The sequence below is a fragment of the Salvelinus namaycush genome, chromosome 17 (genome assembly GCF_016432855.1).
Source record: "Salvelinus namaycush isolate Seneca chromosome 17, SaNama_1.0, whole genome shotgun sequence".
NCBI lineage: Eukaryota > Metazoa > Chordata > Actinopteri > Salmoniformes > Salmonidae > Salvelinus > Salvelinus namaycush.
In genome coordinates, this window is record NC_052323.1 from 4,800,183 (window position 1) to 5,088,540 (window position 288,358).

General features: G+C 41.7%; 3 protein-coding genes across 3 annotated transcripts; 1 reads left to right on the top strand and 2 right to left on the bottom strand.

Annotated features, from left to right (window-relative positions):
- Positions 1-1,068: 1,068 nt before the first annotated feature.
- LOC120062246 (peptidyl-prolyl cis-trans isomerase D-like) lies at positions 1,069-12,959 on the top strand. The gene is made up of 10 exons (XM_039012071.1): positions 1,069-1,222; positions 1,675-1,815; positions 2,688-2,794; positions 2,958-3,146; positions 3,322-3,444; positions 4,553-4,659; positions 4,854-4,998; positions 11,539-11,625; positions 12,207-12,249; positions 12,524-12,959. Exons 1-10 carry the CDS (start codon positions 1,138-1,140, stop codon positions 12,610-12,612), a joined length of 1,116 nt encoding a protein of 371 aa, XP_038867999.1. The 5' UTR covers positions 1,069-1,137; the 3' UTR covers positions 12,613-12,959.
- A 36-nt stretch (positions 12,960-12,995) lies between these two features.
- On the bottom strand, positions 12,996-39,427 carry LOC120062245 (electron transfer flavoprotein-ubiquinone oxidoreductase, mitochondrial-like). The gene is made up of 13 exons (XM_039012070.1): positions 39,202-39,427; positions 36,637-36,789; positions 31,850-32,079; positions 27,263-27,344; positions 26,997-27,115; positions 26,610-26,687; positions 26,200-26,346; positions 25,879-26,019; positions 25,391-25,534; positions 23,830-23,998; positions 23,304-23,486; positions 22,856-23,077; positions 12,996-13,578 (listed from the first exon to the last, which is right to left on the bottom strand). The coding sequence occupies exons 1-13, from the start codon at positions 39,230-39,232 to the stop codon at positions 13,415-13,417; spliced, it is 1,863 nt and encodes a 620-aa protein (XP_038867998.1). The 5' UTR covers positions 39,233-39,427; the 3' UTR covers positions 12,996-13,414.
- An 18,564-nt stretch (positions 39,428-57,991) lies between these two features.
- LOC120061870 (relaxin receptor 1-like) lies at positions 57,992-186,262 on the bottom strand. The gene is made up of 18 exons (XM_039011650.1): positions 186,214-186,262; positions 179,912-180,058; positions 108,810-108,893; positions 90,111-90,216; positions 88,946-89,017; positions 77,216-77,287; positions 76,809-76,880; positions 76,531-76,602; positions 76,055-76,123; positions 75,895-75,966; positions 75,574-75,645; positions 74,160-74,231; positions 73,906-73,977; positions 69,850-69,921; positions 67,871-68,100; positions 60,391-60,801; positions 58,876-59,094; positions 57,992-58,296 (listed from the first exon to the last, which is right to left on the bottom strand). Exons 1-18 carry the CDS (start codon positions 186,260-186,262, stop codon positions 57,992-57,994), a joined length of 2,268 nt encoding a protein of 755 aa, XP_038867578.1.
- Positions 186,263-288,358: the final 102,096 nt, after the last annotated feature.

Sequence of the window (288,358 nt, forward strand, 5' to 3'; positions counted from 1 at the left end):
TTATCCTCAAAGCGAGCAAAAAAGGTGTTTCGTTTGTCTGGAAGAAAGACGTTGGTGTCCATGATGTGGCTGGTTTTCTTTTTGTAGTCCGTGTTCGGACTCCCCCCTATCTGAGATACCCGCTGCAACCCTCATCCTCCACATTCAACAACTGTTCTGCCAGTCACATTCTGTTAAAAGTCCACAAGGCACACACATCCATGGTTTGCTCCCCTTTTCAGTTTGCTGCAAATAGCGACTGGAACAAGCTGCAATAAATACTCAAACTGGACAGTTTTATCTCCATCTCTACATTCAACGACTCAAACATGGACATTGTTACTGACACTTACTTATTGTTGTCTCTTCTTTTTTGCCCTTTGTGCTGTTGTCTGTGCCTAACAATGTTTATACCATGTTAGTGGCGCAGCGGTCTAAGGCACTGCATCTTAGTGCAAGAGGGGTCACTGCAGTCCCTGGTTTGAATCCAGGCTGCATCACATCCGGCCGTGATTGAGAGTCCCATAGGGCGGCGCACAATTGGCTCAGCGTTGGCCGGGGTAGGCCACCATTGTAAATAAGAATTTGTTCTTAACTGACTTGCTGAGTTAAATAAAAGTTAAATACATTTTTAAAAGTAGTGAGTAATCCCAACCCCACTTTTACTTCGGCACCTAGAATCGTTTTCTCTTTAAGCCAATATGTAATTTATAGGCCTATAGTTTATTTCATTAATGGAGTAGAAAGTCTTGCTGGCCATAAAGACCTCAGTCCCGCAAGAAGGAACACCATACAGATCCTAGTGAGGAATCCTAACCCCACTTTTACTTCAGCACCTAGAATAGCTTTCTCTCTATAAGAGTACTGCGTTGGGGGCATTTATTTGACCTTGGAACATGTTTTAAAACCCACATTTAATGCAAATGTCACTTAAATATGAACAAATATTCATCATTATTAATGTGTAGACAACGTTTCATATCATGAATAAATACAGGTTAATGACACTTTTGTACTATTACGTGGGGGGATTTTATTTGTAATTTTTCCCGAAATTCCGTGACCCGGAAGTTCTTTTTTGAGTGTTGCTGACGAAACGCTGACAACCAGGAGTATTGTGGAAGTAACTTTAGCTAGCTGGCGTTTAGAGTTTTAGAAATGTCTAACGCAACACCCGTGACCAAGCCTTCAAACAAAGAAAACCCCCTTGTCTTCTTTGATGTAGACATTGGTGGTGAAAGAGGTTAGGATATTTTCAATAAAGCGCTTTTAGTCATTCAACTGGACACGCTAGGCTAATGGCTAGCTAGCAACACCGGGTGGTTTCCAGAAAAAGCACATTCATGCTAGCTAGCATGGTCTTAAATGAACGTTACAGCGACCAATGTATATTAAAGTACACATTTGTAATTCGTATGCTATTTTGAACCATTTAGGTCCTTGTATTGTTAGCCAGTTTTATTGTCTAAATATAACCAGTTTGTCTAATTTGTTAATATCCATTCGCCTGATACATTAACGTTACATTCGAAGCAACAAGCACGTGCTGTCATTTTTTTCGTAAATAGTCAACACCCCAGTGTCTACCAGATTAACTAGTTCAGGGCTAAAGGGCTTGTTTTGAGTTACATCTGCTTTGAAATTGCATTTTTAAAGACCAACTATCCACATAATGCCATGCTGTGTTGTCACCAGTTGGCCGAATCGTGTTCGAACTGTTTGCCGATGTTGTCCCCAAAACTGCTGAAAACTTTCGAGCACTCTGTACTGGTGAGAAGGGAACTGGCAAAACCACAGGAAAACCACTCCATTTCAAAGGATGTCCTTTCCACAGGAGTAAGTATTGTGGATTTCCACTCTTTGTTAGCCAGCAGATCACACCTGCTTGCTTACAGCTGGACTAGGGTCTAGTTAAGCAATAAGGCCTGAGGAAGTGTGGTATATGGATAATATACCAATTCTAAGGGCTGTTCTCTGCACGACGCAACTCGGAGTGCCTGGACACAGTCCTTAGACGTGGTATATTGGCCATTTATTACAAACACCAAAGGAGCCTTATTGCTATTATAAACTGGTTACCAATGCAATTAGAGCAGTAAAACTAAAAATGGTGTCATACCTGTGGTATATGGTCTGATATACCATGTCATTCAGCCAATCAGAATTCAGGGCTCAACCATCCAGTTTATAATGATCAATATGGGCTATTTATCAATGTCTTGTCAACAGGAGGAAGCAGCAACGGCATAATTGTAAAATTACCTTTGTGGACTATAAATAGAATTTTAAACATTCATTTCCAGTTGTATTGTACTTAATGTGGTCCCGTGTGGCTCAGTTGGTAGAGCATGGCACTTGCAACGCCAGGGTTGTGGGTTCAATTCCCACGGGGGGACCAGGGTTCAATTCCCACGGGGGGACCAGGATGAATATGTATGAACTTTCCAATTTGTAAGTCGCTCTGGATAAGAGCGTCTGCTAAATGACTTAAATGTAAATGTAATCAGGTAAAAACTGCTGAATGAGTCCAAAAATGTATTGTGATTTATTTTGATGAAATACTAGAAATCACCAAAACTGGTTTGCCCTGCCTACACAAAGCTATATATAGATCACACCTATATTGCAGTAGTACATCCATTTTATGGTAACAAACTGCAGTAAGATCAATAATGACCACAAACATGTACGCTGTCAATCAATTTAAGTCATCAAGCAGTTCATGATCCAGGGAGGAGATTTCTCCAACCAGAACGGCACTGGAGGGGAGAGCATCTATGGGGAGAAGTTTGAAGATGAGAACTTCCATTACAAGGTAAGGATTTTCAGAATGGCTTGGAATAACATAGGAGATTTTCTTGACCAGTATAAAGTCAGGGCTTTAGTCATAGGAAAACTCATGGCCCTCAGCATAACAAATTATTTCTGTTTTCTTGGTCATCATTGAATTAACATGTGGGTGTCTGTGTCCTCTCCAGCACGACAAAGAGGGCTTGCTGAGTATGGCCAATTCTGGACCCGCCACCAATGGCTCCCAGTTCTTCATCACCACTGTGCCCACTGCTCATCTAGATGGCAAACACGTTGTCTTTGGACAAGTCTTGAAGGGGCTGGGGCTGGTGAAAACACTGGAGGCCATAGAGACTAACGAGGACACACCTCTCAAGGTCAATCAATGAGAATAACTACCACTCTATTGCCACATTCAATAACATTAAGGCAGCAGCAAGCTGTATGTTTTGCCTTGCAGCAGGTAGATTACCTAGTATTTTTCTGTAGTGTGTGACACTTGTGAAATGTTCATTGTGTATTTACAGTTCTGCTCTGATTCTTTCCCCATAGCCATGTGTAATTGCTGAGTGTGGTGAGCATAAACATGGAGACGACTGGGGAGGAGCCCCGAACGACGGCTCAGGGGACACACATCCAGACTACCCAGAGGACGCCGACTTTGATTTAAAAGATGTTAGTAAGGCCTACCTCATTTTCTCTCTAAACGCTTCTCTGAAGATACTCATGCTGACTTTCTATTTTTTATTTTGGTTATTGTCAGTCTCAAAGGTGATCTTATGAAAAAATATATAGCTCCATTATCTTTTCTATGTACTTTATATCTGCTTTTAGTTTACACTGAAAACATTTTACAATCACGGAAATTATAACGCCTCTCCATATCTTTTGGAGTGGCGGGCCGCCTCTGCTAAATTTATATCGGGGAAACACTGATTGCACCTGTATTACTGTACCTCAATTCCACCTCACAAAGTTTGCATTTCCTTCTCATTTAACTTCTCAAAGTATTGCCATACAGGACTTTGCTGCTGTCGCTTGCCTTTCTCTGCCTTTTTCCCAACTGTTAATGACAATAATATAGTGGTGGGGAGTCCACTCTAAAATAATTCTTTCCTCGACTCCTTGCACGTCGACTCCCATTTCTGAGTGTCAAGATTAGATTCCGCTAGGAATCGACTACAAAGATTCTGTATTTTTGGAACGGAGGAGACAGATTAGTTGCCGAGAACACAAACACTAGCGTCTTTCATAGTGAGCTAGCGAGGGACGGAGAGAGGGGAGGGGCACAGTATAGGCAGGTCGGCCACCAGCCAGACATTCATTCATTAGCAAAGAGCAGGCGAGCCAGTGCGAGAGAGGGGGCAGGCTGAAAGAACCGTACACATGTCTTGGTAATCTGTATCTCGAAATGTCTTGTCTGTCACATTCACAAATTTGCCGAAAGTTAGCCTCTTCCTCTCTTGTTCTATTTAAATTACACAACTTTCTCCAGGCCTTTATAGCCTATTGTCTAGTTAGGCTATGACTAGGAAAATAATATGCTTTGTGATAACTGCACAGTGATGTTCATTTTATTATTTATTTATTTTTTGGTTAGAGGTGTTAACGTTAAGGATCCCGATTTTCTTTTTAAATGTTCACACCCCTATTATGTGGATTGATTTATTTAGTCAAAATGAAGTGGGACATGAACTATGAATTGCTGTGATTGTGAAATGCTGATGCAGCACTGATTGTGAAAATAGCATAAAAGTCTCATACTTGTTGTCTTTTTGGTTAGGTTGACAAAGTCCTATCTGTTGCTGAGGATATTAAGAATATTGGGAACAACTTTTTCAAGAACCAAGACTGGCAGTCTGCAGTCAAGAAGTACTCCAAAGCTCTCAGGTGAAATGTTGTCCAGGGTTTACTCCACTCCCACTGTGATTTACAGTGTGTGTGTGTGTGTGTACTAGGCCTGCTTGTGTTACAGCATGACATGCATTTGAATGCACAATGACCATAGGAGTTGGCCAAATGGCACAAACCGATCTGGTACCAGCCTAGCAAAGGACTAAATGGTGAAAATTGTCACTTGCCAGGTATCTGGCGGTTGCCGGTGATGAGCAGGAGATTGAGAAAGCCCAGGCGAAGCTGGAGCCCACGGCGGTGAGCTGCATTCTCAACACCGCTGCCTGTAAACTGAAGATGCAGCTCTGGCAGGAAGCCATGGACAGCTGTGACGAGGTAAGTATTTTAGGCCAATATGGGGGCATTGAACAGTCAGTCCTGTGCAGACAAAAATAGCTTATAAAGCTAACAACTAAAAACAGTACAGCCTGCAGGTAAAAAAATATCCTAATAAAATCCTATAAATCACATTGGCTATGCATGGCCTGTCTGCAACGAACTTGAAACATTGTATCAACTATGAACTTGGGTCCGTCTGAAGATCCATGCAACATTGTATAACATATTCTGGGCACTCAGAGTTTCCCGCGCCATTGACCTTAGGACAGACACGGCTGTAGGCTATTTGCGCAAGGGATAAGAAGTAATCAGGTAGGCCTATGTTATGATGTTTCCACTGGATCAGAGCATGACATTTCAGGCTAAGTGGTTATTGAAAGGGAGAGGGCTGGAAAGATTTTTCAAAAACATTGTGAAATTGTCAATGTCTGTAAAAACAGACTTTGTTTGCTTGCTGTTTGAGGTGAAGAATACATTACTTTGAGAAGCTCCACAGCTCATTAGTGGTGGTGCATTAAGCCGATCAGAAATACGATCAGATCTCCAAATGGGTACATTTATAAGCCAACATTTGCACGTATCCAGGTAGCCTATAGGGCTACTTCTATGCGTAATCAGGTGGCGTCATTACTCAACATTGACAGGAGTGCTCCAAACAAAAGACAATGACTAAATTGACACAACTCAAATGGAATGAAATAAACAAAAACGTGTTTCTCACAAGTGCAGCATTGGTTGTGTGCTCTGCAAACAACGTGTCCGCTCCTACAATGAGAACGGTTAAAGACTGGAATAATATATTGAATGCCTTAACAGACATTACCTTAACCAACCAAACATTTGTAGATTAGAAATTATAGGAATTAATGGTAAATGTACTACTGGTGATATATGTAATGGGAACTTGAGACACTAACAATCAAACGCAAACAATTCACACTGACGTTATGAAACAATGAATGTGCACAAATTGGTGGGAGAGAGTGCATTATGGAGAGAGACGTGCATTGTGCAGCCACACCCCTTCTTGGACTGTGCCATCCCCTAGGCCTCCGCAATGGATTAGTTCACTTCGATTGGCACGATTAAGACAGGTGTCTCGTGTGCCCCACATTTTTTTTGTATATATTTGCTACTGCTCGACAAAAAAAAATCTTGGTCGACCAACAGCGTATCGACCAAGCAATTGACCAGTCGAATAATTGGTGTCAGACCTATTCAATCAGGGGAGAGGTGGTAGGGTTATGGGATTATTATTATTCTTTTTAATAAAGTGGATTATAAATTATGCAAACAATTTAAAATTGAAAGAAAAATATTTTAGGCCAGCTGAAATCCTAGATATGCCAGCCCCATCACACTTCCACCACTAGACTACGGTACAACTGCAAAGATTCAAAGGCCATTCGTGGTCAGTACTATAAAAGTCTTTATGGAACTCATTGTGAATGCAACTCAGGATATGTTTTTGTCGAGTACCGTAATATTTCTAGTTAAATCTAAAGATAAACATTAATTTTCAGTATTTATGGCGCCGGGGGGATGGCTGCCGTTTTACTCGCTCCTAACCAATTGTGATCCGTTTCAGGAAACTAGGCGTATGTCGCAAGTCACAACTTCACAGGAGAGCCATTCTAACGTTATTACATTTTTTATCAAAATGCGTTTTTTGCCAGAAATGCCTTCTGCAACATGAACTTTCATGTGCTTTAATAATATACTTGTATGCCATCTGTAAATACGAATACAATTGTTAAATTACGAGCCTTGTTGGTTAAGCCACAGAAAAAGGAACAACCTTCCCACTAGCCATGATTGGCTGAGATGAGTGGGCTGGACATGCCGAGAGAGGAGTTTGGATTGGTCTGCCATATAGAAGGCTTCTGTCTATTTGAGCTGGTCAGTCTGTGTTGGTAATCCTGTCGAACGTGGCTTTTAAAAAAAAATGTGCAGTGGAGCTGTTTAAGTGTTGCTCTCCACTTTCTGGAGGATCAAGTTTTGAAATCAGTGGAATTAGAGTATGATAGCTAAAGAGATGAAGAAAACAACTCCGGATTACATCTTCAAAGTAAGGGAAAGTGGCATGGCATCCGTGACAAGGAGACGCATCCATCATGCGCTAGCTAGCTACATTTTCAGATATTATACGTGTCTAATTTTGACAAAGTGCTTTCATTTCAAGTTAGTGTACTGTTAGCTAGCTAGCTAACATTAGCTGGCTGGCTCCCTAGCTAACGTTACGTTTATGACATTACTGTTTGTATCCCAGAACTGTTTGCTTTGCTAGTTAGAGCCTAATGTTAGCTAGATAACATTGAACCTGGTTGGTTAGCTCCCAGCAGATTCATGCAGGGTAGTAACAACATGATTTGGCACTATTTCATTGTTGTTTAACTAGCTAACGTTAGCTGGTTGGCTCATTAGCTAACGTTACGTGACGTGTGTGTGATCTTACGTTGTTTACCTAGCTAGGTTCATTGTTTACCTAGCTAGCTACATGTCTGAAGCCAAAGTGTACAACACCCGTTGAATATGGCTGGTGTCAGTAAACGTTGGCAAAAAAGCGTAATGAAATTGTTGCCAGCAGAGCTGGTTAGGCTGTTTTCATGTTATCCAGAGGTAAACAAATCCTTGGCCAGAACCAAGTGTGTGCTCTGAACGCCCCGAGAGCGAAACGAGATGGGTGGGGCTAAAGCTTAAGAGGGTGTGAACGATGCTGAATGGGTGTAGACAAAGGGCTCTCCAGTAGTAGTAGTACCAAAACATTCAAAGGACATTTTCTCAAAAGTGAGATTACAAGTTTATCAACTTTCAAAGCTGAATTACTTGACCATTATTCCTCAAAAATGCAGTGTATGATATGCCATTTTGTAGCTCTGAGTCTATACTTTTATCAACCAGAGGGGGAAAAACTTTAGACCACCTTTACTCCACACACAGAGATGCGTACAAAGCTCTCCCTCCATTTGGAAAATCTGACCATAATGCTATCCTCCTGATTCCCGCTTACAAGCAAAAACTAAAGCAGGTAGTACCAGTGACTCACTCAGTATGGAAGTGGTCAGATGACGCGGACGCTACGCTACAGGACTGTTTTGCTAGCACAGACTGGAATTTGTTCCGCGATTCATCCAATTGCATTGAGTATACCACCTGAGTCACCGGCTTCATCAATAAGTGCATCAACGACGTTGTCGTCCCCACAGTGACCGTACGTACATATCCCAACCAGAAGCAATGGATTACAAGTAACATCCGCACTGAACTAAAGGCTAGAGCTGCTGCTTTCAAGGAGCGGGACACTAATCTGGACGCTTATAAGAAATCCCACTATGCCGTCAGAGGAACCATCAAACAGGCAAAGCATCAATATAGGACTAAGATTGAAACGTACTGCACTGGCTCTAACAGATGTGGTAGGGCTTGCAAACTATTACAGACCTCAAACGACCTACTGGCAAGTGTCTTCACTGACATTTTCAACCTCTCCCTGACCGTCTGTAATACCTTCAGTTGAAGTCGGAAGTTTATATACACCTTAGCCAAATACAATTCCTGACGTTTAATCCTAGTAAAAATGCCCTGTATTAGATCATTTTGGATCAGCACTTTATTTTTAGAATGTGAAATGTCAGAATAATAGAGAGAATTATTTATTTCAGCATTTATTACTTTCATCACATTCCCAGTGGGTCAGAAGTTTTAGTATTTCGTTTTTGGTAAATTAGGTAGCATTGCCTATAAATTGTTAAACTTGGGTCAAACGTTTCGGGTAGCCTTCCACAAGCTTCCCACAATAGGTTGCGTGAATGTTGGCCCATTCCTCCTGACAGAGCTGGTGTAACTGAGCCAGGTTTGTAGGCCTCTTTGTTCGCACACGCTTTTTAAGTTCTGCCCACACATTTTCTATAGGAGTGAGGTCAGGGCTTTGTGATGGCCACTCCCAATACCTTGACTTTGTTGTCCTTAAGCCATTTTGCCAGAACTTTGGAAGTATGCTTGGGGTCATTGTCCATTTGGAAGACCCATTTGCGACCAAGCTTTAACTTCCTGACTGATGTCCTGAGATGTTGCTTCAATATATCCACATAATTTTCCTCCCTTATGATGCCATCTATTTTGTGAAGTGCACCAGTCCCTCCTGCAGCAAAGCACCCCCACAACATGACGCTGCCACCCCCGTGCTTCACGGTTGGGATGGTGTTCTTCGGCTTGCAATCCCCCCCCTTTTTCCTCCAAACATAATGATGGTCATTTTGGCCAAACCAGTTCTATTTTTGTTTCATCAGACCAGAGGACATTTTTCCAAAAAGTACGATCTTTGTCCCCGTGTGCAGTTGCAAACCGTAGTCTGGCTTTTTTATGGCTGTTTTGGAGCAGTGGCTTCTTCCTTGCTGAGCAGCCTTTCAGGTTATGTCGATATAGGACTCGTTTTACTGTGGATATAGATACTTTTGTACCCATTTCCTCCAGCATCTTCACAAGGTCCTTTGCTGTTATTCTGGGATTTATTTGCACTTTTCGCACCAAAGTACGTTCATCGCTAGGAGACAGAACGCGTCTCCTTCCTGAGCAGTATGATGGCTGTGTGGTCCCATGGTGTTTATACTTGCGTACTATTGTTTGTACAGATGAACGTGGTACCTTCAGGCGTTTGGAACGGGATTGCTCCCAAGGATGAACCAGACTTGTGGAGGTCTACAATTTTTTTCTGAGGTCTTGGCTGATTTCTTTTGATTTTCCCATGTCAAGCAAAGAGGCACTGAGTTTGAAGGTAGGCCTTGAAATACATCCACAGATACACCTCCAATTGACTCAAATGATGTCAATTAGCCTATCAGAAGCTTCTAAAGCCATGACATCATTTTCTGGAATTTTCCAAGCTGTTTATAGACACAGTCAACTTAGTGTATGTAAACTTCTGACCCACTGGAATTGTGATACAGCGAAATACAAGTGAAATAATCTGTCTGTAAACAATTGTTGGAAAAATTACTTGTCATGCACGAAGTAGATGTCCTAACTGACTTGCAAAAACTAGTTTGTTAACAAGAAATTTGTGGAGTTGTTGAAAAACAAGTTTTAATGACTCCAACATAAGTATATGTAAACTTCCGACTTCAACTGTACATGTTTCAAGCAGACCACCATTGCCCCTGTTTCCAAGAAAGCGAAAGTAACCTGCCTCAATGACTACCGCCCCGCATGGCTCACATCAACACCATCATCCCGGAAACCAACAGATGACGCAATCGCACTCCACACTGCCCGTCCCCACTTGGATAAAAGGAACACCTATGTGAAAATGCTGTTCATTGATTACAGCTCAGCGTTCAACACCATAGTGCCCACAAAGCTCATCACCCTGGTATTAAACACTTCCCTCTGCAACTAAATCCTGGACTTCCTGACGGGCCGTCCCCAGGTAGTAAGGGTAGGCAACAACACATCTGCCACGCTGACTCTCAACACGGGGGACCCTCAGGGGTGCGTGCTTAGTTTCCTCCTGACTTTGTGGCCAAGCACGACTCCAACACCATTAACTTTGCTGACGACACAACGGTGGTAGGCCTGATCACCGACAATGAGACAGTCTCTATAGGGAGGAGGTCAGAGGCCTGGCAGTGTGATGCCAGGACAACAACCTCTCCCTTAACGTGAGCAAGACAAAGGAGATGATTGTGGACTACAGGAAAAGGTGGTCCGAACAGGCCCTCATTCACATCGACGGGGCTGTAGTGGAGCAGGTTGAGCGTTTCAAGTTCCTTGGTGTCCACATCCCCAACAAGCTATCATGTCCAAACACACCAAGAAAGTCGTGAAGAGGGCACGACGATGCCTTTTCCCCCTCAGGAGACTGAAAAGAGTCGGCATGGGTCCCCAGATCCTCAAAAAGTTCTACAGCTGCACCATCGAGAGCATCCTGACCGGTTGCGTCACCTTCTGGTATGGCAACTGCTACAGAGGGTAGTGCGTACATCACTGGGGCCAAGCTTCCTGCCATCCAGGACCTATATACTTGGCAGGTTCAGAGGAAGGTCCAAAAAATTGTCAGACTCCAGCCACCCTAGTCATAGACTTCTCTCTCTGCTACCGCACGGCAAGCGGTACCGAAGTGCCAAGTCTATGTCCAAAAGGCTCCTTAACAGCTTCTACTCCCAAGCCATAAGACTGCTGAACAATTAATCAAATGGCCAGTCGGACTATTTGCACTGCTGCTACTCGCTGTTTATTATCTATGCATATTCACTTTACCCCTACCTACATGTACAAATTACCCCGACTAACCTGTATCCCCGCACATTGACCTTTTACCGGTATCACCTGTATATAGCCTCAATGTTGTGTTCTTTTTTAACTTTATTTTCTGAAAACTGCATTGTTGGGCAAGGGCTTGTAAGTAAGCATTTCACGGTAAGGTCTACACCTGTTGTATTCGGCGCATGTGACAAATACAATTTGATTAGGAAGGGAAAGAAACATTGAGAAGTGCAGTCACTATTTAGTCTGATTTATGTATGTTTGCTTGTTTTTTAGGCACTGGAGTTGAACCAGAAAAACACTAAAGCTCTGTTCAGGAGGGCCCAGGCCTGGCAGGGACTGAAGGACTACAATAAAGCCATGGTAAAGAAAAAAAGTTGATATACACTCTTATCATACCAACCATATGACTTCAGAATGTGTAGCCTTTGTCTCAGCCTAACAAAAATGGGCTCTCTTTCTGGACTGGAACCCATGCGACAAGGATGTTTTTCACCACCGATTTATAATTCATATGGGTTTATTTGCACTAAAACATTGCTTCCAAAGAGTTGGGGCGAATCGATTCTTAATGCTAGAATCCTTAATTGAAACAATAACGGTCACCCGGCCTGTGTATTGGTATAAAACTGAGGAATGGGCCTGGAGAAATGTAACCACTCAAATAGACAGCGCTATGGATTTAAGGACTGACCATCCATGATATTAACATTTAAACCATGTTCTGATGCTAGACAGTGGCGTAAAACAAGCATGTATTTTGGGTTCTGATGGGGTACGACTGTTGAACTAAGCTCATGAGGCATTTATAAATTATATTCTGTAAGAATGAAATGGGTATAGCAACTGAGGATTCCAGCTTTTAATCCGGAATTGGTCGATATCTGGATCATTGGAGTTTGACTTGTCTGTCAACTCACTAAAATATTTCTCACCTTTTGCAGAGTGATCTGAAGAAAGCTCAAGAAATAGCACCAGAGGACAAAGGTTGGTACTGCTTCTTTATGGTAACAATCAATCGTGTCAGGCAGCTCAATTAAGAATTGGGCTGCCTGTGTAAATGCAGCCATGTGTTCTTTTGAATATTCTAAAGGCTAACTAGACCTTAGAATAAATGGTCAATAGTGAGAGCAGTATGATGCTCAAAGTAACTTATTTACAAAAACCCATTCATGACATATGCAACATAGATTTGCCATTTTGTCGTGATAGGTTGTTTTCCTTGCCTGACAAGTGAATTTACTTGTTCATCCTTTGACAGCGATCGGAAACGAGATGAAGAGAATCCAGTTGAAAGTGAAGGAGGAAAAGGAGAAAGAGAAGCAAATCTATGCAAAAATGTTTGCATGAAGATCGGCCAACTCTTCAAGTCCACTCGCCAATAATGAGTTATTTCTGTAAGGCAGCTAGCTACAATACAGGTCCCAATTGAAAACCACCACTGTATAATATTGGCTGTTGAAAGTTATTTTTGTGTGGCACACAAGGGTAACCGAAAATTAATTATGGAAGAAGCTTAACCCTGTCAGCATTTCACTGTATTCGTTTATTTGGAGCGTTGTCAATGATACTCATGTTTACGAAGAACTACTGTAATATTCCTGTCTGAATGTTTAAGATTGGTTAGTTAAGACTCATTCTGGAATTTGCCTACTCCACCTGTATGCGATGCAATTAAATTTTACCTGAACGTTCAATGAGAGCTGTGATTTGTGGATTAAGCTGACACCGAGGCATGGCAAATGTTTATTCACCAACATACATTTTCACCACTAATGTCATTATGTACACACAGTATCTCTCAGATCATACGCTGTTGCAAATTGTACCTGCAATAGCTAATGAATTTAAGTTAGTCTATTTTGAAGTTATGTCAATGCAGCTTTCTGCTTATAACGTGCATTATTCAGAACACCATACATGAACCAAAGCCACTTGTTTTATAACCATTTTACAATTCCCATATTGAAAGAATATGGTGACATTCAGTTTCATATCTAGGCACACAGTATAGTATTCTACAAGCTGTCTTGGCAGCAAGCCCTGAATGTGTTTTTGCAGCCACCTCAACTAAGAGGGTCTAGATTTTCTGATCTCAATGCTACAATTGTTGCTTTGTGATATGCCTGAATAAAAAGGGAGGAAAATAAAATCACAATCCGTTGTAGGCTGGTCCTCCACTGCCTTCGGGCACCACCCAGTTGATGTTCTGGCTGGGGTCCTTGATGTCACACGTCTTGCAGTGGACGCAGTTCTGAGCGTTGATCTGCAACCTCATACCTTCTCCAGTCTCAAGGGGAACGTACTCATATACACCTAGTAAAAGGGGGAAAGAAGGGCATCATTCAAATGGAAACAGGAAGCAAAGAGATGTATTCCATCCACTGTACATTTAATTGTTACAGGAAAGATAGAAAATAGGATGTTTGTGTTGCACCAGAATGCAAGGCCAAGCAGTTATGCATCGTAGGGGCCACTTTTTTTTAGATTGTGGAACTCCAGTAAATGTGACTCACTGCAGACATTACACTAGTAAAGGGATTCTAGTCTTCACCCAGTAGCTAAATTTTTCAATGGTCATTTAGTCTCCCTTGCATGCTTTTACATTTCTTCCTATTCTGATTCGGGTATTAGGCTATAGGCCTAGTGTAAAGTATGTACAGAAGAAATTGAAGTTGTAAATGCCAATTATTGTTATACCTTATTTTAATTAAAATGTTCAATGTAACTTGTACTTTAAGGTTTTAATGAGAATGTATTCGCCTCAGAGTTCTTGATTAATATTATATCATTTATGTCTGATTATCATACTGTATATGTAAGACTAAATACCATTTGTAATATGTTTTAGTGCAGGTATAATATAATATACAATCCAGATAAGTGTCTGATAAAAGAACATTACAAAAATACCACCGTTCACTAAAACTGCTATAACCCATTCACAGTTAAATGTATTTCTATTCTGATTTCAAACCTTACAAAATAAGACTCAATATGCGCTCTTCATTAGGAAGTGTGGGAAATGTGTTTTTCATAGAAACACATTTTCACAAGTGTTTTTTCTTGACTGATTACACCATGTGATGTATGTGGTGCTATTGTATGCCCTATCATTTGGAAGGGCTGTTTCTCAGCTTTCAAAACGTGTATCATCTTTTCATATGGTCCGACACCAGCAAATTTAGCTCAATGCACAGAGTTCATGGTCTTACAGTTTTGTGATTGACATTTTTGGGAAAATCTTGCCAGGGATGCAATAATGGCAATTTACCGTTACCTGGTATTCTAAAGCCTATTGTTTACATTCCCCTTTAAGAAAAACGAATTGACACAACCCTAACACGGAACCCAAACCGGCTGCGCCTTATCCTACTCCTCCTCTGGTGATGTAGAGGTTAATCCAGGCCCTGCAGTGCCTAGCTCCACTACCATTCCCCAGGCGCTCTCATTTGTTGACTTCTGTAACCGTAAAAGCCTTGCTTTCATGCATGTTAACATTAGAAGCCTCCCTCCCCAACCCGGATGTCCTAGCCGTGTCTGAATCCTGGCTTAGGGAGACCACCAAAAACCCAGAAATGTCTATCCCTAACTATAACATTTTCTGACAAGATAGAACTGCCAAAGGGGGCGAAGTGGGAATCTACTGCAGAGTTCTGTCATACTATCCAGGTCTGTGCCCAAACAATTCGAGCTTCTACTTCTAAAAATCCACTTTTCCAGAAACAAGTCTCTCACTTTTGCCACTTGCTGTAGACCACCCTCTGCCCCCAGCTGTGCCCTGGACACCATATGTGATTTGATTGCCCACCCATCTATCTTCAGAGCTCGTGCTGCTAGGTGACCTAAACTGGGACATGCTTAACAGCCCGGCCATCCTACAATCTCACACAAATTATCAATGAACCTACCAGGTACAACCCCAAATCCGTAAACACGGGCACCCTCATAGATATCATCCTAACCAACTTGCCCTCCAAATACACCTTTGCTGTCTTCAACCAAGATCTCAGCGATCACTGCTTTATTGCCTGCATCTGTAATGGGTCTGCGGTCCAACAACCACCCCTCAACACTGTCAAACGCTCCCTAAAACACTTCAGCGAGCAGGCCTTTCTAATCGACCTGGCCCGGGTATCCTGGAAGGATATTGACCTCCTCCCGTCAGTAGAGGATGCCTGGTTATTCTTTAAAAAAGTGGCGTCCTCACCATCTTAAATAAGCATGCCCCATTCAAAGTTTTTTGAACCAGGAACAGATATAGCCCTTGGTTCACTCCAGACCTGACTGCCCTTGACCAGTACAAAAACATCCTGTAGTGTACTGCATTAGCATCAAATAGCCCCCGTGATATGCAACTTCTCAGTGTAGTTAGGAACCAATAAACACAAGCCGTTAGGAAAGCTAAGGCTAGCTTTTTCAAACAGAAATTTGCATCCTGTAGCACAAACTCAAAAAAGTTCTGGTACAATGTAAAGTCCATGGAGAATAAGAGCACCTCCTCCCAGCTGCCCACTACACTGAGGCTAGGAAACACTGTCACCACTGATAAATCTACGATAATCGAGAATTTCAATAAGCATTTTTTCTACGGCTGGCCATGCTTTCCACCTGGCTACCGCTACCCTGGTCAACTGCCCTGCACCCCCCACAGCAACTCGCCCAAGCCTCCCCATTTATCTTTCATCCAAATAGCTGATGTTCTGAAAGAGCTGCAAAATCTGGACCCCTACAAATCAGCCGTGCAAAACAATCTGGACCCTCCCTTTCTAAAAGTATCTGCCGAAATTGTTGCAACCCCTATTACTAGCCTGTTCAACCTCTCTTTCGTATCATCTGAGATCCCCAAATTTTGGAAAGCTGCCACGGTCATCCCCCTCTTCAAAGGGAGAGACAGTAGACCCAAACTGCTACAGACCTATAACTATCCTACCCTGCCTTTCTAAAGGTCTTCAAAAGCCAAGTTAACAAACAGATCACCGACCATTTCGATTCCCACTGTACCTTCTCCGCTATGCAATCTGGCTTCCGAGCTGGTCATGGGTGCACCTCAGCCCCGCTCAAGGTCCTAAACAATATCATAATTGCCATCGATAAGAGACAATACTGTGCAGCCGTATTCATCGACATGGCCAAGGCTTTCGACTCTGTCAATCACCACATTCTTATCGGCAGAGTAAACAGCCTTGGTTTCTCTGCCTCGCCTGGTTCACCAACTACTTCTCTGATAGAGTTCAGTGTGTCAAATCGGAGGGCCTGTTGTCCGGACCTCTGGCAGTCTCTATGGTGGTGCCACAGGGTTCAATTCTCGGGCTGACTCTTCTCTGTATACATCAATGATGTCGCTCTTGCTGCTGGTGATTCTCTGATCCACCTCTACGCAGACGACACCATTCTGTATACTTCTGGCCCTTCTTTGTTAAATGTTTAATGCTTTTCAACCCATCCCCAAATTAATGTAATTGGTTCAGAGTTTGTTTTGATATTTTAACCTGTGTGTCGTGATTGCATTTGGTATGGGGGGATAAAATAAAATGTATGCACGATGGCGAACGCGCACAGCCGGTTTGGGTTCCGTGTAATACCTTTATCTACTACTGTAGGTCTGCTCTCGAGTGACTCATATTTGATTATCAATGAACCTGGGTTTGCAAAGAAAGGCCACTCCTTACTTTCCTGATACTACATACACATGATCAAAAGTATGTGGACACCTGCTCAAACATCTCATTACAAAATCATGGGCATTAGTATGGAGTTGGTTCCCCCTTTGCTATAACAGCCTCCACTCTTCTGGGAAGGCTTTCCACTTGATGTTGGAATATTGTCGCAGGGACTTGCTTCCAGAGCATTAGTGAGGTCGGGCACTGATGTTGGGCGATTAGGCCTGGCTCACAGTTGGCATTCCAATTCATCCCTAAGGTGTTCGATGAGGTTGAGGTCAGGGCTCTGTGCAGGCCAGTCAAGTTCTTCCACATCGATCTCGACAAACCATTTCTGTATGGACCTCGCTTTGTGCACGGGGGCATTATGCTGAAACAGGAAAAGGCCTTCCCCAAACTGTTGCCACAGTTGGAAGCACAGAATTGTCTAGAATGTCGCTGTATGCTGTAGCATTAATATTTGCCTTAACTGGAACTAAGGGGCCTAGCCCGAACCATGAAAAACTTTACAGTTGTCACTATGCATTGGGGCATAGTGACAACTATGTTTTCCTGGCATCCGCCAAACCCAGATTCATCCGTTGGACTGCCAGATGCTGAAGCGTGATACATCACTCCAGAGAACGCGTTTCCACTGCTCCAGAGTCCAATGGCGGTAAGCTGTACACCGCTCCAGCCGACGGTTGGCATTGCGCATGGTGATCTTAGGCTTGTGTGCGGCTGCTCGGCCATGGAAACCCATTTCATGAAGCTCCTGATGAACAGTTCTTGTGCTGACGTTGCTTCCAGAGGCAGTTTGGAACTCGATAGTGAGTGTTGTAACCGAGGACAGACGATTTTTACACACTTCAGCACTCGGCGGTCCAGTTCTGTGAGCTCGTGTGGCCTACCACTTCACGGCTGAGCTGTTGTTGCTCCTAGACGTTTCCATTTCACAATAACAGCACTTACAGTTGACTGGGGCAGCTCTAGCAGGGCAGACATTTTATGAACTGACTTGTTGGAAAGGTGGCATCCTATGACGGCCATTCTACTGCCAATGTTTGTTTATGGCGATTGCATGGCTGTGTGCTCGATTTTATACACCGGTCAGCAACGGGCGTGGCTGAAATAGCCGTATGCACTAAATTGAAGGGGTGTCTACATACTTTTGTACATATAGTGTAGGTTAAAACCTCTCTAGGGTATGTGGGACGCTAGCACCTGGCCAACATCCAGTGAGATTGCAGAGCGCCAAATTCAAATACAGAAATACTCATTATAAAAATTCAGAAAACAAAACATTTTACATAGGTTTAAAGATTAACTTCTTGTGAATCCAACCATGGTGTCAGATTTTTAAAATGCATTACGGCGAAAGCATACCGTACGATTATTTGAGAACATAGGCCAGCAGACAAATCATTACAAACAGTAACCAGCCAAGTAGAAGAGTTACACAAGTCAGAAACAGAGAGAAAATGAATCCCTTACCTTTGATGATCTTCATATGGTTGCACTCAGAAGACATTCATTTACTCAATAAAAGTTCCTTTTGTTCGATAAAGTCTCTCTTTATATCCAAAAACCTCCGTTTTGTTCACGCGTTTTCTTCAGTAATCCACAGGCTAAACGCAGTCACAACAGGCAGACAAAAAATCCTAATTGTATCCGTAAAGTTCCTAGAAACATGTCAAACGATGTTTATATTCAATCCTCAGGTTGTTTTTAGCCTAAATAATCGATAATATTTCAACCGGACAATAACGTTGTCAATATAAACGGTAAACATGAAAGGCACTCTCTCGGTCGCGCGCATGAAAAAGCTCTGTGACACAGCAGGGTCCACTCATTCAGACTGCTCTTACTTCCTAATTTTTCAGAATACAAGCCTGAAACAATTTCTAAAGACTGTTGACATCTAGTGGAAGGCATAGGAACTGCAATTTGAGTCCTAAGTCAATGGATACTGTAATGGCATTGAATGGAAAACTAAAAAAAACAACAAAAAAACTACTTCCTGAATGGATTTCTCAGGTTTTCGACTGCCAAATCAGTTCTGTTATACTCAGACACGGTTTTAACAGTTTTGGAAACTTTAGAGTGTTTTCTATCCAAATCTACCAGTTATATGCATATCATATCTTCTGGGCCCGAGTAGCAGGCAATTTAATTTGGGCATGCTTTTCATCCAAAATTCCAAATGCTGCCCCCTACCCTAGAGAAGTTTTAATGATAGATTTGTGAATATAGCTATGCAGCCAGATTCATGATTGGTGTGTGCAGTGCAGTCCTCCCAAACAGCCATTATGTGTCCCTAACCATTATCCATGAGATTACCACCCATTTTTAAATGTCAAGTTCAACAATGTATGTAATAGTTATATTATGGATGGAAACCCTTAAAAGAGATGCAAAATAAATCACAAGTTCAGGGACAGTATTTGGGCCAGACATCTGTGGAGAAGACTGCTTTCTAACAGTTGTCTGCATGTCGAATCAATCATACTGCATGCATTACATCTCTGCCTTAGTAGCAGTAATGGGTTATATGTCCATTTCACAAATATATATAACTCTGATAATTTATTGAGACTTCCAGAGAATAAACCTGGCTGTGCTGATCAATATCAATGTCTTGAGTCATACTGGTCGTGCAGGCAATGACAGCACTTGGAAGCGGCAATGGTGTGCTTGCGCTTTATTGATGGAGGGCCAGGTCTTTTAGTGGACAGTAATATTCAATTCCACAGAGATCCCTGGCCTAGCTCCATACCTCCTAGGTGGAGCTATTGGGCACGTTCCAGGTCGTTTTCATTGCAGTCGCGCTGCACAGATTATTATCTCTCACAATGCCTGAAGGCACCACAGTAGTATTACACAGCAATCTTAAAAACATGCTGTTTTCAAGGAATTGTTAACCTCTTTGGGCTGGGGGGCAGTATTTTCACACTCGGATGAAAAGCGTGCCCAGAGTAAACTGCCTGCTACTCAGGCCCAGAAGCTAAGATACGCATATTATTAGTAGATTTGGATAGAAAACACTCTTTGAATGATGTCTGTGGATAGAAAACTGTTTGATTGATGTCTGTGAGTATAACAGAACTCATATGGCAGGCAAAAACTTAAGAAAAATCCAACCAGGAAGTGGGAAATCTGAGGTTTGTAGTTTTTCAAGTGATTGCCTATCCAATATACAGTGTAAATTTGGTCAGATTGCACTTCTTAAGGCTTCCACTAGATGTCAACAGGTCTTAAGAACGTTGTTTCAGGCTTCTATTGTGAAAGGGGAGCGAATAAGAGCTGTTTCAACAAGGGGTCTGGCTGAAACCCTTTAGTTTAGTCACGCGCGCAGCCGTGAGCACGAGCTTCGTTCCCTTTCCTTTCTAAAGACAAAGGAATTGTCCGGTTGGAATATTATTGAAGATTTATGATAGAAACATCCTAAAGATTGATTCTATACATCGTCTGACATGTTTCTACAAACTGTAAAGGACATTTTTTGACTTTTCGTCTGGACTTTGTAACCTTGTGCATTAGTGTACTAAATTCGCAAACAAAAAGGAGGTATTTGGACATATATATATGGACTTTATCGAACAAAACAAACATTTATTGTGGAACTGGGATTCCTGGGAGTGCATTCCGATGAAGATCATCAAAGGTAAGTGAATATTTATAACGCTATTTTTGACTTCTGTTGACTCCACAACATGGCGGGTATCTGTATGGCTTGTTTTGGTGGCTGAGCGCTGTACTCAGATTATTGCATGGTGTGTTTTCGCTGTAAAGCTTTTTTGAAATCTGACACAGCGGTTGCATTAAGGAGAAGTATATCTTTAATTCTATGCATAACACTTGTATCTTTCATCAACGTTTATGATGAGTATTTCTGTATTGATGTGGCTCTCTGCAAAATCACCGGATGTTTTGGAAGCAAAACATTACTGAACATAATGCGCCAATGTAAAATGAGATTTTTGGATATAAATATGAACTTTATCGAACAAAACATACATGTATTGTGTAACATGAAGTCCTATGAGTGCCATCTGATGAAGATAATCAAAGGTTAGTGATTCATTTTATCTCTATTTCTGCTTTTTTGACTCCTCTCTTTGGCTGGAAAAATGGCTGTATGTTTTTTGTGACTAGGCGCTGACCTTACATAATCGCATGGTATGCTTTCACCGTAAAGCCTTTTTGTAATTGGACACTGTGGTGGGATTAACAATACGTTTATCTTTAAAATGGTGTATAATACTTGTATGTTTGAGGAATTTTTATTTTGAGATTTCTGTTGTTTGAATTTGGCGCCCTGCACTTTCACTGGCTGTTGTCAAATCGATCCCGTTAATGGGATTTGATCCCTAAGAAGTTTTAAATTAATGTTAACTATTTTGGTTGTAATATCATCACCTCTTTGAAGAGCATAGTCACAACTACACATTTCTGATTATTCCATGCAAAACAATTGCACACATTTAGCTTGAGTTATACAGCAGTTAACTGGATGCTTTTCATGATCAGTAAACATCAATTGATCATGTGATTTCAGATACGCGAGGGTAGCCTCTCTCTCGCTCAATATTGGACACCATTAATTGGATATTTGAGGGATTTAAAATAAAAGTGAACTATAATTGACGAGTGGTTTAGGTTAATTTCCCAAGCTTTTTGGGCTCTGCCTGTCGAGCAGCAGAAGGGCACATTTGCCGATGTACTGTTAGCTGATAATGTTTACTTTGCAAGCTACCAGTAGAAACTTTGTACAGTTGGCTAAACATATTAATCAAAGGGAAGTTTGTTTTAAAGTGTTTGTCCTATATCAGAGATAAGAAGAAAAAGAAGAGACACAACCCTTTTGTTATCCACTAAACTACTTCCATAAATACTGCCATTCATTTTCTAACTGGTACTGGGCTACCTTCTGGCGAGGCTTGTGGGCGTCCTAGAGCAAAACATGTACGTGTCCGTGAAAGACTCACCTTTCTATAGAGGGATCATATTAGTGTGTAGCCCAAACTGTTGGGACGCTACAGACAGAAGTTGGCAGATCGGCGGTACCAACTTCAGACGAGTCCCGTGACGCTTGTGGGGGTCGTAGAGTAAAACATGTAGGTATTCGTAAGAGTCTCACCTTTCCATAAGGGAGTCACTTTTCACCACCGATGTGTTCTATTGAGCCCATGCAAAAAATATATCTTTAGCTTAAAACAGAGATTTTTATGGGGATGTTTTTATGCTAATTTGATTTCCGCAAGGCCGCGTAAAATGACTCGAGGGTTAATCACGATTGCTGCTGACAGACATGATAGTCTACATTGATTGATAGACCACGTCAAATTGGCTAGCTAGCTAATAACAGATCACATCTCTTAACAAGCCAACTTTCAGGGGATTAACAAGATGGCAAGCAAATCGAACAATATTTGGATATAGCCATCTATAGTGGTGATGACAGTAGTCCGACTGACAACTTTACTAGGACGAGGACTTGCCGATGTCAAGCTCTTTTCAACAGCCTAATCTGATGAAGCAACTAAATGACACATTGTTTGCTTAGCTGGCTACATGCCAATAGATAGGCTATCCTCACATATCTGAAATGACATGATCAATTAATGTTTACTGATCATAAAAAGCACCGATGTGGAAGAATCAGAAAAGTGTAGTCTGACTATGCTCTTCGAGAGGTGACTATATTAAAGCCAAATAGTTGGCTAGGTAGCTATAACATTTAACAATCCCTTGAAAACGACGCATAATTGTCAAAGATTTTAGCGGAGCTGGGGGTCTCCTTGCCCCCCAGCAGCCAGTGCTCTGCACTGTATTGTAACGTTTTAATGATAATGACCTATTGCTTATACCTATCCAACCCTTTCAGATCTAAATTAAGTGCCTATGTTGTATGGGCTAAGGATGGATTTGTAATTGTGCATCAGTGGTACCTGCTGGACAGAAGCGCTGCTCGGGCCCATCGTAAATGGCCAGGTTGTTGGCCACAGGGATGCTGTCGTCCTTCAGGGTGAGGTGGGGGGGCTGGTCCCCCTCGTGGTTGGTACCGCTCAGAGCCACAGAAGAGAGCAGGTCGAAGCTCAGCTTGCCATCAGGCTTGGGGTACTCGATGGGCGTGCACTCCTTAGCCGGTTTCAGTTGGGCTGAGTCCAAGCCTAGGGTAAAAGAGTTGGGAGTTATCAAACCTCGGTTGCAGGCCAGATAAAACATTGGTTTGTTCCTTAAAGCAATTCTCAGCATGAGTGCATGATTTTGATGTGCATATAGCAAAACAGTTGTTGCCTTGTCCAATAAGAACTAGGCTAAAACAGAAACAGACCATCTTTCCTGATGAATACGTCATACAATATGCTGTTATGCATATGCATCAATATGCTGTACCTGCATGTTTCAGTGTCCATGGCTCCTTCCCTCTAAGTATCCAGTAGAAGACACCAGTGTAGACCATGCCCCCGTACAGTCCAAAGTAGTTGTGAAACGACGGCCTGATGTTCCTCACTGCGTACAGCTCTTTCCAGATCCAAGACTTCTTCAAATTGTCCTCATACTCCGGTATGTGAAGTCCTGGAGGACAAATGAAAAGAAGTATAATTGTATTCAGATGACAGTAAAATGTTAGAGATGATCTTGCACCCACAAATTAAAATTGCTCATTTACTTTGTGTTTTTCTTTTAATAAAATAAAATAAATTTACATACAAAAATGACACACTGGAGAAAAGCAATTAACATATTCCCCCCCCCCCTGATTAGCATTAGCGATAAATGTCTCAACAAATTACACTCTTTAATAGTGTATTCATTGCATATTTTATAGTGTAGAAATGTGCCTTTGGCTTCACAGAGTTGTGTGTGTGTGAGGGAGCATTTAAATGAAAGGAAAAGGTTTTGGTCTGGTTTAACCTACCTGCCGTTTCAGATGCTGGGTCTTCGGCTGTGACTTTGGGGAAGATGGCCTCTGCGGCCAGCATGCCGCTCTTCATGGCCGTGTGGGTGCCTTTGATCTTTGGTACATTCATGAAGCCCGGACTGCATCCGATAAGCATCCCCCCAGGGAATGTCACTTTAGGGAGGCACTGGATGGAGGAAGACAGGTAAAGATTATAATCTTGAATGTAATGGTAAAATGCTTTCATGGAATAAGAACCAGTGGAAAACCTGACCTAAGATTCACGTATTTCCCATTTTTGATACCGAGACACACATTAACGTTACGAAAATGTGGCGCAGGACAGCATTTTTATTTACCCCTCCTGATTAGGGTTTCCATCCATGGTGCTCAGAATGAGAGAAATCCCATTTAGATTATAAAAAGAACATGCAAGTCGAGGATGCAACAATGTGTGGTCCTTCTTACCGAATTCAGATGTGCATTTTGAAGATGTTAGAATAACTCTCCACGTGTACTTTTCCTCAGCCAACAAGATGAGTTACGAACAGCAAAATCACTAGCCTATGTCAATCTACTATCCCCCATAGTAGAAAAGTTTACCTATTGTATTGGTCAGCTTTTCGAGAAAGAAACAGCCTACTCCAAACTGACTCTGGAACAGTTGTGGGACGATAGATCTCAAATTCATGCAACCAGTGGGCCTAGGCTACATACAAATAAACCTTAAAAAGCAATGAGTCTGATGCAACAGATCTGAATGTTTAGCTTAAAATGTTGATAAACTGTTCATTTCTTTACATAAAACGTAGCGATGCGCACAAGGCAGTAAGGCAACGCGCGAATGTTTGTTCCATAATGCAATTCATTGGAAAACACCATTGTGAAAGTGCACCACATATGCAAGCGGTTTCATGTGACAAAGATGAAAATATCTGTTTGAAGTGTTGAAAGAGGGGAGCTCTAATATGGGTTGCTAATATGACTAGGATTTTGCCTTTGTCCAGTAGCCAATGAGAGAAAGTTGATAAAAAATAATTGCCTCCACGGATATGGTCTGATTTTGGCTAGGCTACCTTGAAGCAAGGTAAGACATGCCTCATAATATGTAGTAAAACGTTCAGGTTTCAAACAATTAAGTATATGTTTTCAAAATGCATACTGCCTCCAGCTCATTGCAAAGTGGTGTGTGACGATCTGATGAAGGCTGCCTTCCGTTGTCTATGCATTTGCTGTTTGAGATGCTGTAGCAGCTGCTCTCGCGTTGTCTGACAGATTTTACACTCAAAGGCTCTGTATCTATATGCATGTGATAAATAAGATACATACATACTGTACATACGCTCATTTAATTATGCATTTAACCTATAGGACGATAAGCATGACCAGTCAAATGTATTTCCATCAATAGGTTAAAAAGCATTATTTCGCAATAGGATTTTTTTTCTTCTCCAGGGCAATTTGCCGGCGCCAATTTTATTTATCACCGAAAAGCTGGCTATTATTGGCTAACAGAAACCTTGGCAGAGAACCACACACACACATACCTTTGAGTAGTACATAAAAAAAATACACACACCTGATAGCCTCCCTCGTTGAGCGCCCTGGCTCCGTAGGCAATTCTGTTACCTCCCTCCAGGGTCTTGGCAACGAAGGGATGGTGCTTCCAGCGCTGGAACTCTCTGAAGGGGCTGAGGTAGGGGTTGGTGTAGTCAAGACCAACCTGGAAGTGGGGAAATACACAGCATTACGATTTTGATACAATCAGTCATTGACCTCAATGTATGATCTTCATAAAAGTTTGAGTTATCACATATCTCAAGTCGTCCCTTTAGGCCCAAGCTGGCCTAATGAAGCTTCACAAGATAAGTTGACAAGCATCCCCTTAAAAAGCCAATTGGATAAAGAGAAGGGTAGAAGTATAGTGCATTGTCATACACTGACCTCAGTTTAACAAATGTTATTTCATTTAGTGTTTAAACCGTTTCCAAGTGTTAGCATGACTGGTAGTTTGGCAGTTGACATCAATGGCAAGGAGCCAAAATGGCTGCCATAACCGGGACTCACCACAAAGCCCAAGGCCACCAGTGGCTCGCCCTCGTTCAGGTGGTAGAGGAAGGAGCCGCCATACGTGTTCCTGTTCAACGGCCAGCCCACCGAATGCTCCACTCTGCCCGGCCTCCACTTCTTCTCATCAATCAGCCACAGCTGGTTAGACAGAAAAACAACATTCATGTAAGTCGTTGTGCATAAAGCATCTGCTAAATGACAAAAATGTAATGAATATGACATTCTGATTTGGTTACATTATGATATCTGTATTGTATGACTGATTAAAAACAGATTATTTGTTTATTCGTTCCAAATACAGTTGCTTTGGGATTTTACCTCTTTCAGGCCAATGGCGTAGGTCTGTGGTTCACAGTTCTCCCTGAGGTTGAACTGCCTGTAGAGCTGCTTGGCCAAGTGGCCGTGGCAGCCCTCTCCGAACAGGGTCACTTTAGCATGGAGCTCCATCCCCCTCTCAAACACATCCTGCAGAGGCAAATTGAGAGGAACATTTTATTCTGATATACCAGGGATGAGGCTATTTGTCGCTTTCATAAAACAAATTATATTCTATTCAGTGCTGATTCTTCCTCGTTTTTATAAAATTCAGTTTTTACAGTCAAACTCTATACTGTACAAAATGACCATACATAGGAGAAAAACATTTGTACTTTGTCCAAGGAAAATAACTTAAAACTTTCCGTACAGTGATGAGTCCATTTTATTGACATAAATCTGCATAAGTTTACCTTTGGCGAACCATCCTTAGCGATGCCCACGTCATTGGTGGCAATTCCTTTCACACTTCCATCTTCATGAAACAAAACCTTAAAAACAAAATCTGAAATTTAAAACACTTTTGAAAGTAGAATGATACCTCAAGCAAACACGATCAATGAAAGCCAGTCACGATACGTCAACACATCAGTGAAATCCGATCTCAGGCATGAAAAGGGAGCTGGCTCAAAATATCAGTCTATATCTGGTCAAAGGCATACAATTATGTAAATGTTTACTGAGAAAAAGCTGACGTTCCAGGAAAGATCAATGTAGCTTGTCAATGGTAATTATCACGCCAATATTAGTAAGATGGCCTGTGTTTTCTGAAATTGTCATGAATGGTGGGCGGTGCTCACCTCAGCAGCAGCGTAGCCAGGGTATATCTCCACTCCCAGCTCCTCAGCCTGCTCTCCCAACCAATGTACAAAGTGACCCAGCCGCACAATGTAGTTCCCATGGTTGTTCATGGGCAGACCTGTGGGGGAAAATTAAAAAATTTAATAGAATGAAAAACAAAGACTGCACATACCATAATAGCTTTATGTTTAGGACAGAGCTTACAGGTGACAAGCTAGAGTTGTCATTTGAAAAGATGTCCTGTAAAACATGCATGTGACTTTACCTGGCAACATTGGGACAGGGATTCTATATTTCTCGGTTAGAATACTAAATAAATCCTCGGTCACTGGTGTGTTCAAGGGTGCCTAAGAGAAGAGTACACAAATAACAGAACACTTTATTTTTTGCCTAGGTGTTGCTTGCAAGATGTTCCCTATGTAAGGGAGGAAGAAGAAATTCGAAACGGCAGCCTTTCAGTTACTGGCTCAACGCTCTTAACCGCTAGGCTACCTGCCGCCATACCTAACTGCAGACGTATCATAGTGTTGTCTAGGACTGTGATGTACTCTCAACGTTATGTCTGTGATAGTTACGTCTGCAGTTAGGTATGGCGGCAGGTAGCCTAGCGGTTAAGAGCGTTGAGCCAGTAACTGAAAGGCTGCCGTTTCGAATCCCTGAGCCGACAAATCTGTCGATGTGCCCTCGAGCAAGGCACTTAACCCTAATTGCTCCTGTAAGTCACTATGGTTAAGAGCATCTGCTAAATTACTTAAATGTAATGTCTGAGACTAAAAAAATAAAACAAAGAATATGCCAGGTCCATATCCTGTGTGTATCTGCGAATTATGCTGCATATTTCCCTCACAACCTTTCCATAGACTGGCAACCTTTAGACTGGCAACTTTTCTTAGACTGACGTGCTCAATACTTAAATAATAGAGAGCAGAGTTGTGGACCATTTCATTTGAAATCTCTCTCAGTGGAAAGAAACTCCTGCAGAGTGAACTCAGTGTGAAGATGCCCCTTTCCTCTGAATGACATTTGAACATTTTCAACAGACCTGCTGAAGCAGCCCTCAGATGGGAGTGCATTTAATTTATAAATCTATCCCTCTCTCAGTAGAACTAGATAGGGCACATCTCCACAGGAGTGTAATTCAATTCATGAATGTGTATGGCCCACTGACTCCAACTCTGCTATAACTAAACAGAATAATGTAAGGAAAATCCAAATATTAGCACATAGATCAAAGTTTTTGCAGAAATGTTCAAATTTGCCCTGGGTGCATGTCACCAGTAAAGTAAGTTTGCCTGATAGCCCTAAAGGCTTGCCAGGTAATTATTGATGTCGCTGCCCATCTCCATTACCCAGAATAAGGAATACACACATGAGCAAGCAAGCAAGCGAGTAGAGTAGGGCTGTCCCAGACAATTTAAAAAAATCTTGGTCGACCAAGAGTCGTCTGTTCTTTCGACGAATAGATTGGTCAACATTTTTCCAGTGTATTTTTCCATATATAGACACATCCTATGGGTTTTAATCTAATCAACTATATGCACTGAGCTTGTCTAATGCTTTAAGCGCACTGTTTGATGAAATAATTAATACACACAAATAACTAGAGGGAGTCTGACCGCAATTGATTTGATTGTGCGGGCTGGGCTTAGACTTGCTGCGCTGTATATACACTTATTTTTTAAAGACAGCTAGTGACCGACTAATACCCGTTGTTTTTCACTCCCCCCTGCTGCAGCGACCACCACCGAACATCAACAGTGTTTATCACGCTGTCCGTGTTGCTGAAGCGGCAACAAAATTACAGCCATTTCTGACTGAAAAGTTCTGTTACGGAAATCCCTCATTTGTTAAAAGGAAAAACATTCCCTACTACCTTAACTCTTGCTCTCTTTCCATGACACATGTATGCATCACATGCACGTGACCAATAGGGCCTGACCTATAGCACATCATAAAAATGGTTATAACAAACTCTGAACACATTAACACGTGACAGCAAAATGGATGCGGAGGACAACTCGAAACAGAGGAATGTTTGTTTACTCGTTGCTCAGGACATGGAGGGGAAGTCAGATGTGTGGAATACATTTGACTAGTTGTGGAAAATACTGGAGATCAAGAAAAATAAGTTAAGGAACAATATAATTTGACTGTTTAGAACAATGTCAACCCTAAATAAATGATAAGCGTACTAGAGAGTCTGTTGTAATGTTTTTTTTTGTTGTAAAGCCTTTATTACAGCAAAGACTAATCAGTCGCAAGCATTCGTGAAAGCAACTGCCAAAATGGAACTGTTTATTCATTGTTTACAGCTAATTATTCCCCAAAATGTTGTGGTTATTTTATTTTAAAACTAAAATGCTTGATTGCATTTCAAATCATGAATGACTCGTATGCCGTGTGATGACTTGAACAAATTAATGATTGGTTCATACAGTAGCCCAAGTAATGAAATATAGGCCTAAGTTACGGTATTAAGATAACACAGGATGCGCCCTTAGGCCTACAGTTCGATCGATGGTGGTAATACAAGACTGCTATAATAAGTCTACTAATAATAATGATATGACTTATTATAATGATCATAATAGTAATAATAACAAGGAGGGTTATTATTATTATTTTTCTGACCTTTGGAACAGTGTAAACACAAAGCTAATTACAAGTAATACCAGAGAGGCTGTTCTAACGGAAGAAAAGTGTAAAGCCTTTATTACAGCATAACAAAGATGAAAAACAGTCGATTGTGAAATTGTTTATCCTACATGTGGTTGCGTGAGGCTTGGTGCTCACGGAAATCAGTAGGCTATTAAACAAACACTCAAACAGGCAATAGAAGCAGGATGTCTTACTTCTGTAGACATACAGTGCAGTTGTAAAGTATTCAGACCCCTTCACTTTTCCCACACTGTTACATTAGTGTTATTCTAAAATGTATTAATTTCCCCCCCTCAATCTACACACAATACCCCATAATGACAAAGCGAAAACAGGTTATTAGAAATGTTTGCAAATTTATATTAAAAAAAAAACAGAAATACCTTTTTACATAACTATTCAGACCCTTTGCTATGAGACTCGAAATTGAGCTCAGGTGCATCCTGTTTCCATTGATCACCCTTGAGATGTTTCTACAACTTGATTGGTGTCCACCTGTGGTACATTCAATTGGCTGGACATGATTTGGAAAGGCACACACACGTCTATATAAGGTCCCACAGTTGACCGAGCATGTCAGAGCAAAAACCAAGCCATGAAGTCGAAGGAATTGTCTGTAGAGCTCAGAGACAGGATTGTGTCGAGGCACAGATCTGGGGAAGGATACTGAAAAATGTCTGCAGCATTGAAGGTCCCCAAGAACACAGTGGCCTCTATCATTCTTAAATGGAAGAAGTTTGGAACCACCAAGACTCTTCCTAGAGCTGGCCGCCCAGCCAAACTGAGCCATTGGGGAGAAGGGCCTTGGTAAGGGAGGCGACCAAGAACCCAATGTTCACTGACAGAGCTCCAAGAGTTCCTCTGTGGAGATGGGAGAACCTTCCAGAAGGACAACCATCTCTGCAGCACTCCACCAATCAGGCCTTTATGGTTGAGTGGCCAGGCAGAAGCAACTACTCAGTAAAAGGCACATGACAGCCCGCTTGGAGTTTGCCAAAAGGCACCTAAAGGACTTTCAGATCACGAGAAACAAGATTCTCTGGTCTGATGAAAGCAAGATTGAACTCTTTGCCCTGAATGCCAAGCGTCATGTCTGGAGGAGACCTGGCACCATCCCAATGGTAAAGCATGGGTGGGGTGGGGATGTTTTTCAGCGGCATGGACTGGGAAACTAGTCAGAATTGAGGCAAAGATGAATAGCTAAGTACAGAGAGAATCTTGATAAAAACCTGTTCCGGAATGCTCAGGACCTCAGACTGGGGTGAAGGTTCACCTTCCAACAGGACAACGACCCTAAGAACACAGCCAAGACAACGCAGGAGTGGCTTCGGGACAAGTCTCAATGTCCTTGAGTGGCCCAGCCAGAGCCCGGACTTGAACCTGATCGAACATCTCTGGAGAGACCTGAAAATAGCTGTGCAGCGAAGCTCCCCATCCAACCTGACAGAGCTTGAGAGGATCTGCAGAGAAGAATGGGAGAAACTCCCCAAATACAGGTGTGCCAAGCTTGTAGCATCATATCCAAGACAACTCAAGGCTGTAATCGCTGCCAAAATGCTTCAAAGTACTGAGTAAAGGGTGTGAATACTTATGTAAATGTGATTTGAGTTATTTTTAATACATTAGCAAACATTTCTAAAAACCTGTTTTTGCTTTGTCATTATGCAGTATTGTGTGTAGCCTGAGGAATAAAAAAATAAAAAAATCTATTTCATAAATAAGGCTGTAACAAAATGTGGAAAAAAGTCAATGGGTTTGAACACTTTCCGAATGCACTGTATCTAGCTGGCAAACATTTAGTTGTGAATTCCATACTGTAACTGCTACACAACAGTGAGTGACTCAAGGCGCCGGTCTCTCATTGTTGTGTGCTTGTAAACAAACACAACGTGACTGGGGACTACATGTAAGCTTCATAATGAAAAAAATCCAAATTAACGCAATCTTCTTTATCTCCTAATGTATTGCACAAGTTGACTGCAGGTATTTACTTAAAGTAGCTACAAATATACACATTTATAAAACAAAATGTAAAGGAAATAGTTTCAACAATGTTGAAAAACCATTGCATGGTATACCGCCCAAGCCTAACAGATACAACGTTGGGGACAGGTCTCTGAATGTCCCAACAATTGAAGCTGGAGACAGATTGTATAGGGCCTATACACACACACACGAGATGACACTAACATACCCCTCTCTCCTTCCAGTCTGGGAAGAGTTCGTTGAGGGCGCTGGGCTCCAGGCAGGCCCCGGAGAGGGTGTGTGCTCCGATCTGAGACGCTTTCTCCACCAGGCACACACGCAGCTCCTTCTCCTGCTCTTTGGCCAGCTGCTTCAGCCGGATGGCTGCAGACAGCCCCGCGGGACCCCCTCCCACTATCACCACATCAGCCTCGTCAGCAAACCGCGCCATCTCCACACCTGGACAGAAACAAAATGCCACACACAAATAGGTATGTGTCACCAAGTGGGTTTGGAACCTCGGTCGTCTGAGCAGCACAAGAATGTACTAGCCCACTGAGCTACAGCCTAGTCATTAGCTTGGGGGAGATCACACAAATCTTCAGGTCTCGGGCAAGGTTACACAAGCCTCCATAAAAACAAACTGGAATATTAGTATGTAGTACTATCTGAATGTCAAAAGTAGAAACTTGTAGTTTTGACATCAGTGTTAATTTGCAACAGCATCCCATAGATGCACATTGAAGGACAACTAGTATTTTCCACAAGCACATGGAGTAGCCAGCCAAATATAAAAAGTTGACAGCCAGGATCCCCCAGGATTGCCGAACAAGCTCTATTTTTCGTGGCCTCTGGTACATTCGAATGCCGTGATTCAATCTGAAATACAAAGCGATTATTTAACACTTTATTAAGTTTACCTCCCTCATTGGACACATTAGTTGTGGTATTGTGTTTATAATTTAAATGACCGAAAATTTATGAATTCAGTGTATTGTTATATAATTTTCTAGGCCTTGAAGATCAGGACTATTTTCTAAGTAAGAGAACATTAAACTTTTATTTAAATGTGTTGTACATTAACCTGTCTTCGAGATTAAAGTATTTTACTGCAAGATATGAATTGACACAATTATGTTTGATCTTCAAATAGTTTATCAAAACAGAATTTTGGCTATTTACTTAATTTATTTAATAAATAAATCAAAGGTTCAATTTAAAAATCTATTTTTTTATTTTACCAGGTAGGCTAGTTGAGAACAAGTTCTCATTTGCAACTGCGACCTGGCCAAGATAAAGCATAGCAATTCGACACATACAACATAGTTACACATGGAATAAACAAAACATAGTCAATAATAGGGTAGAACAAAAAGAATACAAAAAGTACAGTGGGGCAAAAAAGTATTTAGTCAGCCACCAATTGTGCAAGTTCTCCAACTTAAAAAGATGAGAGAGGCCTGTAATTTTCATCATAGGTACACTTCAACTATGACAGACAAAATTAGAAAAACAAAATCCAGAAAATCACATTGTAGGATTTTTAATGAATTGATTTGCAAATTATGGTGGAAAATAAGTATTTGGTCAATAACAAAAGTTTCTCAATACTTTGTTATATACCCTTTGTTGGCAATGGTCAAATGTTTTCTGTAAGTCTTCACAAGGTTTTCACACACTGTTGCTGGTATTTTGGCCCATTCCTCCATGCAGATCTCCTCTAGAGCAGTGGTGTTTTGGGGCTGTTGCTGGGCAACATGGACTTTCAACTCCCTCCAAAGATTTTCTATGGGGTTGAAATCTGGAGACTGGCTAGGCCACTCCAGGACCTTGAAATGCTTCTTACGAAGCCACTCCTTCGTTGCCCGGGCGGTGTGTTTGGGATCATTGTCATGCTGAAAGACCCAGCCACGTTTCATCTTCAATGCCCTTGCTGATGGAAGGAGGTTTTCACTCAAAATCTCACGATACATGGCCCCATTCATTCTTTCCTTTACACGGATCAGTCGTCCTGGTCCCTTTGCAGAAAAACAGCCCCAAAGCATGATGTTTCCACCCCCATGCTTCACAGTAGGTATGGTGTTCTTTGGATGCAACTCAGCATTCTTTGTCCTCCAAACACGACGAGTTGAGTTTTTACCAAAAAGTTATATTTTGGTTTCATCTGACCATATGACATTCTCCCAATCTTCTTCTGGATCATCCAAATGCTCTCTAGCAAACTTCAGACGGGCCTGGACATGTACTGGCTTAAGCAGGGGGACACGTCTGGCACTGCAGGATTTGAGTCCCTGGCGGCGTAGTGTGTTACTGATGGTAGGCTTTGTTACTTTGGTCCCAGCTCTCTGCAGGTCATTCACTAGGTCCTCCCGTGTGGTTCTGGGATTTTTGCTCACCGTTCTTGTGATCATTTTGACCCCACGGGGTGAGATCTTGCGTGGAGCCCCAGATCGAGGGAGATTATCAGTGGTCTTGTATGTCTTCCATTTCCTAATAATTGCTCCCACAGTTGATTTCTTCAAACCAAGCTGCTTACCTATTGCAGATTCAGTCTTCCCAGCCTGGTGCAGGGCTACAATTTTGTTTCTGGTGTCCTTTGACAGCTCTTTGGTCTTGGCCATAGTGGAGTTTGGAGTGTGACTGTGAGGTTGTGGACAGGTGTCTTTTATACTGATAACAAGTTCAAACAGGTGCCATTAATACAGGTAACGAGTGGAGGACAGAGGAGCCTCTTAAAGAAGTTACAGGTCTGTGAGAGCCAGAAATCTTGCTTGTTTGTAGGTGACCAAATACTTATTTTCCACCATAATTTGCAAATTAATTAATTACAAATCCTACAATGTGATTTTCTGGATTTTTTTTCTCATTTTGTCTGTCATAGTTGAAGTGTACCTATGATGACAATTACAGGCCACTCTCATCTTTTTAAGTGGGAGAACTTGCACAATTGGTGGCTGACTAAATACTTTTTTGCCCCACTGTATATATACAGTGAGTGAATGAGGTAAGATAAGGGAGTTAAGGCAATAAATAGGCCATGGTGGTGAAGTAATTACAATATAGCAATTAAAACACTGGAATGGTAGATGTGCAGAAGATGAATGTGCAAGTAGAGATACTGGGGTGCAAAGGAGCAAAAAATAAATAAATACAGTATGGGGATGAGGTAGGTAGATAGATGGGCTGTTTACAGATGGGCTATGTACAGGTGCAGTGATCTGTGAGCTGCTCTGACAGCTGGTGCTTAAAGCTAGTGAGGGAGAGATGAGTCTCCAGCTTCAGAGATTTTTGCAGTTCATTCCAGTCATTGGCAGCAGAGAACTGGAAGGAAAGACAACCAAAGGAGGAATTGGCTTTGGGGGTGACCAGTGAGATATACTTGCTGGAGCGCGTGCTACGAGTGGGTGCTGCTATGGTGACCAGTGAGCTGAGATAAGGTGGGGCTTTACCTAGCAGAGACTTGTAGATAACCTGTAGCCAGTGGGTTTGGCGACGAGTATGAAGCAAGGGCCAACCAACGAGAGCGTACAGGTCGCAATGGTGGGTAGTGTATGGGGCTTTGGTGACAAAACGGATGGCACTGTGATAGACTGCATCCAGTTTGTTGAGTAGAGTGATGGAGGCTATTTTATAGATGACATCACCGAAGTCGAGAATCGGTAGGATGGTCAGTTTTACGAGGGTATGTTTGGCAGCATGAGTGAAGGATGCTTTGTTGCGCTATAGGAAGCCGATTCTAGATTTGATTTGGGATTGGAGATGCTTAATGTGAGTCTGGAAGGAGACTTTACAGTCTAACCAGACACCTAGGTATTTGTAGTTGTCCACGTATTCTAAGTCAGATCCATCCAGAGTAGTGATGCTGGACGGGCGAGCAGGTGCGGGCAGTGATCGGTTGAATAGCATGCATTTAGTTTTACTTGTGTTTAAGAGCAGTTGGAGGCCACGGAAGGAGAGATGTATGGCATTGAAGCTCGTCTGGAGGTTAGTTAACACAGTGTCCAGAGGGGACAGAAGTATACAGAATGGTGTCGTCTGCGTAGAGGTGTATCAGAGAATCACCAGCAGCAAGAGCAACATCATTGATGTATACAGAGAAGAGAGTCGGCCCGAGGATTGAACCCTGTGGCACCCCCATAGAGACTGCCAGAGGTCCGGACAACAGGCCCTCCGATTTGACACACTGAACTCTATCAGAGAAGTAGTTGGTAAACCAGGCGAGGCAATCATTTGAGAAACCAAGGCTGTCGAGTCTGCCAATAAGAATGTGGTGATTGACAGAGTCAAAAGCCTTGGCCAGGTAATTATGTGATGGGCACTTTCTCAAATGGGTCTCTAAAATAAACAGAACAAATGCTCAAATAAGTTCTGGGTCCATAGGTGATAAGATATCAGTTAAATTAGTGAAATAATTAACAAGTGTTTGCAACTCTTTGAATTGCAGTATGTCATTAATAAAATAAAATGTTAAACTTGTTTTACAAGATTCTTTAAGAAGAAGTTGTAAGAGTCTACCGACTTCCAAAGGCTTCAAGCTTCCTTTTAAGAGGCATTTTCTCAGCTATCTGCAATAATAGGTATGACTGAAAAATGAAGCAGGTGTTAATCATGGGCTTTGCTACGCAGAAAGCAGCAGTTGATTACTCCATTGTCAACACTTGGATTAAATCAGTAGACCTATATAAATAATCTTTGAAAATACTATATACAGTGCATTCATTAAGTATTCAGACCCCTTCACTTTTTACACATTGTTAAGTTACAGCCTTATTCTAAAAAGATTTAATACATTTTCCTCAATCTACACACAATAACCCATAATGACAAAGTGAAAACAGGCTTTTAGAAAATGTTTGCAAATGTAGAGTGCGGCAGGTAGCCTAGTGGTTAGAGCGTTGGACTAGTAACAGAAAGGTTGAGAGAGGTTGTGAGAAAAACAAAGGTGTTTGGGTCTTGCATAATATAATGCATTCCATTTCAGACAGTGTGCCAAGGGTGAGGAGGATTACACAGTACCTTCCCATCGTGGGTCTTTGTCCCTGGGGAAGATTGTGTAGTGTGATGTTATGCGAGGCATCACTGCAGACGAGCAATTCCGTCTCCACATGTAGTGCTGTGGAGGTGCATGTTCCGCTTGCACTGTTTTCAATGCTCGTATACACCTCTGGGCTGCAAAGAACAAGGCAGATCCGGTCAGTGCCGACTGGGAGGAAGCTGATAAGGTTAGGTCCTACTGTATACCTTCAGAGTGTGTACACAAGTTACCTTATGCACAGTACAGACAGACAGTAAAAAGGACACTCAAGACATGACTTTGTTTACGGCTATCTTGATGACTCAAGTCATTATGGAAGTTTTATTGGAGTCATACAGAACTGTTACGCTGTACAATACATTGCAACTGAACGTGTCACTATTCTTCTGCGTAGCAGCCTATGAGATTTGTATGGGCGTATGTAGCAGTGGAGGTTTATCAGGAGGTAGGGGAGGACCATCCTACTCAGCAAATTTCATAAAAATAGTGAAACTTTTAAAAAAGTGATCCTTTTTAGATAAAACTATAGTAAATATATTCATGTCACCAAATAACTGATTAAACCTGTTTTGCAATTAAGTTCTACAGTAGCCTCAACAGCCTCTAGGGTAGCACCATGGTGTAGCCGGTGGGCAGCTATTACATTGACTTCAATACAAAACCCAGGAGGCTCATGGTTCACATCCCTTTTCCATAGACTTACACAGTAATTATAAACGACTTCCGGGGGACGTCCTCCAACCTATTAGAGCTCTTGCAGTATGAACTGATGTTGTCCATCCAATCAAAGGATCAGATAATTAATATAGTAGTAGCATAACCTACAGCTAGCTAACGCGGCAGTGCATATAATGCGGGGAGTAGTTGACTCAGAGAGAGAAAGACAATAGCTTAACAGTTGAACAAATTCATTTCTTCAAAAATTAATGAGAAGCAGCAGGGCTATATTTTGTTGTATTTCTTCTCTTCTTAGTTTACCTTTTACTTACTTAGGTTATGCAGCTAATTTAGCCTACTCAACAACCTGACTGAAAAAAGAGAGGAATGTTATTTATGTTAGCTTGTAGGCTAAGGCTATCCACCACTGCAACTCTTCCAAGTTAAGCTTTCGGTTTTATAAATTTATTGCCACTGGGGTCCGCTGGTGTAACTGCTAAACTACTTGCTGTACACTGTACTGCATGATTGTACACATGTTTTGTGGGTTTACTACATGTTAGATGTTAATATGGTAACATCGATGTAGGCTAAGTAGCGGTTATGGTATGAAGGTTTGGCTTGGAGAGGTTTTTGCACCTGGTCACAGACAGCGGTTGTGTTGTGCACTGAAGTCCACAAGCAAAGGGAAAAGGTGAGAGGAGAAGAGCGCGTAAATGTGAAAAGGAATTAAACAACGAGCAAAGTGATGTTGATGCATGCTTTGTGGCTGCTATGAGAGTGAACTGTGTGTGCAGGTGATCTGGGGGGAATTCATTCGGCTGATTCTGTTGCAAAACGTTTCTTAAATGGAATGAAACAGGGAGGGACCTACCTGAATTAATCAATACAAACTCTGATTTTTGACTAATGATTACACCCCTGATCAGCTTGATGCAGGCAAGAGTGTGCAAGGTCGGTATTGTAAGTTTCACTATGTCATCTTGATTAATCCAATTTGTCTCTCGAACTGTGCACCTACATTATTAACTTTCATTTGTAGGCTAGGTTGTAGCAACCTCATGATGGGTATAGGGCAAATTCTAGTGTCCCGTAGAAGCGTGAACCCATCTATGTTAGATTGAGCTGGGTGAATGGTACAGTGTATGAATGACAGTTATCCAATATGCTATAATAGAAATAAGGCCATATACTTGTTATTTTGTCCTCCCTAATTTTGAACGGTACCAACCACCACTGATGTGCAATTGTCAATAGGCATGTAACCCACGTCCATTTAGGTCATGAGATTGTCAGCAAAAGAGTACTGGTATCAGCCAGTTAATTACGTTATCACCTATAGCAGTCAACAAATACGGCTAGCTTTCCCGAGACAAACAAATGATTCGTGCCTTGGCTTGTCAGTAGATTGACGCCATGAGACGTCACAACTGTCAATATTGACACTCACGGTCAAGCTAGCTAGCTAGCTAAGATAGTCATCCAATTACTTTTGAAAGTGCATAACTAATGATATTAGTTTAGTTCAATATTAGTTAAAAACGTACAAAATACTTAATGTATTTTTGCACGTACTAAACTAACATTGGCTGACCAAAGGACAATCGTTAGTGACCTATATTATAACAGTATTTGATTTCAACTTTGCCCTATATTTAGCTTAGCTAACTAGCTTAGCAAACCGAGCAAAGGTGCTAGACTGGAGCTACCGTTTCAAGATTCCACAAAGCTAATGTCAACCTTATTTACTAAGTAAATGTTAGCCAATGCCACTCTCAAATTATAGATAACTATCATTTACAAAATAGGTGAACCAATAAGTGTCAAAAGGCAAGACAGAGAACATATGGGAAATGACAGGCGTGTGAATAGCTGGTTACCTAACTTACCTTGAACTGAATATCTGCTAGCTGGAAACATCGTATGAGTTGGTCAGCTACTGCTAGTTAACTAGCTAGCAGCAGTCCTCTTTAGGTACTGACAAAGGGCTCTTGCAGCTCAGCCACCCCAATGATCATGCAAGTCTGTTGGGACAATAAAATTCGTCTCATAACAGACCATTGAAGTTGTCCGTAACTCCGCACAGTGCGCATATGCTTCAATGTTCTGGCACGTTCACGTGAGTCAAAAGAGGCGGTACCTGGGTAAATTTTGATCTAAAAACCGGAAATTAGTTACCTCTGTTTCGTTCCCTATGGGGAAAATTAATGGGGAAATAATAACGTTTTGGGATAAACCGCAACAATTAGGTCTGAGGTTAACACAAGCTTAGGAAATCTTATACGTTTAGTTTTTATACGTTTTTTATTGTTTTCAGTCAGTTTTTTATTTATTTTCGGCGTTTATCCAAAAACCCGACAAAAACTCAATTTATTTCACCATAGGCTTTGGCCAACAAGCCATTGCTGAGTTAGTGCCTACAAAAAGATGCCATTACTATTGCTTTCTATAGAACCCCACAGTGGACACATCATAATACCCATAAAACCTTGCAGTGAAACACAGAAATGGTTCTAATCATCTTCCACCATTCATTTTTTACATAGTGAATTTTACAAGCACTTAAAATGTAGTATGTGTTTGGTGTAGTTTTACCTTGGTGTGATGTTTTGATTACCATGTAATTCTCTCTTGGACAAGGTGAGTTTTATCAATATATTTACCTCAATTTACTCTGAATTTTTTATTAGCAACAGAGAGAACCTCAGCAAGGCAAAAAATCCTGAGGAAGTTCCTGCACTTCATCTTTAGCCGACATAGTCAGCTACCATTCACCAGCACGATCAGAGAGAGACCTGTGCCCAATCCATGATGAATCCATGTGCTGTATTGAAATTACTTGAATTAAGTGTTGAACTTCTTCCATCCCCTTTCTGTGTCTTAGCTAGCCACCGACTACACTTTAGCTAGCTAGTTGGCAGAGCAGTAGATCAATAAATTAGCCTAGATAGTTGTTTGTACAGTATATCGACTTTGGTGTCTATTTAAGACCTTATAGCATTTTTCAAGGATGAGCATAAGAGCATTAAAAGGGGAGAAGACACTGTAAATCTGGCAATGTGGACAAGTGCAGCTATTGTGAGGTGCAATTTACTGGTTTGGTCAGGGCCAGCATGAGGGATAAAGTTTATCCTGTGTCAGTGAGTGTATCTATTAAGTTAAGTTTGAGCATATTAGCAATACAATGTGTTCTATACAGCTGTCAACGTTCAACAAGGAAAGAGACACTTAATAAGCTATATAATCATTAACCAGATTACCCCGGATACCAGACTTAGGTGAGTGATAACTCAGTTCTAGAATGTTGTTATTGATGAGAATGTATCAAAAAATCTATTGACATTCAGAATCGACTTTGTTTAGACATTGAGCCTGTATTGTATTTGCATGACCAGAGACAAATCTTCAAAGGCACATTATTTATTTATTTACAGTCTTGATTTATAGGGTCCTTCCCACTATATGATTTACATGTCAAGTGATAAAATCCCAAGTTATCAATTACACATTTATGGAAAAACTGCACTTGTCCTTGAAAATTACAGTTGATGAAATATTCTACAGCTGTAATGTCATCAATCAAATCAAAGTTTATTTATATAGCACATTTCTTATAACAAATGAATTTCAAGGTGTTCAAAGTCATGCATTGAAAGACGTGGCACTTAACATCCTTCCTCTTGGCAGGTGTCTATAGGTGACCAGGGGATTCTCTCTACCTTATGCGAATGCCTCCGTGGAGCACATAAGTGTAGCCATATAGCCTAAGCCAGCCGTGCCCAACCAGGTGCAGTTAGTGGAGGACCTGTACCCGGCCGAAGACTACAACCCTCTGTCCAGGGGATCCCACCGAGGTGGCTAAGGAACCGTCTCCAGGGCAAGTTCAGTGGAATGGCATTATTCCATGAACCTGAGCCAGAACAACCGCTACCCTTCATCTCATCCCTGTCTGTACCGGACATTGTTTAGAAGCAAGGGAACCTGGGGCTTGCAGGTATCCTGGCTGGCATGGCGCTGTCGGTGGAGCAGCATGAGGCTTTACGGCAGGCAACAGTTAGACAGCGCACCAACCCCATCTGGCACACCATGAGGAGAGGGAGGTTGACGGCCAGCAGTTATGGAGCAGTGGTTAGGGCCAAGCCCGTTACTCTGTTGCTGCTAAAAAGGGTCCTCCGATCAGTCATTGGATGGGTTGTTGTCTGTAAAGTGGGGCACAGATAACAAAGAGGAGTGCATTAAAAATGGCTACAGGGATGGATTTGCAGGAGTCAAGGCTTTGGGTCATGGAGTCTGGGATCCTGGGTGCCTCACCGGATGGCCTGGTGGGCACCACAGCATTGGTGGAGGTCAAGTGTCCCTATGGTGCAAGGGATCTTACCACTGAAGAGGCAGTGAAGTCGAAGGATTTCTATATCAAGGAGGTAGGGTCTTACCACCTCCGTAAAGACCATTCTTACTGGTACCAGGTCCAAGGTCAGATCCTCATCACTGGAAGGGACACCTACTTCTTCGTTGTGTGGACCACCAAAGCCTCCATCATCATCCCCATCCAGCGTGACAACCTCTGACACTCATATTCCAAAAATATTCCACACAGTTCATACAAACACACTAGGCTCCCATAATAGGTTATATTACATACAAATAAAGTAATGTGGTTAACTTTATCATGGGCACAGTGGGAATTTATACATGTGATGTTCAAATTATTTCTTACCCCTGTGTCTTACTTGCTGAAGGCCCCAGTCACCCCTGCCTGTACCTGACATTGTTGAAAAACAAGTGAACAATGAATAAAGATCATACACAAACAAAAGGTTCCTAGAATAGATAATATTATATTCAAGTTTTGCTCAAAGCAGCCAACTAAAGTAATATAGTTAACTTAAGTTCAATCACAGGCTAGTCTGAATGCATCTCCTCAGTTTCATTAAGTAGTAAAACAGTTTACATTGCCTTTTATCATGGGAATATATATCTGGGATGTTTAAATGATGTCTTACCCCCAGAGTGAGTGAGAGAGAGAGTACATCACTTCCAGCAGATCTCCTTGCTGAGGATGTCGTTGATCATGCACTGCTTCTCGTGGGGTGAACTTGATGTTCCGCATGTCACGCCTCATGTCTAAAACATGGGGGAAATGGGACATGAAGTCAACGTTTCGATGCATCTACAAATTCAATGTTTTACACAATATTGCATCACATTTGATGAGTTACTGACCTGTCCGTCCACAGGCTTGATCTGCTGTAGTCTCCACAAGTAGACGCTCACACTCGGATCACAACTGGCACAAGATCTCCATGCACCGGATTGTCTGAGGGATACACTCCTGTTGGACTGGAAAACAGAGACATTTGGTTAGTGTTAGGTATTTTTCAATGCTGTATCTCCATCTTTATCTGGACAGAAAACACATTGTTTATCATAACACAAACAAACCTTGGACAATGTGACAATTGTCACACCTCATTGTTTGTTCTTGTTTCCCAATCAACAGTCTGGATCTTCCTCTTCTGCCATGGTGGATGAGCTACCTTTCCTGGTAAATACTGGGCCATTTATCTTTCCCCACAGAAAATGGCAGCTGCATACCAATGTTCTCACTGGGTTTCCAGTCCGCCCATCTGAAAGTAGCTAGCTAAATTAATGACTAAAATGGTAACATCTATATTAAAATACCATAACCCACAGACTTGACTATAGTAATGGTAAAATAGACTGGGCTTTGGTCTATCTGCACATCTAAAATCCTATTATGTGGATAGAACATTTCTGCTGGGATGGAGGAATTATCTGGAATGCACAATTAGATGATCAGGACAGTCTAGGGTACTATTTGCCTGAAGAGGTGAAGTATTGCTAGGAGCTATACGACTATACTTGTGATTCTAATTCTCAAGAGGAAAGTTAAAACCCTCAGCCGTGAGGTCACTGAGGAGGACCAACAGTAGTAGGGGGATCGTCTGAAATGAACTGAGATGCAGGGATGGAACATAAGGATTTTGGGCAATGGCCAGCAGACCATGATTTCTACTAGCATTTAGGTCCTATATCTGTGGCATGCAATGTTTGTAAAGGCAACATTTCACTGCTGTGTCAGGCTAGTTTGGCACATTTTATACTAGACATTTCACTGCTGTGTCAGAATAGTTTGGTACATTGTCCACTAGTCCAGTCTGAAAAGTACTAGCCTCGGGCTAGCTTAATTTCCATCCCTGACTCCACAGGTCATTTGATTAGTCATGTCCAACAGATGCACTAATGGAACAAAACTGTTTGTGTTGTGTATGGGAAAACATTGAGCCCACACGTCCTTTGTGAGCTAGCTAGCCAGTTAGTTAACGTTAGCTCACCGTTCCTGTAGTCACACTTTTCCACGAGATGACATGCTAGCTAATGTTAGCCCACCAGGATATTTAGTGAAAGTTTAACTAGCTAGTTACGTTAGCTCATCGTTCATGTAGTCAGACTTTTCCCCAGACCCCAGTGGTGGTGACATGCTAACTAGTCCACCAGGGCAGGGATATTTAATGTTTTCGCTAACATGCCTGTCGGGAAAGTCAGACTACACGACAGTGAGATACGGTGCAACATTAGCTAGCTAACGTTAGCTAATGTAGCCAACTAGGCAACCAAGGTGCCTAACTAGCTAGCCCACCAGGCAATATTAGCTGGATATATCCCTGCTCTGGTGAGCTAGCATGTCACCACGTGAAAAAGTATGACTACACAAACTGTAAGCTAAAGTTAACTAGCTGGCTAGTTCACGAAGGACTTGTCAATAATAATAGGTCACAACAGTCATTATGCTAGCCTATGCTGTTTTTATTTTTACTTGTAAGGAACATGCTTTGCACACGTAACTACAGTCGGTGGTTATCTAGCAAATTTTTAGGATGCACCGACATGACATTTTTGGCCGATACCGATATCCGATATTTTCCTTGCCAAAAGAAACAGATACCGATAACCGCTATTAAATATTTTAGGGCCTTTTAAGCATTCTAGTACAGTTAAATAGTTGAAACACACACTGACCAAAAAGTTATTTTGTTGGCATTTACGTATGTCCCCATTACCAGTAAAACATAATCAAAACCTATTTCTTTCACTTACTTACTGTGCTGTTTCGTTGTTCATTTGTTCAGTCGTTTCAATCTCAACCAGGATTTCATCATACATGTCAAGCAGTAAAGTTTCAGCTCTCTGTCCATGGCCTCTTCTGTCGTGGGTCCTCTTCGGTGCGCACTGTCACTGTGCACGTTTCCATATTGTTCAGCTGTGTCTGTAACATTTCAGGTAAACCCTGTTTCTTGTCTGTATCAAAGTAGCGGCCCTTGTACCTAGCATCGAGCATGGCGGCGACACAGTAAAGAGGCTCAAAGAATGCCACCGAATCACTTGTTCACAGCCTCTAGTAGAGTACTTTTGCAAGTTTTAACCCCACGGTCTGTGTTGGAAGTTTTGTTGAGCAGGGGTTTCAAGTGCCATGACAGAGGATATCACGTCTGCTGCAGACGCAGTTGATGAGCTTATTTCTCAAGTCAGTTGTTCGAATGTAGCTAGGAGTGTGTTCATGTTTCCAAGTTTCAAACATGTTCTCAAATGCCATTGAGATGGCAGCAGCGGTATGAGAACCAGCACATTCTTGAGCATGCAATACGGCTTTCCTCAGTACGAAATCCTTGTCGACCCACTGTGCTGTCAGACTCAGCATGCTCATGGGGCTGACATCGCTGGTCCAAATGTCAGTCGTGAAGCTAATAGCAGTGACGCCCATATCAAGTAGCTAATGGATGTGAGTTTCAACAATACTGTGTAACTCCGCTAGGGCAACATCTGAAAAATAGCGTCTACTTGGTAGTGTGTACCGGGGCTCGAGGTGCTTGACCAGTCGAAAGCCAACATCATCCACGACAGAGAACGATTGATTGTCAAGGGCAATGAATTCCATTATCTTGGCGTTAATGGATTTCGCCTTTGAGTTGTCTCGCTGAAATTTTCTTCCTCTTTCAAATGACTGCTCGACTTGAACTTGTTTAGTTGTTGGAAGTGTGTGTTTTTTTCTGCTTTTGTTCTGAGTAGTCGCTGAACGTCTGGGGATGATGCATTTTCAAATGAGTAATTAGGTTTGTGGTATTGAATGATTTCACTTTCTCCCCTCCTCGGGAAATAATAGGAGCACAAACGTTGCATATATGGCCTTTTTGTTATCTTCGTTTGAAACTTCTATATAGATCCACACAGCAGACCTTGTGGGCTAGGTTAGGAATGCTGTGTTGCACGTATAGCGCTGTATTTTTTGTGTGGCGTCATTACGTTATCTACCTACGTTTATATAGATATGCACGTCAGCTTTGACATCGGTTTTGCACACAGCACACAGCTTTAAACTAGACATCGGGCCGATGCCGATGTTGGCATTTTTAGCTAATATCGGCAGATTCCGATATGCTTACCAATATATTGTGCATCCCTACTAATTTTCATGAGTATCTAGCTAACCACAGATATTTGATCGAAACCAAAATAGCTTGTTAGTGTAATAGGTTGAAAAATTGTCACTAAAAATAGACACCCCCTAATTTTTAAAAAACCAAATTGTATGTGTCTTAATAAACTTTGGGCCAGTAACCGAAAGGTTGCTGGATTGAATCCCCGAGCTGACTAGGTAAAAAATCTGTCATTCTGCCCCTGAACAAACCCACTGTTCCCCGGTAGACCGTCATTGTAAATAAGAATTTGTTCTTAACTGACTTGCCTAGTTAAATAAAGGTAAAAACAAACAAACTATTTTCTACACGCTTTAGCAGTATTTAGCCCATCAGTCCAATAGATGGCGCTGTTTCACTGTGGTAGTGGGGAAAGCAACAAGTTCTGACCAAGCGCACATCATTTCCTTAGAATAAAGTGCCAGAACTGTCAAGACAATAACTTTTGTGTCCGTTTCTTGTTATCACTACAGGTATGTAACAGCACATTTAAACTTTCTAATATCGAAAGAACATCATAACATGCTGGGTGACAAACCAGTAAAGGGGTTAGTTATCATGTTTGGTGAAAGTTGTATGTGTTATTTTTGTATCAAACTGAGTGAGTGAAGAACGTGACAGAATTAATGAGTGTATGTTAGCTTTTATGCTAGCTGTGGTGGACACTATTTTACAAGTCACATAGAGCCGTTGGGGTTTTCTGAGTAAATGGACATGATTTCCTAGAAGTAATTTCGTAAAGAATCAATTTATTTGAGGTTTCTGAGTTTGTTTTAAGTGTTATTAGTTTTCTGTAAAATGATGCTCCCTGCCTGTGTCAACGGACTTTAGTGCAGGCAGTGCGGGTGCGAGAGAGACAATTTCATGGTTACACTAACGTTACTGTTTTGAAGCTGAATATAATGCTTATCTGTTTTCTACAAGTGTAGCAATATTCAGACACGTCAGTTGTTTATCTTTATCCATAAGTGTTTCGATTGTGAATGAGGAAATCTACTGTAGGTAAATTGCATTTATGTTGAATGTTAATGTGTGCACTTGCATGTGGATGAATGTTTTGTCATCACTTATCAATCTACAGTGATGTAAAAAGTACCCAATTGCCATACTTGAGTAAAAGTAAAGATACCTTAATAGAAAATGACTCAAGTAAAAGTCACCCATTAAAAGAATACATGAGTTGAAGTATTTGGTTTTAAATATACTTAAGTATCAAAAGTAAATGTAATTGCTAAAATATACTTAAGTATCAAAAGTAAAAGTAAAAGTATAAATCATTTAAAATGTTATAAAGCAAACCAGGCGGCACCATTTTCATAGTTAATAAAAAAAAAAAAATGTATTTACAGATAGCCGGGGGAAACTCGGACATAATTTACAAACAAAGCATGTGTTTAGTGAGTCCGCCAGATCAGAGGCAGTAGGGATGACCTTAGATGATCTCTTGATAAGTGTTTTCTTTAGGAATGTAGGGAAGTAAGTTTTCAAAAATGTAAAGATACCCCAACAAACGACTTAAGTAAAAATACTTCAAAGTACTACTTAAGTACATTACACCACTGTCAATCAATTTAAATTAATTGATAACCAAATATTTGAAATTAGAGAATTTAACTTAAAAAAAGCATATTAGAGAATAAAGAAAGTGCCAAAAATCACTTCAGAGGCCACCTTCAAAGTCAGTCTGAGGCCGGTAACATTAGAAGCTAGCAAACAGGGCTTACTTACCTTATCACACAGCTCCAGCGACTTCTCTCGCTTACAGAGATCAGAAAACGGTCAAATGGAGAAATGTTGAGGTTTTTCCTACCATGCGTCTTGAAGAATGACATCAAAGCTTGTGACAGGATGTGTAGTTCTGTATGATAGCCACATTGGCAGCTAATTTCATTTTTGGTGGGTACAGGCGAATATATTGATAAAAGTTACCTTGTCCAAGAGAGATTTGCGCGGTTATCAAAACGTCATGCCAAGGAAAGCCTACACAAACAGACCATATATGAAGTAGTTCTAAAATCCCCTACGGAAAAATGAATGGTGGAAAAACGATTGGAACCATTTCCGGGTTTTACTGCTAGGTCTTATGACTATTACTCATATTGTGGTACTCAATTGACCCAGAGCCATGTACAGTATTTTATGTATTGACGCATAATGCAAGTTTCAATGTTTTTACTCATCTAGAAGCTTTTTTTTATATACCAATTGAAAAGGATAATATAACAAGAATGATATAAAATATTAAAATGCTCACGTTACATCTAGAAAGCAAACAAATCATGCATAGTTTTTTATTTCCAAGCTTGATGCTATGTAAATCTTTACAAAAATTGTTGGCCAATATCGTACTGTAATATATGGCATTTACGTAACAGGTGTTTTTATCCAAAGTGACAACAGGGAGTCCACATATTTTTGTATAGGACCCCAGAGTGGTAATTCTGACCATGCTCTTACTAATTGAGCCACACAGGACCACTACAATACATGATTACAATACAGGTGGAAGGTGTATGATCGCCACCCCCTTGAGCGTACCACCCTCCTCAAGGCCTTGGATGAGGCATGCAATGACATCAATCCAGACCTTTCAGGCTTGGATGCATCATGCCAAAAGGTTTCCCCCAGGTGTATGAACAACCTACGGCCGAATGCTCAAGACAGTTTTGTCATTTGTTTCATTTGATTACAGTACACCTATGATGTCATATTTGAACAATACATTTATTTTTTGCATCAATGATTATGAAAGATGTCTTCAATGATCACAACTTTGATTACACATGGGATTTTCACATTTTTATGGGTCAATTTTGACGTGTAGTGCAAGTGTATTGCCTAATGTGAAAACAGTTTAATGTACTGTCATTTACAGTACTGTAGCATATTACATTCAAATGTCAATTTTGAAACATGTATCTTGCATTTTTTGCTATTGGATTAACTGGTTGTTAAAACAACTAAATTGAGAAGATATCATTATGTTGTGTTTTGTAATTAACCCAAATATCTCTAACTGCCGCCCGTATGTGAGTTTTTTTCATGCGCGTGGTGTCAGAATGATCTCACTATTCCAAAATGTGATTGTTACGCAACAGGACAGTTACCTGCGCTGCCCTCAAACCAAGGCACGCTGCCTGCTAATTATCTATAGGCTGTTTCGATTTCAAATTATTTTCTAGAGGGTTTTATTTTCTAACAACAGTTTGAATTGAGGTGTGTTCTGCCTCCTTGTTATGTCACATGAAGAAGCCCATTTCACTGTTGCGGACAATTTTATATTTGAGGCTTTACTGAGCTGGACAAACTTCTCTCTTCAACAAGAGCCCAAGCACTTCCCTAGTGTTTTCCGAGATCAAGTATGAAGACATTGCGCATATCTAGTCAGAACAGTCCTTGCACAAACGTTTCCCACCGGCACATTTTCTGACTGGCGCCCGCATTGCCTTCATAGTTGTTTTCCTTACAAATTGGACTTAGGAACGCACACATGTCCAGTCAAAGTAAGGGGCTTATTTTCTGTATATCGTTTCTGCTGTAGCACACCGTATGTATGTATGGATCATAATGTATTTACGGTTTTATTCATGTTTTAAAGTTCTGGTGACAAATCATGCATTCCGATTCTTGCATAGATTGTAATGGATACACATGTGTGTAAAATACTTTTTTGAATGTTGTACTGATTACTATGAGCTAATGCTAAGCTATGTGTGGCGCCATGTTTGTTGACATCATACAATGCATTCTGGTTGTCACGTAAGCGTCTGTCAGACCAAAGATGTTATAACAAGAGAGTTCGCTCGACTGACTTATGGTGCTTTCAAATTCTGAGGTCTAGAAAGAGGCTTCCAAGTTGGATGAGCGTTCAATACTATTTTTCCCATTCGGAGATAGTTCCCCCCCAAGTTCCCAGTTGCCTTGAACCCGACATCAGATTGTAACTTTGGTATCTCAGGGTTGCCAGCTCAGACCCTCCCTTTCCAGTTAAAAAAGATTTTATTTAGCGTATAAACTTCTCTTGTGTTTGTCCCCCATTTATTGATAAATCCCCCATCATAGGTAGGCCATCATTATAAATAAGAATTTGTACTTAACTGACTTGTCTAGTTAAATAAAATAAATAGTAATATTTCCTGCATCATATCACCCCACAATACCGTCCCCCATTTCTACCCCCAATGGACTTAAACCCCCCACAAATGAAATGAACCCCCCTAAAATGGTTTCATCCATGTTTAGCTTTAACACTACAGTTAGGTTAGGCAGTAGGCTTGTATTTGGTGTGATCTGTGAGGTGATTATTTTTTTCTTTGGGATTTGTCATAAACGGTAAACGACTTGTCAAGTCATGTGCTCCGGTTCTTGTATACACTGTAACAAGTACATCAGCGATTTGTAATATGCTGAAAATTGGCTAAACTAAGTATATATTTTTCAGGCAATGAGCGCAGCCATCTTTGACTTTGTTTATTTGTGTCTTATAGAGAATGGCATTCTGGGATTAGGGAGTTTTCGGGAGGTCAAGCATAAACAAACATGGCTGCCACCATAAACTATTTAGTTGCTGTTAGCTTAGCTGACACGCATTTATTTTCTAAACAACATTACATTAGTTTCTCATGCTCACCAGAGATGTGGTACGTTGTAAACTAGTCTGGCTGTTAGGTCGCTAACTTATGTTGATGTTTGATTTTTGTCAGCGCAACCTGTTATTTAGACTGGTTTATGGAATGAGTTTGACTGTGGATGTGTTCCATGTGATGCTTGGATGATGAAGTTAGCATTTATCTTTTACAATTGAGGAATAAAGTTTAAGACCTTTATTTTCCATCAGTACAAAAATATTTAGATGCTGTTCAGACAACAATGCTGTATAGACGTGTTTGTTGCATCATACGTTCGGTTGCTACTGTTCCAATCACATATTTGAGATTGTATGCTGCAGGGACCACTCAACAATGATCAGAAATACGTGATCGTACGTGTCAAAGGGTTAATAACCTCTTAAGGATCTGACCTTTTTTCCCCCCCAATTTTCACCTAAAATGACATACCCAAATCTAACTGCCTGTAGCTCAGGACCTGAAGCAAGGATATGCATATTCTCGATACCATTTGAAAGGAAACACTTTAAAGTTTGTGGAAATGTGAAATTAATGTAGGACAACATAACAAATTAGATCTGGTATAAGATAATGAACAAAAAAACAGTTTTTTCATCTTTGAAATGCAAGAGAAAGGCCATAACATAATATTGCAGTTTAGGCGTAATTTAGAGATTTTGGCCACTAGATGGCATTAGTGTGTGTGCAAAGTTTCAGATTGATCCAGTGAAGCATTGCAATACTGAACAATATTTATTATCAAGTCTGCCCAAATGTGCACGAATTGGTCAGTTGATACATTTTCAAGTACATAACATACACAAATGATATGGTAATACATTTTTTAGTTTACACACTCCCAGAAATGTCATACATGATGGATCATTAGCTTATACACTAATTTTCACAGATCTAGATGGCCGGGTGGGTGTGGAGACAGAAACAGCAGGAGTTCAAACTGTAGAACCCAGTACCTACATTTGAATCTAAAAATAGATTTTATCAAACAAAACTATGCTACATTTTATCCCTGGGACCCTCAGGATGACAAATCAGAGCAAGATTAGTGAATGTAAGTACATGATTTACCTTCAGAGGTGAATGTACCAAACCAGTTGCCGTGATAAATGTGTTGTGCTCTCTCCTCAAACAATAGCATGATATTTTTTCACTGTAATAGCTACTGTAAATTGGACAGTACAGTTAGATTAAGAAAAATGTGAGCTTTCTGCCCATATGAGACAATGTCAATGTCAATGTCCTGGGAAATGTTATTGTTACTTACAACGTCATGCTAATCACATTAGCGCACATTAGCTCAACCATTCCGGTATAGGGACACCGATCCCGTAAAGGACATTTGTAATGATGAACTTTTGTTTCTCTTTGCTTATTTGAGTTGTTCTTGCCATAATATGCAATTGGTATTTTACCAAATAGGGCTATCTTCTGTATACCACCCCTACCTTGTCACAGCACAACTGATTGGCTCAAACACATTAAGAAGGAAAGAAATTCCACAAATTACCTTTTAACAAGGCACACCTGTTACTTGAAATGCATTCCAGGTGACTACCTCATGAAGCTGGTTGAGAGAATGCCAAGCGTGTGCAAAGCTGTCATCAAGAAAAAGGGTGGCTACTTTGAAGAATCTCAAATATATTTTGGTTTCTTTTAACAACTTTTTGGTGACTACATGATTCCATGTGTTATTTCATAGTTTTGATGTCTTCACTATTATTCTACAATGTAGAAAATAGTAAAAAAAGAAAAACCCTGGAATGAGTAGGTGTGTCCAAACTTTGACTGGTACTGTATGTGGTGAGTTTTTGAAACTCTTAGTACAAAACTTCAAACTGGTAACACGTAACGCAGCAAGTCTTACATTAAAAACCTTTTATTGTGCATTTATTTGTTTGGAGACATCTTTCACCACACGACCTTTGGCTCATATAAGTTTACTGTGAAATACCATGAGAACATTGATTTAATAAGACATGAAGGTCAGTCAATCTGGAAAATGTCAAGAACTTCGAAAGTTTCTTCAAGTGCAATTGCAAAAACCATCAAGCGCTATGATGAAACTGGCTCTCATGAGGACCGCCACAGGAAAAGAAGACCAGGAGTTACCTATGCTGCAGAGGATAAGTTCACAGTTACCAGCCTCAGAAATTGCAGCCCAAATAAATGCTTCACAGAGTTCAAGTAACAGACACATCTCAACATCAACTGTTCAGAGGAGACTGTGTGAATCAGGCCTTCATGGTCGAATTGCTGCAAATAAACCACTACTAAAGGACACCAATAAGAATTAGACTTGCTTGGGCAAAGAAACACGAGCAATGGACATTAGACCATTGTAAATATGTCCTTTGGTCTGATGAGTCCAGATTTTAGATTTTTGGTTCCAAATGCCGTGTCTTTGTGAGACGCAGAGTAGGTGAACGGATCTCTGCATGTGTGGTTCCAAACGTGAAGCATGGAGAAGGAGTTGTGATGGTGCTTTGCTGGTCATACTGTCTGTGATTTATTTAAAATTCAAGACAGACTTAACCAACATGGCTACCACAGCATTCTGCAGCGATACGCCATCCAATCTGGTTTGCGCTTAGTGGGATTATCATTTGTTTTTCAACAGAACAATGACCCAACACACCTCCAGGCTGTGTTTAGGCTATTTGACCAAGGAGAGTGATGGAGTGCTGCATCAGATGACCTGGCATCCACAATCCCCTGACCTCAACCCAATTGAGATGGTTTGGGATGAGTTGGACTGCAGAGTGAAGGAAAAGCAGCCAACTAGTGCTCCGCATATGTGGGAACTCGTTCAGAACTGTTGGAAAAGCATTCCAGGTGAAGCTGGTTGAGAGAATGCCAAGAGTGTACAAAGCTGTCATCAAGGCAAAAGGTGGCTACTTTGAAGAATATAAAATATATATTTATTTGTTTAACACTTTTATGCTTACTACATGATTCCATGTTATTGGAATTATTGTCCGTGTTATTTCTTAGTTTTTGTCTTCACTATTTTTCTACAATGTAGAAAATGTAACTTAAAAAAAAAAACACTTGAATGAGTAGGTTTCCAAACTTTTGACTGGTACTGTACTTGTGAAAATAGCACCAAAGAGTAACAAAGAAAAGTTTAAAAATCAATACATCAAAAATATTTGAAGACCACTCAACTCTGGCATCAGTTGATTTTATTACATATTACTACAAATAAAATATCGAATGATAACACACATATTGTAAAGTGTGGGAGACAGTGAAAATATTACGATAGCTCATCCTTCCTTACAAAGAATGAATGACACAGTAGCACTGTTATCAGCAACTGTAAATTGAGACCTTTGAACATCCTGTCATTTCTTGCGTGGTCATCAAAGATGGTCAGAACCTCTGCAGTCTGCATAGCCTGTACCTTAAAATGAGAAAGATGAATCCTTCACTCCTCTCATAGATGATTTCATCATTACAGTGCATTCGGAAAGTATTCAGACCCCTTGACTTTTTCCAAATTTTTTGACATTACAGCCTTATTCTAAAATGGATAAAATAGTTGGAAGGTGAACCTAGGGCTGTTGCGGTGACCGTATTACCGCCACGAGTCATGAAGGCAGTCAAATTCCACATGACCGTTTTAGTCACGGTAATTAGGCTTCTCCAAGCTCTGATGCTGCTGCTGGTCATTAGTAGCCTACCAAACTTGCTAACTGCCTAGTACTCCACATTCTATTGTCTCTCTCTAATCACTCTGACATCAATGCAAATTTATTCTAAAAAAAATCTAATCAAACACTACATGAAAGCCCATGAGCTCATGTTGCGCAACATTTCTATAGGCTATGCAATTGCAGGAGAAAACCAAGTGAAGGCCACTAATTAAAAGAGGATCCCTTCAGCTTTCTATAGACTTACTATATTTACTTCTCAACTTTCCTAATACTATATTTACAACCGGAGTATAACCTACCTGACTGGCATGAAAATAAACCACGAGGAAAAGCGTCCTCCATTCGCTATTTAAGTGCATAGATGACATGTATTCTTTCCCGCTGCCTGTTTTGATACAGGTGCATGATGATGGTCCATTCTAAATCAAAGCAAATGTTTCACATATTATTTAGTATATGTAAAGACAATATTAAATCAAGTATAGTCTGATGGGTGACAATATTAGCCTGTCACTTGTGAATGATATGTTATCACTTGTGAATGATGACCAGCAAAAGAAACAGCCTTTTTTTGCGACTTTTTCTAATCATAGTCGCACACCTCATGTAGCCTAGCCCATAGGCCTATATGTTTTGATAAGGTTTGTATCCCAACTATAGTGGTCAAATAACTTCTTAAAATTAAGCACATTAACTTCTTTGGTTATAGGGGGCAGCATTTTCACTTTTGGATGAATTTCGTGCCCATAGTGAACTGCCTCCTACTCTGTCCCACATGCTAATATATGCATATTATTATTACTATTGGATATAAAACACTCTGAAGTTTCTAAAACTGTTTGAATGATGTCTGTGAGTATAACAGAACTCATATGGAAAAATCCAAACAGGAAGTGAAAATTCAGAGAGTGGTCGTTGTTAAAGTCATCGCCTATTCAATTCCCTGTAATATATGGATCTGTTTGCACTTCATACGCCTTCCACTAGATGTCAACAGTCAGTAGAACGTGGAATGAAGCTTATGCTGTGTTGTGGGACCGGACGGGAGGGGAATGAGTCAGTGGTCTGGCAGGTTGCCAGTTCTTGGTCACGCGCTTTCCTCATTATATCGTCTTGCGTTCCATTACTTATAGAGACTGAAAATAATTCTCCGGTTGGAACCTTATTGGATATAAATGATAACAACATCCTGAAGATTGATTCTCTACTAAGTTTGACCAGTTTATTCGACCTGGAATATAACATTTTGGAAGTTTTCGTCCGACGTTTGCCTGCATCTGCGCGAACGTTTGGACACGTGTACTACACATGCTAGCAAAATTAGCTAATTGGACATAAGTTAAGTAATGGACATTATCGAACAAAACAACGATTTATTGTGGAACTAGGATTCCTGGCACTGCATTCTGATGAAGATAATCAAAGGTAAGGGAATATTTATGATGTAATTTCGTATTTCTGTTGACTCCAACATGGCGGAGAAATGTTGTTACTATCTGAGCGCCGTCTCAGATTATTGCATGGTGTGCTTTTTACGTAAATTTAAAAAAAAATCTGACACAGCGGTTGCATTAGGAACAAGTGTATCTTTAATTCTATGTAAAACATGTATCTTTCATCAAAGTTTATGATGAGTATTTCTGTTATTTGACGTGGCTCTCTGTAATTACTCCGGATATTTTGGAGGCATATGTAAACCGAGATTTGTGGATATAAATATGAACATTATCGAACAAAACATAAATGTATTGTGTAACATGATGTCATATGAGTGTCATCTGATGAAGATGTTCAAAGGTTAGTGATTAATTTTATCTCTTTCTGGTTTTTGTTACTATCTTTTGCTGGGAAAATGGCTGTTTTTCTGTGGCTATGTACTGAGCTAACATAATTGTTTTGTGTGCTTTCCCCGTAAATCCTTTTTGAAATCAGACATGTTGGCTGGATTCACAACATGTGTAGCTTTAATTTGGTGTCTTTCATGTGTGATTTCATGAAAGATTGATTTTTATAGTAATATATTTGAATTTGGCACGCTACATTTTTTCTGGATTTTGGCCAAGTGGGACGCTACCGTCCCACCTATCCTAGAGAAGTTAATCCGATTACAAGGGGTGTAGAGCCTAACTAGCTTATATAAGCAGTGGGTGAGTTTCAAGTTTAGGGAAGAACATTTTCACCATAGAAATTCACCTTTTATAATGAAAGCATTACATGCATAATTGCATTTGCAGTCACTTTTGATAACGGTGTTTTCCGCTAGTGGAACATTCACGCTTATGTGTTCATTGCTGCGCTTATAATGTGAAGAAATAGCCTAATAGTTGATCAACATTTTAAGCTAAACGTTCTAATCTGTTGCGTCAGCCACATTGCATAAAAAAGGTTTTTTGATGCTAGTGGTTGTATTAATTTGGGATCTATCACATCCCACAACTGTCCCAGACTGTTTGGAATATTTATTTCTTGCACACAATGGAATAGGTCAACTTTTGTACTATGGGGGATAGTAGATTGACATACGCTAGTGCTTTTGCTGTTCGTTAGGCCTACTCATCTTGTTGGCTGACAAAGTAAATGTGGACATCCAATATCTTCAATATGCACCTTGGAATTGGATAAGTTGTTGCGTCCCCGATGTGTGTGTCTTAACTTGTAGCCTGTGAGAAAGACCCGATCACGTGACGGAGAGCCGTGTACACTCAGGGGAGAAGGGCATAACACAACACTCCGGGCCACAAAGGATATAGATTTTTTTTAGGGTGCATACGGCCACAAAGGGGATGCCGCTGTGAAATTCGAGGCATTATCAAGTGCTTGTCAAATTGTGAATGAGAGACCATTGGCTTGTGTACAGCCTGCGTAAAAACAAAGCAGAGCTCATGCCTTTCAAGTGACTTTCATCATGTGGCCTTACAATGTATTAACAACTAAAGCCACTAAACAACTAAAGCCGAACAACTAAAGTTACAGTAATAACTCTAAATTAAACATATAGGAGTACTTATTTCTTCGTTAACCGCTCAACACAGAATAGCCGCATGTGCTCACTCCTCACATCATTTGGAGAAAATATTTATATTTTATTCAGTTGTGTTCTTCATACTATAGTTTGCTAAATTAACTAGTGTAGCCCACAGCCATAGCCACATCAGGACAACTCAAAGTATGCTATTATTTTCTTCTGAAAAAGACAAGATTGTCTTCATATCATGTTTCTTTAGACCAGTCTAAAATACATACATAAATAGTTTTTTTGTGAAGGTGTAGGCTATATTACATGGATTTATTACTAATTTTAAAATGGCTTGTAGGCTATGTGTGGAAGCCAGAGTGTGCAAAGCTGTCATCAAGGCAAAGTGTGGCTACTTTGAAGAATCTAAAATATATTTTGATTTAACACTTTTTTTGATACTACATGATTCCATATGTGTTATTTCATAGTTTTGATGTCTTCACTATTATTCCACAATGTAGAACATTTTAAAAAATAATAAAAAACCCTTGAATGAGTAGGTGTCCAAACTTTTGACTGGACTGTACATGACCAATCCCAGTCCAGAACAGAGAATGACAGTGATTGCTTTATTCTCTACAATACTGTACACAGTCTGTAGGCTCCAGTACATCAGGAGCAATCTACTATACAGAAATGAATGCTCACGGGTGTGATTTATGTTTTTAGGAATAAGTATGTTAATAATCACATCAAACTGAAGCCATTCACAAAGCCAAAGTCTAAGCGTCAGCAGAGTAGAATTGCACATAGTCCAACGTGTACAATGAGATCCTTTGTCTGTACAAATCACAGTGCAAAATGTTAATCGACTCTACAACCGTCAACATGCTGTAAACGTACCATTCACATGAACCCACATGAATTGTTGAAACCGAAGGGCATTATACACCGTTTGTTCTTTCCACGGGCAGTAGCTGAGACGTGCAGGATATTTTTGAGGGATTCGCCAGGTAGTCGCCAGGCGAAGTCAGGGTCTGGCTGTTTTCTTGGAGAGGCCACATCTCCTGCAACGTGAATGAGGGTTGGTGGGCTGTGTGGTTGCTCATCAGAGGTCTCCTCTGCCTGTAGTTGGCCCACACCTGGAGGATGGTCTCTTTGAATGGCCGTGTGGTCAGGGTGTACAGGATGGGGTTGAGGGCGCTGTTGATGGGCAGAATGAAGATCACCACCCATGAGCTGATGGTTCCTATTCGGGAAGAAGATTACATTATTGTCCATTTACTACATGAGCAACGCAAATGTGTTTTTTGTAATCCCATTCTCCCTTTAGACAATATGCATAACATACAGGCAGCGATGGAAATTAAGCTAGAACTAGCCTGTCAGGCCAGTGAAATGGTGTCTTTTCAAATATTGCATGGCAACAAATGTGTACCCTAATGTTACCCAGGCCCGGTGGGCTAGTGCTCAAAAGTTCCATTCCTGTATACAGTACATACATAGGAAGTAGGGGTGAGGTGGGTTGGTGGGCTGAAAGAGAAGATGATGGATGGAGGATGTTCTGTGATGCTGGTCCATTTGTAAACATGCAAACACCCATCCGCCTGGAAGTTTGCTATTCAATTTCCAACCAGAAAATAGTTTGATTATGGAACTAATCTGAATGATGCAAATATAATATCTGTAAAAGAGACTAATTGAAATGATTATATGTTGATGTAAGATGGCACTGCATAGTAGCTACAAATTGAGCCTGTCTGGGTTTCCAAATAAAATGTATGAAATTATAAAAATTGTCAGATTATGACAGTACTGAAACTCCTACCTGGAATTTCCACCTGCAACAGTGATAGAATCTTGAGGACAAATATGGGTATCCAGCAAAGAGAGTCGGTGATGACGATGGAAAAGAACCTCTTGGCTATGGTCACCTCCTTTTTGATGTGGTTACTATATTTTGTTGTCTGTGTCCCTGTCCTCTGGATGTTGTAGAACATACTCCCGTAGGACAGTACGATTATAAGGAACGCAACCAGGTTCAGGCCTGTTGAGGAAAATAAATTAATCAGCTCCTTGGAATTTATTCAATTGTAGATAATGGTAGGTCCATTATCATACAAAGTAAAACATGAAATTGCTTTTACAACACAATTCAAGTAATTACTGCAGTTTTACACACATGGGATAAAAGCCAGTGTGGCATATTTAATGAGACAAGCAATGCATTTGTTTTAGGGGCCTAATGTGGTACTTCCTTTGTAACAAGATAGATCATGGAAAATTGTTTTCTCCACCAACCCCTCATTGAAAGGCTGATAGTGGAACACTACCACCTACAGTGTAGTAACCCTGAAGCAAATTGCTCAAAGGTACAATGGAAGTATACACTGAGTGTACAAAACATTAGGAACACCTGCTCCTTCATGACAGACAGACCAGGTGAATCCAGGTGAAAGCTATGCTCCCTTATTTATGTCACCCGTTAAATCCACTTCAATCCATATAGAAGGGGAAGAGACAGGTTAAAGAAAGATTTTTAAGCCTTGAGACAATTGAGACATGGATTGTGTATGTGTGCCATTCAGAGGTTGAATGGGCAAGACAAAAGATTGAAGTGCCTTTGAACGGGGTATAGTAGTAGCAGAGGAGGCTGATGGGAGGAGCTATAGGAGGACCGGCTCATTGTAATGGCTGGAATGGAATTAATGGAACGGTATCAAACGTATGGAAACCACGTTTGACTCAGTTCCATTGATTTCATTCCAGCCATTAGAATGAGCCAGTCCTCTATAGCTCCTCACACCAGCTTCCTCGGGGTAGTAGGTGCCAGGCGCATGGGTTTGAGTGTGTGAAGAACTACAAAGCTGCTGGGTTTTTCACGCTCAACAGTTTCCTGTGTGTTTCAAGAATTGTCTACCACCCAAAGGACATCCAGCCAACTTGACACAACTGTGGGACGCATTGGAGTCTACATGGGCCACCATCCCTGTGAAATGCTTTTGACACCTTGTAGTCCATGCTCCGACAAATTGAGGCTGTTCTGGGGGCAAAAGGCAGTGCAACTCAATATAAGGAAGGTGTTCCTAATGTTTTGTACACTCAGTTTATACGGTAGTTCGGATTCTGACAACAGCAGCCTTCTTGTTGTCTGTTCAGTTGCCAGGCTTGGGAGTTGAACCAGGCAGAAACCCTCCGGCTACTGGCATAAAATGTAGGCTACATCTAAAAAAAAATGTAGGCTACATCTAATAAAAGCAGCAGAGAGCCATTGGAACAATTGTCATTTCAGAATGACATTGGAAATAGACTCATTTGACCTTGAATTAGATAAGACACCCACCCAGGAAGATGACGATGGAGTACACCTGCGCCCCCGTTGTCTCAGGCTGCTCTGAGTGTAACGGAAAACACACGCCGTTGGTACCATAGAAGTTCCTGAACAATCCTTTGAATACCAGGGGGAGGAAGGCGATGATGAAGCCAATAAACCAGATGCTCAGAAGGATCGAGACAGTGCGCCGGCAGCCAGGGGTTAAATACCGGAAGGGGTAGACGATACAGATGTACTTCTCCAGGGTAAGGTAGGTGAGAAGGAGGACGGAGACCTCGGTGGAGAGCATGGCGAGGGAGCCGATCACCTGACACTGGACGCTGTCCATCCAGGCCTGGGCGTGGCGGTTGTACTCACCGCGGAACTTGAGGTCGTAGGCACCAATCATGAAGAGGTAAACGCCCATCAGTCCGTCGGCACCTGGGTGGTGGAAGTGAGTTGCTAGAGTAATTACTATTACCAAATTGAACTCAGTATGTGCATTAATACTATCTGCTCAACTTTTTACAGTGAAACGTCATACATCAGTTAACGCTCATTTCTTTTCAATCTAACTCCTTGGTTACTATGGACTTACTCCATAGTCAATTAATTCTACATTCATTTGAGAGTCATAAAGTGCAGCAAAGAGAAACTGTAGACTTGGAGCAATGCAAACTTCAGTAATGTAATGGGCCAAGCTTTTAGTCTCAGTAGTAGGCCTTCAGAGCATCTACAAGTGGAATAAGTACAGCTCAACTTCAACACTTCTGAGGTGTAAATTTGAAGGACAAATTGATTTCAGAGTGAACAATCCATTCAGGGTTAATAACATTGTCATGTACAAACTTTGTAATATAACCAGTGCTTAATTTGAGCCGCATCCTGCCAGAACAGGATCTGGCACCTCTCCATTTTGGACTGTTTTGTTCCGGAACCTATTTGACCAGATCCGGTACATCTCGTGCCATGAAAAATAATTTTCACCTTTTGCAATGTAAAAATTCTAACAAAACTATCAAAGTTCATTCGAGTTGCCTCTTCATTAATTATCTTGCCCCACAAAAAAACAATGTGAAAAAGTAGATTTTCAGCCCAGGCCTAATATACTAAGGGTTGATTTGGGTTGGGCCTGCCCGGGTTTAGGGTTTGCGCAACATTGTAACCTATGTTTGAGACCAACGCGTGGCCATGGCTGTGTGAGAAGCGCACCAGTATCTCTTACATAACTAGAATGAGATTCACTTCATATGATCTATCTGCGCTGATAGACATGAACCTGCAACTCATCTCTCCAGCGTTGCACTATATAATTTATTTCCTTATAGAATCGCACAAAGGATTCTGAAGGAACTGCAGCGCCACTGATAGATTTAAATACATTTGCCAAAGTTCTGCTGTCTGTTCAGAAATAAATTCAATCATTCAGAATTGACTACTTCACCATGAGAATGCCTATAATTTAGCCACAGAGGATCAATAGCTTCTTTTTTTAAATAGCTTAGCTGTGGATTGTAGACAAATAACAATGAACAGCCTACAGTCGAGAATGCGTGGCAAATATGTCAGTGAAAAAACTAAATTGGAAAACACAGGTTGGATAGCAAATGGCTCCTGCTGTAGGCTACCAAAATATTGTTCTACTAAAAACAAGAGAGATATGCTTTTGGCACGAGCGCATCAGCCATCACCAGCGAGTGAGCTGCACATCATTGGGTTTTTTAGGACCATCATTTCCTCCTCATATTGTAGCCTACAATATTTGTCTCCACACACCTAGACTAGGCCATTGATGGATTCAAGACAATGTCGTTTTTATTGATCTCATATTCTCAGTTTGTCAGTGTCAAAGTAACCTGCCAATTTCGATCATTTGTGCGATATTAAAAAAGGTTTTGCCAAAGTCCCCAGTTATGTAAAATGATGTGGAATTGCATGAAAGGTGTTTATAAAAGGCCCAATATTTCCTGGACCCTAGGATACTAAACATATTCCTTGTGTGCAACTTCTGTAAGTGCCTCTACTCATCTACTGCTCTATGCCACTTTTTTCTCATGCGTTCCTGTCACCTCCCTCTCATGCTCACTTTTTGTTCCCTGAGTTACAAATTATGCACTGAATATAACTGATGTTATGAGCAGCAATGACACTTTTCTGGTAATATATTAACTTTATCTTAAACCTCCATATTTGCAAGTAAGCTTTAGCCAAACTTTGAAGTCTGTTTGACTCCGCTGAGATGTCCCCTTTTTCAGTAAGCCATCAATCAACTTAGAGATGATATATTTGCACAAGGAAATCAAACAGAGATGTCACTTAAATTGAATACATATGACATTTTAGTAGAACACATTAATCTGGCTGGTGTTTGACTGCAGTCATGGTGATGCCAAAACAGACAACATATTTACCGCTCACATTTCCTCTGTATGGCACTAGGCTCTCTGTCTCTCACATGACTCAGTATCTCATTCTATAACATAGCTCTAGACCGTGTCATTGTACTTCCTTTGATGTAGAAAGGTACCAAATGTGCAAATCAAAAAAGCATTTTTCATCTGACACATGCCAACATTAAAGTGTAAAGGATGGTGGGGGGTATGCCAAACACATTCTGATCTTCACAAGGATAAGTCCTAAATACATCAAGAGCTTGGGACTATAGGGTTCTATCTGCATTTTTCCCAAAGGTTAATTATTGACATCCTTGTTCTGTTCAATGTTCTCTACCTATATAGTACTATTAATACTCCAATTAATGTTGTTAAGTTCAAAAGAGTACAAGATAAAAATTGCTGACATCATTCAAACCAATGAGGGTTCGGAACTTTAAAGCCAATTCATCTTTTTGCAGATAGATCCTTATAGTCCCAAGCTCTCAATATACTGTATACCTCAAGGCTTTTTTTTGGGTGGGGGGAGGCTTGGTGGGTAGATCAGCTTTAATATTACCTCAAGCCTTGCATACTGTGTATCAAAGCTTAGTTAAATTGAACAGAAAGGTGTGTCTTACATTGCAGGGTACAGATACAGGGAAAATTTGAGAAATATCGCTATCCTGCTGACTTCCAAGGAAGTAAGCCATTAACATGTCTATCTCATTCCCTGCATCACCGTATCTGTGACATAGCTAGTTTAATAGAGCAGAAAGGTGGGCCTGGCTTGTAGCAAAGGCACACAGACATGTTATGTAGCCAGATAATGTAGCTCTCTCTCCGACTCCCACGGTAGTAAGAAATAAATATACTATGTGTCACGCCCTGACCTTAGAGAGCATTTTTATTTCTCTATTTGGTTAGGTCAGGGTGTGATTTGGGTGGGCATTCTAGTTTTTCTATTTCTTTGTTGGCCAGGTATGGTTCCCAATCAGAGGCAGCTGTCTATCGTTGTCTCTGATTGGGGATCATACATAGGCAGCCTTTTTTCCATCTTTAGTTTGTGGGATCTTGTTTGTGTGTAGTTGCGTTCTGCACTGCATGTAGCGTCACGTTCGGTTGTAGTTTATAGTTTTTTTCGTGTTCATCAAATAAAATGATGTACGCTTACCACGCTGCACTTTGGTCTGATTTTTCCATCAACGAACGTGACACTATGTATCAATGGTTTAGTGGTGGCCACTGTGAATGTCGACAGTTCAAAAGCTAAGCCTGCACATCAAAGCTAAAGACCCCAATTCATTTGTTTGCTGATAGAAGAAACCTGCAGTGAGGGTTCACTAAGAGGTGTTCACCACGTCTTAATCAACACACCCAGAACATTGTCCCTCTCACAGACATTGTCACTGGATATTGACACAAATCCTCACCTTCCCTTACAATAATGCGTTGAAGCTTCAGTGTGGTTTTTCTTTATTTGAAATCAATAAGGGCTGTCCCCGACTAAAAAAATGATTGGTTGACCGAAAGTTGTCTATTCTTTTGACCAATCGATTGGTCGAAAGTTTTAAACTTGTATTTTTTCCCTATACAGACACGACCTACAGTGCATTCGGAAAGTATTCAGACCCCTTGACCTTTTCCCCTTTTGTTACGTTACAGCCTTATTATAAAATTGATGAAATATTTTTTTTATCATCAATCGACACACAATACCCCATAATGACAAAGTTTTTAGAAATGTTTGCAAATGTATTTAAAAAAAATTGGAAATATAACATTTACATAAGCATTCAGACCCTTTACTCAGTACTTTGTTGAAGCACCTTTTGGCAGTGATTACAGCCTTGAGTCTTCTTGTGTATGACGCTACAAGCTTGGTAAACCTGTATTTGGGGAGTTTCTCCCAATTCTTCTCTTCAGATTCTCTCAAGCTGTCAGGTTGCATGGGGAGCATCGCTGCACAGCTATTTTCAGGTCTTTCCAGAGATGTTCGATCAGGTTCAAGTCTGGGCTCTGGCTGGGCCACTCAAAGACATTTGGAGACTTGTCCTGAAGCCACTCTTGCATTGTCTTGGCTGTGTGCTTAGGGTTGTTGTCATGTTGGAAGGTAAACCTTCACCCCAGTGTTGGGTCCTGAACACACTGGAGCAGGTTTTCATCAAGGATCTCTCTGTACTTTGCTCCGTTCATCTTTACCTCGATCCTGACTAGTCTCCCAGTCCCTGTTGCTGACAAACATCCCCACAGCATGATGCCGATACCACCATGCTTCACCGTAGGGATGGTGCCAGGTTTCCTCCAGATGTGAGACTTGGTATTCAGGCCAAAGAGGTTTCATCAGACTTGGTTTTTCTCTGGTTTCATCAGACCAGAGAATCTTGTTTCTCATGGTCTGAGTCCTTTCGGTGCCTTTTGGCAAACTCCAAGTGGGCTGTCATGTGCTTTTTTACTGAGAAGTGGCTTCCTTCTGGCCACTCTACCATAAAGGCCTGATTGGTGGAGTGCTGCAGATATGGATGTCCTTCTGGAAGGTTCTCCCATCTATCTCCACAGAGGAACTCTGGAGCTTTGTCAGAGAGACCATTGGGTTCTTGGTCACTTCCCTGACCAAAGCCCTTCTCCCCTGATTGCTCAGCTCTAGGAAGAGTCTTAGTGGTTCCAAACCACTTTCATTTAAGAATGTTGTAGGCCACTGTGTTCTTGGAAGCACCTTTTTTCAATGCTGCAGACATTTTTTGGTACCATTCCCCAGATCTGTGCCTCGACACAATCCTATCTCGGAGCTCTACGGACAATTCCTTCGACCTCATTGCCTGGTTTTTGCTCTGACATGCACTGTCAATTGTGGGACCTTATCAAGACAGGTGTGTGTGCCTTTCCAAATGATGTCCAATCAATTGAATTTAGCACAGGTGAACTCCAATCAAGTTGTAGAAACATCTCAAGAATGATCAATTGAAACAGGATGCACCTGAGCTCAATTTCAAGGCTCATGGCAGAGAGTCTGAATACTTATGTAAATAAGGTATTTGTTTTTTTATTTTTAATAAATTTAGCAAATATTTCTAAAAACCTGTTTTTGCTTTGTCATTATGGGGTATTGTTTGTAGATTGATGAGGGAAAAAATAAACATTATACATTTTAGAATAAGGCTGTAACGTAACAAAGTGGTAAAAGTTAAGGGGTCTGAGTACTTTCCGAATGCACTGTATGTGTTTTAAGAAAATCAACTATATATGCATTAAGCTTGGCTGATGCTTTAAGCTCACTGTTTAATGAAATAAGACACACATGACTCAAAAGGGAGCCAGAGATCGAGATAACCAGAAGAGCAAAAATATTAACCTGTCCCGACCATCATCCACCTGCTCCTACTGGCTTTCACAGATTCTGCAGTTACTCTCCTGAAGTTGCCAGTAATAGGCTACACGAGGAGTCAGCTAACTTTCTTATGTGGAATGCCAATTTATCTTACCATTTCTACTGATCTGCGTGCCAGTTATGGTTTTCATATGCACATTTTCGTGAAACTATTTCATTTCTAATAACGTCTTCCTATCTCAAAATCATTGTCATGTGGTTAATTAAAATTTGATCCAAATCTAAATGAAAATGATACAAACCTAAAAAGGTCACTTCTATTGCCATATCCAACTATGTAAAAATAGCCTCATAAAGCCAACAACTAAAAAAAAATGTAGCCTGCAGGTAGAAAATATCCTGATATGAAAAAAATCCTATAAATCACTTTGGCTACGCATGGCCTGTGTGCAACAAACTTGAAACATTATTTTATATTTTCGATTTTATACACCTGTCAGTAACAGGTGTGGCTGAAATAGCCGAATCCACTAATTTGAAGGGCTGTCCACATACTTTTGTATATACAGTACCAGTCAAAAGTTTGAACACACCTACTCATTTCATGGTTTTTCTACATTGTAGAATAATAGTGAAGACATCAAAACTATGGAATCATGTAGTAACCAAAAAAGTGTTAAACAAATCAAAATATATTTTATATTTGAGAGTCTTCAAAGTAGCCACCCTTTGCCTTGATGACAGCTTTGCACACTCTTTGCATTCTCTCAACCAGCTTCATGAGAAATGCTTTTCCAACAGTCTTGAAGGAGTTCCCACACATGCTGAGCACTTGCTGGCTGTTTTGTCTTCACTCTGTGGTCCAACTCAGCCCAAACCATCTCAATTGGGTTAAGGTCAGGTGATTGTGGATGCCAGGTCATCTGATGCAGCACTCCATCACTCTCCTTGGTCAAATAGCCCCTACACAGCCTGGAGGTATGTTTTGGGTCATTGTCCTGTTGAAAAACAAATTATATTCCCACTAAGCTTAAACCAGATTGGATGGCGTATCGCTGCAGAATGCTGTGGTCGCCATGCTGGTTAAGTGTCCCTTGAATTCTAAATAAATCACTGACAGTGTCACCAGCAGAGCACCATCATACCTCCTCCTCCATGCTTCACGGTGGGAACCACACATGCAGAGATCATCCGTTCACCTACTCTGCGTCTCACAAAGACACGGTGGTTGGAACCCAAAAATCTCAAATTTGGATTTCCACCAGTCTAATGTCCATTGCTTGTGTTTCTTGGCCCAAGAAAGTCTCTTATTTTTATTTGTGTCCTTTAGTAGTGGTTTCTTTGAAGCAAATTAACTTTTAACAAGGCACACCTGTTAATTGAAATGCATTCCAGGTGACTACCTCATGAAGCTGGTTGAGAGAACGTCAAAAGTGTGCAAAGCTGTCGTTAAGGCAATGGGTGGCTACTTTGAAGAATCTCAAATATAAAATATATTTTGATTTGTTAACACTTTTTGGTTACTACATGATTGCATATGTGTTATTTCTTAGTTTTGAGGTCTTCACTATAATTCTACAATGTAGAAAATAATCAAAAATAAAGAAAAAACTTGGAACGAGTTGGTGTGTCCAATCGTTTGACTGGTACTATATTTGTTTATTTATTTATTTGCTACTGCTTGACAAAAAAAATTTGATCGACCAACAGCCTATCGACCAAACAGTCAACCAGTCGAATAATTGGGGCAAGCCCTAAATCAATTGAATTGGGACCTGAGTTGAATTGATATGAAAGGTGTCTCTCTTACAACATAGGGAGATGATACACATGGCATGGAGCTTGTTCTCTGATCGGATGTAGGAGCGCATGCAGATGACGAAGATGTTGCCGAAGCACGTGGTGGCCGACACCACCCAGACGAAAACCCTCAGGACGATGTTGGCCAGGAGGTCCTCGAAGGATGAGATGCCGTCCGTGTTGGGCTTGCAGCTGCGCACGTGAGGGGCGTAGCCACAGTACTGGAACTTCTTAAAGTAACTAAACACAAAGAGGAGGAGGGAAATCAATTACCAGGATGAAAGCAGGAGACTCCAGATAACATCCCTAGCCTCTAGGCCAGTGGTCACCAACCTTTTCTGAGTCAAGTTCACTTTGAGTCAAAATGCAAGCCGAGATCTACTGTTAAGAAAACTTAAGCCTATGCAACATTAACCAGTTCAAAACAGTTCTCTAACAATGAGGTTTGTCCAGTAGGTTATAGGCCCAATACATTAGCACTGCATATTGGCTAAACTTGAATTGCCCTGCCAATGTTGTTCTCAGACCATTTTGAAATGATATTTCAAAATTGTAGGTAGCCTATTTGATCACACTGGTAATATATAATTTGTTGTATTACTTGTGAGGCACAGCTGTGAGCATAATTATTTGCTTTTTTTACTGGACTGTTGGCCTGCATCTGATGGTCAGTCTGAGGGGAGGGAGCAGCAGTGAGGCTCCTGCTCACCCAACTCACCGTCCCTGCACTGTGAAAAGGGGACACAGTCTTCCAGCTGACGGTGAATCTTAAGTCGCAGTGCCTTATTTCTGCCTCATACATCAATTCATGGTGTTATTCCTATGACCAGAAAAAGTGAAATATTCCTCGATATTAAAAAAGACACAAGCCTCAAATAATAATGTAAGTTTATCGAAATAGTTTGCTAAAGGCTACTCATTCATTACAGCTGCAGTGCTGGTAACACATTTTATGGCTTATAAAACTGTTGACAGTTCTGAATAACAACTTAAACATGAACTTACTCATATAAACAGCAGCTCTTTGCTGTATTCATTGAGTCTCTCTAGTCATGTTTAAAAAAAAAAAAAAGGAAATCTCACATTATCAACTGCTGTGCGTTTGAGGCTTCTTTTTACAGACTGTGGCGCAAGGACACTGTGCAGACACTGTGATCTGAACTATCTTATTGGTCAGCAAATTGTAGGTATTGTGAGTGGAAACTTGAACATTGTGAGAATTTTGTGCAACTTCCGGTGTGCGTTTACAGTTTTAGACAGTAGCCAATTATTATATTTTTTATTTTTATTTAACTAGGAAAATCAGTTAAGAAGAAATTCTTATTTACAATGATGGCCTACACCGGCCAAACCCGGACGACACTGGGCCAATTGTGCACCGCCCTATGGGACTCCAATTCACGGCCGGTTGTGATACAGCCTGGATTCAAACCAGCGTGTCTGTAATGACGCCTCAAGCACTGAGATGCAGTGCCTTAGACTGCTGCGCCACTCGGGTAGCTATTTGAGCATAATGTAGGCCTACCAACAAAACCAATGGAGCAAATCCCATAACATTTTCACATGGGAATAGCTTTTGATTTCTAGGGCCTACAGTATCCTACTGTATATGTGGTGTTCAATGCAGGCCTACATTGCTTGAGACTTTTAAAGTTTCTACATTATGAAGGGGTTGACATGAATTAATGATTTTCTGTAAAATCATAGGTCAAATAGATCACTAAATTGTATTGTATGATGCAAGAAACCACTTTATAAAATAAATGATTATTGCCATACAGAGAATTAGACAATGTAGGCTACCCCTTTCCTATTGGCTTAGTTACATATTCAAGCTTGTCTCAAAATACAACACTGCCTCTTTAATTAAGACATAGGCTAAGCTTCATTTTTTGCCAGATAAAAATGTGCAAAGGATTTTATTCAAAGTGTAATTTTGGGTTTGATCATCAAATTAATTTGATAAAACAAAATGAACAAACTACTCACATGTGGGTCAATTGTTTGAGTGGTTCAAACATCCTTCGTTGTATGTTCCCAATCTCGATTCCCTCTATGCTCCTAAAAAACACAAACAAAAGTTGTTCCCCTTAGGAGCTCACATAGAAAAACAAACTAAACAAAATATTTGAATTTCAGAGACCCTCTTTGCAACACTCTTTCCCCAAAATTGTTGGCCTTTTATACGTTTTTTTGGGGGGAAAGCTTTGATGTACGACCTAAAATGCTATTTGTTTTCTTTCCTGATATGTGTGAATTAGGGAATTCCTCATGTGTGGGCCAGTGAGTGCACTCTGTTCCAATAGGATAACACATAAAACACATTGCATGTTATGTAGCCACATAATTGTATTGTATGATAAAAGGGTGCACATTGGAATGTCACGTGCCTTTTGGTCTGGGCATGATGCAAGCTATATGAAATTGCATGGAATAGATCATGGGTTTCTCGTAAGTCTGAAAGGGCCACAGAAATGAATGTATAGAGAAGATGTACTAACTCTACACAACTTATATTGGGATGCAATTTCAACTCTATATCTGACATGGTACAGGTGTCTTTATTTAAGTCCATAACCATACTTTTGTTTAAAACTACCAAGAAACTGTGTGATCCTGATTTAGCCCACTGCAGTAAAAGTTAAGAAAATATATTGAGCATTTTATTGTAATAGTATGATGTGTGACTATGCTGAGTGAAGTGCTAACATTAGTAGAATTGCATTTTTAAGTTTAGTTTGGCAATGCTAGTCCCTGTGAATTTTGATTTGTAGGTATCCAATGTTAGCTAACTAGCTAGCTGTGATAATGTCGCTATTGTTGTAGAAAACCCTTGTTGATACTAGCCAGACAAAGGAACAATTTAATTCACTCTTCATAATCCTATATAATTGTATATTTATTTATTATTTGCTTGCTTGCACAACATATTTTCCCCTTTTTGTTGTCGCTCCTGTCAGCTCCCCCACTTGGATGTTCATGCTCTCTGACTGGCTTTAAGTATAGTTGTCGGCCACTGAGGAGCATTGCCATTTCATGGTTTAGAGCAGTCCATAGACTGCTTAAGAGGTAAGGAAAAAAAACACACTACATCACCAAAAGTATGTGGACACCTGCTCGTCAAACATCTCATTCCAAAATCATGGGCATTAATATGGAGTTGGTCCCCCTTTTGCTGCTATAACTGCCTCCACTCTTCTGGGAAAGCTTTCCACTAGATGTTGGAACATTGCTGCGGGGACTTGCTTCCATTCAGCAACGAGCATTATTGATGTCGGGCACGGATTTTGGGCGATTAGGCCTGGCTCGCAGTCAGCGTTCCAATTCATCCCAAAGGTGTTCGATGGGGTTGAAGTCAGGGCTATGTGCAGGCCAGTCAAGTTCTTCCACACCGATCTCGACCAACCAATTCTTGTGGACCTAGCTTGGTGCACGTGTCATGCCTTCCCAAAACTGTTCCCACAAAGTTCCCTTCAATGGAACAAAGGGGCCTAGCCCGAAACATAAAAAACAGCCCCAGACCATTGTTCCTCCTTCACCAAACTTTACAGTTAGCACTATGCTTTTGGTATGGTAGCATTCTCCTGGCATCCACCAAACCCAGATTCGTCCATCGGACTGCCAGATGGTGAAGCGTGATTCATCACTCCAGAGAATGCGTTTCCACTGCTCCAGAGTCCAATGGTGGTGAGCTTTACTCCACTCCAGCCGTCGCTTAGCATTGCACATGGTGATCTTAGGCTTGTGTGCGGCTGCTCGGCCATAGAAACCAATTTCATGAAGCTCCCAATGAACAGTTCTTGTGCTGACGTTGCTTCCAGATGCAGTTTGGAACTCTCGATAGTGAGTGTTGCAACCGAGGACAGACGTTTTTTTACGAGCTTACAAGCTTCAGCACTCTGTAGTCCCGTTCTGTGAGCTTGTGTTGCCTACCACTTCACGACTAAGCCGTTGTTGACGTAGACGTTTCCACTTCACAGTAACAGCACTTACAGTTGATCGGGGCAGCTCTAGCAGGGCAGAAGTCTACATACTTTTGTATATACAGTTGAAGTTGGAAGTTTACAAACACCTTAGCCCAATACATTTAAACTCAGTTTTTCACAATTCCTGACATTTAATCCTTGTAAAAATTCCCTGTCTTAGGTCAGTTAGGATCACCACTTTATTTTAAGAATGTGAAATATCAGAATAATAGTAGAGAGAATGATTTATTTCAGCTTTTATTTCTTTCATCACATTCCCAGTAGGTCAGAAGTTTACATACACTCAATTAGTATTTGGTAGTATTGCCTTTAAATTGTTGAACTTGGGTCAAACGTTTCGGGTAGCCTTTCACAAGCTTCCCACAATAAGTTGGGTGAATGTTGGCCCAATCCTCCTGACAGAGCTGGTGTAACTGAGCCAGGTTTGTAGGCCTCCTTGCTCCCACACGCTTTTTCAGTTCTGCCGACAAATGTTCTATGGGATTGAGGTCAGGGCTTTGTGAGGGTCACTCCAATACCTTGACTTTGTTGTCCTTAAGACATTTTGCCACAACTTTGGAAGTATGCTTGGGGTCATTGTCCATTTGGAAGACCCATTTGCGACCAAGCTTTAACTTTCTGACTGATGTCTTGAGATGTTGCTTCAATATATCCACATAATTTTCCTACCTCATGATGTCGTCTATTTTGTGAAGTGCACCAGAACCTCCTGCAGCAAAGCACCCTCACAACATGATGCTGCCACCCCCGTGCTTCACGGTTGGGATGGTGTTCTTTGGTTTGCAAGCCTCCCCCTTTTTCCTCCAAACATAGCGATGGTCATTATGGCCAAACAGTTCTATTTTTGTTTCATCAGACCAGAGGACATTTCTCCAAAAAGTATGATCTTTGTCCCCATGTGCAGTTGCAAACCGTATTCTGGCTTTTTTTATGGTTGTTTTGGAGCAGTGGCTTCTTCCTTGCTGAGCGGCCTTTCAGGTTATATCGATATAGGACTCGTTTTACTGTGGATATAGATACTTTTGTATCTGTTTCCTCCAGCATCTTCACAAGGTCCTTTGCTGTTGTTGATTTGCACTTTTCGCACCAAAGTACGTTCATCTCTAGGAGACAGAACGCATCTCCTTCCTGAGCGGTATGAAAGCTGCGTGGTCCCGTGGTGTTTACTTGCGTACTATTGTTTGTACAGATGAACATGGTACCTTCAGGCGTTTGGAAACTGCTCCCAAGGATGAACCAGACTTGTGGAGGTCTAAAAAAAGAAATCAGAGGCCTTGGCTGATTTCTTTTGATTTTCCCATGATGTCAAGCAAAGAGGCACTGAGTTTGAAGGTAGGCCTTGAAATACATCCACAGGTACACCTCCAATTGACTCAAATTATGTCAATTAGCCTATCAGAAGCTTCTAAAGCCATGACATAATTTTCTGGAATTTTCCAAGCTGATTAAAAGGCACAGTCAACTTAGTGAATATAAACTTCTGACCCACTGGAATTGTGATGCAGTGAATTAATCTGTCTGTAAACAATTGTTGAAAAAATTACTTGTGTCATGCACAAAGTAGATGTCCTAACCGACTTACCAAAACTATAGTTTGTTAACAAGACATTTGTGGAGTGGTTGAAAAACGAGTTGTAATGACTCCAACCTAAGTGTATGTAAACTTCTGACTTCGACTGTATATTATTCAATGTGTGTTTATGGGCTAATAGCAGTAAGGCCAAATTTAATGTTTCATCAAATACATATTTTTGTATATATATATATTTTATACCTACAGGGGTCCTAAAATTAACAATATGATCCTTGGTAAGAAAATCTTAAAACATTTTCATTTGTTAGCTTATTAGAAATCCAGTCCAGGCACTATGAATGATCTCAATTTATTATTACATACTTTAAAAGTGTTTTATAAATGTGTGAATAACTAGCTTACTAACATTAACACGTGGGAGTAATGATTCATAAATGTTAAACAAACTACCCTACTGTTGCTTTTCCCTTTCAAGCGTAACATGCATGCACAAAGTGAGCAGTAAAACAAACCATGGCTACTTACAATGATTTCAATTTATGCAAATTATCAAAGTGGTCAACTTGGAGATCCACGATAGGGTTACACGAGATGTTCCTAAAAAACATGTAAAAGTATTGACATCAGAGCTCCAGTAACAGCATCAATTATAAGACATAATATTCAACGATAACTATAGCACCATAGCCGTATAACAATGTCTTTCAACGTTAGAGCAACAAAAACATAAAATATTCAAAGAATGTTTGTGCATAGATCCGAGTGTGGCTCTAACTCACAGCTGTAGTAAATCTCCCAGATGAACAAAGAGATTGGGAGGGATTGCCACGAGTCTGTTGCTGGACAGATCTCTGTGGAGACAAAGCTATTTACTGGAAACAAACTACAAGAACCAATATACCACAGCATTGTTGAATACTCATTTATGACTGGCCAGAAGGGCATTCTAGAATGAGCATTAAAACCAGATAACGGAACAGTTGGAAAATATATCGGGACACCTTGCAATCATGACGCAATATAAACCGACACATGCAGACCATACTTGCTACAAAGTTACAGAAAGCTGGACCAACAACTACACAAACCAAAAGTGGATACATTGTAAACGCAGGTCTAACGACAAACGTAGCTAGCTAGACATGTTTTTTGGAGCATCTGATGACCTAACATGGTGAGTGATGAACATAAATTTCTCCGGTCCCTGCTGTTTCAGTCATGATGCAAGTAGCGCTACCCTGTCAAATCCTCCCGCGTTTCCAGTGGACCAGCTGTTTTCAACAACATTTTTTTTTTTTTTAATTCAGTTGTCATATTAGCAGCTAATAACAAACTATTTAGCTACCTTTCTAGCCTAGTGTTTGATATGCAAAGCGATCTCCTCGTAATGAACAGTGTTGACGAGTGTCCTGGCGAGAAGGCAATCTTTTCTAGCTATGCCAGGCAAAATTGGGCATCATCAGATCCTTGTTATGGAAAACAGCTTAAACAAACGTATATACAGCCACTTTGCTGTTATTCTGGCTGCCGGGGTCGTGGCTGTGTTAGCAATAGCTAGTTGGCTAGCTAGCAAGCAAGGGATAAGAACGTTGCCAGCGAGCATGGCAACAGAACATATAGAACGAACAACTTCGTCGCGTCCATAAATATAGAACTAATCGAACGAACGACTGGGTCGCGTCTCTAGCAGCCAAAAGATGAGAAAGTATGAATTTGCTTCTAAAATTATAAACAAAACAAAAAAGTTATTTCTACCGGTAAATGTGTGCTTTAGTATTGTGTTCTTTGGCAACTGTTGTATAAGCAGGATAGACACCTCCATTTTTCAAAGGTAATGTACAGAACGGAGGCATTTATCCATTACATATACAGTGTATGAAACTTACACAAGGTTTACATGACCACCTGTTCTGCAAATCCAGAAACAATTGTAAATGCATGTCAGAATAATTGTTTGGATTCACCAAAACTCATAAAATATAAATCCTAATGAACATCTTGGCCTGGGAACATGTTGTATATTTATAGTGCAGTCTGTACTGATTTATATGGTATTATCTGAATTCTTTAAAAAAGTCAGTGGAATAGGTGAAGATATCACTGTGTCTGGGACTCAAAATGTACTGTTTCTGGGTACAACAGAGGAAAAGCTCATGCAATTTCATGTCTTGAGGCATACAAAACACAACTTACAATTCCCCAAGTTTCTTTAGAAATGAGAACGCCTGTTCATGTATGCGACTGATTCTGTTCTTCTGTAGGACACTAGAAAGAGTTAAGGAAAGACTGTCAAAACAAGAATAATAAAACACAGACATTTTCTCACTTTATTATCTTCTCTGTTGGTTCTAAAAGCAATTGAACAAGATTGTTGTTTTGGGGTCCACTATTTAGAATCCCTTAGGGAAACAAATAGATGTTGATATTTGGAATTGTAATAGTTATAGCCTAGTGAGAAAGCCAAGGACACAACAATAAAAATGAGGAAAACTAAACTAATTAAGTCACACTTACAGCACAGTCATCATGTTGCACGACCAGAATGTTACGTTTCCGACACTTTCAATTTGATTTCCTTCCATGTCCCTGGAGACACACAAGAGCACAAAAACATATTTAAAAGTAATATCATGCTGATAACAGAGCTCTTTGATTTGTTGACTTCCAAACGTACAGCCAGTTTAGTCTTGGCATTTCCAGGCAGATGTCATCCAGCTTTGTCAGAGCGTTGTTCAACAAAACCCTGCGAACAGAAACAAAACAAGAGCGGTCTGATTTTTGTGCCATTCAAAGAAAACAACACTCACTGCCAAAATACTTTAGCATATCACATTGGCACTTTAATAATACCGGAGCACTTCAATAAAGTGCATATGAAAGCATAGACGTGGAAAGTAGTTTGGGGGTGGGGGTGGGGGTGCTGCAGTACTACAGCAGTAGTAAAGGTCAAGAGCAATACTTTTGTGAATAATTTTTTTCTTAAAAAAATAAATAATACAAATAATAATATTATTTTTATTCAGATTTTTCAGTGGGTGCTGCAGCACCCTCAGCACCACTACTTCCCACTGCTATGTATGAAATAACTTATTCGATGGAAAAAGCAAAACAAGCCAAACTCAAGAAGGTAAAGGTAGAAATGAAACTCACAGGAGTACCAAGGAACGCAAGCCTGAAAAGGTCATGGGGGATATCTGATGGATACTGTTGTTTTCAAGGATCCTACAACCAAAGGGTAGAGTTTATTTTCAGCTCTCTTATTAAATTAAGTATTTGGTTGAACGTTGGTTTTAAGGAAACTGCAGCGATACAAGCTTTGTGCGAGAGTTCTGAAGGCTGTCTAAAAATGTAGTCTTTGTACCCATTGTGTTAGCAGTATCTATATATGCAAACAGGATATACAGAATGTGTCAATAAGGATAACCTACAACCACTCCAGCTTGTGTAGATCTTGGAACACCCCGGGCATCAGGATGGATATCTTGTTATAGCTTAAATATCTGAAGCAGAAAATTCAGATTTTAAATGGTAAATAATTCAATGTGCATATTTATTTCAAACATAAGCAACTTGATAAGGAAAACTTAAATCAACAACATTCAAGGTAAAAATCTGTCATTCTGCCCCTGAGCAAGGCAGTTAACCCACTGTTCCCCGGGTGCCGAAGACGTGGATGTTGATTAAGGCAGCCCCCCTCACCTCTCTGATTCAGAGGGGTTGGGTTAAATGCGAAAGACACATTTCAGTTGAAGGCATTACCCTAACCCTTTTCATTATAAAGTCCAACATAACACTGTCAAGTGCACGCATCGATGTATGAATATTATGAACTTACAGTCTTGTTAGATTGTATAGTCCTCTGAATGCGTTAGGACTCACAGCTCGAATTCTGTTATGTTGTAGATATCTGAAAAGTAGTATGTTAAAAAATATCTTGTTTAATTTAACATTTGCTATGTCCAAAATATGTACTACTTACTAAAACTACACATTGTGTACTAATAGTACATTGTGTTCAAAATACTATTTTTAGTCTTACATTAATTTGTGTGTTCAGGAGAACAATTGCCACGATGACTAACAAGTGAAAATTTGTTACAACAAGTATAGAAGCCTCACATTTATACATTAAAGACCTAAATATAAACGGGTCGCTGTAGAACAAAATAAAAATACCAATTGGTAGATACTTTTATAGTATGTGGTTTGATAGTTTTTTTAGAAGAAGAAAATTACCCAAACAATACTGCATAGCTGACTTTATTCGAAAGATAGTTCTCCTCATCTTGCTACTACTTCCATGCTGCCAATATGTTTCAAGGCCAATGTGATCCAGACTACTGCATTTGGGTCCCCGGGGCACCTACCTCATTATCTTGTTTGAACGACTTAAATGTTATTTTGTCTAATTATGCATCATTTGTTATGCAGCTTGTCAGACCATATAATGGTTGCTGCAGCCATTCATTCACTGATTCCATCCATTGATATGATTATTCATTGTCAGTTCTTTGATAGCCTGAAGCAGGGCTGTTTTTAGGGCCAGGACGATACCAGTATTGCCATCGTCCAGGTTTGGCCGGGGTAGGCCGTCATTGTAAATAAGAATTTGTTCTTAACTGACTTGCGTAGTTAAATAAATGTGAAGGACCTTGTGAAGATGCTGGAGTAAACAGGTACAAAAGTATCTATATCCACAGTAAAACGAGTCCTATATCGACATAACCTGAAAGGTCGCTCAGCAAGGAAGAAGCCACTGCTCCAAAACCGACATAAAAAAATCCTGACTACGGTTTGCAACTGCACATGAGGACAAAGATCATACTTTTTGGAAAAATGTCCTCTGGTCTGATGAATCAAAAATAGAACTGTTTGGCTATAATGACCATCGCTATGTTTGGAGGAAAAAGGGGAAGGCTTGCAAGCCAAAGAACACCATCCCAACCGTGAAGCACGGGGGTGGCAACATCATGTTCTGGGGGTGCTTTGCTGCAGGAGGGTCTGGTGCACTTCACAAAGTAGATGGCATCATGAGGGAGGAAAATTATGTGCATATATTGAAGCAACATCTCAAGACATCAGTCAGGAAGTTAAAGCTTGGTCGCAAATGGGTCTTCCAAATGGACAATGACCCCAAGCATACTTCCAAAGTTGTGGCAAAATGGCTTAAGGACAACAAAGTCAAGGTATTGGAGTGGCCATCACAAAGCCCTGACCTCAATCCTATAGACAATTTGTGGGCAGAACTGAAAAAGCGTGTGCGAGCAAGGAGGCCTACAAACCTGACTCCGTTACACCAGCTCTGTCAGGAGGGCTCTGTCAGGAGGAATGGGCCAAAATTCACCCAACTTATTGCGGGAAGCTTGTGGAAGGCTACCCAAAACATTTGACCAAAGTTAAACAATTTAAAGGCAATGAGTGTATGTAAACTTCTGACCCACTGGGAATGTGATGAAAGAAATGAAAACTGAAAGAAATCATTCTCTCTACTTTTATTCGGACATTTCACATTCTTAAAATAAAGTGGTGTTCCTAACTGACCTAAGACAGGGATTTTTTTTGCTAGGATTAAATGTCAAGAATTGTGAAAAACTGAGTTTAAATGTATTTGGCTAAGGTGTATGTAAACTTCCGACTTCAACTGTACATTTAGGAATATTAGTGGGAATATAGCCATAATAAACAAGAGAAAAGAGAATGGAATATATTTGAAAACCCTAACATTTTAAAATGCATTGAGATGAAGCTTCCCCGTATGCTATTTAAAAAAATACACTGCTCAAAAAAATAAAGGGAACACTTAAACAACACAATGTAACTCCAAGTCAATCACACTTCTGTGAAATCAAACTGTCCACTTAGGAAGCAACACTGATTGACAATAAATTTCACATGCTGTTGTGCAAATGGAATAGACAAAAGGTGGAAATTATAGGCAATTAGCAAGACACCCCAAATAAAGGAGTAATTCTGCAGGTGGTGACCACAGACCACTTCTCAGTTCCTATGCTTCCTGGCTGATGTTTTGGTCACTTTTGAATGCTGGCGGTGCTCTCACTCTAGTGGTAGCATGAGACGGAGTCTACAACCCACACAAGTGGCTCAGGTAGTGCAGCTCATCCAGGATGGCACATCAATGCGAGCTGTGGCAAGAAGGTTTGCTGTGTCTGTCAGCGTAGTGTCCAGAGCATGGAGGCGCTACCAGGAGACAGGCCAGTACATCAGGAGACGTGGAGGAGGCCGTAGGAGGGCAACAACCCAGCAGCAGGACCGCTACCTCCGCCTTTGTGCAAGGAGGAGCACTGCCAGAGCCCTGCAAAATGACCTCCAGCAGGCCACAAATGTGCATGTGTCTGCTCAAACGGTCTCCATGAGGGTCGTATGAGGGCCCGACGTCCACAGGTGGGGGTTGTGCTTACAGCCCAACACCGTGCAGGACGTTTGGCATTTGCCAGAGAACACCAAGATTGGCAAATTCGCCACTGGCGCCCTGCGCTCTTCACAGATGAAAGCAGGTTCACACTGAGCACATGAGCACATGTGACAGACGTGACAGAGTCTGGAGACGTCGCGGAGAACGTTCTGCTGCCTGCAACATCCTCCAGCATGACCGGTTTGGCGGTGGGTCAGTCATGGTGTGGGGTGGCATTTCTTTGTGCGGCCGCACAGCCATCCATGTGCTCGCCAGAGGTAGCCTGACTGCCATTAGGTACCGAGATGAGATCCTCAGAGCCCTTGTGAGACCATATGCTGACACATATACCGTTTTTGTACATTGAAATACAGTGCAGACAATGTTAATGTTGTAAATGACTATTGTAGCTGGAAACTGCTGATTTTGAATGGAATATCTACATAGGCGTACAGAGGCCCATTATCAGCAACCATCACTCCTGTGTTCCAATGACACGCTGTGTTAGCTAACCTAAGTTTATAATTTTAAAAGGCTAATTGATCATTAGAAAACCCTTTTGCAATTATGTTAGCACAGCTGAAAACTGTTGTTCTGATTAAAGAAGCCATAAAACTGGCCTTCGTTAGACTAGTTGAGTATTTGGAGCATCAGCATTTGTGGGTTCGATTACAGGCTCAAAATGGCCAGAAACAAAGAACTTTCTTCTGAAACTCGTCAGTCTATTCTTGTTCTGAGAAGTGAATTTATTCCATGCAATAAATTACCAAGAAACTGAAGATCTCGTACAACGCTGTGTGCTACTCCCTTCACAGAACAGCGCAAACAGCTCTAACCAGAATAGAAAGAGGAGTGGGAGGCACCGGTGTACAACTGAGCAAGAGGACAAGTACATTAGAGTGTTTAGTTTGAGAAACAGACACCTCACAAGTCCTCAACTGGCAGCTTCATTAAAATCTCATCGTCAACAGTGAAGAGGCGACTCTGGGATGCTGGCCTTCTAGGCAGAGTTGCAAGGGAAAAGCCATATCTCAGACTGGACAATAAAAATAAAAAATTAAGATGGGCAAAAGACACTGGACAGAGGAACTCTGCCTAGAAGGCCAGCATCCCAGACTCGCCTCTTCACTGTTGACGTTGAGACTGGTGTTTTAGTCACCGAGGGCATGCGCAATGGTGATATCACCAAAAGAGGACATCTTATTGGTGCGTGAAATCAAATCCACACTGGTAACCTTCAGCCCTTAAAATACAAATTAATTATCTAAATCCCCAAAGGGACAAATCTTCTTTGTGATTTCAGACCAGGTGTGGCAGAAGGCATGAAGATCACTGCTCGGCATCAAATGCCCCGATTGATTAAAAATGCCGCTATTGTCACGCTCGTCATAATAATTGGACCAAGATGCAGCGTGGTATGTTTCCATCTTTTTTATTAGGAAGAGAAAACTCAAAGGGAAAAAACAATAAAGGGAAAAAACGAAACGTGAAGCTCAAAATAGTGCTCGCAGTGAACTATACCTAGACAAGATCCCACAAAGCACAATGGGCAAATGGCTACCTAAATATGATCCCCAATCAGATACAATGATAAACAGCTGCCCCTGATTGGGAACCATACCAGGCCAACATGATATATAATTCCCCTAGATAACTCACCCTTAATCACACCCCGACCTAACCAACATAGAGAATAAACAGCTCTCTATGGTCAGGGCGTGACAGCTATGTATTGTGATATTTTTGTTTACCAAAGACCCCACAATTAGGCATTAGTTAAACTTCTTCCTGCGAATAAAAACGACGTCCTACAACATTGTTGTCCAAATAATCAGACATGTTTTGCCCAGTAGGTGGCTTTTGACTCCTGGTAGCTTGAAGTGTTTGAAATAGCTTAAATCGGTCTATGTCAGCCTGCGCAGAATAGTAAGGTAGTAATTGATTATTATTATTATTACTGCTATTAATGCATGAGGCTATAAAACTGCAACAGGAAGTTGATCCCTGCAATGCAAAGATTTATTTTGCAACCCGTCCTCTAAATCTATCCATTACGCAAGGTTCTCCCTCTGAAGTACTCCATTTCAGGATGCTTTCAAAACAATACTTTTTCTTTGCCTTATCATCAAATTCAAAGATCGTTGTCATCGGTGCGATTGAAAATCGTATAGCTTACTAATGTTTCCGTAAAACATTAGCCAACACTTTAAAGATTAAACAGTGTCATCATGAAAGTTTACTATCTCTTCATTTTATTTCAGTAATTAAATGTATTTTTTCCTGTTACCTTTCAAGTGAAGGCCTATCACAATCCTCTTTTTGTAGGTGATTCTGGTAGGCTAATAAAAGCATGTTGTACGCAGCATAAACCAGCCTATTATTTCTGAAGTTCATTCATTTATTAGTGATGGATACTTCAACTGTTCGTTTAGGTTACTGTTAAAGCGCTCACATAGGCTACTTCTCTGCCAGATTGCGTGAGATAACTAGTCTTAGTCTTATCGGTAAGTGTGGTCTAAGCAATCCCTTTATGATATCATGTTAACTCCCTAAATTGATTAAACATGTAACGCAGGTCGACTAATGTTGAATACTTATCGTTACTAGTGAGATTCCAGTAACCAATCATCATATTGCTAGTGATATGTTTAAATTGACAGCTATTACAAATCAGCTGTCAGAAGCTGCATGACGAGCAGTTTATTTTGAGCCAATCAAAACTCAATATTCTCTTAGTCCCTCTCCTAATCTCACATTATACACCAGTTGGCGCCAACATGCTGGGGGAAAAAACTAGAACGGGACATGAAGAGCTACCGCCATTCCATAGAAGAAAAACTATGTTTCAAATTGTTGAGGAGTTGTATAAAACTGAACTAAAAAGAGAGAACTGGATATTAACACTCACTTATCAATACGAATGTGCTGTGAAGGGATTGAGGGAAAGATTGACGCCAGGATTCTGTGCCGGTCCCTATTTAAACGTAATAGATTTTTGAGAAATAGCATCCACACATGGGCAGGCTTTATTTCAATGATTTTTTATTTATTTTTGGCTTTTTAAACACATTCCATTCTCCTTTCTCTTGTTTATATTATGGGTATAATGCCACTAATATTCCTTTATGTAATTTAGCTTTTACATGTGTACTTTTCTGTTTTTATAATAATATTTAATTTGTAGAGCGCTTTTCCCACGCTCAATGTGTCACGGCAGCCTTCCCTCTCTTCACTAAAAGAGGGGGTGAAACAGGGATCGGACCAACATGCAGCGTAGCCAGTGCTCAACATGTTTAATTAAACAAAAAACAGTGAACACTTACAACGAACTAAAAATAACAAAGTGTGGCAAACCGAAACAGTCCTATCTGGTGCAGAACACAAACACAGACACCGGAAACAACCACCCACAGTCCCCAACACAAAACAAGCCACCTATATATGATTCTCAATCAGGGACAACGATTGACAGCTGTCTCTGATTGAGAACCATATTAGGCTGGACACAGAAACAGACAAACTAGACACACAACATAGAATTCCCACCCAGCTCACGTCCTGACCAACACTAAACAAGCAAAACACATAAGAACTATGGTCAGGACGTGACAGTACCCCCCCCCCCCCCCTGAGGTGCGGACTCCGAACGCACCCCTAAAACTCAAGGGGAGGGTCTGGGTGGGCATCTGTCTGCGGTGGCGGCTCCGGCGGTGGACGAGGACACCACTCCACCACTGTCTTTGTCCCCCTCCTTAGCGTCCTTTGAGTGGCGACCCTCGCCCCCGACCATGGTCCAGGAACCTTCACCAAGGCCCCTCCTAAATATAGACAACTCAGGACAGAGAGGTAGCTCAGGACAGAGGGGTAGCTCAGGACAGAGAGGTAGCTCAGGACAGAGAGGTAGCTCAGGACAGAGGGGCAACTCCGGACTGAAGGACAGCTCCGGACAGAGAGGCAGCTCTGGACTGAATGGTTGATCCGGACTAGATGCAGCTCATGACTGGAGGGCAGCTCATGACTGGAAGGCAGCTCATGACTGGAAGGCAGCTCATGACTGGAAGGCAGCTCATGACTGGAAGGCAGCTCATGACTGGCGGGCAGCTCATGACTGGCGGGCAGCTCATGACTGGCGGGCAGCTCATGACTGGCGGGCAGCTCATGACTGGCGGGCAGCTCATGACTGGAGGGCAGCTCATGACTGGAGGGCAGCTCATGACTGGAGGGCAGCTCATGACTGGAGGGCAGCTCATGACTGGAGGGCAGCTCATGACTGGAAGGCAGCTCCTGACTGGAGGGCAGCTCCTGACTGACTGGCGGCTCTGGCGGCTCCTGACTGACGGACGGCTCTGGCGGCTCCTGACTGACGGACGGCTCTGGCGGCTCCTGACTGACGGACGGCTCTGGCGGCTCCTGACTGACGGACGGCTCTGACGGCTCGGGACAGACGGACGGCTCTAACGGCTCGGGACAGACGGACGGCTCTAACGGCTCGGGACAGAAGGACGGCTCTAACGGCTCGGGACAGACGGACGGCTCGGGACAGACGGACGGCTCAGACGGCGCTGGGCAGACGGACGGCGCTGGGCAGACGGATGGCTCAGATGGCGCTGGGCAGACGGATGGCTCAGATGGCGCTGGGCAGACGGATGGCTCAGACGGCGCTGGGCAGACGGATGGCTCAGACGGCGCTGGGCAGACGGATGGCTCAGACGGCGCTGGGCAGGCAGGCAGCTCAGACGGCGCTGGGCAGACGGATGGCTCAGACTGCGCTGGGCAGGCAGGCAGCTCAGATGGCGCTGGGCAGACGAGCAGTGCAGACGGCGTTGAGCAGACGAGCAGTGCAGGCGGGGTTGGGCAGACGGCCGACTCTGACCTGCTGAGGCGCACAGTAGGCCTGGTGCGTGGTGCCGGAACTGGTGGCACCGGACTGGAGACACGCACCTCAAGGCTAGTGCGGGGAGCAGGAACAGGGCACACTGGTTTCTCAAAGCGCACTATAGGCCTGGTGCGTGGTGCCGGAACTGGTGGTACCGGACTGAGGGCACGCACCTCAGGGCGAGTGCGGGGAGAAGGAACAGTGCGTACAGGGCTCTGGAGACACACAGGAGGCTTGGTGCGTGGTGCCGGAACTGGTGGTACTGGGCTGGAGACACGCACTACAGGGAGAGTGCGTGGAGGAGGAACAGGGCTCTGGAGACGCACAGGAAGCCTAGTGCGTGGTGTAGGCACTGATGGTACTGGGCTGGGGCGGGAAGGTGGCGCCGGATATACCGGACCGTGCAGGCGTACTTGCTCCCTTGAGCACTGAGCCTGCCCAACCTTACCTGGTTGAATGCTCCCCGTAGCCCGACCAATGCGGGGAGGTGGAATAACCCGCACTGGGCTGTGTAGGCGAACCGGGGACACCATGCGTAAGGCTGGTGCCATGTACACCGGCCCGAGGAGACGTACTGGAGGCCAGATATGTTGAGCCGGCTTCATGGCACTTGGCTCAATGCTCAATTTAGCCCGGCCAGTGCGGGGAGGTGGAATAACCCGCACCGGGATATGCACACGTACAGGAGACACCGTGCGCTCTTCCGCATAACACGGTGTCTGCCCGTACTCCCGCTCTGCATGGGAAGTGGGCGCAGGTCTCCTACCTGACTTCGCCACACTACCCTTTAGCCCCCCCCCCCCCAAGACATTTTTGGGATTTCTTCTCGGGCTTCCTGGCCAGCCGTGTTCCCTCATAACACCGGTTCCCCTTCTCAGCTGCTTTCGCTCTCCTAGCTGCCTCCACCTGTTCCCATGGAAGGCGATCCTTACCAGCCAGGATCTCCTCCCATGTGTAGCAACCCTTTCCGTCCAATACGTCCTCCCAAGTCCATTTCTCCTGGTCCCGCTGCTGCCGTTGCTGCCCGTTGCTACGCTGCTTGGTCCGGGTTTGGTGGGTGGTTCTGTCACGGCAGCCTTCCCTCTCTTCACTAAAAGAGGGGGTGAAACAGGGATCGGACCAACATGCAGCGTAGCCAGTGCTCAACATGTTTAATTAAACAAAAAACAGTGAACACTTACAACGAACTAAAAATAACAAAGTGTGGCAAACCGAAACAGTCCTATCTGGTGCAGAACACAAACACAGAGACCGGAAACAACCACCCACAATCCCCAACACAAAACAAGCCACCTATATATGATTCTCAATCAGGGACAACGATTGACAGCTGTCTCTGATTGAGAACCATATTAGGCTGGACACAGAAACAGACAAACTAGACACACAACATAGAATTCCCACCCAGCTCATGTCCTGACCAACACTAAACAAGCAAAACACATAAGAACTATGGTCAGAACGTGACACAATGCAAATGTGAAGCTTGTTGGTGCTTGCATCTGTGCACAAATCACTGGACTCCTGCAGTTTGAGATTTATTTATTTATATTTATGAAATGAAGCTGATACTCACCTTTTATTATTTACGATTTTTTCCTGATATTTTAGCTTTATGAAAGATATTTACATTATAGGGTTTTTATTCCAAGAAAAACGAAAATACATATGTCCTGCCTACCTAAAACATCCGTTAATACATTTCAAGACCTTCAAAACAAACATATCCTAATGTTAGAAAGTAAAAAATACATTAGATACAGTGCATTCGGAAAGTATTTTGTTACGTTACAGCCTTATTATAAAATGGATTACATAGTTTTTCCCCTCATTAATCTACAAACAATAACCCATAATGACAAAGCAAAAACAGGTGTTTAGAAATGTTTGCAAATTGATAAAAAATACAAAACTGAAATATCAAATTTACATAATTATTCAGACCCTTCACTCATTAATTTGTTGAAGCACCTTTGGCAGGTACTACAGCCTCGAGTATTCTTGGGTATGGCGCTACAAGCTTGGCTCACCTGTATTTGGGGAGTTTCTCCCATTCCTCTCTGCAGATCCTCACAAGATCTGTCAGATGGGGAGCGTCGCTCCACAGCTGGAGATCTCTCCAGAGATGTTTGATCGGGTTCAAGTCCGGGCTCTGGCTGGGCTACTCAAGGACATTCAGAGACTTGTCCCGAAGCCACAACTGCGTTGTTTTTTTCATCAAGGAGCTCTCTGTACTTTACTCAGTTCATCTTTCCCTCGGTCCTGACTAGTCCTGACTAGTCCCAGTCCCTGCCTCCCCACAGCATGATGCTGCCACCACCATGCTTCACCATAGGGATGGTGCCAGGTTTCCTCCAGATGTGAGACTTGGCATTCAGGCCAAAGAGTTCAATCTTGGTTTCATCAGACCAGGGAATCTTGTTTATCATGGCCCGAGAGTCTTTAGGTACCTTTTGGTAGACTCCAAGCGGGCTGTCATATGCATTTTACTGAGGAGTTGCCACTACCATAAAGGCCTGATTGGTGGAGTGCTGCAGAGATGGTTGTCATTCTGGAAGTTTCTACCATCTCCACAGAGGAACTCTGGAGCTCTTTCAGAGTGACCATCGGGTTCTTGGTCACCTCCCTGACCAAGGCCCTTCTCCACCAATTGCTCAGTTTGGTCGGGTGGCTAGCTCTAGGAATAGTCTTGATGGTTCCAAGCTTCTTCCATTTAAGAAAAATGGAGGCCACTGTGTTCTTGGGGACCTTGAATGCTGAAGAAATGTTTTAGTACCCTTCCCCAGATCTGTGCCTTGACACAATCCTGTCTCAGAGCTCTACGGACAATTCCTTCAATCTCATGGCTTGGTTTTTGCTCTGACACTCACTGTCAACTGTGGGACCTTTTATATAGATAGGTGTGTGCCTTTCCAAATCATGTGCAATCAATTGAATTTACCACAGATGGACTCCAATCAAGTTGTAGAAACATCACAAGGATGATCAATGGAAACAGGATGCACCTGAGCTCAATTTCGAGTCTCAATAGCAAAGGGTCTGAATACTTATGTAAATAAGGTATTTCTGTTTTTGAATTTTAAAACATTTACAAACATTTCTAAAGACCTGTTTTCCGCTTTGTAATTATGGGGTAGTGTGTGTAGATTGATGAGGGGGAAAAAACAATTTAATCCATTTTTGAATAAGGATGCAACATAACAACATGTGGGAAAAGTAAAGGGGTCTGAATACTTTCCGAATGCACTGTATAAGCTATTGTGGGTGGGGTAGGCTAAATAATTACTACAGAATAGGCCTAATTAAAAAAAATTGTGATACAGGAAATAAAAAATGCTAGTCAGAGCGTGGCTGAGCAGTACCAGAGTGGGAGAGAAGGCAAACACAATTCTTTAAATCTGCTCGTATTAAACTCTGCTCCTTGCTCCACACTCGCCAACTTACATTCTCTGACATTCAAAAGCAGCCCTGCTTCATATATTATTTTTACCGCCTTTTTCCTCCCCAATTTTGATCTTGTTACATCGCTGCAACTCCCCAACGGGCTCAGGAGGTGAAGGTCGAGTCATGCGTCCTCCGAAAACATTACCTCTGGTCTGTAGTGATGCCTCTAGCACTGCGATGCAGTGCCATAGACCGCTCATCCACTCAGGAAACTCCTGTATCAAAGATCTTTCAATGAATAATCATATTGATGATGGAATCAGTGAATGAATGCCTGCAGCAACCATTACACGGTCTGACAAGCTGCCTAACAAATGAGGCCTAATTAGACAACATAACAATTATGTCCTTAGTACCACTTTTCAATGACTTAATACATTTTGTCAAAAAAATGTAGCTGTTTTAAATCTAATTCCCTGCAATTCTACACTTTTTGCCGTTGCTTATGACGTGTTCATATGTTATCGGTGTGGCCCCCTACCAAAAAAAAGAATAATCCGGTAATCTGGCCTCAAATCAACGACTGAATGATGTGCTGAACAATCTTGAAAGTTTGTTTTTCCTTACAACCATCATCTGAAGGTAACTCTTGCTGAATGAATGTTAAACACAGCCAATGTAAGCTTGTTTTGGCCATCACACGCATCAAAAGGGGACGGGAAATGCTTTGATATTGTCTGTGGCTGTCACAGAGGCCTTGAGAGGTTAGTCTATCAGAGAGTGTTTTTGAAATGCTATCAAAATATTTACTTGCCGACTACAACTTAATCAAGTGACTTCTCTCGCCTGAAGACATTTTTAAAATGCAATCAATAATTCAACGACAAACTTACAGTTTCTGAAGACTCTGGTACTTATAGAATATGTCACCGTTCAATATCCGAAGTCGGTTCCTTTGCAGGGACCTATGGGATGTGATTAGTTCATAAGGTCGACCAGATAAATAAAAAACAACAAACACAACATTGTGCCACCAAACAATACTGCGTGAATTAAAAAAGGTCAAAACCTTTTCATTTGAATTACTAGGTTCTCGGCTCATTGTCTGTTTGAGGTTGGAACTAATCACATTTCTATGTGACCACATTGTGTGTATTCGGGAAAATCTTCCAATTACATTTGAAACAGAATTGGTGATAGAACATATCATTATTCCAAACAGAAGGAGCATCTTTCTTTATAGTGTGACAGAGAATGCATAATTTTGCCATTTTAGTCATTATCTAAGCTCATTCCACCTCGATTACCACGGTGGCCATGTTACCCGAGGTTATGGAGATAAGCTTTTAATTAGTGAAGAAAGTATTTGAATTGAAAGTTAACAATGCGGAGCGTGCCGCAGCAGTCTACAGGGCCTTAATGAAAGACGAGACAATTGGAGAAAGAGGCGGCGGCAATGGTATGCCATTGACACAATTAAATGACCCCGTCTGCAAATTGGGCTTTCGAGGTTTACCCATCGAGACAATTAATAGTCAAGTGGAACTGGATGTCCGCAATGGGCACAGATGATAAATATAGGGCCCAAATGTTCCATTATCTAAACAATGTGTGGACAATATGACAGTGAGACAAAATATTGTGAGACCAAGAAAGGGCGAGCGCTATGTGATAATTTATAGTCATTGTCATTATTTTGCATAATGTATGGATTGAAATGATAATGTATATTATATATCCTACTGTTTAGAAATTACTTTTGTCATAATGATTTGTTAAAGTCTTTCTCACATTACATTAGGCTTCAGTAAAGAGGTTCATGCCTCTTTTTACTCTTCCAATTGAGAAAAAGAATGTTCCAGTACAGGAGAGAACAGCCCTAAGACTTAAACCAACCTTCAAAAGCAAACTTCCATCGAGACACTTATTAGCTAAGTGCGAGAGACACTTTGTTTAAATCGTTTTTCTCTTCCAATTCATAGTAGAAACAGGAAAAAGAATCTGCACACTTCCAGTCAGATGCAAATGTATGTATTCGAAATGCGTGTGGCAACTCACATCATGGTGACGTTAATGGACACGGCTGGGACATGGTGAAACTGGGCACCGTCACAGTCCAGCTCCAGATCTCTGCACTGACACAGCTCTGGAACAGCCACCAGCACTGGATGAGGAAGAGACAGAAGGAAGGAAGATATTAATGACTGATGCAGATCAACATAGGAGCTGGATAAAAAACATAGCAATGAAAATAAATGTCAACAAGGTCTTTGGACAACACTGTTGTTGTAGAACTAGCTTTACTTAAGATTACACGGAGACATAGGAGAGTGTCAGGGACCAACCTCCATCACTGCATATGTACAGTAGAGCCACACGTGACGGATGTGACTGCTTGCTTTGCAGTTTTGCTTTCTTCCCTGTCTCGGCACAATATCCTTGCAAAGGCTCCAGGTCCCCTTTGCTTCGCAAACACGTTACCGCCCGCTTGACAACGTCTTTGCCCATTACGACACCGAAAGTTACCATTTCGTTAGCACGAGTGGAGACATTTCAAGATGTAGAATGAGGTTACGGCACAATCTCAACACTCTTACACACGGCCACAGAGAATTTAATTGAAGCAGCAATCTATTGAATTGGGGCCTCATGCCAGAGGAAAAGACAATTATCTTTTGAAATTCAATAAGTCCAGGTTCCGACAGGAAATGTGTGAAAGGATAATAACATTCAGTAAAGTGGGTATCAGAAATAATTCCTTTATGCTGTATCTGAGGGGATTTATAATCAGGCATAAAGGAAATGATTAGACTCCATGGAAATACTAAAATATCAATGGTATTCAAAGTTCTGTAGTGTTGATTTCCGTTTTCCTTGCAAGTTAATTCATCATCGAGTACACTCATTGGGTCTGGACTAAAGGGGAAGAATGGAAATCAGCAATCTGGTTTTGAATATTGATGGGACATATTTGAATCGTGCTGATATTCAAAGAATTAAATATATGAAGAAAGAATAATCTTATGTACATCTGACATCTAATGCAATGCATGTGTAATGACTAAATTGAATCCAAGATTTGTATTTGACCTAAAGTGTGAAATCCTATACTCGTCACTCATTTCAAAAGTGTTTTGGAAAGATGGGTAATTTGCGATTTGAATATCCTTATCAGTGACCTCTGTTGTACTAAGAATACAGTTACCAATGAATTGAAAACCTCTGATTCTGCCAAGGAAAATTGAGAAAACATTGGATATAATCAAAGGATTATATGCACAAACGTGGAAGAAAACCAACCTGTTTATTCGATAAGGAATTGCTTATTGCTTGTTATTTGATACCATGTCAGTCGTGGTTTTTAATATAAAGTTGCGTTATTTAGAAACTCCAAATAAGGAAAGTTGCAACTCAATATTAGGAAGGTGTTTCCAATGTGTGGTATACTCAGTGTATATCAACAATCGACTAATGAAACAAATACCAAAAGATCGTTTTGGGGCAGAGTTTTCTTTTAATGCCTTGGGGGAGGCAGCACAAATGGACTGTTCAAAACCACTAGACGTCCATCTGGTCTGTTTAATTCAGATCCAGAACCACAAACTTAAAACATAGCTGCGAGCTGACCGAAGGACACAAGATCAGTTGGATAACAAAGCAGACACTCTGTTCCTATATAATACTCTTCCTTTATGTGCAATCAGTGTTGAGTGGATATAATTGAGCAAATTAGCGCATATGTGCTAACATGCATCTACTGCATGGGTATTCAACCGGGGGTCCGCAGATTTTTCCCCCAATGTTTTTATGAATATTGCTAAATTACATACCCACAGTCGAAGAGAGGAGAGTATCTTCTTTCTAATAATGTCAATTTTTTTGTAGTAGCTGACATACAGTGCATTCGGAAGGTATTCAGACCCCTCCACATTTTAATGTTACAGCCTTATTCTAAAATTGATTGTGTTTTTTCCCCACTCATCAATCTACACACAAATGTTTGCAAATGTAAAACAAATAACATTTACATAAGACCCTTTACTCTGTACTTTGTTGAAGCACCTTTGGCAGCGATCACATACTTGAGTCTTCTTGGGTATGACGCTACAAGCTTGGCACAACTGTTTTTGGGGAGTCTTCTCTGCAGATCCTCTCAAGCTCTGTCAGGTTGGATGTTGCTGCACAGCTATTTTCAGGTCTCTCCAGAGATGTTCGATCGGGTTCAAGTCTGGGCAAATCAAGGACATTCAGAGACTTGTCCCGAAGCCACTCCTGCATTGTCATGGCTGTGTGCTTAGGGCCAGTTGTATCCAATTGGTAGTTAGTCTTGTCTCATTGCTGCAACTCCCGTACGGACTCAGGAGAGGCGAAGGTCGAGAGCCGTGCGTCCTCCGAAACCCAACCAAGCCGCACTGCTTCTTGACACAATGCCCACTTAACCCGGAAGCCAGCCGCACCAACGTGTTTGAGGAAACACCGTACACCTGGCAACCGCGTCAGCGTGCACTGCGCCCGGCACAGGAGTCGCTAGTGTGCGATAGGACAAGGATATCCCTGCCGGCCAAACCCTCCTCTCACCGGGACGACGCTGGGCCAATTGTGCGCCACCCCATGGGTCTGTCTCCCGGTCACGGCTGGCTGCGACAGAGCCTGGACTCGAACCCAGAATCTCTAGTGGCACAGCTAGCACTGCGATGCAGGGCCTTAGACCACTGCGCCACTTGGGAGGCCTGAAGGTGAACCTTCGCCCCAGTCTGAGGTCCTGAGCGCTCTGGAGCAGGTTTTCATCAAGAATCTCTCTGTACTTTGCTCCGTTCATCTTTCCCTCAATCCGGATTAGTCTCCCAGTCCCTGCCGCTGAAAAACATCCCCACAGCATGATGCTGCTCCCACCACCGTAGGGATGGTGCCAGTTTTCCTGTAGATGTGATGCTTGGCATTCAGGCCAAAAAGTTCAATCTTGGTTTCATCACACCAGAGAATCTTGTTTCTCATGGTCTGAGAGTCCTTTACTGTAGGTGCCGTTTGGCAAACTCCAAGTGGGCTATCATGTGCCTTTTTTACTGATGAGTGGCTTCCGTCTGGCCACTCTACCATAAAGGCCTGATTGGTGGAGTGCTGCAGAGATGGTTGTCCTTCTGGAAGGTTCTCCCATTTCCACAGAGGAACTCTGGAGCTCCATCAGAGTGACCATCAGGGTCTTGGTCATCTCCCTGACCAAGACCCTTGTTCCCCGATTGCTCAGTTTGGCCGGGTGGCCAGCTCTAGGAAGAGTCTTAGTGGTTCCAAGCTTCTTCCATTTAAGAATGATGGAGTCCACTGTGTTCTTGTGGACCTTCAATGCTGCAGAATTTTCACGGACAATTCCTTCAATCTCATGGCTTGGTTTTTGCTCTGCCATACACCGTCAACTGTGGGACCTTATACGTATAAACAGGTGTGTGCCTTTCCAAATAATGTCCAATCAATTTAATTTACCACAGGTGGACTCCAATCAAGTTGTAGAAACATCTCAAGGATGAGCAATGGAAACAGGATGCACCTGAGCTCAATTTCAAGTCTCATAGCAAAGGGTCTGAATACTTACATTTCCAGTCAAAAGTTTGGACACACCTACTCATTCAAGGGGTTTTCTTTATTTTTACTATTTTCTACATTGTAGAATAATAGTGAAGTCAAACACGTTTCTTGGCCCATACAAGTCTCTTCTTCTTATTGGTGTTCTTTAGTGGTGGTTTCTTTGCTGCAATTCAACCATGAAGGCCTGATTTCACGCAGTCTCCCCTGAACAGTTGATGTTGAGATCTGTCTGTTACTTGAACTCTGTGAAGCATTTATTTGGGCTGCTAACTCTAATGAATTTATCCTCTGCAGCAGAGGTAACTTTGGGTCTTTCTTTCCTGTGGTGGTCCTCATGAGAGCCAGTTTCATCATAGCGCTTGATGGTTTTTGCGACTGCACTTGAAGAAACTTTCAAAGTTCTTGAAATTTTCCGGATTGACTGACCTTCATGTCTTAAAGTAATGATAGAATGTTGTTTCTCTTTGCTTATTTGAGCTGTTCTTGCCATAATATGGACTTGGTCTTTTACTAAATTGGGCTATCTTCTGTATACCACCCTTAACTTGTCACAACACAACTGATTGGCTCAAATGCATTAAGAGAAATAAATTCCACAAATTAACTTTTAACAAGGCACACCTGTTAATTAAAATGCATTCCAGGTGACTACCTCATGAAGCTGGTTGAGAGCATGCCAAGAGTGTGCAAAGCTGTCATTAAGGCAAAGGGTGGCTACTTTGAAGAATCTCAAATTTAAAATATATTTAGATTTGTTTAACACTTTTTTGGTTACTACATTATTTCATATGTGTTATTTCCTAGTGTTGATGTCTTCACTATTATTATACAATGTAGAAAATAGTAAAAAATAAATAAACCCTGGAATGAGTAGGTGTGTTCAAACGTTTGACTGGTACTGTATGTAAAGTAAGGTATTTCTGTTTTGTAATTTAAATAAATGAGCCAAAAAATGTAAACAGTTTTTGCTTTGTCATTATGGGGTATTGTGTGTAGATTGGGGGGGGGGGGGGAATCTATTTTAGAAAAAGGCTGTAATGTAACAAAAAAGTCAAGAGGTCTGAATACTTCCCGACTGCACTGTAGGCTTTGAAAAAGCACCCATGAATAGACAAGCACTGGCTTGGACATACATTTTTGCCAACACATGGCTAACCTTTGTTTAACCAGCTAATCAGCTGCTCTTAGTGAAAATGGAGTTACCTTTCTATCTAATAGGCTATGTTAGAGTTTACACTTCCGCTTCCAATTCTAATGTGGGGAGATCAAAATAACTATCCACCAATCTATTCATTTTTAAATGTTACTTCTCCTTGCCATTATCATTCACCTGATAAGACAAGACGTTATTTTTTTTGGTAATTTATGATGGAGGACCCTGGGTCACTAGTTTGCCTGGAAGGGGTCCCTGGGCAAGGAAATGTTGAAGACCCCTGATTCACTGGTATAGTGTGGCCATCTTAGAATGCATCAACATTATTTTCTCAAACTTTTTAGGGACTATTGTGATGAGTCCAAAGACCACATTTGTAGTGAATCTGACTTTTAGTCCATGAGAAGATTTTTAAAAAATGATTATTTTAAGCATTAGTGTTACATAGTGAAAAATGTGAATTGTTCATAATTTCCTTATTTAAGATATCAATGCCAAATTCAACATGGTTCATCATGGTGGCCCCAAAGAGTTAAGTCATAGGCCATTGATGAGTGGATTTACAAAGGTTTTAAGCGGAGACGTAAAATCTGATTTCTTGATTTATTAATAACTCAACCATCTCTTAACCAATCCTGTAGCTTTTCTCAAACGAATTTAAGATATATACAATGGGCCTACATACCGAATTGTCTTGTGAGAATACGTTTTTCCCAAAAGGTATTCCCAAATTTCCAAGACGGAGGAAAATTTACCCTGACAGATCTGATGGGTCCCTGAGGCAAATTTTGTTCAGCATTACGAAAGACACAGACATACAATGTTTCAAGTCTCTAGGTCAAATGGGGAACTGATATGAGGGTTTAAGTGAAACTGCTTATAACAGCGCCCCTTTAGGCAAATCAGTACTATTTTTGACAAAGTTACCCATGGCCTCTAATTTCTGTATTCCGAATTAGAAAAAAAGTTACCAATCTATGCTTGAGTTATTTGACCATGTCAAGAAAAAAAAATCTAAGAATAACAATAGGTTTCACAGCTTTGATGGGAACCCCCTAAGAAACAAAAGCATCTCAATGTTTGATTTGGAGATTAGAGTTGCCTCCAGAGTGGCGGAGTGGTCTGAGGCATCACTACAGATCCAGGTTCAATCCCGGGATGTGTCGCAGCCGACTGCAACCGGGAGACCCATGCGGCGGCGCACAATTGACCCAGTGTCGTCCGGGTTAGGGGAGGGTTTGGCCAGCTGCGATGTCCTTGTCCCATCACGCTCTAGTGACTCCTTGTGGCGGCCGGGCGCATGCACACTGACTTCTGTCGCCAGCTGTACGGTGTTTCCTCCGACACATTGGTGCGGCTGGCTTCCGGGTTAAGCGAGCAGTGTGGCTTGGCAGGGTCGTGTTTCGGAGGACGCATGGCTCTCGACCTTCGCCTGTCCCCGAGTCCGTACGGGAGTTGCAGCGATGTGACAAGATCGTAACTACCAATTTGGATATCACGAAAAAATAAGTTAGTATAGTTGTTCTTTCACATTACAAAACACAATAGGGGTTCAAACGACTAACTTACACATTTGGGAGGAAGGGTCAGCTTGTCTGTTGTCTGCTGAAGGGTCAGCTGTAATGCAGTGGTTCTGAAGATATTTAGCCCCACACCTTGGATCTTTGGACAACTACAATTGCTTCATAAATCTGTGACGCACTGCTTAATAAATCTAAACGTTAATGTGGAGATAGCAAATGGACTGGGATTGTGTTTTTGGGTCCAATACTTTTGAAGAGTACCAATTGTGCATATAGCATGACCCACATCCTACACAGTGCTATATGCACATCCGATGAAAGGCCTAATACTCCAAGTCGATATTCACGTAATAACAAGGAATTCTCCTCGACCACACCCACAAATTAGGGAAAACAAACATTCTTTCCTATTGAACCCCATTGTTAAAGAGCAAACTTTCCAGAAAAGCTGATGTTGTTCAATGTACAGTCGTGGCCAAAAGTTTTGAGAATGACACAAATATACATTTTTACAAAGTCTGCTGCCTCAGTTTGTATGATGGCAATTTGCATATACTCCAGAATGTTATGAAGAGTGATCAGATGAATTGCAATTAATTGCAAAGTCCCTCTTTGCCATGCAAATGAACTGAATCCCCCAAAAACAGCACTGCCACAAAAGGACCAGCTGATATCATGTCAGTGATTCTCTCATTAACACAGGTGTGAGTGTTGACGAGGACAAGGCTGGAGATCACTCTGTCATGCTGACTGAGTTTGAATAACAGACTGGAAGCTTCAAAATGAGGGTGGTGCTTGGAATCATTGTTCTTCCTCTGTCAACCATGGTTACCTGCAAGGAAACGCGTGCCGTCATTGCTTTGCACAAAAAGGGCTTCAGAGGCAAGGATATTGCTGCCAGTAAGATTGCACCTAAATCAACCATTTATCGGATCATCAAGAACTTCAAGGAGACAGGTTCAATTGTTGTGAAAAAGGCTTCAGGGCGCCCAAGAAAGTCCAGCAAGTGCCAGGACCGTCTCCTAAAGTTGATTCAGCTGCGGAACCGGGGCACCACCAGTACAGAGCTTGCTCAGGAATGGCAGCAGGCAGGTGTGAGTGCATCTGCACGCACAGTGAGGCGAATACTTTTGGAGGATGGCCTGGTGTCAAGAAGGGCAGCAAAGAAGCCACTTCTCTCCAGGAAAACATCAGGGACAGACTGATATTCTGCAAAAGGTACAGGGATTGGACTGCTGAGGACTGGGGTAAAGTCATTTTTTCTGATGAATCCCCTTTCCAATTGTTTGGGGCATTCGGGAAAAAGCTTGTCCGGAGAAGACAAGGTGAGTGCTACCATCAGTCCTGTGTCATGCCAACAGTAAAGCATCCTGAGACCATTCATGTGTGGGGTTGCTTCTCAGCCAAGGGAGTGGGCTCACTCACAATTTTGCCTAAGAACACAGCCATGAATAAAGAATGGTACCAACACATCCTCCGAGAGCAACTTCTTCCAACCATCCAGGAACAGTTTGGTGACGAACAATGCCTTTTCCAGCATGATGGAGCACCTTGCCATAAGGCAAAAGTGATAACTAAGTGGCTCGGGGAACAAAACATCGATATTTTGGGTCCATGGCCAGGAAACTCCCCAGACCTTAATCCCATTGAGAACTTTTGGTCAATCCTCAAGAGGCGGGTGGACAAACAAAAACCCACAAATTCTGACAAACTCCAAGCATTGATTATGCAAGAATGGGCTGCCATCAGTCAGGATGTGGCCCAGAAGTTAATTGACAGCATGCCAGGGCAGATTACAAAGGTCTTGAAAAAGAAGGGTCAACACTACAAATATTGACTCTTTGCATCAACTTCATGTAATTGTCAATAAAATCCTTTGACACTTATGAAATGCTTGTAATTATACTTCAGTATTTCATAGTAACATCTGACAAAAATGTCTAAAGACACTGAAGCAGCAAACTTTGTGGAAATTAATATGTGTCATTCCACGATGTTACCAGGTAAAAAATCCCGACCCACAGTTTCTCAATGCTCCCACGAAAGGAAATAGAGCATGCAAGAAGAGCCCTGTGGCTTCAGGCTATTCGCCATGAGAGAGTGTGAAATGTGTGTCCAAGTAGGCTACACGTAGCTGTGTGTGTGGAAAACATTTAAATCACAGGTAAGACATTTAACTTGTTTAGTATAGTCCGTTTGTAACTCCACTCACTACTTGTAGCTACTGTATATAGTCAGTTTGTTTGTGTTGTTGGTCTTGGCTTGCTTAATGTTCCGGTCAGTAGCTAGCACCCATTCACGTGGCTGCCAGCACTGTCATGAGAAGGGCCATGAGAGAAGCCCGACAATATTACGTTTTTCGAAGTAGTGAGAATGCTCAGGAGCAGGCAATGTTGAAAACTAATCTTTAGATGTGTACTTTTCGTAAATGTAGTTTTGTAACTGAGTACAAAAAAGCAGTCAACAAAAATATTGTTTGAAAAAGGTCAAGTATTTGCTTTTGAGCCACAGGCAGGCGGGCCGCGGCGTTTTACAGTGCCTTCAGAAAGTATTCAAACCTCGACTTTTTCCACATTTGATGTTACAGTGTGAATTTAAAATTGATTACATTTTGATTTTGTGTCACTGGACTACACACAATACCCCATAATGTGGAATTTATGTTTTTAGGAATTTTTACGATTTAAGAAAAAATGTAAAGCTGTCTTGAACTAATAAGTATTCAACCTCTTTGTTATGGCAAACCTAAATAAGTTAATGAGTAAAAATGTTTTTAACAAGTCACAAGTTACATGGACTCACTCTGTGTGCAATAATAGTGTTTAACATGATTTTCGAAAAACGACCTCATCTCTGTACCACACACATACAATTATCTGTAAGGTCCCTCAGTCGAGCAGTACATCTCAAACACAGATTCAACCGCAAAGACCAGGGAGGTTTTCCAAAGCCTTGCAAAGAAGGGCACTTATTGGTAGATGGGTAAAAAAGCAGACATTGAATATCCCTTTGAGCATAGTGAAGTTTGTAATTACACTTCGGATGGTGTATCAATACACCCAGTCACTACAAAGATACAGGCGTCCTTCCTAACTCATTTGCCGGAGAGGATGGAAAACACTCAGGGATTTCACCATGAGGCCACTGGTGACTTTAAAACAGTTTGAGTTTAATGTATGTGATAGGAGAGGATGGATCAACAACATTTTAGTTGCTCCACAATATTAACCTAAATGATTTAGTGAAAAGAAGGAAGCCTGTACAGAATAAAAATATTCCAAAACATACATCCTGTTTGCATTAAGTAAAACTGGGGAAAAAAGCTGAATACAAAGCATTATGTCTGGGGCAAATCCAACACACGCCAAGTTCTACGTAATATTTTCAAGCCTGGTGGTGGCTGCATCATGTTATGGGTATGCTTGTCATCGGCAAGGACTAGGGACTATTTTAGGATCAAAATTAAATGGACTAGAGCTAAGCACAGGCAAAAACCTGGTTCAGTCTGCAGTGGAAGACATTCACCTTTCAGTAGAACAATAACTTAAAACACAAGGCAAACTATACAGTTGCTTACCAAGACGACATTGAATGTTCCCCATTGGCCGAGTTAGTTTTGTCTTAAATTTGCTTGAAAATCTATAGCAAGACTTAAATGGTTGTCTAGCAATGATCAACAAACAACTTGACAGAGCTTGAGTAATTTGTTTTAAGAATGATGTGCAAGTATTGTATAATCCAGGTGTGCTAACCTCTTAGAGCCTTACCCAGGAAGATTCACTGCCAAAGGTGATTCTAACATGTATTGACTCAGTGGTGTGAATACTTATGTAAATTAGATATTTATCCATTTCATTTTCAATAGATTTGCAAACATTTCTAAAAACATATTTTCACTTTATCATTATAGAGTATTATGTGTAGATGGGTGAGAGAAAAAAAGTATTTAATCCATTTTAAATTCAGGCTGTCACAACAAAATGTGGAATAAGTCAAGGGGTATGAATACTTTCTGAAGGCACTGTATCTAATACTGACTGGGACTATATTAATGTGATACTCATTGTCCATTGTCCGTTAAATGTGATACTTATTGTCCATTTGATTCCATGGTTGCCATGGTGACTTTATGGCAGCCTAGCCTTCTGCCCAACAAAGGGAAAACGCAGCACTACGTAATTTTCTTTAAAGCAAAATGTGACTTCAAAGTCTTTTTCTGTCTAGACAGACAGCAATTTCTGATACTCAATGATATATTCTTATCACCTGGCTTGTTCTAGTGTCAGGAATACCACATTAATCAGATAATATACCTGGCCATTAGAACAGATGAAATATTTTTAACCAAATTAGTAGTTACTGCGTTTTGCCTTTGTAGGGCAGTATTGCTCTGCTATTTTAGTTGCAATTTAGTGTTGTTTTTCAAATGTGAATTTTTCTTGAATAACCTTTTGTTTTTGAGTAGCTAATCAAGTACTGATCATTTTAATGTAGTAATTATGAACCTCAATGTTAAAATCAGTTAAGCAATTGGACTTTCCTGCCACCAACAAAGTATATATTTTTTGTTTTATTTTTAATACCTGCATTGAAGTGTCTCACCTACTATCTCCTGAGGACTACAAAGTACAGATATGGGGGACACTCGCATATTTTTCTCAAGAGGATTAAACAAACCCTGAGTAAGTAGCAAAAAAAAATACTTTTTCAATTTATATAGTACAGAAAAGCTCACAGGCGGTACAAATTCCACTCATAAAACAAAACAGTCCACACAGAACTGTATGTCTCCCTTTCTTCCCCCTCTATACAGCGCAGATTCTGACTCTGCGGCCTGTTAAAAAAGTCCATGTACCACCTCTATCTTAGGCCCCTTTAAGACTAGGCACTGTTGAATGTGTAGTCTCTAACAAATAACTCTCTACTAGTACAGTAGTTTATCACTGACAATGACCTGGGACTAATATGTTTGACGGAAACATGGCACAGAAATGGTCATTTATACCTACTCAATGAAACTAAATATCTGGAAAAGGCTCGTGCCCATGGCAGGGGTGGTGGTCTTGCTGTTTTCCACAGACTGTTTTGACCTGAAAATGTTGCCTGCTCCTGCTGTCTTATTATTTGAGTACATGGCTTTTAGAATGAAGACTCCCAGTCCTCTCACTGTGATACTTATCTTTCGCCTCTCCAAAAAAGTCTCCTGTAACAGAGTTTTCTGAGCTGATCACCTCTGTGTCCTTCCCTCTCCAATGTTGTAATCCTAGGTGATTTCAACGTTCACATTGATTCAACAAAATTTTTATTAAGCCCGAAGTCCAGCCTTAGTGATGTCACTGCCTACGTCATTACCTTCTACTCATGAGACCAAGCCCATGCATACACAGCTATACAAACAATAGTTTCAGTGTTATCTAAAGGCTCAGCAGTAAATGTCCACTCCCCAAGTGGATTTATAATGGAATGTCTGACTAGTCTCTTTTCTCTTTCACTCCCCTGCAGGGTTCTTTCTTCACAGACACCCTGTATTGACAGCCATAATTCACACATCCCTCAGACCATTTCTTTATAAGAAGAGACTAGAAAATAATTGTGGAACAATATTAAACCTTACAATGAATATATATATATATATATTGTTAATCTGAAGTCTAGGACCCTATACATTTAAAGAGGGAGGGGTCTTATAACTCTCCCCCTTCTATTAATACAACATAAGCATAATCAATTATTATAATACATAAACATTTGGTACAGCCCCTATCATGACCCCAAGGTGAACCCAACAGTTATACAACTAAACCTCATCACTGGAGAAGTCCTGGATGTACATGAGCTAGGTGTATCTGACCAAAGGGCTGTGACGATGTCTGTGAGTACTCCTTCACTTCAGCTCCGCCCAAAGCACAATATTAAATTCAGAAACATCAAGTCCCTTGACACATCCCTCTTCCAGGTGCCTGTTACTCTGCACTGACTGCCTTGACTCCACCCCTGATGAAATGGTCTACCTATATAAATAGCACTCAAAGCAACAGCCTTGCCCATGAAAAAACATGTAAAGTATCCTTCCAACGGTCCTCCCCATGGTTCTCAGAGGAGCTGCGCAGCATGAAGACCTACGGCCTCAATTTAGAGCGTCTGTTGAGAAGTACTGGCCTAACTATCCACCTACCGGCCTATAATGACCACCAAGCATGCTATTTCCTGTGTGGCTCAGTCGGTTGAGCATTGCGCTTGCAACGACAGGATTGTGGGTTTGATTCCCACAGGGGATCAGTACGAATATGTATGCACTCACTACTGTAAGTTGCTCTGGATAAGGGTGTCTGCGAAATGAGAAAACATGTAATGTATTTCAAATCACTAAAAGAAGACCACACTGCCATTAGAGACTATGACTGAGGAAATCCCAGGACCTTGTTTTCTACCATCAGTCGCCTCCTCCACCCTACAGACTCTGGCCCTCCCAGAACAACTACCGAATAATGCAAACGATTTGCTAAGTTCTTCAAGGCTAAAATCAACTAAATCCAACAGAACATTGTATCCTCCAACCCCATGCTGGCTCATAACCCACGGCTTCACTTGCACCTCAGTGCTTACAAGCTTTATGAGGCTCTCCCATCTGGTTTTACACCCATGTTCAGTACTGAGACAGCCCTGGTGAAGGTTGTAAATGAAATGCTCAATGCTGCAGATACAGGATACTCCACCATCTTGATTATTTTGGACCTCAGTGCTTTTGACACACTAGATCACACCATTCTACTGCAGCGCATCAGAGAGCACACTGCCATTTGTGGGACTGCACTTAACTGGTTCACCTCCTACCTCTCTAACCGCAAGCAGTACATCACCCTCGGTGAGGCAAAGTCCACCTTAACCTGCAGTGTCCCACAAGGGGTCGGTGTTGGGACCTGTCCTCTTCCTGCTTTACTTGCTCCCACTTATCCAGATCTTCAGACAGCACAGTGTCCAATTCCACTGCTATGCAGACGACACACAGGTGTACTTTAAAACAAAGCCTGACACAACATCTGCTCTGTCAACATCGTCCAACTGTCTGGAAGAGGTCAAATATTGGATGCAGAACAGAACAACTTCCTCCAACTCAACAGCAGCAAGACAGAGGCTGATAGGCACCCCCCAGCAGATCACCAACTCCTGCAGCATCCGCCCTGTCATGGATGGCTGTAGGGCAGCCCCCAAAGTGACTCTTCTTATCAAGGTGTTGTTTTCTTCTCAGGAATTCAGCCTTCTCTGTATTGTCTCTCCAACCCCCAATCTGTCGCACCCCTGAGAAGCAGAGGCTATGTTGTCTTTAGAGGTCTGTAGGTCTGATATCTGATTGGAGTTTAACTTTACAGTAATACTATTGGTCAACAAATCAGACTTTGTATCCAAACAACTCAGATGTTATAAAGGGTCTTAGATTCATTGTCTCCTTCTCTTCTGTTCCTGACCTGCGCTGATGAGATACCTACACTTTCTCTCTCCCATGAGCTATGGGCCATGGCACAAGCCATGGTTTCTTTCTCTTCTGTTCCTGACCTGCGCTAATGAGATACCTACACTCTTTCTCTCTCCCTCTCCCATGAGCTATGGGCCATGGCACAAGCCATGGTTTCTTTCTCTTCCTCGCTCTGATCAAGCTTATAAAAATGCCTTGTAAGGCTTGTTAATGCTTTGTAACTTAAGCTTCATGCTTTGTATGTGAATCCATACATTTTACAAAGTAATTAAATGCACTTGTATTTAGAATTCCATTCTCAGACATTTCTTTGCCTATTACTGTAACAACTATAGTCTCTTGCATATTGCTAAATCATACCTCATTTAATAGACTTTGTTAACATTAATTGCATAGTCTTATTACGAGTCGCATGTGAGGTGTATATAATATGCATATATGATCATTATTACCGCACTACATGGACACATCATCCCCCTCTCCTCAGCCATCACTAATTTGGGTATGAAATTTGACCCCACACTCTATTTCAATGCCCACAGTAGTCACGTCTGTAAAACGTCATTCTTTCACTTGAAGAACATCTCCCGCCTAAATCTCTCACCACATCTGACGCAGAAAGGCTAATCCATGCATTCATTTTCTCCAGAATTATGGGAACACAGTACTTGGGGGGCCTGCCTGCAAATTCAATTCATAAACTACAGCTCATCCAAAACAGTGCCTCTTGGATTCTGACACAAACAAAAAAGTATGCTCACATCACCCCCATCCTTGCTGTTCTCCATTGGCTACCTGTTCCTCAAAGAATTGACTATAAAATTATCCTCCTTGTCTACAAAGCCCTAAATGGCGTCAGCCCTGCCTACCTGTCAGACCTACTCTCCCCCTATGAACCTCCACGCACCCTACGTTCAAGCCACGCAAAACTGCTCCATGGCCCCAGGACCAGGCTCCGAATAATGGGGGACCGTGCCTTTTCCTCCCACGCCCATGGAACTCATTTCCTGATAAATTCAGGGCTATTCAGGTTGCTATTAAAACTGACCTTAAGACAAATCTCTATCGGCTGGCTTACCTTTTATGGCCTTCCTCCTAGACTACCAAGACGACATTGAATGTTCCCGAGTGGCCGAGTTAGTTGTGTCTTAAATCGGCTTTAAATCTATGGAAAAACTTGAAAATAGCTGTCTACCAATGATCAACAACCAACTTGACAGAGCTCGAAGAATTAAAAAAATAATAAGGTGCAAATATTGGGGCTGCAGGTAGCCTGATGGTTAGAGCGTTGGGCCAGTAACCGAAAGGTTGCTAGATCGAATCCCCGACCTGACAAGGTAAAAAATTATCTGTCGTTCTGCCCCTGAACAAAACAGTTAACCCACTGTTACTAGGCTGTCATTATAAATAAGAATTTGTTCTTAACTGACTTGCCTAGTTAAATAAAGGTAAAATAAATAAATAATATTGTACAATCCAGATCTGCAAAGCTCTTCGACTTACCCAGAAAGACTTAAAGCTGTAATCGCTGTCAAAGTTGATTCTAACATTCGGAAAGTATTCAGATCCCTTCCCTTTACTTTTTCCACATTTTGTTACATTTTGTTAGCCTTATTCTAAAATGGATTCAGTTAATTATTTTTTCCCTAATTAATCTACACCACATAACGACAAAGTGAAACAGGTTTTTAGAAATGTTTGCAAAATGTTTAAAAACAGATATAACTTATTTACGTAAGTATTCAGACTCTTTACTATGAGACTTGAAATTGAGCTCAGGACATCCTGTTTCTTTCCATTTTTTTTTATTTAACCAGGTAGGCCAGTTGAGAACAAGTTCTCTTTTTACAACTGCGACCTGGCCAAGATAAAGCAAAGCAGTGCGACAAAAAACACAGAGTTACACATGGGATAAACAGACCTACAGTCAATAAGGCAATAGAAAAATCTATATACAGTGTGTGAAAATGTAGTAAGATTAAGGAGGTAAGGCGATAAATAGGCCATAGTGGCGAAATAATAACAATTTAGCGTTAACACGAGTCATAGATGTGCAGATGATGATGTGCACAGTTGGGCTGTGTACAGGTGGGCTGTGCACCTGTTAGTGAGTTAGTGAGGGAGATATAAGTCTCCAGCTTCAGTGACTTTTGCAATTCGTTCCAGTCATTGGCAGCAGAGAACTGGAAGGAAAGGCTTTGGGGATGACCAGTGAAATATACCTGCTGGAGCGCGTGCTACGGTTGGGTGTTGCTATGGTGACCGGTGAGCTGAGATAAGGTGGGGCTTTACCTAGCAAAGACTTATAGATAACCTGGAGCCAGTGAGTTTGGCGACGGATATGTAGCGAGGGCCAGCCAACGAGAGCATACAGGTCGCAGTGGTGGGTAGTATATGGGGCTGGCTTTAGTGACAAAATGGATGGCACTGTGATAGACTACATCCAATTTGCTGAGTAGAGTGTTGGAGGCTATTTTGTAAATGACATCGCTGAAGTCAGGATCGGTAGGATGGTCAGTTTTATGAGGGTATGTTTGGCAGCATGAGTGAAGGAGGCTTTGTTGCGAAATAGGAAGCCGATTCTAGACATCATTTTGGATTGGAGATGCTTAATGTGAGTCTGGAAGGAGAGTTTACAGTCTAACCAGACACCTAGGTATTTGTAGTTGTCCACATATTCTAAGTCAGAACTGTCCAGAGTAGTAATGCTAGTCGGGCGGGCGGGTGCGGGCAGCGATCGGTTGAAGAGCATGCATTCAGTTTTACTAGCATTTAAGAGCAGTTGGAGGCCACGGAAAGAGTGTTGTATTGCATTGAAGCTAGTTTGGAGGTTTGTATGTTTCCATTGATCATCCTTGAGATGATTCTGCAACTTGATTGGAGTCCATCTGTGGCAAGTTCAATTAATTGGACATGATTTGGAAAGGCACACACCTATATAAAGGTCCAACAGTTGATTGTGCATGTCAGAGCAATAACCAAGCTATGAGAGGATTGTGTCAGGGCACAGATCTGTGAAAGGGTACCATTTCTGCAGCATTGAAGGTCCCCAAGAACACAGTGGTCTCCATCATTCTTAAATTGAATAAGTTTGGAACCACCAACATTCTTCCTAGAGCTGGCCGCCTGGCCAAATTTGAGCAATCAGGGGAGAAGGGCCTTGGTCAGGGAGGTGACCAAGAACCCGATGGTTATTCTGACAGAACTCCAGAGTTCCTCCGTAGAGATGGGAGAACCGTCCAAAAGGACAACCATTTCTGCAGCTATCCACCAATCAGGCCTTTACGGTAGAGTGGCCAGACGGAAGTCACTCCTCAGTAAAATGCACATGAAAGCACGCTTGGAGTTTGCCAAAAGACACCTAAAGGACTCTCAGACCATGAGAAACAAGATTCTCTGGTCTGATGAAACCATGATTGAACTCTTTGACCTGAATGCGATGCGTGATGTCGGGAGGAAACGTGTCACCGTCCCTACGGTTATGCATGGTGGTGGCAGCATCATGTGGGGATGTTTTTCAGAAGCAGGGACTGGAGACTAGTCAAGATCGCGTGAAAGATGAACGGAGCAAAGTACAGCGAGATCCTTGATGAAAACCTGCTCCGTAGTGCTCTTCCGACTGGGGGCGAATATTCACCTTCTAACAGGACAACGACCCCAAGCACACAGCCAAGACAACGCAGGACTGGCTTCGGGACAAGTCTCTGAATGTCCTTGTGGCCCAGCCAGAGCCCGGACTTGAAACCGATTTAACATTTCTGGAGAGACCTAAAAATAGTTGTGCAGCAACGCTCCCCATCCAACCTCACAGAGCTTAAGTGGAACGGCAGAGAAGAATGGGGGAAATTCCCAAATACAGGTGTGCCAAGCTTGTAGCGTCATACCCAAGAAGACTCAAGGCTGTAATCGCTGCCGAAGGTGCTTCAACAAAGTTCTGAGTAAAAGGTCTGAATACTTATGTAAATGTCATAGGATTTTTTTTTGTATACATTTGCTACAATTTCATTATGTGGTATTGTGTGTAGATTGACGAGGGAAAAATATGATTTAATACATTTTAGAATAAGGCTGTTGTCACGATCCCTACAGAACTTTCCTCGCGCATACCTGTCCCCTGTTCCTACTGATTAGTATTTGTATATATGTGCCCTTTATTTTCCATTGGGCTGTCCATTATTGTTGCTATGTCTGTTGGTGCGTGTGAGTACTTGTGCTGTGTGTTTTGGCTTTTGTGCCATTGTGGATTGCGCAGATGATTACGGGTCTCGTCCCGTGTGTTAATCATTGTACGCATGTGTTATTTATTTGAGGTACTCCTCCCTCTTTTGCTTGGGTTTCAACTTTGTGTTTTTTGTGTAGTGTTTGAATGGTCTTCGTCCCCATGCCTTTACACGGCACGCCGTAATTTAGGTAAGAAATAAAAACCCTATAACGCATTCCTGCTTCTGTCTCCCGAATCTCTTCATACCAACGTGACAACTGTAACGTAACAAAATGTGGAAAAAGTTAGGGGGTCTGAATACTTTCCAAATGCACTGTATTGTCTCAGCGGTGTGAATACTTATGTAAATTAGACATTTACGTATTTAATTTTCAATAAATTAGAAAACAATTCTACAAACACTTTCTCATTATGAGGTATTGTGTGTAGATGGGTGCGAAAAGCAATCGATTTCATCAATTTTGAATTCAGGTTGTAACAAATCAAAATGTTGAATAAGTCAAGGGGTATGAATAGTTTCTGAAGGCACTGTATTTGCTTGGTAGTATTTCTCTCAAGAAGACTTGAAGAAATGTTCCCCTATACTGCTTGTGAGTTGTGAAGTTATAGAACTGCCAAAAAGGATGGATGAAATAAAAACCATTCAAAGCACTGATCCAGTAGGCAGATAGGTTGTCGTTCTGCACTAATGCACTTGCTTATTGGTTCCTTGAAAACATTTGACTCAACTTACCTGTCATAAGCATAATAGTTATTGGCGAAAGGGAAGACGGTACATTTATGACATTTCATATACAGTACTTACAACATTTTTCGGACTTGGTCCCGATGTCGATGTTGGGCATCCCAAAATACTTGTCAAAAAGATGGGGCCATCCATTGTTATCTCCTAGGAAACAAAATATAAACACATTATTTTACTGGTCAGAAATAGTACATCCTTATGTCCATCTTCCACAGAGCAAACATCAACATTGTATCATACTTTATTAATAATTTAGATACATGCCAAGGTGTCAATTACTACCTTCTACAACACAGCAGGAAAAGTCTATTTTTTTGCCTGACATCAGCTTGACATCCATTAACCAGACAGTAGGCCTCACGTTTTGACACTGCAGATTTTTACTCAAGAAGTCTAGGGTTTAGACTAGGTGCCAATCGGTTTCTGCTCTCTTGCCAACTCCTTATGGAATTATCATGTTTGGCTTCAACAGCAATGGAGTTGGCAGGAGCACTACGAGATATTGGACCAGGCTTTCTAGGGCTCATTCATTGAACCATGAAAAGATAAATAGATTGCCTATTTCGGTAGATCAATCTGGAATTAAGTTTGGGTTTGCCAATGTACACTGAACAAAAATAGAAACGCAACATGTAAAGTGTAGGTCCCATGTTTCATGAGCTGAAATAAAAAATCCTAGACATTTTCCATACGCACAAAAAGCTTATTTCTCAAAAATGTTGTGCACAAATGTACTTGCATTCCTGTTAATGAGCATTTCTCCTTTGCCAAGATAATCCATCCAACTGACAGGTGTGGCATATCAAGAAGATGATTAAACAGCATGATCATTACACAGGTGCACCTTGTGCTGGGGACAAAAAGCCCCTCTAAAATGAGCAGTTTTGTCACACAACGCCACAGATGTCTCAAGTTGAGGGAGTGTGGAATTGGCATGCAGACTGTAGGAATGTCCTCCAGAGCTGTTGCCAGAGAACTGAATGTTCATTTCTCTACCATAAGCCGCTTCCAATGTCATTTTAGACAATTTGGCAGTATGTCCAGCTGGCCTCACAAGCACAGACCACATGTATGGCGTTGTGTGGGCGAGCAGTTTGCTGATGTCAACATTGTAAACAGAGTGCGCCATGGTGGCGGTGGGGTTATGGTATGGGCAGGCATGAACTACACACAACGAGCACAATTGCATTTTATCGGTGGCAATTTGAATGCACAAAGAATCCATGACGAGAACCTAAGGCACATTGTCGTGCCATTCATCCGCCGCCATCACCTCAGGTTTCAGCATGATAATGCACGCCCCCATGTCGCAAGGATATGTACACAATTCCTGGAAGCTGAAAATGTCCCAGTTCTCCCATGGCCTGCATACTCACCAGACAAGTCACCCATTGAGCATGTTTGGGATGCTCTGGATCAACGTGTACGACAGCGTGTTCCAGTTTCCGCCCAATATCCAGCAACTTTGCACAGCCATTGAAGAGGAGTGGGACAAAATTCCACAGGCCACAATCAACAGAGTGATCAACTCTATGTGATGGAGATGTGTCGAAGCTGCATTAGGCAAATAGGGGTCACATCAAATACTGACTGGTTTTCTGATCCACGCCCCTATCTTTTCTTTTTATGGTATCCGTGACCAACAGATGCATATCTGTATTCCCAGTCATGTGAAAGCCATACACTAGGGCCTAATTTATTTATTTCCATTGACTGATTTCCTTATATGAACTGTAACTCTTTAAAATCTTTGAAATTGTTGCATTTATATCTTTGTTCAGTATAAATACTACAAGCTTTTAGGACAAACCATCTCAATAGATTTATTTTTTTACTTCCTTAGACACAGAAAAAAGTCATGATGTTAACAAGGAATAATTTGTCTTTTCTAACAGCTCCCCCATTACCAGTGCAAATGGTTATGCTGTTTTTGCTGCCCTTCAACCTACTGCAGCATCATCAATCACGACTGTCACATATTTCAAAAGTTCAGCATGGACGTGGGATAGTAATTTGAGCCAGTTTGCTACAGCAGGCAAATAATTGTTCAAGAACAGGAAATGTGAATTATTATGTGCATTATAATTCATGGACATTTTTGTAGGGGTTGATACATTTTCAGTAAATTTAAGTCTGACATTTCAAAGTGGAAATTATAAACTTCAGAAGCCTTTTTAAACCTCAAATACATTACAAGTAAAGCATTTCCAACAGGGTGATCAAAGATCCTACTTCTGTACAAGTTTGGGCCTTTAACACCATATACAGCAAACACACACACTCAGGCACATACCCAAACGTACATGCACCAAAACATACAGTATACACACACACACACGTTTGTTTTACTAGTCCCTGTGCGGACCTGATTTATTCCTATTCAAAGTCCTATTCTCCCTAACCCCTAACCCCTAACCTTAATCCCTAACTCTAATTGTAACCCTTAACCTAACCTCTAAGCCTTAAAATAGCCTTGTGCGGACCGGCTAAATGTACCCGCTTGTCCAAATGTTCCTTGTTTTATCATCCTTGTGAAGACTTCTGGTCCCCACAAGGAAAGTAAGACCAAACACACACACGCACGGACAATCATCTTCACAGTCACTTTCAACTTGTACTTGTCCCAGTCTAATCCCCACTAGAGTTCTCATTTTCAGCCCAACACAATTCTGTGAATTGATTTGCGCAGGGCGGGACTCGGGCTTGCCGTGCTGTGAATAAAAAATTAACTATGTGTATACGCACCTTTTTGCCTACTACGGCTCTCTCTCTGCTTGATTTTATTTAAAGGCATGAATGACTCATGTTGTGTAATGACATGAATGAATGAGTGTTTGATTATATTAAAGTAGGCAAAGTTACGTTAAGAAAGATAAAACAGGACACACTCACAGCTTGATGATGGATAGATTCTAAGAGGCAACTAGAGTCCAGAGCAAAATAATACAGTTGATTTAGGCTACATTATTGCATGCTAAATGTTTCTGGTCAGTGATAGATGAGCACACAAATTGAGATACCACCTCCATTTGCACAGCCAGAGATCAATTAACCAAATATACAGACCGATTCAGGGAAACAAAATCACATTGATTCAGACATGTGACAGGCTTTTTGTCAGTAGTAGGACAGGCTACTATGTGAGTGAAGAGCAACATTCAGTTGTTAAGCTACATAACATGCTAGCAAAATGTTCAGCTAATATATGAGTAAACTAGATTTTTTTTAAATTTAACTCGGCAAGTCAGTTAAGAACAAATTCTTATTTACAATGACAGCCTACCCCGGCCAAACCCGGACGACGCTGGGCCAATTGTGCGCCGCCCTATGGGACTCCCAATCAAGGCTGGATGTGATGCAGACTGCTGCGCCACTAAGGAATAAAGATGATCATGAGCACTCACTTTAACTTAGCCTAATTGTGTCCAAATATCCAAACAAAAATTCAGTGAAAACTAAAATCGGACATCGATTGTCTCAAAGTTGTGCGATGGCGCTGTCCCAATCTAATGGTGCTGAATCAAATCAAGTTTATTTCATATAGCCCTTCGTACATCAGCTAATATCTCGAAGTGCTGTACAGAAACCCAGCCTAAAACCCCAAACAGCAAGCAATGCAGGTGTAGAAGCACGGCAGCTAGGAAAAACTCCCTAGAAAGGCCAAAACCTAGGAAGAAACCTAGAGAGGAACCAGGCTATGAGGGGTGGCCAGGCCTCTTCTGGCTGTGCCGGGTGGAGATTATAACAGAACATGGCCAAGATGTTCAAAATGTTCATAAATGACCAGCATGGTCAAATAATAATCAGGAATAAATGTCAGTTGGCTTTTCATAGCCGATCATTAAGAGTTGAAAACAGCAGGTCTGGGACAGGTAGCACGTCCGGTGGACAGGTCAGGGTTCCATAACCGCAGGCAGAACAGTTGAAACTGGAACAGCAGCAAGGCCAGGTGGACTGGGGACAGCAAGGAGTCATCATGCCCGGTAGTCCTGACGCATGGTCCTAGGGCTCAGGTCCTCCGAGAGAGAGAAAGAAAGAGAGAAGGAGAGAATTAGAGAGAGCATACTTAAATTCACACAGGACACTGGATAAGACAGGAGAAGTACTTCAGATATAACCAACTGACCCTAGCCCCCCGACACATAAACTACTGCAGCATAAATACTGGAGGCTGAGACAGGAGGGGTCAGGAGACACTGTGGCCCCATCCGATGATACCCCCGGACAGGGCCAAACAGGAAGGATATAACCCCACCCACTTTGCCAAAGCACAGCCCCCACACCACTAGAGGGATATCTTCAACCACCAACTTACAATCCTGAGACAAGGCCGAGTATACCCCACAAAGATCTCCACCACAGCACAAACCAAGGGGGGGCGCCAACCCAGACAGGAAGATCACGTCAGTAACTCAACCCACTCAAGTGACACACCCCTCCTAGGGACGGCATGAAAGAGCACCAGTAAGCCAGTGACTCAGCCCCTGTAATATGGTTAGAGGCAGAGAATCCCAGTGGAGAGAGGGGAACCGGCCAGGCAGAGACAGCAAGGGCGGTTCGTTGCTCCAGAGCCTTTCCGTTCACCTTCACACTCCTGGGCCAGACTACACTCAATCATATGACCTACTGAAGAGATAAGTCTTCAGTAAAGACTTCAAGGTTGAGACCGAGTCTGCGTCTCTCACATGGGTAGGCAGACCATTCCATAAAAATGGAGATCTATAGGAGAAAGCCCTGCCTCCAGCTGTTTGCTGAAATGATCATCTAGGTGACCACACACCACTATTGGTTTAAATTGTTATAATAGTTTGATATGACTTTGGGGACTCTATTTTCACCTGGCGTTAAGGCGACGCTAGTGTCAAACGCACGTTAGTTTGCAATTTTATCACGTAAAAACTGTCGCGCTGGCAATTTCCAGCCCTAATGCTGTCACGGCTGTTGAAAGATGAGGACCAAGGTGCAGCATGGTGAGCATACATTTTACTTTATTTAAGAATGACGCCGAAAGAAAAAAACAATAAACCATACAAAACAAACCATGAAGCTAAAGGCAATAGTGCCAACAAACAAAGACAACTTCCCACAAAGAACGGTGGGGAAAAAAGCTACCTAAGTATGGTTCCCAATCAGAGACAACTATAGACAGCTGTCCCTGATTGAGAACCATACCCGGCCAAAACATAGAAATAGAAAATCATAGAAACACAAAACATAGAATGCCCACCCCAACTCACACCCTGACCAAACCAAAATAGAGACATAAAAAGGATCTCTAAGGTCAGGGCGTGACAAATGCCATGTTCGGCAATTTACTTATCTAAAATCAGCAAGCTTGCGCTCAGATGGGAGGGGTGGAAATATTTGAGGCGTGTACTTAAAAACATGATCCAAAGTGCTAATGTTAGGCAGCGCTGGTAGGGATATTTAAGACCAATCAATAGCTGGTTTTAGCGATAAAGAAGTTGTTTACGGCATGAATTTAGACAGCGGAAACGCAGCCTATCCAGCCGCGTCACACACTGCCCATATTCACATGGAACAAGATGGGATTTGGTGCCTGTATACTTAGTATTAAGAAACACAAAACATTAATGTTTTTTCCCCCATTTTCGTTTTATTTGATTTAAAACCAAGCATAGCCTCCCCTTCTCTCAATGAAGTCTTCCTTTTTGTCCTGCCCAATGTAATCAAGTAGGCTAGTCAAGACCGTTGATAAAGTGTTTTGGTCATGAGACCGAACGGAAATAAATCTTAAATCACCCAAACTATATTAAAATATAAAGTTTGAGAGGAGCAAAACAGTGAGCTGACATTCCCTTTTTATCAACGTATTGTAGGCAGGCCTACATTATTTTAGCCATGCCTTGGACATGCGTAAAACCCCTCCATGATGTAGGCTAAATGTGTCCATTCCCATCATGAAACGAGAGATGAGAACCTCGGTGAATACCGGTGAACCTCATATTCTCCTGTAACAAAACCCTCTGTAGGCTACCCTTACGCTAGGCCTACTATAATGAAGGCAATGCATTGTCTTTTTTTATGCTGGCGATTTTATGATATCATTACATTTGACATGTATTTATTGTTAAAAAAACAGATTGCTTGTTTTTCGTATAATTTTATTAACCTCTAACGAGTCTCCCTCCCGGATCCGGGATCCTCCTCATCAAAAAAGCTGACTAGCATAGCCTAACGCGACAGGGATATCATATAATATAATTTCATGAAATCACAAGTCCAATACAGCAAATGAAAGATAAACGTCTTGTGAATCCAGCCATCATTTCCGATTTTTAAAATGTTTTACAGCGAAAACACAATATATATTTATATTAGCTCACCACAATAGCCAAACACACAACGCCACACAACGCCATGTTTTCACCATGTTTCCACCGCATAGGTAGCTTTCACAAAACCCACAAATAGAGATAAAATTAATCACTAACCTTGAACAACTTCATCAGATGACAGTCTTATAACATCATGTTATACACATGTTATACACAAAACACATTTATGTTTTGTTCGAAAATGTGCATATTTGAGGTATAAATCGTAGTTTTACATTGCAGCCACCATCACAAATAGCACCAAAACAGCCAGAATAATTACAGAGAGCAACGTGAAATACATAAATACTCATCATAAAACATTTATGAAAAATACATGGTGTACAGCAAATGAAAGATAAACATCTTGTGAATACAGCCAATATTTCTGATTTTTTAAGTGTTTTACAGCGAAAACACAATATATATTTATATTAGCTCACCACAATAGCCAAACACACAACGCCATTTATTCACTGCCAACATAGCTTTCACAAAACCCAGAAATAGAGAAAATTAATCACTAACCTTTGGACAACTTCATCAGATGACAGTCTTATAACATCATGTTATACAATACATTTATGTTTTGTTCGAAAATGTGAATATTTAGAGCTACAGATCGTGGTTTTACATTGTGAATACGTAGCCACAATGCACCAAATTATCAGGAGATATTTTGGACAGTCACCTAATCTAACCAAAGAACTCATCATAAACTTTCCTAAAAAATACATGTTGTACAGCAAATGAAAGATACACTGGTTCTTAATGCAACCGCTGTGTTAGATTTTTTTAAATAACTTTAGTACAACATACAGCATGCAATATTGTGAGACAGCGCCCTACAATTCTCCGCCTTGTTGGAGCCAACATAAAACACAAAAATACGAAATAACATCATAAATATTCTCTTACTTTTGATGATCTTCCATCAGAATGTTGTGCAAGGAGTCCTAGTTCCAGAATAAATCGTTGTTTGGTTTTAGAATGTCCATTTCTTCTGTCGAATTAGCAACTTTGGCTAGCCATGTGGAGGGCACATGTCCAAGAAATCGTTGCGCCTGGAACGAAAAATTCCAAAAGTCCCAATAAACGTTGAATAAACTGGTCAAACTCGGTTGAAAATCCTACTTTGATGTTTTTCTCATATGTATCCAATAAAATCAGAGCCGGAGCATTTCGCCGTGTATACGTAACGCATTTCAGAAGACAATGTGGAGTTCCCCTGTGCACAGTTGAAAACTGACAAAAGAGCGGACCTGTCACTCCAAAAGCTCTCATTCGGCCTCACATCAAGCTAGACACCCCATTCAACCTTCTACTGCCTGTTGACATCTAGTGGAAGGCGTATGAAGTGCATACATCCATAAATATAAGCCAGTTGAATAGGCAGGCCCTGACACAGAGCCCCATTTTCAGAATTTTCACTTCCTGTCTGGAAGTTTGCTGCCAAATGAGTTCTGTTTTACTCACAGATATAATTCAAACAGTTTTAGAAACTTCAGTGTTTTCTATCCAATAGTAATAATAATATGCATATTGTATGATCTAGAACAGAGTACGAGGCCGTTTAATTTGGGCACGATTTTTTCCCAAAGTGAAAACAGCGCCCCCTATAAAACCAAATTTACTAGAATTAATCACTGTCCTGGTTTTGTGGTGAGAACATCCATGGAGAAGTGTGAATGTGATCTGTAAGAAGGTTTTCCCCTATTTCGTGATATCCAATCGGTAGTTAGTCTTGTCCCATCACTGAAACTCGTCCTCTAAAACACGACCCTGCCAAGCCACACTGCTCGCTTAACCCGGAAGCCAGCCGCACCAATGTGTCAGGGGAAACACCATACACCTGGCAACCAAAGTCAGCGTGCATGCGCCCGGCCCGCCACAAGGAGTCGCTGGAGCGTGATGGGACAAGGACATCCCGGCCGGCCAAACCCTCCCCTAACCCGGACAATGCTGGGCCAATTGTGCTCCGCCTCATGGGTCTCCCGATCCCGACCGGCTGCGACAGCCTGGGATCGAACCCGGGACTGTAGTGACGCCTCTAGCAATGCAATGCCTTAGTTCGCCACTCGGGAGGCCATTGAGTGGACATTCTCCCTTTCTATTTATATTGGATCTTTGTCCAGCTACTGTGAAAAGTTTGGATGTGTGTAAGACTCTCCATAATCGTTGTTTTAATATTATATGCCCACGGGAAGAAATTATGGCCGCAATGGAGACGTTCAAAAGCTTCAAGTTCCTCTGTGTCGTGAAGAAAGCTTGGCAGCGCCTAGTCTCCCTCAGGAAGCGGAAACCATTTGACATGGCCACTCAGATCCTCAGGAAATTTTACAGCTGCACCATTGAGAGCATCCTGACTGGATGTATCACCGTCTGGTATGGCAACTGCACCGCACTCGCTCAGAAGACACTACAAAGGGTGGTGAGGACGGCCCAGCACATCACTGGGGGTGATCTTCCAGCCATCCAAGATGCATGCCAGGCAGTGTCTGAGAAAGGCCAAAGCATTTGCAGAAGACTCTATCCCCTGGCCATAAGCCTGTTAAATGGCTAAGAACTACTGCTCTACCTCTCCCACTGACTATGCCCATCCAAACACACCTACGCTATTGCTAAAATGATTATTGTTTAGATGTATTACTACCACTACTATGCTGTTAAATTATTATTGATTTCCATTACCATGAGTATCCATCTATTTGTCACTATTATTCCTGTTTACATGCATATTTTATCAGTAGTATATTACCATGAGTATGTATACATTCCTGCAGCAGGAATCCTGCTACCAGTTGCTTTATTATTAATCCTGCTACCAGTCACTTTCTCCTTATCCCTGCCTACATGTAAATACAGTTGATGTCGGAAGTTTACATACACCTTAGCCAAATACATTTAAACTCAGTTTTTCACAATTCCTGACATTTAATCCTAGTAAAAATTCCCTGTCTTAGGTCAGTTAGGGTCACTACTTTATTTTAAGAATGTGAAATGTCAGAATAATAGAGATAATTATTTATTTCAGCTTTAATTTATTTCATCACATTCCCAGTGGGGCAGAAGTTTACATACACTCAATTAGTATTTGGTAGCATTGCCTTTAAATTGTTTAACTTGGGTCAAATTTTTCGAGTGGCCTTCATCAAGCTTCGCACAATAAGTTGGGTGAATTTTGGCCCATTCCTCCTGACAGAGCTGGTGTAACGGAGTCAGGTTTGTAGGCCTCCTTGCTAGCACATGTTTTTTCAGTTCTGCCCACAAATTTTCTATGAGATTGAGGTTAGGGCTTTGTGATGGCCACTCCAATACCTCGACTTTGTTGTCCTTAAGCCATTTTTCCACAACTTTGGAAGTATGCTTGGTGTCGTTGTCCATTTGGAAGACCCACGTTTTAACTTCCTAATGTCTTGAGATGTTGCTTCAATACATCCACATGCTTTTCCTCTTTATGATGCCATCTATTCAGTGAAGTGCACCAGTCCCTCCTGCAGCAAAGCACCCCCACTACATGATGCCACCCCTGTGCTTCATTATGGCCAAACAGTTCTATTTTTGTTTCATCAGACCAGAAGACAATTCTCCAAAAAGTACAATCTTTGTCCCCATGTGCAGTTGCAAACCGTAGTCTGGCTTTTTTATGGCGGTTTTGGAGCAGTGGCTTCTTCCTTGCTGAGCGGCCTTTCAGGTTATGTCGATATAGAACTCGTTTTTACTGTGGATATAGATACTTTTGTACCCGTTTCCTCCAGCATCTTCACAAGGTCCTTTGCTGTTGTTCTTGAATTGATTTGCACTTTTCGCACCAAAGTACGTTCATCTCTAGGAGACAGAATGCGTCTCCTTCCTGAGCGGTATGGCGGCTGCGTGGTCCCATGGTGTTTATACTTGCGAACTATGTTTGTACAGATGATCGTGGTACCTTCAGGCATTTGGAAATGGCTTCCAAGGATGAACCAGACTTGTGGAGGTCTACATTTCTTTTCTGAGGTCTTGGCTGATTTTTTATTTTTTTTCCCATGATGCCATGCAAAGAGGCACTGAGTTTGAAGGTAGGCCTTGAAATACATCCACAGGTACACCTCCAATTGGCTGAAATGATGTCAAATAGCCGATCAGAAGCTTCTAAAGCCATGACATAATTTTCTGGAACATTCCAAGCTGTTTAAATACACAGTCAACTTAGTGTATGTAAACTTCTGAACCACTGGAATTGTTATACAGTGAATTATAAGTGAAATAATCTGTCTAACAATTGTTGGAAAAATTACTTGTGTCATGCACAAAGTAGGTGTCCTAACCGACTTGCCAAAACTATAGTTTGTTAACAAGAAATTTGTGGAGTGGTTGCAAAACGAGTTTTAATGACTCCAACCTAAGTGTATGTAAACTTCCGACTTCGACTGTATCTACCTCATCAACTGCTCCAGTAGTTGAAACTGCTGCTGTATCCTTCCAATATAAGCTGCATAGACATATCATTTCTAATTACATGATCAAATCTTTTATTCACAAACCCGAAAATAAAAGACACACCCTACCGTTCAAAGGTTTGGGGTTTCTTAGAAATATCCTTGTTTTTGAAAGAAAAGCACATTTTTTTGTCCATTAAAATAACATCAAATTGATCAGAAATACAGTGTAGACATTGTTAATGTTGTAAATTACTTTTGTAGCTGTCACAGGCTGTTTTTTGATATTTTAATTTTAAAAAAATGTATGGAATATCTACATAGGTGTACAGAGGCCCGTTATCAGCAACCATCACTCCTGTCTTCCAATGGCACGTTGTGTTAGCTAATCCAAGTTTATCGTTTTAAAAGGCTAATTGATCATTAGATAACACTTCTGCAATTATGTTAGCACAGCTGAAAACTGTTGTTCTGATTTAAAGAAGCAATACAACTGGCCTTCTTTAGACTAGTTGAGTATCTTGAGCATCATCATTTGTGGGTTCGATTACAGGCTCAATATGGCCAGAAACAAAGAACTTTCTTCTGAAACTCGTCAGTCTATTCTTGTTCTAAGAAATGAAGGCTATTCCATGCGAGAAATTGCGAAGAAACTGAAAATGTGCTTTTCTTTCAAAAACAAGGACATTTCTAAGTGACCCCAGACTTTTGAACGGTAGTTTATATATTAAGAGCATAACAAATGGCCCCAAGAAGAGTTTGCGGGTAATTCTCTTCGCATTTCAAACTTTTATCTGCATTCTATTTTGGGTGAAATATGAATGTGACTCATATCTTGGATGCACAGATACACACAAGTTGTTTTTTTCCTTACTTGTCAGGACATTTGGGTGAATTGTTAGGACATTGGGGTCCTGATAAGGTAGGAAAACAATTACACACACACAAACACACACACACTACCTTTGCTCAGACTAGGCTATTACAATGCTCCTATGAGCTGTTTATGAGTAAAATAGAGTACATTAACTACAGGCAGACACTGAGGAACCCAACCCGACCCAAAATGAGTTGGTTCGGGTCCTCTTTAATTTCGTCAAAACAGTAGTTGGCTAGTATATTGGCCCACATAAAATAGGCCACAAACTTCCCAACGTTTTTCCAGTATGAATGGTGACAGGAGTGTCATCCCAAACGTACATTCCAATGACAGAATGGTACATTCAGGATTAGTAATTAACAGATTTTTTTTAAACACTGTGAATTTTCACCAGCTGTAAGTCTGAAAATAGTAAAAGATGAGCACATTTTGTTCTCCTGACATTCTCCTGTATGGTGCCAGGCAAAACTATTGAACATATTAGCATGTGCATGTGTTTTTTGAAATAATCAATTGACAAGGTAATGATATTAACTTTTGCTGTATGCTTAATGGCAGGCAAAGGCCACCATTTAATAACTGATATATAGTACTGTTTCATTTATTCCTGTAAAAATCCATAGATACTCACAATATTCTGCCAGGTAGGCATAGACTACTTTGTAGTTAACATTTAATTGAGAAGGTTTTTGGGAAAGCATTATCCTTAACATTTAATTGAGACGGTTTTTGGGAAAGCATTATCCTTAACATTTAATTGAGAAGGTTTTTGGGAAAGCATTATCCTTACCATTTAATTGAGAAGGTTTTTGGGAAAGCATTATCCTTAACATTTAATTGAGAAGGTTTTTGGGAAAGCGTTTTCCTCTATCAGAAGATGGTTGTTATTAGCATCATCGCTACGGGCTACACATATTGGTAGGCAAATTCGCTAACACAGACAGGGGCATTCCTGTGCCATTGCTTCTTCAGAAAGTTGAAGGAAAATACAAATCACTGATCCATTTAATTCATGTCATGTTTATCTTGGGCACATTTATAAATGTTCCAATAAGTTCAATACATTTAGTTGATTTCCTACAAAGTTCAAAACGTTGTTTTTTTTATATTGTTGAATTCCGTTTGAATGTATGGATTTCATGATTCCGTCCATGCTCTCCGTATCGCAGATTTTATAGGGCCCTACAAACAGTGACTGTATTATTGTGTTCTATTAAGTTTGCAGAGAGAGCGAGAGCGCTAAGTCCAGTGAAAGATATTTATGTAGAACCCCCCCGCCGCTTAGATAGGGCTTAGATTCTAGAGGGTTAAAGATTGCAGATGGCCTCCTAACATTTCGATGGCTGAAGCCCAACATGAATAGCTGCTGAGGTCTGAAAAAGCTCAAACAATGTTGTTACCCTCAAGGTGTCTGCCTCTTGCAAACAAACACAGGATACACACACTCAATCACACACACACTTTCATGAACACGTACACTTACACACCCAACCGCCATGGGGATGACTTTTCTACTTTCCCCAACTGTTAGGAACAAGACCATCTATCTGTGTCGCGCAGACGGCCGCCTGCTAAGCCTCGTAGTCCTCTGCACTGACGAGACATTTCCCAAGCACATTTGTCAAAGAATACTACCATGCATAAAGTAAAACAAAATAGTTTTTATGATACTTGCAGAAACTGACGCAAACAGCCACCAGACATGAATCATAATTATCTAGTATCTAACAGCCGATGCGAGCCACCATTTGACAAATTATGATTATATGCACTCTACCTCCTTCAGAGGCTCTCTGGCGGCTAGGATGAGAGAGTACAGCACTCAGAAGAAAGGGGAGATGAAAACGACTTGAAAGAAGAGGATGAAGTTCAAGGGAAAAGGGTGATTCAGCTTTGAAATTATGCAGGAGTATTTTAGCAAAATAAAGAAAGAAGGCTCCCCTGCCTGCCTTCTTCCAATTTGGTTCGGACTCATCAACGAGCAAAGGGGAGGAATTTCGACAATCGTGTGCCGATCTCAAATCAATCCCACCGTGTTTGGGAGATGAAGGTTCGCGCAGACTGTATGATTTTAGTCATCTTATGCCACGATTTTGCATTCCCAGACAACATTTCCACAGTGTGTGCAAATTCTTAGATCGAAACGATTGTCGGACGTCTTGGCTCATTCAGAATGACAGGGTCTAGGGTCTAGGTCTGCCAATGATCCTGCTTTGTAGTCTACCTGGACAAGATGGTGATAAGTCTGGCAGACTGGCAATAGATGCTGGATCAGCCCAGGAGGCTTAGCTGAAAGGTAGCCCCAGATGGTCATCTTCTAAAACAGACGTGGCTTCTTGTGTTTACTTATTATATACAGTTTCTCCAGGTGTTGCAAACAATTGGGCCACCCCTTCCACAGCCCATTGGGATTCTGTAGAGCTGGAGGAACACTACTTCTCTGAAAGTGGGGAGTGAGGGGGCTTAGAATATGGAGGAGGGGAGTTAGAGAAGTGGATTTGAGAGCAGGTGGGAACGGTGCAGTGACAGCGGATCTAGATAGTCGTTTGTCGGTCCGTAAAATAGGGACCTTGTAGAAGTCATAGTGCTTTTATTTACAGATGAATCAGGTGGTCCAATGAGCAATATTGACACAATGGTCAAAAAATTTAGATTTACACATTTCTCACAATCCTTAGTAGCAGGCAAACCTGTCTATTCCGAAGAGACCGGGTTAGGGGTGTACCAGGCTCAGCAGCCTTCCCTCTCATTTACCAAACTGAATCTCCCTAGAAGCCCGAAAATAGCCGCTTACAGTTGGTATCATAAATATTCACCCCCCTTGGATTTTGTTGCATTACAAAATGGGATTGAAATAGATTTAATTGTGATTTTTTTTTTGTCATTGATCTACACAAAATACTCTATAATGCCAAAGTGAAAAGAACATAATACAAATGTGTCCTAAGATAGTAGTTTCATAAGTATTCACCCCTTATGCTTAGGCAAGCCAAAATTTGTTTAGGAGTAAGGTTTGGCATAACAAATTACATAAATTACATGGACTCGCTATGTTAAATCATTTGGGGTTGACCTGAATTTTGAATGATTACTACAAAGACCAGGGAGCATTTCAAAAGCCTCATAAAGAAGGGCAACGATTGGTAGATGAGTAACAATAACAAATTAGACAAGAAATATCACATTAAGCATGGTCAAGTTAATAATTATGCCGTGGATGATGTATTAAACCACCCAGACACATCAAAGATAGTCGTCCTTTAGAACTGAGCTGCAGGGCAGGAAGGAAACTGAGGATGGATCAATAACATTGTAGTGACTCCACAATAATAATCTACTGTAACTGACAGTGAAAAGAATACAATTATACCGAATACAAAATATTTCTAAACATGCAACAAGTAATACTGCAAAAAAACAAAATGGCAAAGGAATACACTTTTTGTCCTAAATGCAAAGCCTTGTGTTTGGAGCAAATCCAACAACACATCACTCCTGATTTTCAAGCATGGTGGTAGCTGCATCATGGTACCGGTATGCTTGATAACGGCAAAGACCGGGGAGATTTTCAGGATGAAAAGAAACGGTATGGAGCTAAGCACAGGCAAAATCCTAAAGGAAAACCTGCTTGAGTCTGGCCAGATACAGTTGAAGTCGGAAGTTTACATACACTTAGGTTGGAGTCATTAAAACTCGTTTTTCAACCACTCCACAAATTTCTTGTTAACAAACTATAGTTTTGGCAAGTCGGTTAGGACATCTACTTTGTGCATGACACAAGTAATTTTTTCAACAATTGTTTACAGACAGATTATTTCACTTATAATTCACTGTATCACAATTCCAGTGGGTCAGAAGTTTACATACACTAAGTTGACTGTGCATTTAAACAGCTTGGAAAATCTCAAAGAATCAAAAGAAATCAGCCAAGACCTCAGAAAAAGAATTGTAGACCTCCACAAGTCTGGTTCATCCTGGTTCCAGTCTGGTTCCAAACGCCTTAAGGTGCCACGTTCATCTGTACAAACAATAGTACACAAGTATAAACACCATGGGACCACGCAGCCGTCCCACCGCTCAGGAAGGAGACGCGTTCTGTCTCCTAGAGATGAACATACTTTGGTGCGAAAAGTGCAAATCAATCCCAGAACAACAGCAAAGGACCTTGTGAAGATGCTGGAGGAAACAGGTACAAGAGTATCCATATCCACAGTAAAACGAGTCCTATATCGACATAACCTGAAAGGCTGCTCAGCAAGGAAGAAGCCACTGCTCCAAAACCGCCATAAAAAAGCCAGAATACGGTTTGCAACTGCACATGGGGACAAAGATCGTACTTTTTGGAGAAATGTCTTCTGGTCTGATGAAACAAAAATAGAACTCTTTGGCCACAATGACCATCGCTATGTTTGGAGGAAAAAGGGAGAGGCTTGCAAGCCGAAGAACACCATCCAGAACATGAAGCACGGATGTGGTAGCATCATGTTGTGGGGGTGCTTTGCTGCAGGAGGGACAGGTGCACTTCACAAAATAGATGGCATCATGAGGAAAATTATGTGGATATATTGAAGCAATATCTCAAGACATCAGTCAGGAAGTTAAAGCTTGGTCGCAAATGGTTCTTCCAAATGGACAATGACCCCAAGCATACTTCCAAAGTTGTGGCAAAATGGCTTAAGGACAACAAAGTCAAGGTATTGGAGTGGCCATCACAAAGCCCTGACCTCATTCCTATCGAACATTTGTGGGCCGAACTGAAAAAGTGTGTGCGAGCATGGAGGCCTACAAACCTGACTCCATTACACCAGCTCTGTCTGGAGGAATGGGCCAAAATTCACCCAACTTATTGTGGGAAGCTTGATGAAGGCTACCCGAAACGTTTGACCCAAGTTAAGCAATGCTACCAAAAACTAATTGAGTGTATGTAAACTTCTGCCCCACTGGGAATGTGATGAAAGAAATAAAAGCTGAAATAAATCATTCTCTCTACAATTATTCTGACATTTCACATTCTTAAAAAAAGTGGTGATCCTGACCTAAAACAGGGAATTTTTACTAGGATTAAATGTCAGGAATTGTGAAAACCTGAGTTTAAATGTATTTGGCTAAGGTGTATGTAAACTTCCAACTTCAACTGTAGGTCATGGATGGCAGGAAGCTTGGCCCCAGTGATGTACTGGGACGTACGTACTACCCTCTGTAGCGCCTTACGGTCAAATTCCGAGCAGTTTCCATAAGAGGCGGTGATGCAACAAGTCAGGATGCTCTCGATGGTGCAGCTGTAGAACTGTTTGAGGATCTGGGGACCCATGCCAAATCTTTTCAGTCTCATGAAGGGGAAACGGTGTTGTCGTACCCTCTTCACGACTGTCTTGGTGTGTTTGGACCATGATAGTTTGTTGGTGTTGTGGACACCAAGGAAATTGAAACTCTTGACCCGCTCCACTACAGCCCCGTCGATGTTAATGGGGGCCTGTTCGGCCCGCCTTTTCCTGTAGTCCACGATCAGCTCCTTTGTCTTGCTCACATTGAGGGAGAGGTTGTTGTCCTGGCAGTGTCTCTGACCTCCTCCCTATAGCATATCTCATCGTTGTCGGTAATCAGGCCCACCACTGTTGTGTCGTCAGCAAACTTAATGATGGTGTTGGAGTCGTGTTTAGCCACGCAGTCGTGGGTTAACAGGGAGTATTTTTGGTCGCAGGTTCAGGAATGGCTTAAGAATTGCAACATTTACCTGAAGCTAACTCTGCAAATAGCACTGCTGGGTGACTTGAAAAGCCGTAGTCAATTGATCATATATTATAATAATACTCTTAGTAAATATTTATCTTAAATTTACAATCTGTAGAAACTGAGAATAGAAAGGTGCAGAACTTTTGTTAAACAGCACAGTTGAAAAATATATGGCAATTATAAATCCAAACTGGATGGTTTTCAAGGATAGATGGGAAGAGTTAAGGGTAGCTGAAGGATGGGACTAAAAACAATGAAAAAAGATAACTAATGTTAAATATACAGTGTCCGTAAAATTAACACTACATCAGTGGCGGATTTAGCTATTGGCGACATGGGCAGCCGCCCAGGGCGGCATCTTGCCGGGGGTGGCACGGGGCACCCGCACACCAAAAAAATCGTAATGGTGACATTTGCGCCATCGGTTTTCTATCGCTCATTTGCACGTCACGTCACATGTCACCTTGTGGGACTGTGGGTCATGTAACCTTGTCGGAGTGGGCACCCTGATTCTAGTTTGTGAGCTAGGCAGGCTACTGCCTGGGAAGGTCTCCCACTCAGAAGTACAAGATGGGGAGGGGGGCGGGGGAAGGTTGACCTCAGGTCTCCCCACTGGAAGCCCGAGGTAGGGGGGGCAGGGGAATCTATCAAATAGCGCACATCACAACTGTTTACAGTACTAATGCAATTAGTAAAATCAGTCACACTACGCAATGCTACCAAATAAACCACAATTCATTCATAATACTGTGAATATATAGTTTCACAGACATATTGTTGCATTTTTTTCTGGTTTGTGCGAAATCGTTAAGAATAATATAAAACCAGTCTGCACACCAACAAGGTGAATTGGTTTAGTCTTGACTCTTGGTTGACAGTGTCGGGGGATGGGTAATGTATTGATGCTCAAGTGCCAAATCAACACAAATTTGTTTCTATTTGTCTTTGTTACATCTTTTTGATATATATGAGCCTTATTTTTGTATATATTTTTGTTTATATAGTTTTAAATGTTATGATTATTTATGTGTTGTTCCAAATGTCTAAATAAAAATGACAGTTAGTGCAGAATGTTTTTTTTTGTGAGGGGGGGGGCCTGAAGAGGGGGTTCGCCCAAGGAGCCATACAAGCTAGAACCGCCACTGCACTACGTGACTGACTGGCTCGCAGTTGGTGTTCCAATTCATCCCAAAGGTGTTCGATGGGGTTGAGGTCAGAGTTCTGTGCAGGCCAGTCAAGTTCTTCCACACCCATCTTTCTGTAGGGACCTCACTTTGTGCACGGGTGCATTTTCATGCTGAAAGAGGAAAATGCCCTTCCCCAAAATTGCCAGGGTTAGAGGTTCCAAAACCCTTCTATGGATTATTTCTATGGTCACAACGCAAGCTGTTCCACAGAAGAAGGAGCGATAGGAGTGTGGGGAAAAGGTGCTTGTGCATTGATAAACACACCAAAGGCGGCATTAAGGAGAAGTAATCAAATGAGAGTTGCACTTCTAAAAGCCTATTTCACACCAGAGCCTGCTGAATTTGCAAGATAACCTTTTTTTTGTTTTGATTTCGGCACAAATGAAAATGTAGCACAGACCAGCCCATGAATTGATTTTCCAGCATTGTCTCAACGAAGAGTTCGGTGTTCCATTAGCCATCTGCGACATGCACGCTCAGTTACAATCCTGCTGTAGTTAGCGGCAGGCGGACAAGCAATATCCACCGTCATAGTACAGATTAAACCTAGGCTGGAAAGTGAATCCAATGATGTGGGGATTTTTTTAATTTCACATTGAATTCATAATAGTTGACAACTCAACCAAATGTAAATCAAAACTAGATGTTGAACTGTGTCCTAGATGTTGAACTGTGTCCTAGATGTTGAACTGTGTCCTAGATGTTGAACTGTGTAAGTGCCGCCTTTGAAAATCACTCAAATTAATCATGTTGGGAGAGGTGTCATGAATCAGTACAATGACTAGGCCACGTTGAGGATCTTGACAACACTTCAACTCTGGCAAGAGGTTTTACATTTTTTTAACTAAAACAGCAGGTGACACGGCTGGAGACTGATCTGATTATCTTTTCAGATGCTTTATTAAAGACTGAGGCCAGCTATCCCGTGGAGCTGGTAATGCAAGAAATTGACAAACAGGGGAAGATGCTAAAATTCACAAACTGACCCAAAACCACTTAGATAGATGCTGTAAGGCCAAGACAGATGCACAAATTTGTTTAGATCCATGTTAGTGAGCATTTCAGCTTTGCCAAGATAATCCATCCACCTGACAGGTGTGGCATATCATGAAGTTGATTAAACAGCATGATCATTTCACAGGTGCACCTTGTGCTGGGGACAATAAAAGGCCACTCTAAAATGTGCAGTTTTGTCACACAACACAATGCCACAGATGTCTGAAGTTTTGAGGGAGCGTGCAATTGGCATGCTGACTACAGGAATGTCCACCAGAGCTGTTGCCAGATAATGTAATGTTAATTTCTCTACCATAAGCCACCTCCAACGTTGTTTTAGAAGATTTGGCAGTATGTCCAACCGGCCTCACAACCGTAAAAAAGTAAAAAGATAGTAAAAAGTAAAAAGAACGAAAAACACTTGTAAAGGTTTGTCCAAACTTTTGACTGGTACTGTATGTCTATGATCTTACAAGTTATGTTGTATTGAATTCTGTAATGTAAGGTGGCAGTAATGGCCAGATGTTATTGTATTTACATAGTGTTATTTACAGGTAGCCTCTCTGTGTTTATGTAATGATGAAGTCCAATTAATATTATGGTTCCATGATGTGAAAAGAGGAAATAAATATTCATCATATTTATCATATTTCGCACCAAAGTACGTTCATCTCTAGGAGACAGAACGCGTCTCCTTCCTGAGCGGTATGACGGCTGTGTAATCCCACGGTGTTTATACTTGCGTACTATTGTTTGTACAGATGAACGTGGTACCTTCAGGCGTTTGGAAATGGCTCCCAAGGATGAACCAGACTTGTGGAGGTCTACAACTTTTTTTCTTAGGTCTTGGCTGATTTATTTTAATTTTCCCATGATGTCAAGCAAAGAGGCACTGAGTTTGAAGGTAGGCCTTGAAATACATCCACAGGTACACCTCCAATTGACTCAAATTAGGTCAATTAGCCTATCAGAAGCTTCTAAAGCCATGACATCATTTTCTGAAATTTTCCAAGCTGTTTAAAGGCACAGTCAACTTAGTGTATGTAAACTTCTGACCCACTGGAATTGTTATATAGTGAATTATAAGTGAAATAATTTGTCTGTAAACAATTGTTGGAAAAATGACTTGTGTTATGCACAAAGTAGATGTCCTAACTGACTTGTCAAAACTATAATTTGTTAACCAGAAATGTGTGGAGTGGTTGAAAAACGAGTTTTAATGACCCCAACCTAAGTGTATGTAAACTTCCGACTTCAACTGTATATACTAGGCGGCGTCAGAGGAAAGCCCCCCAAAATTGTCAAAGACTTCAGTCACCCAAGTCATAGACTGTTCTCTCTGCTACCGCACGGCAAGCGGTACCGGATCCCCAAGTCTGGACCAAAAGACTCCTTAACAGCTTCTACCCCCAAGCCATAAGACTGCTGAACAATTAATCAAATGGCCAACCGGACTATTTACATTGACACCCCATCCCCATTTGTTTTTACACTGCTGGTACTCGCTGTTTATTATCTATGCATAGTCACTTTACCCCTACCTACATGTACAAATTACCCCGACTAACCTGTACCCACGCAAATTTACTCGTTACTGGTACCCCCTGTATATAGCCTTTTTATTGTTATTTTATTGTGTTACTTTTTATAATGTTTTACTTTAGTTTATTTGGTAAATATCAGGTTAGTTCTGAAGGATTTATTGCCATAGAAGTGTACCTAAGCCGAGTTTGCGAAAACCTGGCTTGATGTACAGGTCAAAGTATTGTGATGACATATTACATATTGAACCCAGTAAGCATAATGACTTTGCAAATACCTATTTTCCAGACATTGACGTCAGGTGCACTTTAGGTGCTGAATGGAAGGTGAAAAGGCATCTTTATTATTACGCCTATATTATTTCAAATACCAGCTGACCCGGGTTAATGAAAAGAGAAAAGACGTCTTATACAGACATCAAAAAGACGGCAAAAGACGGCCGTATAAGAGGTATTTAAATTTAAAAAATTACCCAGGTCCGTTGGCGTTTATTTTGTAAAAATATTGTAACCTTTATATATATATATATATATATATATATGTATCTCATTGAAATAAAATGTACTTTTCAAGACAGACCTGGTCCTACAGCAGCAGGGGGAACAAAGTTTCAGACAACACAACTTACATTGAAGAAAACTATAGACAACATTGAACAAAACTATAGACACACATACAGTACAACAATTGCTACAACAAAACTAAAAAAACAGCTGTCCTAAAGACAATTACACTCTAAATTCAGCAAAAACAATAGGACCATGTCTTTCAAAGATAATTCGTAAAAATCCAAATAACTTCACAGATCTTCATTGTAAAGGGTTTAAACACTGTTTCCCATGCTTGTTCAATGAACCATGAACAATTAATGAACATGCACCTGTGGAACGGTCGTTAAGACACTAACAGCTTACAGACGGCAATTAAGGTCACAGCTGTGAAAACTTAGGCCTCTTTAGTGTCCTCTATCTATGGACTCTGAAAAACACTAAAAAAAAGATGCCCAGGGTCTCTGCATGAACGTGCCTTAGGCATGCTGCAAGGAGGCATGAGGACTGCAGATGTGGCCAGGGCAATGAATTGCAATGTCCGTACTGTGAGACGCCTAAGACAGCGCTACAGGGAGACAGGACGGACAGCTGATCGTCCTCGCAGTGGCAGACCACGTATAACAACACCTGCACAGGATCGGTACATCCGAACATTACACCTGCAGGACAGGTACAGGATGGCAACAACAACTGCCTGAGTTACACCAGGAACGCACAATCCCTCCATCAGTGCTCAGACTGTTCACAATAGGCTGAGAGAGGCTGGGCTGAGGGCTTGTAGGCCTGTTGTAAGGCAGGTCCTCACCAGACATCACCGGCAACAACGTCGCCTATGGGCACAAACCCACCGTCGCTGGACCAGACAGGACTAGCAAAAAGTGTCACAGTTTTGTCTCACCAGGGGTGATGGTCGGATTTGCGTTTATCGTTGAAGGAATGAGTATTACGAGCCCTGTACCTCTGGAGCGGGATCAATTTGGAGGTGGAGGGTCCGTCATGGTCTGGGGCAGTGTGTCACAGCATCATCGGACTGAGCTTGTTGTCATTGCAGGCAATCTCAACGCTGTGCGTTACAGGGAACGCTATGTGTTACTCCTCCCTCATGCAGTACCCTTCCTGCAGGCTCATCCTGACATGACCCTCCAGCATGACAATGTCACCAGCCATACTGCTCGTGCTGTGCGTGATTTCCTGCAAGACAGGAATGTCAGTGTTCTGCCATGGCCAGCGAAGAGCCCGGATCTCAATCCCATTGAGCACGTCTGGGACCTGTTGGATCGGAGGGTGAGGGCTAGGGCCATTCCCCCCAGAAATGTCCGGGAACTTGCATGTGCCTTGGTGGAAGAGTGGGGTAACATCTCACAGCAAGAACTGGCAAATCTGGTGCAGTCCATGAGGAGGAGACGCACTGCAGTACTTAATGCAGCTGGTAGCCACACCAGATACTGACTGTTACTTTTTATTTTGTTCAGGGACACATTATTCCATTTCTGTTAGTCACATGTCTGTGGAACTTGTTCAATTTATGTCTCAGTTGTTGAATTTTATGTTCATACACATATTTACACATGTTAAGTTTGCTGAAAATCAACACAGTTGACATTGAGAGGACTTTTCTTTTTTTGCTGAGTTTATGATATTTAAATCGATCAAGTGTTTAAACTCCACCAATGTGACTTGATCATCAAATCTTTAAACGTTCAGGAGAGAATTCCAGGACCACAGAGCTGAGTAACTAAACTATTTCTACCATGGCCTGTTCTAATTCTTGTTACTGTTAAAAGCAAATGAGAATGGGACTGTAAATTATATTTATTTACTGACCAGATTAAAAAAGAACAGAGATAAAGTGGCATTTTACCCAGCATGGCCATATAAATCAGTGTATACCAGTGTTTAAGCCTACGACAGGTCAATGATGACCAGCCAACGGCGCTGTAGAGATCACAATGTGTATAAGAATATGTTGAACATAAATAGACAACGCGGAGGATGAGAGGACAAGAGTACTAGAATTAACGATCCATAGGGAATTGTCAATGTAAATAAGAGTTGGGTTTCAGTAGAACAGCTGTTTAGAATCTGTGGAATGTCACTCCTGAACTCAGAGCTACATGTGCTACGGTCTGTACATTGAGTCTGAAGCAGGATACTTGTTACTTACGTGGGGGGTTATAAATGGCATCCTATGCCTTTGTTCTGTGGAGAAAAGCTGAGGACAGGGGAGACTGAATATCTACCTCCCAGCATAACATGTATGATTTGTCCTCTCTGAATAAACCTATTTTTCTCCCCCTGATTTGTTTTGGGGTTTGTGTTATTGAAGAATAACATCAACCGCTAACACTTGGTGCCGTGACCCGGATGAATTGGTCTGAACAACAAGAAAAACGTATCACCTGTGTGTTGATCCAGAGGAAAGAGAGAAGGCTGTGCGCAACCCACTTTGGGTGGGTCAACTCTGGCAGAATTGCTGGGTGAGTCTAGACCAATATCATTTTAAAAGAATCAAATCAGGCTAAAATAGTGCATGCAATTAGTGATACATATCTGTGATGTGTAAGGTTCAAGTCCTTTGTTCTCTATTAAAAGGTTCAAGTCAAGTTTGGGGCGGCAGGGTAGCCTAGTGGTTAGAGCGTTGGACTAGTAACCGAAAGGTTGCAAGTTTGAATCCCCGAGCTGACAAGGAACAAATCTGTCGTTCTGCCCCTGAACAGGCAGTTAACTTCTTATGGCTGCAAGGGGCAGTATTGAGTAGCCAGTTAAATCGTGCCCATTTCAAACGGCCTCGTACTCAATTCTTGCTCGTACAATATGCATATTATTATTACTATTGGATAGAAAACACTCTCTAGTTTCTAAAACCGTTTGAATTATTTCTCTGAGTGAAACAGAACTCATTCTGCAGCACATTTCCTGACCAGGAAGTGGAATGTCAGAAATCGATGCTCTGTTCAACTTCCTGCCTATACATGGGCATGATACGTAAGAGTCTACGTACACTTCATACACCTTCCCCTGGTTGTCAAGAGGCGGTGAGAGAAGAAATTTCGTGTTTATCTTGGTCTGAGGTGGAATTAAAGCTCTTTGTATGACGTGACCGTCCATTTCCTGTTTCTGGAGCGCGCGAAAGGGGACATGGATTTGCCTTCTGTTTAGCTGTCGTTATGGACGACTAACATCTCCGGTTTAGATTTTATTTGATACATGTGACCATATCATCGTAAAGTATGTTTTTTCAATATAGTTTAATCAGATGATTGAAATTTTTTCGGGAGTTTTGCCGTGTTCCGTTCTCTGACTTTGTTGACGTTGGAGAGATCCGTGCCACTTGGCAAGTGCCCATGCTAAATCAAGAGGGAAATTTGCCGTTCCAGATCCAAACAACGACTGTTCTGGACAAAGGACACCTTGTCCAACATTCTGACGGAAGATCACCAAAAGTAAGAAACATTTTATGATGCTATTTCTAATATCTGTCGTGCATGTGAACTGGTCGTCAGCGCCCAAGTGTTTCTGGCTATTGTGGCTACGCTAATATAACGCTATATTGTGTTTTCGCTGTAAAACACTTGATAAATCGGAAATATTGTCTGGAATCACAAGATGCCTGTCTTTCAATTGCTGTACACTATGTATTTTTCAGAAATGTTTTATGATGAGTAATTAGGTATTTGACGTTGGTGTCTGTAAATATTATGGCTGCTTTCGGTGCAATTTCTGATTGTAGCTGAAATGTAAACTATGATTTATACCTGAAATATGCAAATTTTTCGAACAAAACATATGCTATACAATAAATATGTTATCAGACTGTCATCTGATGAAGTTGTTTCTTGGTTAGTGGCTATTTATATCTTTATTTGGTCGAATTTGTGATAGCTACTGATGGAGTAAAAAACTGATGGAGTAAGAAAAGTGGTGTCTTTTGCTAACGTGGTTAGCTAATAGATTTACATATTGTGTCTTCCCTGTAAAACATTTTAAAAATCGGACATGTTGGCTGGATTCACAAGATGTGTACCTTTCATATGCTGTATTGGACTTGTTAATGTGTGAAAGTTAAATATTTAAAAAATATATATTTTGAATTTCGCGCCCTGCACTTGAGCTGGATGTTGTCATAAGTGTATCGGTGTCGGGCTGCACCCCAAACAGGTTAACCCACTCTTCCTAGGCCATCATTGAAAATAAGAATTTGTTCTTAACTGACTTGCCTAGTTAAATAAAGGCAGGATAAAGTCCTTTCTCTATTATAGGGGGTCAAGTTTGCTATTAAAAGGTTTGAGGCCTCTGTTTTTGTGAAACCTTCTTGTTGCATAGAAGTGAGTGGAGTAACAATTTTTACACGTGTGGTTAATGTAAGCCTTCAACAAGCTTTTTGAAGTGAACATATGTTTTATGGGTAGCCAGGCCCTACAAAAACAATTTGTGTTCTAGAAGAGGTTTGGGTCCTCAAAAGGGGTTATGTAAATATATATATATTTTTGGGGGTTAATGTAATGTCATTTTTATGTGAGAAAACCACTCTGGAAAAGGACGGAACATCTCTTCTGCATATGAACATGAAAGAGATTTAGAATTTACTGTCTAGTGAACCATTTCAAAGTAGAGGAGGAGACACGGGTGAAAAAGTCAGACATGACCCCCACCTGTGGCCTCTCTGTTCTCTATCTATCCTCACACTGAGTTGTGCAAGGCAGATCAGGTTTCTGTAAAAGGAAGTAAAAATAAACTTCTAGTGACAGTAATCACATAAATCATCTCCAAAACAGTTGGATGAATGGTCAAAAACTTTTAAGCATTCACGAGATGTGGTTATCAGAGTTATGCAGGTTCTGAGTGAAACCAACAACATTATTCGTTCAGCAAAATAAAAACCTGGTGTATGTCATTATTGCGGGATTTCTGGTCACTGGCAACGAGAATGTCGGAAAAGAAAACGTGATTTTATGAGAAGTTGGCAGGAGAAGCAGGGTCCGTCTTCTAAGGGAAAATGGAATCAGTACAACAGCCCCAGAAATTTAAGGTCTCGCCGACTCAGCAGCAGAGTTTGCTGGATGCTGCGACTACTACTCCCTCTTACGCCCCATCTCAGCTGGTGTACATATGAAATCGGATGGAATATATGTGAACATTATGGTTAATAACTTTGCAGTTGATTTTTTTTTTGTAGATACGGGTGCCGAAGTCACTGTAGTTCCCATATCTTAGGCAAAACATATATGTCCTCAGAAGATGAAAGCAACAGGATTGGGGGGGGGGGCAGATATGAAACAATTTCTATTGGTCCAAAGAAGATTGATGCAGGGGTGTAGATAGGCTCATTTGAACAACCTATTTTAGGCCTTGATGTTATTATGCAACTTGTCTCTACATTGAACATTTCTGAAGGAAAGGTGACGTGGCCAATTAGGCAACTGCAAGGATCTACAGTTCAGAATCATGCTATTTGGACTACGAAGAAAAATACGTGTGGAACTTTGGATATGGAACCAGTGTGTTTGACAGGTGTTGCCCCACCTTGCACAAAACAATATCCCATTAGCAAGGAAGCTATGGACGCTACTAAAGTAGTGAATAAAGATCTATGGGAAATGGTTATAGTTGAAAAGACACCATGTAATCCAGCTAGTCTGATGTATTCTACAGATACCACATTACTTGAACACGACTGTTGTGAGTTGTTTTGGATCAGCTCTCTGATGGGTTTATAGAGTCATTCGTTGGAAAACCCTAAGTTTATCTTATACACAGACAGTTCAACCATTGTGGAGGGGGGGGTGTGAGGAAGTAGGCTGGGTAGTTACTACAATGGACAATGTGATAATACCAGGCACGTTAGATTTGAGAGAAGCAGACGTTCACTTTGAGTGACACAATGCTTAACTATTGCATACAACTCTCTAATGGGGAATTTCTCCCGAGGGGGGGACATGACGTAGTGCCAGGACAGTGGGGGATGGTAAAAAAACATGTGACAGACACATTAGGGCCAAAATGGGAAGGTCCTTATCATGTTTTGCTCATAACGAGGTCAGCAGTTAAAGTCCAGGGAAAATCACGATGGATACATGTCACTCATTGCAAGGTTGTCCATGTTGATGACAAAGCGGAGCCTGGAGAATAAAGAACTGATTGATTAGCAATCGGGGGCCAATCTGGGGGGGGGAAGCATAGTAAGATGATCAGAACCTGATATGCTTCTATGTTGTATATGTTGTACACCGCAGTCGTCATATTAGGGATATCTAGGTGAAATGCCACATTTTTTTGTGAAAATTGGGACATGCTTAATTTCTCTTGAAACCAGGACATGTTACTTTCTCTTTTTTGTTTCCTTCATTACAGGTTATGAGAATCTATAGTCTGAAGCAATATCCTTCGATTCAAGGATTGTACCTGAAACGATACAAGATCACCGGTGAAGTGCAAATCATCAACATGTATTGATCACATTTTTACTAACGCTGCAGATATTTGATTTAAAGCAGTATCCAAATCCATAGGATGTAGTGATCACAATATAATAACCATATCTAGGAAAACCAAAGTTCCAAAGGCTGGGCCTAATATAGTCTATAAGAGGTCATACAATAAGTTTTGTAGTGATTCATATGTTGATGATGTAAATAATATTTGCTGGTCTGTGGTGTGTAATGAGGAGCAACCAGACGCTGCACTTGACGCATTTATGAAACTACTTATTCCAGTTACTAATAAGCACGCACCCATTAAGAAAATTACTATAAAAACTATTAAATCCACTTGGATTGATGAGGAATTGAAAAATTGTATGGTTGAGAGGGATGAGGCAAAAGGTATGGCAATTAAGTCTGGCAGCCCAACTGATTGGCAAACGTACTGCAAATTAAGAAATCATGTGACTAAACTAAATAAAAATAAAAATAAACTACACTATGAAACAAATATCAGTTATATAAAGAATGAAAAGAGTAAAGTATAAAGAGTAAAAAGCTTTGGGGCACCTTAAATTACATTTTGAGAAAAAAAGCCAACTTGGCTCCTTCATTCACTGAATCAGATGACTCATTCATTACAAAGCCCACTGATATTGCAAACGACTTTAATGACTTTTTCATTGGCATGGTAAGCAAACTTAGGGATGACATGCCAGCAACAAACGCTGACACTACACATCCAAGTATATCGGACCAAATTATGAAAGACAAGAATTGTACTTTTGAATTCTGTAAAGTCAGTGTGGAAGAGGTAAAAAAAGTTGTTGTCTATCAACAATGACAAGCCACCGGGGTCTGACAATCTAGATGGAAAATTACTGAGGATAATAGCAGACGATATTGCCACTCCTATTTTCCACATCTTCAATTTAAGCCTATGAGAGAGAGTGTGCCCTCAGGCCTGGAGGGCAACTAAAGTCATTCCGCTACCCAAGAATAGTAAAGTCCTCTTTACTGGCTCAAATAGCCATCCAATCAGACTGTTACCAACCCTTAAGTAAACTTCTGGAAAAAATGGTGTTTGACCAGATACAATGCGATTTTACAGTAAACAAATTGACAACAGAATTTCAGCATGCTTATAGGGAAGGACACTCAACAAGCACAACATTTACACAAATGACTGATTGGCTGAGAGAAATTGATGATAAAATTATTGCGAGGGCTGTCTTGTTAGACTTCAGTGCAGCTTTTGACATTATTGATCATAGTCTGCCGCTGGAAAAACGTGTGTTATGGCTTTATGCACCCTGCTGTAATGTAGATAAATAATTTATTCTCTAACAGAACACAGAGGCTGTTCTTTAATGGAAGCCTATCAAATATAATAAAGGCATTTGGTCCGATATACTTGGATGTGTAGTGTCAGCGTTTGTTAGAATCAGGAATTCCCCAGGGTAGCTGTTTAGGCCCCTTGCTTTTTCAATTTTTACTAATGACATGACACTGACTTTGAGTAAAGCCAGAGTTTCTATGTATGCGGATGACTTAACACTATACACGTCAGCTACTACAGTGACGGAAATAACTGCAACACTCAACAAAGAGCTGCAGTTAGTTTCAGAGTGGGTGGCAAGAAATAAGTTATCCCTTAATATGTCTAAAACTAAAAGCATTGTATTTGGAACTAAACCCTAAACCTCAACTAAATATTGCAATAAATGATGTGGAAATTGAGCAAGTTGAGATGACTAAACTGCTTGGAGTAACACTAGATTTGAAACTGTCATGGTCAAAACATATTGATGCAGTAGTAGCTAAGATGGGGAGAAGTCTGTCTATAATAAAGCGATGCTCTGCCTTCTTAACAGCACTATCAACAAGGCAGGTCCTACAGGCCCTAGTTTTGTCGCACTTTGACAACTGTTTAGTCATGTGGTCAGGTGCCACAAAAACGGAGGAGAGATTGACTTGATCACTACTTTTATTTATGAGAGGTATTGACATGTTGAATGCACCGAGCTGTCTGTCTAAACTACTGGCACACAGCTCGGACACCCATGCATACCCCACAAGACATGCCACAAGAGGTCTCTTCACAGTCCCCAAGTCCAGAACAGACTATGGGAGACAGTACTACATAGAGCCATGACTACATGGAACTCTATTCTACATCAAATAACTGATGCAAGCAGTAAAATTTTATTTAAAAAACAGATTAAAAAACACCTTATGGAAAAGCGGGGACTGTGAAGCAACACAAACATTGGCACAGACACATGCACGCACGCACACACACACACCATAACATACGCAATATACAAACACATGGATTTAGTACTGTACAGTCGTGGCCAAAAGTTTTGAGAATGACACAAATATAAATTTACTCCAGAATGTTATGAAGAGTGATCAGATGAATTGCAATTAATTGCAAAGTCCCTGTTTGCCATACAAATGAACTGAATCCCCCAAAAACATTTCCACTGCATTTCAGCACTGCCACAAAAGGACCAGCTGACATCATGTCAGTGATTCTCTCGTTAACACAGGTGTGGGTGTTGACGAGGACAAGGCTAGAGATCACTCTGTCATGCTGATTGAGTTTGAATAACAGACAGGAAGCTTCAAAAGGAGGGTGGTTGGAATTATTGTTCTTCCTCTGTCAAACATGGTTACCTGCAAGGAAACACGTGCCGTCATCATTGCTTTGCACAAAAAGGGCTTCACAGGCAAGGATATTGCTGCCAGTAAGATTGCACCTAAATCAACCATTTATCGGATCATCAAGAACTTCAAGGAGAGCGGTTCAATTGTTGTGAAGAAGGCTTCAGGGCGCCCAAGAAAGTCCAGTATGCGCAAGGACCGTCTCCTAAAGTTGATTCAGCTGCGGGATCGGGGCACCACCAGTACAGAGCTTGCTCAGGAATGGCAGCAGGCAGGTGTGAGTGCATCTGCACGCACAGTGAGGCGAAGACTTTTGGAGGATGGCCTGGTGTCAAGAAGGGCAGCAAAGAAGCTACTTCTCTCCAGGAAAACATAAGGGACAGACTGACATTCTGGAAAAGGTACAGGGATTGGACTGCTGAGAACTGGAGTAAAGTCATTTTCTCTGATGAATCCCCTTTCCGATTGTTTGGGGCATCCGGAAAAAAGCTTGTCCGGAGAAGACAAATGTTGGATATATGGAGAGATGTTAATTGTCAATACGTTTCTAGCCCTCTCTCTACACTATGCCACAGTAGTCAATCAAAGTAGTTGTTTGGTTTGTACGTATGCACCATTCACATGAAGGGCAGGTATTACATTAGGGGCTATTCCTTTTAACCAGAGTGAAATGTTGGATATATGGAGAGATGTTAATTGGTATAAGGCGATTATTGGTACTAATTGGAGTGAGAATGTTGAGTATCCACATGCGAGAGTACCTAGTTCTGCAGTACTTTCCTTCATTTGAGATTACCAATGACACTAATCAGCGACCACCTTACCTAGTTATTACACATGCCCCTGTTGGGTGGTTATGTTTTAATAGGACACTCTCTCGGAACTTGTCTCAACTGCACCAGGACGCGTTTGTCAAAGTAGGACAGCGTAAGTGTAATCAGACAACAGACCTATCTGCATGTGACGTACTTAAGGGTACGGAATGTCTAACGTCTGTTGAATTGACTCTCAGTAAATGGCACTAGGAGTACCTTTTATGCCAATACCTTTGGTAATGTCATCAATAATGGTATGATAGCTCCTAATGGGACTTACTTTATCTGTGGATCCTATGCCTATTCCTGGTTACCAAAGTTGTGGCAAGGGTCGTGTTATTTGGGATATGTCATACCGCATGTAAGACATTCTGTGAATTCTCCTTTTTTCACAGCGTCATAAATGTGTGATTACAGAAACAGAGAGATTCTTTGAGATTGCTTTTTCCTCGTATGGTATTTCTAAAATAGAACGGGAAGTTATTAATATGCCTAACTCTTTGGAAATCCTAGCTAATAGTACAGCTGAGAGTCTTGAGTTTATTACTGCTGAGATGGTTGCCATTCGGACTGTGGTGATGCAAAATCATTTGCCCCTTGATTATCTTCTGTGCGCACAAGGGGGTACATGTGCTGTTATTGGTGCTGAATGCTGTACTTATATTCCTAACAATTCTGAGGAAATAACTGACCTAATTCAAAAGATCAGGACTCAGGGCGCTAATTATCAGGACTACAATCCAGATAATATAATATTAGTCATGTGGTTGTCTTCCACATTTGGGAAGTTTTTGGTGGCCATGATACTTACAATAGTGTGAGTTGTGGTTATTTGTCTTATCCTCATCCAGGTTATCAAGTGTGCTATTGCCTGATGTTTGTCTGCTAAAATCCGACAGTTATGTGATCGGGGATATCATAAGATTCATCAACCTTGTCCTTTTGGAGATGGGCGTCAGTGGTGTTGACAAGAATGTGGTGGGGATCATAAGGGTCTTCAGCATCATACCAAGCCTCATGATTGTGGTCAATGTGACCGTGGTAACTGTCGTCGGTGCTGTAGTGAACCATGCTATCTCAGATGTGGTATCACACCTGTTAATACCTATTTTCTATAACTTTGTGTGAAATCTATTTCTTATTGCAACGGCAAGTAAAATATGCCGTTTGTGTTTTATAGGAATGCAAGGTGTTTAATGTGAATGATTTTATGCTTACTGCTAATGTTTTTTATTCTGTCTATTTTTTCATGTTTTCTAAAAATACATTTTAAGTATATTTCTTTTTAAAATGGTCTAGGGGGGAGTATAAGAATATTTTGAAGATAAATACACAACGCAGAGGATGAGAGGACGAGAGTACTAGAATTAACGATCAATAGGGAATTGTCAATGTAAATAGGAGTTGGGTTTCAGTTCAACATCAGCTGTTTAGAATCTGTGGAATGTCACTCCTGAACTCAGGGCTACGTGTGCTACATTGAGTCTGGAGCAGGAAACTTGGTACTTGGCCATTGGCCCAGTTATACTGCAAGGACTTCTGATTGGTCAACCCCAGGCTAGGGTGGGTGGTTATAAATGGCATCTTGTTTCTTTGTTCTGTGGAGAAAAGCTGAGGACAGGGGAGACTGAACATCTACCTCCCAGCATAACGTCTATGATTTGTCTTCTCTGAATAAACCTATTTTTCTCCCCCTGATTTATTTTGGGATTTGCGTTATTGAATAATAACATCAACTCCTAACATGTGTTAGATGTTTTTGATTGGTAATGAACCTGAGGGCCGCATGATATACTGAATCAGGAAACTAGGCATATGTCGCAAGTCAAGACTTCACAGGAGAGCCGTTTAAACGTAATTAAAAAAAAAAAAATCAAAATGTGTTTTTTGGCAGAAATGCCTTCCCGAATATGTGAACCTTCATGTACCTTAATATCAAACTTGTATGCCATCAGTAAATACAAATAACATTGTTAAATTATGAGCCTAGTTGGTTTAGCCACAGAAAGAGACTACCTTCCCGCTAGCCGTGATTGGCTGAGATAATGAGTGGGCTGGACATGCCGAGAGATGAGTTTGGATTGGTCTGTCATATAGCACACCTCTGTCTATTGGAGCTGTATTTTCACTTCAAGTTAAAGTGTACTGTTAGCTAGCTAGCTAACATTAGCTGGCTGGCTCGCTAACTAACGTTACGTAATGCTTTGGGATTCAATGTTTACCTAGCTAGCTATCTAGCTACATTTCTTAACAAAACACTCTCCTCTTAGTGTGTCAGAGTGCAAAATAACTGATACATTTTTGAACGCTCAACACCTATTGAATATGTCCGGTGTCAGTAAATTACGCAACAAAGCGTAAATCAATTGTTTTTTTTGTTAGTTATTTATTATTATTTAAAAAAAAATTATTTTGAGAGGTAAATGTTTGTGTTTATTCCCTGAATGAGGAGATGATATCTTTATTCCAACCAGAGACAGGGTCATGGTCAGTGTGAGATGCCTTGAGGGTATGAGAGATGTCATAGCCTGCTCTTTCATTTAACGTTTTGATTATGAGTAGAGATGACACATACAGGTGAATCAGAAGTTCAGTTGTATTGAATGAGACAGTGTTGTTTTGGAGCGTGGTGTAATTTGGAGCTTTCCTGTGCGGGAGGGAAGTGGAATAGGTTAACTTTCATTATGTAATAGGCCAAACTGTTATTCTTTATGGGCTGAATAATAATTGTAGATATACCTGCATAGATCAAACATTTGTGTGAAGCACTGATGTCAATGAAAAGCACGCAGGATTTTTGGGGTTAGAAATGCCTTGGCCTTGGCTTCAGCTATAATTATATAACTGTTCCAATGATATCAAACCCATAGCATTCAGAGAGAATGACGGCAGAGTCTCCTTCTTACCAGCCTTCACCACTCTTTAAAAAAAATATTTATAACATATTTTTTTTTGCCTTTCTAATAATATGTTTATTATTTTCCAATAAAAATAAAATTAAAAAGACAGCAATACAAACAATGACATTCATTGTACAGTTGAATGGGATGGCCACTTTAGAGGACAAAACAAAACTCACACATACACAAAATAAAACACAATCCTATTAGGTGGTACATGTATAAGAAGACAGCCTATAGTCATTACAAGCAGTGTAGTTAAGCCAAAAATAAATATTGAGTGGAGTACAGCACATCGTCAACCCAGTTATGAAGCGGGACTAGACCATTTATCCAGTATCGGCTGCCATATTTTGTAAAACACTGGACTTCTATTGGAGGTGTTGTATCGAATCTTTTCCATATGTATTACATTCCCTAAATCCCGTAACCACATTTCAAAGGTAGGTACTGTCTCCAATTTCCAAAATTGCAATATGAGCCTATTGGCTAATAGAGTACAAAGAGAGACAGCTTTCCCTTCCTGGTTATTCCCATCAACTGTACCAAACAGAGCGATCAATGGGTCTGGGGCTAGAACTCTATCAAAGGCTTTAGATAAGTCATCAAAAATGAGAGCCCAGTAAGCATGTAACTTAGGGCATGTCCAGAATAAGTGGGTCAACGTCCCCTCATCCTGCTTGCACCTCTCACACAGTGGTGAGGTGTCCGGGAATATTTTATGCAGTTTTACTTTTGAGTAATGTAACCTGTGTATCACCTTAAACTGTACAAGGTTGTGTCTGGCATTCACTGAACTGTGGTTTATATTCCTGAGAGCTTCTACCCAGTCCTCATCTGAGATTTCTGAACCAAGTTCTTGTTCCCAAGCCCTTTTAATGGTGTCTGTGGATACCTCTATGTGGGCCTGTAGCACATCATACAGTCTAGAGACCGACCCCTTTGAATGGGGTTTGACAAGGATCAAGCTATCTAATGTAGGACTATTTGGCTTCATGCCATACTGTGGGATATGTGTCCTTAAGAAATTCCTGATTTGGAGGTATCTGAAAAAATGTGTTGTTGGCATGTTGAACTTTCCCTGTAATTGTTGAAATGAAGCTATCTGACCATCTATGTATAGATTACCAATTGTTGTGAGCCCCTTCTCCTGCCACTGTGAAAACACCACATCATCCAATGCAGGGTGGAAAGCATGATTCAGGCAAATTGGGCTGTCTATGTAAACAGTGGGTATGTTAAGAAAATACCTAATCTGTTTCCAGATCCTAAGCGTATGACAAATGACTGGATTAGAGTCATAAGTGTCTTTTTTCACATATGATGGGCTATTAACAAGTGCAGGGAGTGAGGAACGTTGACAGGAGGCCTGCTCAATCAAAAGCCATGAAGGCACATCCTTCTGTCTCATCGCAGGTAAACTTTCCCTCCAGAAAGACACAATGTTCACATTAGCAGCCCAGTTTGAAGTGAGGAAGGTCAAAGCCTCCCTCTATCTTGTACTTGCATAAATGCTTATTTGAAATTCTGGCTGCCTTGTTATCCCATAAAAATGGAGTTACTATTGAATCCAGTTTCTTAAAATAGCTTTGTGGTATGAAATTGGGTAGACATTGGAAGAGGTAAAGAAACCTGGGTAGGACAACCATTTTAATAGCGTTTATACGACCAACCAAGGAAATAGGCAGAGTTTTCCAAAAATCTATATTTTGTTTAAGCTGATATATTTTCATGTCCCAATTCGCTTTCAATAGCTGATCAAGGTCTCTTGTCACTACAATGCCAAGGCTTGTGAACTTGTCCCTCACTGTTCTAAACGGGGTAGATTGCAGAAATTGCATATCCACAGGCCGTGATATTGGCATCAACTCACTTTTTTGCCAGTTTATCTTGTAGCCAGAGAAGGAGCCGAATGTGTTTATCAAGTTAAGTAAGAGTGGAATAGAAGTTTTAGGCTTGGACAAAAACAAAAGAACATCGTCTGCATATAGGGAAATGTTGTGCTGCGTGTCTTTTATTTTAACAGAATCTATATCGGCACATGCCCGAATGTGAGTAGCAAGGGGTTCCATGGCCATAGCGAAGAGAGCAGGTGAAATAGGGCACCCCTGTCGGCACCCCTTGAACAGGCGGAATGACTGCGACATTTCCTGATTGGTTACCACGGACGCCATTGGGTGTGCATAAATAATTCTTATCCAATTAATAAATTCCTTTCCAAACCCGAAATGAACCGACATCATATACTTCCACTCAATCTGATCAAACGCCTTCTCTGCATCAATAGCTAGTACCACTGCCTCAACCTTATGATCATGATACATTACGTTGAAAAGGCGTCTCAAATTGTAGTATATATGTCGGCCTGGGATAAAACCTGTCTGGTCAGGGTGTATGATGTCGGAAATATATTTGTTCAATCGGTTTGCCAATATCTTTGTCAACACCTTGTTTTCTATGGGGAGTAACGACACGGGGCGATACGACGACATCTCCATGGAATCTCTATATTTTTTCAAGATCAGTGCTATTGTAGCCTCATACAGTGTTTGCGGGAGTTTGGCATTTTCTTTGGATTGTTTAAACATTCGCAACATAAGTGGAGATAAACTGGCGCAGTACTTCTTATAGAATTCTATTACATATCCATCGGGCCCAGGGGCCTTGCTGTTTGGAAATGGTGCTATCGCTGTGTTAATTTCCTCTAAAGTTATCCCTGCATCGAGTGCAGCAGCTGCCCCCCCTGTCTAGTTTAGGAAGTTCACATTCAGCGAGAAAGCGTTCCATAGTTTGTGGATCAGTAGCATCGCATTTTGATTGGTGTAGCTCTGAGTAAAACTGCGCAAAGCATTTATTAATATCCTGCGGATCTGTTACTATTTTACCCTTCTTGTCTTTTATTTTGTGAATAGCTCTAGATGCCTGTACATGCCTTAGCTGTCTTGCTAATAATTTATGTGGTTTGTCACCCAGTTCAAAATAACTTTGTTGCGTTCTAGCAAGTAAAGAGCCCACCCATTTCGAAAGGATGGTATTGTATTCATATTTTAACTTTGTGATCTTCTCAAGTACTGTATACGAGGAATTCGTCCTAAAAACGTTCTCCTGTTCCCCTAACTCTCTTTCAATTTCTCTCAGCCTAGTATTGGCACGTTTCTTCCTCTCTGATGTATAAGAAATAATGTAACCTCTAATCACAGCCTTCAGATCACAGTCGTCAACATCCCCCGGGTCGTTAGTTCTGAGGAAAAAGGCAATCTGCTCCTTCAAATACTGACAAAAAGCCTCATCTTTCAACAGGTATGCGTCTAAGCGCCACGGTCGCCGACCTGTCGACATATTGTCGAGTTTCAGCACCATGGACAGAGGAGAGTGGTCCGTAATTAGAATAGGGTGATCGGTAACCGACTCAGCTGCTGAAATTAGTTTGGTGTCCAACAAAAAATTGTCAATTTTGGAATATGATTTATGAACTGATGAAAAGAAAGAATAATCCCTGTCTGTTGGGTGCGTCAGTCTCCAAATATCGACAATGTTAAGGTTTGTCATCAATGTATTTAGACAGACACTGGCATTTGATTGTTGAAGTGACCTTGATAGCTGTTTATCTAAAAGAGGATCTAACGTACAATAACACTTGTATCCGAGATATTTGGTATGGCCTTAAATACCCTTTGAAAAAATAATGGATCATCGAAGTTGGGTCCATATAAATTGACCAAGGTTATTGGTTTCGAATTCAGTGTACCAGCCACAATAATATACCGACCATTAGGATCTGAAATCGAGGATGAGTAAACAAAAGGAATGTTTTTCCTTATCAGGATTGCGGGAGCTTGTCATGCCACCTGTATTAATAAACGTCCCTCCTCCCGTCCCTTTACTGAGTGACTTCCCCAAACGAAGCACTCCTTGGCTAACACACAAACCTTAGTTCAAGCTGTATGTCTAGACACCCTAACTCGTCATCTATAGATGCTCCGCATATAAACTAATATTAAATAACACTTAACTCTCACATTAGGGGGTGAGTGGCGCTAAAACATGATATGCTAAACAATGCTATATTAGCCACAACATCTCACCTATCATATAAGTCCCAATTTCTGATCTTCTGATCGAAAAGACATAGGCCGGAAATTCAAACACATTCCTGGCCTGTATTTGGCAATTTAGCCGGCTGACACAGTCGTTCTGTATCCTCAGCCGGGGAGCTTGCTTGTCAAGAACAGATCGGCCTCTTTTGGGTTGTCAGACGTACGCGTTGATCCCTCGACTGTCACCTTAAACCGGGCTGGGAAGAGGAATCCAAATCGGATGTTGGCCACCCTACATTTGATGCGTACCTCATCATACTCTTTCCGTTGGTTCCTCACCTCCAAGGTAAGATCTGGGTAGAAATACACCCTGGCTCCGTTGTAGTTAAGGGGGAACTTTTGACTAGCCAGCTTGAGGATGAGATCCCTGGTCTGGGGATAGTGCAGCCGTACAATGAATGGCCTTGGTGGCCCGCCCTTGGCCGGCTTCGTTGCCTGTGATCTGTGTGCGCGGTCGATCAGGATGGCCGTTTTGAAGTGTTTACTCCCCAGCAATGCCAGTATCAGCTCCGAGACAAATTCAGTGGGTTTCCCTTTCTCAGTGTCCTCCTGGATCCCACATATTCGGATGTTCTGGCGTCTTGAATGCGACTCGAGCATTTCCAGTCGGGCCTTCATTGTTTTGTTGTCATTTTTGAACGTTGCGCACTGTTTCTCTATGTCCTGTAGCCTGGCCTCATGATCGACTGTCGTCTGCTCAACCTCATGCACCCTTCCCTTAGTTGCCTTCACAGTTTCGGCCAAAGTCCCAATACTCTTTGAGATATCAGCCAACCTTGTGTCCACCTTCTTGCTTAGTGAGTTTATGGCAGCCAGTATGTCACTTTGAGTAGGATCTGTGGGGGACTCTTGGAAGCTATCCTCTTCAGCTAACTCCTCGTGGGTCGGCGACGTTGAAATTGGTTCGTTGTCTATCTCATTCAAATGATCTTGTTTAGCGCCCCCTTTTTTGGTGCCTTTTCCCTTTGTCATATTTGTTTGAAGTTCTAAGTTGTGAGAGGTTAAGATACATACTAATTTGTTTCAAAATAGAGCGACGCTCTAGCAAAGCACATCTACTCCATAGCATGCCCCCCCCCCCCCCCCCCCCCGTAATTAAATTGTTGCCAGCAGCACAGTTAGTCACCATCGCTCTAGATAACATGAGAGTAAAATGGTCAGAGTGGAGTGTTCTCTCATTATGTGTCTGGAAGTAGCTAGGCAATGTTAGCCAGTTAGTTTGGGGGCTTGTCTGTCGTTGTGAGGTCAGAGCTTTCGGAACAACCCTACTTATTGGCCAGAGCATCCAGTGTGCGCTCTGAACGCAAAACGCTCTGAATTTATGAACGGACAATCTTACAGCGCAGTTGCAGTCACCAACGCTGAATGGGTGTAGACAAAGAAGGTTTTCTCCAACGTGAGTTTACAATTTGATCAACTTTCAAAGCAGAATTATTTTCCCATTGGTTCTTCAAATGCAGTGTATGATATACCATTTTGTAGCTCTGAGTCGCTACATAAGACCGAATCCAGGTGGTGAGTCACATGTATATAACATCACTAAAATCTAAAACCGGCAGTAATGTACATCGTACCAGCTCCTTCCTGACCTCCAGAGAAAAACAAGCCTTATGCCGGTAATAAAAACCTATTCTCAGCTTCAGCTTCCTTGTCAAGTTCTCCACATGAACAGTGAAGCTCAGCTTGTCATCAACCCACACACCCAAATATTTGTACACTTTGACTTGCTCTATAGTATGTCCATCCAATGTAGCAATGACATGATTTGTAACATGCCTGGCATTTGAAAATACCATGCATTTTGTTTGACATGAATTCAGAACCAGCTTCAGATCATACAGATTCTGTAGTATGGTGTTATATACTCTTTGGGCATTTTCAAAAGCTGAAGATAACTATCACTTGAATAAAGAACAGTGTCATCTGCATAAAAATGAACATCCGCTGTTTCTATATGATCCCCAATGTTGTTGATATACAAAATGAACAACAGTGGACCCGAAACAGAACCTTGCGGAACACCTGAGCACAACTCTATGGACTCAGATTTACAACCATCCGCCGTTACACATTGTGTACGATTTGATAGGTAATTTATAAACCAATCTTGAGCATTACCAGTAATTCCACAACATTTTAACCTTTGCACCAACACAGCATGGTGCACAGTGTCAAATGCCCTCGACAAATCAATAAAGACAGACACACAATGTAACTTCTTGTCAAGAGTATAGTGGATGTCATTTAAAACCTTCAATGTTGCTGAAACAGTGCTGTGGCCAGACCTAAAACCTGATTGCGTTCCATTTAAGATGTTGTTTTCTAGGTGGTAGGCCTTCAGCTGCCTACTAACTAAGGACTCCAGTACCTTTGACAGTACGGACAATTTTATATGGGTCGATAGTTGTCAAGTAGCGAAGGATCTCCACCTTTCAGGAGAGGCAGATTTCCAGCAGATTTCCAACTTATTCCAAGTATCTCTAACGGTCGCCCCAGCGTGAGTTGTTTTATGCACATAATGTCAGAATGCACTCACTGTTCCAAAATGTGATTATTACGCAACAGCACAGTTAACATGCGCTGCTTGCTAATTATCTATAGGCTATGTTTCAACTTGTAAATTTCAAGTTATTTTCTAACAAGTTGTATTTTCTAACAACATTTTGAATTGAGGTGTGTTCCGCCTCCTCATTAATTCACATAGAAGTAGCCCATTTCAGCATTGCAGACAATTTATGTTTGAGGCTTTACTGAGCCGGACAAACATCTCTCTTTGAGGAGAGCCCACGCACTTGTTTGCGCAGATCAAGTATGCAGATATTTGTGCTGTCTTGCACGAATTGGAACATTTTCTGGCTGGCGCTCGAAATGCCTTGCTTTCCTTAAAAATAATAACTTTGGACGTTCCTATCAAAGTAAGTTCCTTATTTTCTGTATATCGTGTTGTCGTTTCCACTGTAGGCGCATACAGTATCCATGTATGTATGTATGTATGGAGCATAATGTGTTTACAGTTTTATTCACATGTTTTCAAGCACTGGTAACAAATAATGCATTCTGATTATTTAATAAATTGTAATGGACACCGATGATGTGTGTAAAATACTTTCGTTTTTTGTAATGATTATAATGAGCTAATGCTCATTATAATCATTATGGCTGGCTATTTGCCAGCTATGTGTATGTGTTGGACCATGTTTTTTTGACATTATACAATGCATTCTGGGTGTCACGTAAACATCTGTCAGACCAAAGATGTTATAAGGTGAAGGAATGGTTCACAAATTTTTCGATTGAACTTCCGAAAGTGAATGATGTGATGTGAACGATGGTAGACAACAAACCCTCTTCAACATGCATACTATAGACTAAACTCATCTTGTCTCCTCTTGTTATCTTTGGTTGATGCGAAAAAACAAACATGGCGGCGCGCTCAAACTACCCATCGTCGGATTACTTTCAATTTCTAGAAAGTGTTTTACTCAATTATTTCGATCAATGGTAAGCTCACCCGTGATGTGATTCATTATAAATTGTAATTGCTATTAGCTAATTCATATTGTAGTTTCTGTCAGCCGAGAGTTATACAAATATGACCGCTTGTGTAACATCATTCTCTCCTCAGATAGCGCTAGGACAAACGTAGCCTACATTTTTCGGTTTGGATGATTGTGTTATGCTGTAGCTACTTCTGTGAATGTCTAAACATTGCATCCAAAAATAAACTGCTCACATTCTGGACATAACTTGGTAAGGACTGTGTTTGTGTAAAATGTTTCTGTGAAAAAACAGTGTGGCCAGCTCAAACGCTGACTGTTGTGTCAATTGAAACTGAACGTTCTAATCACACCGGTTTGAGCATATGCTGCAGGGACCACTGTAGAATGATCACACCCGTTTGTTGGTATGTGTGAAAAGTTTAAGGGGGAGCAATGATGTCAGCAGCTAGGTGTAGGAGGCAGGGGATTTCTTTCTATCAATTTCTTTAAGCACTTCTGAAACAGAGAAGGATGAGAAGGAGAACCTGGGGAAGGAGTGCACAGGGGTGTCAGGTAAATTCACAGGGGGCTCATTTATACCTTTTCAAATAAACTGCCTGCATCTAGAAAATGCTGATTTAAGGCTTTCAGAATAGAGGTTCTCTTAGTTACAACCTGTGTCTACCAACAATTGTTTGGGAAGCTGTATATCTCTTTTGCACTCCAAACCTTTCACTACTTGTCAAAATTTATCTGAAGTAGATTTAAGGTACTGTAGTGGTCTGTTTTCGGGTCATAGCCGTACCCATATTTCGAAGATGTTTAAAAGCCATCCAATCATCCGCCGAACCAGCCCTCATGCTTTAGCCCACATAGCATTAAGTTCCCAGTAAACCAAGGGTTTATCATCAGTAAACCAAGGGTTCTCTCTGCCCTTAATCCTGAATTTTTTTCATGCGTTGTGGAAGTAAGAAAAGGCTAGTTCAACATCGGGGATTAATGAATTCTATTCCATTCAATGCTAGATACATCATGCAAAAAAACTTGAATATCAAACTGCTTCCAGTTTCTTTTCATAATGACACGTGGAGATTGCTTAGGAATTTTATCATCTCTCACACAGGCAATAGCACAGTAATCACTAATGTAATTTGAAAAAATACCAGATGCATTTAAACGATGAGGAGTATTGGTTAACTTCTTTGTGATAGGGGGCAGCATTTTCACTTTTGGATGAATTGCATGCCCATAGTGAACTGCCTCCTACTCTGTCCCAGATGCTAATATATGCATAGTATTATTACTATTGGATATAAAACACTCTGAAGTTTCTAAAACTGTTTGAATGATGTCTGTGAGTATAACAGAACTCATATGGCAGGCAAAAACCTGAGAAAAAATCCAAACAGGAAGTGAGAATTCTGAGGCTGGTCGATGTTCAACTCATCGCCTATTCAATTCCCTGTAAGATATGGATCTGTTTGCACTTCCTACGGCTTCCACTAGATGTCAACCGTCTGTAGAACGTGGAATGAAGCCTCTACTGTGATGTTGAGTCGGATGGGAGGTGTTTCAGTCATTGGTCTGGCAGAATGCCAGTTCCTGGTCATGCGCATTCCAAACGATATCGTCTTGCTCTCCATAACTTCTAGAGACACAAAGGAATTCTCCGGTTGGAACCTTATTGGATAGTTATGATAACAACATCCTGAAGATTGATTGTCTACTTAGTTTGACCAGTTTATTCGACCTGTTATATAACTTTTTAAATTTTCATCCGAGTTCGCCTGCATCTGCGCGAGCGTTTGGACATGTGCACTAAACATGCTAGCAAAAGTAGCTACTTAGACATAAGTAATGGACATTATTGAACAAAACAACGATTTATTGTGGAAATAGGATTCCTGGGAGTGCATTCTGATGAAGATCATCAAAGGTAAGGGAATATTTATGATGTAATTTCATATTTCTGTTGACTCCAACATGGCGGAGAAATGTTGTTATATCTGAGCGCCGTCTCAGATTATTGCATGGTGTGCTTTTTCCGTAAAGTTTTTTTGAAATCTGACACAACGGTTGCATTAAGAACAAGTGTATCTTTAATTCTATGTAAAACATGTATCTTTCATCAAAGTTTATGATGAGTATTTCTGTTATTTGACATGGCTCTCTGCAATTTCTCTGGATATTTTGGAGGCATTTCTGAACATGGCGCCAATGTAAACCGAGATTTGTGGATATAAATATGCACATTATCGAACAAAACATAAATGTATTGAGTAACATGATGTCCTATGAGTGTCATCTGATCTATTTCTGCTTTTTGTGACTACTATCTTTGGCTGGGAAAATGGCTGTGTTTTTCTGTGGCTATGTACTGAGCTAACATAATCGTTTGGTGTGCTTTCGCCGTAAATCCTTTTTGAAATCAGACATGTTGGCTGGATTCACAACATGTGTAGCTTTAATTTGGTGTCTTTCATGTGTGATTTCATGAAAGATTGATTTTTATAGTAATATATTTGAATTTGGCGTGCTACATTTTTTCTGGCTTTTGGCCAAGTGGGACGTTAGCGTCCCACATATCCCAGAGAAGATAAGATCAAATCAATCAAAGAGGATTTCAGAGGATACTTTATATTCAACCGAGTTACACTGTTGTCAATCTGAGTGAGATTATAGGTATTGCATAGAATTTTGAGTTGATCAGAGCTAGATGTTAACCAATCCTGATTCAGAGCACCCATCAAGACAAGCTCAGAATTTACATGCTGTGATAACAATTCAAAAATACAATCCAGAGAGCCAGCAGTAGCAACAAGATACAACAATATTCAAAGATGAGCCGAGGTTGAGTTTCAAAGACAGATATTCAAATTGTTTAGTAACAAAAGTCAGAACGACCGCCGAGAACTTGTCTTTTACGTATGTCAGCAACAACACCACCCTTACATTTATGATATGCGCGAAAAACATTGTAGCCATTTATGCCAATATTTTTTATCTATAATAGAGTTTTTGAGCCAATTTTTAGAATGCATAAATACGTCAGGGTCGGCAGTTTTTATCCATATATTCACAACATTGTAAAAGCCAAGGGTAGACAACAGCAAAACGAGCAACAGCAGCATGTTTGTTTATTGCCCTATCAATTAACACAGCACTAAGCACATACAAAGTTAACAGAACATTCTAAGATATGTAGCCAACGCAGCGCTAAACCCTCATTTAAATGAGCTACTTCAAATAAAAAAACGTTCCTATATAATAATACAAACACAGCAAGAATCACTAATCAAATAGTCCAACAGCAGATCAGTAAAAAAGTAGGTGAGCAAAGCTCCGGGGAAAGAGAGAGAGTGGCAGGGGCACCTGTACCAGACTGGGAGAGACAGACCAGGGCAGACGGGGAGCAGTGCTGCAAGTAACAGGATGAGGCCGAACTAGGCAGACAGTGGTTCTTCCTTTAAAAGTTGCGTTGTACTGCAGCACAGCTTGCGGGCTGCCGCAAAATTCTATGGCGCGTTATTTAAGTGTCAGCCATTGTTGCCATTAATGGTAGTTAGTGCTAGTAAGCCCACCAGAGGGCATGTTTGAGAAGATAAGTTATTGAAATGACATGGAGATGTAGACCTAAGAGTCAAAGGGAGCCTTGAATAGAACAGACTATATGGGATTGATTTTTAGAAATGTAGCTTCATTAATTTGATGAATATTATGTTTTTTTTATTCCAAGAAAAAAGAAAATGCATTTCTTACTGTTGCTGTTTTAGCGTAACTTACTTATTGGTATAAAGGCCTACTTAAATATACAGTACATCAATCAATCACTCATGAATCTGTGCATGTCATCACACAGCATACAAGTCATCCATGTCTTTAAATACAGTCACGCTTTTTAGTTATAACACGATTCATTTTACAGTCACGGCTAAAGTGATTTAATTCATGAATGCATTTAACCGTTTTTAATATTGGCTATACTAGAGACTTTAAAACCTTTTTTTGTTAGAACAGACTATATGGGATAGAATTTTAGAAACTTATTCCAAGAAAAACGAAAATGCAAGTGAAGAGCAAAATAATCCTTACATTTCCACATACAAATCTGATTGATAAAGACCAGTCCCCTTGCTCTATCATTCAGTTACATTTATTCCCATAGTATTTCGTTATGGATTCATCCAGATGTGGTTAGAAAACATTTGGTGGGCTATGCAAAAGAGATGGGAGAAGTGACATGCCTCACAAACATCCATTAATACTGTACATTTAAAGTCCCTAAACTCAGGCAAGAGTCTATTGTACTGCTGATAGCCCATCAAGGAGTTGTTTGCAGAGTTCAAACACTTGTGAAAAACAAGTGTTTGAAAACATGTTTGAAAACAAAATGCCTCCAGCTGTACAGTCGTGGCCAAAAGTTTTAAGAATGACACAAATATTAATTTTCACAAAGTCTGCTGCCTCAGTTTGAATGATGGCAATTTGCATATACTCCAGAATGTTATGAAGAGTGATCAGATGAATTGCAAAGTCCCTCTTTGCCATGCAAATGACCTGAATCCCCAAAAAACATTTCCACTGCATTTCAGCCCTGCCACAAAAGGACCAGCTGACATCATGTCAGTGATTCTCTCATTAACACAGGTGTGAGTGTTGATGAGGACAAGGCTGGAGATCACTCTGTCATGCTGATTGAGTTCGAATAACAGACTGGAAGCTTCAAAAGGAGGGTGGTGCTTGGAATTATTGTTCTTCCTCTGACAATCATGGTTACCTGCAAGGAAACATGTGCCATCATCATTGCTTTGCACAAAAAGGGATTCACAGGCAAGGATATTGCTGCCAGTAAGATTGCACCTAAATCAACCATTTATCGGATCATCAAGAACTTCAAGGAGAGCGGTTCAATTGTTGTGAAGAACGCTTCAGGGCGCCCAAGAAAGTCCAGCAAGCGCCAGGACCGTCTCCTAAAGTTGATTTAGCTGCGGGATCGGGGCACCACCAGTACAGAGCTTGCTCAGGAATGGCAGCAGGCAGGTGTGAGTGCATCTGCACGCACAGTGAAGCAAAGATTTTTAGAGGATGGCCTGGTGTCAAGAAGGGCAGCAAAGAAGCCACTTCTCTCCAAGAAAACATCAGGGACAGACTGATATTCTGCAAAAGGTACAGGGATTGGACTGCTGAGGACTGGGGTAAAGTCATTTTCTCTGATGAATCCCCTTTCCGATTGTTTGGGGAATTTGGAAAAAAGCTTGTCCAGAGAAGACAAGGTGAGCGCTACCATCAGTCCTGTGTCATGCCAACAGTAAAGCATCCTGAGACCATTCATGTGTGGGGTTGCTTCTCAGCCAAGGGAGTGGACTAACTAACAATTTTGCCTAAGAACACAGCCACGAATAAAGAATGGTACCAACACATCCTCCGAGAGCAACTTCTCCCAACCATCCAGGAACAGTTTGGTGATGAACAATGCCTTTTCCAGCATGATGGAGCATCTTGCCATAAGGCAAAAGTGATAACTAAGTGGCTCCTGGAACAAAACAACGATATTTTGGGTCCATGGCCAGGAAACTCCCCAGACCTTAATCCCATTGAGAACTTGTGGTCAATCCTCAAAAATTCTGACAAACTCCAAGCATTGATTATGCAAGAATGGGCTGCCATCAGTCAGGATGTGGCCCAGAAGTTAATTGACAGCATGCCAGGGCGGATTGCAGAGGTCTTGATAAAGAAGGGTCAACACTGCAAATATTGACTCTTTTTACATCAACTTCATGTAATTGTCAATAAAAGCCTTTGACACTTATGAAATGCTTGTAATTATACTTCAGTATTCCATAGTAACATCTGACAAAAATATCTAAAGACACTGAAAGAGGAAAATTTGTGAAAATTAAGATTTGTGTCATTCTCAAAACTTTTGGCCACGACTGTACATAACTGCTGTAAATAAAAACACAGCATCTACAGTGGTACACACATATTATTGAATTCGATACTGTTTTAAAATGTATATGTTTATTAACCTACTGTGCAGTCTGACAAGTAAACATAGTGCATAATAAACATGGGAAAGTGCCTAATTCCTTACATAAGGGAGAGCAGGCCCTGTCCAGACTTTCTCGGTGACCTCAAGTACTCATTAACTCTGTCTTTAATGCTTTTTCGGGTTGCATAAGTCACTAGTGAGACTCATGTCGCCTACGGTAAGCCTGGAGTATATGGACAAATATTTTTTTCATCTCTACATGTAGGTCTCCTGACTAAACCGGATCTAATTTGTTTGGCATCAACTGAAAACATTCATCCGTAACTGCCATGGCTACAAGCAAAGAGGAACTGGTGAAGGCCATCAAGATGTTTTGGCTTGAGAAACTGACGATAAAACAACGCAACAAAACATTGATCATCTCTGCAAGGTTTTTCCCGTGGTCGTGGAGCTGGGGGGAAGTGAAACTAAAATGTAGCTGAGATGTACAGTAGTTGAAATAAACATCTGCATTTTGAGTATTTTTATAATTTTATTAACAAAAGCATAAAGATGTACAGTATATGCTTTATCCAACATTTTGCGGTTGCATATGAGGTTTGTAGTTAGAAATGTACAACTTTAGATTACTTAATACATTCAAGATGGGGGATTTTTTTTTCACACCTAGCCGAGCTAGACTATTCTTTTGTAAATAAATGGAGGTATGAAGAGTCAATTGTCCTGCTAATTGCCCATCATGGAAACATTTGCAGAATTCCCAGCCTGCTACGCTTGTGAAAAACAAAATGCCTCCAGCTGTACATCACTACTGTAAATAAAAACACAGCATCTAAGTGTTAAATATATTATTGAATTCTATAAAAAAATGTAAACGCACATTATTTTCAATTTTTTACTAACAAGTGGTTGCCATGGTGAATAAGCCAATAATAATTGGTATGATACGGCTCTGGGATCTCAGCAGATCAATAAAATGTCCCTGTAGATCTAATTAAATTTAGAGGATTGGAGGATTCTAAATTAATATCTAAGGGGATTTTATACAATTATAATGCAGGGTTAATAATAAATTAATATATTTGTACAGTAGGGGTTGATGCATTTTTCGGTAGGGCAAATCTGGTCTGTGATAGAGATAGAAATGTAAAAACTTACAGATAATATCTAAGGGGCTTTTATATAATTATAACACAGGGTTAATAATATTAACAATCTTTGGATCTCTCGGAGCTCATTATGAGGCGCCTTCTATCTTCAATATAATCATTAATTCAGAAGGTTGTAGTAGGTTATAATAATCCATGCCTTCTGGGTTATGGGTGGCGTTAGAATTTTGGTTGTCAGAACTATTAAAATCAACCACTGTCAGTCTTTAAATGCTTTATTATCCAAATGTTTAAAGTGTGTGTGGGCGACGGAGAGAAACAAAATGGTGCAGTTTGAGGCCATGAGGCAGAGAGTGATGCGGGCGCTGGAGATGGGGTTGTTAGCAGGTGGGTCTGGGCAGGTGTGATGTAGTGTGTCGTTGTGTAGGTGCCGAGGCTATATGACTGCGCCGTCAACTTGATTATTTAGCAGAAATCACTTGCTGCTTATATTCAGTCAACACAGTTGAAGTCGGAAGTTTACATACACTTAGGTTGAAGTCATTAAAAATCGTTTTTAAACCATCCCACAAATTTATTGTTAACAAACTATAGCTTTGGCAAGTCGGTTAGGACATCTACTTTATGTATGACAAGTAATTTTTCCAACAATTGTTAACAGACAGATTATATCACTTATAATTCACTGTATCACAATTCCAGTGGGTCAGAAGTTTACATACACTAAGTTGACTGGGCCTTTAAACAGCTCGGAAAATTCCAGAAAATGATGTCATGGCTTTAGAAGTTTCTGATAGGCTAATTGACCTAATTTGAGTCAATTGGAGGTGTACCTGTGGATGTATTTCAAGGTCTACCTTCCAACTCAGTGCCTCTTTGCTTTACATCATGGGAAAATCAAAAGAAATCAGTCAAGACTTTTTTTTAGACCTCCACAAGTCTGGTTCATCCTTGGGAGCAGTTTCCAAACGCCTGAAGGTACCACGTTCATCTGTACAAACAACAGTACGCAAGTATAAACACCATGGGACCACGCAGCCGTCATACAGCTCAGGAAAGAGTTCTATCTCCTAGAGTTGAACGTACTTTGGTGTGAAAAGTGCAAATCAATCCCAGAACAGCAGCAAAGGACCTTGTGAAGATGCTGGAGGAAACGGGTAAAAAAGTATCTATATCCACAGTCAAAATCCAATGACCGCAAGCATACGTCCAAAGTCGTGGCAAAATGCCTTAAGGACAACAAAGTCAAGGTATTGAAGTGGCCATCACAAAGCCCTGACCTCAATCCTATAGAACAATTGTCGGCAGAACTGAAAATGCGCGTGCGTGCAAGGAGGCCTACAAACCTGACTCAGTTACACCAGCTCTGTCAGGAGGAATGGGCCAAAATTCACCCAACTTATTGTGGGAAGCTTGTGGAAGGCTACCCGAAACGTTTGACCCAAGTTAAAAAATGTAAGGGCAATGCTACCAAATACCAATTGAGTTTATGTAAACTTCTGACCCACTGGGAATGTGATGAAAGAAATGAAAGCTGAAGTAAATCATTCTCTATTATTCTGACATTTCACTTTCTTAAAATAAAGTGGTGATCCTAACTGACCTAAGACAGGGAATTTTTACTAGGATTAAATGTCAGGAATTGTGAAAAACTGAGTTTAAGTGTATTTGGTTAAGGTGTATGTAAACTTCCGACTTCAACTGTATATCTTAAGAATATCATGGGAATATAATTGAACATTTTCGTTTCTCTTAGAATAAAGACCTTAGTGTAACAACAGTTTTAGTAAGTAATATGCTACAGTCCAGTTACAGCTTCTTCTGACCAAGTAGAAACAAAAAAATAAGTGTATTTTTTGGGGTGTGCGTGCAGGACAGAGGAATAGTAATTCTTACACTATTGTTCTAAATTCAATCACCTTCTTCATCCTCATCATTCAGTCAATTGAAATTCAATTTTGAAGTCTGGCAGAATTATCCTTTTCTATTTGGTTAATATTGTCCATTCACTGACAGCATTCATTCAGATAGAGACACATTAGCGCCTTAGGACCCAAAAGCATCATCAGTGCTCGATCACTTCGAACACACTGACAGCGGCATAGCGCAAAATAGTATGCAGCATCATCTGGGTATGTATGCAACAAAAGTTCAACATTCACCTTCTGCTACCATTTCTGTCAAACCGTCTACGCATACAGTTTGACGCATACTTTCGATAAATCCAACGTATGCACCACACCGGACATACTGCAACTTCCTCTGCAACGCAATGCTGCAAGGCAAATGCAGCGTTTCATTGGTACCAATATGCAATGACACTGTCGGTGTGTTCGAAGCGTAACTCCCCCTTGTGGTGGTCTGGAGCAATGACGCAGGGTAACGTACTAAACCACAAATTACCTCTAAATCCTGCGGCATATTTTCAAAACTTTTAAATGAGGAACCACTGTAGATGAAAACAAAACCATGAAGGTGATATAATCGCTAACCAGAACTGTAATAAAAATGGCTAAAATCCAGACCAGAATGGATGGTCATGTAAAAGCAGGGAGCGAAATGTTTGATCAGATCCAGTGTGATAGAGAGGAGGTACTGACTTCTCGTAAAATTGTTTCAAAAACGAATATCGGAACCTAGTGCTAAATCTCACATATGATAGACAGCAAGCTCCTCAATTTACTACTGGGGTGGAAGGGAAATAATGTATTTGGATTTAACCATTTGAAAATACACTGCTCAAAAAAATAAAGGGAACACTTAAACAACACAATGTAACTCCAAGTCAATCACACTTCTGTGAAATCAAACTGTCCACTTAGGAAGCAACACTGATTGACAATAAATTTCACATGCTGTTGTGCAAATGGAATAGACAAAAGGTGGAAATTATAGGCAATTAGCAAGACACCCCCAATAAAGGAGTGGTTCTGCAGGTGGTGACCACAGACCACTTCTCAGTTCCTATGCTTCCTGGCTGATGTTTTGGTCACTTTTGAATGCTGGCGGTGCTTTCACTCTAGTGGTAGCATGAGACGGAGTCTACAACCCACACAAGTGGCTCAGGTAGTGCAGCTCATCCAGGATGGCACATCAATGCGAGCTGTGGCAAGAAGGTTTGCTGTGTCTGTTTGCTGTGTTTCCCTCTGGGCAGGTGCCTGGGAGCCTTGCACTGGGCGCACACCGAGCAGGAGGAAACATAAACCCTCACGTCCTTGGCCAAGGTGGACCACCATTACTTCCCACTAAGGCAACGCACTGTCCGGCCGATGCCAGGATGACCAGAGGAGGGTGACGTATGGGCCCAATAGATCAAACGGTCGCGGACAGCAGACGGAACGTACAGGTGCCCAGCTGGACACTGGGGGGGACTGGGCTCTGTGCGTAACGCCCGCTCGTTGTCCGCGTCCAGCTCCCACACCACCGGTGCCACCAGGCAAGAGGCTGGAAGTATAGGAGTGTGATCCATGGACCGCTCCTCTGTGTCATACATCCGGGACAGTGCGTCTGCCTTAGCGTACTGGGAACCTGATCTGTAGGATAGAGTGAAAACAAAACGGGTAAAGAACATAGCCCACCTTGCCTGGCGAGGGTTTATTCTCCGCGCCGCCCGGATGTTCTCCAGATTGCGGTGGTCAGTCCAGATGAGAAAAGGGTGTTTACCTCCCTCAAGCCAATGTCTCCACGCCTTCAGAGCCTTGACAACAGCCAACAGCTCCCGGTCCCCCACATCATAGTTTCGCTCCGCCGGGCTGAGCTTCTTCGAAAAGAAAGCACAGGGGCGGAGCTTTGGTGGCGTGCCCGAGCTCTGAGAGAGCACGGCTCCTATCCCGGGCATCGGACGCGTCGACCTCCACTATGAACGCCAAAGAGGGATCCGGATGAGCCAGCACAGGAGCCGAGGTAAACAGAGCCTTCAGGTGACCAAAAGCTCAGCCGACCACTGCAGCCGCACCGGTACCCCCTTCAGCAGTGAGGTAATGGGAGCTGCTACCTGACCAAAACCCCGGATAAACCTCCGGTAGTAGTTGGCAAACCCCAGAAACCGCTGCACTTCCTTTACCGTGGTGGGAGTCGGCCAATTACGCACGGCTGAAATGTGGTCACTCTCCATCTCCACCCCTGACGTAGAAATGCGGTACCCTAGGAAGGAGATGGACTGTTGGAAGAACAGACATTTCTCAGCCTTGACGTACAGGTCATGCTCCAACAGTCGACCAAGCACCCTGCGCATCAGTGACACATGCTCGGCGCCTGTAGCGGAGTATATCAGAATGTCGTCGATATACACCACTACACCCTGCCCGTGCAGGTCCCGGAAAATCTTGTCAACAAAGGCCTGGAAGACTGATGGAGCATTCATCAACCCGTACGGCATGACGCGGTACTCATAGTGCCCTGAGGGGGTACTAAATGCCGTCTTCCACTCGTCCCCCTTCCGGATACGCACCAGGTAGTAAGCGCTTTTGAGATCCAATTTTGTGAAGAAGCGCGCCCCGTGCATTGACTCGATCGCACTGGCGATGAGAGGCAGCGGGTAGCTGTACCTCACAGTGATCTGATTGATCCCTCGATAGTCAATACACGGGCACAGACCCCCATCCTTCTTCTTCACAAAAAATAAACTTGAGGAGGCAGGTGAAGTGGAGGGCCGAATGTATCGCTGCCCAGGGATTCGGAGACATATGTTTCCATAGCCACCGTCTCCTCCTGTGACAGAGGATACACGTGACTCCTGGGAAGTGCTGCGTCTACCATGAGATTTATCGCACAATCCCCCCCATCGATGAGGTGGTAATTTAGTCGCCCTCTTCTTACAGAAGAGGTGTGTGCACTCTTCTTACCTGGTCTGGACTTTCCACCGTAGTCGCACTGATGGAAACCCCCACACCTCCCTGAGCACTCTCGTGACGACCCCTTGAGAGCCCTCTGTTGCCACGAAATAGTGGGGTCATGACAGGCTAACCAGGGTAAGCCCAGCACCACGGGAAACGCAGGAGAATCAATAAGGAAGAGACTGATTCTCTCCTTATGACCCTCCCGCGTAACCATGTCAAGTGGAGCGGTGGCCTCCCTAATCAGCCCTGACCCTAATGGTCGACTATCTAGGGCGTGCACAGGGAAGGGCATATCCACAGGAACAAGGGGAATCCCTAAACTATGGGCAAATGAACGGTCAATAAAATTCCCAGCTGCGCCTGAATCTACTATGCTGGGAATGCGGGGAAAACTCAGGAAATGAAATAAACACATACATGTGAGCAACCGGGGGCTCTGGGTGAGCCTGGTGCCGACTGACCTGGGGTAACACGATAGTGCCCTGCCTGCTGCCTCGACTCCCTGAGGAACCCCCCAGCACCGACCAGCAGTGTGCCCTTTGCGGCCACAGATGGTGCAGGGAATGGCCCCTCCTCCGGTCGCCCTAAGTGCAGCACCTCCCAGCTCCATGGGCGTCGGAGCGGAGGTGCTGGGGGATGGAACTGACAGGTCCCGATCCGGACGTCCACGGGCAGTCAGCAGGTTGTCCAGCCGGATGGACAGGTCCACCAGTTGGTCCAATGTGAGGGTGGTGTCTCTGCAGGCCAACTCCCGACGGACGTCCTCGCGCAGACTGCACCTGTAGTGATCGATCAGGGCCCTGTCGTTCCATCACGCGCTGGCGGCCAGGGTCTGGAAGTCCAAGGCGAAATCCTGCGCGCTCCTCGTCCCCTGCCTCAGGTGGAACAGACGTTCAACTCTGCGTAATGGTTCAACGCCGCGTCTCCCTCACTCCATACGCCGTTGGCCCACTCCAGGGCTTTGCCTGAGAGGCAGGAGACGAGAGCTCTCACGCCCCGAAGGAGCCTGGTGGACTGTCGCCAGGTAGAGCTCCAGCTGGAGTAGAAACCCCTGGCATCCGGCAGCCGTCCCATCATACTCCCTCGGAAGCGCGAGTCGAATCCCGCTGGGACCAGATGAAAAAGGGGTAGACAGTGGGACCTGCTGTTGTGGGGCTGGTGGAGGCGCTGGAAATCCTCCTCCTCTCTCCCAATGATCCATTGTCTGCAGCACGCGATCCATGGCTGTGCCCAGACGTTGCATAATGGTCGCGTGCTGCTGAACTCGCTCCTCCACTGCAACAGGTGGAGGAGCGGTCTGCTGCTGCTGACTCCCTTCTTCGGGTGAGTGATTCTGTAAGGGTCCTATCTGTAGCTGGTGTAGGGAGTCAGGCGCAGGACAGCAGATATGAGTAATCAAAGTACTTTACTCAAAAATACAAATATACAAGGCAACAATGATAGCCCACAAACACGGACCAAACTACAAAACACAATCACTCACGAACACAACATGGGGAACAGAGGGTTAAATAATAAACAAGTAATTGGTTAAGTGAAGCCATGTGTGATAAGACAAAGACAGAACAAATGGAAAATGAAAAGTGGATCGGCGGTGGCTAGAAAGCCGGTGACGTCGACCGCCGAACGCCGCCCGAACAAGGAGAGGGACCAACTTCGGCGGAAGTCGTGACACACAGAGTTCAAGTAACAGACACATCTCAACATCAACTGTTCAGTAGAGACTGCGTGAATCAGGCCAATAAGAGACATGCTTGGGCCAAGAAACATTAGCAATGGACATTAAACCGGTGGAGTCCAAATTTCAGATTTTTGGTTCCAACCGTCTTTGTGAGACGCAGAATAGGTTAACGGATCTCCTTATTTGTGGTTCCCACTGTGAAGCATGGAAGAGGTGGTGTGATGGTGTGGGGGTGCTTTGCTGGTGACACTGTCTGTGATTTATTTAGAAATCAAGGCGCACTTAACCAGCATGGCTACCACAGCATTCTGCAGTGATACGCCATCCCATCTGATTTGCGCTTAGTGGGACTATCATTTGTCTTTAAACAGGACAATGACCCAACACATCTCCAGGCTGTGTTAGGGCTATTTGACCAAGAAGGATGCAATGTTGCATCAGATGACCTAGCCTCCATAAACACCCGACCTCAACCAAATTGAGATGGTTTCAGACGAGTTGGACCGCAGAGTGAAGGAAAAGCAGCCAACAGGTGCTCAGCATACAGTATGTGGGAACTCCTTCAAGTCTGTCGGAAAACCATTCCAGGTGAAGCTTGTTGAGAGAATGCCAAGAGTGCGCAAAGCTGTCATCAAGGCAAAGGGTGGCTACTTTGAAGAATCTAAAATCTAAAATATATTTTAATATAATAACATTGTTTTGGTTACTACATGATTTAATATGTGTTATTTATTCGTTTTGATGTCTTCACTATTATTCTACAATTTAGAAAATAGTAAAATTAAAGAACAACCCTTGACTGAGTACGTGTGTCCAAACTTTTGACTGGTACTGTATATATATACATACAGTACCAGTCAAAAAACTATTTTCTAAATTGTAGAATAATAGTGAAGACATCAAAACGAATAAATAACACATATTGAATCATGTAGTAACCAAAAGAATGTTATTATATTAAAATATATTTTATATGTATATATATATATATATATATATACACTGCTCTTGGCGGTGGGTCAGTCATGGTGTGGGGTGGCATTTCTTTGGGGGGCCGCACAGCCCTCCATGTGCTCGCCAGAGGTAGCCTGACTGCCATTAGGTACCGAGATGAGATCCTCAGACCCCTTGTGAGACCATATGCTGGTGCGGTTGGCCCTGGGTTCCTCCTAATGCAAGACAATGCTAGACCTCATGTGGCTGGAGTGTGTCAGCAGTTCCTGCAAGAGGAAGGCATTGATGCTATGGACTGGCCCGCCCGTTCCCCAGACCTGAATCCAATTGAGCACATCTGGGACATCATGTCTCGCTCCATCCACCAACGCCACGTTGCACCACAGACTGTCCAGGAGTTGGCGGATGCTTTAGTCCAGGTCTGGGAGGAGATCCCTCAGGAGACCATCCGCCACCTCATCAGGAGCATGCCCAGGCGTTGTAGGGAGGTCATACAGGCACGTGGAGGCCACACACACTACTGAGCCTCATTTTGACTTGTTCTAAGGACATTACATCAAAGTTGGATCAGCCTGTAGTGTGGTTTTCCACTTTAATTTTGAGTGTGACTCCAAATCCAGACCTCCATGGGTTGATAAATTTGATTTCCATTGATAATTCTTGTGTGATTTTGTTGTCAGCACATTCAACTATGTAAAGAAAAAAGTATTTAATAACAATATTTCATTCATTCAGATCTAGGATGTGTTATTTTAGTGTTCCCTTTTATTTTTTTGAGCAGTGTATATAACCTTTAAACCTCAAAGAAAAAACTCCTAAATTAGTTAATCATATAACTTCTCATTAGTTCGATCCACTTCATGTAGCCAATAATGGCATCAAAACATAGCCTATCAAACAGATAACACCTCCATTCCAAATATTATGCTAGGCAGACTTTTTATATTTTGTTTCTTCTTCTTCTCCATGCCAGCAATTGAATGAGCTTACCCAACCGGGACCTAACGTGGGGTGATGGGTTCCATTGTTGGCAGGGAGTACCAACTGTTGAGATCAACAAAAGGTCAGAGACGTGTGGGACGGTCAGTTGGCTTCGTAGGTCAGTGACAATAATGTTCATTGTACTGAACCCACGCTCACAGCCGGCGTTGCTTGCAGAAAGTGTGCCCACTGCGATGAGTTTTTTTCTCCAACTTTTCAGGCACATTTCGCCCTGCGCAGGACTTGAACTCCACGAACCCCAGTTGTGCATGCGGGTGATCTACCAATAGCCTCTCGCAAATCGCACTGGTCTCCCCCTCTCCAAACCATGGGTTTTTGGTTTGTTCATGCCAGCTCTCAGGGTCCAGCACAGTCAGCTGGTGTATCCGAGTGCGGTACTCTTCTACCCTGCTTTCAGTCATCCTACGGTCAGCTTTGTTGGATGTGGTGGTAAACAGTTTGCAGTTCATGTTTCCCACCAATGCCTGGATGAACTGGGCCGAATCGATGATGGGACTCCGTCCTTTTCCTTGCAACTCTGTGTTTTTGCTGTGTTTCGTTGGGCCTCCTCTTTGTTTGACCCAGGATATCTGTCTACACTATGTATTCTCTGTATGTACGTGTTCATCAGGCAGTCTACCCTGGGGATGGTCATCTGCCTCTGCTGTAGAAGTTCAGGCAGGTTTTTAAGTTCGGTCAGCACATATAGCATCAACCAAAGGCAGTGGTGTAAAGTACTTAAGTAAAAATACTTTGAAGTACTACTTAAGTCGTTTTTTGTGGTATCTGTACTTTACTATTTATATATGTGACTACTTTTACTTTACTACATTCCTTAAGAAAATATTGTACTTTTTACTCCATACATTTTCATTGACACCCAAAAGTACTCGTTACATTTTGAATGCTTAGCAGGACAGGAAAATAGTCAAATTCACACTCTTATCAACCGAACATCCAGGATCATCCATACTGCCTCTGATCTGGCAGACTCACTAAACCAAAATGCTTTGTTTATAAATGATGTCTGAGTGTTGGAGTGTGCCCCTGTAAATTAAAAAAAACAAGAACATTGTGCCATCTGGTTTGCTTAATATAAGGAATTTGAAATGATGTATACTTTTACTTTTGATACTTAACTTTTACTTTAGTAATTTTCTATTCAAGCATCTTTACTTTTACTCAAGTATGACAGTTGGGTACTTTTTCCACCACTGACCAAAGTTTGTTCACAAAGTTCACAGAGGACAGTTTGCAGAGCATACCTTGGAACTTGGCTCTGTCTTTGCTGTCCTGCTGTTGATCCTAGGAAGCCTCTTCGAAGTGCTTAGCGAGAGCGGGGAAGAATTTCCATACTGCGCAAACAGCTCCCTAAGAAGACAACACACCTCACACTAAATACCCTCCCTATTAAATTAAGCAAGGTGTCTAGTTCCTCTGCTATTGCACCTATCTCCCTGTTGTTTTTGTTGCGTGTAAAGCGAGTCGAGGAATGACTTAGTCATTAGTTCCCCCTGTAGCCACCAAGTCAATGAGCAACTCCCTCAAGAACTCATCAGTGAAGTCATTACGCATGAGACAGGTTAGTATCTGTTATTTTATGTGGGCTCCACTCATGCTTTGGAGCTCTACGAGGTTCAGGGGGAAAGTAATGAGCTCCACGATGCCATCAACACTTGCTCTCAGGAAAATGATAAGGGTTGATTTTTTTAAACAAGACGGTGGACTCATCAACAAGCACAGTCATTTTTGATTTGTTGTTAAACATCTTCTGCACAAGTTTTTTCCGCATGTCAGCGGAGATGATCAATTATTTCTCCACACACAGTTTTGCTGTGTAGCAGTCGCCCTATATCTACCCCATTTGCAGCCTGAATGTCTAGAAGACTTTCAAAACCTGTGTACGGCTTATTCTGTTTTGCAACGTAATGTGCCGTGCGAAAAACATTAGAAGTTGACTGAAATGCTGCCTCCTCACTGTTGGTGTTTTAAGTACTTTTTTGGCTGTACCTAGAACCCTAGTGGCCTCCTAGTGTTCAATGCTGTTTTTCTGCTCGTCGATTCTATGTGAGTCTCTTTCGTTTTACCACAGGGTGCTATTTTGCAGTCAGCACTGCAATGTTGACACCCCTGGCAGAAAACAATTTGGAGCCTGCAGCTCAAGGCAGGTCGCGCAGCCCATTTTCCCCTCCGACGCAGAGAGCCATGTGTTTTTCTTCTTGAACTGCTCATATTGGGTACATGAACAGATGGGAATACCTGGGTACTGTTCATCCCCTTGCTATTTTCATTGGTTCCCTCTGTGTCTACTATTTACAGCATCCGCACTGCTAGTTGCCCTAGATGTGTTTCCCACCACAAAAGCAGCCCGCTCTTCCTGCTCCATCCCCACCGTGGCCAATAACAGTCCCTCTGTCCCTCCACCGGTGGTTGCCTCTTCATGCTGCACTCTGGATCTCTTGTTTGAGGATGACGATGGGCCATCACCGCCTCCTCGCTTCAGCATTTCTAAAATGCTTCCTTGCATTGTAGCCTGCTGCCTGCTTTATTATATAAAATGTTAATAATAGCCTAATAGCTATTAGCATATTAACTAGCTAGCCCAGGTGAGCGAAGAAGCCGGCCACATGGCACTGCAACTGGACAGCCCTTTCTATTGGACAATACACATACAAATATGGTTTCATTACTGATATGAACTTAATGGGGAATTAAGATAGGTGGGACTGTATTTTACCTTTACTTTACTAGGCAAGTCAGTTAAGAAAATTCTTATTTACAATGACAGCCTAGGAAGGGGGCAGAATGAGAGATTTTTACCTTGTCAGTTCAGGGATTTGATCTAGCAACCTTTCAGTTACTGGACCGACACTCTAACCACTAGGCTACCAGCCACCCATTCATACCATGATGGGAGGTCTGTTCAGCATGGCCCCTACAACCTCTTAGTGCGGAGTCTAAACAATGCCACATAGCCTACTATACTATCAGGTTGCAATAAAGGGCTCTGTATACGAGCAAGTGGAGTTTGCCTGTACGTCTGTAAATATGTTTACTACAAGCTCGACATTAAGGTTAAAACTCCCATGCCCCTCATTCATGACCCAGCTAGCACATTTCGTTCTTTGGAAGTTGTGGGAATGTTTGTTTTTGGTTTCACAATGGTTGGGAAAACGAGTCATACGCTTCGTGACTGGTAAAGTTTTGTTCTGAGAACAGAAGTGAAAATTGTCTGTTCTTGGAATGTTTACCTTTAGGTTTCACTGAGGTTGAGAACATTTTACTCTGGTTCCTTGAACGTTTTCCTGAGAAAACATGTGCCACAGCATCGCAGCAGGCTGCCACAGCCTTTTCTCCTTGCGTATTTACTTTACACAAAGTCGGCATAAATTCAAAGCACATGCACAATTGACACTGCCAGATTGCACACGAGACCAAAATGCATTTTATTGTTTTCATCAGAGCTGAAAATTCGAACCCGGTCTGACCCAAGCCCGGTGAGCTGAAGCCTGAGCCACGGCCTAGTCCGACATCACAGAAAAGTATTGATTTAAACTGTTGTTGAGAACAATGTGGCGGCAGCAGAGTGAGAAAAAAAATATTAATAAAGAAAAAACGCAAAGAGAGGAAAACTCATCTTAGTTATGATCAACTGAATGAAGAAAATATTGGAATAAAGTAGGCTAATGCAATTGAAGGCATGTATCAAATTGTTGCTTATATTGAAACTCCCAAAGTCATATACAACTGTTAAAGCAACAGTTGTGTGTGGGCACCTAAATTATATTTACATCACCGTTTCGGTTGGGACAGCGCCATCACGTTCCTTTGGGATAAATCAAATCAATCAATGTCAGATCTTTGATTTCACAAAATCTCTGTTTGGATGTTTGGTAACAATTAGGCTGGGGAAATGTTAGCTAAGTTGAGGTGAGTGCGAATTGTCATCTTTACTCTAGTTTGCTCATATATTAGCTGATCAGACCATTTTGCTAGCATGTTATACAAGTGGATGTTGCTCATCACTCGCTTTGTAGCCGATCCTACTCCCAACAAAAAGCCCGTGACTTGTCTGATAATCAATCAATGTGGTTTTGTTTAACTGAATCTGTCTGTGTTTGGTAATTGATCTCTGGCTGGACACGTGGAAGTGGTTGCTCCTTTATTTGTTGGCTTGTCTATCACTGATCAGAAACATTTAGCATGCAATAATGTAGCCTAAATAAACTGTATTATTTTTCTAATGACTTACGTAGTAGCCTTCTATAGCCTTATATAAAGCTAAGGCTATTTTCCCATCATCCCAATCCCACTGATACCCAAAATCCTTACTCATGTCTTGCATGAAAATTCCTAACTTTATTCTGTAATCGAATAGGTTGCATTATAAAAGCACGTCTCGCCTATGCATGTCAAAGTACCGCGATAACATTTCACCCGCTTCTCTGTGCTGTATTGTATTGCTGCCCATATGAGAGCGTCGGCAGAGAATCTGTGGTCAACAAACGGTAGGAGAGTAGATATGGATATTTTTTAAACATAGTTGGTCCCCGATAAGATACCTTGATATTTAAACAATTTCCTCTCTTCACCTCCCCGTTATTCATGAGCTGATCTGCTATATGTATAATTATCAACTCAATTTAGCCAAATGGGAGAAATTCTGTCATTTGTTGCAGGTTATCTAGCAAGTTTAGCAACTTTGGCCATTCGACTTTGGTTTGACTGCCGTTACAAAGTTTGCGTTATTCGACAACACTGTGGCCTACTCTGTCCAGATAGCCTAGGCAGGCCGACTGCTGAAATGCACGGAATTCATTGAGGAAAATGATAGCACTCTGAATTCATGATTCGCCTGTTTCTCAATTCACAACGTCATTGGCGATCAAAGTTACTCTACCATTACTAAATATCAGTTCACTTGCTGTGAAATCTTTACATAGTGGCGCAGCAAAGACGTCAAAGCGGTGCAGCAACAATCTTATTTTGGGAGAACCCTAGCATAGTGACCATATCTTGGTTTTAAATGCTTTAAATGAGCGCTTCTGATTTTTGTGGTATTTCCCAGGACTCTCGGGATAAATATGAATTATTCCCGGTATTCAAACGTTGATTTTCATCAAAGATACTGGTCGGTTACACACAAACACACACACAGAGCACTGATTACATTATCAATAGTGGTTATGATTAGCATCGTGGAACCAACCTGATCGCTGCATTCGCCATTATATTTCACTTCAGATATCATGATACTGATATCAAACAAGCTAAGTGCCAGTATAGAGACAAAGTAGAGTAGCAATTCAACAGCTCAGACACAAGAGGTATGTGGCAGGGTCTACAGTCAATCACGGATTACAAAAAGAAAACCAGCCCCGTCGCGGACCAGGATGTCTTGCTCCCAGACAGACTAAATAACTTTTTTGCTCACTTTGAAGACAATACAGTGCCACTGACACGGCCCGCTACCAAAACCTGTGGGCTCTCCTTCACTGCAGCCGAGGTGAGTAAAACATTTAAACGTGTTAACCCTCGCAAGGCTGCAGGCCCAGACGCCATTCCCAGCCGCGTCCTCAGAGCATGCGCAGACCAGCTGGCTGGTGTGTTTAAGGACATATTCAATCAATCCTTATCCCAGTCTGCTGTTCCCACATGCTTCAAGAGGGCCACCATTGTTCCTGTTCCCAAGAAAGCTAAGGTAACTGAGCTAAACGACTACCGCCCCGTAGCACTCACGTCCGTCATCATGAAGTGCTTTGAGAGACTAGTCAAGGACCATATCACCTCCACCCTACCTGACACCCTAGACCCACTCCAATTTGCTTACCGACCCAATAGGTCCACAGACGACGCAATCGCAACCACACTGCACACTGCCCTAACCCATCTGGACAAGAGGAATACCTATGTGAGAATGCTGTTCATCGACTACAGCTCAGCATTTGACACCATAGTACCCTCCAAACTCGTCATCAAGCTCGAGACCCTGGGTCTCGACCCCGCCCTGTGCAACTGGGTCCTGGACTTCCTGACGGGCCGCCCCCAGGTGGTGAGGGTAGGTAACAACATCTCCACCCCGCTGATCCTCAACACTGGGGCCCCACAAGGGTGCGTTCTGAGCCCTCTCCTGTACTCCCTGTTCACCCACGACTGCGTGGCCATGCACACCTCCAACTCAATCATCAAGTTTGCGGACGACACTACGACGAGACGGCCTACAGGGAGGAGGTGAGGGCCCTCGGAGTGTGGTGTCAGGAAAATAACCTCACACTCAATGTCAACAAAACAAAGGAGATGATTGTGGACTTCAGAAAACAGCAGAGGGAGCACCCCCCTATCCACATCGACGGGATAGTAGTGGAGAAGGTGGAAAGTTTTAAGTTCCTCGGTGTACACATCACGGACAAACTGAATTGGTCCACCCACACAGACAGCGTTGTGAAGAAGGCGCAGCAGCGCCTCTTCAACCTCAGGAGGCTGAAGAAATTCGGCTTGTCACCAAAAGCACTCACAAACTTCTACAGATGCACAATCGAGAGCATCCTGTCGGGCTGTATCACCGCCTGGTACGGCAACTGCTCCGCCCACAACCGTAAGGCTCTCCAGAGGGTAGTGAGGTCTGCACAACGCATCACCGGGGGCAAACTACCTGCCCTCCAGGACACCTACACCACCCGATGTCACAGGAAGGCCATAAAGATCATCAAGGACAACAACCACCCGAGCCACTGCCTGTTCACCCCGCTATCATCCAGAAGGTGAGGTCAGTACAGGTGCATCAAAGCAGGGACCGAGAGACTGAAAAACAGCTTCTATCTCAAGGCCATCAGACTGTAAAACAGCCACCACTAACATTTAGTGGCCGCTGCCAACATACTGACTCAACTCCAGCCATTTTAATAATGGGAATTGATGGAAATTATGGAAAAATGTATCACTAGCCACTGTAAACAATGCCACTTAATATAATGTTTACATACCCTACATTACTCATCTCATATGTATATACTCTACTCTATATCATCTACTGCATCTTGCCATCTTTATGTAATACATGTATCACTAGCCACTTTAAACTATGCCACTTTATGTTTATATACCCTACATTACTCATCTCATATGTATAGACTGTACACTATACCATCTACTGCATCTTGCCTATGCCGTTCTGTACCATCACTCATTCATATATCTTTATGTACATATTCTTTATCCCTTTACACTTGTGTGTATAAGGTAGTAGTTGTGGAATTGTTAGGTTAGATCACTTGTTGGTTATTACTGCATTGTCGGAACTAGAAGCACAAGCATTTCGCTACACTCGCATTAACATCTGCTAACCATGTGTATGTGACAAATAAAATTTGATTTGATTTGATTTACTGTATGTGAAGTGATATAGAATGGTAAACGTAGTGATCAGGCTGGTTCCACCAGGCTACGTAGGTTAAGGTGAATTGGACAAAACGCAAAACTGTTTTGGTCAAGTATCACCAACCTGATTCAAGTATTCTCCCTCTTCCATTTATAGGAATGCTCACAGCGAGATCATGTTTGTTTGATCCTGAGGGTCTCCTTGCTGGTCTTCTCTATGTTGCATGTTTGGCTGCAAACTGGACTATCTCTCGAACAACTGCAACAGGCAATCCTTATAAACAATGCACTTCTTCATCTTCTGAGGTGGTGTTAACTGGGAGGGCCTGTGACAGGGTGATACAACAGACAGCCAAGTGGTAAATTGCATTTTGTTATGAAGAAAGAAAAAGCTTGTGATTTTAAACCTAACCTTAACCTAATCCACACTGCTAACATTATGCCTAACCCTAACCTTAAATTAAGACCAAAAAGCACATTTTTGTTTTCATGAATTTTGACAATATAGACAATTTGGATTTTGTGGCTGTGGTAACTAGTGGAAACCCATATTCTATACAGATGTAGACTGACTGTAGTTCCAGATTGGATTAGATTCAGGCTGGTAATGCCGTTACGGTTTGTTGCTCATAGTGCACTGTATTAGTCAGACTCAGACAGTAGTTAGCTACCACCATAGCTGCATCCATTATTTAGTTTTGCCCTAAACAATACAAAATACACTTGTGTGAGCTACGAACTAATTTACAAATCCGACTTGTAGGCTAACGCTAATGTTAGCTAGCCTGCCTCACTAACATTTTCAAATGATAACGTTACATAACCAGAAGTATATAGACGATACACAATAAACTAAAACATTAGCTAGCCTGACTCGCTAGCTAACATTAGCTACGGCCTCGCTTTATCAAGAGATGGCTACCTACATAACCAGCAACTAAGTTAACCAGAGAGTCAATTATATTCCAGTATCTCTGGTTATACTCACCACCACCGGTCGTTGCACACCAAGCTAGTGTTACTGGTGCAGACTTGGGGGCCAACAAACTCCAAGCACCTATTCCGACCGCATACTAGGATCCTTCGGCAGGGTATGCAAACCATAGAACTTTGGCTGTGGAGGCATGGTAATCCGTATAGGGCCCATGATCCTTTGAACATATTTGGGGGCGATGAAACAACGGAGCCCCGTTCAATGAAGGGATGCGAAGTGGGAGGATTTGCAGAAGGAGGCATGATTTGTTGACATAATTGTAATCCAAACCTGACCTTCATTTACAAAAACTCAGTTTTAGACAAGACTGACTTCATGACCAAATTTATCCTATTTACACTTTGTAGTAAATTTTCACACTAGACTAAATGTTTCTGACTCATATCGCTACCACAAAGGCCGTTTTCAAAGGGATTAGTTGCTTTTTAGAGGCGGACGTTTTTTTAAATAACATCTCCTTTCTACTTAGGCCTAAGTGTAGGCCAACACTCGTTCACTATAGTACTTCGGACAAATCTAAAAGCAGGCTCAATGGAAATATAGGTTAGTAGAAGGAGTTTCCACCATATTGCTTAGGCTACCAATCATTATGTTTCCCGGTCATGGCTGCCATCCCATTGCTGACACGAATGTAGCTAATGGAAACCTGGGTCATGGAGTGAAATTCACTACCCTAGTGGACCAATCATGTTTGGTTCAAATCTGTTACATCCGCTCTCCTTGAGCTGCTGCCACTCCCCCAGTGCTCTCTCCCTCTCTCTCTCTCTCTGTGTGACTGTGTGGGCGGAGACAGGTGTGCTGGAGTCAGAGCAGATCCCCACCAGCTGCAACCTGTTCCATAATCAAGACCTCTATAAATACTCAGTCCTGCCACTTCCACACTGCAAGACCGTAATCTCTGCTCAGTCAGTCTAAGTGTCTAGTCGCTTGTTATAATTTAGATCCTGTTGTGCCTGTTTTCCTTGCCTGACATGGTTTTCCTCTCCGCTACAGTTCTGCCCGCTCTGACTGGTCCCTGTCTCCAGTCCCACGTCTCCTCATCCTGCTACTCTGCCCTGGATTCCCCACTCTACTGCTCCCTTGGATTCCCCTCCGGACCCGCTTACCATGTCCCAACCCCTCTCGCTCCAGCTTCAGCCTCTCGCCTCAGCCTCCTCTCCAGCCTCTTTGATATAAATCAAGGCCGGTCCAGACTGGATCAAATCTGAACCAATCATAGATGTCTTTTTTGGATCAAATCAAGGCCGGTCCAGACGAAATCTGAACCAATCCTAGACACATAAGTTTCACAAGTTTGAATAGCACAGTATAGCACAACACCGTACAGTTTAGTAGAGTAGATTACAGTGGAGTACAATACAGTACAATACAGGATATATTGTAGTCTACTGTGCTCTACTGTACTGTAATCTGCAAAGTTTTACTGTACTATACCGCACTGTCCAAACTTATAAAACATAACTGTCTATGATTGATTCAGATTTCGTCCGGTTTGGACCTGTTCAAATCTGATCCAATCATAGACGTCATTTTTGGGGTCAAATCAAGGCCGGTCCGAACCAAATCTGAACCAATCATAGATGTATTTTTTTCGGTTAAATCAAGGCCGGTCCGAACTGGCTCAAATCTGAACCAATCTAAGATGTCTTTTTTGGGGTCAAATCTGAACCAATCATATATGTATTTTTTTGGGCCAAATTAAGGGCAGTACGGACTGGACTAAATCTGAACCAATCATAGACCTCTATGTTTCCTAAGTTTGAACAGCACAGTATATCACAGTACCGTACAGTACAGCTTAGTTCAGTACATTAGTTTAGTAGAGTAGGGTTAGGGTTACTGTACTCTAATGTACTGTACTGAACTATGTTGTTCTCTACTTTTCTTTACTGTACATTACTGTACCGTACTGTACTCTGCTGTGCTCTACTGTGCTGTACTGTAATCTCCGGTGCTCTACTGTACTATAATGTACTGTACCATACTGTACTGTCCAAAGTTATGAAACATAGCTGTCTATGATTGGTTCAGATTTTGTCCAGTCTGTACTTCATCAATCGGAACCATTCATAGACGCCTATGTTTCAGCCACATCAAGGCCAGCCCGGACCAGACCAAATCTGAACCAATTATAGACGTCTAGATTTGGTCAATATATAGGCTGGTTGGGACCGGACATCTGTGGAGGTTAAAATGAAGGCTGGCCCAGACCAGGTCAAATCAAGGCTGGACCGGATTCAATCGGAAACCTACAGTACCAGTCAAAAGTTTGCACACACCTACTCATTCATTTGTACTATTTTCTACATTGTAGATAAATAATGAAGGCATCAAAACTATGAAATAGCACATATGGAATCATAGCAACCAACAATGTGTTAAATAAATCCAAATATATTTCATATTTGAGTTTCTTCAAAGTAGCCACCCTTTGCCTTGATGACAGCATCGCACACTCTTTTAACCAGGCAAAACAAAATCTGCCAAAATATCACCAAAATGTCTCCTATGAGAGAACGGAACATAGTCAGCCATGTTTACACAAACATCCGGGACGTGTACAGAGCCACCCCCAACCCCCATTTCAGCCAATCAGATCACGTCTCCCTGTTACTACTCCCCGCCTACAAGCAGAAACTCAAGGGGGAGCCACCAACGGAGAGAATAGTGAAATGCTGGACGCAGCGAGCTGATTCAATACTCCAGGACTATTTTGAGAATACGGATTGAAATATGTTCAAGGACTCATCTACCCATGATTCATCCACAACATAACATTGAGGCATAGACATCATCAGTCACAAGTTTCATCAAAACATTTCTTGATGATATTGTACCCACAGAAAAAAAACAGACATACCCCAACCAAAAACCCTGGATGAACTGAGGAATCTGTGCCATGTCGAGAGCCCAAACTGCAGAATTCAACATCAGCAGAGCAAACCCTGATGACAGGGTTGCGCACTCCGGATTCCATTAGGGATGCAAAAAGACAATATAGACTCAAACTGGAATCATAATACAACAGCTCAGAAACATGACACATGTGGCAAGGACTACAGGCCATTATGAACTACAAAGGCATATCCAGCTGTGTGATACCCTCCTCCCTCCCAGATGGGCTCAACACATTCTATGCTCGCTTTGAGGCGACCAACACCGAGCCATCCAGTAGGGTTCCCACTGCTCTCCAAGGCTGACTCTGACGAATATCCTCAAGAGAGTGAATAGTCACAATGCTGCCGGCCTAGATGGCATCCCTGGCCGTGTCCTCAGGGCATGTGCCAATAAGCTGGCAGGCATCAACATGTCCCTATCCCAGGCTGTAGTCCCCACATGCTACAACCACCATCGGTCCAGTGCAGAAGAACACCAAGGTGACATGCTTAAATGACTATCGCCCCATTGTACTCACCGTCAAGTTCAAGTTTTGTTTTATCACATGCACAAGTACAGTGAAATGCTTAAATAAGTTAACCTTCGCAAAAGTGCAGTATCTGATATCGAAAAAGTATAACTAATAAGAAAAATATATATATTCGTTTTAAATCACGAGAAATAAGAGAGGAAGCTTTATACTGGGTCAGTGCAGTACCAAAATGACAATGTGCAGGGATACTGGAGTATTGAGGTAGATATGTACATATAGGCAGAGATTAGGAGAAAGTGACTGGTAGAAGGATACAAAATAATAATAATAATAGTAGTAAACAGTATGGCAGCAGCCAGGTGATAGAAGCTGTTTAAGAGTCTATTGGTCTGAGCCATGATGCACCAGTACCACCTGCCGGACGGGAACATGGAGAACAGTTCATGTCTCGGGTGGATGTAAAAAAAAAAAAAATGTTTGGGCCGCTTTTTCAACATGAAGTGCTTCGAGAGGCTGGTTATGGCCAACGTTAGTCAAGACCCACTTCAAGGACAGCATGCCAGACCCACTGGACCCACTCCAATTCTCCTACCATTCCAGCAGACCCATGGAAGATGCCATTTCCATTGCTATCCACATGGCTTTATCACACCTGGACAAGAGTAACACCTATGTAAGAATGTTGTTCATTGACTAAAGGTCAACATTCAACACCATTGTTCCCTCCAAGCTTGTCACCAAGCTCAGGGCCCTGGGTCTCCAAACCACCCTCACCCTCTGCAACTGGATCCTGGACTTCCTGACAGGCAGGACACATGCTGTGATGATTGGCAACAGTACCTCCCCTACTCTGACTCTCAACACAGGGGCCCCCCAGGGATGTGTCCTCAGCCCACTGCTGTACTCCCTGTTCATGACTGTGTGTGAAGCATGACACAAACACCATCATCAAGTTTGCAGATGACACCACGGTGGTAGGCCTGATCACTGACAACAACAAGTCAGCCTAAAGGGAGGAAGTCAGAGACCTGGCAATGTGGTGCCAAAACAACAGCCAATCTCAATGTCAGCAAAATGAAGGAGTTGATTGTTGACTTCAGGGAGGAGGACATGCCCCGATTTACATCGACGGGACTGCGGTGGAAAGAGTCAACAGCTTCAGGTTCCTTGGACATCACCACACATGGACTGACAACACCACTGCCCTGGTCAAGAGTGTCCTGACCGGCTGCATCATGGCCTGGTATGGAAACTGCTCCGTTCATAACCACAAGGCCCTTCAGAGAATGGTGAAGACTGCCCAGTGCATCGCTGGAGACATCATCAAGGACCCCGATCCCCCCCAGCCACGGACTATTCACTCCGTTACTGTCTGCATTTTAGAGTAGAATGTCCTTTTAAAAAATCAACAGAACTGACCTTCTGTGCACTGACAATCTAATTATTAGCTGTCCAATGATTTATTCTGCCTACTATTTGAACATACTGTATAATAAAACAGTTGATTAAAAAAAAGAACTGAATTTTTCACAGTGCTACAAAAAAGGTATCCTAGTGGGGCATGTTCCCAGCACAGTCAGAATACTTGTGAACATAATAAATTAGCAAGTAAATCAGGGGTGTCAAACTCAATTCCTGGAGGGCTGTGTGTCTACTGGTTTTTGCTATTTCCTTTTAATTTGTGACCAATTAAGACCTAGACAACCAGGTTAGGGTAGTTCCTAACGAATCAATTAATCAACTATATAGGAGGAGTAAAAACGGCAGACACTCGTCCCTCCAGGACTGGAGTTTGACACGTGCAATAACTAAATATATAAATGAATATACTGACGACTCACCACAGTTCTCCTCGTCCGCTTCATTTCCACAGTCATCGACACCGTTGCAGTGCATGAGCTGGGGCAGGCACATGCTCAGGTTGCCACAAGGAAAATATCCTAGGGGGCAGTTCGTCTTCTCCTCTGAGACGTTGAACGAAGTTCCTGCTGAGAATTCAAGAGCCGTGTTTCAATATCAAAGTTGGTGTCTCTCGATGAGGGTAAACACATACTACACTGAACAAAAATATAAACACAACATGTTAAGTATTGGTCCCATGTTTTATGAGCTGAAATAAAAATCTCAGGGATTTTCCATACTTATTTCTTTCAAACTTTGTGAACAAATTTGTTTACATCCCTGTTAGTGAGCATTTCTCCTTTGCCAAGATAATCCATCCACCTGACAGGTATGGAATATCAAGAAGCTGATTGCACAGCATGATCATTACACAGGTGCACATTGTGCTGGGGACAATGCCACAGATGTCTAAAGTTTTGAGGGAGCCTGCAATTGGCACGCTGACTGCATGAATGTCCAACAGAGCTGTTGCTAGAGAATTTAATGTTCATTTCTCTATGATCATTTTTAGAGAAATTGGCAGTACGTCCAACCAGCCTCACAACCGCAGACCACGTTTAACCACTCCAGCTCAGGACCTTCACATCTGGCTTCTTCACCTGCGGGATCGTCTGAGGGGGAGATGTGTGTGTGTGTGTGGGGTGGGGTGGGGGGGGGGGGGGGGGAGTGTTGAAGAGTATTTATGTCTGTAATAAAGCACTTTTGTGGGGAATAAATCATTCTGATTGGCTGGGACTGGCTCCCCAGTGGGTGGGCTCGGGTGCCAAGTGGGTGGGCCTATGCCCCCAAGGCCCACCCATGGCTGCACCCCTGCCCAGATGTGAAATCCATCGATTAGGGCCTAATTCATTTCTTTAATTTGACTTATTTCCTTATATGAACTGTAATTCAGTAAAAACGTTTAAATTGTTGTATATTGCGTTCATATTGTTGTTCAGTATATAAGTGGGGAGTAGGAACACATAACACCACAGATAATGAAAGGTTGACCATTTTTAAAAATGGGTGTATTTCCTGAGTGGGAACACATTTAAATATTAAAGGAGCCCTCTGAAAAATGATACGCGTAAACATCTCACAGTATCGGCCACTCACAGGGAGCTAGCTGTACATAAATCAGTCAGTGAGCTCTGGATGTGTTTTTCCAAAACACTTCAGCGTTTTTCTATCAATGTTTCAATTAGCAGTCAATTATGAACATTTGTGAAACATGAAGTATTAACGGGACTCCCGTGGTGTTCCGTTCACAGAGTTGATTTGTTCAGAGTGTTTATGTGCTCTCTGGAGGATAGGCTAGTTGCATCTGCTTTCATGATAATCAAACTAAACGGGTGCACTTTCACATACAAAGGCCACCCACTGCCTACATGTTCCTGACATATACCTACATATCATACTGTAGTCGGTTATCTGTTTCTGAAGCACACAGGTCTGACTGCTTACGGGCTTGAACCTCAGTTTCCATCCCAATTTCCACAAAATAATCCAAAACCAATGCAACGCTGCTGACTGGTTGAGTGCCTCGATTATGGAATATTAATCCATATTAAAATACTTTATTGTCCATTGGTTAGAACAGAAATGTGTCTTCTACCTTTCCCAACACCCCCACATACACACACACACACACACACACACTGAGAGGCACAGGGTCAGCTGTGGTAAAGCACCCCCGGATGGAGAGCAATTGTGGGGGGTTAAGTGCCTTGGTCAAGGGCACATGGGACAGAGACCAGCAGCTGCCAGTTCAGTTCCATTACCATGTTTTGTGTGGCCCGGACCGGGGCTGCTGGTCTGTCTCTAACCTCTAGGCCTGTGGTCATCAACTAGATTCTGGCCTGGGACCATTTGTTTCTTGAGGGGATGGTCATGGGGCTGGAAGATAATTACAAATATTTTTTAGACTACTAAGTGACTACAAGAATTAATCCCAAACAGATAAAATATTGACTAAAACAATAATTTATTATCTTGCTTAAATATGTATACGATCACATATCACTCTTTGGTACAGATTTCCAAAATTAAAATCACTTGGAGATGAGCACTTTTATTTCCACGACTGATCAAAACTCATTTTCTCATGTCTATCTCTTGACCCTGGTTAGCAATATGTTTTGAACATCGAATCACAAAAAAAAGTTGCAGCGTCGAGTCACAATACATATAGAATCGAGAGAATTGCAATACATATGGTATCGGCACCTAAGTATCGTGATAATATTGTATCGTGTGGTCCCTGGGAATTCCTAGCCCTAGTTGACACATGGTCATCATGGTTTACTGACCAGATAACAATACAAAATAGGACATCTTTCCCAGTTTCCTCGATGTCATCATGAAAAGACATCTTTACCTGGTTATCCAATGCCTCTCCAATCAGAAAATTAAAATGACACATTTTCTCACTGAGATCATGAGCCTGAAGACTACATGAACCCTAAAGCCGGGTGTATAACAGCTGATAGTGACAACGCCGTACTTATTGTAAAGATGAACATGGTTAAGGGCCACGGTAAGTCATTTGCAAACCTAAGGACCTAAGCGCTTTAACAAACCTCAGCCATACACTTAATCACAAAAGTGACATGAGAGAGGGACCTAGAATCACAATCGCTCTAAAGAATTCCCCGCTCAATCACGCAGGGTCTGATGTTGTGTAACACAGTATCAGGAGATGGATTCCAACCATCCATCTGAGCTTATACACAAGCTCACTAAGGAAAACCAGTCTACCGACTGTAAACTATAGCCACTAAGATACCGAGAAGAACTGCAGATCCTTGGATCTGCTGATCTTAGACGAGATACTGAGGAATGTAAACATCTTATCCTATTTACTTTTGTTTTTCGCAGTCTGTGCAGGCTCAGTTTCGCATAGTATCACCTTTGAAGTTCAGATGGGAACAGTAATGGTTGGAATAGTAACTGACTGTAGGACTTACATGTAGCTATTATCAGAACTCCTGCAGAACTAAGTGTTTCTTGCAGTAAAATTATAAACCAAATATACTTTTTGTCTCGGAAGCAGGAGTGAAAAAAATATAAATTAATTTAATCTTAAGAAAATGCGAATGTGCACTTGCAATAAAAAGTTCTGTGTAGCCTAAAATAGACAAAAATTCAAGCAAAATATAGTCTGACGGTTTTTGACTTTTAACCACATAAAATATGCATCCAAAATTAATTGAAATACGATCAGAAACATGGTGGATCGTTTTCACAGTTTTTAATTTCCTTAAAACCAATCAACAAAACTGATTAGGAAATTTAGCATCGGAAAACTGAACGTTTTTAAGCCTCAATTAGATATTTTTCTGCTTATACATTCCAACATTTGGTAGGCTATTTGTTAGTCATCTTGTCATACAATTAGATAAAAGCAGCTTCTCTTCTGTCATTACTTGATGCTCTAGAACAGGGATTCCCAGACTGTGCTAATTTGGTAAAATGGTTGTCTCAGGCAGTTATTGACAGGATGAATTAGCATCAAGTTCACCAAAGTGAAAAACCGCAATTACTGGTAGCAGTTCCGTGGTACTTGGTCAACCCCTTGCCAATGGCTGTTCTGATGAATGCTCGTTCCACATCCCAACGTTTCCAGGGATTAATGGAGCATTAATACTGGGTAGCATTAGCAAGGCTAACTGCTTGGTATCCAATGGAGAGGCCAATCTACTCTATTTGTGTGTTCTTCGACAAATAGGTATTCCCCATCCTTACAGCTGGATAGAAGCTTTAGATAAGATGGAATCATCTCACTGGCAAACCCACTATCCACTATCCCATACTTTACAATGAAGGTACACAGTGGGGTAACGTTGTGTTTAGAGACACCACTTCCCAATGTGTGCCTTCCCTAGAGGCGTGGGTACATTGGGAAGAGCCAATGGCAGTCTTTGCAAATTTCTATTCTGCTGTGGTCAAATGCTGTAAGCAGGAAATTGCCCAGCTATAAAGGATGATGTCATATTGCTTTAGTTTATAAATAGCCTAAAGGATACATTTTTCTTACATCTAAATCTCTACTTTTGATGTAAATGGCATGTTTTAGAAGGATCCAGACACCTTTTTGTGATATCGTTTACCCCAAACAGCAAATCACTTTCTCATACTTGTTCAGCGGTATGGTGGCACTGGAAAAACATGAACAAAAGCTCCAAAAACACCCAAGTACGTCCTTTTAGAAATGGCAAAGCTCTCAATATAGCGTTGCAGGTCTTTAGATGTTGTACACACAAAATTGTGTCATTCCAAACTTTATACGCAATGTTATATGTGTACAACATTGATTGACGTGCATCATTATACAGAGTGCTTTGCCGTTTAGAAAAGAATTGAGATTTGGTTGTACATTTTTTTTTTTTACTTCTCCTTTAGTGTTGACATAGTTAACCTTTAAGCTAATGAGCACAGCTTGTGAAATCTAGCTACTGTACATCTCTCATGATAACCAAAGGGTATGAATAAAGGTTCTTATTTTTCCTGATATACTGTATTATATTATACCAAGTGGTTGACAATGTAACACTGATAAGACATCAGTGAAACACTTTCTCATTTTGTCCTTTCACAGTGGTGTTACATCATTCAGTTCAGTTTTATTCTTCAGACCAAAGGAGCACTTAACCTTCTTAGATTGTCACTGGTATAAAATGTATGGATTATCTTTCGAAACTCATCTCTCATCTTCTCGAAGACAGAACACCTTTCCTGAAGACCTTAAAAAATGATCTGCATGCCTCGCTGGTGCCGAACTTTCCTATTTTACCACCAAAGATGACCAGATGTAGAGATGAGATACATCAATTATCTTTCAGAAGTCATTGCTCATCCTAATAAGAGCTGTTTGTGTGTTTCCTTAACACATCTTGAAACCATCTCTCTTGTGTAACATCTTTCAAAAGAGATTTGCAAAGCTATTTATCTAACATCTGTTCCCACCGTAGCAGGTGATGCAGTGAACGGCCTACGCCAATGTTGTAAAGCCACACAATCATGTCAGTTAAATTGCATGGTTGCACGTGGGCCATGTCATCAACTACAACCTCAAAAGACTCCAGTCTATTCATACTGGCTGACCATCCCGGATAATTGCATTTGACCTCAGCGCATTAAAAGTCCTCTTCACCAGGGATAAAGGTAAATGCCAGTCAAGATAGAATTGTTAACATTGACAACCTTTTTCCAACATTTTCCCTCCTCATATACAGTAGTTGCTCTGAAAAGTTGAAGGGAAAGAGCAATCAATCTGTGTCTCTTGCTAGGGTCAAAAGGGAGATCCACATATTGTTTCCATTTCAAGTACGGGTAATTGACATAAAATATCCACCGCATTTACAGAGCCATGTCATTACAGATGCAGTAGATTCCAGATACAGTATATCATAGAAGCCAAGTTCTATTTGTACATGTCATAGGATGCATTTGCTACAATGTTCCCTTTTTAGTTGGTGGCTGACTATTTGATAGCATTTGGCGTTTAATCCTCTCTGACATCTGCAATCGGCATTCGATATTAATCACATAAATACCACATAATCAGGAAGTCTACCTTCACTTGCCCCTTCTACCCCCTATGGTGTCCAAATTAGGACAGCTTCCCAACTAACTAAAGTCCTAGTCCACTCCAAAAGTTTGACAGGCATTTTCCAATATGTAAAGTGGTCTGATGATGAGATGAGTCCACCTTCCTTGCCATCTGTTGCAATGAAGTTCCAGATCAACCCCAAATGAATGGGAAAGCTGACGCATGGTGACATTTGATAACGTTTGAGGAAAGAAGAAACATCTGACAGTCTGATTTTGGAAAGAAGTAGCACTTTAAATTAGTTTGCATGGGACACTTTAAAAGACATTTGCCTTTCATGTAGCCTGTGTGCTCAATTACTTTTTCATGCCGTTGGATTCTAGCTTGAAATATACTTATTCATGTTACAATACTAGAACGTATTGATTACTTTACATGTATGAGGAATGTATATATTGGGGACAGTGAAGGGTGGATAGAAGCTTGATGTAGGGGAAGTGAAGAACGTTAATATTCTGTTTGAACATGTTATTTTGTTCCTAAAGAGGCAGGAGGGAGGCAAAGGGTAACCGTCTGGTTTCAGTTTCTGATAACGCAGGCCAGCTGCGGAACTAGGGAGAAGCGAGGAATTCAAGTCAACAGTTGAAGTGAGAAGAAACCTCTGGAAGGGGGGCCGGAGGGGCCCAACCCAATGACCCAGTCCTATCTCACATGGATACACTTCCAGGCCCACGGAGGTTCTAGCATCAGGCAGGGCCATGACTACACCAGTGAGAGGAACCAATTACGTTCCTGCCTAGCAACAGAGATCTATTGGCTGTCTAGATGTGTAAGGAGTTGACCCTGCCTCGTAGGAGGTTATAAATACATGTGCTTGTGTGAAGGGCCAGAGCACAAGGTTCCTCTGCGGCTCAGTGCTGGAAAGGGTCCACATTGACAGATGGACTGAGAAACTGATCAACATCAGTGTTAGTCAACATCAGTAGACCGAAATAACTTTGATGTGCATGGATTTTGTACACAGATCAAGAGCTGTTTTTTTGTATTGATTCAGATTTATTTGCCATTGTTAGGTTCTGAACAAACAGAGTAGAACCTCAAACGGACGACTAGGAAAAGCTCAAACTAAGTTTATTCACCCACTGGGTCATACAGCTGCAAAGACAAAAAATATCTCTTGATCTGTGTACAAAATCCATGTAAATGAAAGTTATTTTGGTCTACTGATGTTGACTAACACTGACGTTGATACGTTTCTCAGTCCATCTGTCAATGTGGACCCTTTCCAGCACTGAGCCGCAGAGCAACCTTGTGCTCTGGCTCAAACATTTTCTTGGATGTGTCTTACAATATGTGTAATGCTAATACAGCATGTCGAATTATTGATTTTACTAATCCATATTTGTTTGATATCTGAAAGTGGGGGACAATGTTATTTAAGCATGACTCTCGGGGGCCAACATCTTTGCCTCGCCAATTTGAGTGAAGCACAGTGCAAGACTAAAACGTTTTAGATGTGATGCATGAGCAACAATATGTATCTCTATGGTAGGAGCATCATGAAGGAGATGATTTCTATATCATTGACTCTCTACTGACGGTCATTCCACATCACTATAATGAGGTGAACATTTATTTAAAAAGGTCACATGACCTCAATACTCCCTTTCAAACAAATTGTGGGAAAATACAGTACATTATTTATATGACTGAGACCCGTGGGAATATCTCCAAAATTCATAAACAGAACCACAGCAACCGCAATATCTGAATGCGAAACATCAGCAGCCAGCAGTCATTAAGGCAATACAAATTCCCTTTGCCCCCATATCTATATGCAGGGGGGATAGCAAATCAACATCTGCACAGTGTGTGTTGTTTAACCTTACTTGATTTAAATAGGTGATACGTATTTTAAAAGGTTACTTGATTTAACTAGGTTATGATATGTATTTTCAAAGGGTTATACTGAAGCAATGTTCTCTTTCACTTTACGTGCTCACTGCTCAGTATGCCTGTCCATAATAGTTGGATAATAGAGCACCACAACTCCCACCAGATGTGTCAATTTCATGGTAGCAAATTTTGTCACATGTGCCAAATACAACAGGTGTAGACCTTACAGACTGAAATGCTTACTCACAAGCCCTTAACCAACAATGTGGTTTTAAAAAGTGTTTAAAGTCAAAAATAGATAAGTCAATTTAAAAAAAATAAAAGTAACATATAATTAAAGAACAGCAATAAAATAACAATAGCGAGGCTATACAGGGGGTGCTGGTACAGAGTCAATGTGCGGGGACACCGGTTAGTCGAGGTAATTGAGGTAATATGTACATGTAGGTAGAGTTAAAGTGACTATGCATAGATAATAAACAGAGAGTAGCAGCAGCGTACAAGAGGGGGTGGGGGCAATGCAAATAGTCTTGGTAGCCATTTGATTAGCTGTTCAGGAGTCTTATGGCTTGGGGGTAGAAGCTGTTATCTGTTAAAAAGCCTTTTGAACCTAGACTTGGCGCTCCGGTATCGCTTGCCGTGTGGCAGCACCAGGCGGTTCCGGCTACGGAGAGCGTGACCACACAGTCATCCGGAACAGCTGATGCTCTCATGCATGTTTCAGTGTTACTTGCCTCGAAGCGAGCATAGAAGTAAATTAGCTTGTCTGGTAGGCTCGTGTCACTGGGAAGCTCGCGGCTGTTCCCTTTGTAGTCTGTAATAGTTTGCAAGCCCTTCCACATCCGACGAGCTTCGGAGCCGGTGTAGTATGATTAAATCTTAGTCCTGTATTGACACTTTGCCTGTTTGATGGTTCGTCTGAGGGCATATCAGATTTTCTTATAAGCTTCCGAGTTAGAGTTCTGCTCTTTGAAAGCGGCAGCTCTACCCTTTAGCTCAATACGGATGTTGCCTGTAATCCATGGCTTCTGGTTGGGGTATGTACATACAGTCACTGTGGGGATGATGTAATTGATGCACTTATTGATGAAGCCAGTGACTGACGTGGTGTACTTCTCAATGCCATCAGAAGAATCCCAGAACATATTCCAGTCTGTGCTAGCAAAATAGTCCTGTAGCTTAGCATCTGCTTCATCTGACCACTTTTTTATTGACCGAGTCACTGGTGCTTCCTGCTTTGGTTTTTGCTTGTAAGCAGGAGGATAGAATTATGGTCAGATTTGCCAAATGGAGGGCAAGGGAGAGTGTTGTACTTGTCTCTGTGTGTGGAGTAAAGTTTTTTGGAGTAGAGGTTTTTTCTCTCTGGTTGCACATTTAACAACCTGGTAGAAAGTAGGTAAAACTGATTTAATTTTCCCCGGCCACCAGGAGCCCCGCCTCTGGATGAGCGTTTTCCTGTTTGCTTATGGCCTTATACAGCTCATTGAGTGCGGTCCTAGTGCCAGCATCGGTTTGTGGTGGTAAATAGACAGCTACGAAGAATGTAGATGAAATCTTTCTTGGTAAATAGTGTGGTCTACAGCTTATCATGAGATACTCTACCTCAGGTGAGCAAAACCTTGAGACTTCTTTAGATTTCGTGCAGCAGCTGTTGTTTACAAATATACACAGACCGTCACCCCTTGTCTTACCGGAGACAGCTGTTCTATCCTGCCAAAAAAAGCGTAAAACCAGCAGCTGTATGTTAGGGCTACACTGATCACTTGTGCTTGGCTACAAAATGTATAGGTGTCCCCATAGGCCTAATACTTAAATAGAGGAAATGTGAATATAATCATTATTTTAGCGATGCACGGTAGACGTCCCTCCTAATATAAAGGCCCCCCCATTCAGTTGATGTGAGCTGCTTTACAGCACACTTGCATTAATATGTGTTTATGGATGAGACAGGAATTTATTTATTTATTTAATTTAAACTTTATTTAACTAAGCAAGTCAGTTATGAACAAATTCTTCTTTACAATGATGGCTACGCAGGCCAAACCCTAACCCGGACGACGCTTGGCCAATTGTGCGTCGCCCTATGGGATTCCCTGCTTTCAAATTGGTTGCCTAAATTGGTTTCATTAAATAGGCGTAGGCACTATATTTTTTTTGTATTGCACATTTAATTAAACTGACGCATATATACACTAGCATACGAATGGTGGATTAATAGCCCAGCCTAAGAATTAACTCCTTATTTACGCATTTCTGTCTTCACTGTTCCCCTCTTGCGCAATTCATGCATCTCCTCTGGCATCTCAACTGGCCTCTCTCTCTGCATCCTCTCTCTATTCCTCTTATAGCTCTTGAACAGTTGCCTAGCCCAATACGTGTTCCAGAAATTGCCATTTTTATCAATAAAAAATATATACAATTGAGGAAAGAAGCACCTTGCTCTTGCTTGCTGGATATAAAATAGGCTACAGTGTTCACACAGTGAACTGGCAGGGACATTTGAATGGTGAGAGTTTTCTTGTTGTGATGTGATCATGTTGGCTGGTGGTAAAAATGCAATATAGAAGCCCATCTTGTATGGCAGAAGAAGATGATTTGTTCAAAAATCTAATGTAATCTAATAAGTAATCCAATAAGTAATCTAATAAGGATCTGGTGAGATTTTGTCTGTTTTTCCTTATATGCCTATGGTATGCCTGTGGTATACAGTATGTGTTAATGTATATGCCTTATATGACATACACAATTGAATACATGCTTGTGGCGCATTTACTACAAAGATATGGTCTGAAATATTTGAGGAGAAAAAAAATACAGTATATAATATTATGAGAAACATTTATGTTTTGAGAATGTAACCTCTACAAAATAAATGGTTTCCTTATAGGTTTTACATTGTTATTTATAAGTCAACATATAAAACAACATGACAATTATTAGGGATGGGACTCGCTAGTATCGTGTCAAGGAAACAAAGCACAAAGCGGATTTTACTTCTTTAGGAAAACAGTCCTAATGTTGGAAACAAACATCATTATGTTGTCATCCAGAGTCACAGTTACTTATTTTCCAAGTTAAAGCACACAACATACAGCAGGTTTTTAAAGGACCAAAGAGTTTGGTCTGGAGGGCTGCATTCCTGTAGTACTGAGAGATTAAATGCATTGTTTCGGTTATATAATAACTAATTGACCAACATTTACTTGAATTCTATTTATTTAGTTCTGGGTTTTTGTAAGCCAAACATGCCATTTCTCTAGAGAGAAATCAAATCATTCACCAGATAAATGAAGTCAAGATCTATATTGGGACGCTGGGCTGAAGGGAGTTGTAATTTTCATTAAGCAAATATTCAACCTAGTTCAGTGCAGAAACGTGGTAATTAACTACAGTGACCATATTCTATTGCGCATGTTCTTTTCCGGCTGGGACACAGATGGATAGACTTTTAGCCTGCTATGTTAGGTTAGATACACACAGACTGCATACGATACCACATAAGAGAGGAAGGTACACAACACAACGATGAGAGAGAGATAGAGAGTTTATGAAAGTATGCCTTCTCTACTTTGAAGAACTAGAAAAATGATTTTGTCAGACAGCGCTGCAGTATACTTAGGCAGGCTAGCCTAGTTAAGTATGATGTTTAAGTACAGTATGAGGAGAACCAAAATAACATTATATGGTTGTCTGGCTGGCTGTTACTGCCTGAGCAGAGATGAGATGATGACTTTAAGGAATACAAAATTATAAGGTCGTCATATAAAACTAAATACTGAAATATAATAGTACTTTCCTATTTTTCTATGTGAATCTTAGAGAGAAAATTTCGTATTTTCAATGTTTTGGCATTGCATTTAAAAAGCTCTAATCATTTTAATGTCATTATTTCATAATGGGTTTAATGTTTTTTTTTAAATCATCGAAACCGAAAACCGTGATTCTTTTTTAAATAATCGAAACCGAAACCGAAACCGAACCCACATCAAAAAGCACTTTTCATGCTACGGTGGGGAGTGGGGGTCAGACAGACAACTTTGGGCTGAAAATATTTTTTGTGATCCTTCAGATTATTTCGAAACGGTCGTCTTTCTGCTTTGTATGCTAGCCTACCTATTGTATTAAACGCACATCTTTGTCACATTATTTACACACACTCATTACACTGCCTAGAAATAAATATTGATCACCTATATTTGTTTCCTTCTGAAAATCATCCCACTCTCTAGCTGAAAATGTTTGTAGTCCAGATCTACTCTCTGTTATGAAGCTACATATATATATATTTTAATTTGAGGCTTATTTATTATTATTTTCACGTGCTTTGAGATTCTTTCTGTACTGAAAAGCGCTATAGAAGCTGAATATATTATTATAATATTGTTGTTATGAGACTGAGAAAGTGTTGTAGTTTTAAAGCTAATTTCCTGTCATTCTAAAAAAACAAAAACATTAATGGTTTATGACATGTTCATATGCTATCTGGGGTTTGGGGTTTCACAAAACTCGTGGGGTGTGTACTAAGCCAGTGGTCTGTAGTCTGGATTGGTCCATATGCACAGCAAGGCAATCATATACCATAACAAATGAATTTTCCTGAGTTTTCTTATTTCGTCTTTCAATGTCATAATAGGGCATTTACAAGTAATTTCATCTGTCAAGTGTCCCACAGTATTTCCGATGGCAAGGCTACAGTAAATGATGCATTTAGCTGCGTCTATTGCAATATAGGCTGCACTTATTGCAAGTCTAAGACATTGGATCTAAGCAAACTTCCAGAAAGCCTATCAAAAATAAATGCAAACAATGTCAGAATTGGAGGGGAAAACAGAGACTATACTGTCCTAAACCATAGTCTCAATCAATATTGATACATTTCACATTTAACCAACTTATGTGCAACATATAATTAGAACAAACATACCTGTCATTCCATACATGAGGATCCAAGCGACATAAGCTTGCATGATATTTAACTGTAACAGCAAACACGAGAAAACAGAAGTTTTAGTTTTCTTGCAAGCCCCCAATGCGTAAAAACTGTAGACCAAGAACTGCAGTTACCATGATGGGCTAGGCTACTTGGTAGTTGAGAAATAATGTCAATCAAGATGAGGTTGGTAAGCAAGGTAAGTGGCGTGTCTTGTGCCAGCAGGAGAGAAAACGATTCGCAACTGCTCCAGAGAATCAATTGCCATCAACTGGAGCGCTGAAATCTCCACTGCTACTCTGGGGCGAGTGCGAACCGTTTGTCATCGACAGAGGAAGAGGGAGACAGGGGAGAGCGAGAGAGAGACATTCATATATATATATATATATATATATATATATATATATATATATACAGAGAGAGAGAGAGAGAGCGAGAGAGAGAGAGGAAGATTACAGGCTGTGGCCATACTGTTTGTGTCCGCAGGTAAAACGATGAAAATAGTTTCCATAAATACATTTTTACCACAGCAGTGAAGCATGTTTGATGTAAAAAGTTCCTTGTTAAGGGTAGACTCAGCGATATGATGTAGGTGCAAAAAGTAAACAGCATAGTGGGTCAATTTCCACAATAACTAAGAGCATTGAAGCATGAGGATGAACTTCTTAGCTGTTTTGGTCGTTTACCTTCCATGCTCTAACCAAAAACGTGGCTAATTTTGTCTTAGCTGGAAAGCTGTTTGCTGACAGATGAAAACATAATCGCAGATTTACAAAATATTTGCACCAGGTACAAAGCTGGCGCCTGGTTTTTACAGCAGGGGTTAAAACCTGTTTAGGCCAGGCGTTCCGCTAGCGGAACTCCTCCCACATTCCACTGAAAAGGCAGAGCGCGAAATTCAAAAAATATTTTTGAGAAATATTTAACTTTCACACATTAACAAGTCCAATACAGCAAATGAAAGATACACATCTTGTGAATTCAGTCAACATGTCCGATTTTTTAAATGTATTACAGCAAAAACACCACGTATATTTATGTTAGCTCACCACCAAATACAAAAGAGGACAGACATTTTTCACAGCACCGGTAGCATGCAGGTAGCATGCACAAAGCCAACCTAACTAACCTAGAACCAACCTAACTAACCTAGAAACAACTCCCTCAGATGACAGTCCTATAACATGTTACACAATAAATCTATGTTTTGTTCAAAAAATGTGCATATTTGAGCTATAAATCAGTTTTACATTACTGCTACCATCATAGCTACAGTCAGAAATAGCACGGGAGTAGCCAGAGTAAATACAGACACCAACGTCAACTACCTAATTACTCATCATAAAACATTTCAGAGAAATATATGGTGGATAGCAAATGAAAGACAAAGAACTTGTGAATACAGCCAATATTTCCGATTTCTTAAGTGTTTTACAGCGAAAACACAATATATCGTTATATTAGCTTACTACAATAGCTATCACACAACAGCATTGATTCAAGGCAAACGGTAGCGATAGCACAGTTCGACAGATATATGAAATAGCATCCCAAATTGGGTCCTTATCTTTGTTGATCTTCCATCAGAATGTTGTACAAGGGGTCCTTTGTTCAGAACCGTCTTTGTTTGGATCCAGAACGAACTATTTCCCTCTTGAATTAGCAAGCACACTGGCCGTGCGGCGCTAACCTCTCCTTCTTGAACCAATTCCTCCAACGCATCACGTCTAAAGTCCCGAATAAATTTCAATAATATAATTAAACTATATTGAAAATACATACTTTAGGATGATATTGTGACATGTATCAAATAAAATCGAAGCCGGAGATCATATTCACCTATAACGACGGTTTTCCAGGAGGCGATTCCAGGTCCAACTTCGCGCCTTCCAAATAAAAATAATGGCGGACCTCTCACTCCAAGAGGTTGTATTCAATCCCAGAACGAGATAATCAAGTCATTTCTGCTCTCACTTCCGCATGACACCCAGGGGAAGGTGTATGACGTGTTTCTACAGTCATAAGTGACATGCCCTTTTATAGACAAGCTCTTGACGAGAGACCTCGCTTTTGGAAATCTCACTTCCGGATAGGAAATGGGCTGTAAAAAGAGTTCTGTTTCACTTAGAGAAATAATTAGAACGGTTTCAGAAACTAGAGAGTGTTTTCTATCCAATATTAATAATAATATGCATATTGTACGAGCAAGAATTGAGTACGAGGCCGTTTAAATTGGATACGATTTTCCCCAAAAGTGAAAACAGCACCCCCTGTCCCTAAGAGGTTATTAAAACCCACAATCTGTTTTAATTTACACTTGTCTACAATGCCTTTTTATTTTCCCTATTTGTTCTTCCCCCCGTGTTATATTGCAGAGAAAAAAACAGTATACAACAGGTGCAAACTGTTTCCCTGGGCCATAAGTTTAATATTTCAACCCATTGTGTACAAAATGCTGATAAGACAATGATACTGAAATAGCTTGTGGTCGGGCACAATTCATTTAGAACCAAACAATTATTTGATTAACATCAGAAACAGTGCTGAGCTATGGTTTTCAATTATGCCATTTCTTACACTTCACGCTCTGACATTGATAAGCTTGCTCCAGTTCATTTCTGTAACATTTTTTGTTCAGTTACATACTTGTTGAGTGGCATTGGTGGTGCATGGAAAACTGACGCAGCAAACTAATGTCCTGTAGCAAATTTGGGGGGGTAGACCATCCGGTCCAACACCTTAGAAATTACACCAGGAGGTCCGAACCTCTTGATAAGGTTGCTAGGTGGTGTTAAAGGTAGATACAGTACAGTAGGCCTACATCTGAACAAGGATATACATTACACCATAGATTAACTCAGATTAACTCAGAAAATAAACAAAAAAAGAAACGTCCCTTTTTCAGGGACCTGTCTTTCAAAGATAATTCGTAAAAATCCAAATAACTTCACAGATCTTCATTGTAAAGGGTTTAAACACTGTTTCCCATGATTGTTCAATGAACCATAAACAATTAATGAACATGCACCTGTGGAACGGTCGTTAAGACACTAACAGCTTACAGACGGTAGACAATTAAGGACACAGTTGTGAAAACCTTGAACACTAAAGAGACCTTTCTACTGACTCTGAAAAACACCAAAAGAAAGATGTCCATGGTCCCTTGCTCATCTGCGTGAATGTGCCTTAGGCATGCTGCAAGGAGGCATGAGGACTGCAGATGTGGCCAGGACAATAAATTGCAATGTCCGTACTGTGAGACGCCTAAGACAGCGCTACAAGGAGACAGGACGGACAGCTGATCATCCTCGCAATGGCAGACCACGTGTAACAACACCTGCACAGGATCAGTACATCCGAACATCACATCTGCGGGACAGGTACAGGATGGCAACAACAACTGCCTGAGTTACACCAGGAACGCACAATCCCTCCATCAGTGCTCAGACTGTTCACAATAGGCTGAGAGAGGCTGGACTGAGGGCTTGTAGGCCTGTTGTAAGGAAGGTCCTCACCAGACAACACCGGCAACAACGTCGCCTATGGGCACAAACCCACCATTGGTGGACCAGACAGGACTGGCAAAAAGTGATATTCACTGATGAGTTACAGTTTTGTCTCACTAGGGGTGATGGTCAGATTCGTGTTTATCGTCGAAGGAATGAGCGTTACAATGAGGCCTGTATTCTGGAGCGGGATCGATTTGGAGGTGGAGGGTCCGTCATGGTCTGGGGCGGTGTCACAGCATCATCGGACTGAGCTTGTTGTCATTGCAGGCAATCTCAACGCTGTGCGTTAACAGGGAAGACACCCCCCTCCCTCATGTGGTACCCTTCCTGCAGGCTCATCCTGACATTACCCTCCAGCATGACAGTGCTACCAGCCATACTGCTCATTCTGTGCGTGATTTCCTGTAAGACAGGAATGTCAGTGTTCTGCCATGACCAGCGAAGAGCCCGGATCTGAATCCCATTGAGCACGTCTGGGACCTGTTGGATGGGAGGGCTAGGGCCATTCCCACCAGAAATGTCTGCAAACTTGCAGGTGCCTTGGTGGAAGAGTGGGGTAACATCTCACAGCAAGAACTGCCAAATCTGGTGCAGTCCATGAGGAGGAGATGCACTGCAGTGCTTAATGCAGCTGGTGACCACACCAGATACTGACTGTTACTTTTGATTTTGACCCCACCTTTGTTCAGGGACACATTATTCCATTTCTGTTAGTCACATGTCTGTGGAACTTGTTCAGTTGATGTCTCAGTTGTTGAATCGTGTTATGTTCATACAAGTATTTACACATGTTAAGTTTGCTGAAAATAAACGCAGTTGACAGTGAGAGTACGTTTCTTTTTTTGCTGTGTTTATGTAGAACAAGAGTTGGAGATATATGTGGACAGCACCTTCAATCTTAAAAACAGAAGCTGCTGAACATTGGAGCAAAACTAGATATACTTGTTTTCGTCTTTACTGACAGTGCTAGCCCAGAGCGTGGGAGGCTGACGTGCGAGTGAATGAAGGCTACTTACTCCCCTTCCTCCTTATTAGTATTCTCAACAAAGCTTCAGTCCATCACTCTAATACATCAAACCTGTACTGTATTTACAACCAAAGGACTGCGTGTTACCAAGTCATGAGAGCAGAGTTGGTTAGACATATAGAGTGGCACAATAACATTCTAATGCTGAATTGTAAAATGTGTTGTTTGGAATCTGGATGCTGATTGGTTGATAGCAGGGAGCTATAGCCCCACAATCCCCACATTATACGGGTAATGCCTGTTAACAGCGCTATTAGATTTATCAATGCGCATCCACTGTCCCACAGCCAAGTCAGTCAATTTATAAACTTAATCTTCCCCGGAAAAAAGCGTCTAGACAAAATTTCCCTATGCTACTAAGCTAACATTAGGTTTACAACAGTCGGGGTTTGTCTAAACTCTAAAACGCAATAAGGTCAGGGGCAGGCAGAGTGGTCAGGCAAGCAGGCTCAGAGTCAGGACAGGCAAGGGTCAAAACCAGGAGGATGAGAAAAAGAGAGACAGTGAAAAACAGGAGCTGAGAGAAAACCGATGGTTGCCTTGGCAAACAAGACGAACTGGCACAGACAAACAGAAAACACAGGTATAAATACCCAGGGGATAAGTGGGGAAGATGGGTGACACCTTCCCCAATAAAAAAGAGACATACACTGAGTATATCAAAAATGAGGAACAACTTCCTAATATTGAGTTGCACACCCCCTTTTGCCCTCAGAACAGCCTCACTTTGTCAGGGCATGGACTCTACAAGCTGTCGAAGCGTTCCACAGGGATGCTAGCCCATTTTGACTCCAATGCTTCCCACAGTTGTATCAAGTTGGCTGGATGTCCTTTGGGTGGTGAACCATTCTTGACACACATGGGAAACTGTTGAGCGTGAAAAAAAAACAGCAGCGTTGCAGTTCTTCACCAAAACCGTTGCGCCTGGCACATACTACCGTGCCCCTTTAAAATGCACTTAAATATTTTGTCTTGCCCATTCACCTTCTGAATGACATACATAAACAATCCGTCTCTCAATTGTCTGAAGGCTTAAAAATCCTACTTTAACCTGTCTCCTCCCCTCCATCTACACTGATTGAAGTGGATTTAACCAGGGACATCAAAAAGGGATCATAGCTTTCACCTGGATTCACCTGGTCAGTCTATGTCATGGAAAGAGCAGATGTTCTTAATGTTTTGTACACTCAGTGCATGTGTCTCAATGTAATGTAATCGTGGCTCAATGTAATCACGATATACAATTATTGTTATGTTCAAATACAATCTCTTTTTAGGCTTCGTTGTGGTCAATTTGCAGTGTCCAAATGTATTACATTTACGTTCCGGCCTGACGACCATCCGCTCCGACAAAAATCAGCCCTCAACTAAATCTAGTTGCCTACTCCTGGCCTAGGGGTTTTGGCAGGACAGAGGGATCCATGCCTGCTATCTGCCATGCAGCTTGTGTGTCCATCTTATCATCCTCTCTCCAGCAGCTTCAAAGGTACCTGTGAAATGAGTCTCGTTGCTATGAATTTACATGTCATTTCAAGTGACCGTCATGTGTGTCCTTGTGTCAACCTTTTGCTAGGTTTAACTTCTTAGGAACATTTGGAACATTTGGGGTACCAGGAAGTAAAGTAACACCAGAAAGTGTCATCAAGATTGCGTGTGGTAACCAGAGCTATGATTGATTGAAGTCGAATGTTGATATGGTCCATCAGACATACATTGTCAACATGCTTGTTATATAATCGACAGAAACAAACAATAGGCTACAATGTGAATGGTGTGAACGCAATATTTTTCAGGTGTCTCTCTCAGGCAGTGTAACCAGGCGAGTGGGATTTTTTTGACCCAAGGAAATAGGAATTTGGAGTGTATTCACGGTGCAACTTACTGTAAATCCTGTGAGATAAAAATGTCCACATAGTTTTTTAATTGCAAGGATTCCATAACTCCTATTTTGTCAATTCCAAATTCAGCTTCAGCCCAACTTGAAAGTGTGGGTATTGTCTCGCTCAGCGTCAAACATCAAACATAGGAAATCGAATGAGAAAAGTTGCCTCTCACGCTCTCTCAATAAATAAAAGTGTGATTACAGATTGTAATATATAATACATATTAATTCATAGGAACATATTTGAATTGAAGTGTTTTGATAACAGTTGATATAGGGGAGGCTTAGAGTATTACAGTAAATACCGGTTGGTCTTTGTGCTATGACAATGGCGCTGGGCCACGAAGGCAGTGTCACATGCCACGGCGTGGGCGCTGCCAACCTTGCCAACACAATTGTCTTCTTTTTAGCTCGCCTCATTACTGATTGAGGTCGTGAACTTTTGTGCCGTATCTCATCTGAGGTCACTTGAATTCTCTACCTCTCTTATGTGGGCCATGAGGGCAGTGTCACATGCCACGGCATGGGCGCTGCCAAACTTGCCAACACAATCATTTTCTTTTAAGCTCGCCTCATTACTGATTGGGGTCGTGAACTTTTGTGCGGTATCTCTCGTCTCACAAAACATTGAGTACTGTACATCTGAGGTCGCTTGAATTCTCTACTTCTAGGATATAGCCTAGCTGCAATACAATAAATTGATTTCCATTGCCATTTGGACTCCATATGGCTGCACTGTATTGAGAGTATGTTAAGAATACACTGAAAAGGTTTCTTTTCTTTCTGATAAACCTATGTTGATTGAATTCTAGAATTTTATCCACACAGTCAGTAGAGTAAAGTACTTAAGTAAAAATACTTTTTGGGGTATTTGTACTTTACTTTACTATTTATATTTTTGACAACATTTACTTTTACCTCACAACATTCCGAAAGGAAATAATGTTCTTTTTACTCCATCCATTTTCCCTGACACCCAAAAGTAATCGTTACATTTTTAATGCTTAGCAGAACATAAAATGGTCCAATTCATACACTTATCAAGATAACATCCCTGGTCATCCCTACTGCCTCTAATCTGGCGGACTCACTAAACACAAATCCTTCGTTATCCGTAAATTTAAAAAACAAGACAATTGTTTTGTCTAGTTTGCTTCATATAAGAAATTTTACTTTTACTTTTGATACTGAAGTATATTTAAAACATTTACTCAAGTAGTAATTTACTGGGTGACTTTTACTTTTGCTTGAGTCATTTTCTATTAAGGTATCCATCTTTACTTTTACTTAAGTATGACTACTGGATACTTTTTCCACCACTGAGTCCGTGTCCTTCGGCTCTTTGTATACGTATAGCCAACCACTGAGGGATTCAAGGGATTCAAAGCTGAAGTCTTGACATAGATTAAATTGGCAGTATTTTCATCTTAAAGTTCCAACGCAGCTTGGTCTATTAACCAATTTACCGCATGGTGATGTCAAAACTTTCGCCCTTTCAAAACTGCTGATTAAAAGGTCCTGTGTAGATTGTATTTTCAACCAGAAACGATCAGGAAAAAACACTGATCACATTTATTTTACACTTTTACAGTGCTGTTGTACTACATGATATAAAACAGGAAAATTTTGACTGCACTTTCAATATTCCTTCCCTTTTACTAAGCGGCTCCCCGACCTGCATGAAATTGGACTGGGATTTAAAAAAAAGAAAATACATGGTTTTATTAAACTGGAAAAGTTCCTTAGGTCGGAAATCATACTGTGCCTTGTACTCAAAATGAATGCAGTGTAGCCGTATATTGCTTAAAATAAGGTTGCTTATAGAGTTGTATTTTGACACAACCAGCATTTTAATGATTACCTTCTTACCTGACAATAAAAGCACATGTTCAACTTTAAAAACATTTATGAAAGCAAGTGCCCATTAATGAGATTCTCCGGTACTTTTGTATACTTTTGAGCCGGTAGTTCTAAAAGTAGCACTCATGAGCCAAAAGTGGTCACCGAAAATTGCGTACTACGTCACATATGTGCAGATATGTGCAGCACCTCATTGCTCTCTCTCTTTCACTCTGCTATGTGTTGATCTTGCTAGCTGTCACTCAAATGGCAAGGGGCTGAAGGTCATTGGCTAGAACTCAAAAATCTAGGGGGCTTGGAGCAGCACAGCTTCCGGAAAAAGTCGCTTTCGAGCTAGGGATTTTGTGGCTAATTGATGTACAATTACTCGAATGGTTCTAGGCAACGGGTTTCCACAAAATAAAGTGTGACCGGGAAATGCTGTAAATTAAAAGGACTCTATGTATTTTGAAAGATCAGGTGTTGAAGATTATAATAAATAGGCCAACCGCTTTGATGTCATATAAGCAAGCCAAACACCCGTGAGCACAAATGCGCACTTCAGATTTCCATACAATGACTCTGAGCTGCCGAGGAGAGCCCCTGATGACAACGTGGGCTACATACTCACAGACTCCACTGAGGACGTATACAAGTCATTAGAATGTTTTAACCGTCGCAAGATGACATCCCTAGCCATGCCCGCAGACCAGCTGGCTGTTGTGTTCTTGGACATTTTTCTCTGCCTAGCCCATGCTGCTATACCCACCTGCTTCAAGATGTCCACTATCATCCCCGTGCCCAAGAAAGTGAAAGTAACTGAAGTGAATGACTACCAACCAATAGCACTCACTTCCGTCATCATGGAGTGCTTATAGAAGCTAGTCAAAGACCATATCACCTCGTCCCTCCCCAACACACTCGGACCTAGCCAATTCGCCTATAGCCCTGACAGATCCACAGACGACACGATCGCCATTGCACTGCACACTGCCCTTACCCACCTGGATAAAAGGAATGCATATGTGAGGATGCTGTTCATCGACTACAGCGTGGCCTTTAATACCATAGTGCCCTATAAACTCATTACCAAGCTCACGGCCCTGGGTCTGAACTCCTCCCTATGCAACTGGGTCTTGGACTTCCTGCTTCAGGCAAGGGATCTTTTTTCTCAATTTCCGCCTGACTGACGTGCCCAAAATAAACTGCCTGTTGCTCAGGCCCTGAAGCCAGGATATGCATATAATTGGTACCATTGGAAAGAAGACCCTTTGAAGTATGTAGAAATGTGAAAAATAATGTATGAGACTATAACACAATAGATATGGTAGGAGAAAATCCAAAGAAAAACCAACCAGATTTTTTGTTGTTGTTGAGAGCCCATGCTCTTGCAATGCAAAGTATAGGGTCTAGCTCCCAGTATGCAATTCGTAAAGCTTCAACTGGGTGTCAGCACTCAATGTTCAAGGTTTCAGGCTTGTTCCTTCCAAAACGAGTAAGAATAATGAGTTTTACTACAGGGACACAGTCTTGGAAATGTGTGCATGCGCCGCGAAGAAGAGGAGATGCACCTGCTAATATCGTTTTCCTATTGAACATACTTCTTTGCGTGTGAAATATTTTAGTTTGATTACATTTTAGGGTATCTGAGGACTCAATAGAAACATATTTTGACTTGTTTTAACAAAGTTTATATGTAGATTTTTGCATTCCTTTCTCTGCATGTTGAACAAGTGGATAACTCAAATCGATGGTGCCAACTAAACAGACTTTTTGGGATATAAAGAAGGATTTCATCTAACAAAACGACACTACATGTTACATGTGGGGCGCCGTCCTCAAACAATCGCATGGCATGCTTTCGCTGTAATGAGAACAGTAAATCGGACAGTGCAGTTAGATTAACAAGAATTTAAGCTTTCAACCGATATAAGACACTTGTATGTACATAAATGTTTAATATCCATAATTTTTATGATTATTTATTTGAATTGCGTGCCCTCCAGGTTCACCGGAAGTTGTCCCGCTAGCGGGACGTCTAGCCCAAACTGGGTCCTGGACTTCCTGACGGGCTGCACCCAGGTGGCAAAGTAAGCAACATTACCTGCTTGACACTGATTCTCAACATGGGTGCCCCACAAGGGTGCGTCATCATTCCCCGCCTGTGTTTCCTGTACTGTATACCCATGACTGCGTGGCCTCACACCAATTCCATAATCAAGTTTTCTGATGACTCAACAGTAGTAGGCCTGATTACCAACAACAACGAGACCGCCTAAAGGGAGAAGGTACGCACTCTGACGACGTGGATCCAGGTAAACAACCTCTCCCTCAACGTCAACAAAACAAAGGAGCTGACTGTGGACTTCAGCAGGAACCAGGAGGAATGCCGTGAAGACGGTCAACAACTTCAAATTCCTCAGAGTACACATCTCAGAGAAGTTGAAATGGTCTAACCACACAGACACTGTACTGAAGAAGGCACGACAGTGACTCTTCAACCTCAGGATGCTGAAAAAATTTGGCCTCTCCCTGAGGGCCTTCACAGGGACCTACAGAAGCACCACCATCGAGAGCATACTGTCGGGCTGCATCACAGTCTGGTATGGCAACTCCACCGCCGCGGACTGCAAGGCGCTTCAGAGAGTGATACGTGCAGCCCCTACGCACCATTGGGTTCACAGTGCCTGCCCTACAGGACACCTACAACACCAGCAAGGACAAGAAGAGCATTAGGGACCCCAGCCCCCCAAGCCATGCCCTGTTCTCCCCCTCCTCAATCACTCAGACGCGGGCAGTACTGGAGCATCATGGCAAAAACGGGAAGACTGGCAGATAGTTTTTACCCTCAGACCATCAGGCTGTTGAATAACCATCACTAGTCAGCTACCTCCTGGTTTTGCAACAGCGAGTGCCAATTGAATGCATGCTTAACAAAAATATTTGAGTTGTTAAAGCATTTCTAGCATGTGTATCTATGGGTAACAGGATTGATGTGTTATGCTCGACCTGCTCCGTTTTCCACCACAAAACTGTCAAAAATAGTCTTTGTTCATATACAAAATCAGTTTTATTGAATTATTCATATGGTCTATATTAAAGGGAACTTAATTTCATATAACAGGCTTTTAATTAAATTCAAAACTGGTGCACAATTTCTACTACATATATCTACATATATTTTGCACCCCCCACACCTGCACATTTAGGAGGAAGCATCATTGTTCATAATGGTGATAGCCCCTTGGACGAAACCCCTCCTGAAAGCGTGCAGTGCGGCATTTAATACCTCTGGCCTGATGAGAAGATCAAAGCAGTGATTGGGTGGATGGTCTGACCTGGAGATCATTTGGCAGGCTTTGTGCTGGGTAGCACGTTCATTCAGCAGGGAGAGTTTGGGAGTGGGGAGTCCGATTTTGGAAATCTATTTTTAACAATCTTTGTCAAACACAGGTGTATCTCTTCTTTGAAACTTATCCAGTGGCAACCAGAGCTAATCAAGAATGAATGATCAGGTCATGCCACTCACACACACACACCTCTCAATATCGGCATATTCATATTTGTAAGATGGGCCTGGGATATGTAACCCCTAGAGGAAAGGGTTGATGGTAGGAAAAGGAGACCTAATTCAATTGAACTGAATTAATTGCTGAATTATATTATTTTCTACTTTAGTATGGAGTGGCTGATGGTAGAACACCTGATTATTTCATTTGAGTAAACGGTGAATTGTATTATATTCTACTTTAGTATGTAGAAAACCTGATTATTAGGTTTTTAAGTAATTGCTTAATAGTGTTATTTTGTAAGTTAGTGGAAAGACTCATAAGGCTTAAATACAAGTTCTACAATCATAGCCACAGGAAGTAGAAACATCTGAATAATAATATATTGTTTATAAAAAAATAAAAAAATAAAAATATCACAAAAGTAGTACCTTTATTAGTCCTGTATTAGCAGACCTGTATAGCCTTCTGTAGCACAGGCAATTTTTTGGTTGCTGTTGAAAAATGTATATTTTCACAAAAGTAGTGTACTGGGTCTTTACTAGTCCTGTATTAGTGGAACGATATAGCCGTCTGTAGCACGGGCACCCCCACCCCCAAACATCTTCCTCGTCTATGTCTACAATACAACACAAAACAAACGCACACATGCCTAAGGGGATAAGTATGATTGGCACATGACTCAATTATTAGTCATTGATCTTATCAATAAAAGCTCTGTAAGCCTCCGGGACTTAAATGTTGCAGAATACTAATCTACCTTAAAACTAAATAACAAGTGAACGCAGCAGTATTTTGACCTTTAGGACGATTTCCCAAGTTTACTTTGTAATGAACTCTCAAGGGCAGTAAGTACATTAAAGAATGGTGTGTAACAGAGACGTTCTTTCCGTGCGTAAAGATCAGCCGTTTTACCTCTAATATTGACACATTATTAATCATAGGAAAGGGAGCACGCTCCATTCTTCGTCTGAATGTGAATAAGACATAGACTGCGTAATAAGAACTGAAATGACAAATTCCATTGGAATTTTCAGTTAATTAAAAGAGTAGGAGTGAAGGGTCAGGGCAATGTTTATTATCATCAATAAAGCTTATACTCACTTGTTTTTCCCAGCTATAGTGTGGAGTTTCTTAGGATGCTAGCTACTCTTTGTATTCTACAGGAGTGGTTGCCAAGTTTTTTGACACATAAAGCCTTTTGAAAATTCCTGTCCCCCCCCAAATTAACCAAACAATACGTACTGTATACCCCCAGCCCAGACAGGCTAAGCCTTGACCCAGAAGGAATTGGTTGCAACTAAGTCCCAATTTTGGAAAGACTGTTTTGCAGTGCACAGATAACACCAAACTACTGTCCATAGGATAAGTGCAAACGGTGCAGTGCTGTTCACTAGTCCCAATTCCGATACATTATTTTTTGACATATTTTGACGTTATCTCCCAACAGTACTTTGGTTCAGTGTGCGCATTGACAGACAAAAAACATAGTATTTATCAGGAGTCGACTGTCCTCTAGCAGAGGAAGATTGACATCTCCATCTCAACAAGGGGGATTACGGTTGTGGCGTCCTGCAAAATGATCATGTTGAACAGGAAACAGGCTTTGCTGAATTCTCACCATTATAAACTTAAAGGAGTTGTTCACTATTTTACAACTTAATGTTAGATTATACCTCACTCTGAAAGTTGTCTATTGGCCAGGATAAACTTTTATCCATGGTTCAGTTTTCTTTAAACAGCCATTAAAAACTTCAGCTAACTTTAGCAACTATTTACATTTGACATTTTAGTAATTTAGCAGACACTCTTATCCAGAGTGATTTACAGTGCATTCATCTTAAGATAACTAGGTGGAACAACCACATATTACATTTTTTCCTAAATAATGTAGCTATCAGCAATGTCAAAGCCAGTAAGTGTGGTAAAAAGTAAAGTGCGAGTGTTAGTTGACGAAAGGCATTTTTATTTCATGTTTTTGGTGGGGGCGGGGGAGGGGTGAGAAGGGGGTGAGAGGGGGAGTGCTGTGACATTATTTAAGATGCTATTTGAAGAGGTACAGTTTCAGATGTTTTCGGAAGATGGGCAGAGACTCTGCTGTCCTACCTTCAGGGGGAAGCTCATTCTACCATTAGGTTCTGGATAAGTTGCAGGGGTTTTATGGCACAAGCGGGGAGCCCAGGCAACAGTGAATTTCCACAGTCCAGACGGGAGATGACAAGTTCCTGGATTAGGACCTGCGCCGCTTCCTGTGTGAGGTAGGGTCCTCTTCTACGGATGTTGCAGAGCATGAATCTGCAGGAGCGAGTCACTGCTTTGACATTTAGAGAGAATGACAGGGTGTTGTCCAGCGTCACGCCAAGGTTCTTCGCCCTCTGGGAGGGGGACACCGTGGAGTTGTCAACTGTGATGGAGAGGTCTTGGAGTGGGTAGGCCTTCCCCGGGAGAAGAGCAGCTCCGTCTTGTCGAGGTTGAGTTTGATCTGGTGGACCGACATCCAAGTTGAGATATTTGCCAGGCACGCAGAGATGCATGTCACCACCTAGCGGGAGAAGGAGAAAAGTAGTTACGTGTCATCTGCATAGCAATGATAGGAGAGACCACGTGAGGATATGACACAGCGGAATGACTTAGTGTATAGAGAGAAGAGGAGAGGGCCTAAAACGGAGCGCTGGGGGACACCAGTAGTGAGAGCACGTAGTGCAGAAACACAGCCTCTCCACGTCACCTGGTTGCGGCGTGCAAGGTAGGATGTAATCCAATAGTGTGCAGAGCCTAAGATGCCCAGCCCTGAGAGGGTGGAGAAGAGGATCTGATGGTCCACTGTGTCGAAGGCAGCGGATAGATCTCGGAGGATGAGAACAGAGGAAAGAGACTCAGTATTGGCAGTGCGGAGAGCCTCCATGACACAGAGAAGAGCAGGCTCGGTTGAGTGACCCATCTTGAAGCCTGACTGGTTAGGGTCAAGAAAATCGTTCTGAGAGAGATAGCGAGAGTTGGTCAGAGACAGCCCGCTCAAGTTTTTTGGAAAGAAATGAAAGAAGGGATACCGGTTTGTAGTTTTTGTCGTCAGTAGGGTTGAGTGTTGGTTCCTGAGGAGGGGAGTGACTTGGGCCATTTTGATGTCAGTGGGGACGCAGCCAGTGGTCAGGGATGAGTTGATGAGGGAAGTCAGGAATGTAAAATGGTCTCCAGAGATGGTCTGAAGAAGGGAGGAGTGGGCAGGTTGTCCCAACCACAAGCTCATAGTCAATGGAAGTGATGGTGTTTTCATTCTTCATTTACTTTATCAGGGAGTCATACTGGGACCAAGGTCTCTTTTACAGATGAGCCCTGAATTACATAAATTCACACATCAATATAAATACAAAATGCAAGTAGAAAGAAAAACATGGTCATAAAAAAAAAACCATATTCATCAGTAATAAGGTCCTCAATCAGCTTTCTGATTTGCCCTAGAGGCACCAACACATCAAATGTAAGAACATTGTGAAGATTGTTCCACATAGTAAAAGCTGATTTACCTAACTCCGTAGAGGCCAAAGGAATTTCCATAGTTAACCATCCCTGAGACCAGGTGTGGTAACTCGTACGTCTAAAGTTTAGTAAAGATTTTAGGTACGGTGGGATTTTTTGTGAAAGGGCTTTATCAATGAAACCATAGCAATGTATCAACCTACGTGACATCAAATTGGGCCAACCAACTTTCTGGAAGAGAAAGCAGTCATGAGTACAAACATTTTCGCCCATAATAAAGTGCATCTAACGGCTTTAATGAAGTGGCAGCTGCATTCATATTTATGATGTCGTCATAGTCACTGTTAGGAAAGTCGACTGAATAATCTGCAGGACCAATAGAAGAAACCCATTTTTATTACCAGCTTCTTTACTAACTCATCAATATGCTTTTTAAAAGACAGCTTTTCATCTATCCAGATACCCAGATATTTGTAAGCAGGGACAAAATACATAAGCTTAAATCATCAGAGTTATTTTTTTGCGCTCCAGAGAACAACATATACTTAGTTTTACTTGCATTCAATACTAATTTCAGGTCAATAAAGTTTTTCTGTAATACAATGAAAGCAGACTGTAGTTCAGATAGAGCTTGGTCAACCGTGGGAGCAATAGTATACACAACAGTATCATCAGCATACAAGTGCAGGTTACAGTTTTTCACAGACAAGTCGATATTGTTAATGTAAACAGTAAAAAGTACAGGACCCAGAATCGACCCCTGTGGGACACCTTTCGTTATATCCAGGAAACCTGATTTAACACCATCATTAGATACACATTGAGTTGTATATGTCGTGTCTTTGCTATCGTTAAATTGAAGACTTATAGTTTTTATAAAAGATTCCTGTAATTAGGGATTACGCTATCACTTGAGTAATAACGTAACTAATTAACTATGAATTCGAGGGCACCAGGGAAAGTTATTAGATTACAAAGTTATAATTTCCCAATATAACCTTTCAGATATTTTCATATCTGATCAATAGTCTTCTAATTAATGATTTATTTACTCTACCTCACGTTAGTCTCATTCCAAACGTCGTAAATTGTTGATTATCTGCACGAACCCAGTCTTCACTATGAGTCATCCATACATCAATTGTCTTAAATCATTTATTTATTACTAACTAATTAATTCACAGAAATGCATAAACAAACAAACAAACAAGCTTAAAATAGTTACATGAAATGATGGGAGCAATATGCCCTAGTGGGCTGAACCGGCATGGCAGCTTGTTAGACAAAGGGAAAATGGCGGTTCGACTAAGAATTCATTACAGAGTTCATAATTATAACAATTGACATGCTAATCCTTTACACATGAACGCTCACTCATTCGGGAACAATTGCAATCAATATATATATAGTTACGCTCGGTGTGTGTGTGTCTTGATCGGTGGAGAGAAGTTCGTTTTGTTGGAGCTCCTTCTGTCGTAGTTATTGTGGATTGTTCAGAGTGACATTCGTTATAGAATGCTTGTTTCGGCGGTTGTCTTTCTTCGCGTTCAATGATACCGAATTCCTAGCTGCAGACTAGTAGTCAATATCAAAGACTTGTTATGATTCGTATAAGAGTTTTAACCACGTGATATGGTTAAAGATTCAGCAATTATACTCAACCTTCGTTCTCCTCCTTGGAGGATAAACATGGTCTCCATGGTAATTTCTTAGAGTTGGCTTTTATTCAGATAGCAGAGAGGGGTGGTCCCATGGTCTCTGACCCAACTGGCTCAGGGCGGTCCTTGGATTTAGTTCAAATACAACAGGGATTTGTATTTTCCTTCATTAAACAGTTCAAAATCATATTACACAATTATACAAACAGTATCATACTCACTCATTCATTTTTATACAACAAACAGGTGTAAACCTCATATCTGAGGTTATTATATAAACAGCGGTATGGTAATGTGGTCCCACAGTCTCTCCTGAGTTTCCCACATGGGGACAAATGGACATGTTAATAGCTGGGATCTTCACCGATCTTTCCTACTTTTGCAGGAACATGAAATATGTTCGTACCTCAAGTTCTGTGAGGTGGAAGAGAATTCCTTTGTCCTGAAAGTTTACCCTCTGTCTATAATACTGTTGGCCATGAGGAGATTCTCAGGAATTTACGACATCTCTCTGTGATCACCGCATGGGTTGTGGTAGGAAAGGGAGAGGCAGGGAGAGGGGGATGGGGTTTGCAGTACCCAAGCAGGCAACATCATGACATATCTGTCATGTAATTTTTAAACCAGTTACATGCAGCCTGTTCTAGGCCAATTGAGGAAAGCCTCTGAATTAGCAGTGAGTGATCAACAGTATCGAAAGCCATTGACAGGTCAAGGAAGAGGGCAGCACAATGGTGCCCTTTATTCATTTAGTTAACCATATAATTTATAACTAGGGTGCAGCAGAGATAGTGCTATAACCTGGTCTAAATCCCGACTGATGTACATTTAGAATACATTTCAAAGATAAGAAAGATCTTAGCTGAGAATTAATCAAGGATTAAAATATTTTAGCTAGGCAAGAAAGTTTACAAATAGGGCAATAATTATTTAGGTCACAAGGGTCACCACCTTTGTGAAGGGGGAGTACATGGGCCACCTTCCAACCCTTGGGGATAGTACCAGATATAATCATCAGGTAAAAAATATGGGTTACTGATTCAGAAATCAGTGGGGCAGAGAGCTGCAGCAAAAATGGATCAGCCCCAGTGGATTATTAGTAAGAATTTTATCAATCAATGCGAAGTTGCTAGGGTTTTTCACATTTATCCGTGTGAGTTTTGAGATCAATTGAGTCCGATTAAAATTGATCCGAGGCCGGGACAGCCAATCCAGATTCAAATCCCCTAAAATGACCAACTTCGGGGACAAAAAAGATGTTTAACACTCGGATATTGCACCAATAGTTACAAATAAATGTGTATTCTGATTCATGGACACATTTACAACCAGGAGCTCAAGTTTATTGCAATCAGAAATATTTAAAGATTGGGACACCATAAAATTAGATCTTACATATATGGCCACTCCTCCCCCTTTCTCTAATCTGTTACATCTAAATACATAAAAATAATTTACTTCAAAGTCTTTATCAGATACAGAACCATTTAACCATGTTTCCGAGAGAACCAGAATGTCAGTTCTGTCTTGGGGATGGGAGTAACGAGGGTAACCAAAACTAGCCTGGGAGGGAGGTTGTGGGGGGAATATAGGAGGGTGGTGCGGAGGGCAGTGTGGCTGGCGAAGCTCCAAACTCTCAGGGCTGATGATGTGAATGATACATGGTGTGGACTGCATCATTTGGTGCACGCACTACCCTCAAATGTGTTTTGCCAGACCCTAGGGTAGTGGTCGGTGCTGTGTAGAGCTGGGCTGAGTTGAGGTGGGCCTGGTCTGGTAGAGCTGTGCTGTGAAGGGCCAGGTCTGGCAGAGCTGTGCTGTGATGGGCCGGGTCAGGTGGAGATATTCTGTGATGGGCCGGGTCTAGTGGAGCTGTGCTGAGGTGGCCGGGTCAGGTGGAGATGTTCTGTGATGGGCCGGGTCTGGTTGAGCTGTGCTGTGATGGGCCGGGTCAGGTGGAGCTGTGCTGTGATGGGCTGGGTCTGGTGGAGCTGTGCTGTGATGGGCCAGGGTTACGTGAGCTTGTTTTTTTATAAATGGCCAAAAGGCTGTTTATTAAAGAGAACTGAACCATGGGTTACAGTTTCTCTTGGCCAATAGATAACTTTCAGGGTGAGAAAAAAATCTAACATCAAGTTGTAAAATAGTGAACTACTCCATTAAGACAATATGAAAAGTTGCTTTAAGTTTGTTGTGGAGTTTTATGGAGAAATCTCATTGGGATTTGTCAACTGGATTACTTTTTGAAGCTCTTTCTGACTTTTTCCAACAGGCCATGACAGCTGACATGTCACTGTTGACACATGTAAGCAACAATGATGGATGAAAACACAGAATGCTCTCTCTGTCTCTCACTCTAGCTGTTCTTTGACCTCTCTCTCTCTCTCTCTCTCTCTCTGCTCTTTGAAACCGCCTTTTCAGCTGGAGCTGCATGGCAATCAAACAGAATGTATGGAGACAGAGGACACGTCTGTCTGACATACATCAAAAAGCATCTGAAAGCAGAGGGCGGGGAGTGGCGTTTGTCTTGTCAAAACATTTATAACAAAGGAAGTAATAACACAGTTCGGATTGGGGGGCTGGCACTCAAAGTGCTGGGTTCTGCCAGACCTTTGTGACCACACAGTCCTCACAAATAAAGGTTGGCACATGTCCAGTGCTGTTGTGCTGTTCTTGGAACACAGCCACTTTTGAGGAGCATGGATGGTTCTTGGAGCATGACCACAACAAAAAAGAAGAGTGTCCTTTGTTTGTTGTGTACTGGATCGTTGAGCAATCTGTATTGGAAATGACACACACTATGTAAAAGATGGTATGAGTGTTGGACATGCATAGAAAGACACATTTTACCACTGACTGTAAAATGTTTACCACTGTACATATTTACTACTGAATAATTATATCCATTTCTCACCTGGGTTTGCAGTAATTTTGCAAAAGTGTCAACTTTATCTGTAGTGTATAAGGTTAAAATTAAGTTATGTGGTATTCACTACTCATCTGTTTTCTTTGTCTTTATAAAATCTTCTGTGATATGCAGTTTGTTTGCTATGATAAGGATTCATGTGAGAGGGTTTATATTTGTATTGGTGACAATGTTGGTTTGCTTCTCAAGGTTTTAGGATTTGGGCTTTGGCATCTATCATCTTAATTTTCTAAAATATGTTGAAGAATCAACTGATGTGTGACAGACACTCAGTGCCAAGGCTGCATAGAGGTGTAATGTCACGCCCTGACCAACCAAAATAGAGACATAAAAAGGATCTCTAAGGTCAGGGTGTGACATTACACCTCTATGCAGCCTTGGCACTGAGTGTCTGTCACACATCAGTTGATGTGAGTTTGTGAGTGAGTTTGGGTGGGCATTCTATGTCTGGTGTTCTATGTTGTTCTATGTTTTGTATTTGTATTTCTATGTCTTTGGCCTGGTATGGTTCCCAATCAGAGGCAGCTGTCTATCGTTGTCTCTGATTGAGAACCATATTTAGGTAGCCTGTTCCCACCTGTGTTTGTGGGTAGTTATTTTCTGTTTAGTGTTTGTATCACCTGTCAGAACTGTTTCGGTTATTCGTTTTGTTATTTTGTATTTAGTGATCAGTTTCGAATAAATAATATGAACACGTATCACGCTGCACCTTGGTCCTCACCTTCTTCCTCTGAATGCCGTTACATGTAAGCAGAACGTTTCCCATTTACCACACACCCCTGCATGAGTGTGCATGAGCTCTGCTCCCCAGTGAAATAGCTTTAAAACTGCACATGTTTCTGTCTACATGGTAAAATGGGTAAAGTAGCATGATATTAGCTATAAAACTGAATGTTTTTCTCTCTGCCTCATGGCAAAATTTTTAGAATTGCAGGACATTAGCTTTAAAACTGCAACATTTTCTCTCGGCCTCATGACAAAATGTGCACAATTAAAGATTTGTTATGAAACTGTAGGAAGTTAGCTGTATCCCTCCCAAAAAAAATGCCTTGCTTGGACCTTGCCACTGTTCCCATTTCTGATAGAAATGGCATAGATGAAAGTAGAAGTTTGGCCACCATCTTGGATTTGGCCAGGAGGTTGAAGTGGGACAAAAAGGGGAAAAATGTACAATGCCTTTGCATTTTATCTTTCATTCAGTGTGAATAAAAGTATTATATATACTGGTATCAGTTGTTTAAAATGTACATGTGCTTCTACACCTGCATTGCTTGCTGTTTGGGGTTTTAGGCTGGGTTTCTGTACAGCACTTTAAGATATCAGCTGATGTAAGAAGGGCTATATACAGTAAATAAATTTGATTTGATTTGATATTTTGCGTTCAAATAAAGAATAGAATGTGCCTCATTAGCAGCATAACGTTTGGTTAACACTTGATTTACATCATCAACAATATTCGGTCTGCTTGGCTGATACGAGCAGCAGAGAGAGGCAGAAAGACAGTAGAGATAAGCGGCCGCATCAATGACTCTCTGACTCAACTCCATCCATTCTTCAGTCGGGAGTTGTACCTGTGTCAGGGCAGCAGCAATGTGTGTTGTTGCAGAAATAGGCTTATGCTCAGATTTTGAACACCTTCCCCCCTGAAAGGTCTGTGCATGGCACTGCGGCCAGTAATACACAATTGATTTCCTTCTTTCCGATTCAACTCCATCCCTTCTTCAGTCGGGAGTTGTGTGCCAGGGCAGCAGCAACACAGGTAGTCTACACTCTAGCTAACCACCATATACTAAAATATCCACACAAGACACTAGCCAGTCAAATCAAATGAAATCAAATTGCCTTTGTCACATGCTTCGTAAACAACAGGTGTAGACGAACAGTGAAATAGCCCACTCTCTTTTCCCAATGTTAATCATGTCTTTAGGAGGCACTGCACTTAACTTGCTTACTATTTGTGATGAGTGTATTGTTGCAGAAATAGGCCTATGCCCTTGAAAGATCTGTGTACGGCCCTGCGACCAGTAATACACAATTGATTTCCCTCTTTCAACGATTTTACACTCTATGATTTTCATTTTCAACTAGCATTCCAGGGTGAGAAGCCGAGCAAGTCGATTATATAATCAACAAAGGCAACACATTTTCAAAGCTAAGAAACATGCATCCAAGACAACAAAGTTCAATCATGACCCTAGCATGCTCTCATTGAAATCTGCATGAACACCCTTGACTCATTGAGGCAAGCAAAAACAGGCATTGAAGTCTTTCTGTGCACCCAATATACGATCAAGTGTGGTAGGGGAATTACTTGTTCCACCCCATCATGTTATCTTCCAAGAAAGTCAGAATCAATTGTGCAGCGTATTGTCATTTGTGCAACACGGTCACATGGTAATTATAACAACTAAATAGTTCTAAAACGTTTGCGAGCCTGTCAGAGAAATAGGGAAAGTGTCGTAGCTAGTACCTCTGGTTAGTTTTAAAGAAGTGCCTTAAGCCAAATTCTCTAAAATTATGTTGGAGGCGGCTTATGGTAGAGAAATGAACATTACGTTTTCTGGCAACAGCTCTGGTTGTCACACCCTGATCTGTTTCACCTGTCTTTGTGCTTGTCTCCACCCCCTCCAGGTGTCGCCCATCTTCCCCATTATCCCCATTATCCCCAGTGTATTTAATACAGGGTTCTCTGCTTGTCTTTGCCGGTTCGTTTTGTTTGTCAAGCAAACCAGCGTTTTACCCTTTGCTTCTGTCTGTTTCTAGTTCCTGTTTTCTAGTTTTCCCGGTTTTGACCATTCTGCCTGCCCTGACCCTGAGCCTGCCTGCCGTTCTGTACCTTGTCACATCACACTGGATTATTGACCTCTACCTGCCCTGACCCTGAGACTGCCAGCCGTTCTATACCTTTTGGACTCTGATCTGGATTACCGACCCCTGCCTGCCCTTAACTTGTCGTTTTGCCTTCCCCTGTTCTAATAATAAACTTTTGTTACTTCGACACTGTCTGCATCTGGGTCTTCCCTAAAACGTGCTACTGGTGGACATTTCTACAGTCAGCATGCCAATTGCACACTCCCTCAAAACATTGATACAGCTGTGGCATTCTGTTGTGTGACAAAACTGCACATTTTAGTGGCCTTTTATTCTCCTTAGCACAAGGTTCACCTGTGTAATGATCGTGCTGTTTAATCCGATTCTTGATATGCCACACCTGGCAGGTGGATGGATTATCTTGGCAAAGGAGACATGCTCACTTACAGGGATGTAAACAAATTTGTGCACAAAATCTGAGAGAAATAAGCTTTTTGTGTGTTTGGAAAATTTCTAGGATCTTCTATTTTAGCTCATGAAACATGGGACCAACACTTCACATGCTGCATTTATATTTCTGTTATGTGTCAGAATACACACGTTATACAATTAAGCCTAACATTCCATAGATCAATAATACTATGCTCCACTGAGGCAGGCCTTGATATCTTAATGTCACTGCACCAATGTTCTTTAAACAACCTGGAAGATTCTCACAATATCAGTTAGTCAGTGAGCTGAACAGCGCGTCATTTGTATCAGGTGTAAGAGCCGTCTTTAGTGTGCAGGCAGAAACGTACTGTCACGACAGCAACAACAGTTTTGTAGGGAAAACAGGTGTATCAATGTGTCTTGAATATTTGATCACCTGGACATCATTGATGGTGGCATGACAAAAATAGTTATAGCAAAGAGAGAAGACGCCAAGGTTGGAGTTGTTGAATATACCAAGGTTGGTGAGCCATCCATTTTCCAATAGAAAATTGAAATACTCATTCTTACTTGCTATAAAAAATGAATCTGTACATATGGGCCATAAGGTTATCATGGATTATTAATGACACCATCAATAATTGACTTGAGCGATAAATTGACAATGAAAGATCGTCCGAGGAGACACCTCTACTCTAACCACCTTCGAATGGTGTCTTGTCTACATTACTCACATTGGGCCTACCTGTACAGAGCATGTGAACACACCAATTAGATCAGCTTGTCAATCATCTCTACCATGATTTCTAAGGGGTGTAAATGTTAGAATGCAAATGAGCCAATTAATTAACTGCCCAATACCGGAACATGCCTGGGTGTGTGCTTGGAGCATTGTTTAGGTGGTAGGCCAGTAACGATGCATCGCAATGCATGAACTCAAACACCAGAGAACACTGCTTAATTAACTGTGGCTCAGCACTCCGTACGCTTTCAGTTGTTCTGTCTACCACTTTCACTTTTCCCACTTTCCACGAATGAGATTTGGTGTCCAACGCTCGGAATGGGCGATCAGACTGGCTTGTTTTGACTAACACATGTTAGCAAGGCGATTTATCGCATGAGATTAAGAACACAGACCATGCCTGTTTCTTTAATTCATTTGGAGCCTTTGTTGCAATATGGGGATAAAACTCGGAGTGAAATTCCTGATTGGCTCTCGACTAATTATCTATGCCAAGTTTCTGAAAGAAGATTGTCATTCATAAACTCTTGTCTATAGGGAAATTAAAGCTTAGCTCCACCGCTTCTCTCTTCTCTATAAAAACAAAACAAACTTGTATAGTCTCAGTAGGTTTCCAGAGTAGTTGGACTTTCTTCTAATTGAAGAGACACTTATTTTGTAACAGATGCAGTTCGGTCGAGAGATGCAGTTCGGTAGAGATGAACATATGGCAATGGCTTGGTAAAACTGGATAAAATACACCTGTGATCAGCAAATCTTTAATGTAATTATAGAGTAGCATGCACTTAACCTGTCTCAATTACTTCAAAGCAGTGGAGAGGATGGGAGCAAGGGCAACAGTAAACAGTATACCCTTTGGTCGATCAACACGGTCTCCATACTAGGAAAGCCTCAGAATCACAAGGAGTTGGTGTCAGTGTCCGACTTGGAAGCCTTGGAAGGAGTCTAAAGCTGTAGACTGCAATATTTGAGTCTGACACTGACACCAACTTTTTCTGTCCTAATATGGACACTGTACATGGGTGGGAGGGTCATCAAGGAGTGGTAGCTTTTGACTTTGGCTTCTGTTATTTCATGGAAAGCTGGAACAAACTGTATTGGAAGTGATATGACTTGTTTGTGCTATGCTATCAATCACTTTATATGAAACAAGGCTCTTGTGCTAACGTTCCTTCGAAAGTCATTACATTTTTTTGTAGAAAGACTCATTATTTCCATATAGGAAATGGGGAGAAAAGTAATTCCAAATGATTTATGTGACAATACGTTGTGTTCAGTCAATGGAAAGGTGCTGCAGGTGCAAGGAACCAGATAATTGTGATGGATAGTGGAGATACCGTAGCTTCCATGCACCTGCTATCTATCTATGTTATCTATGACAATAATCGTCACATTTCTCTAGCATGAATAAGTCTGATGCTGATTAAGATTTATTAGCAAGATAGGAAAAGTAGATCAAATTTGTAAGTGCGGCTGTAGAACTATTTCTGAATGGTTTAGACACAAATTAAAATGCTGGATAGTTGAGACAAACTGTCATCTTTAATATACATACAGTACATAGTGTATCAGATACACTGGAATTGTATTAGGCAGTAGCAAAGAAAATCAATACTTTTTTCAGGACCTGTTATCTTGAATATATCGAATTAATTATTGTCAGCCAGCCAAACATATACAGTGTCTTCAGAAAGTATTCACACCGCTAGACTTATTCCATATTCTGATGTGTTACAGACTGAATTCAAAATGGATTATATATAAAGTGTTTTGCACCCAATACCCCATAATGACAGTGTGAAAACATGTTTTTTTTATGTTTGCAAATTTATTATAAAATGAAATACATTTAGTCATTTAGTCATACATAAATATCTAATTTACATAAGTATTCACAACCCTGAGTCAATACTTTGTAGAAGCACCATTGGCAGTGATTACAGCTGTGAGTCTTTCTGGGTAAGTCTCTAAGACCTTTCCACACCTGGATTGTGCAACATTTGCCCATTAATATTTAAAAAATTCTTCAAGCTCTGTCAAATTGGTTGTTGATCATTGCTAGACAACCATTTTCAGGTCTTGCCATAGATGTTCATGTAGATTTAAGTCAAAACTGTAACTCAGCCACACAGCAACATTCACTTTATGAAAGGTGAATTCATATCCCAGTCTGTTGGAAGGCAAACTGAACCAGGTTTTCCTCTTGGATTTTGCCTCTAGTTATCTCCATTCTTTATGTGGTTTTTTTTTTTATCTTGAAAAGGTCCCCAGTCGTTAACTATTACAATTATACCTATAACATGATGCAGCCACCACTATGCTTGAAAATATGGAAAGTGGTACCTGGTAATGTGTTGTGTTGGATTTGCCCCAAACATAACACTTTGTATTCAGTACAAAAAGTTAAATGCTTTGCCACATTTTTTGCAGGATTACTTTAGTGCCTTGTTGCAAACAGGATTCATGTTTTGGAATATATTATTTCTGTACAGACTTCCTTCTTTTCACACTGTCAATTAGGTTAGTATTGTGGAGTAACTACAATGTTGTTGATCCATCCTCAGCTTTCTTCTATTGCAGCCATTTAACTCTGTAATTGTTTTAAAGTCACCATTGGCCTCATGGTGAAATCCCTAAGCGATTTCCTTCCTCTCCGGCAACTGAGTTAGGAAGGACGCCTGTATCTTTGTAGTGACTGGGTGTATTGATACAACATCCAAAGTATAATTAATAACTTCACCATGCTCAAAAGGATTTTCTGTCTACTTTTTAAAAAATGTACCCATCCACCAATACGTGCCCCTCTTTGCGAGGCATTGGAAAACCTCCCTGGTCTTTTTGGTTGAATCAGTGAAATTCACTGCTCGACTGATGGACCTGGGGTATTGTGTGTAGGCCAGTGACACAGTTTAAATTCAGGCTGTAACACAACAAAATGTGGAAAAAGTCAAGGAGTGTGAATTCTTTCTGAATGCACTGTAACTTCCAAATCTGGTTAGTTATCAATATCTTTGTCCGAGTTAATGAATAGGCTAGCTTTCTAACGTTAGCTAGCATAGGGATATTCTTAGCTAGCCAGTTCGAGTTGAAACATTATTGATAGCAAGTTGGCTAACGTTACATCCTATCAAACCTTATCGTCAGGTTCAATGTTAGCTATACAAATCTTCCTCTCCATGACATCACATTACACATTAGGGAGAAGCTATGTATTTAGCTAGATACAAAGTATAACAGTATCATAGCTAGCTAGCTACTCACCACACGTCATGTCGTGCCTTTTGTTGTATGTATGCATTAGAACTTTGTACCAACTTCACGGAAGCCCATTTTCACTCCTATGCCGAGCAAGTATGTGTGCATTGCAGACTTAGACAACATATCCACAACACAAGACAGCTCACGGTGGAACACACTTTGTTGTCTCTGGTCAACAGGACTAGTTCCAATAGTTTAAATGTAAACACTAAAACGTTATATGGGTGTTCCCTGAAGTCTACTGATATACGATAAGATGTTCTATTTGTGTCAATTTAGTCAATGTTACAGGAAACCTTCCCTGTACATGTCACCTTGGGTAAAATACCATAGGAATGACTTATGTTCAGCAGAGAAACAGGTAACCCATTTTAACAAAATGCTTTTATGATGATACCTTTCAGCCTTTACACAAAGTAAGTAAAAGGCTAAATAAAGATGTCTAGCTATAGTGCCATTGTAGATTTAACCTATTAAACTCTAAATGACACAACTGATTGGCTCAAACGCATTAAGAAGGAAAGAAATTCCACAAATTAACTTTTAACAAGGCACACCTGTTAATTGAAATGCATTCCAGTTGACTACCTCATGAAGCTGGTTGAGAGAATGCCATGACTGTGCAAAGCTAAAAAAATAATGTGTTATTTCATAGTTTTGATGTCTTCAATATTATTTTACAATGTAGAAAATAGTCAAAATAAAGAAAAACCCTTGAACGATTAGGTGTGTCCAAACTTTCGACTGGTGCTGTACATCACAGAAGACTGAAATATAGCCTAATTGTTTGACATAGAAACACCGGATTTTCGGCTAAATGTTTTTATTAATTATGAAAAATATGATTAACATTCCACCCATGAGGCCACTAGGTCATTTGACTGCAGGAAATAAATACTGAAGTCGATGACTGATGTGGTAAACTCCTCAATGCCATTGGATGAATCCCGGAACACACTTCCGTATTGAGCGCGTCACTGGTACTTCTTGTTTGAGTTTTTGCTTGTAAGCAGCAATTAGGAGGATGTAGTTTAACTCAGCATCGGAGTCACGTCATAAATTAGAACACGTAAAGCCACGCCCCTTGTTTGGGGGACGTGTCCCGGTTTGTCCCATAGACCGCCGTTCAAAGGATATGGTTGCATATCCCAGAACCAATGTAATTCTGTGTGCAGGGGTTGTGAGAGAGCTTTCAATGTTGTGTTGATCAGGGATATACATTTTATAATGAATTCTACATCTTAGTTATTTATTTATTGTCCTATCATGGTGGAACAGCATTTTAAAATAAATTACACATCTAATTTATTTATTGTCCTATCATGGGGAACTACATTTTAAAAATAAATTATACATCTAATTTATTTATTTATGGTCCTATATTGATGGAACAGTCCACAGCCCTATACCCTAGACACCCACCTGAACGATCCAGATACTAAGGAGAAGTCCCTATCTGTTTTATGGGCCTGCTGTCAGCAGCCTGTATGCAGCCAAAATGCGGTCAAAATGTGGCAAAACTAGCTGCAGTAACCCATGGGGAGGGGGTCACACTCGGACAGTCTGAGAGGGGGCATATTATTGTGGACCTGGTGGCACAAAATCAAAGGTCTGACTGCACAGAGATGCTTGGTAATATGGTCACCACGGGGGACCATGTTGTGGATGTTTCAGGGGAAGGGGGTATATCTGACATCCATCATCTAGGACGTGACAATGGTTTCATGAAATCTCTCCATTTCTGCCCATTTTTATGCGCAGTTTTGCAGGACTTCTCATACAGCTGCAACTGTATATGAATTCGTAAATCATGACCTTTCTTGAGTTGGGCTCTGGGATGGTGCAACTGTTGAGAATCTGAGTCTATGGTTATTGTGGGCGAAAGGGGTTGAGTGTGTATGAGTGTGTGTGTGTGTATCCCACAACTGTTGCAAGGGAGTAAAATATGTTAGGGACAATATAGGATGATTCACAATAATTGTTTGCTAATATAATAATTGCTTGCCATAATGTAATTTTGGTAATGGCGAGACTGGTGAGAGGTAAACATCCTTTGCATTAATTGCCTACATTACTACAAATATTAATAGCTAATTATATATAATACAAATCGAGGTGAGGGCGATGGAAATGCATTTGGCGGTTGATCTGCTTCTGTTCTGTGGGTGGCACTGTGTGCTCTTTTCCAAGGATGGGTCCCGGTCTCTCCGGGGCTATGGGATCCGGGGGGTCGGGGGTGGTCTGCCGGGCATTGGGATGACAACCCAACTCGGGATGATGAAGGCTTTTAGCGGTTGGAATAGGGGGGACCAATTGGAGGTTTACTTAGTAGAAATGCAAATATCATGGTACAGCTATATAGACACTATCATCACGTTACTTTTTAATGGTACGTTAACAAACATATATTTTGATGAATAGAATTGGAACCTGTGTCTCATTATGGTAAGTGGTGAAATAAGTATAGCCAGTTATAATTGTATTGGCTTAGCAGATAATTAGAAAAGACGATCAGTATTTACCTGGTTAAAAGAGAATGAATATAATATATATTGTTTTCAGGAAACTCATTCAACAATTTTAGATTAAGTTTTGTGGAAAAAGGACTTGGTGGAGAAATATATTTCTCCCATGGGCAAAGACACTCAAAAGGGGTGATGATATTAATTAACAGTAATTTTGATCCAGATGTGCAAATTGTCCAAACAGATCATCAAGGTAGATGGAATATGTTAAATATGTTATTGGTGTTATGCAGATGAATGAGGACCCAAAAGCGACTTAACAAAAACAGAGTCTTTATTCCAAACTTAAACAAAACGGTACTCCTGGATATATCTTAGATGACACCTGCTCACACGCAGCATCTGATGAAGGCAAAAACACGACAGGGCGGAACCAGGACGCCTGCTCACACGCAGCATCTGATGAAGGCAAAAACACGACAGGGCGGAACCAGGACACGGAACAGCAAACATCAAACAAAGATCCGACAAGGACAGAAGCGGAAAACAGAGGGAGAAATAGGAACTCTAATCAGAGGGCAAAATAGGGGACAGGTGTGAAAGATTAAATGAGGTAGTTAGGAGAATGAGGAACAGCTGGGAGCAGGAACGGAACGATAGAGAGAGAGCGAGAGAGGAAGAGAGGGAGGGGAAGAGAGAGGGAAAGAACCTACTAAGACCAGCAGAGGGAGACAAATGGAAGGGAAGCACAGGGACAAGACATGATAATCAAAAGACAAAACATGACAATTGGACCATAAACAGATATGGCTCATTAAACTTTACGGACCAAATAATGATGATCCACGCATCTTTGAAAATATTTATCAACTCAACAAGAAACACTAGACTATTATTATGGTGGGGGATTTTACTACGGTTTTAAATACTTCTATGGACCGTAAAGGAAATTATGAATGTCATGGATGTATTGGATGTATTAGTGGATATATGGAGGCTTAACTACCCTGACCTATTGAGATACACATGGCTGAGGCTTAATCAAGCTAGTCGTCTTGGTAAAAAGAAAGTGTTGATAGGGGACAGATGGTGGTCGGATCATCACATAATTGGCATATACAGTTGAATTTGGAAGTTTATATACACGTTGGCCAAATACATTTAAAGTCAGTTTTTCACAATTCCTGACATTTAATCCTAGTAAAAATTCCCTGTTTTAGTTAGGATCACCACTTTATTTTAAGAATACGAAAGAGAGAATGATTTATTTCAGCTTAATTTCTTTCATCACATTCCCAGTGGGTCAGAAGTTTACATACAGTCAATTCGTATTTGGTATCATTGCCTTTAAATTGTTTAACTTGGGTCACGTTTCTTGGGTCAAGCTTCCCACAATAAGTTGGGTGAATTTTGGCCCATTTCTCCTGACAGAGCTGGGGTAACTGAGTCAGGTATGTAGGCCTCCTTGTTCGCACATGCTTTTTCAGTTCTGCCCACACATTTTCTATAGGATTGAGGTCAGGGCTTTGTGATGGCCACTCCAATACCTTGACTTTGTTGTCCTTAAGCCAGTATATTTGGGGTCATTGTCCATTTGGAAGACCCATTTGCGAACCAAGCTTTAACTTCCTGACAGTTGTCTTGAGATGTTGCTTCAATATATCCACATGATTTTCCTCCTTCATGATACCATCTATTTTGTGAAGTGCACCAGCCCCTCCTGCAGCAAAGCACCCCCACAACATGATGCTGCCACCCCCATGCTTCACGTTTGGGATGGTGTTCTTCGGCTTGCAAGCCTCCTTCTTTTTCCTCTAAACATAATGATGGTCATCATGGCCAAACAGTTCTATTTTTGTTTCATCAGACCAGAGGACATTTCTCCAAAAAGTACGATCTTTGACCCCGTGTGCAGTTACAAACCGTAGTCTGGCTTTTTTTATTGCGGTTTTGGAGCAGTGGCTTCTTCCTTGCTGAGCGACCTTTCAGGTTATGTCGATATAGGACTCGTTTGACTGTGAATATAGATACTTTTGTACCTGTTTCCTCTAGCATCTTCACAAGGTCCTTTGCTGTTGTTCTGGGATTGATTTGCACTTTTCGTACCAAAGTACGTTCATCTCTAGGACACAGTACGCGTCTCCTTCGTGAGCGGTATGACGGCCGCTTGGTCCCACGGTGTTTATACTTGCGTACTATTGTTTGTACAGATGAACGTGGTACTTTCAGGCGTTTGGAAATTGTTCCCAAGGATGAACCAGACTTGTGCGGAGGTCTACAATTTTCTTTCTGAGGTCTTGGCTGATTTCTTTTGATTTTCCCATGATATCAAGCAAAGAGGTCACTGAGTTTGAAGGTAGGCCTTGAAATACATCCACAGGTACACCTCCAATTGACTCAAATGATGTCAATTAGCCTATCAGAAGCTTCTAAAGCCATGACATAATTTTCTGAAAATGTCCAAGCTGTTTAAAGACGCAGTCAACTTAGTGTATGTAAACATCTGACCCACTGGAATTGTGATACAGTGAATTGTAAGTGAAATTATCTGTTTGTAAACAATTCTAGGAAAAATGACGTGTGTCATGCACAAAGTAGATGTCCTAACTGACTTGTCAAAACTATAGTTTGCGAACAAGAAATTTGTGGAGTGGTTGAAAAACGATTTTTAATGACTCCAACCTAAGTGTATGTAAACTTCTGACTTCAACTCTATATTACTCTTACAGAATTTACACATGGGCGAGGATATTGGAAATGTAATCAAATCCTACTTGATGATAACTTGTTTATAACTAAGACAGAAGAATTTAAAACTGACTTTTTCCCGACATAACATAGGTACAGCAGATCCTCTTATTGTATCGGACACTTTTAATGTGCCTTTAGAGACCATGCAATTCAGTACTCATCAATAAAACAAAAGCAATTTAGATCAAAAGAGTCCATATTAGCAAAGGAAATTGAAGGACTAACAGAACAGTTAGATAGCAATAAAAACTGTACCATAGAGGCACAGAATAAGTTAGAGGAAAAACAAAAAGAAATTGAGGCACTTGTTCAAGAATGATCCAGTGTAATATATTGTAAAAATAAAGTGAACTGGACGGAATATGGGGAGAAATGCACAAAATTATTTTTCAATCTTCAACATAGAAATGCTACCATTTTTTTTTTTATTGAAACTTGTTACAAATGATGGAGTCCCTCATGATTCACCAAATTATATTTTGAAAGAGGAAGTAAAGTACTTTAAGTGTAACGGGCTTCCTCCTTCTCTTCATCCGAAGAGGAGTAGCAAGGATTGGACCAAAGTGCAGCGGGGTGTGAATTCATAATGATTTATTTAAACAAAACGACGAAACACGAAATAACACTTAGAAATACAAAATAACAAAACGAACTAAACAGACCTAAACTACGAACTTACATGAAACGAAGAACACACGAACAGGAACAGACAAACCGAAACAGTCCCGTGTGGTATCATCTACTGACACGGAAGACAATCACCCACAAACAAACAGTGAGAACAACCTACCTTAATATGACTCTCAATCAGAGGAAACGTCAAACACCTGCCTCTAATTGAGAGCCATACCAGGCAACCCAAAACCAACATAGAAACAGAAAACATAGACTGCCCACCCAAAACTCACGCCCTGACCAATAAACACATACCAAACAACAGAAAACAGGTCAGGAACGTGACAGAACCCCCCCTCAAGGTGCGAACTCCGGGCGCACCCCTACAACTCAAGGGGAGGGTCTGGGTGGGCATCTGTCCGCGGTGGCGGCTCCGGCGGTGGACGAGGACACCACTCCACCACTGTCTTTGTCCCCCTCCTTAGCGTCCTTTGAGTGGCGACCCTCGCCCCCGACCATGGTCCAGGAACCTTCACTAAGGCCCCTCCTACATAGAGGAGACAGCTCAGGACAGAGAGGTAGCTCAGGACAGAGAGGTAGCTCAGGACAGAGAGGTAGCTCCGGACAGAGAGGTAGCTCCGGACAGAGAGGTAGCTCCGGACAGAGAGGTAGCTTAGGACAGAGGGACAACTCTGTACTAATGGCAGCTCCGGACTGGGTGGCAGCTCCGGACTGGGTGGCAGCTCCGGACTGGGTGGCAGCTCCTGACTGAGTGGCAGCTCATGACTGAGTGGCAGCTCATGACTGGAGGGCAGCTCATGACTGGAGGGCAGCTCATGACTGGAGGGCAGCTCATGACTGGAGGGCAGCTCATGACTGGAGGGCAGCTCATGACTGGAGGGCAGCTCATGACTGGAGGGCAGCTCATGACTGGAGGGCAGCTCATGACTGTAGGGCAGCTCATGACTGTAGGGCAGCTCTGGCAGCTCCTGACTGGCTGGCGGTTCTGGCAGCTCCTGACTGGCTGGCGGTTCTGGCAGCTCCTGACTGGCTGGCGGTTCTGGCAGCTCCTGACTGGCTGGCGGTTCTGGCAGCTCCTGACTGGCTGGCGGTTCTGGCAGCTCCTGACTGGCTGGCGGATCTGGCAGCTCCTGACTGGCTGGCGGCTCTGGCAGCTCCTGACTGACGGACGGCTCTGGCGGCTCCTGACTGACGGACGGCTCTAGCGGCTCCTGACTGACGGACGGCTCTAATGGCTCGGGACAGACGGGCGGCTCTAATGGCTCGTGGCAGACGGATGGCTCAGAAGGCGCTGGGCAGACGGATGGCTCAGAAGGCGCTGGGCAGACGGATGGCTCAGAAGGCGCTGGGCAGACGGATGGCTCAGAAGGCGCTGGGCAGACGGATGGCTCAGAAGGCGCTGGGCAGACGGATGGCTCAGAAGGCGCTGGGCAGACGGATGGCTCAGACGGCACTGGGCAGACGGATGGCTCAGACGGCACTGGGCAGACGGATGGCTCAGACGGAGCTGGGCAGACAGGCAGTGCAGAAGGCGTTGGGCAGACGGCCGACTGACCCGCTGAGGCGCACAGTAGGCCTGGTGCGTGGTGTAGGCACTGGTGGTACTGAGCTGGGGCGGGAAGGTGGCGCCGGATATACCGGACCGTGTCGGCGTACTGGCTCCCTTGAGCACTGAACCTGCCCAACCTTACCTGGTTGTATGCTCCCCGTCGCCTGACCAGTGCGGGGAGGTGGAATAACCCGCACCGGGCTATGTAGGCGAACCGGGGGCACCATGCGTAAGGCTGGTGCCATGTAAGCCGGCCCAAGGAGACGTACTGGTGGCCAGATATGTAGAGCCGGCTTCATGGCACTTGGCTCGATGCTCAATCTAGCCCTACCAGTGCGGGGAGGTGGAATAACCCGCACCGGGCTATGCACACGTACAGGAGACACCGTGCGCTCTACTGCGTAACACGGTGTCTGCCCGTACTCCCGCTCTCCACGGTTAGCCTGGGAAGTGGGCGCAGGTCTCCTACCTGCCCTAGACCCACTACCTCTTAGCCCCCCCCCCCCCAAGAAATGTTTGGGTTGTACTTGCGGGCTTTTCGGGCTTCCGTGCTAGACGCGTCCCCTCATAACGCCGGTTCCTCTCTCCGGTTTCCTCCGCTCTCCGAGCTGCCTCCAGCTGTTCCCATGGGCGGCGATTAACTTCAACTTTAGCCCATGGTCCTTTTCCTTCCATGATCTCCTCCCAAGACCAGAAATCCTGCTTCGTGCGCTGTCCGTTAACCCGCTGCTTGATCCGGGTTTGGTGGGTGATTCTGTAACGGGCTTCCTCCTTCTCTTCATCCGAAGAGGAGTAGCAAGGATTGGACCAAAGTGCAGCGGGGTGTGAATTCATAATGATTTATTTAAACAAAACGACGAAACCCGAAATAACACTTAGAAATACAAAATAACAAAACGAACTAAACAGACCTAAACTACGAACTTACATGAAACGAAGAACACACGAACAGGAACAGACAAACCGAAACAGTCCCGTGTGGTAACATCTACTGACACGGAAGACAATCACCCACAAACAAACAGTGAGAACAACCTACCTTAATATGACTCTCAATCAGAGGAAACGTCAAACACCTGCCTCTAATTGAGAGCCATACCAGGCAACCCAAAACCAACATAGAAACAGAAAACATAGACTGCCCACCCAAAACTCACGCCCTGACCAATAAACACATACCAAACAACAGAAAACAGGTCAGGAACGTGACATTAAGAATATGTTTTTGTTTCAGTCTCCTCCATCTCCACTAACCGAAGCTAATTGTATGGATTTTTTTCCTATTAATAATGTCAAATTAACATCTGTACAGAAAAACTCATGTGAAGGCCAATTTCCAGAGGAGGAGCTTCTTGATGCAATTAAACTCCAGGGCTGCATGGCATACCAGTGGAAGTATACCAAACTTTTTTTGATATACTCAGAGGACCATTATTAGCATGTTTTAACCACTATATAAACAATAGATTATCGGACACGGAACAAGGTGGTCTGATTTCATTATTACTGAAACAGGATCCAAGTGGTATATATAAAGATTCATTCCATTTAAAAAAAATGGAGGCCTCTTACACTTCAGTGTTGTGATGCAAAAAGTCTATCTAAATGCTTGGCGCATAGAATTAAAAAGGTATTGTCAGATATTATTCATCCTAATCAGACAGGTTTTTTACATGGACGATACATTGGAGATAATATAAGACAAGTACTGGAATCAATAGAATACTATGAAATATCGGGTAAAAAATGTTTTATAGCTAATTTTGAAAAGGTACGACTGGAGTTTAGACATAAATTCCTAGAATATTTCAATTTTGGAGAATCTCTTATAAAATGGGTTAAAGTTATGTATAGTAACCCTAGGTGTAAAATAGTAAATAATGGCTACATTAGGAGTAAAACAAGGTTGTCCGCTATCGGCATATTTATTTATTATTGCCATCGAAATGTTAGCTGTTAAAATTAGATGCAACAATAATATTAAGGGATTAAAAATCCGTGGCTTAAAAACAAGGGTGTCATTGTACGCTGATGATTCATGTTTTCTTTTTAAACCACAATTAAAATCCCTCCACAGCCTCATAGAGGATCTAGATTATTTTGCTAACCTCTCTGGATTAAAACCAAATTATGATAAGTGTACTATATTATGTATTGGATCACAAAAAAATTCAACTTTTACATTACCTTGTAGTTCACCAATAAAATGGTCTGACGGGGATGTGGACATACTCGGTATACAAATCCTGAAAGAAAGAAAGGATCTCACTCCAATACATTTTTATAGATAGTTTGTCACGAATCCCGCTTCCTGAGTCTGTGTTTGCTTGTGTTTCTGTCCTGGAGTGTGTTTCCGGTGTCCTGGAACGCACCCTGTCTGGTTGCCGGGCGAATTAGCTTGTTGGGAGATTGATGTTCACCCGCACCTGTATCCCATCAGTAATCTGCACACCTGTCCTGATCATCACCTCTTCCCTTCAAAAGCTCTGACCTGACATCCATTCCCTGCCAGATCGTTAGCCATGAACAGTATGTTGTGCCATAGTATCAGACTCCAGTTGGATAGTATTTGTTTTGTTATTTTTGTTTACGTATTGCTTGCCTTGAACTTACCTCCGTTTGTTTTGCCTTCAGTTACTCACCCGGATCATTCACCCCATTCCCGCCTGGTCGACGGAGGATTCCGCTACTCCATTGGATTCACCTATTTACTCCCATCAATTCACCACCGCTGCCCGCTACGCCACCTGGATATATCTACCCATTCACATTTACTTGTAAATAAATACTCACCTTCTTCCTACGCTCCTTGTCCTGGTCTGCTTCTGGGTTCAATTTTGAAAGAACGTGACAGAACGATCCGGCCAAGGATGAACCCAGCGGACCTGGACTCCGTTTGCCATGCCATTACCCAGCAGGGGAAGACATTGGGACAACACAATACGGCGCTACAGGAGATAGCGAGTTCAATCCAGAACTTATCTGCTAGCTTGACACAAATCCAGGATCAGCTCAGTTTGCCGGCGATTCATTCACCACCTGTTTCACCCATCTCACCTGCCGGGTCTGGAGCGGTTTCCTTCCGTGAACCCAAGGTACCGACGCCTGATAAATATGAAGGGGATTTGGGAAGATGCCGTTCGTTTCTTATGCAGTGTGGGTTAGTGTTTGATCTGCAGCCCCATTCTTACGCCACGGACAAGGCTAGGATAGCCTTTGTTATTGAACTGCTGCGTGGAAGAGCTCTGGAATGGGCTTCAGCCATTTGGGAACGACAGGGAACCTGCACGGCTTCATATCAGGAGTTCACGGGAGAGATGAGAAAGCTTTTTGATCATCCAGTCCGAGGTAAGGACGCAGCTAAACGTTTGTTCTCTCTTCGCCAAGGAGCTCGCAGTGTGGCAGATTTTATGATCGAGTTCAGGACATTGGCTGTGGAGAGTGGTTGGAATGAGGAGTCACTACAAGCGTTTTTTTACAAGGGGTTGTCGGAGGAACTTAAGGACGAGCTGATATCTTATCCAGAGCCTAGTGACCTAGACAGCTTGGTCACTTTATCTATTCGGGTAGATAATAGAGTCCGAGAGAGAAGGAGGGAGAAGCAGTGGGGCCCATCCAATCAATCAGCAACTCGGTTACCATTCGGTTCAGGAAGTGAACCAGAAAGTATTGATCGTTATTCCCCACACGGTATTAGTGGAGGGGTCTTGCCACCAGATTCTGAACCAATGCAAGTGGGGCGACACGGGCTAACTAAGGAGGAGCGCCAACGTAGACGTAAGACCAACAGCTGTTTCTACTGTGGTAGCTCGGGACATTACATCTCCGCTTGTCCACAGCGCCCGTTAAACTGCCCGGCTCGCTAGTTTTGGGAGGAATTTTAGCGAGCCAGTTTCAATCTCTCAAGGATCCTGTCAGACCCCGTTTTCCTGCGACCCTTATGAATAAGGATCAGAGATTAGAGATGAACGCTCTTATCGATTCAGGTGCCGATGGCAGCTTTATTGATGCCGACTTGGTGGAACAGCTGGGGCTTTCCAAGGAGCAATTGCCGGAAGCCATTGAAGCAACCACTCTGAACGGCAGTAGTCTGGCACGGATCACTATGAGGACTGAACCGGTTAAGATGTTGGTGTCGGGGAATCATTCAGAGTTGATCTCCTTCCTCATTCTGTCCTCGCCCCATGTTCCTCTGGTTCTTGGTTACCCCTGGCTGAAGGAACACAATCCCTCGTTTGATTGGGTGACGGGTAAGGTAACTAGTTGGAGCATTGAGTGTCATGCTAACTGCCTTAGGACTGCCTGTTCTCCTGCTGTTTCCAGTCAGGTCAGTGACTCTGCTCCTCCTGATTTGTCTCTGGTTCCAGAAACATATCACGAGTTGGGTGAAGTATTCAGTAAACAGAAGGCTCTGTCCCTTCCTCCCCACCGACCTTATGACTGTGCGATTAATCTGTTTCCTGGAGCTGCCTTTCCCAAGGGACGGTTATACAGTATCTCTCGACCTGAACGTGAGGCCTTGGAGACCTACATCAAGGAGTCTCTAGCTGCAGGTCTCATTCGGCCCTCGTCATCACCTCTGGGAGCAGGATTTTTTTTTGTGAGCAAGAAGGATGGCTCTCTTCGACCGTGTATTGATTATCGGGGGTTGAATGATATTACGGTCAAGAACAAGTATCCCCTGCCCTTGATGAGTTCGGCTTTCGATTCCTTACAGGGTGCTACGGTTTTTACGAAGCTTGATTTACGTAATGCTTATCATTTGGTTCGGATCAAAGAGGGGGACGAGTGGTTGACTGGGTTCAATACTCTGATGGGACATTTTGAGTACCAAGTGATGCCGTTTGGACTGACCAACGCTCCGGCTGTGTTCCAAAGTATGGTAAATGACGTTCTGAGAGATATGATTGGAATTTTTGTGTTCGTTTACCTGGATGATATCCTCATCTTCTCGAAGGAGCTTTCTAGCCACGTTCTGCATGTCAAGCAGGTCCTGCAGCGGTTATTGGAGAACCGTCTGTTCGTGAAGGCTGAGAAGTGTGATTTTCACGCCCACACGACGTCATTTCTCGGGTACATCATATCCAGGGGAGAGATCAAGATGGACCAAGAGAAGGTTCGGGCGGTTCGGGATTGGGTCCAGCCCGGTACGAGATTGCAGCTCCAGAGATTTCTGGGGTTTGCGAACTTCTATCGGAGGTTTATCCGTGATTACAGCCGGGTGGCCGCCCCTTTAACTGCCCTGACGTCTTGCACCAGAAATTTCTGTTGGACTCCTGAGGCAGACCGAGCATTTCTGGACTTGAAGAGCCGATTCACCAACGCCCGATTCTCTCTCAACCTGACACTTCCCGTCAGTTTGTTGTTGAAGTGGACGCGTCTGATGTGGGGGTGGGCGCCATCCTGTCCCAGCGTAGCTCCACTGACGGTAAACTCCATCCCTGCGCTTTCTACTCTTGTCGTCTTTCTCCAGCTGAAAGAAACTACGATGTGGGTAACCGGGAGCTTCTCGCTGTGAAGCTTGCCTTGGAGTGGCGTCACTGGTTGGAGGGAGCGGAGCAACCGTTTGTGGTCTGGACTGACCACAAGAATCTGGCTTACGTGCAATCGGCTAAACGTCTCAACGCCCGTCAGGCCAGGTGGGCGTTGTTTTTTGGTCGCTTCAATTTTTCCCTGACGTTCCGACCTGGGTCGAAGAACGGGAAGGCGGACGCCCTGTCCCGGATGTTCTCTAAGACGGAGGAGAGTGGGGCCAAGACTGAGACGATTCTTCCCCAGAATGTTGTCGTGGGAACCGTTACATGGAGGATTGAGGAGGATGTGATGGCGGCCCTTCGGACGCAGCCCGGGCCCGGTAACGGTCCACCCGGTCGGTTGTTCGTGCCCGAGTCGGTCCGTTCTGCTGTCCTTCAGTGGTCCCACGCCAGCAAGATAGCTTGTCACCCTGGTGTTGCTCGGACTATGGCGCAACTGCGCAGACGATTTTGGTGGCCTGCTATGGGAGAAGATACCCGGAGGTTTGTTGCCGCTTGTCCTGTTTGTGCGCAGAATAAGAGTACCAATCGGCCCAGCTCTGGGCTTCTTCACCCTCTACCTATTCCCCGGCGACCTTGGTCGCATCTGGCCCTGGACTTTGTCACGGGGTTGCCCCCTTCTGATGGTAACACGGTTATTCTGACCATTGTGGACAGATTCAGCAAGTTTGCTCACTTTGTTCCCCTCTCCAAGCTGCCTTCTGCCACTGAGACGTCCGAGATCCTGGTTAGGGAGGTTTTCAGGGTCCACGGGTTGCCCTGTGACATTGTTTCTGACCGTGGTCCTCAGTTCACCTCTGCTGTCTGGAGATCCTTCTGTTTGGCCATTGGAGCTACAGTCAGTCTCACTTCTGGATTTCACCCTCAATCTAATGGTCAGGCGGAGAGAGCCAACCAGAAGATGGAGTCCACGCTGCGCTGTCTTGTCTCCTCTGATCCCACCTCTTGGTCCTCTCAATTACCCTGGGTCGAGTATGCCCATAATACTCTTCCTTCATCTGCTACTGGGATGTCTCCCTTCCAGTGCCTGTACGGTTACCAACCTCCTTTGTTTCCTTCTCAGGAAAGGGATCTCTCGGTTCCCTCTGTCCAGACCCACATTCGTCGTTGCCACCGGACCTGGCATCGGGCCAGGAAGGCTCTCCTTAGAGTTTCTGACCGGTATCAGATCCAGGCGAATCGTCGCCGTATTCCTGCCCCAGCTTATACGGTTGGAGATAAGGTTTGGTTGGCTACACGGGATCTTCCTCTACGGACTGAGTCGAGGAAATTGTCACCGAAGTTCATTGGTCCGTTTGTTGTGGAGAGAATCATTAATCCTGTTGTGGTTCGACTCAAGTTGCCTGCAACACTTAGAGTTCATCCCACCTTTCATGTCTCCTGTCTCAAGCCGGTTCACCTCAGTTCTCTGTTGCCTCCTCCTCCTCGTCCTCCTCCTCCTCGGATGATCGGAGGTGGTCCTGTCTACACGGTGCGCCGCATCATGGACTCCAGACGGCGGGGTCGAGGGTACCAGTATTTAGTGGATTGGGAAGGATATGGTCCAGAGGAGAGGAGTTGGATTCCTCGGCGTCAGATCCTTGATGACGACCTGCTTCGTGACTTCTACCGCCTCCACCCTGGCGCTCCAGGTAGTCCGCCCGGTGGCGTTCGTCGGAGGGGGGGTACTGTCACGAATCCCGCTTCCTGAGTCTGTGTTTGCTTGTGTTTCTGTCCTGGAGTGTGTTTCCGGTGTCCTGGAACGCACCCTGTCTGGTTGCCGGGCGAATTAGCTTGTTGGGAGATTGATGTTCACCCGCACCTGTATCCCATCAGTAATCTGCACACCTGTCCTGATCATCACCTCTTCCCTTCAAAAGCTCTGACCTGACATCCATTCCCTGCCGGATCGTTAGCCATGAACAGTATGTTGTGCCATAGTATCAGACTCCAGTTGGATAGTATTTGTTTTGTTATTTTTGTTTACGTATTGCTTGCCTTGAACTTACCTCCGTTTGTTTTGCCTTCAGTTACTCACCCGGATCATTCACCCCATTCCCGCCTGGTCGACGGAGGATTCCGCTACTCCATTGGATTCACCTATTTACTCCCATCAATTCACCACCGCTGCCCGCTACGCCACCTGGATATATCTACCCATTCACATTTACTTGTAAATAAATACTCACCTTCTTCCTACGCTCCTTGTCCTGGTCTGCTTCTGGGTTCAATTTTGAAAGAACGTGACATAGTTAGCAAAAATAGATAAGATCTTGCTTCCCTGGAAAGGAAAAAACCTGTCTATTTGTGGAAAAATCACCCTGATGAGCTCTTTAGTCATATCACAGTTTACCTATTTGCTAATGTTAGCAATCTCAAGTCCGACATTGTAACCACCTTGTAAACTAAAAGGTTGCAGTTAAAGAAATCCTGAAAGTACATTATTGAGCTAACTTACGTTACCTGTCTAAGAAACAAGGACATGTGTTGTGTTGGCCTGTTGTGTACACAGGATTAAGAGCTGCCCATTAATTGGGCCGAAGCTGAGCTCCCCCACCTTGGCTTGGGTCTAAATTAGTGAAAGCCTGCTGTGTAATTATTAGACCTAGCATATTCGTTACAAAATAACGTTACAGCCATTGATTTTAGAAGAACATTATTTTCTTAGCTATACCATAACTAGGCCAATTGCTGTTATTACAACCTGTTACAGGAGGCAAATGTGCATACCGATAGGACGCATGGGGAGTGTGAAGCTCTGTTTTGACCGAAAAAAATGTGGTTATATGTAGAAACCAGACAACAAAGTTTAAATCAAGCCTCTAAACTTGATAAATCAACATATCCCCAAGCAACTGGGAGAGTTTGAGCGATCAGTTACGTACAACAGCAAACCAATCATTTGGTACAGTGGCACGGCAACACAAGCCCATAAAGCCATGGCTTCACCCAGAAGAAAAGTCAAGGTGTCACGGCCATCAAAAGAAGTGGACCAAGGTGCAGCGTGGTGAGCGTACATATTCCTTTTTATTTGAATGTCGCCAACAAAACAATAAACAATACAAAATGTAAACTGAAACTTAACAGGGCTATGAAGCCTCTAACAAAGTTAACTACCCACAACGAAAGGAGGGAAAAAGGGCTACCTAAGTATGGTTCCCAATCAGAGACAACGATAGACAGCTGTCCCTGATTGAGAACCATACCCGGCCCAAACATAGAAACACAAAATCATAGAAGTAAAGGACATAGAATGCCCACCCAAATCACACCCTGACCAAACCAAAAAGAGACATAAAAAAGGCTCTAAGGTCAGGGCATGACACAAGGAAAAACTTGGAGATGCAAATAAGGGTAAAATAAGGGTAAAGAACAGTTAATGGCTATCAAGGAAAACATACTGTAGCTAAAATGTTCTCAATGCACACCAAAAAAAACTGCTACTATCTTTTATTACAAAAGTAGATTTGCTTGAAAAGAAAGTAGAGGCTATCTTGTCAAACACGCACAAACAAGGCATGCACATGAACAAACAAGACAACAAAATGTACCTTTTGAAAAGAAAGTTTCAAACTTTAGAAGATGAATTGGACCAGGAAGAAAACAGAAAGAGACAACACAACCTGAGAATGTTGTCCTTACCGGAAGAAGGAGACCTTTCCAGCTACGTGGTCAAACTGATATCAGAGGAACTTGACATGGATATCACCAGAAGATCTGGAACGATGGCATAGGACCAACATGAAACAGAATAACACATTGGTTTGGAGGGAGCGTAGAGGATGGAGTTCATAAGTGCCGATGAAGCCTTAATCAAGCTACAAGAAACCTTACCAGTTGAAGCAAGAGAGTCCCCTGCTCTGAGAAGAGGACGAAGTAAGAAAAAACTATGAGCTCACTAGGCTACATACATTGATGCCTAAGACCAGCTTATCGTTGAGACACTATCCTTTCCCCTCCCCAATACAATCTACACTCTACTTCCCCAAGTCACTGTTATTCTCTATGAAGTAACGCTAGAAGAAAGCGATGCCAATGAGCTACATGGACACTGAACAGATAATTCAAAGTGAAATATAGCATGCATTCGGAATGTATTCAGGCCGCTTCACTTTCCCCACATTTTATTTATACCTTATTTACATAAGTTTTCAGACCTTGAGATATTACCACAAATTGGAATCCACCTGTGGTAAATTCAATTGATTAGACATGATTTGGAAAAGCAAACACCTGTCTATGTAAGGTCCCACAGTTGACAGTGCATGTCAGCACGAAAACCAAGCCATGAGGTCGAAGGAATTGTCCATAAAGCTCAGAGACAGGATTGTGTCGAGGCACAGATCTGGGTAAGGGTACCAAAAACATTCTGCAGCATTGAAGGTCCCCAAGAACACAGTGGCCTCCATCATTCTTAAATTGAAGAAGTTTGGTACCACCAAGACTCTTCCTACAGCTGACTGCCCGGCCAAACTAAGCAATCGGGGAAGAAGGGCCTTGGTCAGGGAGGTGACCAAGAACCCAATGGTCACTCTGACAGAGCTCCAGAGTTCCTCTGTGGGGATGGGAGAACCTTCCAAAAGGACAACCATCTCTGCAGCGCCACACCAATCAAGCCTTTATGGTTGAGTGGCCAGACAGAAGCCACTACTCAGTAAAAGGCACATGACAGACTGCTTGGAGTTTGCCAAAATGCACCTAAAGGACTCTCAGACCATGAGAAACAAGATTCTCTAGTCTGATGAAACCAAGATTGAACTCTATGGCCTGAATGCCAAGCGCCACGTCTGTAGGAAACCTGGCACCATCCCTACGGTGAAGCATGGTGGTGGCAACATCATGCTGTGGAGATGTTTTTCAGCGGCAGGGACTGGGAGACTAGTCTGGATCGAGGGAATGATGAACGAAGCAAAGTACAGAGAGATCCTTGATGAAAACCTGCTCCAGAGCACTCAGGACCTCAGACTGGGGAGAAGGTTCACCTTCCAACAGGACAACGACCCTAAGCACACAGCCAAGGCAAAGCAGGAGTGGCTTTGGGACAAGTCTCTGAATGTCCTTCAGTGGCCCAGCCAGAGCCCGGACTTGAACGCGATCGAACATCTCTGGAGAGACCTGAAAATAGCTGTGCACCGATACTCCCCATCCAACCTAACAGAGGTTGAGAGGATCTGCAGAGAAGAATTGGAGAAGCTCCCCAAATACAGGTGTGCCAAGCTTGTAGCGTCATAACCAAGAAGACTCGAGGCTGTAACCGCTGCCAAAGGTGTACTCAGTAATGTGTATGAATACTTATGTAAATATTATTTTCAAGTTTACATTTTTTTATAAAAAAAAACCTGTTTTTGCATTGTCATTATGGGGCATTGTGTGTAGATTGATGCGGGTAAACAACTATTTATTCCATTACAGAATAAGCCTGTAACGTAACAACATGTGGGAAAAGTGAAGGTGTCTGAATACTTTCCGAATGCACTGTATGGGGGCTCCCGAGTGGTGCAGCGGTTTAAGGCACTACATCTCAGTCACTACTGACCCTGGATCTATTCCAGGCTGTATCACAACCGGCCGTGATTGGGAGTCCTATAGGGCGGCGCACAATTGGCCCAGCGTCGTCCGGGTTAGGGTGTCTGAGAGGTAGGGAAGACAGGAAAAGATGGGAGGCTGGGACAAACTTGGCTTGGGTGGGTAAGGATGGGAGGTTTGGACAAGCTTGGCTTAGGTGGAGTAAAGGGGGAAGAAAACTGGGAGGGGGAGATGGAGAGGGATGTGTTTGGCTTGGGAGAGAGAGAAGGGAGGATTAAACTATTCTACACTATAATTGTATTTATTTTTGTGACTTCCAAACCTGCTGTAAAATTAACAAAAGTCTGGACAGATTAGGAGAGGATGTCAAGTCATTATTATTCCTTATTATAATTGTAATTATAGCTAAGATTCAACGGTGGCTATTGCTGAGAGCGGAAAGGGCCTCTACCCGAGGGATTGGGCAGGGGTGACATCAAACACGCCTTTGTGGGGCCTCCACTCATCTCACTTCAGTCTCTTGGTGGACCCACTCTCCCCAAGTAACCCCCACAAGCAACTATACTTTAATTAAATTTACAAGGGGGCCTGCCTCACGCTGCACCACTCAGGGGGCCCCCTTGTACAATAAATTAAATGAAAGTATAGTGGCTGGTGGAGGTCTACTTGGGGAGAGTGGGTCCACCGAGAGACTGAAGTGAGATGAGTTGAGGCCCCACACATACTTTAGAGAAGTGACCGGGAGCCAGCCACGACCGGTAGCCCCATAGGGCGGCGCACAATTGTCCCCCCCCCCTCCCCCTTCTGGGTTAGTGGAGGATTTGGCCTTGGGCTTTCCTTGGCTTATCGCTCATTAAAAAAAACTATAATAATATGAATAATAATTTACAAGGTAATAAATACAAACTGACACAGTACTTACATAATCCACAGACTTTTGGTACATTAGGAGAGGAGTTGGAGCTCAAAAAACGTAAAATGACATAGCACCTCAATGCACATTGCTTTATGTTTTTTGTGTGTTCTCTGTTAAATGTCTGCTTAGCCCACATGCTCACACACTTTATATTCACTTAGTGTACAAAACAATTTGAACACCTGCTCTTTCCATAACATAGAATGACCAGGTGAATCCAGGTGAAAGCTATGATCCCTTAATAATGTCACTTGTTAAACCCCCTAAGGTCGATGTCTGCAGGTCGATACCCCCATGGAAATCGAATCAGCATAATACAACAATCCCCATAAAAATCAGCCAGTTTAAGCTAGAGGTATCAGTTACTGTGCATTGGATGCGTCTCAATCCACCGCATCCACCTGTCACACTTCTGTATTTGTGGTGAAAGGTGGCAAGGCAAGAGTGGTGTTTGTCAAACCATGAGACATCCCGAAAATGTGTCTTCTCACAAAATCGTCTGTAGCTTCCGAATGGTTTGGCCTACAAACTACTACAGTGGTTTCTCAATTAAAAGTTTTGAGATTATGCTGCGGGATTTAGAGGTAATTTGTGGTTTAGTACGTTACCCTGCGTCACTGCTTCTTTGCTCCAGACCAGCGCAAGGGGGAGTTAGAGCACTGATTATGCTTTTGGGTCCCAAGGCACTAAATATGTCTCTACCTGACAATGAATGGGCGATATAACCAAATAGAAATGGATAATTGTGCACGACTTCAAAATTCAATTTCAATTAAGTGAATGATGAGGATGAAAAAGGTGAATTTAGAACAATACTGTAAGAATTGCTATTCCTCTGTCCTGCACGCACACCCCAAAAAATACACTTTTTTCCCTACTTGGTCAGAAGAAGCTGTAATTGGACTGTAGCGTATTACTTACTAAAATTGTTGTTACACTAAGGTTTTTAGTCGAAGAGAAACGAAAATGTTTCATTATATTTCATGAAATTCTTAAGATATATATGTGTTGACTGAATATAAGCAGCAAGTGATGTTTGCTAAATAATCAAGTTGATGGCGCAGTCATATACAGTTGAAGTTGGAAGTTTTCATACACCTTAGCCAAATACATTTAAACTCAGTTTTTCACAATTCCTGACATTTAATCCTAGTAAAAATTCTCTGTCCTAGGTCATTTAGGATCACCACTTTATTTTAAGTATGCGAAATGTCAGAATAATAGTAGAGAGAATGATTTATTTCAGCTTAATTTCTTTCATCACATTCCCACTGGGGCAGAATTTTACATACACTCAATTAGTATTTGGTATCATTGCCTTTAAATTGTTTAACTTGGGTCACGTTTCTTGGGTCAAGCTTCCCACAATAAGTTGGGTGAATTTTGGCCCATTTCTCCTGACAGAGCTGGGGTAACTGAGTCAGGTTTGTAAAGCCTCCTTGTTCGCACATGCTTTTTCAGTTCTGCCTACATATTTTCTATAGGATTGAGGTCAGGACTTTGTGATGGCCACTCCAATACCTTGACTTTGTTGTCCTTAAGCCAGTATACTTGGGGTCATTGTCCATTTGGAAGACCCATTTGCGAACCAAGCTTTAACTGCCTGACTGTTGTCTTGAGATGTTGCTTCAATATATCCACATGATTTTCCTCCCTCATGATGCCATCTATTTTGTGAAGTGCACCAGTCCCTCCTGCAGCAAAGCACCCCCACAACATGATGCTGCCACCCCCTTGCTTCACGGTTGGGATGGTGTTCTTCGGCTTGCAAACGTCCCCCTTTTTCCTCCAAACATAACCATGGTCATTATGGCCAAACAGTTATATTTTTGTTTCATCAGACCAGAGGACATTTCTCCAAAAAGTTTGTCCCCATGTACAGTTGCAAACCATAGTCTGGCTTTTTATGGAGGTTTTGGAGCAGTGGCTTCCTCCTTGCTGAGCAGCCTTTAAGGTTATGTCAATTATAAGACTCGTTTGACTGTGGATATAGATATGTTTGTACCTGTTTCCTCCAGCATCTTCACAAGGTCCTTTGCTGTTGTTCTGGAATTGATTTGCACTTTTCGCACCAAAGTACGTTCAATTCTAGGAGACAGAACACGTCTCTTTCCTGAGCGGTATGACGGCTGCTTGGTCCCATGGTGTTTATACTGGCATACTATTGTTTGTACAGATGAACGTGGTACCTTCAGGCGTTTGGAAATTGCTCCCAAGGATGAACCAGACTTGTGGAGGTCTACAAAAAAGGTGTGCTGCAGTACAACACACCTTTTACAGGAAGAACCACTGTATGACCCCTCTCACGTACAACTTATTATATGGAATGTGCACGGGGTCCGTGATTTAAAAAAAAAGCATATGGTTCTTGAACACTTACAGAGATTGTCAGCAGATGTGGCTTTCCTGCAAGAGTTCCATTTCAAAAAAGGATAAATGTCATATTGAAAGAGGAGCTGGGTTTGAGAGGCCTATGCTGCCACCTACTGTTGTAACAGCAGAGGTGTAGGCATCCTGATCAATAAGAATACTCACTTTTCCCTTCACAGTGGGTCCTCAATTAAAAGTTTTATCATACTGCAGCACAGCTTGCAGGATGCTGCCGTATGGTACAGCATGTTACAGTGCATGACGTCATAGTATTTTACTGTCAGCCATTGTTGCCGTTAATGCCGTTAATGCTTGTTGAAACCAGCACAGGGCATCTTTGAGGGCGTCTTTATGAAGCTTGTTGGTGTCACGAATGTCGTCGGGAGAAGGAGAGGAGGACCAATAAAACAACTGAACACTGAACAAAACAACAAAAACGACAAACGAACAGTCATGTAAGGTGACAAAAAAACACTAAACAGAAAATAATCACCCACAACTCAAAATGGGAAAACAGGCTACCTAAGTATTGCTCTCAATCAGAGACAACGATAGACAGCTGCCTCTGATTGAGAACCATACCAGGCCAAACACATAGAAATAGAAAACCTAGACCTACAACATAGAATACCCACCCACATCACACCCTGACCAAACTAAAAATAGAAACATACAAAGCAATCTACGGTCAGGGCGTGACAGTACCCCCCCCCCCCCCCCCCCCCCCCCCCCCCAAAGGTGCGGACTACGGCCGCAAAACCTGAACCTATAGGGGAGGGTCTGGGTGGGCATTTCACCGCGGTGGCGGCTCTGGTGCGGGACGTAGACCCCACTCCTGGCCTTAGTCCTTAGTCCTGGCCCACTTATGTGGCGCCTCTGGAGTAGCGACCCTCGCCACCGACCCCGGACTGGGAACCCTTACCGCGGGGCCCGAACAGGCGGGACTCTCTGGCAGCGCCGGACACTCTGGCAGCGCCGGACAGGCGGGACGCTCTGGCAGCGCCGGACAGGTGGGTGGCTCTGGCAGCGCCGGACTGACGGGCGGCTCTGGCAGCTCCGGACTGGAGAGAGAACCTGAAGGGAGGAGACGGAGAGACAGCCTGGTGCGTGGCGCTGCCACGGGGCCCACCAGGCTGGGGAGACCTACAGGAGGCCTGGTGCGTGGAGGAGGCACCGGATGGACCGGGCTGTGGGGGAGCACTGGAGCTCTGGTGCGCAGCCTTGGCACCACTCCTCCAGGCTGGATGACCACTTTAGCCCGGACCCTCCAGAGTGCAGGCACAGGTTGAACCGGGCTGTGGGGGAGCACTGGAGCTCTGGTGCATACCACTCGCACCTCTCCCTTAGGCTCAATGCCCACATTTGCCCGGCACGGGCGGAGCGCAGGCATAGGGCGCACTGCACCCTCCCAGCGCCCCGGAGACACAGCACGCAGAGCCGGCGCTGGATACCCTGGGCCGAAACAGCGTACCGGAGACCAAACACGCTGAGCCGGCACAATACGCCCTGGCTGGATGTCCACTCTCGCATGGCACTTGCAGGGAGCTGGCCTATAGCACTCCGGTTTATGAGCGCGTACTGGCGACACCGTGCGTTTCACCGCATAACACGGTGCCTGACCAGTAACGCGCTGCTTACGATAAGCACGGGGAGTTGGCTCTCGTCTATCGCCTGACTCCACCAATCACCCTGTGTGCCCCCGCAAAAAAATGTTTGGGGGGCTGCCTCTCGTGCCTGTTGCGCTGCCTTACCTCATATCGCCGCCGCTCAGCTTTAGCTGCCTCCAGTTCTTCTTTGGGGTGGCGATATTCTCCAGCCTGTGCCCAGGGTCCCTTGCCGTCCGATATCTCCTCCCATGTCCATTTCTCCAGATATCGCTGCCTCTCCATACCACGCTGCTTGGTCCTTTCTTGGTGGGTGATTCTGTCACGGCCGTTGGTGGAAGAAGGTGTAGACCAAAGTGCAGCGTGGTACGTGTTCGTCATGTTTATTCGAAACTGAACACTAATATGCAAAAACAAGAAAGAGACAACCAAAACAGCTCCATCAGGTGCAACACACACTGAACAGAAAATAATCACCCACAACTCAAAATGGGAAAACAGGCTACCTAAGTATTGCTCTCAATCAGAGACAACGATAGACAGCTGCCTCTGATTGAGAACCATACCAGGCCAAACACATAGAAATAGAAAACCTAGACCTACAACATAGAATACCCACCCACATCACACACTGACCAAACTAAAAATAGAAACATACAAAGCAATCTACGGTCAGGGCGTGACAGTTGGTGCTTGCTTACTCTTTCAAATAATCCATGCAGGCCAGACATTTTGATTGCTATACCCTATCTGAACAAGCATAACAAGTTAATACATTTAGTTGACATGAAGCAACCATTGCCTCAGCTACTATAGCACAGAGAAATTCATCTTAAAATATGCTATTCTGTCTTTTGAAATACATTGTCTTAATATCATGTTTTTTATGACCTTCCTATACAAAATATGAATATATTTCTTTGTGATTGTGTATATTAAATTGATTTATTAGACTGGCATCACACCCACATCACACCCACACCCCGGCTACTCGTTGAGTCCCGGCTATTCTACTGTTAATATGCATACGGCACAGCAGACCTTCATGGCGCTTTGAGCATGAAATGCTCTGAAAGTTTTTGTCTTTTGTGATATTTATCTTAATGTAGGCCTACTGCTAGACTGTGGAATACACATACTTCAGGGACAGTTGGGTTCAACGTTTTTATTGAAATGACATGGAGCTGTAGGACTAAGAGTCCTGTTTGCTGTAGCTGTCTTAACATAACTTACTTGTTACTTCAGTATATATCAATCAATCAATCATTCATTCATTTGTGCATGTCATCACACAGCATACAAGTCATCCATGTCTTTAAATACAATCACGCATTTTAGTTATACAACAAAATAATAAATTGAGCCTTGAATAATTAAACAATAAATAAACAGCTAAAGCAATTGAATTCAGGAGTTAATTAAATTGTTTTTAATCTTGGCTGTACTAAAGAATTTCCAACCTTTATTTGCTAGAACAGCCTATATGGGATTGATTATAATTTGTTCGTAAATTATTATTGTATTTGTTGTGTTATTTACACTGTTCGAAATGGTCAGAAAAAATATTAATCACACATACTGTAATAAGCAGGCGTAGCTTGCTCATCCTACCCTCCTTGGTCTCCTTCTTCATGTCATTATCATTAGGAGGCAAACATCCATTAAACACCCATTAATACATTTCATGTCCCTAAAAATGGAAATCAACTTGGCAAGAGTCTATTGTCCTGCTAATAGTCCATCGTGGGTGGATGGCTTCTTTTGTATTCCAATGCAATTGAATTCATTAATTACAGTCATTTACCATTCTTATTCTCAGAGTGGAAACGTTGTTTGCAGAGTCCACAACCTGCTACACTTGTGAAAAAAACGCCGCTGATAGCCTGTCGCCTGCAATTGAATAGTGAATGGGAGACACGCTTCAATTATCCGTTGACAAATAATAAGAGACCGATAACCATGACGTTCAAATGTATTTACATCCAGAAATTGCGAAAAAAAATATTGTCCGAATTCTCAAAAATCACAGGATATAAAATTAACTTGGAAAAAATGTCAATAATGTCAATAGAAAAATAATGAAGAATAACTCATGATCTACAGCAATCCTTTAAGTGGACCTGAAAAAATATAAAATACAATAAGTGACAACAAAAAACAAATATATAAAGATAACATTATCCCATTGCTTAACTATACGAAAGCAGATCTCATTAAATGGAATAATCTTCCAATACATTTTACAGGTAGAACAAAACACTTCAGAATGGCATGGCTCTTAATAAAGTTTTTATATTTATTCTCATAATACCAATTACCCCATCGAATAAGTATACTCGGTCATAAGACTTTATATGGGCAAATAAAACTCATCGAATAAAAAGGAACGTTTTATATCTTCCCAAGTGTGAGGGGTTTTAACCTCCCAGACCTGGATTTGTATCAACTCACCACCCAAGGCTTTTACTTGCTACACATAGTTAAATGCATTAAAGAGGAACAAATGGGTACATATTCAAGATGTGAATGTCATACCCAGAATATTTTCACGTTTCTACTTTCAAAGGATAAAGCTAAGAACATTAACAACGTCATAGTTTAGAACACTATAACACTATGGAAGAAAATGAAAAATTCTACTAGAACCAATATCACTCCCTAAAAACATAACCCTATGGAGCAATCCTTGGATAGCTTTCACTGATAAATTGTTCCACATGGGAAACTAAAGGCATAGAAACTGTAAATGACTTGGTAATAAGAAATACATGTATTTCCATGACAGAATTAAAAAGCAATTTTGGACTGACCAATGTAGATATTTTCTAATGCATGCAACTTAAAAGTATCATATGACAAAAAGTTGATTTGAAATCTTTCGGACATCAGAGCAGTCTTAAGGGAATCCTATTTCAGTCAGAAAAGGATATTCATATGATAGGTAAGACATAAAAAGCCTTGCAGAGAGGAAAAAATAAAAACTATTGGATGCAAGAATTTAAAATAACTGATCATGGCAAAATATGGAGGGAATGTTGGAACATAATTAACGAAAGTACAGTTCATAAAAATGTACACTTAATCCAGTATTAACTCATGTATAGAATGTATTATACAAGAGACAAAATTCACAAATTCTACAGCACAACAGCAGAGTCATTTCTTACGTGTAAATCTAACAATGACTCAATAATCCATGCTTTCTGGGAATGCTATTAAAGACCAAAAGTTATGGACAGCGTTAGAAAGTTGGCTGTCATACAGTTGAAGTCAGAAGTTTACATACACTTAGGTTGGAGTCATTAAAACTCGTTTTTCAACCACTCCACAAATTTCTTGTTAAAAAAATACAGTTTTGGTAAGTAGGTTAGGACATCTACTTTGTGCATGACACAAGCAATTTTTCCCAATTTTTTTTACAGATAGATTATTTCACTTATAATTCACAGTATCACAATTCCACTGGGTCAGAAGTATACATACACTAAGTTGACTGTGCCTTTAAACAGCATGAAAAAATGCCAGAAAAGTATGCCATGGCTTTAGAAGCTTCTGATAGGTTAATTGACATCATTTGAGTCAATTGGAGGTGTATGTATTTCAAGGCCTACCTTCAAACTCAGTGACTCTTTGCCTGACATCATGGGAAAATCAAAATAAAACAGCCAAGACCTCAGAAAAAAATTGTAAACCTCCACAAATCTGGTTAATCCTTGGGAGCAATTTCCAAACACGTGAAGGTACCACGTTCATCTGTACAAACAATAGTATGCAAGTCTAAACACCACGGGACCACGCAGCCGTCATACTGCTCAGGAAGGAGACGCGTTCTGTCTCCTAGAGTTGAATGTACTTTAGTGCGAAATGTACAAATCAATCCCAGAACAACAGCAAAGATGCTGGAGATGCTGGAGGAAACAGGTACAAAAGCAAGGAAGAGGCCACTGCTCCAAAACCACCATAAAAAAGCCAGACTATGGTTTGCAACTGCACATGGGGACAAAGATTGTACTTTTTGGAGAAATGTCCTCTGGACTGATGAAACATAACATCGTTATGTTTGGAGGAAAAGGGGGAGGCTTGCAAGTCGAAGAACACCATCCCAACCGTGAAGCACGGGGTGGCAGCATCATGTTGTGGGGGTGCTTTGCTGCAGGAGGGACTGGTGCACTTCACAAAATAAATGGCATCATGAGGGAGGAAAATTATGTGGATATATTGAAGCAACATCTCAAGACATCAGTCAGGAAGTTAAAGCTTGGTCGCAAATGGGTCTTCCAAATCGGCAGTGACCCCAAGCATACTGGCAATGTTGTGACAAATGGCTTAAGAACAACAAAGTCAAGGTATTGGAGTGGCCATCACAAAGCCCTGACCTCAAGCCTATAGAAAATGTGTGGGCAGAACTGAAGAAGCGTGTGCGAGCAAGGAGGCCTACAAACCTGACTCAGTTACACCAGCTCTGTCAGGAGGAATGGGCCAAAATTCACCCAACTTATTGTGGGAAGCTTGTGGAAGGCTACCTGAAATGTTTGACCCAAGTTAAACAATTTAAAGGCAATGCTACCAAATACTAATTGACTGTATGTAAACTTCTGACCCACTGGGAATGTGATGAAAGAAATAAAAGCTGAAATAAATCATTCTCTTTGCTATTATTCTGACATTTCACATTCTTAAAGTGATGATCCTAACTGACCTAAGAATTTTTACTTGGATTAAATGTCAGGAATTGTGAAAAGCTGAGTTTAAATGTATTTGGCTAAGGTGTATGTAAACTTCCGACTTCAACTGTATGTGCTGTATGTATGTATACAGTACCAGTCAAAAGTTTGGACACACCTACTCATTTCAGGGGTTTTCTTTATTTTTACTATTTTCTACATTGTAGAATAATGGTGAAGACGTCAAAACTATGAAATAACACATATGGAATCATGTAGTTACCAAAATAGTGTAAAGCAAAACTAAATATTGAATATTTGAGATTATTCAAAGTAGCCACCCTTTGCCTTGATGATAGCTTTGCCCACTCTTGGCATTCTCTATGCCAGCTTCATGAGGTAGTCACCTGGAATGCATTTTAATTATCAGGTGTGCCTTGTTAAAAGTTAATTTGTGGATTTTCTTTCCTTCTTAATGCATTTGAGACAATCAGTTGTGTTATGACATTTTTCGGGTTGTATACAGAACATAGCCCTTTTTGGTAAAAGACCAAGTCCATATTATAGAGATATTACATCTCAAATAAGCAAAGAGAAACGTCATTTCAATAACTCTGAAAGCTTCTTCAAGAGAAGTCGCAAAAACCATCAAGCGCTATGATGAAACTGTCTCTCCAGAGTTACCTCTGCTGCAGAGTATAAGTTAATTAGAGTTACCAGCCTTAGAAATTGCAGCCAAAATAAATGCTTCACAGAGTTCAAGTAACAGACACATCTCAACATCAACTGTTCAGAGGAGACCACACGAATCAGGCCTTTATGGTCGAATTGCTGCAAATAAACCACAACTAAAGGACACCAATAAGAAGAAGAGATTAGATTCTTCAAAGTAGCCTGATGACAGCTTTGCACACTCTTGGCATTCTCCCAACCAGCGTCACCTGGAATGCTTTTCCAACAGTCTTGAAGGAGTTCCCTCATATGCTGAGTACTTGTTGGCTGCTTTTCCTTCACTCTGCAGTCCAACTCATCCCAAACCATCTAATTTGGGTTGAGGTTGGGTGATTGTGGAGGCCAGGTCATCTGATGCAGTACTCCATCCCTCTTCTTCTTGGTCAAATAGCCCATACACAGACTGGAGGTGTGTTGGGTCATTGTCCTGTTGAAAAACCAATGATAGTCCCACTAAGCGCAAACCAGATGGGATGGTGTGTCGCTGCATAATACTGTGGTAGCCATGCTGGTTAAGTGTGCCTTGAATTCTAAACAAATCACTGACAGTGTCACCAGCAAAGCATCCCCACACCATTACCATCATTTCAGATTGCCAAAGGTATATGTATAGGGATAATGCAGAGATGAAGAGTGTGTCATGCAAATGTACATATGTTGCAGCATTATTTACTGTGTGTGTGGTACTGCTTAATATGAATTAGTAGATGTCACAGTGAAATTTCATGCTAATATTGAATTAAAATCATACCAATATGAATCCGAATATAAGATTTGATTCTTGATTCTTCCACCTCTTTTCCTGGAAGTTGGCTTCTGCCTCATGTGAATGCTAGGGTGAGGAACTGTACTACATTAAGAGCAAAGACATCTTTTAGGGTAAAACCTCGGTCAGCCAAAATCTGAAATCACAACACAAAACAAACAGCCATGATCAGAAATGAGTGCCAGATCTGGGTGCCAGATCTCCTTGAGATGTCCAACTCCTCTGGAGGGAATGCCAAGAGTGCAAAGCTGTCATCAAGGCAAAAGGTGGCTACTTTGAAGAATCTCAAATATAAAATAGATTTTGATTTGTTTAACACTTTTTTGGTTACTACATGATTCCATATGTGTTATTTCATAGTTTTGATGTCTTCACTATTATTCTACAATGTAGAAAATAGTAAAATAAAGAAAAAGCCTTGAATGAGTAGGTGTGTCCAAACTTTTGACTGGTACTGTTTATATATTTTTTTTGTGCCTGTTTTGCATGTTGTATTGACATTAATATGTGTCAGTTTGCAAACAATGAAAAAAAGAACAACATTGAGTTAAAACCTCTTGGAGCACGGATCCCTTTAACGGGATCCTTTTCATAAACAACCGCTGAATTGCAGAGCGCCAATTTCCCCCCCCCCCCAAAAAAAAAATCTTCATGAAATCACAAGTGAAATATACCAAAACACAGCTTAGCTTGTTGTTAATCCACCTATCGTGTCAGATTTTGAAAATATGCTTTACAGCGAAAGCAATCCAAGCGTTTGTGAGTTTATCGATCACTAGACAAAACATTACGAACAGCTAGCAGAAATGTAGATTGGTCACGAAAGCCAGAAAAGCAATAAAATTAATCGCTTACCTTTGATGATCTTCGGATGTTTGCACTCACGAGACTCCCAGTTACACAATAAATGTTCCTTTTGTTCGATAAATATTATTTTTATATCCAAAAACCTCCATTTGGTTGGTGCGTTATGTTCAGAAATCAACAGGCTCGAGCAGTCATGAAGGGCAGACGAAAATTCCAAATAGTATCCGTAAAGTTCGTAGAAACATGTAAAACGTTTTTTATAATCAATCCTCAGGTTGTTTTTAACATAAATAATCGATAATATTTCAACCGGACGGTAAACTATTCAATAACAGAGATGAAGAAAATGTCGAGCTACAACTTTCGCGCGCATGAACTAATGGAAGGACATACGTCTATCCACTGACGCGTTTTGATAAATCTCGCTCATTTTTCAGAATAAAAGCTTGAAACTATATCTAAAGACTGTTCACACCCTGTGGAAGCCATTGGAAAAGGAATCTGGTTGATATCCCTTTAAATGGAGGAAAGGCAGGCAATGGAACAGGGATTTTTAAAAATAAGATATACTTCCGGGTTGGATTTCCTCAGGTTTTCGCCTGCAAAATCAGTTCTGTTCAGTTCTACTCACAGACAATATTTTGACAGTTTTGGAAACTTTAGAGTGTTTTCTATCCTAATCAATTATATGCATATTCTAGCATCTGGGCCTGAGAAATAGGCAGCTTACATTGGGAACGTTATTTTTTCCAAACATAAAAATTCTGCCCCCTAGCTTCAAGAGGTTTTAAAACCTCTTAAGTATCGGCCCCTTTTTTCAATTTTTGCCTTAATGACATACCCAAATCTCACTGCCTGTAGCTCAGGTCCTGAAGAAAGGATATGCATATTCTTGGTACCATTTGAAAGGAAACACTTTGAGGTTTGTGGAAATGTGAAAGGAATGTAGGAGAATATAACACAATAGATCTGGTAAAATATAATACAAAGAAAAAGCCAACATTTTTTTTCCCTTTTTTTTTACCATCTTTGAAATGCAAGAGAAAGGCCATAATGTATTAGTCCAGTCCAGGTGCAATTTAGATGTTGGCCACTAAATGGCAGCAGTGTATGTACAACGTTTTAGACTGATCCAATGAACCATTGCATTTCTGTTCAAAATGTTCTATCAAGACTGCCCAAATGTGCCTAATTTGTTTATTAATAACTTTTCATGTTCAAAACTGTGCACTCTCCTCAAACAATAGCACAGTATTCGTTCACTGTAATAGCTACTGTAAATTGGACAGTGCAGTTAAATTAACAAGAATTTAAGCTTTCTGCCAATATCTGATATGTCTATGTCCTGCTCAACCGTCCTGAAGGGGACCCACCAATCCTGAAGAAGTTAAAAGACAATAGTTTACAGCATGTTGAATATACATGTATTAGGCTATTGGTATCATATGGCAACATCATTAGATATTTTACATAATATTAGAATCAACATACAGTACCAGTCAAAAGTTTGGACACCTACTCATTCCAGGGATTTTTTCTTTATTTTGACTATTTTCTACATTGTAGAATAATAGTGAAGACATCAAAACTATGAAATAACTCATATGGAATCATGTAGTAACCACAAGTGTCAAATAAATCAAAATATATGTTATATTTGTGATTCTTCAAAGTAGCCACCCTTTGCCTTAAATATGCATATCATTGCTTCAGGGCCTGAGCTACAGGCAGTTAGATTTGGGTATGTCATTTTAGGCAAAAATTGAAAAAAAGGGGCGGATCCTTAAGAGTTACAGCTTTTACTCAATTAATTCTAATTAACCTAATACTTGTGACACACCCCTCACTATTGTCATTGGTTGCACTAATTGCACTGTTTGTATACATAACCTGGTTCAAGCATTCATGATATTACCCTGAAGAAGGCACAGTGATGCCAACACGTTTGTAGTTTACCCAATAAATTACTGGGAGTTTATATATAGTGTGTGACAATTTTTTTTTTTTTTATCATTCCCCATCAGCCAGTGTGCTTCAAAAGGACAAAGTAGAAATAATCACCCTAAGGGATAACATTTGGAATTAGAGTTTTGTGTACAATGCACTGCTGAAATACTTGGGTTGTATTTAACAATATTTCACTCATTATCTGAATTTCATTGATACACTGGAAGCTGATGAATTTCAAGCAGGGAGAAAGGTGATACTGTACAATGTTGCATAGGGCAGAAATGGCATACAACAGTTGCCAACTGTTTTACAATACAACTATTTCTGATTATTTGTCCTACATATGTACTGTATAAGGATAATGGAACTGTAAGAATCACATTTCTCAACCTGCCATTGTTTAAAATTATTTAAAAAATATATCTCTATTCAGCACTGAAATCTGTATCGTTTATTTCTTTTGGGTTGGTAGTTAAAATGATAATGGTCAGGCTATCATTATCTGATGTATTGGTGACTAAACTAAACGTTCTCATTGTATTTCATGAAAAACGTAGATTTTGCATGAATGACTCAAGATGGAAGATGCTTGAATGAATGCACAATCAAATGTTCTGAACATAAGATGGGGGGGCATTACAAGTGTTATCAGTTTAGAGTTTTGTACTTACATTTGGGGAATAAATGCGTTGAAGTGATAAAAAAATAAAATAAATACTTCGGCATGTCTGATGTGTCCAATGCATTCATTAAGAACGTACTTAACTAACTGTTGAGTTATCACAGTCAGAACGATTTTCATGTAACACGTTGCAGTAAATGAATAAAAACCTTAAATTAAAAAACGGATTTAATAAGATTAGTTTAATTATTACATTACTTTCGTCTGCCCCGGTATGGCAGAAAGTCATTTTGAGAGGTTGTAGGTGACGTAAGATAATATCATTATAATAATATGGAAAAAAAACAGCTGGTACTGTCAAGCCAAAGAAAAAGATTGTATAACATAACTCATTTAACAATGCAGACAGTAGTTAATGTACTGTAACGCTAAAGAAAATGGCTGTTTCATTTCCAATCAACCTGAACATTAGGGGATTACAAACTCATGAAATAGTCCATCTCTTCATTTAAAAGGCAACACCAGAAACAATTTTCACAGAAATGGGCCCTTGTTTTAGCTGATAGACCCAAATGTGTTTTAATGGCACTTACATTTTTTATTCCCCCCACATCCATGTATTACATGTATCATGACATATTACATCACATATTGCATGTGACATGGCTCTCTAATACGGCTGCTAATATTCCACTGACAGAAATGTATTTTCATCAAATGTCCTCCTACTTTCATTCATTCACGTGTATCTAACGTCATCATACAGAATACATACAGTATCCTGCAACATAATGAAAAATACAGTGATTGCATAGTCCATGGCAATAGGACACAAAATGTAATTCAAACAGATATCAACATGGAGTAGATCCTTTGCAAAACATATTAACCTTGAGGGTATTCTGAGGCTCGGACATGCTTAGGCCTTGATATTAACATATTTTCATAGCTTTGGTGTAACATGGAGATTGCATGTCAGGGGACATTAGACTACTCTGAGATAAAAAGGCTACAGTTGAAGTCAAATACATTTGAACTCAGTTTTTCACAATTCCTGACATATAATCCTAGTACAAAGTCCCTGTCTTAGGTCAATTAGGATCACCACTTTATTTTAAGAATGTGAAATGTCAGAATAATAGTAGAGAGAATGATTTATTCATCTTTTCTTTCTTTCATCACATTCCCAGTGGGTCAGACGTTTACATACAGTCAGTTAGTATTTGGTAGCATTGCCTTTAAACCTGAGACAGGTTTGTAGGCCTTCTTGCTCACACACGCTTTTTCAGTTCTGCCCACACATTTTCAATAGGATTGAGGTCAGGGCTTTGTGATGGACACTCCAATACCTTGACTTTGTTGTCCTTGAGCCATTTTGCCACAACTTTGGAAGTATGCTTGGGGTCATTGTCCATTTGGAAGACCCATTTGCGACCAAGCTTTAACTTCCTGACTGATGTCTTGAGATGTTGCTTCAATATATCCACATAATTTTCCTACCTCATGATGCCATCTATTTTGTGAAGTGCACCAGTCCCTCCTGCAGCAAAGCCAACCCACAACATGATGCTGCTACCCCTGTGCTTCACGGTTGGGATGGTGTTCTTCGGCTTGCAAGCCTCCCTCTTTTTCCTCCAAACATAATGATGGTCAATATGGCCAAACAGTTCTATTTTTGTTTCATCAGACCAGAGGACATTTCTCCAAAAAGTACGATCTTTGTCCCCATGTGCAGTTGCAAACCATAGTGTGGCTTTTTTCATGGCGGTTTTGGAGCAGTGGCTTCTTCCTTGCTGAGTGGCCTTTCTGATTATGTCGATGTAGGACTAATTTTTACTGTGGATATAGATACTTTTTTACCTGTTTCCTCTAGCATCTTCACAAGGTCCTTCTGGGATTGATTTGCACTTTTTGCACCAAAGTACGTTCATCTCTAGGAGACAGAACGCGTCTCCTTCCTGAACGGTATGACGGCTGCATAGTCCCATGGTGTTTATACTTGCGTACTGTAGTTTGTACAGATGAACGTGGTACCTTCAGGTGTTTGGAAATTGCTCCCAAGGATGAACCAGACTTGTGGAGGTCTACAATCTTTTTTCTGAGGTCTTGGCTGATTTCTTCTGATTTTCCCATAATGTCAATCAAAGAGGCAATGATTTTGAAGGTAGGTCTTGAAATACATCCACAGGTACACCTCCAATTGACTCAAATTATGTCACTTAACCTATCAGAAGCTTCTAAAGCCATGACATAATTTTCTGGAATTTTCCAAGCTGTTTAAAGGCACAGTCAACTTAGTGTATGTAAACTTCTGACCCCCTGGAATTGTGATACAGTGAATTATAAGTGAAATAATCTGTCTGTAAACAATTGTTGGAATAATTACTTGTGTCATACACAAAGTAGATGTCCTAACCGACTTACCAAAACTATAGTTTGTTAACAAGAAATGTGTGGAGTGGATGAAAAACAAGTTTTAATGACTCAAACCTAAGTGTACGTAAACTTCCAACTTCAACTGTAGAGTCTGAGATGTAAATATTCATATTTTTTTCATATTCATATAGCTAAGATCGGTCAAAACTAGGAAATTAGACGAAAGCGCTAAGAATGGCCGCTGTCGTTCTTACTGATGGGGCTACAATAGTTGGGGAGTCGTATCCTCATGCAATTTGCATTTGTTCAATTGATTCATTCCATTCCTTTCTCCAGAGAAGTACTTCAATTACAAATGGTCATTGAAGTACAGTCTATGTTAGAACAGCCTCAGAAGGACATTTGTTTCCAAGGATGTCAGGCAGTTATATGTACACTAAATGATGTTTATACCACAATTTAATTCTGATTGTTACCACAGTCCTTGCTCACACTAGTTACAAAATCATACATTACATGCGCAAGATTCAAGGAGTGGAGGAGGTTTTTTTTATCTTGAGTATTTGAAAGTTGCCCCTGATGCAGTACAGTGTTATGTTATTGCATTGCTGTAGTTAACCCACACTACCAACATATTTTAGATACATGGATTACCAATTTTGACCCCAAGAAGAAAATATTGTAAAAAGCAACAATCATTGCAAAATATCAAATAAATGCTTAGCAAAACATCATTAGTGTAACGCTCGTCGTTGGAATGAGAAGAGATGTCGGACCAATACGCAGCGTGGTAAGTGTCCATATTCGGTTTATTAATGAACACTAAGAAATACCAAAATAACAACGTGAAATACAAAACGAAAACGAAAGTCCCGTATGGTGATAACACAGACACAGGAAACAACCACCCACAAAACCCAAAGGAAAACAGGCTACCTAAATATGGCTCCCAATCAGAGACAACGACTGACACCTACCTCTGATTGAGAACCAACTAGGCCAGACACATAGAAAAAGACAACCTAGACATACAACATAGAATGCCCACCCACATCACACCCTGACCAAACAAAACATAGAAACATACAAAGCAATCTATGGTCAGGGTGTGACAATTAGACATGTAAATAATGTTATTAGATTTTTTTTTTACCAAAACCAACAGATTTTAGAAAAATTACAGCTAATATGCATACTTTCTCTAAAAAAAATCTGTTAATAATGTGCAACTTTTTTCCAAACTACAATCCACATTACTACAAAAAAATCGAATTTACCATCATTTGATTGTGTATCATTTCGTTTTTAGAAATGTGGTAAAAACGACTGCCATGGACAGTACACCAACATTTTAAATATACACATTTTATTGTGAAAAAGTTATTCATCCATGACCAAAAATATGGCTTAGTTTTCTTTATTGACTTAGCATTGCTAGTGAAACAATGGGAGTGGTACACTCTTAGAAAAAAAGGGTTCCAAAAGGGTTCTTTGGCTGTCCCCATGGGACTTTTTGGTTCCAGGTATGTGTAATAGTGTAGAACCTCTGTGTAATAGGTTCTACATGGAACTCAAAAGAGTTCTACCTGGAACCAAAAAGTTTTCCTCAAAGGTTTCTCCTATGGGGACAGCCGAAGAAACCTTTTAGATTCTATACTGATCAAAAATATAAACGCAACATGTAAAGTGTTGGTCCCTTGTTTCATGAGCTGAAATAAAAGATCCCAGAAATGTTTCATACGCACAAAAAACAAATGTATCTAAAATGTTGTAAACACATTTGTTTACATTCTTGTTAGTGAGCATTTCTCCTTTACCAAGAACATCCATCCACTTGACAGGTGTGTCATATTAAGAAGCTGATTAAACATCATGATCATTACACTTGTGCTGGGACAATAAAAGGCCACTCTAAAATGTGCAGTTTTGTCACACAACACAATGCCACAGTTTTGAAGGAGCGTGCAATTGACATGCTGACTGCAGGAATGTCCACCAGAGCTGTTGCCAGAGAATTGAATGCTCATTTCTCTACCAACGTCATTTTAGAGAATTTGCCAGTATGTTCAACCGGCCTCACATCTGCAGACCATATGTAACCAAGCCAGCCCAGGACCTCCATATCTGGCTTCTTCACCTGTGGGATTGTCTGAGACCAGCCACCTGGGCAGCTAATGAAACTGAGGAGTATTTCTGTCATTAATGCCCAGTCATGTGAAATCCATAGATTAGGGCCTACTGAATTTATATCAATTGACTGATTTCCTTATATGAACTGTAACTCATTGAAAATGTTGTATGTTGCGTTTATATTTTTGTTCAGTACAGTTTTTTTTTAATCCTCAAAGTCACTTCAAACCAAATGTTATAGCAATGTTATACACGGTCATACCTAGATACAAGCAGTTATAACCACAGGAGAGTACATAATGTGCTCTCTAACTTCAGGTGATCTGTCTATCTGGTCGAAATCTCTGATACAGGTGATGATATGAGTAACTTAATATTATTTTTCCAGAGTAACCATGATTCAAATAAATTGTTTTTTAGGTCTGCCCTAGAATAACTACTTTTCAGAGAATACACACTTTGAGGATAATACAGTGCCATCGACGCGGCCTGCTACCAAGGACTGCGGGTCCCCCCCTCTCCTTCTCTGTGGCCGACATGGTCAAGACATTTAAACGTGTTAACCCTCGCAAGGCTGCTGGCCCAGACTGCATCCCTAGCTGTGGCCTCAGAGCATGCGCAGACCAGCTGGCTGGTGTGTTTACGGACATATTCAATCGCTCCCTATCCCAGTCTGCCTTCCCCACATGCTTCAAGATGGCTAACCATTGTTCCTGTACCCAAGATGGCAAAGATAACTGAACTAAATGACTACTGCCCTGTAGCACTCACTTCAGTCATGATGAAGTGCTTTGAGAGACTAGTCAAGGATCATATCACCTCCACCTTACCTGCCACCCTAGACACACTTCAATTTGCATACCGCCCCAACAGATCCACAGACGATGCAATCGCCATCACACTGCGTACTGCCCTATCCCATGTGGACAAGAGAAATACCTATGTCAGAATGCTGTTCTTTGACTACAGCTCAGCATTCAACACCACAGAACCCTCCAAGCTCATCATTAAGCTTGAGGCCCTGGGTCTCAACCCCGCCCTGTGCAATTTGGTTCTGGACTTTCTGACAGGCCACCCCCAGGTGGTGAAGGTAGGAAACAACATCTCCACTTCGCTGATCCTCAACACTGGGGCCCCACAAGGCGCCCCCCCCGTACTCCCTGTTCACCCATGACTGCGTGGCCTTGCACGCCTCCAACTCAATTATCAAGTTGGCAGACGACACAACAGTAGTGGGCTTGATTGCCAACAACGACGACACAGCCTACAGGGAGGAGGTGAGGACACTCGAAGTGTGGTGTCAGGAAAACAACCTCTCACTCAACGTCAACAAAACAAAGGAGATGATCGTGGACTTCAGCAAACAGCAGAGGGAGCACCCCCCTGTCCACATCGATGGGACAGAAGTGGAGAAGGTGGAAAGTTTTAAGTTCCTCGGGGTACATATCACAGACAAACTGAAATGGTCCACCCACACAGACAGTGTGGTGAAGAAAGTGCAACAGTGTCTCTTCTCTATTCACCTTAAACCCTGACAAACCTCTACAGAAGCACAATTGAGAGCATCCTGTCGGGCTGTATCACCGCCTGGTACGGCAACCTCACCGACCTCAACCACAAGGATCTCCAGAGGGTGGTGCGGTCGGCACAACGCATCACCAGGGGGGCAAACCATTGCGGACCTTAAGCATGGTGGGTGCATAAAACATTTGTATATCTCTAATAATTAAATAACAATGAGATGGGTGCATGTAATGGTTCCAGAAAATAATATATATTTACAAAATGACCAAGTGGATAACCTGGAAGGCAAGACAAATCAAAGTAAAGTAACATATTCAGGTAAGAAATGGTCTCCTAGATGTCTGAATCAAGAGTTTGATATCAGACCATTTCTTACCTGAATATGTTACTTTTGATTTGTGTTTGACCTGACGAAGATCAATAAATCGATGAATTGGGAGCTTTAACAGTGGGCCTTCTTGTTCTATACATATCTTACATTACTCATCTCATATGTATATATACTGTATCTTATACCATATATTGCATCTTGCCTATGCCGCTCGGCCATTGCTCGTCCATATATTTATATGTACATATTCTTATTCTATCCCTTTAGATTTGTGGGAATTAGGGAGTTGTTGTGGAATTGTTAGATTACTTGTTAAATATTACTGCACTGTCGGAACTAAAAGCACAATCATTTCACTACACTCGCATTAACATCTGCTCACCATGTCTATGTGACCAATAACATTTGATTTGATTGCAGCCCTCCACGTAGATTCAGAGCTGATCTAAGTTCTGTATTGCAGTTCTATCAAGTATGTATACCATTGGCAAACTTTGTATACCATTGGAATATTTTTATATGTGCAAAAAGATTGTAATTTTGGTTTTGTACACAGTCATACAATACATGGTTTAAACATCTTAGGGTACATGGGGTGCTATATTTATGCATATGATCAGTCTATCTGGTCAAAATCACTGATACAGGTCCCCCTTCACATTCTGGTGGTATGGATATCTTGTTATCATGTCTCCAGAGAAACCTAGATTCAAATAAAGGTTCTATCTATCAAATTATTACAGGCAGAATTAGCTTTATTTTATTCAAAATAACCCCAAAAGGACAATTTATTTTCTTCATATTGATACATAAACATTAAACATTGATTTAAACAAATAAACCCTTTGGGCTATGTTAAAAAAATATGCCTCTTGGGTCAAAATTACTTCAGTAGGGAGTATGAGGTGTTTTAATAAAAGATGGAACATTTTCTTCTGAATCCAGGGCCTAATCCTTACTTGAGGTCCCCTTGACATAATGCATGATTTAAGTGGGCATATTTTAAGTAAGGACTGTGCCCTTAATGAATCAATTCTGATTCAACCAACATTCTCTTGATATACACTGGGTCTTGGAAGAAAGGATCTCTACTTAACAAGAAAGAGAAAAATTACACAGAGAAGGAGAAATGGAGAGTGAGAGAGAGGGGAATCAATCTACCAGGGATCGGGTTCTCTGAGGCAAGGTAGGAGTCTTTCTAATTGAATGGCAGAATTTGAAGTCAGATTCTTCATATATCATTTTCACCAGATTTAACTCTTCATATTTTCATATGGAGGGTGTCCTCCTCGCAACATAAGTTTCATAAGTGATGAGAAAGAATAAGAAGTTACGTAAGTGACTCCACTCCTACCAAAAAGTAATATGTAGTCTACGGACATGTTAAGGTTCAAATTCAATCAAACTAGCAATACAGGAATAAAAAACATTGTGTTCCTGAGTTGGAAATATGAAAATTATCAAGAGTAAGTCTTAATTCACCGCTAGACATTATTTGGGGTGCTTTTCCTGTCTCCCTACAATATTCTGATTGATAAGAGGTGTTTCAGACATAATTATGCACTATAGCAGTATTTTAGAATGCTTCTGCAGGGAGAGTTCAACCAATAACGTCATCGGGTTGATTGAGCCTGCTGTCTGATCAAGCAATGATTGGAGTCATGTTTTGTAGCAATTATTGTGGCCTTTGTGATTCGCCGATTGCACGATCACGTTAGCAGCAAATATATATGGTTGTCCTTGTCCAGCAAAGCCATTGTAATTGTTCCTACCTGCCAGGACAGTGCAGGATATCTAGGTTGACTCATTTCCCCTGGCTTTGTAAAGACTACAGCCTGACGGGAGCCCTACTTCCTTGTCCAAATGTCTTTCCACCTTCGAAGGCGTGTTTTTCAAAACGGGGCCAGTGCTAGTTTCTACAGGTTGACGGGAGAAACACTGAATCCAAACAATAAACTGATGATTTAATGTGCACTTTACATTTATTGTACTTTCTGAAACATTTGTTGATAACGAAATGTGAAAATACTCTGATTGTATTCAGTAACATTATACGAATATTCTTGGTAAATGTGAGGTATGTGCAACATAAGACACAAAAGGATTTGAGTGGTAGGACGTACTGGTGTCTCCAAGTGGCTGTGTGTCTCCACAGCGTACTGGTGTCTCCGTACTGGTGTCTCCACAGCGCTGTGAAGCACAGAGCCTGGGTTCTGATGTTATATATAGCATGTTACTGTACAGCATTTTCAACCTGTATACGGGTACGAGTGTAAAGGGTTAATATAGGATCATACAGCCATATTAATTTGAGCCGGAATATACTGAAGAGGAGTTGAGACAGCAAGAAGATGAATTGCTAGACCAGCAAGCACTGGCCACAGCAGCCGCCGCTCCTGACCCTGGGGAGAGTCCAGGTGACTAGTACGGGCCGCCTCCTCTGATGGACCTACTAGCTTCACTCACTCGCAGGTAGTCTTTGCCTTTTGGATCTTGACCTCACAGGGCGGGTCAACTCCCACTGAGCATTGGCGGGACAAGCCTCTTTCCCGGTGAGGAGGCCTCTGTCTTCCTACCCTGAGCTGAGTTAGCAGCCCTGAGCTCCACAGTATCAATCGGGTCACCCCTCTTGGTCTGTCCCTCCTTCCTACTGATTACACTTCACAGTTCGTTTGTGACACAGTATACTACGCATCAACGGGGGTTATTTTTGTACAAAAACAACAAGTAATTTGATCAACTATTTTTTATAAGCGCAGCATGATCTCATACACTCCTGCTAGCGGCTGGTCCTCCCTCATTAAGTCCCGGGTATAGGGCTTCGGCTAAGACTAATTACTTCAAATTAATTACTAACTGATAGCAGGGGTTCTTCTTCTAGGTAGAGGACAAACTATAGACATCCAGTGCTCCTTTAGTGAGCCTCTCGAGCTCCCCTTGGTTTCCTGCTGAGCCCACAATATGGTCTGGCGCGGGCCACCTAAGGTGAATCCCCTGGGCCTGTAGTTGTTACAATGCTGCTCTTCTTCTTCAGCACTTTAATCAACAAATAAATTAACTAGTTAATGATAACCAACAACACTTTTGTTTGGTTCCACAGCTTCACAACTGATGGATTTGATAGATTGTATATAGTAATTATAATGCAGATGATTCTAATGATAACAGCTATATTCTGTTCTTACCTTGCCCCAAAGTCTACTAACTTCAAATACAATCAGTTCCTGATCTGTATCCACCTACAAATCCCTCTTTCCGTATCTTTTACATTGTTTTTTATACACTTTTTTGCCCAAGCCCATGCCTCCTTTGACTACAGCCACACAACTCATCCTGCCCCTTACACGTGACATCTTAAGCAAAGTTACATAACACATTTTCACCTTTGCACGTGATGTCTGGTAACACATTGGTTACCTTGTAGGGGACGACAATCTGTGGGGTCATCTGCTTCACGGCCCACGTGCCATCAGCCAACTCCACCAGCTCACATCTAGGGCTTGAGTTTGATGGGGGTGTCGCCATATAAGATGAACCTCCACCCTCTGGCAGAGGAACATCTCCATAGACTACCAACATTTTGCTTCCTGTCCTTCTTCCGCTTCTTCTTGCTCTTCCTTGTCTCAGGTTTACCAGAGTCCTGTCTTGGGGACTTGAGAAGTCATCAGGTCATATTGACTAGGCTCATTCACGACAGGAGCCATGGTCAGAACACCTCAGCTAAATCAGGTGTAAGAACACTGACTATCCAGTAGCACCTCACTTTGTTGAAGCTAACCGTCCTATCTCCTCCCTCAAATACACAGGCATTGAGCATGTTGCTCTTCCAAGGAGAGGAGGTAACATAGAGATCCTACTACTACAACAGAGGCAGGCCTACTGGAAACCCTACCTAAAAACATTGACCTCTAGTGGTCTGAATATTGACTTTGATCTCAGGCCCTTATGAACAATAATTTTTTATGAACCAGTCTAATAAATTAAATAAATATATATATAAAATAAATATATTCTTTCTACAGCTTATCAGTGTACACCCAATATGTATCCTCCATTGATGATGCTTACTTTGCATTATAGTATAAGACATACCGTACATAATCTTGTTCAAGCATTCATTACATTACCCCGAAGAAGGCACAGTGATGCCGAAACTTTGGTGGTTTACCCAATAAACGACTGGGAGTTTATATAGAGAGTGTGTGACTATTTATTTTTGTAGTCTACTGTTTATTCACTGTTAGTCAGCACCTGTACACTAAATACTTTTCTCTGGGTGTGCACCAGCTCATGATTTTTATTGCAGTATTTATAGCCACATACGATTTGTCTTTACCTACTGTACCAACATAAATTGATGTCCAATTGATACATTTGATGTAAACATATTGAATTGTCCAGCAGTTATCAAACTATATTGCGCATTTGGAAAGCATTCAGACCCCTTGAATTTGTCCACATTGTTAAGTTACAGCCTTGTTCTAAAATGGATTAAACAGTATTTCCCCCTCAATCAATCTACATACAACACCCCGCAAAAAACAGGTTAAGAAATGTTGGCCAATTATTATTTTAAAAAAAATGGAAATATCACATTTACATAAGTATTCAGACCATTTACTCAGTACTTTGTTGAAGCACCTTTGGCAGTGATTACAGCCTCGAGTCGTCTTGGGTATGACGCTATAATCTTGGCACACTTGTATTTGGAGAGTTTCTTCCATTCTTCTCTGCAGATCCTCTCAAGCTCTGTCAGGTTGGATGGGGAGTGTCGCTGCACAGCTATTTTCATGTCTCTCCAGAGATGTTCGATTGGGTTCACGTCCGGGCTCTGGCTGGGCCACTCAAGGACATTCAGAGACTTGTCCCAAAGCCACTCCTGCGTTGCCTTGGCTGTGTGTTTAGGGTCGTTGTCCTGTTGGAAGGTGAACCTTCTCCCCAGTCGGGTTATCATCAAGGATTCCAGTCCCTGCCGCTGAAAAACATGATGCTGCAACCACCATGCTTCACCAGAGGGATGGTGCCAGGTTTCCTCCAGACGTGACGCTCGGCATTCAGGCCAAAGAGTTCAATCTTGGTTTCATCAGACCAGAGGATCTTGTTTCTCATGGTCAGAGAGTCCTTTCAGTTGCCTTTTGGCAAACTCCAAGCGGGCAGTCGAGTGCCTTTTACTGAGGAGTGGCTTCCTTCAGGCCACTCTACCATAAATACCTGATTGGTGGAGTGCTGCAGAGATGGTTGTCCTTCTGGAAGGTTCTTCCATCTCAAGGCCCTTCTCCCCCAATTGATTAGTTTGGCTGGGCGGCCAGCTCTCGGGAAGTCTTGGTGGTTCCAAAAGTCTTCCACTTAAGAATGATGGAGGCAACTGTGTTCTTGGGGACCTTTAATGCTGCAGAAAATTTTTGGTACCCTTCCCCAGATCGGTACCTTGACACAATTCTGTCTCGGAACTCTACGGACAATTCCTTCGACCTCATGGCTTGGTTTTTGCTCTGACATGCACTGTCAACTGTAGGACCTTATGTAGACAGGTGTGCGCCTTTCCAAATCATGTCCAATCAATTGAATTTACCACAGGTGGACTCCAATCACTTTGTAGAAACATCTCAAGGATGATCAATGGAAACAGGATGCACCTGAGCTCAATTGAGTCTCACAGCAAAGGGTCTGAATACTTATGTAAATAAGGTACGTTTATTTTTATAAATTAGCAAAGAAACTAAACTTTGCGCTTTCTCGTTATGGGGTATTGTGTATAGATCGAGGAACAAAATTAGATTTGATCCATTTTAGAATAAGGCTGTAACGTAACAAAATGTGGAAAATGGGAAGGCGTCTGAATACTTTCCGAATGCACTGTATAAGTTAACTAGGCACTACATAGAGGGTAATTTTGGTTCAGTAGTTATCAGTTTTGAGCAGTTTGATTAAGTGTGAGTTAATTGTATTGTTATCAAATGACAAGAAAATCATGTCAAAAATGAAGTGGATATTGCATTTTGAAAAGCACATACTTAGATTGAATACATATCCAAATTGAAAAAGTGATTGTGAATGTGTTTGTTGTACTCAGTCAATTGAAAATGTTCTCAGAGTTTTGAAACCTACAGCCCATACTGTACATTGCATAGCATCCCCTGCTGTTTGATTAAGTGTTTACGCATGAGGGTTATGAATATAGAAATATGTCTCTGCATGCAAGAGGGTTGCTGATTATTTTTAAGTCTTGAGAGTATCCATGTTTTTAGACAGATCACAGATCCCACTCCAACTCCAACCAGAGAACCCTCTTGATATCCACTAGCTCTCTTTGATTAGATATATAGAAGAGGCCCTCTTCCTATCCTCTCCTCCTCTCATTCCTCCGCTCCCTCTTTTCCTTGCCTCGCCTCTCCATTTGACTGGAAACCCTTAGCACAGTTTTCCCTTGAGAGCTGACGGATGCCTGAAGTGGAATTGGCTGCTTATTGGGGACTGGAGCTCAACATGTTCAAATAGAAAATGTATGAAAAACACATTAAGTTCTTGAGCAGGCTGACTCCTAGCTGGTGGTAGAGTGGAGCAAGAGTCAACTTGTGAGGCCTATATATGGGGTCGGCAACTCTGGTCCCTGGTATCTATGGATTACCCTCTTATGTTTTGGTCCATAACCTGAAAAATGGGTAATCTGGGATTGGTGCATCCATTTAAGAGTAGATACTGTACATGTCTCCAGTACACATCCCTCAGCGGTTTACCAAAAAAAGTGGCGGGGTAACAGCTTTGTTGTTTGAATGTTAGAGTTTCCCTTTAATTGGTTAATAGAGGACATACAGTACAGTAGTTCTACTGTAGTGCATGTATTAATCTGTTTTTATTGCTGGATCACTTATCATGCAGTCATACAGAATAGATCACTGTTGTGTAGAATAAAGAATGTAATGTTATGAGTATAACTACTGTTCCCTGAAGGAGGGAAATGATGTACAACATACTATGGGGGAGTCACACTCTCGCAACTTCAATTGATGGAACTAAAATCACGCCTGACAAGGCCAATGAAATCTGAGCCGCGCTGGAAGACCCGACTCCCACAGGTGATACGGGTGAGGCTCGGATTCATTACTTAGGTTTAATAATGCTCTTCACCCAGGAATGGGCGGTGCGAGTCTAAACAGTTGTTGTACCTCGTTTCCCTCCTTCAGGGAACAGTAGTAGTAGTAGTAGTAGTAGTAATAATATGTATTTTATGTAGCACTTTCCTTATTTAAAAAACAAACAAAAGTAAATGTAGTATAATGGTCTTCAACAGAGACTGGCACATCCAGGTTACATCCAGCTTCGGTGGGCTGCACGTAGGCCAAGCCTACAACACTCTCCTGAAAGTCAGTCAAGAGCCTTCACTCTCCATTCACAGAACTCTCATCCGCCACGCTGTTCTCATTATATAGTCATAAAGCTACGTTCCCTTTCAGTCAGTCCCCAAGCCGACCCCATTGGATACTAAATGAAAACGGCCCATGGCAGACCACCCGGACCTGGGGGCAGCAGTCTGGGTAGTGCGCACACGGTGTGCTGCCTAGTGACTTTCCCCTGTTCCAGCCGTAAGTAGTCTCCTTAGACAAACTTGTTGCCTCCAACAATGTATCAATGTTACGGCGTACGAGTCTGCAAGTTAACAACGTCAACTTGGAATAGAGGAAGAGGAGTTGGGATGCCTGGCTTTCCCCACCTACGTCCCTACATACATCCGTTCCCTAGTTAAACATCCCCGTGGATAGTACGACAACGGTCTTGAGAAAATTGTACAAGCAGAACACAGAAGGCTACTTGACCTAATTCGGGCATTGTTCAAATGAGGGAAAATGTAGGAGTGCAAACAGACTGTTGAAGGTGATGTTGGTGTGAAATTAAACATATTTTGTATTCCTTTAAAGAACCTCATGGGTAGCCTTTGGCTGAGCTTGTTAACTAAAGGGAGCGTAACCCTTAAGTGACTGTGAAGTTACTCACTGTACTGTAATTGAATGACGAGAAAAGCAATTGGAAGGCTGTGCTCAGCGCAATCACAAAGCTAGACCTGGCTCACCGGTACAGCCTGAACTCACTTTTCAAACCATCTCTCCTAACCTAATAATCTTACTTCTGTCAGCCTTATCTTCTCTTTTTTTCTCTGGTAATTTAGCTACCTCAGCAAACCAATGTTTTTTCTATTTCTGAAGTATGTAGATCGTTAACAAAGGTGTATATTTTATATTTCTTGATTACAAGCCGGCCTGTATAACTGTTGTATGGTATTAAACATATGCTATTATTCACTTTTATTCACTCTTCTCCTCAGATCCAGTAAAATTCTACTTGAGTAAAAGTTTGAAAGTATTTGGTTTAAAATATACTTAAGTACCAAAAGCATAAATGATTTAAAATTCGTTATATTAAGCAAACCAGATGGCACCATTCTTGTTTTTTAAATTGTATTTACGGAAAGCCAGTGGCACACTCCAACACTCAGACATCATTTACAAACAAAGCATGTGGGTTTAGTGAGTCCGCCAGATCAGAGGCAGTAGGGATGACCAGGGATGTTCAGTTGATAAGTGCGTGCATTGGACTATTTTCCTGTCCTGCTAAGCATTCAAAAATGTAATGAGAACTTTTGGGTGTCAAAGAAAATATATGGAGTAAAAAGTACACTATTTTCTTAAGGAATCTAGTAAAGTAAAAGTAGTCAAAAATATAAATAGTAAAGTAAAGTACAGACACCCCAAAAAACGACTTAAGTAGTACTTTAAAGTATTTTTACTTAAGTACTTTCCACCACTGTACATAGACAGCATCCTATCTGGCCAGGCGGTGGCTGCAGAAGGCCCATACAACCACCAAGGACTCCAGGCAAGCCAGCTATGGACTAATCTTTCCGCCATCGTACCTTCCACATACAGACTGCACTGACTCATACACATACACATACACACACACAGAGGCTACTTTTTATTTTATCCTCCTGTTGCTCAGTAACATGCCAACCTCACTAGTACTGCACAATGTTTAGCTTTTTTGTTGTTATATTTTTAGTATATAAAAGGTAGATTATTGCCTGGTCTTATGTACCGATTGTTGTGCTCTTCATTTTCATTCATATACTTATTGTCTATTGATTCGTTTTGTTACTTTACCGTATTGTGCAATGTTGAGGAAGAGCTGCAATTAAGCATCACTATCATTTACACATGCTGTACATTGTGTATGTGATTAATACACTTTAATTTGACAGTAGTTTATGTTCTGAACACAGTGGGGTGGATGGGGCAAACATTTGTTTGCGAAGAGGTTACAGTCAGCTTGATGGAATTGTTGCAGTAGTCAAAGAATAAGTACGCATCATAATCGGAGAGAGGAAATGGGTCAGATAAGAGGGAGGAGGAGACAACAGTAGGAAACAAAACATTTATTTGATCAACATTGTCTTTGAAGTAAGCAGCTTTACCCTGGTTATTCAGTCAGCTTCTGGTTGAAGAATATGTCTGTATACTTTGCATTACTCTGACCTCCTGAGTGGCGCAGTGGTCTAAGGCACTGCATCGCAGTGCTAGCCATGCCACTAGAGATCCTGGTTCGAGTCCAGGCTCTGTTGCAGCCGGCCATGACCGGGAGACCCATGGGGCGGCGTACAATTGGCCCAACGTTGTCTGGTTTAGGGGAGGGTTTGGCCGGCATGGATGTTCTTGTCCTATTGTGCTCTAGCAGCTCTAGCGACTCCTGGGTGCAATAAACACTGACACTGACACGGTCGCCAGGTGTATGGTGTTTCCTCTGACACATTGGTGTGGCTGGCTTCTGGGTTAAGCGGGCATTGTGTCAAGAAGCAGTGCGGCTTGGCTGGGTTGTGATTTGGAGGACGCACAGCTCTCGACCTTCGCCTCTCCTGAGTCCGTACGGGAGTTGCAGCGATGAGACAAGACTAACTATCAATTGGATACCACAAAATTGTGGAGAAAAAAAACAAGATTTATAAAAAATTATAAAACACCTGCATTACTCTAACATATGGAATTATTTTAAGATCCAAGATTATTTAGATATTTAAGTTTTAGGACCCCTTAAGGTATCCCAAAATTATTTGATGAAACATTGAATTTGGGCTTACTGCTATTAGCCCATAGAAACCGATTGAATAACAGCGTCATATATGGATAAACCATTACAAAATAAATCAAAAGGAAGTTTGTTCTAAAGTGTCTGTTCTATATCTGAAAGATCAGGAAACTATTATTACTGTATTACTATTAACATGTATTTATGCCCTTATTTTAGGCACTATACTATCGCCATGCAAAACATTAAGAATACCTGCTTTTCCATGACAGATAGACTGACCATGTGAATTCTACTGTATGATCCTTTATTCATGTCACTTGTAAAATCCATTTCAATCACTGTAGATAAAGGGGAGGAGACCGGTTAAAGATGGATTTTTAAGCCTTGAGAGAATTGAGACATGGATTGTGTATGTGTACCATTCAGAGAGTAAATGGGCAAGACAAAAGATTTATGTGCCTTTGAACAGGGTATGGTAGTAGGAGAAAGGTGCACCGGTTTGTGTCAAGAACTTCAAGGCTGCTGCGTTTCATGGTCAACAGTTTCCCATGTGTATCAAGAATGGTTAACCACCCAAAGGACATCCAGCCAATTTGACAACTGTGGGAAGCATTGGAGTCAAAATTGGCCAGCATCCCTGTGGAACACTTTCAACACTTTGTAGAACCCATGCACTGGCTAATTGAGGCTGTTCTGAGGGCAAAAGGAGGTTGCAACTAATTATTAAGAAGGTGTTCCTAATGTTTGGTATACTTACACGGAACCCAAACCGGCTGCGCGCGTGCGCTATCGTGCATAAATTTATTTTGCCCCCCCACACCAAACGCAATCACGACACGCAGGTTAAAATATCAAAACAAACTCTGAACCAATGACATTAATTTGGGGACTGTCACGGCATTCAAGAGAAGAAGATGAGGACCAAGGTGCAGCGTGTTGCGTGTTCATATTTAATTTAATAACAACCGAACACTAAACACGAAAATGACAAAATAATAACCGAAACAGTTCCGTCTGGTACAGATACGAAACAAAAAACAACTACCCACAAACACTGGTTGGAACAGGCTACCTAAGTATAGCTCCCAATCAGAGACAGCGATAGACAGCTGCCTCTGATTGGGAACCACACCAGGCCAAACACATAGAAAGACAACAACATAGAAAAAAGAACATAGACTGCCCACCCGAGTCACACCCTGGCCTAACCAAAATAGAGAATAAAAAGCCTCTCTATAGCCAGGGCGTGACAGGGACAGGTCGAAAAGCATTAAACATGTATGGCAATTTAGCTAGTTAGCTTGCACTTACTAGCTAACGTTAATTTGTCCAATTTAGCTAGCTTGCTGTTGCTAGCTAATTTGTCCTGGGATATAAACATTGAGTTGTTATTTTACCTGAAATGCACAAGGTCCTCTACTCCGACAATTAATCCACACATAAAATGGGCAACCGAATCGTTTCTAGTCATCTCTCCTCTTTCCAGGCATTTTCTTCTCTTGACTTTATAATGCGATTGGCAACTTTCATAAATTAGGTGCATTACCGCCACTGACCTCGTTCGTTTTTCAGTCACCCACGTGGTTATAACCAATGAGGAGATAGCACGTGGGTACCTGCTTCTATAAACCAATGAGGAGATGGGAGAGGCAGGACTTGCAGCGCGATCTGTGTCAGAAATAGAACTGTATTTTAGCCCTTTGCAACGCAGACACTCGTTGGTTCGCGCGAGCAGTGTGGGTGCAATAATTGAATAACATAGATTTCAAAATGTATTTTGCGACGCGAGCGGTGTAGTCAGCCTGTAACCGTACTGGAGATGGTGACATGGGTGTTGCTGTTGGTTGGACCTTTTCGGGCTATGCACCAAGCTATGACAACAGCCATGACAGCTGGCACTGAACGTTATCACAAAGAGTAGCTATCTGCGTTTGCATTAAAGGTCTGGCACCATTATGTTACTTGGGGTATGGATTTGCACGAGCACAACTCCTGCTTGCATTTTAAGCCCCGCGTACCCAATCTTCTGATTTATTGGGAGAGATGTCTGTCTGAAGAGGATCCACCCAGAAAGTTATTGCAAAGACATCTTCCAGACCCTAGTCACTACTTTTGTCAAGACTAAGCCACAAGTACAGTGACATCCAAGCTATAAAACCTCAAAGTGTGGGATGATGCTCAACTCCCCTCGGCATAAATATACTGACATAATAATAGCAATAATGTTTGGAGGTAACCCTCTAGTCAACGGGAAGCCTCAAGAATCATCAACAAACGCTCCAGGTGTACCCTCTCCACTTGGGCTGAACCAGCTCCACAGGGGGAAATGTGTAAAGGAGGGTTGGAGGCCAGGGTGTCTGTTCCCAATGAAGCGCTTGGGTCCCTCATTAAGCGAAACAGACAATGTGCGCTTCCTCACGAAGCGTAAAGATCTACATCGGCCCTGCAGAAGATTTCCCATATCTGGGAGACCACTCAGGGGTGTCGTGATGTTGCATTGATTAATGTGACGACTGCTGCTCATCGACTGAGTAACGGTTTATAATTACGTGATTAACCTCTTGACGCTAGGGGTCAGATTTTAAAATAACGTTCCCAAGGTAAACGGACTATTTCTCAGGTCCAGATCGTAGAATATGCATATAATTTACAGATTAGGATAGAAAACACTCCAAAGTTTCCAAAACTGTCAAAATATTGTCTGTGAGTATAACAAAACTGATTCTGCAGGAGAAAACCTGAGGAAATCTATCCCGGAAGTGTTTTTTTGTTTGTTAGTTTTTTTAAAATCTGTGTTTCCTGGCCCGTCTTTCTTCCATTTAAAGGGGTATCAACCAGATTCCTTTTCCAATGGCTTCCTCAGGCTGTGACCAGGCTTTAGACATAGTTTCAGGCTTTTATTTTGAAAAATTAGCGAGATTTTTCAAAACTAGTCAGGTGTCCTCTGATTAGTTCCTGCGCGCGAGAGGGGTAGCTCTCCATTTTCTTTCTCTCTTTTATTGAATAGGTTACGGTCCGGTTGAAATATTATCGATTATGTTTGTTAAAAACAACCTGAGGATTGATTATAAAAAACATTTGACATGTTTCTACGAACATTACGGATACTTTTTGGAATTTTCGTTGAACGGAACGAGGTTTTGGTTTTCTGAACATAAAAATGGCATTTTTTTTGTTATAAAAGTAATATTTATCGAACAAAAATAACATTTGTTGTGTAACTGGGAGTCTCGTGAGTGCAAACATCCGAAGATTATCAAAGGTAGCATTGATTGATACACTCACAAAAGCTTGGATTGCTTTCGCTGCAAAGCATATTTTCAAAATCTGACACGATAGGTGGATTAACAACAAGCTAAACTGTGTTTTGGTATATTTCACTTGTGATTGCATGATTATAAATATTTTTTGTAATATTTTTGAATCTGATACGTTTGGGAATTTTCTTCTGCCTTTCAGGACCGGAACGAGGCTGTAGTTTTCTGAACATAACGCGCAACCCAAATTGCGTTTTTTTGTTATAAAAGTAATATTTATCGAACAAAAATAACATTTATTGTGTAACTGGGAGTCTCGTGAGTGCAAACATCCGAAGATTATCAAAGGTAAGCGATTAATTTTATTGCTTTTCTGACTTTCGTGACCATGCTAATTTGGGGCTAGCTGTTGTAGCATTGATTGATACACTCACAAAAGCTTGGATTGCTTTCGCTGCAAAGCATATTTTCAAAATCTGACACGATAGGTGGATTAACAACAAGCTAAGCTGTGTTTTGGTATATTTCACTTGTGATTGCATGATTATAAATATTTTTAGTAATATTTTGCGCCCTGCAATTCAGCGGTTGTTTAGGAAAATGATCCCGCTAAAGGGATCCGTAGCGCAGAGAAGTTAAATGAACCAGGAATTATTAACTCATTAACCTGGGGCACCATGGGAAAGTTTGTGTTTATTGAGTTTCTATTGCCCAAATTAACTCAAAGAATATCAGCATATCGATTTTACAACCGTCGCTAATTAATCAATTTCCTCTCATTCTGAACGTCGCATAATCCGAGAATCCCGAGTCCCACCAATGAGTCCGTACCACACCAATTGAGTTGATTATTTATTTACTAACAAGCTAAAATTATAATATAAGATACACATACACAAACACACAGTCTAGGCTATTGATTAGAACTTAGTACAACGAAACAGCTCCCTAGCGGGCCAACACAATATGACACGTGTTACACAAAATGGGGATTTAAAAGACAGAGAAAGAGAGAAAAGCACACTTGGGTACATTTGTAAACTAGGCCTAGTTTATCCCTAACCTTGCCCCGGACTGCCGCTCTTATGGGTCAGAATATAATGATGTAATTATGCGTTGAAGGTCTCTGACGGGGTGTCTCTTCGTGGACGAGTTTCGGCTTCTCTGATGACGCACTTCTCTGGTTACAGGGTGTAACTCTCTGGTTGTCCTCACAATGTCAGTGTCCTTTGTCTTAGTGGTCTGTTTCCTCGCCCTTGTTTTGAAAGGGGTCTTTTGAGAACAGCCAGCCCTGTAGCTCAGGGCTCACAGCATAGGAATGAAAGCATGGTAGACACATGATTCGATGGAGAGTGGTGACCAGGTGGTCAGAAATGGGCGTTTCCGACTTTAGGGCAATTCTCTGGGCGCACCAAGTTTACGAGGTAAGGTCTGGATTTTACTCAGATCCAATTTAGACAACTAACTTCACATTTCATCTTTACAAAATGTTCTCTTTGATCTGGACATTTTACACACAATGTACAATATGCAAACATCAAGCATATACTAGGAAAACTCTTAAAGTTACAATGTTTTTGTTATAACGTCATCCTTTAATAACTTAACAAAAACAACATTCATTTTCAAATTCCATCTATCGTCATTACCACCATTGTAGCTGACGAAACCTATTGTCCCAAAGTCCAGTTATTGCATGTTAATGTTCTGAGGCCGGTTCTCCATAGTGAGAGGACAAAGGAATTTTGTCTGCTGCCTTAGATTTACAATGGTCGTGAGGTGTCATAAAATCCCCCCATCTCAATACCTCTCGATCTATTCCTCTCTGCTGGGTGTGAGAGATCTCTCTGTAGGATTGTGGTCCACGGTAACCTGACCCAAGCAGGCCAGTCATGACAGTCCCCCTCTGGTAGGTTCAACTTGGAAGGATTCTGCATGTTGCAACCCACCATAAGAATGACCATCGGATGTTATGGTTTGTGGATCATCGTAGCAGTCCCCCCCCCCCCCCCCCCCCCCCCTTGGTGATTTATCCTGGTAGGATTTCTGCAAGCTACAGATCACCACCAGAATGGACCTGGGAAGTACGGCAGTGGCTCTGTGTTCCGGCCACTTGTCCAGTTGTCCCGGCTAGTGGATCTAGGCAGTAACTTGGGCAGACGTTAATAACGCACAACACTCAGGTCTTCCCCAAATGAGTGGCGTTATGGGGAACTTGTTTATGGCTCTATCACTTCCTACGTGTCAAAGGAAATTAAACAAAAATTGAAAAACATAAACAAAAGATATATTGTGTATATCTACCACACCTTAATCATCTAATTTGGCCTATGTTCTATATATGTCCAAGGTCTCGGCTAAATGACTATCATGGCATTGTCTCTAATGTCATATCTAGGGTGATCCTACTTGAAGGTGGGTAGTTAAGGAACTTGGGAAAATGGTCCCTGAGGGACAAAGCTTACATTGGGGACATTACATGGCTGAGGCTGGGGATGCTGTGGATGGACCCCCTGATGGGGTTTCAGGCGCTATTGCCAACTTTCCAAAAATCGGAATCGTTCTGTCCCACGGGTAATCCTAGTATAAGACCTCATTAGGTCTTCCATTGCACGTGTGCGCCTGTGTACATAGTAGGTGCACACACCAAGGGAAATAAGACCAAGGATCATGGTAATAGTCAGGATACTGTCCGGCACCGTCCAAGAGCAGGTGACAGACCAATCTTTTGGCCTGAAGTCAGTTGGGTCAACTAAAAGTGCCTCATCCAGTATGCTAAGATTAACAGTCATTGGTCCCTCGTACTGGATTTGGTTTTGAATGGCTTGTGGTAAATCAAGGGAACGCTTAGCAGAAGCGTCAGGCATTTCAATCTCTGTGTCTATCCTGTCGTCGGGAAGTTGGTCTAGAGCGAGGTCGTCTATGTTCATAAGTCATAGTGGCGGACGCGACCGGTGTGTTGACCAACCATCGATTCCCTACCACCTCCACTTGTGTGGTGGTGACCCCATCCCTTGCTGTTAGTTTGGCTCTACAGCGTTCTTTGCTGGTGATAGGCTTAAGACCACAAAGACGCTCAGTGTTATCCCTGACTAACGGTTTGCTAGGACAGAGGTAGTGGACATCTTTGGTTAGAGTACACATTAACAGGTTAGGGGTGAGATAGAAATCTGGGTTGTTTTCCTGATAAGCTACAACTGGGTGTGTGACAATTTGTACGTGGGTACTGTTGCGCCAAAGTCCTACATTTAGAACCATTTTCAATCTATAGATATTCTCCAGTTCAACAACCGGCAGTATCAGTAAAAATCCCACTTTGTTACGATCAACATCAACATGTATTGGGATTGCCAACCCCAGACTATAGGCCAAATGTGACTGTAACGGCCTTATCGTGGTTGTAGTAGCTGAGGTCAATATGTTGTGCACGATTGAGAGGGGCACTAGATATGAGGTGATTCTATTCCTGGCCAAGTGAATTCACTTTGAACAAAGGGGGAAAAAATGTCTGCTCCCCTTTGTTAGCTTAGCATCTGGCGCAATGTTTAGCTTCCCTTGCGCGAGATTTCCACTTCGCCCACAAGGAATGTTCCCTCCAACAAGGGAACAGGTTTACTAGGTGATGTCTCACGTTCAACCCTTAAAACCTATTAGGGCTGCAATCCCGTTAACGGGATCGATATGACAACAGCCAGTGAAAGTGCAGGGCGCCAAATTCAAACAACAGAAATCTCATAATTAAAATTCCTCAAACATACAACTATCTTATACCATTTTAAAGGTAATCCTGTTGTTAATCCCACCACAGTGTCCGATTTCAAAAAGGCTTTACAGCGAATGCACCACAAATGATTATGTTAGGTCACCGCCAAATCACAGAAAAACACAGCCATTTTTCCAGCCAAAGAAAGGAGTCACAAAAAGCAGAAATAGAGATAAAATTAACCATTAACCTTTGATGATCTTCATCAGATGACACATGTAGGACTTCATGTTACACAATACATATATGTTTTGTTCGGTAAAGTTCATATTTATATTAAAAGATCTCAGTATACATTGGCGCGTTATGTTCAGTAGTTCCAAAAACATCCCGTGATTTTGCAGAGAGCCACATCAATTTCCAGAAATACCCATAATAAACGTTGATCAAAGATCAAGTGTTATACATGGAATTTTAGATCCACTTCTCCTTAATGCAACCGCTGTGTCAGATTTCAAAAAAGCTTTAAGGAAAAAGCAAAAACCATGCAATAATCTGAGGTTGGCGCTCAGAGCCCAATCAAGCCATACAGGTACCCTCCATATTGTGCAGTCAACAAAAGTCAGAAATAACATTATAAATATTCAATTACCTTTGATGATCTTCATCAGAATGCACTCCCAGGTATCCCAGTTCCACAATAAATGTTTGATTTGTTCGGGAATGTCCATCATTTATGTCACGAAGCGCGTTCACTAAAAGCAGACGAAATGTCCAAAAGTTCCGTAACAGTCAGTAGAAACATGTCAAACGATGTATTGAATCAATTGTTAGAATGTTTTTAATAACATAAATCTTGAATAATGTTCCAACCGGAGAATTCCTTTGTCTTCAGAAATGCGATAGAACAGAGCTCGCTCATTGCGCATGGTCATTGCATGTTTAGCTCATGATAGACCTTACTCAATCCCCTCTCCTTCGGCCCCACTTCACAGTAGAAGCATCAGACAAGGTTCTAAAGACTGTTGACATCTAGTGGAAGCCGTAGGAAGTGCAAAATGATCCATATCCCACTGTGTATTCGATAGGCGATGAGTTGAAAACCTACAAACCTCAGATTTCCCACTTCCTGGTTGGATTTTTTCTCAGGTTTTTGCCTGCCATATGAGTTCTGTTATACTCACTGACATCATTCAAACAGTTTTAGAAACTTCAGAGTGTGTTCTATCCAAATATACTAATAATATGCATATATTAGCAACTGGGACTGAGGAGCAGGCAGTTTACTCTGGGCACCTCTGGGCACCTTTTCATCCAAGCTACTCAATACTGCCCCTGCAGCCATAAGAAGTCTTCATGTTACCATATGCGAGAGGTAGAGAGATACTGACTTCGCTCAAACGAATATGTCTACTCAAATTTCCGTAATGGCCGGCTCATATCTCCTCTGCTCTATAAATAGCTTATGACCAAGTCTGATCGCTCCTGAAAGCGATAGACAGAAATAACACTACGTCGGGCCCAACTAGTATTATTCTCAGAATGCCTGCATCGGCTGGTACATATGCCCTAGCTCGTAACATTCAGTAAACCCCCTCACACACTGACTTTTGTCAGATATACAACACATTCAGCATTGTTCACACCCTCTTAAGCTTTAGCCCCACCCATCTCTTTAAGGATTCACGTGAGGCTATTAAACAACCAAATATTTCAAGACTAAAGGCCGGCTTATACTACGGGTGTGTTCGTAAATTTAATCTGGAGTGTGCTCTGGTCATTCGTACACTCAGAGCGTTGTCAGATTGGGTTCGTAAATTCAGAACGTTTTGCTCTTGGAGCGTTCAGAGCGCACACTGGACGCTCCGGCAGAATAGTCGGGTTGATCTAAGCGTTCTGTCCTAACAACAGCAGTTGTTAGGACAGATAACTGGCTAACATTGGCTAGCTTTCTAGCTACTTTCAGACACAAATGAGACTACAGCTCACTCTGACCATTTCACTTGCCCTAACAGAGCTGGTTATGATGTTTTTATGTTATCCAGAGCATTGGTGACGGCAACTGTGCAGTTGGCAACAATTTAATTACGCTTTTATGCCAACGTTTACTGACACCGGCCATATTCAATGGGTGTTGAGCATTCATAAATTCATCAGTTATTCTGTTGTCTGGCACACTCAGACGAGAGTGCTCTGAAATCAGATTAGATAGCCATAGCGAATTTACCAGTTACGTCTATCGACAGTGTCACGTTCTGACCATAGTTCTTGTGTGTTTTGCTTGTTTTAGTGTTGGTCAGGACGTGAGCTGGGTGGGCATTCTATGTTGTGTGTCTAGTTTGTCTGTTTCTATGTTTGGCCTAATATGGTTCTCAATCAGAGGCAGATGTTTTGTGTTCTCTCTGATTGGGAATCATATATAGGTGGCTTGTTTTGTGTTGGGGTTTGTGGGTGGTTGTTTCCTGTCTCTGTGTTTTCTCTGCACCAGATAGGGCTGTATCGGTTTGCCACATTTGGTTATTTTTGTATTGTTGTAGTGTTCACAGTTCGTATAATTAAACATGTTGAGCACAAGCTACACTGCGTCTTGGTCCGATCCCTGTTACACCTCCTCTTCAGATGAAGAGGAGGAAGGCTGCCGTTACAGACAGTCACAGTGCAATCATAAACATTCTATTGAAATAGTTACTGGCATAGTGGAGTCTTTTGTTTGTAGCTAGCTAGCTAAACAATGAACCATAATCCCAATTTATAACAATACTACCCTGCATGAATGTGCAGATATATTACTACACAGATCATACACGTAACGTTAGATAGCTAGCCAGCCAGCTAACGTTAGCTCGCTAGCTAACAGTACACTTTAACTTGAAATGAAAATGACTTTCTAACAAATTTAGAAACGTGTATTATCTGAAAATGTAGCTAGCTAGACTCTCTTACCCATATAAATGGATGGACAATTCTCCCTCTCTGTCACGGATGTCATGGTTGCCCTTAGTTTGATGATGTAATCCGGAGACAGGTGTTTTATACAACAGCCTTATGTGTGTTGTCTTTTCGACTCTGTCTGCATATTTGCAATCAAATGCAAGAATATTCTACATCTCCTTAGCTATCATACTGTAATTCCACTGATTTCAAAACTAGGTCCTCCAGAAAGTGGAGAGCAACACTTATGGAGTTCTACTACGTTGTATCTTTCAACAAAGAAGTGTTAGAAAGGATTACCTACACATACTGACCAGCTCATATTATAGACAGAAGGGGGCTACATGGCAGACCGATCCGAACTAATCTCTCAACATGTCCAGCCCACTCATTATCTCAGCCACTCATAGCTAGCCAGAAGGTTGCTTTTTTTCTGTGGCTAAACCAACTATGCTCGTAATTTAACAATTTTACTCGTAATTACAGATGGCATACAAGTTTGTTATTAAGGCACATGAAAGTTCACATGTTTCAGAAGGCATTTCTGCCAAGAAATAGCTCTCATGTGAATTAGTGACGTGCGACATACGCCTAGTTTCCTGAAATTAATCACATATAGCTATGTATTATGGAGCAGATCGCATTCGAAATGCGCATCGGCTATTACAAAGGCATAGGCATATAGGTCTCATTGGTAGTAGCATACAACTGTAAAGTTTCCACTTCCTACGGTATTGAACCCCAAATTAATTAACCTATGATATTAGTTAGTGCACATAAAGATGTATGTAATTAATCTCACTATAGAACCCCTTAAAAATCTGGAACCCCTTAAAAATCAGGAAATCCTCCAGTCCTATTTTGACAGTAAAACAGCAACAGTAGCCTAATTGTCAACCTAAAATTCATGACAATCACTGGATTAGGTTGCACATCAAAATATCTTGAATCATGCATTTCTGCTTGGACGTGAAAAAACATATTTTTTGAGCTGGCGGCATGCACAGTGATGTGGGCTGGTGTGGATAAATTGCCAGGGCCGAATTCTTGTCCCAGTCCACCCCAGACTATGGCAGCTATTCGTCTACTATAGCACAACTCGGCTTGGTTGGTTGCTGGCTTGCTGTGTTTCTGTCTCTCGTCTCACCCTCTCTCCTCCCTGCTCCCCATGTCTCTCTTTCTCTCCTCCCTGTGTCACTCGCTCACAGTACGGCCACTCCCCCGCCTTCTAGAAAGGCACCTTTCTCTTCATCCTCTTGCGCTTTATTGGCTCCGGTACCTTAAAAAATGCTGCTTTCCTCGTTCAGCTTGGGTCCACTTGTCTGTTCGGAATGACTATCTAAATAAACAAACAAAAATGTATGCATATCGGGTCTGGGTGGGAAAGCCCCAGGTCTGTTTCGGAATGGGTCCAACTTTTTGGACCCGTGAAGACCTCTACCTCTGATGGGAGTCTTTGTTTTGGGAGAGCACATCCGAGAGGATTCTATTGGCTCAGCTCTGTTATAGGCTTAGCCTATACAGTACGTCGTCCTCTCAAATCTTTGCCACAAATAAAAAGGATACATGGCAATATTATATACAGTTGAAGTCGGAAGTTTGCATACACTTAGGTTGGAGTCATTAAAACTTGTTTTTCAACCACTCCACAAATTTCTTGTTAACAAACTATAATTTTGGCAAGTCGGTTAGGACATCTACTTTGTGCGTGACACAAGTAATTTTTCAAACAATTGTTTACAGACATATTATTTCACTCATAATTCACTGTATCACAATTCCAGTGGGTCAGAAGCTTCTGATAGGCCAATTGACATCATTTGAGTCAATTGGAGGTGTACCTGTGGATGTATTTCAAGGACTACCTTCAAACTCAGTGCGTCTTTGCTTGACATCATGGGAAAATCAAAAGAAATCAGCCAAGACCTCAGAAAAAATTGTAGACCTTCACAAGTCTGGTTCATCCTCGGGAGCAATTTCCAAATGCCTGAAGGTACCACGTTCATCTGTACAAATAATAGCACGCAAGTATAAACACCATGGGACCACGCAGCCGTCATACCGCTCAGGAAGGAGACGCGTTCTGTCTCCTAGAGATGAATGTACTTTGGTGCGAAAATCGTAAATCAATCCCAGAACAACAGCAAAGGACCTTGTGAAGACGCTGGAGGAAACCGGTACAACAGTATCTATATCCACAGTAAAACGAGTCCTATGTCGACATAACCTGAAAGACTGCTCAGCAAGGAAGAAGCCACTGGTCCAAAACCGCCATAAAAAAACCCAGACTACGGTTTGCAACTGCACTGGTCAAAGATCATACTTTTTAGAGAAATGTCCTCTGGTCTCATGAAACAAAAATAGAACTGTTTGGCCATAATGACCATTGTTATGTTTGGAGGAAAAAGCGGGAGGCTTGCAAGCCAAAGAACACCATTCCAACCGTGAAGCACGGGGGTGGCAGCATCATGTTGTGGGGGTGCTTTGCTGCAGGAGGGACTTAGTGCACTTCACAAAATAGATGGCATCATGAGGGAGGAAAATTATGTGGATATATTGAAGCAACATCTCAAGACTTCAGTCAGGAAGTTAAAGCTTGGTCACAAATGGGTCTTCCAAATGGACAATTACCCCAAGCATACTTCCAAAGTTGTGGCAAAATAGCTTAAGGACAACAAAGTCAAGGTATTGGAGTGGCCATCACAAAGCCCTGACCTCAATCCTATAGAACATTTGTGGGCAGAACCGAAAAATCGTGTGCGAGCAAGGGGGCCTACAAACCTGACTCAGTTACACCAGCTCTGTCAGGAGGAATGGGACAAAATTCACCCAACTTATTGTGGGAAGCTTGTGGAAGGCTACCCGAAACGTTTGACCAAAGTCAAACAATTTAAAGGCAATGCTACCAAATACTAATTGAGTGTATGTAAACTTCTGACCCACTGGGAATGTGATGAAATAAATAAAATCTGAAATAAATCATTCTCTCTACTATTATTCTGACATTTCACATTCTTAAAATAAAGTGGTGATCCTAACTGACCTAAGACAGGGAATTTTTACTCTGATTAAATGTCAGGGATTGTGAAAAAATGTGTTTAAATGTATTTGGCTAAGGTGTATGTAAACTTCCGACTTCAACTGTATATGTATGGACTCCGTTCAATACAGTAAAACGGGTATATGTTCTATGTACAGTCACACTTTATTTGGATAGTCCATCTGTAGATGCTCTACATATGGTCATACTATCAACAAAATATATGTTGTTAAGCCACTGCTTGCCAAGGTTACAGTTAGGGTAAGGTTTAGAATAAGGGTTAGGGTAAGAGTTGATGTTAGAGTTAGGGTTAGGGTAACGGTTAAGTTTAGGGTTAGGATAAGTGTTAAGGTTAGGGATAGAGCTAGTGTAGGTAGATATTTAGTTGAAATGTTACTGAGCGTCTACAGATGGACTATCCAAATAAAGTTTTACCTACTATTTTTTAAATTAATTAACAACCACTGTTTTATTCAATTCAATTCAGAAAACTTCAACTGATACCTATTCTGATTGGAAGCCATTTCGACAGTGAAGGTGAAATGAAAATCACCTGTTTCTGGGATTAATAACACACAGTGTGTCAGGTAATAATTTAGAAAAATCGGCAAAATCAGCGTTGTGTGACAGTATGGTCCTTCATTTTTGATTGACAAAACCAGGAAGTGTGTATTGCTGTCAAATACCCCTATGGCAACTGAAGTACACTCTGAAATATGTCCTAGCTCACAGCCATTGATGTGCCCTGTCAAGACTAACAATGTAGGTACTGTGTGAGCTCAGTTGCTCGTAATAGAAATTAAGTGCTGTTTGGTGTACTAGCAATTATGTTGGTCATGACATTACTTCCTGAAATCATTTTAGGACAATGTTCACAGAACATGGAACACATTTAAGGATGGTAGGGAGGTACAATACCATGTATGTCACAACAAAAGTTGCTAGGTCAAAGCAGGTAGCCTGGTCTCAGGTCTGTTTGTGTTGTCTTGCAAACCTCTATGGTCATGATCTGGGACCAGGCAAAAACAACTGGGATTCAGAAGACTACATGCTTGTGGGTGAATATTTAATACAACTCAAATTTTAATGAGTATAACTCAAACATTCTTCTTAATCTTGAGTTGATGAATGCGTATCTGAAGTGCATAGTACGTATCTGAAGTTAGAATTCAACCGAGACTGCCATTCATTGTAAATGCATTAATCTTGTAATCCAATGCAAGAGTAATTCTGATGGAACATTTAGCTGGTGTGATGAGAGTCATCAAGGTAATTCTCACTGTCGGTATGCGTTAGAATGCATATAGATCACATACTGTATTTAGAGAGAAAATAATTGCTCCCTTGTTGTTTTCTGCACACACCTATCTATTTGAAGCATCGTTTGTATTCATCACCATGTGATCAGAGTTAAAAGCAATTAATTGTTGTCAATGTAAAATGAATGACTCACATGAATGAATTACAACTGGATGTTCCAAACTACTGCCATGAAAGTTGTGAAGGAGAAAATGACAGGCTCTGTAGTAAGGATAACGCGTATACTGTATGCATGTCCCCCACTCTCCAAGAACTCAATAAAATCATGCTCTCTCAATGCCAGAAAATCCCAATGCAATCAGTTGACTCACACCACATAGAATCATTTGAATCGTCATTGAACTTGGTGACTCAGTGTACTGTTTTAAAAACCCCTCATTCATAAACGGAAGGCCTTCATTTTCCGTACAAACTGACTTTGATACACCATGTGGATATGGTGGCCTGACAAAAAGATTAGTGGGAAAAAAGTGAAGCAGGACTCCAGTAGCTTCCTCATGGACAGATAATGGAGGTGTATAGGAGACATGCATTAGCTCATAATTGAAATGCAAAAGATCTTGCCCATGTATTGTAAGATGACATGTGAAACATGAGTCAGACAGAGAGGCATGGGATCTTAAGATGGCCAAGAGGACTTAAGAAAAGTTAAGTTTGGTTCTTTAGTTAGCAGCAGCATACATTGTATGGCAGTCACGTTTAATATTTTCTTAAGCTACCTTGTCTCTTTAGCGTTGGGAACAAAATCAAATGTCTAGCAGAGAGAACAGAGAAAGCAGAGCAGACACTTTTTCTCAAGGGAAGAAAATTAGTTTAGGGAGATGTAAAAATTAGTCTACAGCTAACCAGAATGGCTAGAATCATGCTCTCTGACGGGAAATCTCAATACAATCGGTTACTTCATGACTTGGAGTGCACTGAATTACTTGGATTTATTTAATTACATTGTACTTTGAGCTCAGTTTGCTCTTTTTGAATGAGTATTCAATAGCTCCGGGCTGCTTTTATTTCATTTCTACCTGAAAACAAAAACCTTATTTTGACAGAAATCGACTAAGAATAGTTAAATAACAAAACAAACAAATCAATAAATGCACTTTAGGTCACTTTGATGATCCATGCAAAGCTGGGGAATTGTTTTTCTCACACACATAATAACTGTTCAACTGTTCAGTTACATAATCATGATACATTAACTTTTTTTTAAACTATTTGGCAAATAATGGATTTGCACTGTGGCCTGTATACAAAGTGCATTTTTGAACCTATTATTCAAACTAAAATGTAAAAGTTTGAAATAGCAGCAGTGATGTGAATATTAAGATGTGTATAAAGCAAACTTGGAACATTGTGCTCAAAGGTTATGTCTCTATTTATAATATGTCGCTATTTTAAACCTCTGTTGACCTTCTGAAATCCAATCACTCCATATTACCAGAAAGAAGAATGAACATGTCATTTAATCATGGAGTCTTCAAACACATTCGGGTTTTATCTCCACTTGCAGCTGGAGCACCACAAAGGCATAAAAGATATTGCTTTGAATGACACTTATTGCCACACATTTCATTCCTCCATATCTCCTACACTACATGGCCTCACTGAGACCGGACCCAGACATCCAATACAAACAGTAAAACTGTAATGGGGATATATATTGCTAGATAAATGAGTTTTAAAAATGCATGTATACACACTCTCGGACACACACACACACACACACACACACACACACACACACACACACACACACACACACACACAGACACACACACACACACACACACACACACACACACACACACACACACACACACACACACACACACACACACACACACACACACACACACACACACACACACACACACACACACACACACACACAGGTATTTGAACAACCTGGCCATGTGCATGCATAAATCAGTGCCTTCCACTGAGATAAAACATTTGATTTATATTCCTCGCTGATATAGAAAACCCAAGGTATGAGAATAGTCATTTTAAGTATTTTCTCGGCTATCTTATTTTGTCTCCTGTTCAAGCATCTATTGTACTATTCCAGTTCATGCTATAATGGGGAAGGTGTCTTCATAACTAATTTGACACATTGTGAAAGAACTTAGAACATATCATGATTCACCAATAAGAAAGGGATTAGTGCTTAGTAATAGTAACTAACAGTTGGACTAAATTAATTCGTCATTTTAGCGCTAAACAGTAGAAATGTAACACTTACAGGTAACACCCTCCAGTATACCTTGTTCAGGGAATTGATCGAACACAGTTGTAGGCCCTACCAACACCGTGTCTTCTCAACAGCTATTGTGTAAAGGGACGTCTTTGTTATGTATATCTTCCCCCGGATGCCCTCCAAAATGATTCACTACATGTGTTGTTGATGTAGAAGTTTGATAACTAGGTTAGGGGTCATTATGTTGCCATGGTATTCTTGCCTTCTATAACTACAGTAGCTAATAGTGTTTATGGACATGTGTTTACGGACATATTCAATCACTCCCTATCCCAGTCTGCTGTCCCCACTTGCTTCAAGATGTCCACCATTGTTCCTGTACCCAAGAAAGCAAATGTAACTGAACTAAATGACTATCGCCCTGTAACACTCACTTCTGTCATCATGAAGTGCTTCTAGAGGCTAGTAAAGGATCATATCTCCTCTACCTTACCTGATCCCCTAGACCCACTTCAATTTGCAAACTGCCCCAATAGATCCACAGATGATACAATTGCCATCGCACTGCACACTGCCCTAACCCATCTGGACAAGAGGAATACCTATGTAAGAATGCTGTTCATTGACTATAGCTCAGCATTCAACACCATACAGTAGTACCCTCCAAGCTCATCATTAAGCTCGGGGCCCTGGGTCTCAACCCTGCCCTGGGCAACTGAGTCCTGGACTTCCTGATGGGCCGCCCCCAGGTGGTGATGGTAGAAAACAACACCTCCACTTCGCTGATTCTCAACACAGGGGCCCCACAAGGGTGCCTGCTCAGCCCCCTCCTGTACTCCCTGTTCACCCATGACTGCATGGCCACGCACGCCTCCAACTCAATCATCAAGTTTGCAGACGATACAACAGTAGTATGCCTGATTACCAACAATGACGAGACAGCCTACAGAGAGGAGGTGAGGGCCTTGGGCGTGTGGTGCCAGGAAAATAACCTCTCAATCAATGTTGACAAAACAAAGGCGCTGATAGTGGACTTCAGGAAACAGCAGAGGGAGCACACCCCTATCCACATCGATGGGACCACATTGGAGCAGGTGGAAAGCTTCATGTTCCTCAGCGTACACATCACTGACGATCTGAAATGTTTCACCCACAGAGACAGTGTGGTGAAGAAAGCGCAACAGGAGGCTGAAGAAATTTGGCTTGGCACCTAAACCCCACACAAACTTTTACAGATGCACAATTGAGAGCATCCTGTCGGGCTGTTTCACCGCCTGGTTCAGCAACTGCACCGCCCGAAACCGCTGGGCTCTCCAGAGGGTAGTGTGGTCTGCACAATGCATCACCGGGGGCAAACTACCTGCCCTCCAGGATACCTACAGCACCCGATGTCACAGGAAGGTCAAAAAGATCATCACGGACAACAACCACCCGAGCCACTGCCTGTTCACCCCGCTATCATGCAGAAGACGAGGTCAGTACAGGTGCATCAAAGCTGGGACCGAGAGACTGAAAAACAGGTTATATCTCAAGGCCATCAGACTGCCATCACTAGGCAGCTTCCACCCGGTTACGTAACCCTGCACCTGCCCCATACACATAGACTTGAAATCAATGGCCACTTTAATAATGGAACACTAGTCACTCTAATAATTTTTACATATTTTTGCTTTACTCATTTCATATGTATATACTGTATTCTATTCTACTGTATTTAGTCTATGCCACTCCGACATTGCTCATCCTAATATTTATATATTCCTTAATTCCATTCTTTTAATTTTAGGTTGTGTGTATTGTTGTGAATTGTTAGATATTACTGCGAGAAACAAAAGCATTTCGCTACACCCACAATAACATCTGCTAAACATGTGTATGTGACAAATAACATTTGATTTTTACTGACGCTGTCTAATATGTAGATTGGAGTACATTGACTCACCTCTTCATCTTATCACCCAGCAGCTATGGACCCCCAAGTATGGCCACTTTGACAGATTATAAACAGATCCATGGTAACAGGTGTTTCTCCCTGTCCTAGCTCTCACGGCGGAGGTGGACACCTGTGTCGGAAAAGTGACGTGTGGGCTATTATGGAATACAGATAGTCCCAGCGCAGTAGCTAATCTCCGGCCCTGTCATTAATTTGTATACAATCTGTCACCTCTTCTCTCTGCAGTGCCTCTCCCCATTAACAAAGGTACTGGCCCCCTGGTTCCCTTCTAGAGTATCCTCTCCAAGCTGGTGCCACTTCCTTTAGCGTTTGCATAACGTGTCCTCTTGGGACGCTGACGATGCAGCTGTACACTCAAGTGTGCAGTGCTTCAGTGCTATCCTTTGCTTTCAGGTTCAGCTTCCTTCCTTATTTCTCCCTGGCTAAGCAGATCTAAAATGTGTGAAGGTTGACCGTCTACTCCACTTTTAGGGCTCATAGCCTCCAAAGCCCTTCCAAGATCGTTGGGGATGATGGATTTCTTTTCTCTCTACCGCACCACAACGCAACGACGAGTATATAACCTCTCTCTATACCCACAAAGAGGGGAAGCTGTGAATTTGTTGGCTGCTCAGTTCTCCCAAAACATCCTCCGCAAATATACCTTCAACTTTTCACCTTGTTTTTACAGTAGATTGTATAAATCATCATATTCAATTTCCCACAATGTCTACTTTGATAGATGCATCGTTGTGGCGGTACGTAAACTAAACTAGTTTTTTGTATGCCCTTGACTGTGATGCAGTACAGGACCAACTGTTGTCTGGCATCGAGCTGAAAGCTTTGCAGCCCCAAGGGGATCGGCTTTTCCATGAAACCATCAGTATAGGGAGAAGACTAATCTTGGTTAAACCAGACCTAAAATCTCATGGAATTTTGTCAGATGCTCGACTAGTCCGTCCACGATAGATTAGGAAAAGACTCATCTGCTCTAAGGAGAGTTTAGAAATTTGCCTTAAGTTGGAATTGACTCAAAAGCCAATATATTTCAATAATTTCATGTAAATTATTTCATTTGAGTAATTTTATGAAAATGATCACCAATTGAAAAGAAACAATAGCACGCGTGAATCAAAGTACTACAGCATTTTGGGATTTGAGATCAAATGTTTCATTTGAAGCGACAGTACAGAATATTACCTTTGATTTGAGGGTATTTTATATCCGTTTTACCGTTTAGAAATGAAAGCACTTCATGTACAGTATATAGTCC

Excerpts from the sequence above, each read along its gene's own strand:
- LOC120062246 (XM_039012071.1), top strand. The coding sequence starts at position 1,138 with ATGTCTAACGCAACACCCGTGACCAAGCCTTCAAACAAAGAAAACCCC. Across the intron at positions 1,223-1,674 it reads AGACATTGGTGGTGAAAGAG|TTGGCCGAATCGTGTTCGAA; the intron begins GTTAGGATATTT and ends TGTTGTCACCAG. Across the intron at positions 3,445-4,552 it reads CCGACTTTGATTTAAAAGAT|GTTGACAAAGTCCTATCTGT; the intron begins GTTAGTAAGGCC and ends CTTTTTGGTTAG.
- LOC120061870 (XM_039011650.1), bottom strand. The coding sequence starts at position 186,262 with ATGGCCCTGCCTGATGCTAGAACCTCCGTGGGCCTGGAAGTGTATCCA. Across the intron at positions 76,124-76,530 it reads TTGCGTTCCTTGGTACTCCT|GGTTTTGTTGAACAACGCTC; the intron begins GTGAGTTTCATT and ends TTCTGTTCGCAG. Across the intron at positions 73,978-74,159 it reads CTGGGAGATTTACTACAGCT|GAACATCTCGTGTAACCCTA; the intron begins GTGAGTTAGAGC and ends CATGTTTTTTAG.
- LOC120062245 (XM_039012070.1), bottom strand. The coding sequence starts at position 39,232 with ATGTTTCCAGCTAGCAGATATTCAGTTCAAG. Across the intron at positions 26,688-26,996 it reads CTGGCTACGCTGCTGCTGAG|GTTTTGTTTCATGAAGATGG; the intron begins GTGAGCACCGCC and ends TTTGTTTTTAAG. Across the intron at positions 26,347-26,609 it reads CTAAGGATGGTTCGCCAAAG|GATGTGTTTGAGAGGGGGAT; the intron begins GTAAACTTATGC and ends TTGCCTCTGCAG.